At 38.6% G+C, this 213,927-nt stretch overlaps 3 protein-coding genes across 5 annotated transcripts; all 3 read right to left on the bottom strand.

The window, feature by feature from the left end:
- Positions 1–4,108: 4,108 nt before the first annotated feature.
- ell (elongation factor RNA polymerase II) lies at positions 4,109–51,498 on the bottom strand. Its single transcript, XM_038279050.1, has 12 exons — positions 51,328–51,498; positions 35,541–35,585; positions 21,835–21,956; positions 21,052–21,215; positions 18,527–18,777; positions 18,278–18,402; positions 15,139–15,214; positions 13,688–14,273; positions 12,795–12,861; positions 9,128–9,299; positions 5,707–5,751; positions 4,109–5,624 (listed from the first exon to the last, which is right to left on the bottom strand). Exons 1-12 carry the CDS (start codon positions 51,460–51,462, stop codon positions 5,520–5,522), a joined length of 1,893 nt encoding a protein of 630 aa, XP_038134978.1. The 5' UTR covers positions 51,463–51,498; the 3' UTR covers positions 4,109–5,519.
- Positions 51,499–54,125: 2,627 nt separating this feature from the next.
- Positions 54,126–62,600, bottom strand: fkbp8 (FKBP prolyl isomerase 8). 2 transcript variants are annotated; one of them, XM_038279049.1, is made up of 9 exons: positions 62,473–62,600; positions 61,822–62,083; positions 61,351–61,520; positions 61,096–61,184; positions 58,317–58,537; positions 57,788–57,960; positions 57,627–57,704; positions 55,420–55,557; positions 54,126–55,204 (listed from the first exon to the last, which is right to left on the bottom strand). In XM_038279049.1, exons 2-9 carry the CDS (start codon positions 62,048–62,050, stop codon positions 55,118–55,120), a joined length of 1,185 nt encoding a protein of 394 aa, XP_038134977.1. In that variant the 5' UTR covers positions 62,051–62,083; positions 62,473–62,600; the 3' UTR covers positions 54,126–55,117. The 2 variants fall into 2 exon arrangements, with proteins under 2 accessions (XP_038134977.1, XP_038134976.1); XM_038279048.1 differs by lacking the exon at positions 62,473–62,600 and adding an exon at positions 62,259–62,403.
- Positions 62,601–65,313: 2,713 nt separating this feature from the next.
- ssbp4 (single stranded DNA binding protein 4) lies at positions 65,314–199,325 on the bottom strand. Of its 2 annotated transcripts, none has more exons than XM_038279047.1 (17): positions 199,158–199,325; positions 174,459–174,531; positions 169,944–170,005; positions 158,500–158,584; positions 97,063–97,152; positions 77,663–77,746; positions 75,677–75,803; positions 75,235–75,302; positions 74,278–74,342; positions 72,483–72,528; positions 72,356–72,391; positions 72,194–72,248; positions 70,950–71,020; positions 70,783–70,861; positions 70,546–70,574; positions 70,338–70,439; positions 65,314–68,442 (listed from the first exon to the last, which is right to left on the bottom strand). In XM_038279047.1, exons 1-17 carry the CDS (start codon positions 199,211–199,213, stop codon positions 68,413–68,415), a joined length of 1,158 nt encoding a protein of 385 aa, XP_038134975.1. In that variant the 5' UTR covers positions 199,214–199,325; the 3' UTR covers positions 65,314–68,412. The 2 variants fall into 2 exon arrangements, with proteins under 2 accessions (XP_038134975.1, XP_038134974.1); XM_038279046.1 differs by having other exon boundaries at positions 65,314–68,256.
- Positions 199,326–213,927: the final 14,602 nt, after the last annotated feature.

The raw sequence follows: 213,927 nt of genomic DNA, 5'->3' as shown, positions 1-213,927 counted from the left end.
TGGGTTTGGTCATCTGCAGCTGAGAAGTGATCTCAGATTATAGTTCATATCAACCATCTATGACAAATACGCTTCACCCAATGCAAATTTGATTAGGAAAAATGTCAGCTTAAGTGCAAATTAAACAATAAAGTGGCTTCTGCACAAGAGTTGGATGTAAAATGTTGCTTAAAATCATGGATATAAAGTGCTCTCCAAATATCCTGACAGATATACAGGATTCATAGCAGTGAAAGCCTCACTGGTTATCAACAATAAAAGAAAGGTTAGAAAATTAGTGGCTATGGACTCCAATTTATGGAAAAATGAAAAGAAATCTTAGATTTGAAATCTCTGTCGCAGATAGAGATGATTTCACAGCAAAACTCAATGCACCACATTCTGTTAAAAGCTGGGAGAAGCGCTGCCTCTGCCTCCTTTATAAAAGTGAAAGAAGAAAAATCAATTTGCCATGCTGTATTAGGTCCTTTTGTAAAAAGGACATTTGGCTTTGCCGGCATCGCAGAGCAGAGAAATTTCACAACGATGTTCCTGTGCATTACCCTTCTAACTGCAGTCACATGTGCAGGCCTGAACTTTTACAAATGCTTTCAAACGTATTAAAGCATAATGCACAGTAGCTTTTAATAATTAAAACAAGCCTGTATTTACAGGCTGATCCATTTCTATTTGGCTCAGAAATTCAGACTAAAATAAATTCAATCTGACAACCAAAAATTTTGGAAACACAGAAAGGGAGGGCAGCTCTCCTGTGTGTGTAAACATGTCAGTATACAGGTGCTGGTCATAAAATTAGAATATCATGAAAAAGTAGATTGATTTCAGTAATTCCATTTAAAAAGTGAAACTTGTATATTATATTCATACATTACATACAAACTCATATATTTCAGATGTTTATTTTGTTTAATTTTGATGATTACAAATGACAACAAATGAAAATCTCAAATTCATCATATCAGAAAATTAGGATATTGTGAAAAGGTTCAAAATTGATGGCCCCTGGTGCCACACTCTAATCAGCTAATTAACTCAAACCACCTGCAAAAGCCTTTAAATGGTCTTTCAGTCTAGTTCTATAGGCTACACAATCATGGGGAAGACTGCTGACTTGACAGTTGTCCAAAAGACGACCATCGACACCTTGCACAAGGAGGGCAAGACACAAAAGGTCATCGCTAAAGAGGCTGGCTGTTCACAGAGCTCAGTGTCCAAGCACATTAATAGAGAGGCGAAGGGAAGGAAAAGATGTGGTCGAAAAAAGTGTACAAGCAAGAGAGATAACCGCACCCTGGAGAGGATTGTGAAACAAAACCCATTCAAAAATGTGGGGGAGATTCACAAAGAGTGGACTGCAGCTGGAGTGAGTGCTTCAAGAACCACCACACACAGACGTATGAAAGACATGGGTTTCTGCTGTCGCATTCCTTGTGTCAAGCCACTCTTGAACCACAGACAGCGTCAGAAGCGTCTTGCCTGGGCTAAAGAGAAACAGGACTGGACTGCTGGTGAGTGGTCCAAAGTCATGTTCTCTGATGAAAGTAAATTTTGCATTTCCTTTGGAAATCAAGGTCCCAGAGTCTGGAGGAAAAGAAGAGAGGCACTTCATCCACGTTGCTTGAAGTCCAGTGTAAAGTTTCCACAGTCAGTGATGGTTTGGGGTGCCATGTCATCTGCTGGTGTTGGTCCATTGTGTTTTCTGAGGTCCAGGGTCAACGCAGCCACATACCAGGAAGTTTTAGAGCACTTCATGCTTCCTGCAGCTGACCAACTTTTTGGAGATGCAGATTTCATTTTCCAACAGGACTTGGCACCTGCACACAGTGCCAAAGCTACCAGTACCTGGTTGAAGGACCATGGTATCCCTGTTCTTAATTGGCCAGCAAACTCTCCTGACCTTAACCCCATAGAAAATCTATGGGGTATTGTGAAGAAGAAGATGCAATACACCAGACCCAACAATTCAGAAGAGCTAAAAGCCACTATTAGAGCAACCTGGGCTATCATAACACCTGAGCAGTGCCACAGACTGATCGACTCCATGCCACGCCGCATTGCTGCAGTAATACAGGCCAAAGGAGGCCCAACTAAATACTGAGTGCTGTACATGCTCATACTTTTCATGTTCATACTTTTCAGTTGGCCAACATTTCTATAAATCCTTTGTTTTTATTGGTCTTCAGTAATATTCTAATTTTCTGATATGATGAATTTGAGATTTTCATTTGTTGTCATTTGTAATCATCAAAATTAAACAAAATAAACATCTGAAATATATGAGTTTGTATGTAATGTATGAATATAATATACAAGTTTCACTTTTTAAATGGAATTACTGAAATCAATCTACTTTTTCATGATATTCTAATTTTATGACCAGCACCTGTACATGGCTCTGTATGTTAAGGAGAAGGAGATGGCAGCCTGCCACGCTGAACTCACTGACCAGGCCCCCTTCAGCTCCCCGAGTTGCTTTGAGGCCAACATTGGGATGGGAGCCAGCATAGCAAGGCTCAGGCACCAGCTAAGCTCATTGGATCACAGGTTGCTATGAAGATTTCTGGGATCTGTGTCGGATTGCAGCAAGGGTTTTCCTCTGCATTGCATCTTCTGCTCCAGTTTTTCTTTTTTTTTTTAAACACATTTATAGACTGTGTTGCTGATAAGATACAAAACATTCATGTACACCAATAAGATTTTAAAACTCTGATACCCTCAAACAATCCCTTATGGTTTGGTCATTAGTGTGTCACATCCTACTACTTAACATCCAGTGTGGGAGATCAAGTATTTTTTAAATCTTAATGTAATCTTGCATGGAAAAACAAAAATGTGAAGAGATTTACAATGTAAACCTGCTGCCATCTACAGGCAGGGAGCTGTAACAGGTGTCTCGTCACAATTTTAACCAATTACTTGAAGCTTTTATTAGAAAAGCTTGAAATACTTTCTTGTAATTTTTGGAGTAGAAAAACAAGAGCTTTTTTTATTTAAGAGAGATGCTTTTTCTCAGGAGTATTGTCTAAACCAGCTGGCAAAGCAATGAGAGGACTGATTGGTTAAGTAACCAGGAAGAGTCATAGCTAGGGTAGGAGAATGTATCAACAGGATAACTACTGGACAGGCAATACATAAATGAACATTTATGGAAGTGTGGTTTAGCTATAGGAGATGTAGGGGAAACGCAAACATGTTGAAGGTCTTCTGAGTCACAAAACCAAATGTTTCCCTTTAAAGTCAGTGTTTGTAAAATAATGAAAAAGGAATGAACAGTTTTTGCAAGATACCATGGATCATATTTCCAAACCCATCAAAGGGACCTTATTAAGGTATTACCTCTGAAAGAAACCACAACTGATTCTGAGTTTCCCACATGATAGTTTTTAAAGAGTTTTATTGAAACAAAAATCATTTTAAGTCCCAGTCCCTTGTGGTTTTCAAATAAAAAAAAGAAGAAGCATACTTTGGATTTTAGCGCTGACATTTCATGACTAATCTTCAAAGCCCTGCTTGCTTTCAAAGCAGCATGTATATAATCAAACAAGAGAAAACTATACAACAGGTCATTTTGGCACTATCAGCTCATACAAATGGCACTGTGCTGTCGTGTCTTCACTGACCGTTTGCACTATGCTGGCTCTAAACGTATTCCCCTGATCGATTCTCACCTTGGATTAAAAAAAACGTGACACAGATGCGCTACAAACCAATCGGCAACGATGAGGACAAAGGCATTCCTTGTGTAACGGGCGCGCTTCCCGATAGTGGTGTTGACCGTTAACGTCTCTAATCCAGATGTCATCAAATCCAAGTCTTTTATAGATGTAGTGTTACTAGAAATCAGAATCAAAGTGAGTTTTTTTCTGACATCCTCTTTAGAAAATACTGAAGCTTCTGTGCCGAGCGATGAGTCACAGAGTGAAGAAATGGTAACAGAAGGTAAATACTGCAACATCATTCTTTACCAACATTTGGTGAAGCGTTTTTATGTGTGCCATCTTGCCTGATAAGCACTTTGGTATACCTTGACTAACTGATTACACGCCAATCCAGCCAGACAATGCCTTAGCTTAGATTCTAATACCCTAGGGCAAGCCCACCCCCCCCCCCCCCCCTCCCAAAGTAAAGATAAAAGGCTGCTCGTAACATTCACTAAGCATGCATTCAGAAAAAAGTGACTTTCGAAGAAATCCCCTCACCCCAGTAACAGCAAGATCAGGAGAGAAAGTGCTGATTTGTATTATTCACATAAAAAGATGGAGATAAGAAATGCATTCAGCGACTAGAGCTGGGTCGCCCCTGCTGCCTGCGGAGGAGGGAGCGTGTTCAGGCGAGACATTTGAAGGAACCGTTCATTGACATCACGTTTTGAAAAGGCAAACCACTCCGCTCCTTCTACATGAAGGACTGGGAGCATAAACAACAATGGCTTCTTCTTAACAGTCATCTGATTCGGACCAGAAAGAGGGTCAAACAGCAGGCAAAAAAAATATATGTGTATCTTTTTCTTTTTACATACAGTAAACAACTTTTAACACAAAAGATGATCATGTAAATTTAAAAGATATGAGATTTGATCAAAAAAATTACTTCTTTCAATCCAACTGTGAATTCTTTGCTACAAAAGCATGAAAGAGTACCAATTAGGAGCAAACACATGGCCTCGTAGGAAACACTGCTGGAAGGGAGTGCCGCAGATCGACCAGACACGGAGGGCGCCGCTTTAAAATTAAAACCTACATTCCAACAGTGACTGAGAACGTCTGCTGCTCCGTTAAGACATCGCCTTGATTTTAGCAAAGCCAAACACGAGAAATCAGTGTTTGACTCGGTGCATCTCTTTCTGATTCAAATACTAATTTCTGCATCTCTACAAAGAGACAGGATGTTATTGCCAACACTGACAATTAGAAGGGAAAGGCAGCTTCTGAATTATAAAATACTGGTAGACATTCATGAAGTGAGGACACAAAGTAATAGACAGCATTAGTATTGATTCGTTTCTTCAAAAGGAGTGTAAAAAATTGCACCCCGACATAAATGACAAAAAAAATAAATAACTTAAAAGATTAAACTTTGCAAGCATATTATGTGGAGAAAACTCACGAGCTGTTCACTTTTTAAATATTCAAACATAAATTAGATGCATTTGGTGTAGAAAATGCAAATTTCATCTTAGAGGTTGATTTAATCCAGTTTCAAAAGCATGTGATGCAGATTGTTTTGGAATATCTCCGGATGAACTCTCAGACTTTCTGAAGGAGGGGAAGGCTGCTGAGAAGCCATCTATCTGGATCGACTTTATCTACACTCATAGATTCTAACCAGATTATTAAAGGAAAGAAAATAAACGGCAAAAACGCCCCCAAACAAATGTAAAATAAACTGATCATGTGTCCCGCCAAGCCTCAATGAACCAGATTTGTCCCTTCATGTAATTCATGTTAGTGGAAGAGGAATCCAGAGCCGTCCTTTCATCTGCCAGGTTTCCAGGCAGAGCAGGAAAACAGACTCTAGGTTTAAAGTTGCTGATGATCGTACTCCGCGATAAGTTTCTTTATATGAGCCAGCTTGTGGTGTAGATATTCACAGCGGTTCTTCTCTTGGCTATAGTTTGGATTAGTCTGTGGAGAAAGAAGCACAGAGTGAGGACCTGATTATCTGCTTACTTTGTTCTTTTCACTGAAATTCAAAACAAATGCCTACCTTTTTGATTTTATGATACTCTTGAAGTATTTGATTGTGGATCGACTGTTAGGAAAAACAAAGATAAAAAAAACATTATACATGTATTTATGTTTAACCCACACCTAAAAATCCTCCCAGCATTATCTTAATTCATACAAGGTTTTTGCAAGTTTCTGTAAATTATATTTAACCCAAAGCCGGCCTATTCTATGCTTTCCATTAGTGCTGCGTTTATAGATTTCTATAAATCAAGCCACTGGCTGCGGATAACAACAGTTTTTCCTCTTTTACTTGATTGAAGTTGTTTATTTAGGGAGTTAAACCTTGTTTTGGGTCTGCAGGTCCAGCTAAATGTGTGGACATAAACTGCATTAGACGGAACTCATGTTTTACTCCTTCATCATGGGTAGAAATGCACAAATAAAGTTTTCTTTTTATGGCAGCGCCAACATTCCAATGTTCTTACAGGTCTGGCCTTTCTAAATGCGATTTGGACTGATACCTTTTTTCCTTCTAAAGAACAATAATTCACAAAAGCGATGCTGTTGGTTCATGGACTGAAAATGTTGAGCGTTCTTGACCCAATAAGATGGCCATTGTTCTGGATATTATGTTTACATGTCAAAGTTTAAACCTGTGGAGCTTAAACCAAACAAGATAGAAATAACTATTCTAAATGTAAAACAAGAGAATTTGCAACTTGCATCGACGACAGTTATGGCTTAAAATGCATCAGTGCATCATGGGATAGCACATAACAGAGCCTGTCAAAGATAAGAGGATATGAGAGCGGTCACAGATACTGCTGTTAGTTTTTAAAACAACCCTTCTGGGATTTAATTCCTGACTTTGGGATCTACCGCATCTCTTTCTGTTTCGGTTCCTAGCAGATCCAAAATGTCTACTAGGGTGTTAAAGTAGCTGTCAGTTGAGTATTTTAATGAGTTACACTTTTATGTTTCTTAATTAGTTATACACACAGAATGCTTCATAATTACTTATACACAGAGAAAGTAACCCCTGGGTTGAAGGACGGGTCGTTTTTGATCAGTGTTGGTTTTGAATGGGCTCCATTATGCGTTCCAACTAATGAAGGTGTTTATAGCTGTAACGCTTTCCTCCAACAGAAAGAAAGAGGTCAGTAAAATGTGGAACAGTATTGTTTTACATCATGATCTACATTTTTAAAATTCTTTATGACGCCAGGCCGCATCCAATCAAAGCTGGTTTAAGCATTACAATGCCAACTTGTAGGGAAATCCTAAATCGGTCCGACATCAGTCAAAAATGTATGTTTGTAATGCAACTTAAAATCTCTGGTATCAGTTTGCTGGCAAAATTCTCCACTTCCATCCACAGCTGCTTAAATTTTATGTAGCCCACTGGTTAATTGTAAAAGGTTTAGGTGTTCTGGTACCTAATGTTGATTTCCATTAGTATCACTTGATTAAGCCTTTTTTAACATTCGGCACTACAAAATAACTAATAAAAGTATTTAAAATTAGTGCTATTATTGTATTGGGTCAATATCGATACCAGTTAAAGGGATAGTTCGGGATTTTTGACATGAATCTGTATGGCATCCCCATCACCAGTGTCATGCAATCACACTGACTTACCCCTGGCAGCATCCTGTGAGCAGAGTTCTCGTCCAGCTTTGGTCAAGCCGAAAGTAGTCCGGCAGGTTTGCTAGACCCAGCGAAATAAAACGTTTCTCTTCCCAAAACATTATGTGTTCAAAAGAGTGATATTTTTGCATCCCAAAAACATTGTAGTGGAAAAAGTCACACGTCGTTATCACTTGGTCCTATTTTCTCTCTGTTCGTATCAGTGCGCGCCGTCATTCTGACAGCGAGCTCAACTTTTCCAGCTCATTTCAGTGCTAACTTAGCAGCTGCGTTTACAAGCAACGCCACCGAGCTAGCTTTAGAGCTAACCAAGTTCATTCATTCATTCGGCCACCCTGGATATCGCAGCTCCAGCTGTGGCTCCTGCGGCTCCGACTTCAGCTTCCATCACTTCTCTGTCCACCCTCTCTCTTTCTGCCCGATCTAACTCCATTTGTCGAAGTTCATCGTCAGTGTACTCGGGTTCATAAAGATATCCCTTTGGCTCTAAGTGGAAGTCGATGTTTTCCTCGTCGCTCTCGTAGTCAGACATCTTCCCCAGTAGTAAACAATCGCGAATCAAACAGGTAGGCCCTTAACCTGACAACAGCCAGATGCATGTCTCGCTCCGCCCAGCTCCACTCACATACGTATGCGAGTGGAGCTGGGCGGAGCGAGACATGCATCTGGCTGTTGTCAGGTTAGTAGGCCCTAGCTGTCAGGTCATGGTGTCGCGCGCACTGATACGAACAGAGAGAAAATAGGACCAAGTGATAACGACGTGTGACTTTTTCCACTACAATGTTTTTGGGATGCAAAAATATCACTCTTTTGAACACATAATGTTTTGGGAAGAGAAACGTTTTATTTCACTGGGTCTAGCAAACCTGCCGGACTACTTTCGGCTTGACCAAAGCTGGACGAGAACTCTGCTCACAGGATGCTGCCAGGGGTAAGTCAGTGTGATTGCATGACACTGGTGATGGGGATGCCATACAGATTCATGTCAAAAATCCCGAACTATCCCTTTAACACTGAAAGCTGAAATATCTGTGTTTTATTGGAAAAATACCTGCTAAAATGTCTAATCTAATTAATTCAATCCAAAATATCATATCAAACCAAGCCCTTTAACAAATGGCTTCTGTGGGGTGACTGACAAAAATGATAAAATATTGCCCCACTAGCAACGAATGACGTTAGATGCATATCTACATATGTAAAGAATATCACAACTAACAAAAACAATAACAAAAGTATGTTGTAGTAAAAATGTACCTTGTTTAAATTAAAGTATTTACTTTAATTTTTGGACCTTTGTTCACAAATTAGCATCTTAAAATGTGATATACGCTTCTATATTAATTATTCAGTGATGTGCATAGTACTAAGATGATCAACGTATTTACATGTCTTACTGTTAAAATGTTAAGATCTCCAGCAGACTGATTCTACAGAAGGTCTTAGAGGGGAAAAAAAGCCATAATTTTCAGCGTGTGATCTACTGGTTACCAATCACAGCCATATTCTGATACATCTTAATATACGCGTGTAGTTCATTTATCAATACAACAGCTGAAGTCCTCAATAAGAGGAAAAAAAAAAAAAACACACAAAACAAATTGAACCAACTCAGTCAAATAAGAAAACTTGGGGAAAATGGCTATATATGAATGGTACGTACAAACTGAGGGTGGATTTTATGTAATTGTCTGAGACTTAATGACCTGATAGGAAAACTACTAAAATGACATTTCTGTGCCTTGCAGAAACCATGCTTTTATTGTTTTTCAGTCATAAAGTCAGTTTTGTATTTTTCATATTTCATGTACCTTGTACTTGTCTGTGCCATGTTGAAGCTGTTTCAGCTCGTTGTCGAGCACAGTGAACTGCCGGGTGATGCCCTCTATTCGAGCATGCAGACCCCGGTACTCACTATACTCAGCGTTGAAATCATTTTTATACTTCTGTCGCTGCTCCGGGGAGTTGATCACCGTGTACTTCCTAAGATTGAAAATGATAAAAAATATTAGCCAAGAAACTCCCGCATCGTATAATGGTTTTTGTTAATTGCTTCATCAAAGTAGGAAAAAAAAGCACTGGATTCATTTCACACAATTGTTAGCTAGAGTAACTCCTGCAGGAGATTTATGTTGCACTTGTCACATGTTATCAGCACTATGGCCAACTGCTGCCCTCCTTAGGGATCCACCAATCCAATTAAATAAGGGTCCAGTGAATGCATTTTTAAATTAATAGTGTAACAGTCCTCATTATAACTCCTGATATTAGATATTGGATTTTATGATTTTATGTCTGCGGGACCCTCAGCAAGGCATGCAACTGTAATCTAAAGAAAAAAAGACAAAATTTAAGTAATGCAAGCAGCTTTGCTGTTAAAAAAAGAAGTTCTAAAATGTTTGTTTCTGCCCACGAAGGAGGAACCAATCTTGTTCAAAACTATTACATGACCTATACCATCTGAAAGCAACACTATGTATCCTTTTACCAAAATGCTAGCTTGATTTTAGATATATCAAATGATTTTCCAGGTCCATATACAGCAGTTGGTGCCTATCAATAGACTACATGTGGGCTGCTTTCCTCAAAAACTGGCCTATAAAACTTGAGAGCAGTGTTGTTTTCATCAACGATGACGAAAGCATTTCGTTGACGCTCCCTTTTTTCATGACAATAACGAAAACTGACAAGCTAAACATGGATGTTTGATGATGAAAACATGACGAGTAATGAGAGTTTTCGTTGATGGGATGAGACTAAATAAAGATGTTAGCGGTGACCTGTCAGACGTTTAAAATGCATTCTTGTGCTGTAATCTGCTTAGCAGTATTAGCCGTGCTACCGTGACCTGTTTGGTCATGCCACCGAGATGGAACATGGCAGCAGCAACAGGGATGAAGGTAAGCCGGAATCGTCCGATACTGCGCGCTTAACTCTGACAAACTCTGCTCTTCCAACTGTGCTTGTGCAGAAATGCATCTTTGCGCGCTTAGCTCAGAGTCTTGTGCTCCACAGCGATGGTTCGCTCTCAGCAGTATGTAGGGCTGGGTATTGTTCAAAAATTTTCGGTACCGGTACCAATACCGATACCTTCACTTCGATACCGGTTCCTGAACGATACTTTTTTCGATACCAGTTTTATAATATCAATTCGAAGAAAAAGAAAATTACTCAACATAAAAAAGTACAAATCTTGAGTTTTATTTTAAGCTCTGATTTTTCCATTTACATTTTTCCTCTTACATAAAAAAAAAAAAAATCAGTGTCTAATATTCACTGTAACATTGTGAGGACCTTTTTACTTAGCAGTTTTACTTTAGAAAAATTACCATGTCTGACAAACAAGCCCGTTGAATGGGATCCTATTGACAGCGCACCGCTGGTATGGGGGGGTCTGAGCGGCTCCGACAGAAAGAATATTGGAAGGCAGGATGAACTGACTGCACTGATTAAGTTTTCAGGTGGATTTTCCCACTTACAAACATAATAAAACTACTTTATTCCCACTGATCACAGCAAATATAGCTGCAAGGCAAATAAAGGATAGAGTAGCTCCGCCCAACGCGCATCAGAGCCACTTTTGCACCGCGCAGCCGGAGCAGCAAAGCTTCTTCAGCCGCGCGTCAGAAGCTGGCACAAGCAGCAAAAAAGGAAGCAGCAGACGTGATTTTGCTTCTCCTGCTGCGTCCAGTTTGAAATTGCAGCATTATTACATTATTACAGCATTACTCCGCTCTGGCTTTGCTCTGCCCACGGGCTGCTGAGAGGAGGATGGTCGCGCTGGTTGCGGTCCGCTCTTCTTGCAGTCAAACACCGAGCAACTTTCTGCTCTTAAATTGCTTACGTCTACTCTACACTATTAGCATCAGTCTTAATAAAGTGAAGCCGCACTTTTGACCTGGGGGGCATTTTAAAGGAGTTCCGCAACGCTCACAACCAGTTCACAACAGATACACATCAACCCTGGCTGTAGGCGGGACCACCTGTGTATTTTTCCTGGATGACGCAATCACGTTAAGTGTTACAGCCAATCACCGAAACTTGGTACCGAAAGACTAGGCATGTTTCGATACTCGGTAGAACCGAAGCATTTCGGTCGGTACCATAAAAGACCCGAAGTTCGGTACCCAGCCCTAGCAGTATGGCTCTTCCTGCTCTTGCTACTTAATAAACTATATGGGGCTGATCATCCTATGTCGAGCGCTAGAAATCCTTTTGTCTAACTATCAGGATTTTATTTCTTCCGGCTCACAAGAGGTGACGCAAAACCTTTTTTAAGTTCCACCAAAAGGCATCTCTAAATTCTATACATATATACAATAAAATATTTAATTGCTTACTGTTTATTTTTGGATAAAGACCGATATGAAAAGGTACATAGATCTTGAAATATTTAAGTAGATAGGAACAAGAACTATGAGAGAAAAATATGTTTGTTCACATATTGTTGAAATTTAGGGTTTGCCATGGACTGCCATGACATTTGTAGGGCAATTATGTAGGTTCTCTGTGTATTTTTTCAGATCAGACCCCTTTGAATTTAAATCTACTTTGACCCTGAGCCGTAGTAACCAAGGGGCAAATCCTAAGACATAAAAATAAAATTGCCAAAGTAGAAAGAAGAAAGTTTTTGTTCTTTGCTCTTTTGGAGTAATGAAGATTGATTGATCTGTGTGTAATGCATAATTAATGGTGGATCAAGAAGTGCTTGCTTTGGATGGAAACCTTGTATGTCTAAAAACACTTGTATTTTGTCGGTCTGCTATATTAACCAATATGATGTGTTGAACTACATCTGCTATTTTCACAACTTTGTGGGATACTTTTTTATAAAGTAAAGGTATTTATTCATAAAAAAGTTTATTTTAATTCTATAAATGAAAGTTTTCTGCCCAACAGCAATGATGAACTGCACAGCAACATTACATACCCGACATATGTAGTATCTAGGTAAGAGCCGTCAGTCTGGTAAAGAATCTAGTTGTAATTCAAAATTGTAAAGGTTACATTTTATGAAGTGCAACATAAAACGACCGCTGAAGGTGTTTCTAACTTACAGCTACCGTATAATGAAGTATTAGCAGTGTATTGGTATAAAAGCGGGTTCACAGAAGGAAACCATCAGTTCTGCGCCAGACTGAATCCGCAACATACGGCGAGCGAGAAGGTGAATGTGATGAATCCTCTCTGCGTTCACGCCAACAGCCACAACCAACAAACTTCCTAGCAGACATGACGCTGAATCTGTTGCGACTGCAAACCTTCTTTCTTTTTATTTTTATTTATTTAGTCTTTTTCTTTTGGCAGGCCATAAACAGCAGCTAGGTTAATACTGCGATCAAAGACATCTTTTAAGGTATTGGACTGCCAAAGATCCATATTTAAATAACTTTAAATGGGACTGTGGAAAGGAACTCCTGACTGGGAAATCTAGATTCCTTATCTGGTACCAGCATAGAGAAATTATTTGATACTCACAATAAATAATCTGCAACTTCAGGTGATGATGAAGGAATACTGGTAGCTTTGCACATCCCATTCAGATCTGAAACAAGGGCACAAGCATTACAACTTGTTAAAAATGGCGACATCTGTAGTTTTCAAACAAATCTACAGAAAACCTATAAAAAAAAGGCCATGGATTGATTATTTGTGTGATATATTTCTAACAGTTTTACACCCAAGTTGCTCTGGCATTCCATTGTCCTGTTGATAATACAATCTCTATGGAATTTAGGTCATGGCAGTTTACTGGCCTATCAAGCACAATGATACCATAGCTGTAAATCAAGCATGACTATTTCTTGGAAGACGCTTGCTCCAACTTTAAAACTGATAAAAACCCATTGAATCAACATCTACAGAAAGCATCGCTCCCAAATCATTTGACTGTGGAAACTCTCTCAAATCTGTGAGTATTTATGTGCACTTTTATTTAACCACATATGTCCATCCACTCAATTTTTCAAAATCTGAACATCAGGCTTCTTTAGCAATGGGCCTTGGAGTTGGTGGCCATCAGCTGGACAAACACTGCAGTCAGCAGCCTACTTTGTGACCGAGAAAGTCTGTCAGCTTTTTGTTTCTCCCTTCAGCTGTAACCCATAATCATCAAAATAAACTGAAATGAGCACTTGATACTCTGACTAGTTGAGAGTGACCTTCATACATGAACTCTCTAGAGAAGTGAACATTTGCACATTATTTTGAACAGCAGGGGTCTCACTTTAGTCATTGAGAAGCTCACAGGTCACATAATTCATTACCTACTCTGCAATAACTGACATGCCTGTCCACATAAAGTAGTATTTTATTGAGAAGGACCCTAATCTGATGACTTGAACCAACATGTGTGAGGTTTTTGGTGTTACCTGTGCTTTTTAATGCAATACTGTTGTTCTTGGAGTTCTTCAGGCTCATTTCACAGGCTGCTTTAGGCTCAGACAAAGGCTCCGGACAGACCTTTTTCTCCTTCTCCCTCCCTTTCCCCTTTCTTTTCTCCTTGTCTTTATGCTTTTTTGACGTCTTTTTGGTTTTGTTATTAATTGCCATAGGGCTACTGTCCCGTGGGCCTTCCAGCACCGTGTGCCCGGAGGAGGATGTGCCGATGCTCGGAGCGAAGGCCACCGTCGGCATAGACGGAAGCGACGGCGGCTGACTGAGCCGCTCGGACAGCGCCACTTCCTGAGAGTCGCAGTCCCGCCCGTTGTTGCTGGAGTCATTGCTGACGTCTGATAAAGCCTCGAAAGGACGAGGGATGTCCAGCATCGGGAGTGGCTGTGAGCTGGATGTTACGCCGCCTTCGGATGTAGACAACGGCGCTGCCACAGAATCTCCTTTGCTGCAGGAAGAGCTAAGCTTGCCGTTCACTTGGACTGTTGCAGCCTTGTTGGCAAGGTGTGATATTCTGGGCTTTTTGTTGACAAGAGGGTCGATGAAGTCAGCAGCAGGTCGTTTCTATCAAATAAAAAAAAAGTGATTTCAGCAGCGAGGAAAAGATGACACATGATTGTTGCAGGTAAAATGATATTACAGAGAGACTTTGGACACTGGTGAAAGGCGATCTGAAACAGTAAAGATGGATTATTTCACCATTAGACACTGAAAGACTAATACAAAACTGATAAGTGACTTAAAAGAATTAACATCATAATTAGAATCCTCCTTTATAATAATATTGCTGTGGGGAAAAAAGAAACATCTGAACCAACCAAACCACGGTTCCCCAAAATTGATAAACCTATTAAAAAGCCGCATCAATAATAAAAATAACGCAATGGTAGAAAAACAAAGGAAGAATTATTCTGCTGACTTCTGTTCAATATTTAGCACTTCAAGGGTGTAAAAGGTGGCAAACAGGATGGCGTAGGTATGAAAGCTACTGTACTTGTCCACTGAGCATGAAAAGTATATTGCAGAACTTCCTGATTTAAACCACATGAACCCAAGCTTACAAAGCTTTATGTGGCTTTTTAGAAAGAAACTTTTATAAATTAAATCTTCAGTACCGCTGTCTTTTTGTGTTTGTCTGTATGTTCTTGTTAATGTTATGTTTGCTAAGGGAGGGTCCGGAAAGAATGGGGCAACAGTCGTGTTCTGAAGAGAAAACAACCTGAAGGGAAGGAGCCATTAAAAACTGAGCCAGTTTCATTTTCCCGTCTAATGAAAATGTTAATAATCCTGCTGGACGTTCGTTTAGTAATCCAAGCCAAACAGAAGCATTTAGAAATCCGTAACAACAAAATAAAAAAGAGAAAAAAAGATTAAGAATGTGATATTCAAAGAAATGCCACCACAGGAGGGCAAGGGAAGATGGACTCACCTGAGATGGAGAAGTGGATCCCAGCTCTTTGGGAGGACTCTCTGGTACAGGGGCAGAACTGCTTTGGGCCTGTTTTCTGTGGGAATTCATGGGAGGGGGGATATATGCGGAGATGCAATTAAGAAGTTTAAGAAAAATAAATTATGAAACAGCAGTAGATTAAAAAAAAAACTAGCACCATCTGAAGATATTTATCCACTTTAAGGTTCTCGGCATTACAGTATGTCACCGTATCCACACCTCATTTTATTCTAGTTCAATATTTTGCAGCAAAACTGCACTTAATAGTGAAGATAAGGAGACTTTATACATGGTTTTCATTTTGTTTTGCAATAAAGAACACAGAAGGGGAGATTATTAATTTGTATTAAAACCCCTTTACCCTCAACCCCATAACTAAATGCTATGCAACAGTCTGTATTCAAATGTCACCTAACTAGTAAATAGTTAAGTTGTATGTACCCTAATCTCATTTTAGTATAAATATATCTGGGGTCCTTACAAAAAAAATAGCGGAGAAGCGGAAATCAACAGCTCTGCTGTTAAAATGGATTAAAAGGATAATGCAAAATGTCCAACAGAAAACAAAATGCAAACTCCCGTCCCATATGAAAACACAGGAGCATCATCCCTATAAGGAGATCCTTTGGTTTAGCAAAGGTGTGAGATAGAACTAGAGCTGAAGCAATTGGGTTAATGATAATTAATCCGTTACTGAAATAATAAACTTAGTAATCGATCGATTAATCGTTAAAAGGAGGATCGAGACTTTAAAACATGCCTTTAGCTGACAGAGCAGTTATTAAACCAAAATCGTAAAAAGATATTTAAACATTTGGAATTAAAGATAAAAATATTTTTTGTCTGTTAATATGTTCTATCCAGAACTCAAATGGAAAAGTTTAATTTAATAAAAAAAATATTATTTTAAGGACCTTTGGCTATCTGATAAATAATCGATTAATTGAATAAAAAAAAACAATCAACAGATTAACTGATTTGCAAAATAATCATTAGTTGCAGCAGTAGATGGAACAAAATACATGATAAAATTGATGGAAAACCAGTTGGAGGTAGGACAATTCTCAAGAATGCAGTAGTTCACATTCCAGCAGAACTGAATCACTAAACACACATCCAGAGCAACTATAGAATGGCTATTAATGGGTTAAAACAGCCCAGTGAGAGTACACATAAAAATACAACTGAGCATCTTTGTTAATTACATTTGATCTATTTAGCAAATAATCGAAATATATAAAATGGCCAAAAAAATAAGATCCTTCATGCTATTCTATCTGTTAGAGATATGCCCTAAAAAGTCTATTGCAAATGCAGCAAAAGGTGTCCAACCATAACTCCAAAACTCCTCAGCTTCCATCTTTTTGATGACAAGAAAATTATATGGAAGCGGACTTCAGAGACAAGTTAGTTGCTGTGAGAAGCTGAGTGGGTAGCTATGACAACTGTGAAGGAGGAAGAAGTTGACAGAAGCATTTCTAATCACAAGCAGATTATGCTAATCTTCAGTAATTAAAATCACATATTTCTATTAGTTTAACCCCGTTTGGTATTTAAAAAAAAAGTGTTTATTATCTTCTGATCTCAGACAAAGCTGAGTGTTTATTTTATAGCTTTTTTCAGCTATGGCAGCTTGTTGGATTCTAGTGAGACAGCGGCCTGACAGTCTGCAGTTGCAGAAAGAAAGTGAGAGCGAGAGAATATGGTGCTGCAGCTCACTTTGAGGACGGATGCCATTTGGCCAGCGGGATTAGGAAAACACTAGCTACATGCTTGTTTAGAGGAAGTGAGGCACTGGTTTTGTTTGTTCCTGAAAGGCTTTATTCCTGAACACCCCCACACAGTTTGCATGACTGCACCAGTCACACCTGCTTCGGAACAGGAGCACTTTTGCCTTTATTTAGCCAGAAGGAAACATTACAGCTCCAGGTATAAAAAGAGGCTCATATTGCATGAGAGCAAACTGTTAGGTGGAAGCAGCCAAGGAGCTGTGCTGATATGAAGCTGACCGAGTCACACAAACTGATCTTCTGCGAGAAGATTAAATGAGGTCTCCAGATAAAAAAGAAACCTCAATCCTTTTTTTTTATGCACACTGGTTTGCAGCATTAAAGCTGCACAGTTTGCTTTCTCTGGATTGTAAGACTGCAGAAATAATGAACATTTTGGTTGCAAAGTTCAGAAGCATTTTGCAGTTGCACAGCCACAGCTGATGACAAATCAGTAGTGGAGCTCTAAGATAGCCTCGTCCCTGCATCGGCATGGTTAAATAAGGGTGTGCGGCTTGGCGTGTCTGCCAAGAGGACACTCCCACAGGCAGGAAGGCAAGGGGACGAGAGGCAGACAGATATGGCTGAACCTTGGACAGATGCCACCTCACACACAGATCAGCATGTGCTGGAACACTGTTGCATCATGTGCGTTCCAGTCATGTTGCTCTGCTGCTCCTGCGTGACTTTCTGCATGAGTTCCAAAACTCTAGAGGAACTAAGGCGGGGGAGGACAAATTGGGTAGGAGGCTCTAGTTGTTAGTCAGCTGATGAACTCAAACCGAGATCAAAGTGCAAAAAAAACAAAGAAGACAGAGAGAGAATGTGCAGATTTGCACTTTTTGTTTATAAAAGGAAAAGTAGGTCTGTAAATTCCTTGGATGCACTGGGAATGATAGAAAAAGAAATCCATTTGAATGACGTAGTCCAGTGGCAAGTGTGGCCTTTGTGAAACTGTCCATCTGTGACAGCCACAGTTTACAGCTGTGTTAGCGCTCCCAACACTGTTAATCAAGGATTATTAGGGGCGTCATAAAACTATTTTCTCATTTCCGATACAGATACTACAGCTTTGAGTATAAACTGATACAAATATTGGTCCAATGCCATTTCAAAATAAGTCATACATCATCTTATAGCTTATTTCATCATCTCGAGTTTCAAAAAGGCTTGATGAGATGATGATTACTTAAACAGAAACCATAGACAACAACAAACTCTGTCAGATTATATGGAGACAGCTGCATTTAATTTGGGGTTACCAGACTAAATAGGGGTTAAAAAAACAAAGACAAGAAGGAAAAAATAGTATTTATTTATAAAACCTAATAAAATCCATGTAGACATACCTGGACAAAATTCTCTTGAGAAGCTGCTGGTCTCCCTCCGTGTACCCCGGCCAATCTTTCTGGACTTCCTTATACATGAAATCCTTCAATGTGAAGGTATTTTCTTTCCCATTTAGATTGGCGACCTACGAACAAAAATATGTTACCACTCTGATCACCACTTAATCTGGGGGGTGAAAGCTGACATTTAAGCGAGAGTGGAAAAAGGACAAATGTTGTAGATGTTTGCTTCACATGTGAATGACTCACCTGTTGCAGGTGGCTGTCCAGGGCTTCTTTGTCCAGCTGTGAAAGGCCGTCCTTCTGCAACCTTAATATCAGCTCGGGCTTTTTGTAAGGTTTCAGGGCCAGCAGGTGTATGAGGCGCTCACGGAGAGGCCGGTGCTGAGTTGTGCATTTTTTTTGCGTACTGCTAGAGATGAGGACAGGCCGAGATGTCCTCCGTGAGGGAGCCACATCTGAAAGACCAGGCGCCGGTTTCCGGATCTGGACTTTCTTACCTAAAGAAAACAGAAATACATTCAAAGATTTAAAAGACACTTAAGTATATTTATACTTTGGTTATTAAGCTTTCATCTTTTCAGTTTTACTTCTTGGATAAGTACACTTCTTTATAGTTATAAGTAAAAGAAGGCCCACACAGTAGTGATGCACCGATAAATTAGAGACACAGAAACCAGACTATATTTAGCTCAATTTGCACTGAATGTTCCAACTGACATCAGGTTCTACCAGGTCACATGAATATAAAGTAGTGACATTTATTGTAAGGAAACTGCATCAGAGAGCTACACTTTTAGTAGACAACAGGAAGACTGACCTATGAAGTTGCTCCATTTAACATTGTTCAGCTTTTAACCTGCATGATAAACTGCTAAACTTAGCAGTTGACTTTTGGAAATCTGAGTTATGGCATGGATCTTTATTCTCCGAGAAAAAATGCACATTTTTTCCAAAGCTAGCTACAGTCAGTCCTAATATAAGTTTTGCTTATGATAAAAAAAACAAAAACAACCAAGGACATTAGATTTTTAAAAACTTTACATTTTTGCACGTTGATAGCCTTCAAATGGCTTTAAAATATGAAGAATAACTCTTAAAGCAATTTACAAAAACAAAATATACTTTGTAATAGAAAAAGAGAATAAAACAGGAAGTAAGGATCAACATCTGGGCAGATGTTTTAGAGCATTAGCTTCAGTCAGTGCTGAGTTGATGTGAGGAGCTTCTTTAGAATACAGCTGCTTCTTTTGTTCGTGCACATAATGAGTAAATCCTAGAAACATTTAGCTTTTGACTTCAGTGAGGCCTTTTCTTTAGGAACGCCGACATTGAATCAGTGGCTCTGCACCATCGTCTCTGCTCTCTGTCTGTGTTAAAGACATGATGAACAGCCACCTGCATTGCAGCTCCTCAGCCAATCGGAGTCATGCATGCGTATCTCAGCTCCCTGCTCCTTCCTGAAGCAAACATCTCTTTCCAGAAAGAGAGAGAGTGAGGTTTTGAAAAATCTCTTTGTTTGACTGAGTTAAAGCAACAGGCAGCATTAGATTGCAAGTAATGTAGCAATATATGAAAAATAATTAGATTACCTTTCTAACTGTGCTATTATGCAACAGTTACTCCCAACACTTTCCATCAGTACCTTCTTTACTGGCTCAGAGTAATAAACATTTTTAAATTAAACCAGTGTGAATAAACTGAGATATAAATATAAAGCTTCTGTTTCAAAGATTTTATTATGAAGTCACTATTAATGTTTCATCCAGTTGAAGTTTGACCACTAAACTAAATATCTGGCTCATAAAAAAAACTAGATCAACCCTCCAAGTATTCCTGCAAATTGCTGCCTTATTATAATCACTTTGATTCCTTAAAGTTATCAAAAATAAGCCCGCTCTTGAACATTTCATAACAAAATAAGCCAAAGAAGTTGAAGAGCATTTACTACAGGATTAAGGGTGATTGGAGACCAACAGTGTAAGTTGCGTCATATAATTTAGCGAAACATTTCTTTTCTATGAGGCACATTGACCTACTTTATTACATGAGTGGGGCACAGATATATATATATATATATATATATATATATATATATATATAGTGGTTTTATTTTTTAAAGCAGATAATAAACAATTCCAGGGGAAAGTCTTTCTGTTAACCAAAAGCTAACACTAGTTTAGCAACTGGAACCCATTTATTGAAAATGTGGGTAAAGATTAAAAAAAAAAAAAAAGCATGATATGTGTAGCCAAACGTTCTGTCTGCAATCTGATCCTCCTCAAAAACTTTAAATAATAGATGATAAATTCTTCAGCAGAACAGACATTTTAATGACAATGTGGCACCAAGCTGCTTTCTGGCTCTAGAAAACCCATCTCTATTTTTAGAAGAGCTAGTAAAGATCTGGGTCTGGCACCGGCTCTGTTTAAGTGTTGGAATCATCATAATGGAAAAACACTGAGCGCTATTTGGGAAAGAATCTCATACTAAATAAATTCCTTCTTGACAATGAGGAATACTGACTTTTAGTCATCTGGTATTTGATCCAAACAACCTGTCAGATCCAGAATAAACCGAATCCCCATCCCAGCAAAGCTACGTAATAATAGGATGCTTTCAGGGTGAGTCTTGTAGTGTGACATATTTATAGTGTTGAGGTGCTAAAACTAGAGGCCACGTTATTATAGAGCAGTCTTATTGAGCACAAGGCTAAAAGAAGCTAATTATACAATGACTGACAGCATGTTTGGGTCAATATGAAGCCTCCTCACCTACATATCTTCCCCCTGGCTTAATGACGATAGCGCTCCTACTGCGAGTCTCCTCCTCAACCTGGGCCATGTTTTCTCTAGCCTTCTGGTAAGAGTCGTCGGTCGCTCTCACTGTGATCTTGTCCTGGATGCTGCCCAGACAATCCAGCTGAATGCTCCCTTCACTGCCAAAACAAAGAGCAGGGACTGAGGAAAACACAGATAGGAAAAAGATGGAAGTCAAAGCAGCAATTTTTATATACCTCAGTATTCTCACATTTACATTTTGTAGAAACCATTTTTTCCACTGAATGTACCTAGAAAATGGGTGAATTTTTTCCAATGTCTTGCAACTAACTACTGTTCCACTGAGAGCAGACAAGTGATGCATCAAATGTGATCCGTTACCGACTCTCTCTCATTCTTACTCCACTTTGGCAGAAAATGAGATGGTGCAGACCCAGTCTGTAAAAGCTGAGCTCAGTCATTTGGGTATCAGACTGCAATCTAAGCCTGATTAGAATCCAGGAGTCCTCAATGAACTCTGCCTGACGCACATGTTAAAAATACTTTTAGAAGAAATCAGGTCAGAAATCTAAGACAAGATTACAAGATTCTTATTGCCTCTTTTCTTCATGACACCATTTATTTTTTGATTAAGGATGCATCATGTCTGCAGATCTGGAATCATATCAATTTAGGAAGCCATGAAGAAAGTCCTACATTAATTCAAAAAAAAAACTTTTCCAGTATACCTCAAACCGTCATTGCAACTGAAGAAGAGAGACTGCTTTAGATTTTCACCTGGTGATGTACTGCTGGATGCAGTCGAAGCTGCCCTGGGGGTTATCTCTGCCCACATTCGACAGGTCGAAAGTAAACGTTTGCTGCTCACTGGAAGTTTCTGAGCGTGGTATTGAAATTTTCTGTTAGAGACAGAACAAAAAAAAAAAACACATTCAATCAAAATCCGTTTCGAGATCTAAATTTAAATTCTAATTAAAAGGCTAAAACACAAATGAATGTATTCATTAACTTAAAATCTGTAACAATTTGTGGACCTAGACATTGTAATATAATACTAGGAAATGAAATGCTCCATAGATACCTCAAACATTTCTTCTTCTAAAAGGAAAAAAAAAAAAATCAATAATAATAAAAAAAGAATCTATAACAAAGAAAAGCAGCATTTAATTTCAGATCATCTTTATAATCAAATCATGGCCGGGTTAATAAAATCCATGTTCAAAACTAAAAATAATTTCTGGAGCAACTCATCTTTATACAATATACGATACACTGCACACTGCCAGTCAGCAGGCTAAAAGTCCAACACCACCTTTCTCTTATTGCAAGAAAACAATCTGGCTGTTCGGAAACATTTGAAGCGACAAACAATGTGAACAGTCATCATGTGGAAAACGACAGCTCATCACACCTCACTTTAAGGTTTGCATATTTTAAACTACAGTGAACAAGCAAGCAATTTAATGACTTTTAGAACTGACAGTATGACTAAACCAGCAAGTAATTGCTTGTTCTACCTGTATTACTCTTTAAAGAATAGAACAACATGTCTGTCGCTTTGCTACATGCATCATAATAGAAAATATGTCATCAAATTGGAATTCTATAGAATTCTAAAATACTATAATAACAAAAGTAAGAATAATTGTTAGTCTTATATTTAGTAAAAATATTTTTTATATAGTATTCATCACAGCATCAGCCCCCAAAAGTTTTTTTGCCCTTTTAAACAAGTGTTCCTGCAATGGAGGTTAAAGTCCAGCAGCTGCTCCGTATATATGCATGATTCTAGTCTCATATTTATAGTTTTTAAACAACTGCTTTGCATTGTGAATCACTTTCAACTAAGGCTGCTAAATTCCATGTCTGTTCTTTAAAACCAGCTGATTGATTCTCCTAAAGTGGAAAGAAATAGTTTGGAAACCAACAGCAGAAATGTGGACGTTGCATGCTAGTAAGGGTTTTGATTCTCATGTAGAAGCAGAAGGCTTTAGTTTGTTGGTTTCATCAGGTGTCACACATCACACTGATCCAGTTCATCACCACAAAGAAACAGCAGTCGTTCAGATTGTGTTTCGGCTCCAGTTCATTGATAATAAGAAGCTCGGGATGTGACTCGGTGTGTTTTATCTGTGCTACAACAAACACGCGGTCAAGATGTCGGCTGCTCGGCTCCGTTCAAAGATCTCAGGATGTGAGCAGACCGTGAGTTACAACGAGCTCTGCTTATACTGCAGCTCATCAACATGAGAGCGTGAAAGGATTTAGAGAATTTAGCAGTCAGCAGCATCACATTTAGAAGCTGAGGGAGATCTAGACAAAAGGTTTTATAGACGGTGATTCACTACAAACATGGCAGCACTCCTTTTAGGAAGAAAAAATAAGTATTCCATCAAAAGAAAAGGTCTACTGATGTAAATATCCAGATAAACAACACTGTTCAGCGTGGATGATGTAACTAAAGTAAGAACTATTGGATTTAGTGAAGATACTAAAAGGACATCAGAGGGAGCTGCAAGGAGTTAAACAATTTCTGCAACTTTTGCAGATCAATCAGGCAGAAACGAAGAGAGAGAGTAAGACTTTTACCTGATAACAGGAGGGTTTAACAAAACGCCTCATCTATTATATAATATCATTAATTCAAAAAGGTTGCCATTGTTTTAAATCTTTAAAAGGGTAAAGATCTACAATTAGAGAAAGGCTTTTTAATGGTGCAAGTTGTGCTGGTCACAAATATAAAAGATTAGGCAGCCTGTTTAAAATCTCCACTCCGGATCGTCATCTTTAGTATAAAAAAAGAAAAAAAAAGAAAAAAGTTAATAATATAAATCTTAATATTAAATTAGTCCCACTGGGCGTCTCAGTTTAAATATCAGTACCAACATTGGATGCTACATCCAATCAATTGGAATTAATTTGTGTCTCTTAAGTCTCTTAAACCTTAGATGGCGCCAAGATGAAACTCAAGGGCTGTAATCATGATGGAAAACAAATGAGGAAAAAGCATCTCGATCAAAAAAGAATTAATTACAATCTTCAAAAGAAAAAAAAAATACTCTGGTATTTTAAATATAGGAATGCTGTTAAATTACAATTTTAATGTCATTGTGAGGCTGTTCATCCGTCTTCTTATTTACTTCTTAAGGAGAAACTCATACATGGCCCAAACACTTCAGATCAGATAACATCTTTGTTAAAAAAATATCAATATGGATGGCTAAAAATGAATATAAAACCATATAGAAAATACATTAATAGAGCTGCACAATATTAGAAAATCTCAAATTGGTAAAAATTACACAGCTGGTTTATGTAGAAATATAGTTTCCTTACTCCTCTGCTCTGAATCCCTCTTCCAGCGTGCCCTATAGCTTCTACTGCAATAAGACATCAAGCAACAGCCTGAAGACCTCTTTAGCAAGCATAGTGTGAAGATAATGCAATCTAATACATCAGTAAACTATTATAGAAAAACAAACATCCCTTTGTGCAATTGGCCAATACAATCTGTAACCACAATATAAAGTGTTTTAAGTGGGAAACTTGTTATCATAGAACATAAAAACAAAAATATTTTATGAAATGCAATCAATATGTCCCAAAAACAATGGGACAACACAATCTATGAAGAAATCTATCTAGTAATCTGGAGAACCTTCAGTACTGCAGTGCAGAAGTCTCAGCATAATGTTCCTCAATATGAAATAAAAATAAACTTTGTAGATTCATCTATGATCTACAGCACTTACTGTCAAAGGAAGAACAAGCCTCCTTACCAACGTTAAGTCAGAGTGATCTCTTCGATAACACTGCAATAAAAACATGCAGGATTCTTTCCTGGAAGTCATTGTAGGAGTGCGGCAAACACTTCCAGGTATTGTTGAAGGAACACAGTTTGTCTAGAAAGAAAATCCTCCAACAAGGTGCTCTGATGACTGCCTGGTTGAGTGGCTTACTTTCTGAAAAGCTGTACTAAACAGAATTTAGTAGAACTATTTTGTATACACAGAGTGTATAAAAAAAATGACAATAAAGGTTGTCTTATTTTAAGTCTAAACAAGAATAAATAAAACAGCCAATCAAGCCAACAGCAAATCTAAGTACATAGTTATCTGTTATATTAAGCAAAAATATATTTACAATTCCTGTTTTTTAGCCATTTAAAACAAGCTGAAATCAGGACAGTATAGGTGTCCTCTAAAATAAACTAGTCTGCTCATCTCAATCTTACAAAATATACAAATAAAAATAGGCAGTCAAAACATTTGACATGTAACCATTTCTCCTAATGGCCCCCTTTAGGAGTTATTGTTTTTTTTTGTTCATATCGACATAAGTGACACTGAAATTTAGCCTGGCTTATAAAAAAGAAACAAAGTGCCTGTGTAGGAGCAGATGATTCCCCCAACCGCTCCTGTCTTCGTTTCCGATTGCCGGAGGAACATCTCTAATCTATTTTGAGACCGGATATAGCTGGCACATGCAGCGCATGCCTGGCCTCACTTTTGGGATTCTCTGTGTTCATCGATGTAGATGCCAACAGTGCTGTGATTGTAGGATTGTCTCTATGATGATCCAGTGAATCAACATGTGGGTGTATGGAAAATGGGGGGGATTGTAGTTGGGTGGGAAAAAAAAGGCAGAATAGTACAGAGACTTTAGACTGACTCGATGCCTAAACAGTACTGTAGTCTAGCCGTACAAACCCCTACTTGAACGGCTCCATACTTGTAGGATGATGCACTTCTGGGAAATTTAAGATCCAGTCAGCAGAGAGCTGGTAATACTATGCATTACAGCCTGATAAGGCATGAGACTAAACAGTCATAGTGCTGTGAAAGTTTTTCAATCATACATGTTTCTTCTGGTTATTTAGTGGAAACTAACCTGCCTTTCAACTTGAAAATCTAATTACCTTAAAATGTGGGCTTCCTGCTTTCTTGCGGATTACAGCAGATCACTGATATCCTACAGATTCCATCACACCATCACCTTGGTCTTTGACCAACAAGGTCAGGTCTGGAGAGCTTTGGGTGTTCCAGAGCCTTTCGTTACCAGCTACACAAGTCATGGCTCATGCTCCAACTTCCAATTCAATGCTGTTTATTTATATGATGCCAATTCACAACATGTCATCTCAAGGCAATTTAGAGAAACAATTCAACCAGATCAAACAGTCAAATTGATTCCAAGTTTTCAATCTAAGTTAAACCAGTTTAATGCATCGACTCATAGACTCTACAGTACAGCAACCCCTCACACCAAGCATGCTTGTAGCGACAGTGGAGAGGAAAAACCCCTTTTAATAGAGAAAACCTCCAGCAGAACCAGGCTCAGTGTGAGCGGCCATCTGCCGAGGCCGATTGGAGTCAAGCAGAAGCAGACATGGAGAAAGAAGCAGACATACAAGAGGCAACTGTTAACCAGCTCCTCAGGCGGCCCGTCCAGGAAACACAGCCAGGCAAATGAGCTCTGAGCCAGCACCCATGTCAGAGGACAAAAGAGAGCACAGACAGTCACAGTAAGAGAAACAGGACTGCAATGAAAAACAGGCCAAGCTAAAACATCTAAAAACAAAAATGTTGATGGCAGCAGCACAGCTGATACCCTTCTCCAGAATGGTGTCACAGCCAATTTTGGCCGACTGTTCCCTCCATCTTTTAGAGAGGTCTTTTTAAACCTTTTTTTTTTTAAAAAAGTAAATACATTTGGATTTCATCTGTTCTTGACTTTATTTAGATAAGGGCATGATATGTGGCTCTTTGAAATCTTTCTGGCCTTCTTCACATTTTCATACTAGTCATTTTAATAATAGTAATAATAATAAGACTTTATCAATCTCACACTGGAGACATTCATCCCATCCCCTTGGAGAGCATTAGGCTGCCATTGTGCGGTGCTCGGGGAGCAGTGTTGGGTTAAGGGTCTTGCTCAGGGACTAGAGTGCAGGCTTTGGGGATCAAATCAGGCACTTGCAACCTTTTCAGAGCACAAGCGCACTGCTCTAACCACTAGGCCACACTTAACTGATATCTTGATTTTACAGGTCATGCAATAATAAAGCTTTAGTGCTTGTTAATTAACCCAGCTTTCCGAAAATGTAGTGAATATGATTAGATTGATTTAACTGGATTTGATTTAACCTTAGAACTGTTCCTTTTCAATAAATGCATTCTGTTGTTGTTTTTTTTTCACAGTTCTCTGACAGTTATTGTATTCAGTTTATTGTATTATATATGCTTCTTGAATGATTCGGATTTAAATTACTGTACAGAAGAAAAGTTAAAATCTGCACAGATAGACATAAATACGGATAAAGCTGTAATCTCTCATGGGTATAACAAATAAGAGTGCAATCTCTACTTAGTTTACCTCTTGTTTTTATGTTCAGAAGTCAGATGAAGCGAGAGAGGCAGAGGTGCCAGCGTTAATCTAGAAACAATTAGGAGGCAGAGGAACCGACTGGAAACCAGGGCACAAGGGTGTGACTAAGCTGGTTCACTGACTCATTCTACAGAGGATGACACCACGAGAAGAGGCTCCTCCGCACCAAATGGCTCTCAGGTTTCACTTGAACAAACACTGTAGCTGAAACCACTCTGAGCATACATTAAAAAATAGGAGAGACAGTAAAAGACACAGACTCTTCACTGAAAATCTAAGCTTAAGAGTCCGGTTTAAACCCAAAATAAGATAATCTTTCTCATATGTATGTGAGTTTGTATCTGGGCTACTTAAGTCTAAAAGTCTACCAAAGCTGCACTGGGACAGTTTTACTGTTTGATTATAAATATGTCAACTACTATTAGTACAAAAGTAATACCTAAACTGGATTTATGATATACACTGGTAAAATAGCACCTTACAAAAAAAGAAGCACCGTAGACCTAAATTAGCCGGAATATAACAGTGAGTCTAACCTCAGCAGCAGTCTGTTAAGACATGATGTAGCTCTAGCTCAGTCCAACGACTCTCAAAACCTTCAATAAAACACCAAGCATACCTTAGCTTCATATGAAATCATAGACAGCCCTTCAGTGCGAGATTTTAAAAGCATTTACATCTGTAACTCGTTTTATTAAATCGGCAAAAACAGATCTAAGTGTGTGGAGGAAGTCAAAAAAATAAAAAAGTAAAGAAAAAATAAATATCTGCGAACATCTATTTAAGTGGAGTGTGAAAAGGTCATGTTCTGAATACAAAGTAGAAAAGCCTCATTAGCATCCAACGAAACCGAGCCAGAAAGAAGAGTTTTGGAGTAATGATTGATCTACACTAGACAGAAACCTTTTGGAGCAGAAGAGTGTGTTTTTTTGAGTGGGAATTCTCTGGTCCTGCTCTTTGATCCCAGTTTTGATGTTTTAAATCAAGTTATCAAAGACGACCCCAAAAACTTCAAATTTTCCCTAATATTATCAAGCCTTTAAAATACACAGCAACCCCTAATGCAATGTTCACACCAAAAGCAGCAAGAGCAGCAAATACGCGCATGCCGCTTCATTTTTGATGCTTGTACAAGTTTAGTGTTGTGCCGGCAGATTTCAGCATTTTAAGTTAATTTAGGCGTTAATAAACTGTTTCAGAGGAGTGATCATAACGATCTGCATCATCAGCGATCTGTCTGTCTCTCTGCCAGCTCCCAGATCAGCTTCTGTGATTGGTTGATGTGGTGCGTCGACCAGCAAAAGTTACATTTTTCCAACTCGAGCAGCAGTTGCGTTTGCAGTGCGCGCATCAGATGCTTAAACACTCCCGACGCGCTGCTCCTGCTGCTCAAGACGCGCTGCGGGACGTTTTGCTGCACCTTGACCTGCGTCAACCATTGACTTTGGATGTAAACTAGCAGCTCCTGCTGCCTTTGCTGCTTTTGGTGTGAATGTAACATAACAGTGATCTAAAAAATATAATAGATTTTAATCAGATTAAATAACCAAATGTCATCTTTTCATTAAAATCCCCCTCTAATCTCAGTAAATAGCCTGTGCTTATATAGCGCACAAACATATTTGTTTTTAAATCAAGTACTTCCCTTGTGCGTTTATGTTGTAAAGATCATTACAAAATAGATCTTACAATAACTGAAAAATATCTATAGATATTTGAATAGATCCCATTTCATTAACCTATAAATCTTATTTTAAGTATGGTTAGTTTTGACGGATGCTTTATCGTTGTCATTAATGTGCGTAAGGTTTTAAAAGCAAAACTTTAAATTTATTTCTATATCTTGTTTTCTTTTCAATTGAAAGTAAAAATTTGAAAGCTTTGCCAGAGCTCAGAGAGAGAAAGAGAGAGAGATGGATCAGTAGAATGAATCTGACTGAATGAAAAGTGGGATCTGGTGACAGCAAGACCATCTGTTCTACCATTTAGTCACTTTCTCACTTCTTTCCAGCATTCTGAACTGCTAGCAACAAATATCTGCTTCAACAAGCTTACAGCATCACTAAAAATCTTCTTTCTGCATGAATGATCAGAGGATAAATTAGCTCGGCAACACCATGTTGTAATGAAAAAAACAACAGAAATGAATGTGCCAAAGATGCCACTAAAGGAGGCGGGTGCTGCTAAAAGCTAACTAATGATGAGCTTCCTACAAAGCTTAACAGTGCAAATAAGAAATATTTTTAATAATTTCATAAGAGAAAAAACTAACCAGAAACTATATATAAACGAGAAATAAAGTTTGCATCTGAATATAACTGTTAACTATTGCATTATACTGTATACTGCAAGAATCCAAACAGAGAACTTGTACTCATGGAAAAGGGCCAACAAATTACAAGGAGTAGCACAGAAAGACCCCCCCCCCCCCCCCCCCCCCCCCCCAAGCATCTTTTCTCTGATCTTTACAATGAAGGCAGATGGTTTCTTTCAATGCCCTCCTGAGTAATGTTTTTCTGTCAAAGTGCTTGCATAAATTGCAAAAAAAAAAAAAAAAAAAAAAACAAAAAAAAAAAAACAAAATAGAAATAACCCATCCTGCGGATTTGGTTAACAGTGAAGAGCACAGTTTGCATCCAAAATTTTCCTCAAGTGGAATTTAAATCCCTTCCTCTCAGATCCTTCCTCCCAGCTGCAGTTAGACTTTATAATCCTGGCTGCTCCCAGACCCGATAAGTGTTTACAACTGTGTGATTGTTGCAGTCTCTAATCTGCTCATTACTTTTTTTGCATTTCAAAGTCTTTAGAAGCACAGATAGTAATTATTCTGAATTTGTTTGTTTCTACAAAAATAGTTGTACTTTTTTGATTTTATTTTCACTTTAAAGCTACAGTGTGTAATTTTTACAGGAATATAAAGTCAGAAATGTAATATATTATACATAACTATGTTATTTATCATCACCTTTGAGCTCAGCCTTTTAACCATAATATTTGCGTTGCCTTAGAATTCGTTATTTATAATTACATAGGAGCGGGTCGCGCAGCCATGGAGGCTGACATCTTTGCTCTACGGCAAGTGCAGAGGCAATAAACTAGCGATTGCGAGATCTCCCATTACGCTCGAAAATAACTACGGCAAGTTGAGAGAGATGAACTGAGATGGTACTGAACAGTAGATGGCAGTATTATGCCTGAGAAGCGTTTAGTCTGCCTGAAACCAAAGAAGAAGAAGAAGCAGGTATACGGCGCTTCAGTAACAACAAAGGTGAACAAGGCGGCAGGCGTGAGTGACTTGGCAAACTGTTTGGCACTGTGTGGCCAAACATCAGACGAATGGAGGATCATGCCTACTCTGTATCACAACGAAAAGCGGCGGACACCGAACCCCCGTCATCTAAGAAGCGGAAACACGACGAGAATAAACTCAAGCGTGACAAGAAACGGCAAAAAACACGGATCAACATTGGCACGGCATTTCCACGATGGAAGTCACTGATGGAGGAAAAAGGTTTTCAAAGTGACGCTCAAGTTGCCAGTTTTCTCTTGGACAGGTAATTAATCCTACACACACAATTGTCTAATATCACTGCAGTTTTTGGAGTACAGGATGCTCAGACCTGTCTAAAACAATAACATGCTGCGTGATGATGCTGTTACTCTCCAGTATACTTATTCAGCAACGTCCCTGACGTTTCACAGGTAATGATTCAGTAATTTTCTGTAAAATAATTTTCTGGATATATACCTCGGTTACTTCTCTCCGGCTCCTTTGGAGATCTTCAAGCCTTTCCTCCTCTGCTCTAGTCACCCCGCTGGCACCCCTCTCTCGCCTGGCCCTAGCTGCACGCCCTCGCCCTCTTCCTCTCCCTCTTTCTCGCCTTGTAACCCCCGTGCCACAAACAAGACTTGGACTCTGTAAACAGGGAATATATATTCTTCTAGCGAACACAATCTCGCTGTTAAACTAATGACTACAATTCCTTCGTCTGTTTATATCACCATGCAAAGCAGCTCACCAAAACGTCACAACGACGTAGAAAAAATAACGGGTATATTTATTATCTAAAGTCTACATGAAATCTATACCCTACACAGACTAATGAAATACTATCTGTAAAATTATCTATGTAAACAAACCTCATCACTTGAGAAGGTAGGTGATTCCGACGTCGTGGAAGACATTTTGTCCCGTAACGCTCGCCGTACTGTTGGGGGGGAGAAGCGGTGGGGGGGAGATGTTCATGTTGCTGCGGTCTGCAGTCTGGACGTTAGATGTCGCTGAAAATTACACACTGTAGCTTTAACATTTTTCTTTATTGTGTGTGTGTGTAAATATATATATATATATATATATATATATATATATATATATATATTCTCCATATCCTATTTCATTAACAACAGACACTGTTCTTTCTGAGACGCTTTGCTGTGTTCAAAGCCAGGGTTACACTGTGCAATCTTTTCGGGCACTTTGAAGTCGTGCAAGAATTTTCCTACCGGCCCGACTTTCAGCCTGATCGTGCGTCGTGTAGTGTACAGGGGGTAACGAGGGGCGATCAGCATCTCACGACCACCTCCCGATCTTGAATCGTGAGGTCGGGAGAAAATCAAACGTGTTATTTTCAGTCGTCCATCGTGAGCAAATTGCTCAGTGCACAAACAAGGACTCTTCTTCTTCCCCTAAGATGAAAACACAGAAGCATGGCGGGGGTGCAGCTGAAATGTAGTTCTTTCTGTAAAATTGACAGACCGTAGTAGCAACATTTGCTCAGCCATGTCTTTGTCCAAATACGTTGCTGCCTTTTCTTTTTAGGGCTTTCAGCAAAAAATTGCACAAATTGCCAAGCGTGTTTTTTCTCTTTTATAATTTCTAGTTTCCTGAATCTACCTCTAAGGGAAAAGGATGGGAACCGAAAAATTCTAAATAGCTTTCTCTATTTTGAAAAAACACAAAACATTTTCCTCTCACTTAAGGTGGATTTTCACTACTGGTGAAAATTGTTTTAACAGCTGTTTAACAGTGCTTAACAGGAGATGTTTTTTGTGCCACCGAGCTGGAAGAGCTTTAACTAGGTAGTTATGCTGTACGCCTGCGGAAAAGGAGCGGAGCGAGAGCACAACTGGGAGAGCCTGAGTTTGTCAGATTTGACCGCACGCCAGTGGACGAGTGTGAGGGTAAGCGCTGCACCCCCGTTTCACTGCATGCTCAGACTGGTAGATGTGCACTTAGATAGGTGGCACAAAAAAAAAAAAAAACATACACCATAGCAAACCAATGAGGCGCCAAAATTTACAGGCTGAGCATTTTCCGCGCTCAGACCTAGGGCTGTAAAGAATTACAACAAGGGTTATAAACCGTATAGTATAGATGAGCAAGACAATAGAAACAAATGGATAAAAGTCAGTAGCTGGCGGATCATACGTAATGACATAGCATAACAAGCCCTGCTGACCTAAAGTTGCACTGCAGCTGAAAATAAACGGACCACTTGAGGCTTGATGAATCTCTGTAGGGAATGATCTAGACGTCACTTGTGTTTGAGGCTCTAACTGATCGCAGGTGATGGATCCTGGTAATTATTTTCTTTTGTCATTTTAAAGTCGTAAGGAAGCAGCTGTTCCTTACGGTTGCATTTCTGAATTCTTCAGAGTGGTGCCTGACTTTACACAAGTGAATAAAGTGGATATGATTGGACGATTATCAAGCGGGTGGGATTGTTGTGACGGAAGGTTTGCAAGCTTTTTTCGTTGTGGCCCATGTCTCGGAAGCATCTTGCTAACCAGTTAGCAACTTAGTGCTAGTAGGTTCCCAATGGGAAATTCCATTGGGACCAAGTAGTACCAAATTGGTGACTTAGAAACGAAACTGTCAAGGAACGCTATGGACAGCGGAAACATGCAAGAGGAGGAGAGTTTTCTGTCAGAGGTCGTGGATGAGTCTCCTTCGTCATACGTTTTTTTATTTAGAGGAGGAAAGTAGGGAGGAAGTTGTTGCGGAAGAGGACGCCAGGGCGGCAGAAGCTTTGTTTGGTGTAGAAGGCTTACAGCCGTACATGTTTGAGCCCTTGCCTCGCAACGCTGCCAGTTCTGTTAGCTCTATGCCTGCCGAAGATGCAGACGTCCATCCCCGTGAACACTGGGCTGTAACCCAGCGGTAGTGTAAATAATGATTCTTATTCCTTATTTCAACCATTGCGTATATTAGCTGCGACATATGAATCAAGATACTATGACCAAAAAAATGTTATTGACAGATGCCTGTTAATATATGATTGGCCCAATTTAGGTGTACAAGATGATGTATAATTAACTGACCTGCATTAAATAACCAAGAAAAAAAAAAGTTTTATATTTATATTTTTGGACAATATAGTCTGATAAAGATTACATTTATATACATGTTTAAGCCAAAATTATTTGACACTTAAATATGACTTCCCTACAACTTTAAAAAGGTTCACCCTTTACAATAAACACCCTTTCTTCTCTGTATGCATCTTATATTTTTTACGTTTTTAAATTGATAAAACAAATAGTGGATGCCTTTAGTTGTGGTTTAAAAACCAAATACTGAACCAATTCTATGGACCTTTTTTCTCAGTCTTGTAGTTTTTGTCTTCCCCAATTCATGCTTCAATATAGAGACATGAGTATAGAGATATATAAAAAAAAAAAGCCAGAAATCCCCATGGAGAAGGATTACAAATATTTCAATTATTCCCAGTAGGTGGCCATCTTTGTTTATTTATATCTCAAAATGTTACCAGAGCTCTGCTAATGAAAGACCAAGCGAGGATTAGACGAAGTTGATACCAGATATAAAAATGTAGCAGGGTGGGATTCATCTTTTTATACATCACCATCGTGCATGGACATGTTAGAAGTTTCTGCAGTTGTAGAAATCCAAGCAACAATCCATCAGCCTGCAATTAAAGTAGTTTGGATGCAATGGCTAGGCAGTATTTACAGAGAAAAGAAAACACCAACTCTACCAGCCTCATGCATGTCAAACCAACCCGAACCTTTCCCAGAAAGGGAAAGCAAATAAAAAGACAAGGTACATAAAACGGAGCACAGTTACACAAACTATTTGCTTCTTTTTTTTTGTTAAATACATTTCCCTTAAATATGTGCTTAAATATCTAGTTGGTCTTCTTAAAACACTTATTTGTTTCTGCAGCAATTTATTAAGTGTTAATATGCTATCATATAAACCTATATCTTTATGCATCAAATGCATTATCACTCGTCTGTCAGGCAGCCTCGTCTCTTCACTGACTTGCTTTCAATGCAGAAGAGGCAAAGCAAGCAAACATTGGTGAACATAATCTTTGCTGCAGGGTTAATAATTAGAATATACTTGTCCTTTTCAATCAGTTTAATGTGGTTTCTTCATGGTTCTTCTCTGTGTGAAGAATTCAAAGCTTTTCATATTTCTTTCAGTACTAAAACACATTGCATTTCCATGCAACATACTCTTAAGACAAATGAACAGAGACGGGGGATCTGGAGCCAACAAGCCATCTCTATGTATGGGTTTGTTCTGCCCAGCCACTGAACCAGGTGAGTCCAATCTGCCGAGTGAATTGACCTGTGCAGATTGGACTTACCTGGTTCAGTGGCTGGGAAGATCATATACATGACAATATGCAACGAAACTACAGATGAAATATCTAAACTATATTTCTGATTGATGTTAATTGCACTGCAATATTATATACATGTATTATAAGCCCCTCCACCCACACAGCTTGACCATAAAGTCCCCTAAAGCAAAGGAAAGGATGGGAAAAGGCTGAGAAGAGGATTAAAAAGCAGGCAATACACACAACCAAAGGAGCCAACGGTAATGATTAGAGCAATAACTTTAGAACAGCTAGCTGTTGTTGGTCTGTGGGGGAGTGGGTGGACACGATTTTACAGCAGTGAAATTTTAAGCCTCAAAATGAAGATGTTCACCATGGAGGCAAAACATTAGAATGAATAAAAGTTAACCTGCTATTTATAATGGATCCAAGGTGAATGAGAAAAAGTCAAAATTCACCATAGCATTCATGAATGGCTATGCAGAGATAGAGACATGTACTTACCCCTTGGTTTCCATTAAATCGTATCAATGGCTGTAATGACAGGACCTGCAATTAAAAAAAGACAGAAATTAGGAAACGTTTAAATGTAAAACAAAATGTTTAAATTCTTGAATCAAATGATTATACATTTGGAAATGATAAAAAAAAATAACAAAGCAGCTCCTTAAATTATCTCTCAACCACATTCAAATAACTTGAAATAAGGTTAGGCTCATCACTTTCCTTTCTAATACAGCTGGTAGCGAGCCATCTCTTTAGTTATACTTCTAAAGGCTTAGGCTGCTGGAGGACAGAGGGACAACTTTTCTTCATTCCAGTTCTCACTCTCTTCTCCAGTTCTGCAGTATTTGTTAGTTCAATCCATGACTTTTGTTCTCCTTTTTTCTTATAGTAGCTTCATCAGGTCTGGTCTTGTTTGGCTTTTACTCCATCGCGGAGATAATCAGCTGGGCTGCTCCCAGCAACACCTTTGTTTAAGGTCCTTTGTGATGACCTCGTTTTCAGTGCTGAGTCCTATTGATCTTCTAGTCATATAGGCTCAGCTTTAACTGTGACCAACTGTAGGTGCTTGCTTTCATCCCTTTGGCAATAAAACTGGCTCAGTTTGTCTGCTTAACTCTTTCTATCCTAGACAGAGTGACCATAGAGCACCTTTACAATTACCTTTTCTAAAATAGAAAGTATTTTTGAATCAGTGCTTCTACTTTTCCTTTAGTATGTTTGCTTCCCTCTCACTGAAACCCAAGTCTGGTTCTACTGGAAGTTTTTCCAGTTAAAAAGGGAGTTTATTTTTCCCTGGCCCACCTTTGCTGCATGCATGTATGCTTGGTAAGAGGGATGGCTGTAGAGTCATACACAAAATCCCAAATGCCAGGAACATCTGTCATCATGTACTCAGCCAGGTAGATTATGTCCTGCACTGTCAATGACTCGATGCAATCAGCCTGCTTTGATTAGGAAAAAAAAAAAAAACTTTAACCAATCTGACTGAATGATTTGATTTGTCTCTGTAAAGTGCATTGAGATAGCAAGTGTTGTGAATTGGCACTATATAATGAAACTGAATTTAGGTGAATTAAAGTTTGAGTGTTTATGAGTATTTCTTTGATACAGGTCATTACTATATAATTTGTAGTCAACAGGGTGAAATGATTAGCAGGATAAGAAACATGATGTAGACATTTTTCTTTTATTTTAAGAATTTATGTTTTTATTGCTCTGCTGTGTGCAAACATGGACATAATGCCTTAAAGACCACGTTTAAATTTTTGCTTTTTAAGTTTTTCAATAAACCTAAACAAACTGTATAACATCTCTCTCTTTTCTTTTTATTCATCTTAATAATATGTAAACACTGGTGTGCAGTGGATCAGAATTTGAGTTTAATTGTTTGGCCTACAAGCATGAGAATAAAGTAGAGCATGTTGCTATATGAATGGCAACATGCTTTTCCGGTTTCTTGGGACTGGGTTGCAGATTCTCAGGAGTGAATATGAAAAGGCTTTTAGAAACAAATCTGCTAAATATTTTAATGCGTGTTTTTATTATTTTAAACATACTTTTAAAAGGGTGCCAAAATAAGAAAAACAATATTTGTTAATCCTTTAGAATGACCCACAAATCTTTTGCCTTTCACCAGTTATTTTGGTTTCTCTAGATGCTGCAATATCCTGTTCAGTTACCATTACCATTTCTTAACTTCATCGTAAAAGCTTAACGTTTTCAGTTGTCACCCTGACTGATTAAAACACACAACTTACTGTACGTTTTTTTAACCCTTTCATTGGTTTTCAACCCATTAGTCATTTGTGTGATGTTCTTTTTTAATGCTTTAATTAAAACTTAACTAAAACTTTTGAAACCTAAAAGATGTTATTGAATACATGTAGACATGTCATAGATTAATTAAATGATGTAATAAAAATAAATAAATAGACCCAGACACAGTTATATCCATATTTGGGAATAACTAAATATAACAGGACAAAAGAATTGAACAAGTTAAACAACTGTACAGCAAGAGAATGATTCATTTCCAGATTGAAAGGTGCACATTAAGAGAAACAGTAAATTTATACAACTTTAAAACTGTGCAGCTTTTAGCAATCCAAGCCCAACAGCCCCCACCCCCAAAAATGGTAAGCCTGCTAACATAGTGCTACCCTCAGCCTGTTCATTTCAGTGGGCTGCTGACATGCCACTATTCTCTGGGACCTGAGCCCAGAATGTTCAACAGGGCTAACCTTAGGGACAGCGACTGGGTCCAGACCGCCGATTGAAGCTCCCACACTCAGCCAGCAACAGAATGGGCATGATCTTCACATGGGCCGTCTTTGCTGACAAGCTAGCTGCACAGTAACCAATAACCCCACTTTTCTCTATACCGTTAATATTTGATCTTAGACAGCACATTTCCCCATTTTTGCTTTGTTTGAAAAGCAGTTAGCATTCAACAAAGACAAAAAACTGCATCAACTACATCAATAACAGTTAAGAAAAGAAGAAACTATGTGAATTCGGGAACGAATTCTGGTCGACTTTAACAGCCCAAACAGGCTAGAGCAGGTTACCGTTTAATTAGAAGATGAAGGCCTGCCACTTTAAGAAAGACTGTCTTGATGGAGCTCAAACAGAAAAATTAGCCAAAAACACAATAAAAATAGACAATTTTAATATATTCAAGAATTGTTTGAGTTTTAATTGGAAATATGCAAAGGAGTAGAGAAGTCTAACTACAGATATGAGTTAAAATAATGTATCTGCTACACTGCCTCACTGATCAGATGTAGTGAAAAGATTAAAGGAGTGAAAAGAGCACTTTGTACTCCATAAGGGTGAAATGACAGTGCCTAAATTCTCAGTGAGCATTCATCATCGCTGATTATATCCTACTGCTCTGTCCCTTTAAAATGACTGCAGGCATAAAACCAAGTAACAGATGTTGGCTTTATTGGACCCAGTTATTGGTGCTTTTACAGGAGCTGGCTCTTCAACACTAGCAAGACATCCTTTGAAGCTTTTCATGCCTCTTACTGATGAATGCATCAGTGTGTTTGATCTTCTGCTTCAAATGGAGCCTTCAGTTTAAGATGCTTTCACCCTTTCTTCATTGTCAGTTTATGTCATATCTGTCACAGACCTCCCTAAGCTCTCTACTGTGGCAATCTAAGTGGGTAGACAGTTATCAAAGGAAGCCATTTCTGTTCTTTCCTGCAACAGGTCTGAGATGCTGCTGGCCCAATCCCTAAAAACATGCTAATACAAGCATCAGTTTGACTGATACAACTACTATATCTAGGTCCTACAGCAATGTTATTGCAAAGTAAGGTTTTCACAGAAAACTAAGTAGCAGGTAAAAAAGTACTTTAATGAAAAAATAAACATTTATTTCTCTAAAACAGAATTGAACCGTTTAGAAACTAATGCAAAATGACTCTGCAAACATTGCCTAGAAATAACCAGCTTGACTAGTGGGGAAAAAAAATAATAAAAATCTGGCTCCTTTTTTTGGCACACAATAAAAGTACTATCATTGAGCCAGCTTCACCTTCCAAGCAGCTTTCATTGCATTTCATTCAACAAGGTATCGGAAACAGTTCTCAAGGATTTTGGTTGATAATTGCATGATGGTCCCTGCAGAATAGTCAATGATATAAACTAGGGATGCACTAAAATTTTAGCCACCCAAAATTTTCTGCCCATTTCCAGCTCTCTATTGGCGAGATGTGGGGAACACACTGGACAGGTTGCCCGTCTATTGCAGGGCAAAATAGAGACAAACAACACACTCCCAGTTAAGGACAATTTAGAGAAGCCAATTAACAGTCATGATTTTGGACTGAGGGAGGAAGCCGGAGTACCCGGAGAGAACCCACGCATGCCTAAGGAGAACAAGCAAACTCCATGCAGAAAGACCCTGGGCCGGGAATCCTACCCTGAACCTTCTTGCTGCAAGGCAGCAGTGCTACCCACTGCGTCACTGTGCAGCCATATGGTTCTAATATTTGACTTAATGTCTTTCAGGGTTCCTTTTTCCGGCATTGGTTTGCTTATTTTTTTGCTTTCGGCTTCTGCATTTAAGTGCATCTCTAATATAAACCCAAACTACATTCTCTGACAAACAGAGGAATTTATTCAACCATGGCAACACAATGAATAATCTCTCCTTTTCAGGCTGTTTGACGTACATCAGAGAGATATTTTTATAGATTAACCATTTCTAAAATACTTTGACCAGTCTGTCTGGTCCTTACAGCCATCCACGTCACATTCAAAGTACCTAAAGTATCCATTCTGATGTTCTGATTCAACTTCGCCAACCTGCCAACAACCAGGCCTAATAAAAAAAACACATCTACCATTTGCGTTCCTAATAAAGTAGCTGGTTAGTGTGTCGAGGAAAAGAGGAAGTTAGAGAGCTAGCCATACATAAACAGTGAGGGCAACACGGCAGCCCAACACGGCAGAATATGTTGCTACATAATTTGCCTTCATTCAACAAGTGGTAGAACTGATTAAACTCTAAATATAAAATTTGACCCATTTTGTTTTAAGGTGATTCAATAACAGTGGTGTGCATCAACTACAAATGTATCTATGTTATTAACACCACCAATATTTAACACATTGGTGGTAAAAACATCATTGGGAATAAGAAGGAAAGTCCTCAGTCAAGACAGTCAAAACAAATCTATAACTATTTTTGTGTTGAAATAGAGAAAGCCATCCTGCAGATTTGCCAAGAGAAAACTATGACTTGACTTAATGGTGAATGGCCTAAATTTATATGGCACATCTTCAAGTCAGAGGAGACCAAAACTCTTTCTCACGACTTTCAGTCAGACACTCAGACATCCATATGCTAGCTACATGGTAACTACACCTGCTTAAAAGGGAATGTAGGATGATACACTAACGTGTCACTCTGTTGAAAATACTGTCATAAATAATTACATAATGCATCAGGATTAAAAAGGTTTTAAAAACAGTTACTTGCACAGTCTTAAAGAAATCAGGAAAGCCATCCCCATTTTAAAAGGGGTCCCATCAAGGCTCACCCTACTGTTTCTTTATGTAATCTCTACAGAAAATATATCCTTTGCATGAAGGTTATAGACATGTATAGCTCTAAGTTGATAAACAAGCTATACACTTCCACTCATATTTAGACAAAACTGTAATATTGGTTATTAAAAAAAGAAAGAAAAGCAAATTGTGTTTGTGGAAACCAGATAAGGACAGAGGGCTTGACTGATCTTTTGGAAAGGATGCAGGTCAGGCAGTCTGCTGTGACACCACACTGACATGATCACTTGTAGTAACCCTGTCACAGGACAGAGGAACACCATGACATTTAGAGTCACACTTGGCCTTAGTCATTACAGCCGTCTCTGGCACTGGCCCATGACCTGCTGAGCCTGAGAAATAAGCATTCCCTAAATAACCATAGCGCTGCCGCAGACCAACTCAAGTTAGGCAACAAAATCTCCAATCATTACTTCCCTCAGATCTTGTGATAGCTCAGACAGGGCATAGATGGCTTGTCACCATCAAAACTTTACGTAAGGATTAGTCTTTGAGTTAGTAATTATATAATATGAAAATTAAGATTTTAAAACAAAAAGTAAAATCTATTTATTGGCTTTGTACAGCATTAGTGAAGGTCCTTACTGGCCTAAATAATCCTAAATAAACCTGGCATAAGCCAGCTATATATGTATAGTTAAATTCTTATCCTACACAGTATCCATCTGGAAAGGCTGCTGTGGAAAGCGTTCGCAAAAAGGAAGTGAGATTCAGTTCAATTATTAGAGATGATTGGATGAAGCCAACTACAGCAGCAGTAGCAGCAGCTGTGACGTTTCCCATTCTTGATTTGTTTCACAGCCAGCTGAGTTAACCGTTAAGTCAACAGCTTACCAAATCCGGTCGTGACGAACACGCAAACATCTTTCCTATTCAAAATGTTGATAATTGCGTCCTTTGCTCCTTTTTCAAAAACAAATAAGAGGGTATCGCAGCTAAAACCGGTGCAGCCATGTTTGTTTTTCTTCAGCTTTGTGCCTCTGGCTGATGTCATACACGTCGCTGCATTTCATTGGTCCAAAACATCTCTGTATCGAGGCGAATGCATCTGCTGGCTTCTGGTGGGATGCATTTTCGGGAGTTTGTAAATTCACAAATCTCACAATTATTCATCTTGCTTGCAAGGTAACAAAAACATTTAGCTTTACAAGAAAAAGCTCTACCTCAAGAGAGAAAAACAAACTGCTGAATAATGCAACATCGATATTAAACACTGGGTAGCCCACACCTAAACCAGACCACCCTTCAGACAGTCAAACGATAGCCTTTCTGCCTGCTGGAAGAAAGATTAACACTGGAAACAACTCGTTTTCCTCTTCCTCACTCTCCTTTTTATATTGTTGTAGATGGAAAAACCCAATGTCCTTTATACGATGGCAACTACTGACAGAGGCTTGTTCCATGCAAAGAGAGCTGGTTAAAATGAGCCAAGCTTCTGTTGAAGGTACAGGTGGATCAGGCTCCTCATAACAGCGAGCTTTTAAACCACAAGGTAGGGTGCCAGCCTGTCTGCAATATAAAAACCACAACATTTCTCCGGACTTCCTCTTTCTCTGTGTACAAATCACTTTGCAAATCTTTGTCATGTTGGCTCCTATCCAGTATGCATCACTATTATCTTGTGGGGGACCATTAAAGCTCTGCAATACACCATAAAGTTGATCAATGCTGCAACAATTATAAGACCTGCCGTATATAAACAAAAGCTCCTAAACGACATTCATCTCTTCCTGATTCTCTGCAAACAGAAAGGTCTACCAAGCTAGCAGAAATGAAACTATGTTTTCCATCCAGATATGATGGTTTAATGAGGAAATTCCACCTGACTACTCCTGCAGTTTCAGCAGCGAAAGAAACTTCAACTCTAGATGAGGGCTACTTTAGAAAGAAAAAAATAGTCTACCCCAATTTAAGACTAAATATTTTGGAAAATTACTGTAAGCATGGTAATAATTATTCTTTGTAAAATTATCAACATTATACTGGGTAGCCATAGTTGCCATCATCTTACTCAATTAATGCCAGAGTTCAAACAAAAAAAATAAACAAATGCTTCTTTAATAGTACATTTGGGTATAATGACTACAAGATGTGAAAATAATAAATCTAGCAATGATTGCTTTAGATAATATTATTACTTTCAAAAATCAATTGTTAAGCAATACAAAAAGAGGTTTAATGTTTACAGGAAAATGTTTTCACAGAAGTCAGACACTCAGTTTCATGACAACACAAGATCAGTCACAACAGTTTGATTGGAGGGCTGCAAATAACCATTATTTTTGTGATTGATTAATCCAGGGGTGGGCAATTCCAGTTCCTGGGGGCCGGTATCCAGCAACTTTAAGATGTGGCTTTGATTCGACACACCTGAATCAAATAATTAGATGATTGAGATGACTCTGGAGGAACTGATTGCATTCTGAGGAGGAAACTCAGCTATTTGATTCAGGTGTGTTGCAGGATATCGGCCCCCAGGAACCGGAATTGTCAACTCCTGGACTAATCGCTTTATTTTTATTTTTTTTCCAATTAATCAATTAATATTCGGACAGGAAGAGGTTCCTCAAAGTATATCTTTTACAGAATTAAACCAGTTGAAACTAAAACTTTGCTTTTTGAGAAGTTCTGGACAAAGCATACTAACGCAAAATATTTATATATTTTTCTCTAACATTGGGATAATGCAATTAATTCATTACTAAATTCGTTGATGATTATAAAAGTAAAATAAAATGAATAATCACAATTAATCTAATTGTTTTAACCATAGTTGATTGTTTTTGTTTTATCAGGGATTCTGCAGTTAAAGGAAAATTCCGGTTTTTAACACTTTTAGCCCATTTTCTGTAGTGTCCAGGATGCATTCGAATGATCGACGCCAAAATTTTGACAATTGGTCCTGTCTCTGCTATTTTGCTCATGCAGAATCCCCCCCTGGCTGCTTTAGAATGGCTTCCATAGTGCATGTCCGATAATGTCCTTAAAACAACCTTAAACGTTATTTTTTTTTAAATATGGTACTCACCGGGTCGTCAGCGCTGTTCAATGACGTTCCAAAAAAAGTTTCGTAAAGAAAAAACGTTCCTGTAGTGTTTTATTTAGCATTTTGTAAATCCCATTGAGTTCTGTTGGAATAGTCAATATTCCCCTGCCACCGGAAACGGAAATGGGGCCTGTTTACACAGTTGTAGTCTTTTCGCTTCACTCTGTGTACTCCGACGTCGAGGTGCTAACGTCTCTGTTAAACACTTTAAAAAACTCTGAAAATGGAATACGAAAGGTGGATTCTTGAGGAGGACATATTGGACTTTGAGTTTGACGGTAGAGGATACCGTTTTGAACCGGAATATACTGAGGAGGAGTATATAGAGACATTGTCGCCAACTAGTGGTCTGGAGTGTGCAACGCTTCAGATTCGAACGGGAAGCGGAAGTTTATAAGCGGTTGTGATGTATCTGAAAAAAATAGTTCTGGGATTTACAAAATGCTAAATAAAACAAGACAGGAACGGTTTTTCTTCACGAAACTTTTTTGGAACGTCATTGAACAGCGCTGATGACCCGGTGAGTAGCATATTTTAAAAAAAGAACGTTTAAGGTTGTTTTAAGGACATTATCGGACATGCACTATGGAAGCCATTCTGAAGCAGCCAGGGGGGGATTCTGCATGAGCCAAAAAGCAGAGACAGGACCAATTGTCAAAATTTTGGTGTCGATCATTCGAATGCATCCTGGACACTACAGAAAATGGGCTAAAAGTGTTAAAAACCGGAATTTTCCTTTAAAGCAATCTGCCAAAAACTTCAGGCATAACATTTATCAAAAGGAGACTCTAAACATCCATTGGATCAATAAAATTGACAAAAACAAAACAAACAGATCAGAGTCAGAGAAAGAGAGACTTTCATAAATTCACAACATATTGTACAAGGTTGGCTTCCTTTACAACTGATAGTGTGTCAAAATTAATCTAACACTTGCATCACACCGAGTTATTTGTGTTGACTAAACATGAATATTGCCTAAACATGGGAGGTGGTTTGCATGCGTTTGCTTGTGTAGATTTCTATAGGGGTCAGTGGTTTTCTCGTTTGACATTTTCTACACCCTCCAGCATTGACACAATTAGGCAGAAACACCTGTTTTGCATTTACATGATCTGTATGAACGGAAGGGCTGCTCAATGTCGCATTAAATGGCACTGCTGCTTTGCAGCAAGAAGGTTCCGGGTTCGATTTCCAGCAAAACAGGGGTCTTTCTGCATGGGGTTTGCATGTTCTCCCTGGGTTCTCTCCGGGTACTCCGTCTTCCTCCCCCAGTCCAAAAACATGACTGTTGGGTTAATTGGCTTCTCTAAATTCTCCTTAGTGTACAGATGTCCCGATCCAGGTTTTTGCACTTCCGATCCGATACCGATATTGTTTTTGGACTTCCGATCCGATACCGATACTGGCCGATACCAGCCTATCCGAGCATGTATTTAAGTTTAAGTTAAAGTATTTAGCCTTAGTTGTAAGACTCATGTTGAAAAGGGTTTTAGTACTCTTGATAACATCTAGCCAGCTAAATTAGGTGAGATTGAATAAAACACAATGCTTGGTAACAACAAACTTACCTATTTATTAAGAGATAAACACAAACTGGACAAAATTATGAATAGCAATCTGAAATTGCACAGTGAACAGTAAAACCGTAAACAGTTAAAGGTGCAAGTATTACTGTAAGTTTTAATAAAAATGCAAAACAGGGAAACACTGGCGCAAAATAGTGGAATGGATCGTTTCAATCACTGAAACTGGAAAATACGGACCAGATTTTTTTTTAAAAACTGGATCGCCATTTTACATGCTTTGCCGATACGCATTTTTTTGCCAATATCGGCGTCCTAGCCTACCTTAGTGTATGTGAATGGCTGTTTGTCCTGTTTGTCTCTGTGTTGTTCAGCAATAGACTGGTGACCTGTCTAGGGTGTACCCCGCATCTCGCCCGTAGACAGCTGGATATAGGCACCAGCACCCCTCGTGACACCGTTTGGATAAAGCGTGACGGAAAATGGATGGAATGGATGTATGAACGGATGACAAAATGCTCTACCTGGATTTCTTTTTCTCCCAGTCTGCAATAAAACTTAGAAATAATCTAAGTTTGAAACAAACTCGCAAATAAAATTTGACATTTAGCTTCTTGGCAGCAAAGACATCCAATATTGAGGTGTGCTGAATCACACTTTGTCAATACCATTTAAAGACAACAGCTTTTTAAGGCGTTATAAAACAAAAGATAAAAAACGAATCTACTCTCTCACCATTCTGGATGACGTTGGAGGCAGAATTACTCATTTCCTCACTTACGTCACAGCTGGTTAAAGGGGAAAAGAAAAAATTATTAAAAAGGAAGAGCGAGTGTCAGGGCTCAGTCCTGCAGCAGGAGCTCTGCTTAACTTTGCCCTCAATAGAGAGGAACCCAGCTCACAGTCAGGTCTCTTACAGGAAGTGCTCAGTACACAGAGCTACAGCTGCTCTTGCCCAACGTCCAGAAACAACAAGAGAAACACTCTTAAAATAAAGCTGCACACACTTTACACCAGAGCCAGCATTTTGCTAGCTGAAAGAGGAATGAGGCTGAACCAAAGAAAATTCTTGTTCTCCCAGTGTCTACACGATATATTTAGTAATTGCATGGTGACGCAATTAGGAGTTTAACTCCTCACCTCATCCAACCCGCTGCTGCAGCTGCGTGCGTACCAGCCGGTGTTCGGGTTATGACAAAGCTACAGCAAATCCCCTAGAAAATACCTGAGTCACACTGAAAGCAATTCACAGTCAAGTCTAGGGTGTTGCAATGTCTAAAACAAAAAGATTTTACTGATGAATAACATTCCATCCAATTGCAAATGGCCTCCATCCGCAACAGATGAAGTTCAGTGTTAATAGAGTTCAGTTATGCTTAAAGAGAAATACTTTGAAGATGTCGGTCTGACATGCATCACCAAGTTTCCCTTTGAGAGCATTTTAGACTCGACTTCATGGCCTTTTAATAAAATTATAATGACAAAGAGCTTCAACATTTGCATGAATATTCCCCATCATCTGAAATTACAGTAATTTACGATCATTTTACCTGTAATTCAAACACAGATCTACAAGATTACCAAAAATGGCAAAAAGTGACCAAAGCACAATCCAGGGTCCTCCAGATACCCATTTTTCACACCACCATGATGAGCACTTTTCTCAAAATTAGCCCCTTCACAGACCCAGTCAGTTATGTGCCATAGCCCGTCCCACAACACCGCGTAGCTGTTTCTAAGAGTAATAACTAGGAAAGGCATAAAGACATGGTTAACCTATAATGAATGTGGAAACTGCGGCTGCAAAGACTGCTTATCTGCTTCGGATGAAAATCACAAACTTGTTTTTTCACTGTCTGGTCTGGCTGAAGCGTACGACTCTCCAGGTTATCAGCTTCTGTTATCTATGCTTGATGTTCTTCAAACAGTTGCACAAAGTTAAACAAAAAAAACTAATTTCTCTGCATCGTAAAATGTCTTCTTCTACAGTAAAGCCAAAAGATCACAGAAGTGTTTTGGGTTTTATTTTCTGAATGTAAAAAACGACACAAAGGTTCCTGTGAAATCATTAGCTGTGCCTACATCAGCAAGAATGCATGGACTATCCGAGCAGGACTAGGTTCAGGCAACGACCAAGATGAAAAATAACAGATATTTTTTTAGCCATATTTCAGTTTTAAAACAACCCAATGACTTTTTAACTCTAAATAAAATAACTATCAACATGGAAAGAAGCAGCAGCAGCAACATCTCTGATCGCATGTCAAGTCAAGATTATTTTACCCCAAGAACTCAGACTTTATTCTAGATTTTATTTAAAGACAGTTCTCAGCTATTGTTAGAATAAAAAACAGAAACTAGGTAATGAAGTATGGATATTAAAAGAATGAAAAGGAAGAAATCCCATTTTTACGGATAACTAAAATGTATGGAATATGAGGAACTCCTATGTCATAATTGCGGAAGCGCGGAACTGGTGGTTAGAGAGCAGGGCGTTTGCATCGCGACGAGACCGCAAGATTGCTGGTTCCAACCTCAGACTGTTACTGTTGGCTCTGAGCAGGACCCCGAACCCCAGAATGCTACACAGCGTGGCAAGATGGGTTACACACAGAGGGCAGCTTTCCCCACGGTGGGACTATACGCTGATATTTCCTTTTAGATTTGACCATGAATTCATAAGCATTCGAGTTGGGTTACTTAAGCGTTACTAGCTGGGTTTATTGCCAATCTTTTTGTATCAACAGAATTGACTAATTATATAATTTCACTATATGGTATATGAAGTTTTGTATGAATGGTCTGGCATATTTCAGCCGCCATATTTTGCTTCCCAGTATTCATTATGCTCACACCTGATATAAACCCCAAACCAAGATTGATGGAGACATTTTAAAGAAGAAAAATGAAGAGTAGGAGGTCAAATGTGGAGTAATAGCACAGGTTAACTTTAATTTATTTTCATATTGCATGACTTGCGGCCGTTTTAGTCCATCAATCCAATTCATTTTTGTGCATATTTGTCACTCGTAGATATTTTTTCCCCAGTGAAAATGTGGTCCATTTAGTCCAAACTGACCCCAATAAGCTCTATCTTACTGCTCAGCCACAGCATTTTTATTCCTACTACTCTCAAATGTTGATGGTTGCAGGAGTCTTCAACCTGCAGCCGATCTTCAAATCTTAACTTATTTACCCCTTTCCCACAGGCTGAAAACCCATTTAAACCCGGGAACAATCTGCATTTAGTGGCAGAGGGAACAGCTCACTGACCCCCCTTGACCTGCGTGAAAACGACTCGTTAAAGGCCCAGGCCCAAAATCGACTTTAGACTGCTCAGCTGTTTTTTTGGCAACTGGAAACGGGATACCATTGAGTGCAATGTACGGACGACACACCGCGGCAGTCTATAGACCTAACAAGCCAGAACAACTCTGCTTACATTCGATAAACATGACAAAGGGGTGAAACAATAAAGTACACTTACTACGCATTGGCTTCCTTACAAGTATCTGGTGAAGATTCTCAGTCATCCGGGTCATAGTCATGACAAAAAAAGTTAAACAATCCACTGGACTTTGTTTCCAAGTTTGAAGACGTTTTGCTTCCCATCCAGGAAGCTTTTTCAATTCAAAATGTCAGAACTAGCATTGAGTTCGAGGCTTTATAGAGTAGCCCAAAACAAAGCCTTGTTTTGGCTTAAAAAACATGCAAATTGAATAGGAAGAACAGGTCCGCCCAATCAGGATGGGGAGTCGTTTGGGTTCTTTGTTAGCCTGCAACAACTGATACTGGTCTATTCACTTTGAAAGTGAATAGACCAGTAAAATAGACATTTTAGCAAAATTCATGTGTAGGGAATGAGACTGATTACTTTTATAGTGATGCACATGAAGTTCACATTCAAATGAGCAGGCGTGTGCAAATGCCAACCCAAATAACACGCCACTCAGCAAGCTGTCCCAACTGAAGTCTGATTTCTGGAACCAATTTTGATTTAAAACAGCTAAAGATAATATGCTGGATATGTGACATTAAGGTGACATCCCACTACATTGATAATGAGTGGCGCCTTGCATCTCGTGTTACAGACCACCAAGATTACTTCAAGCCAGACAGACACCTGCAATATAGCCAATAGGTTAACTGAAGACATTAACAAATGGGGGCTGACCAGCAAACACCCTGTAGTTGTTACAGACAACGCTGCAAATACGGTTTGTGCAGTGAAGATAACGCAGCTCATGCACGTCTGCTGTGTCCCGTCTGCTTGCTCGTGCGAGGCTTCACTTTTTCACTTTTCACAAACAAGTTTGCACTTTTGAGACAGTTTTGTTCACATTTCAAGTTTAAACTGATTTACAAGTTTGCACTTAGTGTTTAATATGACAGGAAAAACATAAAATACATGAGTATAGTAAACATGGATGGTAGTGCCGGCGCGCATCTAGCGATCTTTTCCAACCATAAAAACTAATTATTTTTAATATGGTTAAACATAAATACTGCCCTCTGCATTATCGTTCCCCATGGTTGTTGTTTGTTTTTGCCGCTTCTGTGTAGCAAGACGCACAATAGTGACCTTTGTCGACTATTAATGGCATTCAGGTCGGATGAATGCGACCTGGCCGTTCAGACAAAGGTCGCATTTGAAAAGACCAGTTTCATATCGGATTCAGAACCGCATAGCCAAGTGGCCTGGGTCGGATTGGAAAAAATCGGATCTGTGTTGTTCCGACTGCCATGAAAAGATCAGATCCAGGTCGCATATGGTCCAAAAAAAAAATCGGATTTGGGTCACTTCAGGCTGCAATGTGAACATAGCCTTTGATTATTGCATAAACAGATTGAATCAAATTAATCGATTTAGAGCTGTATGAATCAAAATCTAATTGATTCAGGACTTTGGCGCAAATACCCAGCCCTAGTTTTGAATATTCCACGTGAGAGTATTACTGCTGCCAATATCTGTATTAGGAGGGAAGAATGGTAGGGTTGGCCACAGCGGTGGCCAACGATAGACTAATGGGGGCCATAGCCACCCCTGGCCCCCCCATCTAGCTCCGCCACTGGAGCCACAATGACATGATGCTCTCCATGTGACACTTTGCATAAAGAGTTTAACTGATATTGCATAGCAAGTGTAGCAAGTAGTTTTAAGAGTATTTTCCAAGTCTAAAGTTGCTTGGTAGCACCGAAGAGATAAAGTTCAACATTCTTGGTAAACTTGTAATTTGGTCATGCTTATTTATGAGAAAAATGACTCTTCCTAAGACCCAGTTTACCTGTTCCAGTCTACTTGTTTTGGTTTATCAGCTGCAGTCCTGTTGTGGAGATAAGGCCCTTTTCCTCCAGCCTGCCAGGTCTTCCCTGTCAAATATTTATAGAAGCTGAAACGTTAGATGGCCACAGAACAGCCTTAAAGCTCTGAGCAGAGAACCAGAGAGCAGGAAGGTATACAGCCACTGCTTATTTAAAAACATTGTGGAAATGAGTACATTGAATAAAAAACAAATGTTAGGTTTTACGTAATTCCCAAGCTGTGAGCCCTTACCCTGACTGAGGGGGTTGGGGGGATGAAATACGCACTTTTCGCATGACTGCTGCCTGCTCTTCCCTAATTATTCACGGCGTCATTTGACAAGTCGACCAAATTATCCGTTTCCGCTGACTTTTAAAAGGTGTTAGATTAGAAACGATGGATTTAAAGATCCCACCATGACTGGTTCTGCTAGCAAATATTCCTGTTCACCTCAACAAAGTTTCTGGAAGCATCTGCTCATGACAGCCCAGATTATTCTCCCGACAGATGTTTGGGGGCGAGTTGAGTTAGAACTGTTGCGCAAACCGAACGGAACCCCTTAACGGGATGAAATGAGCTTCCAGGTTCTGTGGTGAACAAATGCGATAGTTATGGTGTCACACAATCGGCGGGGAGTCCGAACCAAAGCCCCGCTACAACACACCCAACTCCAAAAGCTGGACAGAAAGCAGGCTTCTAAGGTTTAAAGGCAGCGGTAGACAGAGCGGTGACTGACCTCCCTCTGCCTGTCTGTCACTGCCGACAGGGGGGGAAGAAAGAGTTCAGACCCCGATGAGAATGGCGAGCTGTGACAAACAACACATTTACCTTGCTGCTCTGAAAGCCTTCCAACGCCCTCAAAGCGCTGTCAGTGAGTTTAACGTGAAAGACGGTGACATTACTGCCGTTGCTCACTCTTCCACAGGACAGTCCGTAGCTCCGCTCCTCCTTCAGCGCCGCCATCTTGCCCACCGTTCCCACACTGTCGTAAACCGAGAAGTCCCGTTGCTTTTCATTGAATATTCAGTGGCTGGTCACGGATGAAGTCACTGAGAGGAAGCAGTTAGATTCACTGAAAGCTTTATATGACCACGCTTCTGTTATTAGCTTCAGAATATATTACATTTATCTTTGTTTTTGCCTTTAATTTGAAAACTCTTAAAAAGTTCCTCAGGTAACGTCAGGTCAGGTACGGAAGAGGATTAGGGCCACTGAAAAAAAAAACGTAAATGATTACTAATTTTATTTCAGTATTATATGAGGAAAAAGTAACAATTTTGACTCAGAATTCTGACTTTAAACTCAGTATTCAGACTTTTTTTCTCAGAATTCTGACTTTAATTTAAAAATTTTGACTTTATTTTCAGAATTCTGTCTTTAATCTATACATTCTGACTGTTTTCTTAGAACTCTGACTTTTGTCCCCCAGGATTCTGGCTTTAATTTAAGAATTTTGACTTTAATCTACGAATTCAGAATCTTTCCTCGGAATTCTGACAGTAATCTTCGAGTTCTGACTTTTTTCTCAGAATTCTGGCTTTTTTTTCAGAATTCGGACTTTAATCCCAGAATTCTGGCTTTAATCTAAGAATTCTGACTTTAGTCCCAGAATTCTGATTCCCCCCCCCCCCCCCCCCCCCCCCCCCAGAATTCTTACTTTATTCTCAGAATTCTGACTTTAATCTCAGTATTCAGAATTTTTCTCTCAGAATTCTGACTTTGATCTACGAATTCTGACTGTTTTCTCAGAATTCTGACTTTTTCCTCAGAATTTTGACTGTAATCCCAGAATTATGACTTTTTTTTTCTCCAGAATTCTGACTGTAATCTACGAATTCTGACTTTTTTCTCAGAATTCTGGCTTTTTTCTCAGAATTCTGACTTTAATCTACGAATTTTGACTTTTTTCTCAGAATTCCGACTTTAATCCCAGAATTCTGACTTTTTACCCAGAATTCTGACTTTTTTCCCAGAAGTCTGACTTTAATCTCAGAATAAGAATTTTGACCTTTTTTTCCCCAGAATTCTGACTTCAATCTCAGAATTCTGACTTTTTTCCCGGAATTCTGACTTTTTTCCCAGAATTCTGACTTTATTCTTAGAATTCTGACTTTAATCCACAAATTTTGACTTTTTTCCCCAGAATTCTGACTTTAATCCCAGAATTTTGACTTTTTTCCTCAGAAATCTGACTTGAATCCCAGAATTCTGACTTTTTTCTCAGAATTCACTTTTTCCCCCCAGAATTCTGACTTTAATCCCAGAATTTTGACTTTTTTTTCGCATAAATCTGACTTGAATCCCAAAATTCTGACTTTTTTCTCAGAATTCACTTTTTTCCCAGAATTCTGACTTTAATCTCAGAATTCTGACTTTTTTCTCAGAATTCTGACTTTTTTCTCAGAATTCTAACTTTAATCAAAAGAAATGTTGGATGCTTATTAAGAGACGAAATACTTTTCATAAATTTTTTGACAGATTTTTAAGTGGTATATATTTACTACTTTAACCTCACTGTTGTTTTCAACTGGAAATTAAATGGTTTTAATATTCAACCTCAAGCTTAACAGATATATTTGTAACAAATGAATACATATTTACCCTCAGGACTTATTTTCATGTAATTATGTAGCTTTGTGGTTGCATTAGATACTCTTTAAAAATATTTGTATGTAAAAACATTTTACCATTCATAAATATCAATACAGATGACTCATACAACTCACCCATGTTTTATTAGTAATTCAATGTTTGGGGCTCTATGGGTCTGAACAAAAAAAAAAAAAAAAAAGGTACCTAATCGTCTAAAATTTTAAATAATTGCTTTTTGTATCACTATCAATGTACCATACATTATGAGGAATTTCAATCTGCTAAATTATCTTTGATTTTAAACTAATATTCTAGTTGTTAAAAAATTAATCCATCCATCCATCCATTTTCTAACATGCCGAGTGGGGTTGCGAGGGGTGCTGGTGCCCATCTCCAGCAGTCAATGGGCGAGATGAGAAGTACACCCTGGACAGGTCTCCAGGTTAAAAAAAATCCTTTAATCTAAATGCATAAAATAGTATTTAACTTTTTAAACTTTATCAAACCTTTTCACACTTCAGTGCAATATAAACATAAAAAAAAACAACATGTGAGAAAAATACTTTGAATTAAGGATGAAATTAAGAGTCATATTCACTGAATTTATGACTGTATGTTACAGGATAAATGGACATCTAACTCAGTGCAGGGACAGATCTGCTGGGCAGTGATGCATCAGAATCAGGAAAGACAGGTCCTCTAATTTTGTCACGAAGCACCATTCAGGAAGTAAGTCAGGAGTAAAAAGATAAGCAAAGCATTCGTACAACGTAAACAAATATGCTGCAGCTTTTAGAATGCTCAGCTGTAAACAAACACTGAGGATAAATATCTAGCAATTGACTTCTGATTATTGTACGAGAAATACATGACCTAATTCACAGGATGGGAAATGTCCCTGCTGTGTCACCTCTACACCCTCTTGTAATACATATTTATAACCACAACAGGGATTTTTCTCCAACTGGAGAAGATATAACATAATCATTTAAAGGTTTTCAATAGTTAAAAAAATAAACAAACTCAAAACAAACTTTACTTTAATAAGATATTTATTTGTGAGGAATACAAAAACTAAGAAAAGCAAGGAATGCCAGGAGCTCTTTTGAATAGTTACCCAGTTGGCATAATGCAGCTTCTCCTCATCTATTCTGAGGAAACCAAACATTTAGCACAATCTTACATTTTATAGTTTTGGAACAAACATGAGAAATTAACTTAAAAATGCAATCTAATGGTCCAGTAGAGAAAATGATCAACATTACAAAAGTGGAAAATAAAGCATAGCTTAGTGAAATTAAATAAACTTTCCTAATAATGGATGGCTAATAACAGGATTAGTAAGATATAAAGAAACATATCAGCCGTGAATTAAAAATTAAAGCAAAGAACGTTATTAGGGTTTGTTCTGCCTCATGTTTTACTCTACAATTTATAGGAGACTCATCACAAATCAACAGGTTAATTTAGGACTGCTGTATTGCAATGATTTATAGAGGTGTTCTGATTACTTTGGTCAGTAAGTGTATTTACATACAGAGTCTATACAGAGCGTAAACAGGCCAGCACACAGCCAACCATCCTGAGGACCTAAGATGTTTGAGAGGGAACACTGTACCATTCACTGAAATCACATCACTTGGGTAATAAATATCACTGAACAAACACGGTTCAATGCTTTCAAACTATATCTGTAGAATAACAATTTAATATTTATGTGTTAAAAATATCTTCAACCTCGATTAACAATTAGTTCCACATACGGAATACTAAGAACGACAGACAGCGGGAACATAAGAAAGATGCATTAACCTATACATCTACAAGGCTGGAAATACATTTTCCCATATGCAGTTGCCAATTGTCACATATAGTTCTCAAACATAGTAGAGAAAAGAGAGGAACGGTAAGGAGGTGATTAACCACCTGACATTTTCATGTCCTTTTATTGAAGGACTGCTGGCACTGGCAGATGTGCTTCAGTGTTTTAGGCTCCCCACGCTGCCTTTGACTCTCCTGGTTCACCTCAGTTTCTGGCCGCTATGACAACAGAGAGAGCTACTCCACCAATGGCTACAGCAGTTGCACCAAAAAGCCACTTCCAACTGAGACTCTGTGGATAGAAAACCAGTGGTAGTGGGGGTCAATTTATCAGGTCGACAACATGGAGCACTAAAAAAAATGTCCCTAATTTTAATGAAACTTTACATAAAGTAAAAAAAAAACAAAAAATTATAGTTTGTTGATTTACCAATAGACCAAAAATGGTGGAAAATCTTAGCCATGAATTTTACAATTCTTGCAATTTCTTGCTTTAGCATTTCTCACCCATGAAGACTTGGCTCTTGATTTGTGCGTACTGCTACTACTAGAAGGATTTCCTAGCATCTTCTTGTACATGGCCTGCTCTGCTCCCCTCTGCTCAGAGTGCTTCTTCACCAGCTTTGAGAGCTCTGCATGAATTGTCTGTACAGATAAAAACAAACAAACAAACAGAATAATAATTAATGGATGCTATAAGATTATGTTCAAAACTTAAAAACAGCTCCCAAACATTTTAGAGATCATAATTTCAAATGTCAATATCAATGGATGCGTGTTTGGGTAACTGGTAGGCAGATTTTTTAGTATACTTGCTAGCTAAGGGCATACAGATTAGAGCAGTTTTTTTTTTTTTTTTTTTTTATTTTACAAATTTTGTCATTTTAAATGTAAAAGCCAAGATTACATCTTTCCTTTTCTAATTTTCTTCTTCATAAAAATATCAAAACCAGATTAAATCCCTTCCAAACTTTTTGTTTGGACTTAAAGAACCATACTTCTATCCATCACTGCACTTATTAATTTCTCTAGGAAAATACAGTCCTTCTGTACAAAAAACTGCTAATGTCGTGACAAAAACCTTTATATTAGCAGGCAACTGATGTGGAAAACATTTCCAAACTAAATTAGCCAAGACATTCCGAATTATCGATAAAGGAAACAATAACTTTACTAATTCAAGATGACTAAACGCTGCAAAAAGTTAGTTCTTCTCTGCCCACTTCCAAGAAATCACAGGCTTCCATTACAATAATCAGCCTACATGTCCTCAAAAATATTCCAGGATCTGACTTCAGTTATTGTTCCAGCACAGGCTCCGGTCTGAGTCATTTCTTTGCTCTTAAAGCTGTTGAGTGACTAAGCATATCAGCCTTATCAGAGACAGAAAATGTTTGCGTTCAGTAATAGCAATTCATCAGAATTAAGCAGTAATTAAGAAGTAACAGTTTACAGAAATATTTACCAACCAGACTAGCTCAATCTGTCCAGTTGTAGCCTTTGTTCAGTCATGTTTTCTGCCAGTTATATACTAAAGGGACGGTGTTTAGATGTTCTTACAATGAAAACCTTCAGTATTACTGTAGAAAAATTAAACAAGTTTCCACAAAGAAGGACAAAGTAGGATAAGCAAACATGTCATGTCCTGTTTGTTCAAACACTGTACTCAGTCAAAGACATTCTAACCAGGAAAAGTCAAGTCGGCATGTCAACTAAAAAAAAATAAACAAACCAGACAAATAAATCGTCTCCTGTCAGAACTAAAGACAGAGGGGGCGTACATAATGACAGAGTGACAAATGTAAACAGTGTTTCTGTCGTGCATGAAGAGCGAAGCAACAGTAAATTTTCTTCACTTCCAGCACCTGTTAGAAAGCATCTTATTGATCGTAACGACTCATTAAAAGAGAAAACAGTTCAGATGTTTACTTTAGTATTAAACCAATATGTTATATGTTTCACAAATATAAATAGGAAAGATTATCTCGTCATAAAAGCCTTTTTAATGACAGGAAAGGCTTTCCAGCTCTGATTTAACTAAACACATTCTAGAGACAAAAATATTAAAATCCAAAAAATTTGTGTCCTTTCAATCTTATCAGTTGTGATAAACAACAAACAAACAAACAAAAAAACTTGAATTTCTTCTGGTGCTAAAGGTTTATTGCTGAAACTCTTAGTTCTTCAACGTCTTTAGATCAAATGCACAAATTACATGTTTCCAATTCCAGAGTACAGACTGGTCTGTAAGCAATTTAACTCACTTAAATCTGTCCAAAATGAAAAGGTACCTTTTACTACACTGCGTGTGTATAACTTGGAAGTGTTGCACAGGCCGTGCACTGAGCAACAGATTGGTGTAGGACTGACGTGGGGAGTTCTGGGCATCAACTACTATGCAGCTGATCCAAGAAGCCCACACACTTGAGAATAAACTGTTAAGGGGTCCTTATATAGCTAAAGAACCTTATATAGTCGGCTGTATAAGCGGGAGAGAAAGCCTGGATAGGCTTTAGATACAGCCAGAGCCTAGGGTGAACCTATTTACAGCAGCAACATGAAAACAGATCCTTTGAAATGATGAATCAGCTATACACCTGACCTTGCTCTGCAATGGGATTTACTTTTTACCCAGTAGCACCATCTAGTGGTCATTTCTTGTCAACAAATAAGAAAGATGCACACACCAAACATGAACTCTTCACTTAACTTACCTTGTTGCTCGGTTCCAGCTTCAGTGCTTTTCGTAGGGTTTGAATGGCCTCTGTGTATTCACCTTGCAAAGCCAGTACCTGAATGGAAAACACAGACCATATAATGCTTGAATCTGGTAGCGTTCAACAGAGCTCCAAAGGTGAAAGAACGGTAGCAATACCTTGCCCATGCGGAAAAGGGCTTTTATGTTATCTGGCTGGTGCTCAAGAGCCGAGACACAAGATTTGAGGGCCGCATCGTAGTGGTCCAGCTTTAGCTGAGAGGCAGCCATGTTGTTCAGACACTTTACTTTAACATCCAGCAGCTCCTCCTCCTCCTCGGGGCTAATGTCAACTGGAACACAAGAGCAAAATTAATCAGGGATCGTTAAAAACCAATGTGAATACACCTGCTTCTCAGAAATATCTTATGGTTTTCATATTGCAATGTGTTATTTATATATTTATTTCAGAAAAAAAGGTTATTATTCCAGAAACAAAAGACAGAAAATATGAAGTAGGAAAGAAAAAAACACAACAAAAAACATGTTTCCTCAAGACCCAAGAGGGGTAGAAATATGAAATAAATATGTAAATATGACTTCAAAATTGAACTAAAAAACAACCATTAGAACATAGTTTATATAATAGGACATCAAAACACAAGACTACATTCCCAAATATGAGTCCCTCCCTGTGGATAACTCTCACCTTTGGAGCTGGATTCTGCAATCTGCAGGGCGATGCTGTAGGAGTTGACGGCGAACGCATAATCCCCGCGCTGATAGTGAACATTCCCCCGCTCTCTCTTGCGGATGGCAAAAGCAATTCTTTCAGAAGGTGGCATAAGCTCCACATCTGGTGCATCAGCAGCTTTCAACAGCTCCACTTCCAAAGACAGCTGAGCGTTAGGGGGGACCTCAGGTTCAAGGCTGGCGAGAGAAGGAGTAACAGAACCCATGAAGAAAACCAAATTAAAATAACTGGTAACCTAAACAATTTCATAAAAACATCTGCTTGTGTTAATTTCAAACAGTTACAAATTTATTTTGTACAACCCTAATAAAAATATAATAATAATAATAATAATAATAATAATATAGCTTGGAGTAGGTGAAATAAATAGAATTTTAACATAAAGTAACAAGCAAGCTGACTAAAAACATTTCAAGCTATTTCGCTATATTTTTAAATGTATAGCGATCTGCTCTGGATTAAAGAACAATTTTTGTTTTATTGCAAGACATACACACCGTAAAGTATAACTCCATGCTTCTTGATCCATTTCAACATTTTGCTAAAAAATATGACTAAGAATTTCTATTTGCACCTTAAAAAATATACATATATTTGAATAAAACACACCAGGCAAAAGCAATTGTGTGAGAGAGGAGTGATATCTGACATTCCTTCCATGGTGGAAGAAGAGAGGGGTTGGTTGGGACTGGATTCATTCATAACCCAGGCTGAAGTCACCAATTGGTTAAAAAAAAAAACTGCCTGGTGTCAAGGCTTTGGGGTTGGGTTAGACCTGCCCTGAGTACCTTCGAGCTCTGGATGTTATTAGGCTGTTGTGGATGACACAACCTCTTCATCACTGCATGGAGGTCAGGGCCAGGGCCCATGGCTGTCAGACTGGGGTGGTGGTTTCCCTGCATAAAAAGAGGAATCCCACTCAACGGCCTCTGCAGGAAGGCCTTAACCAGGTTTGCTGGAGAGAAGAGTCCAGCTGATGGTTGCTTCAGGAGCAGCAGTGTGGTTTTCATCCTGGCCGTGGAGAAGTGAGCCAGCTCTACACCCTCTGCAGGGTGATCGAGGGCACATGGGCGTTCGCCCAACCAGTCCACAAGTGTTGTGCTCTTAGAGTACAGAGTGAGGCACCCTTTACTAGGGGCCATCCAGTCTCTGTAGAAGGGGAGCAGGAGTTTGGTCTGCATTGCCTGTCCTCGGTGTATGTTGTACTCTGATAGAGCCGCCCTCTGCCCCTTTTCCCATTCTAAACCTTTATGGACAGGATTTCTAGATTCAGCCAAGGGCCTGAGGGGATCATATTCGGGGTTCAGAGGACTTAAGCCTCATTTACACTACCCTCTGAAAACCAACCCATGCAGAGCTTGGTTCCTTATGACCATTTACACATCACACTAGTAGCGGTCGTCACCTCCTAGTGACAATCTATGGTATTACTGCTCTCTAGAGGTAAACAAGCAAACCAACATGTCAGCGCCCGTAACATTCAGGAAGTTATGTTTTGTTATCATTGTGATATTTCGTTGTTTGCAGAGAGTCAGGCGAAAAAGGCAGCCTGAATTTACTTGACTGAGTTGGCTTTTGGGAGTGGACAAACCATAGTCTAATCAGGGCTTACAGATACAGGAAACAACGATGGACATTAAGGTTCATCACACTGCTAAGCCGAATCATTACTGAAAATCGTGTGGCACGGTAGGAAAGCTTGTACTTTTATGAATGTCTGAAGTTTCATGATTACGGAAGCCAACTGTAAGGAGATAACATGGACTGCTCATGTGGTCTTTGTTATCCGAAAACAGAGCCAGAACTAAACCGCGCCGAGCCCTACTGACTGCATGGTTTCAAGGGGTGGTGTAAATGGGGCTAGTCTCTGCTCTTTGCTGATGATGTGGTTCTGTTGGCTCCCTCCTGCTAAGACCAACAGAAAGCACTGGGACGGTTTGCAGGTGAGTGTGAAGTGTGGCTATGATGAGAACCAGCTCCTCCAAGTCCGATGCCATTGTTTTTAACCAGAAAAAGGTTGCTTGTCCCCTTCAGGATGGCGAACAATTCTTAAGTGGAGGAGTATCTGGGGCCGTGTTTAGCAGTGAGGAGAGAAAGGAGCGGTAGATCGATATACGGACCAGTGCTGCTGCTATAATGCTGATGCTGCACCGGTCTGCTATGATGTACGTACAGCTGAGAAAAAAGTCATGTGTGACCCAACTTACTTAAAATGCAGTGACAATTGGCTTTATGTTGCTACTTTAAAATCTGCTTGTCCAGAAATATCACTTATAAAATCAGTAAAATCGACCGGTTTACCTAATGAAAAAGGACTGAGATGCCTTTATGCATTCCTCAAACATACCCTACATTTCTAATGTATTAGGCTACAGTATAGAGATATGATTAACTGTTCTTTGATAAAAGTGTTGCCTCAATTTTGCAACAATCCATGTAAAGACCAGATCTGTCAACAGTCCCTACCAGGTGAACATAGCTTTCTTTATCAGTTGAAAGACATCAAGTTTGAACTTTTTTATTTCCCAGCGCAACACATCTGACCAACAAACACTTGCTTACAGCAAAGTAGCTTTATTTGAAGCAAGACAGAATTCAGTGGACTAAGGTTAACAAAGCCTGATTTGTTTTTCTCCTTTTGAACCAGGTTTTCTTGCAGTAAATTGTTTTCTGAGCAGTTCAATCCACACTCTGTATTCAGGATAAGAAAGAAATTCAAACCCCATTTTCCTACCTTCCCCTGGCACCATATGCATATTTTGCATCCGTGTGAATAAGCGCCTTCTCTCCCATTTCCATGAGCTGCACAGTCAAATCCAGCGCCTGGAAGAGAGGAGCGCATTTTAAATATATTAAGGTTAAACACATTTTCAACAATGGCTACTTTCATACACGCCAAACATATAATGGATAATTTTGTGCATACTTACATTTTAAACAAAAATGTTTCAAATATATGTATGCACACACACAGAAAATAAAATTGCACCTGGATGACATCACCGTCCCCGAGAGTAAAGGAAAGATTATGTTGCTCTTCTACAAGCGTCCCATCCATTAATTGTATTTTCAGATTAATTTCCACATTCTGTCCCTTCTGAGGCCGGCTGTCTCGCCCCTTTCCTGCCTCTACGACTTTCTTCTTTAGCTGGTCATTTCCTGAAAAAAAAAAAAAAAAAAAAAAGAGTCAGAATTAACTAGATTGATCTCTTTCTAGTGATTGTTGGGCAATCTGAAGCCAAATCAGTTACATTTAACATTGTGCAGTGTAAGAGTTAGGGACAAACAGTGTCACAGTTTGAGTCTATATTTAATATTTTAGTAGAAACTGCTGGGATTCCTCCTGGCAGCTTTAGTCCAAAAAAGGACATCATTATTTACAGTTGCTTCGAAGCTTGGGTAAACCTTTCCACAAGAATAAAATCACAAATTCATATCCATTTAAACATTTCTGACATACCCAAAACATCCAGCCATTCATCAGTTTGTTCAGAAGCCTCTGATTTTTCTTCTTCTTTTTTCTTTTCTGCTTTATTTCCATCTGCACCCCCAGCATCCTCCAAAGGAGGAAGGTCATCATCGATGTCTTCTTCGTCTAAAACCTCAAAGTCCTCCCCGCTGTCCAGCAACGAGGTTTTCCCACTCTTCTTGGAGGATGAAACACTGTCATTCCCATCTGATGCGTCCATAGCCTTCTCCCTTTCAATCAATAGAGCATCGCTCTGGAAGGCAAAGCAAAAACACCATTATATGCATTTGAATGCTACAAAATCGTTTTAAATGACACGTTACAGTCAGGTGTAACGCAAACAAATACCGCTCTGAAAAGTTCGGGGAAAATGCAGTGCCTAACCAGTTAACTGATAACCATTAATAGTAATTAAAAACATGTGGTACCTTTCTAGAAGTTTCCAACAAGTTACCTTTCAACCTCATGCGGCTAGCAAGCTAAGAGATTAGCAAAATACAATTAGCTTTAGCTGTTAGTCTCGCTAATGGCTTGCAAACAGTTATTGGATCATTTTCTCCTTAATGACAGCTCTTCTATTCATTTCCAAAAAATAAAATTAAGACAAACAGCCATTGAGTGAATAATTGAACCACCCCTTACCTCCAAATAACCTTGTTTTGGTCCTAAGTCGTGTCACACTTCCGTCAGCCAAGGGAAGTGAAGCTTGCTTTCGCTTTGTGGGAGCAAAACACCATCTAGTGCTTTAATTGGTGCAAGTTCAATATCATACTAACTTCACCGAAAAAGCAACCTGCTTCCGTTTGACCTAGGACAGGGGTCTGCAACCTTTCATATCTAAAGAGCCATTTAGCCCCGAATCCGACCAAGTAAAAGTTGTTTAGGGCCGAAAAATATAACCTGTGTGAAAAAAATTTTTAATATCTCATTTGGGAAATTAGTTGCCAACAAATTATGTATTTTTAGCTTTTAAAATAATATTGAACACATAAATTCCAAGCTAATTCAAAGACAAATGCTTCTAAAAACATACTTCTGGTTCTTTTAATGTCATTCTTTTCCATCTTGTGTTTAAGAAAAAATTTAAGAATAATACATTATTTAGCTCTTTATTTACATTTTATCCACTATTAAGAGCCGCTGTAGGGGGTCCAAAGAGCCGTATGTGGCTCTAGAGCCGCAGGTTGCAGACCCCTGACCTAGGAGTTACATCGCTAAGCTCCTCCTCCCCGGCAGGGCAGCAGGGGCGAAGCTAGATGGGGGGCCAGAGGTGGCCATGGTCACCCTTAGCCAATCATTGGCCACCCCTACCATTTTTTTTGCTCAAGTAGAGTATTCAAAACAATTTAATTTTATATATATCAACAATTAATTGACAACAAAAGTACTGGGTTTAATTATGCACATAAATATTCCAACATTAGAGATGATTAGTACATAATTCATGCTCTTGTCAGAACTAGATTTTGTGTTATATGCCATAAAGAGAAAATCATGTGACTCTGCAAGTCATCTAAGAGTCTTCAGTGAAATCATAGATAATGTTAATAACTGTTTTAATAAAAACCTATTAAATTATGAATTTATAGACTTAACCTAGTTATTAAAATATGAATCCATAATCAAACATTCTTGCATACTTTGTTCTTAGTGGCATTTCTGGATTTAGATGAGTACATACAGGACTGTCTCAGAAAATTAGAATATTGTGATAAAGTTCTTTATTTTCTGTAATGCAATTAAAAATCATGAAATGTCATACATTCTGGATTCATTACAAATCAACTGAAATATCGCAAGCCTTTTATTGTTTTATACTACTGTTTAAAAATACTTTAGTAAAAGTTAGAGTATCATCCTAAGCTTTTTACTTAGTAAAAAAAGGATAAAAGTAATGCAGGAAAAACATGAAAAGCAAATGTTTTAAACCTAATATCAAAGGAATGTTTTTTATACAATTCTGGACGATGATTTACTCATACTTAATTTTCTTAGTTTTTTTTTTAAACTAATGGTAACAGTTTTGTATTTAACTTTGCATCATCTCGAAAAATTATTTTGGTATGGAGCAACAACTTGGTGCAGAACGGAGTCCAACAACAAAGAAATTGTCTGGATGAAACAGCTTATTTTGATGGTTTATATTTATTCTAAATACCAACAGGGGATAATGAGGGAAAAAGAGCTTAAATGAAACAAAACTAACAAGTCCCTTTTTAAAATGTAAGGAGTAGAAAGTAGAGATAATTACGAAAAAAAATTTAACAGTAGAAGTAAAAAGCTATATAAAAAAATAATTACCCCAGTAAAGTAAGGTAACAAAGTATTTTTAGTACTTTGTTTCTTGACACCTCTGCTATTGGGACATAAAATATACAGGACTTGGAGTTACATTGGGAAATGTATCGTCTTTGCACAATTTGGAAACCCTACTTCGGAGCATTGCTGAAATAGCTTCCCACACTGCTGTTGCTAACATGGCCATCCTTTTATGAGCCCCTGATGGCTGCGTCTGACCAGATATTGCATCATGCCACAGAGCTAAAATCCTCTCAAGCTGGCCTTTTGAACATATGATGACTTCATTGTACTCTAGCGGCCTCCAGTCATCAGATCTTAACCAGCAGAGTGTACTTGAGATGCAGCGGAGCAGGAGAATCACATTATAGATTTGCATCTGACAAATCTGAAAAACTGCATGATTTAACCATGCAATCTTTAAGCAATATTTCCATATGAACCTGTAATGAATCATTAAGGCAGTTAAAAAAAAAAGGGGATCCCAATAGATAAGAGCAGCCTATGTAAAACATATCACATCATTGAAAACTCTAGTTAATGTAATAAGATGAATGAATGAGAACTAGATCAAGTTGCGGTTGTGAACTTGAGTTTTGAGCATAAATAATTTCATTTTAATGTGGGTAAAATACGATTTTTAGTGTATTTGTTTTTGAACTGAGGATGTGAGACACTTTGGCAATATAAAAATATAATTGACATTTACAATAAGAAAAAATAATTGCATTGTCTTATTTCAAGTAAGTATTATCTAATAATCTTATTTTAGAGTAAAAATACAGATTCTATTAGCCAATCATCTTATTTACCTACTCAAATTCAGGGTAAATACACTTAATTTAAGATTTTTATTTATTTATAGATCGTTTTTGCAGTGTAGTTCTTGTTAAGGGGGAACTATTGCAATAAATAAACCATTTCCCCACAGCTGACCAGAGGATGTTAACAACCAACTCTCTGGGATTTATTAACTCTGCAATCCATTGAATATCATCTGATCAGGCTTTGTAGCGACTAAATAACCTCTGAAAATTGTCTTAATTGAAAACTCAAGATGCAAAAATATTAAAAAAGAACATATTTTTACATTCTCAGCTCACACCCAGTCTACTTGAAATAAATTCTTAAAAAAAAGGGTTTACTATAATAAAATAGAAGAACAAATTCAAACAACAGGGAGAAAAAAATCAAATGACATTTATTATTGATGCATTGTTTCTCTTTTTATAAGCAAATTATCTGTTTTTCTTTCTGTCTAAAGAAACTTTACAATATAAAGAAACATACAAAGAACATCTTTATTACCTACACAAGACACCTAAGTCCCTAAGACAAGATTCTCAACTATCCTACCATGAAATACAAAGCAAACCCAAGAGACAGACTGCTTCATATTGAATACTGCCGCATCATCTGAGAGGACCGTGAAACCCGCCCCGAGTAAAACAACCAGCCCACCCGACCTGAAAATCTTCCTAATGGTACAGTATTATACATCACAATAGAAGTACAGAGATGGCCAACAATCAATATACACAGAGGACTGAGAAAGGATCAGTGAGAGCTTTCAACTATACAGTGCTATCACAGGAGTGAAAAGCAAAGAACAGAGGTTTCCTCCTATTTCTGATTTAAATGTTTCATTTAAAATCATAGTTTCTTGTTTTTTTCCAGTTTAAAAGTTTTCCTGAACTGATAAAAATCCTTCATATTAAAAACTGCAACACAATGTTGCATGTTTTTTTTTTGTAAAGATGCCCTTTGTAAAACTTTGCCTTAGTTTTTTTTTTCTTTCATTTCAAAGCCAACAGTTACATCAGACTGAAATAAAGAGTAAAGAGGCAGAGGGAGGACACAGCTCGTTTCACATCTCGCCGTCCTCTCCCTCTGTCTTGTTCCTCCCCTTACGCCTTCACCACGTCGTGGCAATTTACACATTCAGCCACTTTACAGAAACTCGTAGATTATAGCCCAGTGAGCCAAATGGTAAGGTTAGCGCATCATCTTCTCTATGAAAAACAGTTTTATTTATAATTTACTTTTAGCTGTATTCATTGGTAGTGACTGACATATCAAAAACATGTCAATGATATCAAAATGCATTTTACAGTATTTACAAAACGAAATAATAACAAAGAAAATTAAAGGGGGGGTTGGAGGTGGTGGAGAAGAGGAAAGAAGGGAAGTGTGTCACTAAATCCAAGGAAGGAGAGTAATTCCCAGGTCAGTGGTTGCTAAATCCTGAAGATACCTCTATGTCACCCACAGAGCCTTCAGCTGCTGATTGTTGTCTGTTGGTCTGAATAATGCGGAGATAACTGGATTGGAGCAGCAGTGATGAGACAGAGTACAGAACATGCAGGGAGACATTGAAATAGTCTGATATGTAGCTGATTTATACCAATTGTGCAGATTGGATGGGACTCCATTTTCAGTCACATATATCGACGACAAAAATTAAAATAAAATAAAAGAAGTCAGTTTAAAAGATCTAAAATAACTTATAAACTTTCCTATGATTGATTTTCTTCTTAGACTTGTGTGGCTGCATCGCCTATTCAGAGTGAGTCTTCCAGATTTAAGGACTCACTGCACATTCATTTAATAGGCATCATTCATAATCTTTTAAACTCAATTAAACCAAAACACAACAATATTTTTACTGTCCTTCCTTTGGCTTTGTTATATTGAAAATAGTCAAATCTATTATATTATTAGCTTTTATGTTCTAACTGATTGCTGCAGCTACATTAAGAGCAGAAAGAAGTAAAATCTGTTATGTTCTGTGGAATAAGCCTGTTTTATTCTATATTTCTGCCTGAATCAATTCAAATCGCAATGTTTAAATGATACAAATAACTTTAGTATAATGGTAATAAATAGTAATTTAGTTTGTATTTTAGCAGCAGCAGGAACAGCTGTTGCTTTTTAGTTAAGTTGGGACACTTTATTCTGGTTTTGTTAGTGTTAGCATTGCAACATTGCAGAATTTTCACGCCCGATTATCAAACCCTGAGAACCCTAAACCTGCCAATTCAAAGCAAGACTGCCTTTGCAAGTGTATCACAATGATTTCAGTGATCCACCAGTCCCAAAACTGACCAGATGTTTGAGTAAATCTCAGATGGAAATTTTGCCACATGGAAGTCAAGAAGAGAGAAAGGAAAAATCCAACTTGAATTAACTGACAAATTGTAAATAACAAGAAAACAAGCACAGCACAATTCAAACCTCTTGTCATTTACATACAAGAAGAAATGTGGGATTTACAAACTGCTGCCCAGCTTTGATACCTGAAACAGTTTCCATCAATGTATCCCAGCTTAGCTTCTTTCCAGCAAGTGAAATGCAGTTATTTGAGGGGTCTTTTTTTAAAAGACAAGACAGATAAACAACTGATCAACCATGTGCAATCGGAACCAGAACAGACTTCTCTTCCTCCAACCACATCCTCATCAGATGACAGTCGTTTGCTTGTCCATGAGGAACATCCTGGAGGCAAGCTGTACCTCAAAATGCAGTCTTAATTTTTTTTTTTTTTTCAAACGGAGAGCGATGCAATGAGACAAAAAAAAAACACAATCAAAAACATTCTCAAAACATGTAAACTGAAAATCCTTGTGCATTTCAGAGGCGTGTGCTTCTCGTGTCGTCCTTGGTGCTACTGCTGAGATACAATGTGCCCTTTAACAGGAGAATCATACCTACAATAGCTGGATAATAGCAGTTATTAAAATTAGATTATTATCACCCACAAAAACAAATATTTAATGAAAATCGTCCAAGAATAAAATTACTAGTTCATCGTCTTAAAATGTCTGCCACAGGAGGAGGTTTTTGTAAAGTCCTGCATGAGTCAGCGGCTGCAAAGTCCTCCATATATTCATGTTCTGCATGGTGTGATGATGGCGTCCGGCTGGGCAAGAGTTAAATGAAAGACTCCATCCAGGATGACCTACATGAGAAGGTTCTCGTTGAAGGAGAGGTAGGCTCTCAACGGAGCGGAGGGAAAGAGAAGATCCTTCCTGCTGTTTAAAGACCCCTTCACGCTCTCACACCCATTTTACAGGCAGTGGGATGTGGGGCCCGAAGGGAAGTCCTGCTTTCCAGGGGAATCCCCAGGGGCTGTGTGGCACCACACGCCATCCACATAGAGGAGGGCGGAGAAGGGAAGGAGGGAAGGGAAGGAGGAGGGTAACGCAAGACACACCATGGTGGTCAGGGAAGAAGGGGTTCAGATAAAGGGAGATGAAGAGGTAAAATGAAAGATAAAAAAAAAAATCACACACTCATCGTCATGTTGGGTGAATACTGCAAAAAGAGAAAAGAGAGGAGAGACAAGATAAGCAAATGCTGGATTAATATTGTTATGTCACCCAGATTTAGATGAAAGCAGTTCCTTTATGGTAAATGCCATATTCAGTAGAAGCACACAGCAGATAATGCAATTGTTATTTAGTTTAGGTGGCAAAAGAGACGCCAGAAGAAAAAATAAGATAGAAGTTTAGTTTCTAGCCTCAAACAACTGTAGTATAGTTAATATAGCTGCATGTAAGAGCAGGTTTCTAAGCAGGCTAGTTTTCTTGGGTTAGGCAGATCTCAGATTATAATGTTTGGATAAGTTAAAGCAGGGCAAGCTCTACCTTCTGCCCCCCCAGTCCCCATGAATAATGAAAATGCTTAAAGGCAAAATGCATTTCACAGCACGTAACGTAGTTATTCTGATCTTAGCATCGAGCAGGAAGCTTCAACTCCCCTCTGACCGCACAAACATAGAAGCAGTAGAACATTTTTTCAGTCTACAAATGAAAAATTATATATTTTTTAAATGTTGTACTCATTTGCTCCTTCTTCTACAGCTGCCCTAGGCAACTAACCTTGTGCTGCAAGCTGGATTGTTGCAAGATCTCAGTTTTCAGTCTCACAACAAATCCACCTTGAAAGACTCCAGCTAATACATCCGTCTCCGAACAACCAGTGAGTTGGACCAATGACATGTCAGCAGGACATGTAGGACATAGCTACGCTGGAGGTCTCACTAGTCAATTCCGCAATTGCCTCGGTTTTAGCTAAAATAGTGACAATTTCTCATTTAAAAAGGAGCAAAGAGAAGCACTTTGTGCATTTGTAGATGGGAAAGATGTCTGGACTTTTCTTCTGACAGGATTAGGAAAATGTTTGATTTATCAGCTTACGAAACGTCACGATTCGCTAATACAATTGGCTGAATGCGTATTATGGAAGGCGGGCAAGACCTCCAATCAGCTCGAAGTATTCCTTTTCACAGACACACTGAACGGCAGCCATTCCTGATTGATAGCATAGAACTCAACTCAGTCCTACACATATCAATCTGGCTACTGCCAGGTTACCGGAAAACTGCCCATATAAGAAAAAAAGATTGTGGTTACTCGGTTTGCAAAAGTTTTCATCCCCTTGAACTTCTTCACAGTTTTTATGCTATATCCTTAAACTTTAATTGGGATTTTGTGAAGACCTTTTTTTATTGCAATTTTACTCTGATGGTCCTCATAAAATCTAATTTTATGAAGTGTTGCCTCGCTATCCAGAGCAAAAAGTAGTTTATTCAAGTATACTAAAAGTGCACTAATTTCATACTTAAAATCAGGCAGTGTACTTAGAGTTTACTTATTCTAAACTATATTTCATATACTTAACATTAGTACAGTCAAGTGTACTTGAGTATACTATTGTTTACTTTATTGTTTACTAAAGTATACTTTAGTAAACTTAAAAATGACCCATTTAGTTCGAAGAAGTATTACTTTAGTAATACTTCAATTACACTAAAAGTACATTGTTCTGTATACTTTATAAACTTATACTAATAGAATTTACTTTAAATATACTACGTTTTTTTTTAAGGGTATGATTTCCCCATATAATCAGTTGCCCCTGACTGCCTTCCATAGTCACCAAATAGAGTCTATTTGTGTTTTATTTCAGTTTAAATCCAACTGTACTGTAAAGGCCTTAGATGTTTAATATAGAACATTAGTGGACAAACAGTAAAATGAAAACCGGACAGTTAGACGAAGCAAGAGAAGATAATCCCAGCTCATAATGAACAGTATGCATGCTGAGCACTAAGGTAGATGTAGCTTGTTTTACCAGGAAGTAGATGAGACAGAAGAAGTGAGGCATTAAAACATGGGGTGATGTATGCTGTGTCTCTTGCTACTCACACTTTCACTTTGGAATGGGTTTAAAAAGTTGCCTGCCATCTCGCCATCATCCCGCGGAGTGCCGGGAGGATTGTTCATGCCCGCCATATTGTTAGGCGAATTCTGCAACCCACGAGGAAGAAACAAAAAACAAAAACAGCAACCAATGATTAATGATATCAGTGGGGAACAGAAACCAGGAGCTGCGTAGCAAGTGAAAAAGTCTTACCTTTGGCAACCCATCCATGTCACCGGAGCCTGTGATTGGATATGGAGGAAATAAGAACATTTAAAGGATACGTCACATCCACAAGGTCAATAAGATCGATATTAAAAAATAAGCGCTGTTTAAAACACTTCTTCAATCTACCATAAGAGGGCAACATACTACATCTAAAAGCGTCTGAGCAGAGAAAGAACCATGCTTCATCAGGAATGGATTCAGGAGGTATCTGATGCGCCTCACCTAGTGACCCGTTCATATGATGCTGCTCCATAGCTCCCATTCCACCCATGGGTCCATCTGGACCTGGTCCCATTGGGAACTAAAGAAAAACATTCTTGTTTTTTTCACACGCCTAAGTAACTGGTATACAAGAGAAGTCACATATTAATGAAAATGCAGAGCCTCACATTCGGTCTGTTTCCACCTGGGCCAATAGGGTTCATCATCGTATAGATGTTTTCGCTTGAATTTGTGGAATCTGTAAGAAGAAAGCAGGTGATTATATGATTGCAGTATATATTAATGCTGCTTTGCTCTAAGATATTTCTGTATTAAGCCAACATACAGCTCTCTGTACAATCTATGCCTTAAGAAGCCACCTGATACACATGGAACGCATGTCTGGGAAATTTATTCTCAGCCCATCTTATGTAAAAACCTCACATTTGTTAGAAAACACTAGAAAGCATCATAATGTAAATCTCTTTGATGTCTCACAATGGGGGACTTCACTCTCTGCATTTAACCCATCCCCTTGGGGAGCAGTGGGCTGCCATTGTGTGGCGCCCGGGGAGCAGTGTGGGGTTAAAGGTCTTGCTCAGGGACCCAGAGTGGAGGCTGTGGGGATCAAACCGGGTACTTGCAACCATCTCAGAGCACAAGTGCACTGCTCTCATCATAAGGACCAAGGAATACAGCAGAAAGATTTAAAGTGATGTTTAGGAGAATTTTAAAGAAGGGAAACAGAACTGTAGCTCGTTCTTCCTGTTTTGAGGAAATAACATCAGGATAAAACTATCCTCAGTGCATGCTGTGCCACTCGGTGTGTATGCTAAAAAAATTCAAAGGGATAAGGTGACCTTGTTCTGACATTGCAGATAGAATATAGCCGAAAAGAACAGGAAAATTACACACAAAACTGCAAAAAGGACAAAAAAATTTTATATGGTAGAGTAATCCTGGGCATGAGTGGCACATTGTCATGACTGTAGGAGGGGGGGGGGGGGGCACATATGAGGTATGCCTCACTGAGGGAGGTTTCTGCGGCGGCAGAGGAAATATGTTTTCCCTCCTGGTGTCGTTGTATATAATAATGAATGCAGGACATAAAGAGAAGCTTTCCACAGGGCAACAGAACAGCTACAGGGTATCAGTGTTTTTTCGAAGCCAGTCCTCCCCAGAAACACTTCTTTTGATGGGCTAAAGATGGGATTTGCTTCTTTAAACACTATAAACTAATATAAAACAGCAAAAAATGCAGGAAATACAGTTTTTAAAGAAAGTGCAAAATCAAGAAAATTCTACAACACATCGTACAGTTAAGTTTTTAGTCACAAAATGTTTTTTTTTTTTTCTTATAAAAAATTTTAACCTGAGGCAGCGTCGGAAAACAAGTTGAGATGGATCATGTTTGGATAAAATAGCTACTCACCTCCAGGACTGGGCATGATAGGAGTTCCTGGTGGTCCACCTCCCCCAGGAGGGCCCTAAAGTGATTAGAGGAAGAATGAGTCCTGAGTGCTCGTCAGGCTCCGCAATGTAACAGGTAAATTATGGCCTGTGGTCGCACATCAGCCCTCAATGGGACACTCACCACATAGTTTCCTGGAGATGAGGATGAATAAGCTATCTGTGGAGGAAACAGACACGAGGAGAGAGAAAAGATTGATGCTCAATTCTTGTATAGAGAACAAGTCATGGGAGAAAGAAAAGTGACTCACTGAATTATTGTTGGGGTTGGACCATGGACCTCTTCCACCAGGACCCCTGAGAATACCATAGAGGTAAAATTATAGAATAGGATTAATATTGTAATGAAGAAACTAGATTTACACTGTTGAATGGTTTGATGTTCAGCAATAGGTAAAAAAAGGTATAAACAGTTTAATTAATTGCAGATAATAACAGAATGTAAAGAATAACATGCATCAGATCGAATCATTTTTGATCCAAGAAGAAGAAATGTCTCTTTTCCTCTGGAGATAAATGTTTTCTATAGAGTCATACAGGATGACTCAGAAAATGTTAATTTTGCTGTACTGGAACCACTGGGACCCATTCAGTTTGAAATAATGTTTGTTTTAACAGCTCACATTTTTACAGCGATCTGATCAGTAACAGTGAAAATGTTTTGGGGGAAACTTTAACTAAGAATCAACTTTTTACAATATTTTAAACAACTAAAGATGTATAAAACAAATATCAAGATTCTAGGTCCAAGGTTATTTTCGACTACTCCTACAATCTATGATTTAAACTCAGATCTTACATTTATTTTACTGAATATGATTGATTTTACTTTAATTTAAATCCTGAATGGTCCCTAATCTTTACTAAGAAAAAAGAAATGCAGTATATTGTAATACGGAACAATTGTTAGGTCAAGTTGTTAGGTCAAATGACGATATTAATATATGCTCTCCTTAAACCAATGCAAAAGAATAGCTTCACATGATGCTCGACATTCCTCATTTTAGGGATGAACCTGCTTCTTGTAAGATATGTCATAAAGTACAACTTTATTCTCATAATATTAGGACTTCACTCTCATAATTTTACGACTTTATTGTCATAATCTTATGACTTTATTCTCGCTGAGACGTTGTTCTTGTATTTTTTTTTTACGACTTTATCCTGGAATAAAATAAAAATAAAAAAATCTGTAGCCTGGCCCTAATACTCTGTAGTTAAAATCCCCATCCAAAGGCGCAGGGGATTTTTTTCTGAGATTGTTAGCCTGTTTGTTGGGAAAACCTTAATATAGTATCTTTTTAAGTTGTAATATAGTGGAAGTTTGTTTGGGGTTATAGCCCTGTGAATAAAAAAAAAAGACTTAAAATAATAATTGATAGAAAGCTAGGTTGTTATTTGTTCTGCTAACATGTTTCCTCCGACAACAAGAAATGTTAACGGTTTGGAGCGGCCCAGCCAAGAGTCCCTACTGCAACCTGTTAAAGAATCAGTTAAGGAGCAAACAATTAGGGTAATGGCGAGGAGGACTTTCAACCTAAGAGACTTAGAGATTAATCAAGCAAGATGAAGCACAAAATGGAACCATGGAATAGTTTGTAACTAAATAAAGGATTGTAATTACGGTACAGCCTATAGAGATATTTTAGTGGTTAATTGAAAAGGTTATAAAGAGTTTTTGCCTCAAAATATAAAATAATATAAACACATAAACAACAATAACTCTAAAAAAAGAATTTGTAGAAATAAAAACAATAAAAATAAATAATAATGTTCCTTTTCAAAATGTTATATAGTCTAATTTCCAACCAGAAGCAAACTTGCTGGTTGAATGAAAACAATTAAAATCTAAATCTGTCTGGGAAATAAATAATTTTGAACCTAACTCTGAAAAGGCAGATTACTGTTGAGATGAATCAAGTTTTTATTTAATGCTGATATACAATTACATAGAAAATTAAACAGCAAATCAACAATTTGACAAGATATTCATGAAACTGTGGAATAAAGGAAAACAATAACAAGTGTTTTCTTTCGCCTACTAACATGTTCATCCCTGGCATCCCCGGCCCCATGGAGTTGGGAGGAGGCCTCATCCCTCCGCCGTAGTTCTGCATAAACAAACCACAGTCAGTACAGAGTCTAATACCAGCTTTAATTTAAAGTTTCTGAATCCTGATGAAGGTCAGTGAGGATCATGTCTCCTCTTAACGAGGGGCTAATAATGTCCTGTGTGTGTTTCAGCGTCTCTGTATTTGCATGAGGGTTATCATTGCTGCCCAGTGGGGAGATTTGGCTGCCAATACATATTTATACTTGGGTATGCATATGTGTCTGTGTGTGTTAGTGTGAGGCAACAGATCTGCTCCACCAAAGGAAGAGTTTTGTTCAGCAGACGATTACACTTGTCGAGCAGATGCCACACCAGCTGCTGCCGTGCTCGCTGCCAAAGCCAGAGAACCAGGGTGGCACAGAGAGGGGCTGAAGGGCACAGTGTGAGTGTCTTTGTCTGAGATACTGTTTTAAAACGTTAGATGGCAGGATGCAGAGTTAAGTGCCCGTCTGATAAGGCGAATTCAAAAGGAACCTGTTCTTTGAGCATCTGGAAGTATTACAATACGACACATTTAGTGAAATCAAAGTCCTAACAGGCACGAATAATCTTTGGCTTTGGTTTTGGCTCATGCATCTGAATTAACCAGCTTCATCAATCATGTTTAACTGGTGTTTGCAGAGTGTGACCTCTGGTCAGAGCCGAGTGAGTCACCGGAGCGCTTCTGATATTTAAAGGCAAACTTATAAGGCTGGTCAAGCCAAATGTACCCTTAAAATGATCATTGTTTTTATGGAAGCACTCAGTAAACAGCACAAAAATGATACAGCGGAGCAGCTGGACTGAGAACGGGCTTTATTGGAGCTTATTTTCCAATGTTGTTACTTGTTTGGCAACCCCTGTGTTGGTCCTAAACCACAATAATGTCCATTCTGCGTGTTTTCAATTACCTGTGGGCCCATGCCTCCCATTCCTCGCGGGGGGTTCATTCTCATTGGACCTCCCATGTTTGGATGTCCTGTTGTGTTACACAGAGGAAGATAGAATTGGGGCAGATATTTAGATGATGAAGATGCTGCCCTAAATATAAAAAGCGCATACTACTTCTATTGCGTGAGTGGAATAGACATATAAAAGCCTTGAAGTAATTATCTGCTTGCATTGTTTCAGCTGAGAAAATCAGAAAATCCAATCTTTAAATGAAATGTTTGTATTAAATGGAAATAAAAATGCCAGATTTCTTTTTTTTCCCCATAAAAATATCACTGCAGTTCGATTTGGTGGCATCCTCAAAAAATCCTGTTCAACATTATTTTAAATGATCTGAGGCTTCCTCAGGAGGAGCACCATAAACTGCAGGGGGCGCTGTAACAGCATTCCTTGAGTCAGTACCTTGAGGTCTAGTGGGGTCCAGACTGTTTGGAAGGAGGGGCTGGGAACCCGGGATGCTCCCAGGGGGCTGGTTTGGCATTCGGAGGGAGGGTCTAGGCCCACCTGGGTACCGTGGAGACATGAATGGCTAAAAGATGGACAGGGGGGCAAAAAAAAAAGACGTTTTTATTTTAGAAAAATCCACAAATAAACACATTTATGTTTCATGATGGAAATGTTTTCAATTTCCTTAGAGATGTTTAGCCAACATTGAGTCTGGGATATAAAATTCAACACCAGAAGATGAGGATTATTGACAGAAGCTCCACCTTAAATTCAATATTAATGTGATTTTTGACTATTAGACTGGAAAAATGTATGTACTTTAGCTTATCTCAAAATGAAATATCACACTTTCTTTATTTTGTAATAGTTCTAGAAGATATAATCAGTAAAGCTGAAGATACGTGACAGAAATCACAGCTTATAATGGAAAAACCATACAAACAATAACATGTCTGAGCGTGCTGTGGTCATTATCAGCTCCATCCTTAAAATTCAGCCACAGATTACTACTTAATGATGTCACAACCAAGACCAGCTGCAGTTCATTCTCATTCCAGTCTTGCTATTTAAAGATGGACTCATACCTCTTTGGCTTCTTACCTAAGACTAAATGTTTGGCTTTTTTTAACAAATCTCCTGGCGAGATATTTTTTAATTAAAAACACCCTTAAAATGAATAATTATTTTAAATTGGCCTCATTGCTACAATTGTACTTTTCCCCAGCAAATCTGCTGAATTTTTGTATTTAATATGGATAAAAATTGGTGCTCATTATATCTGAATGGGTGTCTTTAGGGTTTGGAAACATTGAGAAGCCTGTCCCTGTAAGCTAATGGAAGTTGTTTTCTGTAGTGGTCAGCAGGGAGAGCTATTGGGCTGGATAATTATGAGCTGTAGCCCGTCGCTGCATCTCGGAAAGTAAGATCTAAGGTGGTGAAAGCCATCAGTATAGAGGCAGACAGATCAGACAGAGCAAACAACCACATAAAGGCAGGTAGGTGCAACAGAAAACAAGATGATGCACAGCTAAAAAAAAAAAATGATTTTAGAAATACAGGCAAAGATAACACTCATTAATTTTAAAAGTGTAGCAAAAGGTACTGAAAGGTTGATAACTATCTCCTGTTAACCAGAGAGAAGAGCTGAGGTGATTCTGGATGTTTAGTCTGAGGGACTTTATAAGCAAACCTGGACGTTTTAGCAGATCGGGACAAGAACAGGCTGGCTGGGACATGCATAGAGAGCAAGCGCTACTGAACTAGTGAATAATGTAAAACATTGCAGACAGACGGTTGGCAGTATCACCTATGAGTACACTGCTGCCATTACAAATACCCAAATCCAGGGCAGCCATCTTTAAGTGTCAAATGAGAAGAAGTCGTTGTAAACATCATCAGAGATGGGGAAACATGCAGATTTGAATTTGGGCTGGAAGACAGATGTGTTAACAATCATAACATGCAGATAAGGGGGAACTCTTTTCCTTTGTCAGTCTGTGCGTTTGGGGCAAGCAGAGGCCAGCTTATGTAATTACCCTCATTTTGCTGGAGGCGAAGGACTGACTTACTACTGTTTTCTTACTCTTTCCTCCACCACTTCCCGTTTCCAACCTTCTCCCTCCCACATTGTGGCGGGTTTGCACACAGAGAGCCGCACAGTGTCAGGCCTTGCTGCAATATTAATGCTCTATTGATGGACTATGGGATGCAGAGTGCTGGGCTGAGGGAGAGACGAGGCCCTTCAGATGCACCTCCGCTCCCTACAGCCGGGCCAACACAGCTGAATTATTCATCCAGTAAACCATCCTGGATGCTGACTGTCCCTGGCTGATCACACACCGAGGGGACCCAGGAGCTACTGTACATCAGTGTTATGATACGAGAGAGAATGAGTGTGTTTGCAGACACAAATGGGAGGAAAGTGAAAGGAAGTTGTCTTACCTGTCCATGGGGTCCCATCATAGGATTGCTGGGGTTGTGTGGTGGGGGCTGTGTGTGAGGGGAAGGCTGAGATCCTGGAGGACCCTGGAGAAGATGACAAATGCACCATTAATTAAACTGTTGGTAGTTTTCAAGCTTATGGAGGCATCGTCATGCAAAAGCATTGGTGTGACTAAAACCTTTTCATGTTTGTAACATTACAAGCATGGATGCTAATACACTTTTGGTAGACGAACCATTCACTAGACATAACTGTACAAGTGTTGATCATTAAATTCAAGCTTCCCAGAATCCACAGTCTACAAAACCACGTTTACTGGGATTAGACCTGCAAACATTTTCCTCTTAGAATTTGACTCGGCCAATCATGCAAAACATGCATGCATTTTGAATAACTCATTCATCTTCCCATCAACTCTGCACAGAAGAATATACAAAACAGCTGAATAAATGCTAAAAACTCTACAAACTGACTCTATTTACAAGAAAGTAGTTGCACTTTTTTGGGGGGGTCATAGTAAAGTGGGATCAACACAAATGCAGGAAACACAGCAACTTTTTGCAAACCTTTATTTGAATTTTTTTTTCTTATTATTTCTATATAGATGTATAAATATATACATCTATATTTCATAAATATTCTCATAAATCTCACTAAATACATTAAAGTTAGTGGTTGTAAATCAAACAAATGTGAAACTGATCAAGAGCTCTGAATATTTAAGCAAGGCACTATTAATGTTAGATAGTTTTGAAAAAAATATGGATTTTTTTTCTGAGGGAGAAGAGCATTGAAATGCATGGCTAGAAACAAGTTAGATATTTCTGTGAAATTCTATACAGTGGAAGTGAGCTGAGACTTCCCTTTATTGCTATTTAGAGGCTTTTGAAATGCAATAAAGCTACATGTTTGCAGGGCCACAGCCATTCAACACTAGAGATGTCATTTACACAAAGATACCAACAGAAATGAAATCTGCAAACAACAAAGGCTAGTTTTTTTGTTTTTTTTTTCAGGTTATGTCAGCTGGAAAACAAGCCAATTGCAATGAAACAAAACTGTCCAAAAACTTATAGAATAGTAATATGAACCGATTTTAAGTTCCTTACCAGTCCCCTATAAAAACTTAAAGAACTTAAAGACATGGCAATTCTGGTTTGGCTCACATACGTGAAGCCTCTGTCACACCTTGACGATTTAGACCAGCTTATGCCTGATGTACAAAAAATCTGGCAAAAACTCTGGCATACCTTGGATAGGTTATGGGTACCTTTTGTATAAGTTATGAGCATGCTGAAGTACGCTCACTGCAAAAAATCTAAATCTAGATATGTTATTTTTATCTTAAAATAAGTGCATTTGTTCTTGGATTGAGGAGGTAAAAGAGAAATTTTGCCCATGGAACAAGACAATTTACACTTAAAATAAGAAAACACAATTGCATTTTCTTATTTCAAGTGCATTTTATCCAATTATCTTATTTTAAGTGTAAAATTACTCATTCCATTGTCAAACCATCTCATTTACCTACTCAAATTAAGGGTGAATACACTTAATTTAAGAAATTTTTACTTATTTCTATATCGTTTTTGCAGTGCTGAAACACGCTTGTACACGTCGACATACGACAAATACGTTGAGAAATTTCCCAACATATGCCAGCGTATGCCATACGTCCGGCATATGTTACAGGTAAGTTATCTGATCATTGACATAACTTTAAGTGTAAGGTAGTCAGAATGGAGTTGCAATCAGAAGGTAGAGCATTTCTAACATACTCCAACTTTAAAGGTACTTAAATCAAAACCTCCCTGTTCTGCAGTGTTTAAATAGATACAAAAAAAATTAAAAAAGCATTATTAGGACAGTCAAAAAGCTCAAGAATCAACCCCAGATCCCAACGAGTTAAATTAAAAGGACAGATAGACATTTGAACCCTAAGCAAAGGTTACAATCAGAAACCAAACACCATTGTGATAGTAGTCCTTCCAAAAAAGTAAAAAAAAAAAAACAATTCACTGGACTTGGTTTTCAAGTTTGAAAATGTTTCGCTTCTCATCCAGGAAGGTTTTTCAATTCAAAATTGTAAAAATGATCAATTCAAAAGTAATTTTTTCTTAAAATGAGTGCATTTGTTCTTGAATTGAGGAGGTAAAAAAGACATTTGCCAATGGAACAAGACAATTTACACTTAAAATAAGAAAACACAATTGCATTGTCTTATTTCAAGTGCATATTATCTAATTATCTTATATTAAGGGTGAAAGCACTCATTCCATTAGCAAACTATCTCATTTACCTACTCAAATTAAGAATAAATACACTTAATTAAGACATTTTTACTTATTTTTAAATTGTTTTTCCAGTGTCCTGCATGGGGGCGGGGGTTGAGATGATAGCGGGAAAGAATCAACCCTATCGCTGTGTTGTAAGTTTTTGAGAGCTGAAACCCGAGTCCACCCCCTCTGTTTAAAGGAATAGTACACACAAAACATGATAAGCCTTCATTTTCTACTCACCCCCATGCTGAACAACACTCTGGAGTACATTTTTGATATCTCAAATGCATCTGGAGATCTGGGAGGCTTCTTGCTGTCTGCTGACATTCACATAATGGAGGTCTATGGCGCCCGAGACAGAAAGGTCCATAAAAGTCCACAAAAACGTGTCAATATTCCTCCATACTGCTAGTCCAATGTATTCCAAGTGTCCTGAGTGGGTAGCATCCAGAATTTACTCGAAACGAAGTCATTTAGAATGTTTTTAGAGCATAAACAGTAGTGTATAGTATTTCCTGAAAGCGCGCGCCAGCGCGTTCAGGACGCTACGGAAGCCGGCAGACCAAACCAGATGAAAGTGCGCATTCAGCGTCTGCTCTGCTGATAATGCAAGCGTAGAAGAAGAAATGTGCTGTTTACCTGTGCAAAGAAAGAAACAACGAAAGAAAAATGTCTGAGGACTTCAGTGTTGAGGAAGAGCAGGAGTTCTTTGCCGAGCTGAATGCGCTGGTTTGGTCTGCCGGCTTCCGTAGGCTCGTGAACGCGCATGTGCGCGCTTTCAGGAAATCCTATACACTACTGTTTAGGCTCTAAAAACATTCTAAATGACTTCGTTTCGAGTAAATTCTGGATGCTACCCAATCAGGACAATTGGAATACATTGGACGAGCAGTATGGAGGAATATTGACACGTTTTTGTGGACTTTTATGGACCTTTCTGTCTCGGGCACAATAGACCTCCATTATTTGAATGTCAGCAGACAGCAAGAAGCCTCCCAGATCTCCAGATGTATTTGAGATATCAAAAAAGTACTCCAGAGTGTTGTTCAGCATGGGGGTGAGTAGAAAATGAAGGCTAATCATGTTTTGGGTGTACTATTCCTTTAAGGTTGCTTTTCCTCTCTTAACATAAATGGCTTCCTTTACACCCCTTTCAAACCACCTGTCTTCTTTGTACAAAATGTGAACATTCTGGTCCTCAAATGAATGTGATTTGAGAATGCAATGTAAGACCAACTAAATTCAAGCAAATAAAAAAAAAAAAAGAAAGAAAGAAACTGATGAAGCAGACAAGCAAACACATCTAACAAAAACCCTAAGGATTATAAACTAAACCCTTAAAAGTCGCTAGACCTCTATGCCATAAAAGACCAAGTAATTGTATTAATACATTTCTAGTATATTGATGTAATATATAAAGCAACTGGAGACAAATGAAGAGTTAAAATAAAGATAACAAAACAATTTCAGCCCCCATCATCACTGCATGTCCTGTTCAGATATGTAGCTTGTAATTACCAGACAACCATCACATCTAACCTATTAGCTCAACAGAGATTGTGCATAATAAAATTCGTCACTGATATTTGCAAAGGACCCCAGTGATTGTGAATCTATGGGAATCATTAATAGGTGGTGTGAGGTCAGATCAATTCACGAGGAATCAAGTCTTTACTTACAGTAATGTGGCTGCATAATATAACAGAGTGTTATTTCTGACAATTTCACTTTGAGACACATTTGATCCAAACAGGCCTGTATGATTATAAATAATTATGCAAAATTGCACTGGCAACACAATCTCCCACCCCAAAAATAAGCTTCCTCTTTGTATTTAGAAACTGACTGGACCTTTTTATAGCTAACAAATAGTTAACAAAAAAAAAAAAACAAGCAAAGGAGATGCATGGATCAGTGTGAACCTTCTCCTCTGCTTTAAGGTAACATAAGCAGTGGATGTTTGTGCACTAGTGTAACAGCAAAAAGTAAAGTTTTCTCAGTAAAGGAACATCAGGATCTTTTTCTCCTCAGTGCCTAGTATGCTTTATACAGCAAGTTTATCAAAAGGCAGAATGAAATATTAGATGACTCCAGTACAACATTTTCTTGCACTCCTACTGTAGTCAATATTTAAAACGTTGAGTTAATTTGTGGCAAGATATTTCCATATTGGTTAGGCTTTAAATGCTGGCTCGTTGGATGGATGGATGGATGGATGGATGGATAAATGGATGGATAAATTGATGGATGTATAGATAAACAGAGGGATGGATGGATGGATGGATAAATTGATGGATGTATAGATAAACAGAGGGATGGATGGATGGATGGATGGATGGATAAATTGATGGATGTATAGATAAACAGAGGGATGGATGGATGGATGGATAAATGAATAGATGGATGGATAAATGGATGGATTGATGGATAGATGGAGGGATGGATAAATTGATGGATGTATAGATAAATGGAGGGATGGATGGATAAATAAAGGGATGGATGGATAAATGGAGGGATGGATGGATGGATTGCAAACTATTACTTTTTGGCAAATTTTCAAAGCCGCTGAATCCATCTTCCAAACAAAAACAATAGGTACACTTGCCGATCTATTTTTGGAATTAACTATCTGTAATTTTATGTAATAAATTTCATAACAAATTTAAATCTTTTTTTCTCCATTTAGAATGAGAGCATCACAGATATAGCTGCATAACTCTGGGTGGCTGTAGTCACCCTCCTCTTGCCGCCTCCCTCCCAAAGGCCCCCTGTGCGCATGGCTGGGGTAACAGAGAGCTGGAGACCTGTGGGTGAAGCTACAGTGGGAAAATATCACCGCTTCACTGACTGACAGCATCAAACAAGCAACACCTCACCTTGCTAGTCCTAAAGCGCCACCTGTGTTAAGATCGGATACTCGGCGGCTGAGAGACGTGCTTCCAATCCTTGGAAAAACACTTTTCATTATGCATTAATTCTGTTTATCTCCTCGCTGTGAGAAGGCTTATCTGAGAGGCAGTCAAGTCGTCACTAAAGCCACTTCTTAACAAGTCCCACAATGTGCAGCTTGTCAATTATTTATTCTACGCTCTGGAAATGTTTACTTAGTTGTACATATGACGTGTTCTGGATGTGTTGGCACAGTTCTGACATTTGTATCAGAGCCAGTGTGTCTTCTGCTGCTCTCTGTGATCATGTGTGTGTGTTCTGGGTGGTTAACACCAGCTGTACTGGCTCGCTCTGTCTCTCAGCAGGTTCACAGTGAGGCTAATGCAGCGCTGGCTCCCACTGACCTCAGAGGTTATTGTTGTTGCCAAGCATGCCTCTGTGTGTGTGTGTGTGTGTCTAACAAGGCGCCCCCACGGGGGTCCGTAGACTGCACTGACCCAGCTGCAGCCGTCTGGTTGTCCTCTGCGAATAGCAGCTCATGCACAGCTGAGTTTTAGTCACTTAGTCGGGCGTTGCAGCGGCTTTACTCATCCCTGACAGTAAACATAAGCAAAGGACACCTCACTCCAATGCTGGAAATAAAATTGGCCTAATCCTAATTTATCTGGATTTATCTTCAAGTCTTTCCTTAAATTACAAACCAAAAAATACTTCATCCCTTACAGAGCAGTTTTTTTTAAAAACGTAAGTCTTCAATCTAGATAAAATCAAATTTAAAAAACAAGTGCGATGGCGAACGCTCCTCTGATGACATCACATGGGACATGAGGTAGCTAAGCTGAAGTTTTTGTACATACATTTATGTTTTTCCTGTTTTTTTTTTATTTTTCCTAATTAACATCTTATTTTATCAAGTTGCCGTTCATGTGGTGTATTTTTTGGATGGTATAAGTCTTTGGCTGAGTGAATTTCAACATAATTTGGTGACACTAAAACGCGTTAAGAAGAGGAATACAGTGAATACAGCAGTCAGAAAGACAGACGCTGTTCCATTAAGCTCAAGTTGATACAAGAAGATAACATTCTTCTCTTATTTTATCGCCAATAGATATGCACGGAAATTACAAATAAGATATTGACGAGATCTCTTGAAGTGTAGAAATAAATCATTCTTTATTTCAGACACTGTTAGCTCCAAAAACAAGGAACGAAAACAACAACTACAGTTTAAAGTATTCGTCACTGTGATTATTAGCTTCAACATCATGACTATATCCATTGAAAAAAGGTGGACTGCCTACTAACTGAAATACTTCAAAACGTATAATTTCACCAGTCACCTATCCTCCTTAATCTTTACAAATCCAGGCTGATTAACTTAATTCTCGTGCCACCTGTGATGTTATCGACCCAAATGCACAGTTTGCAACTTTCTTTTCTTTGTGTGCTTCTAGAACATGTTTTGAATAAAAGCAAAAAAAAAAACCCAACCAATTTTCCAATTCTTTTGAATGATTTCTCATCATTTCTCTGGCCCACTAACTTTAATTTTACACTTTTTTTCTTAGAAGGACAAATCCGAACATGCAAGGATCTGATTTCCTGTTCTGTAATATTCTATATTAGAGCACAGCTCCGTTGCCTGACCCCCCCTCCCCCACCTTTTCCTGCTATTACATCTGAATGGCCCAACATATGGCCTTTACAGCTGCACTTTTCCCTCCACAGGTCCCCACAGAGACGCGCAAAGAGAATATTTCAGCCATCACAGAGGTGTATGCGGGACCCCTTTTAAAACTAGGTGTTCCCGTGCGTGCTCGTGTGTGTGTGCATATACGCATGCCAGTCTTGGTGTGATGTTATTTGTGTGTTTGAGTAACAGAGGGGTTGGGGAGGGGGCAGGGGGAGCGTTAAATGAAGCAATTAATAAAATCATTTTCTACCCGGCTAAGGAGATAACAGCTTGGCACGGCACCACAAACCCATCAACACACGCCACCCTCGCCTCCCCACCACTCATTTCGGCTTAAGGAAGACCCACACCGCTGCCCCTGATGGACCACTAACAGAGGGGGAGGGGGGTAGGGGGCTGGAAGAACATGAGTTTCTCTCTCTTTCTTTTTCAGGCAACGAACACTAGAGGGCAGTGTGCAGCCATCCTCAAACTATTGCTCTCTCACACACAAAAACTCACACACATATATGCAGACAGAGAACACAAAGCAGCCTGCATCACTGAACACAACAAACAAAGCCAGGAGGAACAGCACCGCACACACTAACACCCCCCCCCATACACACCAACACACACACACACACACAGAATGCACTCTCATTGTCATTCCTTGCTTGCATTCCAGAGAGAGCAGCAGTGGTAGCTTTAGGTCTCCTGCTTGCTCATGGTATATACCTCAGACAGGAATACACCATCCCACCGGTGTAAGAGGAGGGAGCATTATCCCCAAGGAGAGACATGCAATGGTGACAGACATTTAAACATGTAAGCCTACATCCAAATCATTTATATAAGCACAACTCTACAGAGGTGTTAAGCAGCATTCACACTGAAGTTGTTTATCTTATAGATTCAGCTGAAATAACCAAAAAATACACGCTTATTCTGCTTTATTAATTTATTTTTATTTTTTTAACTACTTGACACAACAAGCGGTTTATATGCAGATGGGTCTTTGGACTCTTGAAGGTTGTGTTTGCTTTCATTATCAAATCAATCTGGCAATGGTGGCGTATAAAAACTGCATTCGGCCAGTGCAAACAGGTTTGGTGGTAATAAAAATAAGACCCCATGCACACGGCCGTGCATTGTTTGCATTTGTAAGTTTCCATTTATCTCCAAGTGCGTGATATAGAAGTAAAATGATTCATGCCGTGCTTTTTTCACCCTTTGCAAAGAATTAACTCTTAAGATTAGTTTACACAGACAAAAAATTAAATAAATGTATAAATATAAAAAACTCTGTTTAAGTTACAGCTGCTGCATAAACTGGATGACATTTCCAAAATGTTAAGGTAATTGTAAGTTAAACAATTTGTTATTTAAGCTATTTGTATCATGGTGTAGCAATCTGGTTTCTGCCAGCTTATTATCTATTATATTACTTTGATATTTCTGTGGCTGTAATGCTTACCAAATGAACATATTAAGTCTTAATCCAATTCAAATCTAATAAGACACCAGATCATCTAAAAAAACATTTACCGCCTTGAATTAGAAATAATATTAATGCCCTTATTTCAAACACAGCATTTTTAATGATGGCTAGAAAGTAACAGAGTCTCTGCATGTTTCCCCCTTGTTCCTATTTTCACAGTGCCCTTCCAGGAGAGCCTGCTTGCACCTGCAGACAACTACTGTCACAAACTCCATTCTGTATTCAGGAGCCGAGATTTCTTCCAAATGTGCATTAACCGGTAACATTAAGGAAGTTTAAGCATCCTATAATTAGCTCTTTTAATTTAATTTGACACATTTTAACCCAATCACAATTTTAACTAAGAACACTGGGTAAATATTGTTTCTTTTCAACAACTCTGAAAAGTAACTATAACTGAGATGAGAGTAAATTCAGTAGTATTGTGATAATGATCAAACATTTTCATATTTTTTTTTAAATCAGATGTTTTTCTAAAAGTTGATGGCTGGATTTATACTTTGGTCTTCTACTTTGCCAAACGATGCCAGTTTATTTTAGAGTACCAAAACAGTGACAGTGACTCAGGGATGCATTACATTTGGCACATAGAGTTTGTAACACTGCTATAGAAATAGTGTTCTGTTTGGGAGACGTTCTTTCTGCACTGCAGAAGATTTAAAGTTTGCGCAAACAGAACTGGTTATAACTCTGTATGTGAAAATGATAATTGTTGCTCTTGATCATAATAAGAAAGTGGCTCAAATTGGTGGCCATCCGACCGCAATTACTAAATAAATCAGTTTTCTGACAATTAGAAGATCCTAATAGACTACTGTATGTAGTGAATTAATTCTATTCAATTAAGTTAATGTATATACAGTAGCACCAATTCACAACACATGCCATCTCAAGGCACTTTACAGAAACAATTCAACCACATAATAATCAGATTGGTTCAAAGTTTTTTAAGGAAAACCAGGTGATTGCATCGACTCGTTGACTCTACAGTACTCCCACAAACCAAGTGTGCATACAGCGACAGTGGAGAGGAAAAACTCCCTCCTGGGCTCCCCCCATGGCCACCTGTGCGTTTTACAGTCCATTTTAAGACTATTTTATCTTTTTTTAAGTCTACCTCCGAGCTTCTCCATTCCTAGGCTTCTATGTGGAGCCTCAGGTCAGCTGACCTGCTGATTCTGGAGGTACCGAGGTCCAGACGGAGGCTGAAAGAGGAGTTTTTTCAGTTGCTGCTCTAAAATAGTGAAATTAGTTCCCCCTCCTCTTTAGACCATCCTCCTCACTGTTTATTTTCGTCTTAAATCCAAAATTTTTATTCTTTGGCTTTCAACACAGTATGAAAATCTGTCTGTTTTAGTACTTTGTTTAAATTCTTTTTTTGTGGGGGGTTGGTATTTGTTTTTATTTAATTTATTTATTTTACTTGCTTTAGTCTTTGAAACTATTTCGTTGTTTTTATATCATTCTATCTCATTAGTATGTGCAGCACTTTGTGGCAGCTATGGTTGTTTAAAGGCCTCTATAAATAAAGCTGAGTCAGTGTTGACCTTCTGACAATGCCAACAAGGAGGTTGAAGTAATACAACGTTCTGTCTGCAATTGTCAGACAACTGTTTAATACAAATAAAAACTAAATTAGGTTTGACAAAGTGCACTTTGAGCAACTCTTTTTTCATTCAGTTTACTTTCTTAATGTTAACATGAGCTTTACAAAAAGATCTGAATCATAAATAGCCCTCCTACCAAATATATATGCAGCAGTTGATGTTTTCTAAATAGGCTTCTTTTTTCCACATTTAGCACCATATTTTTAAATCTACAATAAAACAGAACAGGAAGTGAGGCAGCATTCACGGCACCCATGAATGCCCAAATGAAAATAAGCAATAACAGTGTTATTGGTTCTTCAAACTCAAACAAATATTTTTTTTAAATGAATCCTGTTAAGCCCAAAGTTATTCATACACCTGTTGCCAAACTGATTACCCAACTTGGAATCAGTAGGAGACAGAGGCTAGTGATTGTTACTGGGCCCTTAAAGGTATACTATGCAACCGGTGTTGATTTTCCAGTGAGGCTCCCCCCAGAGGGCGAAAGTAAAAGTGCACTGTCGTAAATATACTCAGCTGTTCTCCTGGTTTCTCCGTCAAGCCAGGCGCGGTTGTTTTGAGCTTAGCAGACAGGCGAACGCAACGAATCACCATGTCTACTCCGGTAAGTGACTATTTTGTTCCAATTTTCGAGTTTGAAAACTGCTCCGACATGGGCTTTCGCTCTTTTCTCGCTGGTTCCTCCATGATAACTGCACAAATATCGCCACTGCGCTAGCAACGAGCATGCCTTTCACTGGGGGCGTGTAGCAGTTCTCGCCGTAAAGCAAGACCGACTCTCGCGATGCATGAGACTTCTGAGCCTGTGGGTGCGGGCTGAGGGCTCCTGCAATTGCAAGTACGGTATTTCCCCTACAGACCACCAGGGCGGTCGAGAAAACCTTTGTTCGACCCGAAATGACTCATTTAATCATCCAAAACGTTATGGAACACATTAATTAACTGAAAAATGTTGCATAGTATGCATTTAAGCAATAAAAAACAATAAAGAAAACATCTGAAGGACCAGAAATAATTGTATTTCTAGGATATCCCCATTCAGAGAATCATTAGCTATGTTTTTTGTTCCTGTCTTTTCAAGGATAAGCAAAGATGATAGACTAAAGCAGGCCTCTCTTCTCTTGGATTTTGTTTCAGGCAGTAGTCACGAGACATGCCAGCAACACTTTTGGATCCTTGAGCATTTGTCCTTTTTAAAACTTTCTCCCCAAGCCCTTTCAGTTAAGGTAGAAAAAATTTATTTAATTTCAGTCTCAGAGAGCCGGTTGAACCTTTAGTCAAGAAATGAAAGCATTTAACCACTTATATTTTACCTTACTGAAACTTCAAGTTCAGGAGATATCCTACTGTAATTAAAGTTTCCAGCAAGGATGCAACCTTGTCTTTAACTAAATACTGAGATTGAATCAAAACATTTAATGACACTCTTTATATGTCAGACACACCCCTGAAAGATCTTGCTGTCCTAAACTGATGTTTAATACTAGGGGTCCTTCTTCTTTTTCTTTTTCTTCAAGATTAAATCAAAGTTAATCCAATGTTGGGCTTTTTATAGCAGTTTATAACATTTCCAGGGTAATGTTTAAGTACTTGTATTTAAATATCTTTAGTTATGCAGAAAGAAAACTCTTCCTTATCAGGTTCTTACAAGCTTCATAGAAAATATTGTTTTGATAAGTTATTATGATATTGCACACAGAAACTGTGGCATCAGTTCAAGCAAAGAGTTTTACAACTTTAATTGGATTATAAATTTCCACGCAAAAGCTCTCCTAATTTCTTTAACTTTTTCTACCAAGAAACACAACTTTCCTTACATATACTTAGAGTGATCATGAGCAATAATTCTTCAGACTTAATTTTCATTTATTTTATTTTTTTTATTTTAGCAGCTCTTTAGCATATTTTTGTGCATGACAGCACAGGTGCTTAAAATACGCAAAATGGGACTCACATATCTGACCTAAGCATCTACAACAAAAACCACATGTTAACATAAACTGCATTAAGAAGAACCAAAATGCCGTGCCCTCACAGAGACACTTTGTTTATTAGTGTCTTAAACTACAGAGGTTTACGCAAATACCCACAATCTGAGTTAATGAAATAAGAGATAAATCAGGACTTTTACACAGCAGTCCATATCTAGAAAGCACAGAATAAGTTTTGTGTTTTTGATGCAGCAGGAATAGACTTTTATACAACTGTGTAGGGTATACATGTCGGCTTTATATAATAGCCTGTACATATTTTTTCTATTATTTGCCCTGTGTCCCTTTCCTTAAGCTGAGTCGTTTTAGCTTCAGCCCTACATACCTGACATAAGCTGTAATAACTGCTTATTCTTTGATATCCAATAACAGGCTGCAGTGTATTGAAGTTTGCTTTCTGAAAATGTATTTAGTACATTTCAATTCCAAAGATGAGTTCAAACTTGTTCAAGAGTCAGCGAACAGCAGAGAACCACTTATTGTCGCTCGACATGTGCAGAGATCTGCAGAGTTGTGGGAATTGGGATGAACATTGGCCATTGCTGTGACGTTGTCAAGTTAAAAAGAATTGAAGAAAATGAAATGCTGGATTTTGTATTTTTCCAAGTTACATTTCCAGATCAATAAGAAATAATTTACCAAGGTTTATGCAATAAATACCCAAGTTTCTTGCTGCTGGATGGATGGATGGATGGATGATGGATGGATTGATAGATGAATGGATGGATGGATGGATGGATGGATGATGGATGGATTGATAGATGAATGGATGGATGGATGAATGGATGGATGGATGGATGATGGATGGATTGATGGATGGATGATGGATGGATGGATTGATAGATGAATGGATGGATGGATGGGCGGATGAATGGATGGATGATGGATGGATGGATGAATGGATGGATGGATGGATGGATGGATGGATGATGGATGGATTGATAGATGAATGGATGGATGGATGAATGGATGGATGGATGGATGATGGATGGATGGATTGATGGATGGATGATGGATGGATGGATTGATAGATGAATGGATGGATGGATGGGTGGATGAATGGATGGATGATGGATGGATGAATGGATGGATGGATGGATGAATGGATGGATGGGTGGATGAATGGATGGATGATGGATTGATGGATGGATGGATGATGGATGGATGGCGGAGAATGGATGGATGGATGGATGATGGATGAATGGATTGATGGATGGATGGATGAATGCATGGGTGGATGAATGGATTGATTGGTGGATGGATGAATGGATGGATGAATGGATGGGTGGATGGATGGATGGATGATGGGTGGGTGGATGAATGGATGGATGGGTGGATGAATGGATGGATGGGTGGATAAATGGATCGATTGATGGATGGATGGATGGATGGATGGATGGATGAATAGATGGATGGGTGGATGAATGGATGGATGGATGAATGGATGGATGAATGGATGGGTGGATGGATGGGTGGATAAATGGATGGATGGATGGGTGAATGGATGGGTGGATGGATGGATGGATGATGGATGGGTGGGTGGATGAATGGATGGGTGGATGAATGGATGGATTGATGGATGGATGGATGAATGGATTGATGGATGGATGGATGAATGGATAGATGGGTGGATGGATGAATGGATGGGTGGATGGATGGATGAATGGATGGGTGGATGGATGGATGATGGATGGATGGGTGGGTGGATGAAGAAAATGAAATGCTGGATTTTGTATTTTTCCAAGTTACATTTCCAGATCAATAAGAAATAATTTACCAATGTTTATGCAATAAATACCCAAGTTTCTTGCTGCTGGATGGATGGATGGATGGATGATGGATGGATTGATAGATGAATGGATGGATGGATGAATGGATGAATGGATGATGGATGGATGGATTGATGGATGGATGGATTGATAGATGAATGGATGGATGGATGGGTGGATGAATGGATGGATGATGGATGGATGAATGGATGGATGGATGGATGAATGGATGGGTGGATGAATGGATGGATGATGGATTGATGGATGGATGGATGATGGATGGATGGCGGAGAATGGATGGATGGATGGATGATGGATGAATGGATTGATGGATGGATGGATGAATGCATGGGTGGATGAATGGATGGATTGATGGATGAATAGATGGATGGATGGATGGGTGGATGAATGGATTGATGGGTGGATGGATGAATGGATGGGTGGATGAATGGATGGGTGGATGGATGGATGGATGATGGGTGGGTGGATGAATGGATGGGTGGATGAATGGATGGAGGGGTGGATAGATGGATCGATTGATGGATGGATGGATGGATGAATAGATGGATGGGTGGATGAATGGATGGATGAATGGATGGATGAATGGATGGGTGGATGGATGGGTGGATAAATGGATGGATGGATGGGTGAATGGATGGGTGGATGGATGGATGGATGATGGATGGGTGGGTGGATGAATGGATGGATGGGTGGATGAATGGATGGATTGATGGATGGATGGATGAATGGATTGATGGATGAATGGATTGATGGATGGATGGATGAATGGATAGATGGGTGGATGGATGGATGGGTGGATGAATGGATAGATGGGTGGATGGATGAATGGATGGGTGGATGGATGGATGAATGGATGGATGGATGGATGGATGAATGGATGGATGGATGGATGGGTGGATGGATGGATGGGTGGATGAATGGATGGATGGGTGGATAAATGGATGGATTGATGGATGAATGGATTGATGGATGGGTGGGTGGATGGATGGATGGGTGGATGAATGGATAGATGGGTGGATGGATGGGTGGATGGATGGATGGTTGGATGAATGGATGGATGGATGGGTGGATGAATGGATGGATAAATGGATGGATGATGGATGGATGGATTGATGATGGAGCATTTAAACACCAGGATCAGAGTCAAACCAGAAATGGCAAATATTTTCTGTACTTATGAAGATGTAGAAAGTCTTTTAAAGCTGAGTTGTTAAGCTTTGCTTTGGATGTTTTCTTTTATGCATACTATTAGCCTTGCATGCCTTTAGATCAGAACCACCTCTGTAGGCAGATGGCCGCTCACACTGAGCCTGGTTCTGCTGGAGGTTTCTTCCTGTTAAAAGGGAGTTTTTCCTCTCCACTGTTGCTACAAGCATGCTTAGTGTGGGGGATTGTATTTGAGTCAATGAGTCTATGCAATCAACTGGTTTTCCTTAGATAGAAAACTTTGTATCGATTTGACTGTATGATCTGGTTGAACTGTAAAGTGCCTTGAGATGACATGTGTTGTGAATTTGGCACTATATAAATAAACTGAATTGAAAATTGAAATTAATGGAGGCTGTCAAATCAACAGCATTCAGTGAAGTTAAACATGGGACATGTTTATATGACACACAACATGAGCCATAAACTAATATTCAAGGTTTTTTAGTTGAGCATACAGTACTTCTTTTAACCAACTCTATTTCTTCTTCTGTGTTCCTTATTTTCCCCCAGGATCAAGACTGCTAACAGAAATTAAGTCTATGTTAATTTTCACACCAGTTCAACCAATATCTGCAGAATGCAAACAAATCCTCCTGTATGTGAGCAGCGCACCCGCAGATGTCACTGACTTTACACAAATCACTGATGGCCATCTGAGAGAAAAATATATAGACAAGAAGGAATGTAAGGAGTGTGAAAATGTCATGGAGAAGGATGGCAGACATGCAGAAAGAGAGAGGCGGGGGAGAGGGAGAAGAAAACTGACCCCGAGTTCAGCTGAGAAATGACTAAAGCAGCAGAAAAATTCAGTTTACGGCATATAATCCATTCACAATTCTACATCGACAGTCGAGCGGCTGTGTCTGCAGAGTGGCTGAGGAGGAGCGATAGAAGTGTAAGGAAAACCTGCACAATATGTGGGAGGGAAGAATCTGCTTCCCCTTCATTTAAATGAATGGCTGTATTGCCGAAAACTCAGTAGGCAGCACTTTCAGATTAGTCCGCAGCCATTAGTTCAAAGGGAACAACTGTCAGAGCACAGAGCAAGGTCTGATGCTCAACTGAAAAAATGTAGTGTGCCTCTGAAGACACAGGTATACTCCATGCTTTATGGGTGTTTCTGAGCAACATTTCATTTTAACTAGTTTAGTTTCTATTTCCTTACCTTAGATTACGATAACAAAGGTAAGCAGTGAGAAACATAGGCAAGAGAATGTGCACCTAAATCTCTCCATTCATCCTCTCATTCCTTCTCGCTTCATACCCATCTGCAAACTCTCCCTTACCCGTCTGTCTGTCCGTCTGCCATACACGCAGCGTCTATTTATGGAAAGCAATGTCACTCACGCAACACCATCAGATAGCTTTTTCCCCAGCCTGCTCACAGCTCATACATCATTAACATTCCCACAGGCACATACACACACTGGGCTGCACAATGCCCGATGTGCTACCAATCCAGATCTACAAAATAAGAAAAAGACAAGAACTCTTAAATCGGCACATTTATTACTTTGCTTCTGGTAAAGACTAAGTAGTGGGGAATCTGTGCAACATCAAAGTGCAAAAATGCTTAAAAAGAATGAAACAAATATCAAGACTAAGAAGTCCACTGGTTACTAGCATCAGTAAGTTTTAAGTTTTAATGCAGCCTGGTTGGTGACCGGTAAGGTGAAAAAAACACACACAAAAAAAACAATCCTTGTCTGACCAGTGAATGCACCATAAATGGTACTCCCAGTTCTTAGTTTCAACAATCCACTTCCAAGGGAACACTGTAACTGAAGAAAGAAGATGCATAGCTAGATTAAGCAGAAACCTTAAAATAAAAAAATAAAAAATACAATTTCTTCTGAAATTTTGTGTTCAGAAGGGAAGCCCAGAGATTTCTGCAAACGTTCTAGTCCATGTCAAGACAAACACGGTATATTTTTATAAACCGCTTAGAAAACAGTTTCATCCATACAAGTGTACACAACAATGAAGGTGCTGTAGTACATTCCTGGGACATTTGGTGGCGCTGTGACACTGCCAGGGAATCAAAGCCAAGCAGCTCATTAAAAGATTGGGCATACGCAGACAGTTCTTGCAAGGTAAACACGGAAACATAGAGGTAAAGAGGCTACTCAGGTTACTGAGGTAGATTGAGTGTCATTGTTTAAAAAAAACTGCATTAAAACCTGTGAATGGCATTATACGATTTTTCCACGTTTCAAAAACGACTGTTTACGTTCTCCCAAAACGTAGGCTCCATTTGGATGGACAGCTTAACAGCAGAATACCTTTGTGGGTGTAAACCAATCTCACCACAGTTTGGATGAGACCTCAGTCTCAAAATGAAGTCAAAGGAAGCTTGTACCCCATTTACACTACCCTTAAAAAACTGTGCCGAGACCGGTCCGAGCTCAGTAACTGAGATAACTTATCGTGTGTAAATGGAAAGCAAACTGAACTGAACCGAGCTAGACACAACTGGACCGAGATAACTGCAGACCAGTTCCATGGGTGTGCTCGGCTCGGTTTTTCCCTGGCTCGGTTCTCTGATAACAAGAGCGGATGAGCAGAACGTGTCATCTCCGTTTGGCTGCGCATCCCGATTCACAATCCATTCCAGTAGTTGGCGGTAATGCCTGACCCTCTGCAAACACCGAAGTACAGCAATAATAATCAAGGAGGTTGGCAAACAACTTTTGGTGCATAACCGCCACCAACTGCTTGATTTCCTCCTTCAATACTGGCAGTAAAACCGCAGTCAAGGAGTCAAGGAATCAAGATAGCGTGATGTGTAAACGGTCGTCCGAACCAAGCTCGGCCTGGTTAACTGATCCCAGCTCGGACCGGTCTTGGCATGGATCGGTTTTTCAAGGGTAGTGTAAATGGGGTTATTGAGATGTAAGAAGCCACATAAATTGATTTTATTTTTAAAACATGTCGAAGAGTGTTATATTCAAACTGTGAGAGAGAGCAAAAATTTCAAAAGATAACAGGAAGGCTGAATGGAGTGAAGCCAAGTTTCTGTTTTATAATTTTGAGATTTTCTTCTGTCATGTAACACCTCAGATTCACAAATGTTGTCAGACTTTTATGAAATCTCACCAATAAGGAGCTACAATCTTTAAGATTATATGCGAGACTGCAATTTTGAGCTCTCCCAGCCATGCTAGCTACATAACTTGCCAATGGAACGTGTGCTTGCCATTTTAAATTTAAACAGTCTACTAAGATGTTTCCTCTTAACAAATGTCTCTAAACTTTTTTAGATGTTGAGGCAAAGAGATGTAAATACATCCATTTAGTGATATGTGACAAATTCTGGATATTTTGATTTTTTTTTTTCAAGATTTTTCTTTTGGCCTTTATTGGACAATTCCTTTAAAGTAGGGGTAGGTGACATTGCTCCTCGAAACCGTTGTTCCTGTCCTGTAACTTTTGCATGCATCCCTGCTCCAACACACCTGAGACAAAAGACCAAATTACCTCCTTAGCATGTTGGTGAGTTTAGGTATCTCAGGTGTTGAAGAAGGGACGCAAACAAAACCTGCAGGTCAGTGGCATTAGAGGCCTATCAAAGATGATGGCATGCAGACATAGAATCAAACCCAGGACCAGCAAATTAAGGACGAAAAACATCCAGACATGTGCAGCCTGTTCTACCAATGAGTCATCAAGCCCACGCATGATGATCAGTTTCATTTCATTGTTAAAACAGCTTAAACAGTTAAAACATGTATGATATTTGGAAGATCAGCTTCTAAACAACAATGTTAACCACAGAATAAACTATATTTTAGACAATAAATCAGAAAAATCCAACCTCACATGTTTCTGTTTTAGCTACTTTTTTCAAAACACATAAAGCTATACTGGAAATGGAAGATATTTTTTTTCTGAATTTCAGGCAGAGTAAAGTTTGCTCATTTTCCTGTTTCTGAAGTTAGAAATCCTGAAGCAAAATCTAGTTGGCTTTCGCAGAGAATGGTCTGTGTGGCTCTACTTATATAAAACACTAACAAGAAAGTGAAAAAAAGAGTTTCACTAAACTTGAGTACTTAAAACTTTAACTCAAATGAACATTCTTGCAAGTTTTCAAGTGAAAAACACAAATTAACTTGAAAGTATGTGTAAAATTTGATTGCCTCAAATAAAAAAAAGCCATGTAAACATAGACGCTGAATGGTGAAAATGCATGTATTAGAGCATATTATTTGTGTGATTTGTGTAAAGATCACAGAGAAGACCAGGGGTTAACAACCCAACATCTCTTGGACATTAGGGACAGAGGCAGGACTGAGTGGGGAACACATCTGGCCAGAGATTAGACCAAAAGAGACCAAAAATGGAGGAGACAGAAGGATGGGCTTAATGTAAGATGAACGAGGGGGAAGGGTCTGTTGTGTGATAGATGAACAGCAACCCTGATAGCAGGTAGGGTGATGAAATCTTATTAGAGATTCTTACTTGAAAGAAGCCAGGGGGCATTGGTCCTCCTGGCATCCCATCATTAGGTGGCATGTTGCCCATCACTGGACTGGGAGCAGCAGCCGCACTCTGAAAAGACACAAAAGAAAGCATTTTTTTTCTCAGTATACTTGTTAAATACAGCGACAAAAAGTGTTAAGACAAAGGTGTTAAATTATTCTTGGAATCGCCTAAATCATTAAGGAAGTGAGAAAAAGTCCAACTCTATTGGCAAGTTCAGAAACAGTCAAGGCAGCTACAAAGATGCAAATACAAGTGATCTGAAATAGTTGGTTGGTATTCTAAAAGATCAAGAAGGCCAAAAGAAAACAAATTGCTTGCCAATCTATCTAAAAATAGAGTATGGCACAATTTAAAATATAGCAAACCCATCCACCACACTAAACCACACTGCACAAGAAGAACCTAAATGAGAGAAATTGAAAAGTGGGCCATGGTAACTCTGGAGGAGCTGTAAAGATCCAAAAGTAATGCACATCCAAACATGCATTAAATGAAAGATTGACAAGAAGAAAACCAATTCATCCATTAAGGTCTACAAAAGACTTAAAACTGAGGCAGAGGTTCACCTTCCTACACTAGCCCAAAGCATACAACCAGAGCTACAGTTAACTGGTTTGAATCAAAGCAAACTAGTGAGTAAGAAAACCTCACTAGCAGTCCAGTCCTAAATCCAAGCAAGAATCAGGGCAAAGCCTTGATAACGTATATTCTCTCAGTCCGACTGAGCTTAAGCTATCTTACCATGAAAGTTTGTAACGAGTATCAATTATAGTCAAATGTCACGACGAAGCACTTCTTTTCTTTTTTTTTTTTACTTATAATGACTTTCAGCACAGACCAGAAGAAAGGCGTAACACTGGCCCTGATGTCCTTTAAAGACAGGAAATATTGACCTTTGGTGTTCAGTCCTGTCACAGCTTGACATTCAGCCTTCATCTGGGTCAGAGGAGCAAACGATTAACCAGAGAGCTTATGGCTGACTTGCGGAGTGATGGCCTAGTGGTTAGAGCAGTGTGCTTGTGCTCTGAGAAGGTTGCAAGCACCCGGTTCAATCCCCACAGTCTGCACTCTGGGTCGCTGAGCAAGACCCTTGACCAAGCACTGCTCCCCGGGCGCCACACAATGGCAGCCCACTGTTCAACAAGGGTATGGGTTAAATGCAGAGATAAATTTCTCCAATGTGAGATCAATAAAGTTAAATTATTATTATGTTAGGTTCTTTTCTATATGACTTTCAATACACACTTTACATTTCTGACAAAAACATGGATGGCTATAAAACAAGTCTGTCAGCCAGAGTCTGTTTCTACCACTGACCACAGAGGTTCAGTTGCCTAAAAATAACCTTTAACACAAGAAACTTTTTCTCATGATTCATTTCCGTAACTATGTCAACTGTCCAGTTTCATCTGTAATCGGCTTGTTTCAACACAATGGGATCTCCACTCACTTTGACTGAAAACAATCCCAGCATGTCCTGGCTGACTGGCACCACACAGGCTCTAACTAAGATGGCCCAGGGGCCATGAGTCCAGACACAAATAACCCTGGTGAGGCCGGTGTGATTCTGTGGGACTCTGACAGCATGTTAGAAGTGAGTATGAAAATAAAAGTATTAAAAAAAGCTGACAAGAATGATAAAAAGAGAATATAATAAAAATGAAATATCTGAAATTTCTTTGGAAAGGTGACATAAGGTTTCAAAGTGTTCAATAGTCTAACAAAGACAGCGCTGTATCACTCTCAGGTCATGATGATAACTCCATCAACTCCTTCAGAGCTCAACGGTGGAGAAACATGAAGAGGTAGAGGTCAAGAGTACCTACTAGAGTAAAAAGTGAAGAGGAACAGGAAACCTCTGCTTTTTCAAAAGATTTAGAAATCTCTGTAAAGTGCCGTGAGAGGACATGTGTTTTGAATTGGCGCTATTCAAATAGACTGAATTGAAATGAAAATCATGAAAGGCTGGTGATCTCATATTAGAAGTTGCAATTTTTGGGGGGATTTTTCATCATTTGAGAAGACTGAAAATTATAATGATATTGATCCTTTAGTTCATTATACCCAGGATCTGAAATAGAGTTTTAACTGAACTGGTTTACATGGGAGCACAGCAAGCTCTGACCATAGCTGGTTAAACTGGTGGTTTCTTTTCTAAGATGAGTCTATTAAAAGTTCTAAATGTTCATTTGCTCACTTACTAAAATTAAGTAATTTTTCCTCTTTTTCCTCTAATTCTCCATTCTCCTTTTATCAGTATTTTTTTGCTTTTTATATCTGTCTCCATAGTTTAATCATTTTCAAAATGTGTTGCCATACGCTTCACCAGAGCTAGTGAGCTATACACAAACTGGCATGGCATACAGTAATTCTATTACATATATCTATAGTAGAATTATTCTTTTATTTGGTCACTGTCATTCAACATCACCAAGAACACCTGGACTATAACAATTACAGTAGCATTCCTGAAAACCAATGTTAAAGTAACAAACATCAAATGATTAACACATACAAAATACAACTACTATATATAACTATTCCAATTTTTTCTGAATTTATTCTGCAGCAAGGAAATATTTATTTCTTTGATGATATCTCTTTTAAAGCCTTGCCACAGTAAAAGTTACTGTAAAACCACATTGTCATATTCCACAGTCACCACAGGTTGGTGGGACAGAAGTGGAAAAGCGTCACTTCGTGCTAACAGCTGTTGACAGAAGTCTGTTGCAGCTTATATAGCAGATATAGTTTGAAAGTAAAGGCCATTTTGACATTGAGTGTGATCACAAAATGAAGTCAGAGATAACTGATGTCTAGCAGCTATATAAGTTAGATTAGGTATGCCTTAGGATAGGTTAAGTGCAAGTGTATTTCAATTTAAAACACTACAATTAGTGTGTGTATGGGCCTCATATGGATTTTGTTCAAGCTGGATGCATACTACATAACTGTTGGCTCACAGTAGACCTTTTGAACTGGACCCCTATAGGTTAACTAAATGCAAACCAGATCAGTACAACAGGCTGGGAACTTCATGTAGTGCTTAGAATACTCTTAAATAGTATTTTGGAAAACTGTGTCCCTCTTATACTCAGAGTTTTCCAACATAAGATCCATATAGGTAAGATTTAAAACCACTATCTAAAACTTGCAATATTCCAACTTAATCCCATTTAAACCTATTTCCAACCTATGTGTAACCCATATATAAACCTTAGATAGGGATACAGCAATGCAGTGCTATAAGCAGATCAGGTGGCATACTGATGGAGGATTGCACATTTCACACAAAACCAACTCGACTTTATTTCTTTACTCAAAGTCTATAGTTTCACAGTTTTGTCCCAAAAAACTGGGGATCAATAAGTTAAGAATAGACAGTAAAGAATTCCCCCTCCCTTAACATACTGTATTAGGTTAAAAAAAACAGCTAACTAAATTCTGGATATTAGTGCAAACACACACACACACAGAATATACACACAGTTAACCAGCTCTGCTGCTTCAGAGAACATTAGCAGTAACAAAGAAAAAAGACAAAGAAAAGGAGGATTAGGTGAAAACGAGGAAAGAAAGAGAGATCTCAGGGAGAGGAGGAAGAGTGAATGGAAGAGGTGGTGCTGGCACAGAGGTATGTGTGGCCAGCATGTGGGTATGTGTGCGTTGCTCGACAGTTTGCAGGTGAAGCAGCAGCAAAAGGCCCCTTCTCCTAGTTGCCATGACAACCCCGACCTCAGCTCCTGCTCTCCAGTGCCCATTAAAACCCTCAGGCCGTCAATCATCAGCATGGCCAGGGAGCAGCAAGAGAGGGAGGGATGGAGGGAGAGAGAGAGATAGAGAAATATGAGAGAAGAAGAAGAAAGAAGCTGAGAAGACAGTGAGTTTAAAGCAGCCTGTGGCTTTTGATAGCTGCCCTGTTTGCCACAGCTATCTCCCTCTTTTTCTCTGGCTGCACACAAACAAACCATCACACACAATACCTGCCCAGCCTTACCTCCTCACACACACCACTATCTCCACCAACATGTCTGCTAACATTCATGGCCGCCTAACGAGACATGATTTTCACGTTCTGATCTTAAAGACGATTTTTCATTTTTCTAACCCGCCCTTCTTCTTGGTCACCATTTAAAACCAACCAGTCTTTCACAATGAACTCTTAAAGCTTCATTCTCTAGACATCTGTGGGGAATAAACACCCATAGCAGCATCTATTTAAAGCCTATTTATAAATCCATGCTGTAGCAAGAAGTAACTTATGTAATATTTGTATGCATTTTCTAGAAAACCTCATGAGAGGAGACATTTAACCACTAGAGTCTGATGAAGAAGGTTTCCAGTAGAACAACCCCTGTTAATCATCAGAACCACGATACACATAGATACCAACACATTACAGACGTACGTTGTCAGATCCTAACTTCCATATAAACTTAAAATATACTTTGGAGTAAAGGTTAAATCAGCACTCTGATTTAACTGCCAGGGTAATATAATAACTGTGACGTAATGTACAGCATGAATTATTTAGAGATAAACATTATCAATGGAAACCAATGGGCAGGTTGTCAGGCTAAGATATGGTAATGATTACAGTCATTTAATGCGACTTAATTTCAATAATTGCATTCCTCTCCTCACACCAATTAGGATTGCAACTTCCAATTAATTTGCTTATCGATTAATCTGTTGATTATTTTGGCGATAGGTTTCTCAGGAAGATTTTCTTTAGAGATTTAAACCAGGTGAACCTAAAACTTTTTTTCCTGGAGGAGTTCTGGATACAACATATTGAAAAAAATTAAGTTTTTTTTTTATCTTAAATGCAAATATTGATATATTTTAGTTATATTTAGTTTAGTTTTCATATAATTACTGCTCTGAGTGGGTTGCCCTGTCAGCTGAAGGCATGTTTTAGAGTCTCTATGCTCCAGTTAACGATTAATTGATTACTAAATTAGTTGATGAGTATTGAAATAATCCATTATTGTTTCACCCCTAGTTTAAACTCGTATTCAATAAAGAAAAAGTAGAATAACAAAGAACTCCTATTGTACACATCTGTTGTTTAAATGTATTTTTTGGCAAATATATAGTTTTTTTTTTAGAGGAACTTAAGCATACCCTTCAATGATGTGTGGAAGACAAAAAAAAAAGCTTGAAATGGTAAACTAGTTGCATACCTCACTGCTGAGGAGGCAGCCTTCTGATTGAGCCGACTTAGGAAAAGCTACTGAGACAGAGGCTGGGCAGCAACCGATTAGCGGAGCATGGCTTGAAGGTGTGATGCATTATTAACAGCTGTAAATATCCATAGCCAGCACACCTGTAAGCACGTACAGCTGTGTTTCTGCCACAAGCTCAGATACTTTAATCGGTTACACAGAAGGGCAGGACAAATGTGAGATGTAGTGATTTGGGGATGAATGACAATGTAGGTAGTGAAGAGAATCGCAAACTCCTCAGCCACTATAGCACTTGGTTACCATGGAGACTGAACACAGGGTAGTGGGAAAACATTCTTGACCAAGTAATTGCCCTGCACTCCTCCTGCTGCTACTGGGGGCATCAAGAGCTGTGACTGTAGTGCCCCGTGCTAAATGCATCTAATCTACTTATTTTTAGAGTATGGAAGTTTCGGAAAAACATTTTCCACTGTGCTGTTCCTTCGTTCAAGTCTTTTTAACAACATCCCAAAGAAAGCACGAGTTCCCCCACTGAATAGACACCTCTTCTTCACCAAACACGCCTATTGTGTTGAGTTATCATTTACAAAAAGGCCCATTTTGGCTGTTTTGAAATTATAACAGTTGTGAACAACACTGCTGTTCATTGTGTTGAAGCTAATTGAGTAACACCAATCCCTCTTATTTACCTAACATTGTTATAAAACTAGAGCTGCCAAGCTTTGAGTGCCATGTGTCAAGCACCTGACTGCAGCCCAACTAATTAACCAGGTAATTTCTACTTGGAGCTCTGCCATTGTCCATCTATACAGGGCAAAAAAATATAGAATCTTCTGTGATAAATAGTCTTAAACCCATACCCCAATGTTTTAGCAATTGCATCATGTTACATCATTTTATGTTAAAGCATTAAATACATATTTCCTTACAGTGAGACTATAGTCATTTGAAATTAATAACTCAAAGGAATTATGTAGTTTATCAAATTGAAACCGTTCTTAAAGACACAATTAACCAAGTTTAAAATACGTTAGTTTCCCTTTACTTACTTTCCCCCCCATTGTTGCATTTTCACTTTATAATTGACTCATACAGAAGTGGGTTCTGCTTTTCTCTGGCCCCTGGTTGTGATCCTCTTACGCTCCATGCAGGAGGCTGGCTGCAGCACACAGGCTGTGAGTGAGCGGCTCTATCTGCGTGGTGATCAGACCTCAGCTTCCAGGGGGTAATGGATCTGCTGTTATCTGGCTCCAGACAAGCAGGCCAACACGCAGCTACCTACTAGCCACAACAACACTGATATGAACCTGCTGGGGTTGTGAATATGTGTATATATCTGTGTTTCTTTCAACTTGAGAAGGATTACCCTAATCCTGATGACAAAAACATAGAAGCATGTTCACAACCCCCCCCCCCCCCCCCCCCCCCCCCCCCCCCCCCACCAACCTGCTGACAAGGGTAAAATTTCACAAATTGCTAATGTATGCTAATGTACTTAATGAGTGAAAGATTTAAAGAAACAACAACGAAATACAATGAAATAATGAAACATGGCACCTTACAGAAACATTCACACATTTTAAGCACAATTTCATGTGTGTCATTCAGATTTTATGTGATACAGAGTGGAGGGAAAAATGCTGATAGTTGTTTTTACAAGTAAAAAAGCTAAAAGTTTTGTATATTATAAAAATTAGAAAATAAATATATGAACATATGGGTTTAAATATATATATGCACAACACTTATTTTAGGTTTTCAATTGCAAAAAAATAAATAAAAATAGTATGAATAATTTTTCTATGATATGTAAATGCTAAAGCACAGGTTTCTTGCTTCTTGTCTTGTTGTTAATGTTTGGTTAATATGTTTATCCAGTGCACTAGGGCTGCAACTAAAGATTATTTTGCAAATCGATTAATCTGTTGTTTATTTTTTCAATTGATCGATTCATAATCGGATAGCCTAAGCTTCCTTAAAGAAGACTTTTTTTTAACAAGATGAAACCAGCTGAAACAAAAAATGTTCCACTTGATGAGCTTTGAATAGAGCATATTGACAGTCTAAAAATAGTTTTTTCATCTTAAATGCAAAATTTGTATATATTTCTTTTACAATTTTGGTATAATTGCTGCTCTAAGTTTGTTGCTCTGTCACCTAAAAGCATGTTTGCTTTTACAGTAAATACAGTAAATTAATCATGTACTGTATACTCCAGTAAACGATTAATCAATTACTAAATTATTTGATGATTATTTCAATAATTGATTAATCACGATTAGTCCAATTAAATGTTTCAGCCCTACAATGCACACTTTGGCCTGCAGAAAGAATGCTACTTTGCAGTGTTTTCTGTAAGCTGAACCAGGAGTTAGTCTTCAAGCTGCTCCTTAATGTCACCGCTGTCAAACTCTTCTCTTAGTTCCCTCATTTGTCGCTCTGTCAAAGCTCTCCTTCTCTTCCACTTTCCTCAGCTTCAAGTGCTCCAATAAGTCTGTCAGTGAAGTCAACTCTATAAAGATTAGCAAAAAGGCAGGAGTGTGTAAGCAGGGCTGCCAGCTGACAGACGGGCCTAATCGATGGAAGACAGAGAGCTGCTGGGCCGTTCTGCCGGGAACCCCGCTCCTGATGCTATGACATGGAAACGTCAGGAGCTCCTTTCTGTCTCCTGCACACACAAAGCTGCAGAAAAATATTCACACACGCGCTGGCTGAGCATGCACGCCGCATATACCACAGGCAAGCAAATCTGCACATATGCTCTTGCCTTCCCATAGCTCTGGCAGCTGTTATGTCAATCAGGTGAATTAATTACCAGTAAACAAATCTGCTTGGGACCCACCTCCCAACAGAACACACAAACAAACACACACATATAAACATCTCCCTGTTCCTCAGACCTCCACTGTTTCTGTAGCATCTCCTCCCAACACCCAGGAGGTGCCTCCCAGCTACCAGAGCAGCATTCTGAGGTGGAAGCCCGGAGGGAAGGTGCCGTGGCTGGCAACGCACCGCCCCAGAGCTCCCACATTGACTCCCACTGTTACCTCTAAGGCTAACCAATCAACCTGTGAAGCTCCTGAAGAGAAAGAAAACTGATAACTATGTGCAGATGGCATCCGTCTAAATAGATGTATGCACACAGATATGAAATCAGACACATAAGAGGGCTACTCTGAGTGAGATAACTTGAACAACATTTAAACCAAAACACTGTCAGTCAGAAGAAAAGCATTTTTAAGTTGTTTTTTTAGGTAAAATTGCAAGGAGGGACATTTTCGGCTAATACCTTTGTGGGAATCCCCTTGTTGAAGCCAAAATACAAATCTATGTCTGTCAAACTGTGTTATCTTTGGTATTTTTCACAGATTCAGCAAAAGAAATGAGAGCAATTTGTGTCTTTCTGACAGGTAGTCAGCTAGTTACAAAGTGCCTCAGGATCCAATTTGAAGTTGTTCTTTACTAAATTGCCTCTTATGTGTCAAAAAAAACAAAAAAAAACTAGTGCACTCCTTTAGGTCGGGAAGCTTTTTATTACCTCTATGACTCTAAGATCAGAGGTAAATGGCTTAAACAGACAAAATAAAACAATCCTCTGAAAACATTCAGCTGACCAAAACAAAGTAGAAAGAAAACAATAAAAAAGATTAGAAGAAAGTCAGATATAGGAGGGAAGTATAAAACAATTGAGAATGACTCAAGACTTTTGGGTCATGCAATACAAAGAGAGGCTTGAGGCAGAGATGATGTGGACACCACAGTTGTTAATACACCAACACTGAGTAGGTAAACCAGCCATCACACAACTATATAACTTCTGGTCAACAGACAGAATGCCGGATCAGTAGCAGGCTTTATAAAACTGCTGCCTTGTTTACCAGATATTTTAAGAGATGCAGCGATGATCCTGCATGCAAACCAACAACATTTTACCATCTTTTAAACTGCAAACACAAACTTTAATGTCATTTATCAGGATTTAATGTGATTTCAAAATTTGAAGTAGAGCATTATTGTAAAGGAGAAGAAAACAGTTGCATGTTTTTCCATTTTGCAAAGAAATGTGTGGTACTGATTTAGTGTTCAGTTCCCGAAAATATCTTTTTTTTAGGTTTTACAGAAACTAGAGACAAAATATCTGTATCTGGGGTATAAAACTCTATCTGATTCAAACATCTAAATGCTGAAGGGTTTAGGGTTAGGATATGTGTCTGGACTTTAAGTGGACTTGATGAACTTAATTAAGATGATTGGCAATGTAATTTTTGATGTTGTAGACACTTTCATCATTGTTGATTCAGTCATGACCGTAATGATTCATTATTTTTTGCCTCAGACAACCAAACATGGAGAAAAAGCATTTAGTTCCTATGTTTCATTAATCTTAAACAAACTTCCAGAAGACGGTTAAAGTGCTAAAAGCTTGAGTTCTTTTAAGTCAAAATTAAAAACCTATTTGTTCAGAGCTGCCTTTGACTGCTTAAGTTAAACTGTTAACTAAGGTATTATTGGCTTAAGGTTGTAGTGCAATTATATGTTTGTTTGTTTTACTACCTACTTTAATCATGTTTTTAATCTTTATTTTATTGTTTAATTCATGTAAAACCCATTCAAATTGTATTTTTTTACAATTATGCTATACAGGTAAACTTGCCTTACTTAGAAAACATTTAACTAATGTAAAGTTTTACTTTAATTGATCACTGCAAGAATGCAGTGATCAAGAATGCACCACAACATATCATAATTCGTTCTGGATCCATAGTTTTCATGAAAGGTGATCCTTTAACCCAGTTTCACATTTATTGAAGCTTCTTATTCCCTGTCCATTTTAAAGTAAAAACATCACAGCATGATGCTGCCACCACCATGTTTCCAGGTGTTATTGTGGAAACATGCTGCCCTTAATTACTGTTTACCACACTAACAGAAAACACGTTAATTCAAACATAACTACACTATATTAAACAACGGTGGAACAAATCTTTACAAAATGGGTAAAGCTCAAATTGATGCCAAGTTAATTTAGTGGCTGACCTCCTGACATGCACACATACATGTAAAGCACACACACACACCCCTCAAAACACCCAGCGGTCTTTATTGGCTGTGTTGGTGGTTAATGACCAAAGCTTGGTGATGGCCTGCTGATCTCTTAGTGACCCTTTCTAACACAAGGTCCCTCCTGCCAGTAATACTCTTTAATTACACACACCAAAACACACGCATCCACACAGACACTGATATGTATCCCCTATTCGCCCTCTGCTCATGGCCTTTCACTTCTTCATTAGACAGATGTGTTTGGGTGGAAAACCACAGAGGAACCACACGACAGGGCGTCACAACGCTCACAGACACAGACACACACACAATACATGTCTAATTCATGATTATAAATGGTTCTAATTAGAGAACATTAGAAAACGCAGTGCTGAGAAATAAAACAATGTGAGATACATGATTGTTTACATCATGTTCTGTTTATCTAGATGATCTGCTCAGGTCAGATTGAGGCGGTCAATCGTTCCCTGTTGGAAGGCCAATTTACAGGCGATAACCTGAAGTATGCACAGTCACCTTAATCTGCTTTGAAATGCTTAGAAAACTTTAAAAGGTAAGGCGTACTTCATTGTCAGGCATACTGCGCTGCATTTTGTCTTGTAGCTGGGATGTACATAAATGCTCAGCAGTTTAACACATCAGCCTAGTCAGGTGTTTTATGTCAGTAACTCAGAATCCACCAGCAGGACTGTCTTTCATCAGTCTCTCCTTTTACACCAACGTTCAGCCGTAATATAAAGAGAAATCTGTCATAAATAGAGGCTCAGACGCCTCAGCCTCCACAAACGCAGCTGAAACGAGGTGCAGGCGAGATGCTCCTTGTTTTCAGCCACAAAACCTCAACTCACACTTTCAACTCCACCACCTACACAGAGAAATCTCACAACAGGTTCAAAGCTTCTGTCTGGGCTTTTGGAAGAATGTATTTAAGAGGAGAGCGAAGAAAAAAAGGAAGACAAAAATGTACATGTGTACATAAAAATGAAATATATTAAAGAACATATGATGCTGAGGCAGCCAGAGTAAAAGGTTCGGAAACAAACAGCAGAAACAATCTAAAATATACTATATATATAAAAAATATACTTCACACAGTCGTTTATTGCACAAAACTGACATTTCCATATCATGAAGTATTTACTCATGTTTGCATCTTCTAACAGATATTCATAAATTTCAATCATGAGTACCAAGGATTTATTATGTTAAGACTTAATTCTCCTTGTTTAAATAACTGCTATTTCCTTTTGGGTATATTCACATCCAACGCTTTGTAGAAACCCCAGCAATAAGGAAGCTATGACCAGACAAATATTAAATAAATCACTCCCAAGAATGTTAGAAAACCATTTTAAATTGGACAATATAGCACAGTAGAAAAAATGATAGATACGTTCTTCACTTATGACTTAATTTGATCGTTCTGTATTATCTTTAAAGGTACTGTTAAAGCAAGTTTTCATTTTATTAGGCCACTTCAGTTCTGTTTTATTCTGTTTTCATTTGCTGTGTTGAATTGATTAATATAGTTTTCTCTGACATCATTACATTTAGTGGAAAAACCGAAGATAAATAATATACAATATTATATTACAAATCCACAGAATTCTTTTTAAGTATGTGTAGCAACTTTAGAGTGATTGTGAAAATATCTGCAAATATCAGTTTCTGTTGTTCACCAACAGAAGCTATAGACCAACCGTGTCTAAAAACAGGGTGTAGTAACATGCTGCTGACATGAATAGCAGTTACCATAATGATTTCGACTGCAGTTTACTCAACTCCAGCTGCTGTTTTTCTGTCTTTTTTTAGTACCTTTGAAAGTGAGATGCAAACTGACACGCAAAAATATGTATGTTCATGGTTGCCACAAAGGAGGCATTGGTAGAGGCCAGAGGAAGGAGAGAGATTCTGTGTCCATGTAAAAATTTTTAGACTGTCAGAAATAATGATGGTACGATAATATAAAAAAAAAAATAATTGACATTAATACAGCTGAACGGGTGCTCCTGCAATTTAATAAAACATACCCAGGCACAATTATGTGTCTTTTGTTTTGTTATACTGTTGTTCAAAGCATTTTGAGGTAGGCTCAATAGTGCACTATGAATATTATTTATTATTATCATCATTATTCTTTTTAATGATTAGCCTCATTACCTTTGATTCCATGGCTTAGGACCTCATCTTTCTTTTCATTCCACTCTCACAGAGCCAGTAGAACATGCAACCACTCATTTTAATGGACTGGTTTGCATTTGGTTCTGCAGCAATCTTGGTGTGAGTGACGTTTGTGCAGCATCTTGGAGTATGCTATTGGACTTTTTTTGGAGAAATCTTGGTAGATCCCCCACAACACTCGCTATTATTGCAGGTACTACAAAAAATGTACAAATGGAATATAATGCCTCTTATTCTGAATGTTTGAAGATCAGGCTTCTAAGATTTTGTTTCTGATTAATTTCTTATAATATAGTAACTATTACAGATGTGTGAGCATTATATTTACTGCTGGATAACATTATCCTTTTTTAGCTTTTCAAAATCAACCACAGGCATATATATGATAAAATACATCTAAAATATATCTAAAATATTCCCTTTAGCAGTATTCAGTATTAATTTTTTATGAAATATTTTCCATGAAGAAAAATATTTGCCTTCAAAGCAAAACTGTCTCTCCCTGTCTAGGTGCAGTTTATTTCATGTTCTCATCATATTACACTGCTTCTGAAGGCTGAAGAAGGTCTCAGAACGCTGAATTTTGAATCCAAGACGTTAGCTTAAAAAAAAACAATGGTTGCTGTCTCTTGCAGAAAGGTGTCTAAAAGAAACTTTAAGCAATTAATCATTATGGTCTGCCTCACATAATCCTTCTACGATCGGAGAAAATGGGTGTTCGTTTACAGTGCAGTGCAGGCACAGGCTGGTTAAGGTAGGTGCTTCCTGGATTGGGCGGGTTAACACATTTGACAGGGTGGTGATGTCCACTGGTTTTCACAGGACAGGGAGGAACTGCTGGTCAGGGAGCAGAATTCATAAGGATTACTTACATTGTAATGCTATTCTTTTTTCAAATACATATATAAAAAATACATTTCACTGCTCTGTTATTGATAGAATGTTGTATGATCTCTTAGCCCAACTAGGTTTTCTAAATGTTGCACCAAGTCTCAGTGTGTTTGTCAGGTACAAGTAAGGATTTTATGAAAGCGCACCACGATTGCTCAACAACACATGTTTAAGAAAGCTTGTTTTTTTTTTTTTTTAGGTTAATCAATCATACACTGTTGCATAGTTAACCTAAAATCAGTGACTCTATCCTGAGAGTGAGGTGATGGTTCAATATGTATTTAGATACGTATTTTATAGGCCACAGATATTGTCTTGGGGAACAGCCTAATATACTTCATTTAAGTCTGTCTGGTGTTTTAAAATACAATTTCTTACATAATTTCACAAAAAAACACAAAAAAGTCTAAACTGGACAGACATATATTAAAAGACATAAGTAATTTAGAAAGCGTGTCGATTAAGAAGATATTTAATTCGATTACATTTTTATTTGAATATAAAGCTTATTACATCTGTATTTTTAAACATTTTAGTTGCTTCAAAGCTGCTGCTGTTATAATTAATTGCACTAAAACTTTGTCAGGATTTATTGACAAAATATAACTATTTTTTTCAGCCAGATCTCCTTTAGGACTATTAAAAATGAAAAGAAACTCTGGAAACCTTGTTAGCAACATCCGCCTTTTTCCTTGCCATTATTTTTTTTCATTTTCCTTAGCTCACTTCTTCTGTTCGCGTTGTGTTCAGACAACTGTATATTCCTGCAAAGCTGAGGAGGTGCCAGATGAAAAGAAGTGGGAAGTGCTGGCGCTTTTATACCATGAAAACGAAAAATAGTGAGCAGACAGAGAGGTAGAGCAGGGCTGTACACACTTCATAATGCCTGAAGGAGCGCCACGGACCTCAAAGCCAGACGTCTTTAGCTGGCGACAGTTAAAGGAATTACCATACAATGTTCTGCATAATGTGGTCTTAGGGAAAATGAGTTGAGTAAAGAGGGAGATGAAGCCGAGCCCCACAGCTAGTGTTATATGGCAACGTTTGACATTCGGCCTTAATTCACACTCATCTACGAAGCTAAATCTGTTCATCTCACAATTATGTTTAGCAACCAACAGAAACAAACCAGACATTTAAAACCATCTCCAGCCGGTCTGATCCACTCCCCCTGTTCCTATTTTAAAGCATACGTGCCTCTGGGTCTGTGTTCATGGCCAAGTAGAAGCGGCATTCCCAAAGGAGCAGTCCTCCGGAGTGCCAGACATTTGGGGGGGGGGGGGTATGTGAGACACACACCAACATTCCTTCTGAGACACACATGTGAGGCGCACGCCACCAATTTTCATTTTGTATCCCACAGGCACCACTATAGAGCACCTCCACTTCATGAGTCATAGCCGATGAAACCGGCTTCCAATATTTTGGTAAATATAGAGATTCCCATGAGGCCTTCACTCACCCTTGTGCACATTCATCTCATAATGTTTAAGAAACTTTCACACAGGTAGACTGAGCATTCCTTAGCATGTTTTAAAAAGAATATTTTAAGTTAGGAAGCTAACTTTTACAGCAGATGAACACAAAAAAAGATTAATCATTCCTAACTTTTTTAGCCTTTGGTCAAAGCCAAGTTTAAACCTATCAGCTGTCCTGGCCCAGGTCCCAAGGTCAGAGAGGTTAGAGTATTTAAACCTAGTGGCCTTGAGGACCCAGGGGCTGAACACCACCTTACATTGTCTCAACCCAGACAGGAGGAGGCGGCGGAGGTGAGTGGAGACAGCTAAACCACATTCCCAAGACAATGGATGGTCTGTGGCGCTTGTTGAAACTCTGAGGACCCAGAGGCATGTTAAAATACAAGAAGGTAGTGAAAAAAAAGATGGGCAGGAGGCAGAAAAAAGGCTTGAGGAAGAAAAAGTAACAAGAGGTCAAATGAAAAATATATAACAGGGAAGTAAGTGAGGTTGTGTAAATGATAGAGGAGGCAAAGAGAAAATTTACCTAAAACTGATATGAAGCTTTATTAGAACATAACATCTTTTAAAAGTCTAGTCTAGACATTCTTACTAAAGGCAGTTCAAAAAACTGTATATAAGCAACTTTGATTAATCCCAACAACAATAAAGTCAAGGTAAAGCATTAAACCAAGCTATGATGTAAGAACTGTTTTATTCTGATAAACAAAACCAGGCAACATCAGTCTTTATCCAAACGTCTAATCACACTATCCCTCAGACTTCTGAACAATGCATTCGATGTAAGTTAGAGACAGGAAACAAGAGGAGTGGTCATATATTTAGCCATAAGTATGAAGGAAATTAATTGTTAATAGCTTGAAAAATCAAGTGGCAGAGATGCAACTTGCTAAGCGACATTTATTGAATCAATTTAAGTCAAAGCATTACATATTCTCATGTGGGGTATCTCAAGGATGAATTCTCAGGAGGCTTTTATTTAACATCTGGTCCCAATGGCTCAGATAAGGAAGTACAACATTATGTTTTACAATATTTATGCTGATAAACTTACAACTGTAGTCATCTTCACAATGTGTTAAACCTATTTGTGATGAAATGGCTCAGAATTTCGTCCTTGTTAATAAAAAAAGTGGTTGTATTTTGCTTTAAGAAATGCAAGATTAGATATGACATTTTAGCTAGACTAAATCGGGCTGAAGATCATTGAGTGAGTAAAAAACCTAGATGCAAATATGGGATCACACAGGAAAACTAAATAAAGTCTATCATCCAGCTACTACCTTAAGAACAACCTTAAAAAAATACCCAATATAAAGAGCAAACTTTCATTTACAGTACGTTAGTTTATTGTTACCTATTTTAATTGTAACCAACAGTTATCTTCATTATCAGGAGGTTTTAGGAGTTTGGAACCTTTATGACCTACCCATATCTTGCTCCCTAAGAAAATAAAGTAATTAGGAAAGAGTGGCCTCGTAAAAAGTGACCAAAGACTTAATGGTGACATGTACTAGCTCCAATGTTCTCTTCTAAACCAACAGAAGGGTAGCCATTGCTAACAAACATCAAATCTTTGACCTTGTTGGTTGGGTAACCGGATGTGGTTTGCTTGATTTAACGGAAACACACATTAGAAATGTTCTGACAAGAAGACAGACATTAGACATTGTGAAAACAAAATAGTGCACAAGCACACAAGCACTCCTGACAACCTGGCTAATAACAGCCATAATGTGGAGCGTGGTGCTGCAAGCATCATGCCTTGGGAACAGGTTTTCTATGAAAGGAACTGGAAAATAAGTTTGTAGTAAAGGGTGAAATGAGAGCTGCCAAATAAAGAAGCGTTCTTCAAAGGAATCTGCTCAAGAGGATTCTTAAAAATTCCTCTTTCAACAGAGCAGCTTCACAACTAGCCTCGACATTTTCGTAAGTAACCCAGACAAAATCCAATTGAACATCGCCGGATACACCTAAAACATCTATTAGCTGATAATGTCCACACAACCTGGCTGAGATTGAGAGGATCCACATTGAAAAAACAGCGATTTTTACCCTTTTACTAATTTTTACAGGTATTCTTGTTATGCCTGATGCTGAGCTGTGACCATTACCTGGAAAGCTCCCCCTGATGAGCTGCCATTGGTATCCAAGAAGGTCATTTGTCCCTGCTGCAACCAGACTCTATAATGTGACACTACATCAGCAATAACTTGTGCAATGTATAATGTGCAATTACCATTTAATACCCTATGCAATAACCTGTTTCTTTATATTCTATAACCAGTGCAATAATTAAATATATATAAATACCCATCCATACAAATACCCATGTAAATACCCCGTGCAATAACTCTGTATAATAATCCTGCTAAAAAACAAAAACAAAGCAAAACAAAAATGAAACAGTATTTGTATATACTGTATATACCCCCATGCACCTTTTCTTCCTTTGGCGCTTTATTCTTCTTCTGTTTGAATATTATATATATCTAACAAGTAAATTTCTCCACTGTGAGATCAATAAAGGCAATCAATCAAAGAATGGGCCTCCAGCTTACATTTTTTATGAATTTATACAACATTTCTGAAGAAAAAAAATAAAAAATTCATGTAACCTTTTAAGTATGGCCTTTTTTTTTTTTTTTTTTTTTTCTTTTTTTTTTTTACACAAACCTATATCAGCTTAAGCCTGTCGGGTGACAAAATGCTTACAAACTGAAGAGATATGAATACTCTCTGGTGGTACTGTGCAGTTCAGTGTCAATTTTTGTTTTTTTCCAGGAGTTATTGGTCCTCACGTTTTCTGTTTTGGTTGCTATAAAACAACCTCATCCCTTTGGGAAAATACCTTAGAGTACCCAATAAGGCAGCCGTTTAAACTAGATGTCCATCTTGTGTTTTATAAAACTCCTCCCAACACATAATACAAATACTTCAAATTTTCAAATCCAGCTGTAAATTTAGTTCATAACACTAGTGATCTATATATTATATACATTATTTATAATGGTATTCATCTCTATACTCATTCAGTAGAAGCCCATGTCCTATATTTATGGAACCATTATTTATCCAGCACTTGCTGCTATTGCATTTCTGGTTAGACCTAAACTGCATTTCGTTGCCTTGTACCTGTACCTGTGTAGTGACAATAAAGTTGAATCTAATCTAATCTAAACACTTCAAATTTTCAAGAAAGAGCTTATATTGACTTTAATTGATGATTGGTTTCTCCTTTTTTAAATTATAATTTATATTTGAAGTTTTGATTTTTAAATATTTAATTGGAAAATGTATGTCCATCTTGTTTTGTATTTAAGCATGTGCACTATTGCTTATTTTTTTTTTAGCTGAATATTTACTTCATACAGCAGGTTATAATGCAAAAGTTTTATTTTTTTTAAACAGGCTAATCTTTGAAAAAGTTTTATCAAAAATAACATAAAACATATTTGTTACTAAGGGATTAAATGAATGTTAAACCCTGAACTTCACCTTGTAGAAAAATGCACAAATACCCAACACTTCATATTCCTCTTACTTTACACACTGAATGTAGTTTAAACAGCTCAGTTGACAGAAGGTCAGTCTTTCACAACAGGGAAACTCTGCAACATTAAACACTCCCCTTTCCCAGTCATCCCACTTTCACACTCTCCTCGCTCTGTATGTTCCTGGGAGACACGGCAGGAAATAAATGGTTTCTGTGCTGACCTCTGGACCACCAGCTGACACACTCCCAGAGTTCAGTGGGCTCTGACATAAAATGACATTTGACATTAATGTTCTCCATTTGCATTCTTGCTCCCCCAGAAGTACGCTGGAGAACGGCTGTGGGGCTTATAGGCAGTAATGGCTCCTTGCCGGAGACAGCAGTGTTGGAGAAGAGCACTTTCAAGGATGATTTAAACTTCCATAGCAATGGCACCATCCTTTCATCTCCCCCTCATGACAAAAGCCAGAGACCCCCGGAGAGGTCAAAGAGCGAACCCTTAACAGGGGTCGGTTTTAGCAGGCGTCGTTAGGACACAGGTTGTCAAATATTGACTCTGCAGGAGTCACAGAAGAGTAGGTAAAGATTTCCGGAGAAGACCTCGCTTTTCTCTAGACAGAAGCTTGCATGTGGGGAGGCGCGCTCTCACCAGCATTGCCATCAATAAATAAACAGGGACTGACAGAAATATCCCCAGCATAGACTCAGCCAGCAGTGGCATGCACAGAGAGGGAGGGAGGGAGTAGAGCATGGAGATAAAGGCTGAAGGAGACAGCAAGTGAGAGGAGAGAAACAAGGGGGAGGGAAACAGAGAAAATAAACAGGAAGGGCTGAGAAACAGGGAAAGAAAATGTAAAGATTACAATAAGGAGGAAGATGGTGCATGTGTTCTTGCAGACTTGACTGACGTGAAGCATGCTTATGGATTCAGTCCTGTTCCCCCACCCACCCAAGTTTTCCTCTATACCCCTCACCTCCAGTCTCCACCACACCGACCAGAGCAGCGCAGTGAAACACACATTCCAATCACCCCATTTCCATCTGAGCCTCAGCTCCATCACCCAGAATCAACCACAGGGTCTCATTTAGAAACAACCTCCTTTCTCCTCCTCCTGAGCACACCTCGCTCTCCCTCTCCCAGCATGTTTGTGTGTGTGTGCTTAAAATCCTTACACCGACACATATGCAAGCCCGGCCTGAGACATTTATGCCCCGCTCCCCAAAAGGACCCGCAGCCTGTGTGAGTCGTAGTAACACGATCACAAATACACAAACGCAGACAAAAACACATGAGCGTAGAGCACCCAAGATCACATTCATGGAAACATACGCTTTCCCTTCTTCCATGATTAGTCTAAATATGCCAGTGATCACAGAACAGCAGGAAGACCCACTCCACACGGCGCTGCAGATATGGATACACGCACATACAAACATCCTCCTGTCCCTCTGCTACACACAAACACACACACAGAGAAAAGAAAACACACACACTTTTCATTTGCTGTCTCCCAAGCTGGCAGGTTGCCAGGCTTCACATAAATTTGGTGCAGTGCCTTTCACAGCCATTCTGCAGGTACAGTAATGCAAACCCTGGATTCAATAAATCCAGCGTTTTAAGTAACAAATCATTCAGGCGAGAAGGAAAAACATTAGAGGATGTTGTGTGTCCTCCAATCAATGGTGAGAAGTAGACGCTTCATACTGTAAACTCAAATTACCGCCTCACAGTTGTATGCCTCCACCCACCAGTCAAGCAGCAGTTCATTTCCATGTTGTTCCATTTCTGTCCATTAATGGGAGTTTTTTTCTTCTTCTTTTTTTTCTACAATTAAGCTCAGGGTCTAAAGGTAAATTGTTCACAACAGAGACTGAGAAGCTCCAAGGGGCGAATTTGGATTGTAAAATAGTTTAAACTTATTAACAGTGGAAAGCAACCTGAGAGGTCAAAAGCAACAGGACTGTGAAGCAAACCTCTACCTGCTGCAGGGGTCATTGAAGAGTTAATTCTAGATCAGGATAAGCTCGGGTTCTATCAGATGGGGAATGCTTAAATATATTTACACCTTCATTTTCTGTTGTTACACTAGGCATTTAAAAGCAGACATAAACTCTTTGGAAGAAGTCATGGAGTCTCAACAGCTGCTTAATCACTATCATACATAGTTGGCCAGCAGGAGCACCAGGTGTATATGATATCTTACAATTCCATTTAAATTATAGATACATAAAATAACAGAAATAATTTCCTTGTTTGAGATATTTAAAAATCTCATTATGGATACATGGCCAACAACAAGTTCCATTAAAAAGCTTTATGTCGATCCTACCATTCAGTCACTGGCAGAGCTGATCAAGCAGGTGGTAATCACCAGATAGTTTCTTTGTCTTTTTAGCACAATGCCAGTTTGTGTAATGATTCTGTAGTAGGCCTGGGCGATAAACTGAATACTGTTGCTGTCATTCATACGATAGCCGGCGACAATTTTCCCATGTTGGTAAAAGAAATAAACGTAATTTTTCAGTTTTGCTTGTGTGCGTTGGTGGCTGGTATTTCCTTACCCTTTAAGACACGGCAGCGTGCGTCTAATCACGTGACTCCACCGATCCAGTCGGACGCGTCAATAAATAGAATGGCGGATGAGTCCAGTGAAGAAGCATCTAACACAGCTGTGAACCAATTACATTAGTTAATCATGTGGAGCCGAGCGAGAGCAGAGATGAAGCTGAGCGCGCAGAGAAGAAGTCGAGAACGCGTTGTCAGAATTGAGCACGCGGCAGACCAGTTTTGAGTCAGGGTGTGTGAGTTTAAACAATGCACATTTTTCTCGCTGCACACTTATTTTGGTGGCAGAAAATTCACCATGTTGAGCAAAAGAACATGAAATGCAAAGTTTGTCTGAAAATTGTCGGGACTACCTAAAGTAACACATTCAACCTCCACCACCTGCAGTACAGCCGCACTGTTGAGTACAAAGATGTGGCTCCATTACCTTTGCATAAATCATTTGCAAAAGACGTAACATTTTTCTCCTGTTCAATGAGACATTGTTGAATGTTTTAACTTGAATCAACAAGACTTTTATATTTAATTGAATGTTTTATGTTATGTGATTTATTCAATAAGTCAATTATATATACATCAGCTGTATTTCCTGCACATGCCTTTATTTCTGATAGAGGAGCTGGAGGATTTATTGTGCTAAAACAGCCAAATGTATCTTGAAATTGATTTGAGGTAGGGCTGGGCGATATAGAAAAAAAGCTTATAGATAAAAAAAATGCATGTTGATCAATATCGATAATTATTGAAAAGATTTGAAACCATATTTTATGTGCAGCTCTGCCTGGACTTTTTATAATATTGCTAAATGATTTAATTTTAATAAAAAATACAAACACAGACTTCGAATTAAATCTTTATTTAACCAACTTTTTTAACCATAACAGAATTGTTTTAAAGAAAAATAACTTAAGAGACCTGAGTTATGTTATTAAATACTGACAAAGAATAAACTAAAGTGACCAGAAAAGTGACCAAAATAAATATAACAAATAAATAAATGCCCCCCACCGCCGCCGCCGCCCCCGTTTCCTGCTTTAACATGCGTTATAACTTTGAAGTTGCTGGCCCCTCAGCATTTTTATCTCAATTGTTAGAACTACGTGGGAAACTGCCCAGAACTGAAAATATATATATTTTCCCGAAATTCCCGAAGATTCCTTGGAGGAGAGCCGCGCCGGGGCATACACAGCTCGTACTACTGCGGGTGTGAGCGGCTGAGATGATAAAAAAATAAATAAATTTGGTTGTGTTATCAGACTTGGTTTTCACTGGTTCCCTACACATTTTCCAGATGACTGTGGTTTGTTTTTGGTCCGACTTGCCATGACCGAAATACTGCCAGACTGCCGAACTACAAAAACCCTTCTTTGAAACAATTTCCTCCGCCTCTCCTTGCTGCGACATCTTCATGTGCTCTGTGTTGTGGTTTGAGAGGGCGGCGCTTTGTGACGGCGTGCCTGGGTCCGCGATTGTGATTGGTTGGGAGGAAGTAGTGACTAGAATAAACCTACATGCTAGGCTACAATGAGAAGGAAGGAAAACTGCGTTTCTTTTTTATCGAACTTTTATCGACCCTCTTTTTTTCTATTGCGCCACACGTCTATCGATCGATATATATCGTTATTGAATTTGAGGTTATATTGCCCAGCCTTATGCTGTATTGGGTTCTAAAAGACTGGCGTACCAAAAGGTTTAAGAAGTTACTATTCAGACAGGACATTATCTCAGTGAAAAGAGGAGAGTTGGCCAATTCCCCTATGCCGCCTCCGCTTCTCGTCTCCTATAGTGTATGGAGCATCAGTAGAGGCAGGACTGCCTTATTCCACCTGTTGCTTTATCCTTACAGTTAGCTCTAACCCTAGGCTGTCAAACAAACTTTTCCTCTCATAAAATAAATGAACACACACCTATTGAGACACACACCTATTTTGCACATAACCTTTTCTATCCAATCTACATGAATTGTATTACTTGTGACACATATTCTTTCTTGCTTTAAATAATTCTGATATTTTCTGTGTTAAATCAAACCTTTGTTATGCTTTCCCTGACACAACCTCATTGTCTTAGTAAAAAAAACCGAAAAAGCTCTGAATATGTGCTCATTCTCTGTTAGTCCCTGCCACCAGCCGAACAAAGCAGAAGCAGCGAGCCGAGCCTTCGACACGGAAACAAAAGCTCGCTCTTGCTGCGTGGTAGTTGAGATTGTTTAAAAAGTCCCACTGCATGCTACAATACGCTTTTAGAAACAACCCTTTGGCTCCGGCACATCCAAGAAAATCTATCTTCCTCAGAAATATGAGAAATTTTACACTAATTCAGAAACAAGAAAGAAAATCACACAACAGATCAGTGCATCAGCATCTTGCTCCAAGACAATTACCCACATGGGAGGGGTAGAGATCAAGCCTTACGTCTTTAAACTGAAAGAAATCTGAATTCAACTGCCAGTTAAAACAACAAGTAAAAACATTTACGTTTGATTTTAGATTGTCAGGACCTAAATCAATGGTTGTGCTGCATCCAAAGACGGTGTATAACAAAGCATTTTCCTTTGACTTGATTCCTTACTGTACATTTCTACTGCTTAGAGAATGATGACACGTGTCCAATCCAACATGCTATTTACCAGCAATAGTCACAGATGATAAATCTGTGACTAAAAACAATAACCATGCAGTACCATGCAGAAGAACCCTGCAAAAACTGTAATAGAGCTGGAGGTTTAGCAAAGTGAAGCATTCAGCCGCATGTATGTATGCACGCATTTACACATAACCTGGACCAGTAGCTTTTATTATACGACCCAGAAAAGATCATTTCCACACATGCTTCCACGCCCTTTTCACACCCCCACTGGCCCCTTGATTCTCCTCACCCTCCTTCCCACATCACCTCCCTGCCCTCTCTCCCACCCCCTTCTACCATCTCTGCTCCAGCATGGGAACCTGAACACACACACATACATACAGCCCCATGAGGAGAAATGGGGTCGTTTGCCTCCGTTATCTCCTTTCTACTACGCACACACATACACACACACATAGAGCCATGCCCCCTTCTGTCTTTCTACCCCTTGCTTAACTTACTCCCACTTCTCTCACTCTATTTCTCCTCCCCCTCCCTCAACAGCTTTCAGCCAATGGTATCTCAGAGAAGCTGTTGTCATGGTGACGGGGCTCCTGTCTACGTTCTGTCCCTCAGGCATCCCAGATCCAGAGAACGCTGTGGTGTTTACGTGAGACCGGAGGATAGGAGAGAACAGGGCTGTGGATAGATGTGTGTCAGAATTAGCAGACGGAGGATATGGAGAAAAGCAAGCTAAAGGATTTTTCCACTTCAAGCAGATTTTGTTCTGCATTGTCTTTGGGTTCAGAGGTTTAATATCTAAAATGTTTAGATGCGTGTGTTTGCGTGTCACATGGCCTTGCAGACACCAAGGCATCTCACACCGCTATTCCTGGCACCTCCACCCAATCTCTGACCTTTCCTGGACTCCAGCAGGCACACTCACACAGGCTTGACCCAGAACACAGTCACAGCTCTTTATACACTTGCGCAGACAAACACATATATTGGCATAAGATCATATAACCTGCCCAAAACACTTGCACCTGGTGGGACTTAAAATAAGGTCCTTGGGTGTCCATAGGGTGGAGAAACAGTAACAGTCTCAGCAGTAACCACTGTGCCGCTCTCACATTTAGCATGTGTCCATAGTTTGGAGCCAAGGTCACCAAATGAGGCACCATGGACCAGGTCTGGACCCATTTTTGATCTCAGATGTCTAAAGAATTCCCATCTTTTTTTTTCACCTCTGATCTCTGCAGACTTTACGACAGTCACAGTGGCGGTTTACGGCAAAAGTCAGTGAATGAACTGACTGTTTCTCCAGAGAGAAGGTAATCTGCAGACAGAGTCAAGAAAATGTAGAATTTGCATCCTACGTGTCATGACAACTTAAAGCAGGTTGGCTTGTATGTTCCCAAATAGTGAAAAGTAAAAAAAATAACAATCAGCAAACTTTAAAATAAAAACGTGTAGCTCAAAATCTCCAATTAACTTGGAAAGTTTCCCTGAACATGCAAAAGAAAAACATGTGCATGCTTGTCAAGGATGTCTGAAATCATCAATCTTAACCCTATCTGGCCAGAGCATCTTCTTTCCTAATGCAACTCTCATGGAAAGCTGAACAATCAACTGTTTAATGTGAGATGTGGATTTCTATAGCTCCCCCAGAGGTATGATTAGCATCTTTACTGCTCCTCTGATTAATGACCAATGGGCCAGTTTTAGCTGATGGATGGCCATGTCTTTGTAAGTTTGAATTCATACGATACTCTTCCCATTTCTTTTGCTAGGTTTCTAGGACCACATTATGGTGTTTGTTCACTAAAGCCCACTAACAAACATCTGAGGTCTCTTTGCGGAACAGGATATATACTGGATATGTTCTAATATTGACCCAACAACTTTCTGATTGCAAGACAACTTCTGTTTTCACATATCCAACGCTGGCCGACGTATCGGACCAAAGGAGGTCCAACACATATGTACACCGAATTTTTGATTTCAGCTCATTTGAAAACATGCCTATTCACTGGTAAGGATATGACTAAAAGTGTTTAGGTCAGGATTAATTGGTATTGGGAGGGTTTTTTTAATGGGAAAAAAAAGTCTCAAGCCCACAGAGAACAAACAGGTACTTGAAAAATGAAACAAGGAGCCAAAAGCACATGTATGTGTGGTAAAATATGTTACAATGAAGGACCATAGCAGTAAATATTGGCAGAAAATATGAGCAGTTTATGGAAATTGCTCATGTTGTTTAGGCAACAGAATTACACCTTGTCAATCGTGTTTGTTTCTTGAGAAAACACTTGTTTGTATTGTATTCTTCTTTGTGTATTCTATATGTAAAAATTGGATTTGAAAGTTATTAGTTGACAGCAACTTGCAGTCTCCTGAACAGCTGCAAGATTAAATTGCATCTGAGTTTCCAAAGAGATGCTGGTCAAAGACAAACAAAGATACAAGTATTAGTATTAGACCAATAAACGTATTATTTCATCTTTAAATACACAGTAAAAGGTTGATAATCTTGTCATTAACAGAATCACAGAAGAGATGTCAGTTATTTGTAGGTTATAAGAATAATAAAATATTAACGACACTCTGGTGTACTGGTGTAGGTTTCATTATTCCTAATTTGTAATCCTGACCTTTGTGATATAAACTTCAGTATATCATAATTTAATGTGCTAAACAGCTCTCTGAGGTCCATCAAGTATTAACTCCCCAAAATTCCTATTCTTCATCAGTGTTGGTTTAACACACTTCACTTTCTTTTCTCTTTCAAAGGACAATCCAGCACATTAATTGCAAGGTAAACAACTGAAGAGGAACCCCCCCCCCCCTCCCTCCATCCTCCCCTCCCTCCATCCTACGCCCCCCGTTCGTTTTATTTTATTTTTTCTGAGGCAAGCTCGGTTTAAGCCCTCTTTTTAGAATCAGAATCTGGACAAGCAGCAGTCGGAAGCTAATCCGGCTCGCCGACTGGACCCCTCCTCTGAAACATCCCAGCAGGGGGTGGACTGATGAAAGGCAAGCTGATATGAGGGACATGAAAGGCATTGTCGAGGCACACAGAGCTGCAGACACAGCTTGCCTCAGACCCCCGCGCTGTCTTCAGCACTGTACAAGAAGCCATTTAAGACATTAAACCATACAGAGTCGTCAGAGCTGCTTCCATATGCCACGGCTGGCGCGTTTTGTCTGCTGCCACTTGACGCGCAGGTTAAGACACTTAATGCCTGAACTGTGATCACTTTGTGTTCTAACAACTGCTTAACTAGCATCCTGCTTGATCAAAGCAGATCCTCTTGACTGGAACATTACACGTCTCTCTCGGTCAGCGAGGTGTGGCAACAAAATTAGCTCCAGTTGGAGTAAAGAGTAAACTTTTTGTTTCAAGCTGTCCAAACATCATAGATTAATTAAAAATAGCTGCCTGGAGCGCATTAGTGGAGCTGTTAGGAAACATATGGCTTGTTAGGGTAGATCCATTGACTGGATCGGTGAGTGTTTTTCAAACCTGTTTACATTTATAAGACAGAACAAAGCCTCTAAAGCAGGAAACTTAAAATCCAGTCATCGAGGGTCGGTGCCCAGCAACTCTCTAGATGCATTACTTACTAACAGACCTTAATCACATGGCTGAATTATCTCCTCAGCATGCAGTCAAGTTCTACAGGGTTCTGCTTTATGTAATTGATTCAGGTGAGATGAAGCAGGAACACATCTAAAAGCTCCAGCCTGCTGTGTTGAAACACTTTAATTTTGTATCCCTATTTAAAAGTTATGAACTTATAAAAGAAGATACTGAAACCTGGTTTATCGTAATTAAAAGTCATGTTTAAAAGAGTTCACATTATAAACCTTTGTGATATTTTTAAATATGACATTTTTTTCATAATTTTCGTTTTGAAGACAAATAGGCATCTTTGTCTTTCTGATGTCATGAGTCCAAGCAGAATAATAATGTCCATTTCAGATATTAGATCAGATCATGAGATACACCATATTGTCAAAAGTATTCACTCACTCATCCATATCATTGAATTCAGATGTTCCAAACACTTCAATGGCCACAGGTGTATAGAACTATCTCGGTACCTAGACTTTTTCTACAAGAAGCTGTGAAAGAATGGGTTTCTCTCAGGAGCTCTGTTAAATCAAGCATGGTATTGTAAAAGAATATTGACTGTGGTAGAAGTACAGTTGCAAAATGTACTTACTATATATTCTACAGTCACCTGTAACTGGTCCTATATCAAAGGGGAAGTTATCAGAACAACAGTCACTCAACCAAGAAGCTGTAGCCATATACAATACCAGAAGGGAGTCAGTCTATGCTGTGGTGTAAAGTATGACTCGGTCACAAGCTTTCTGTAGAGTCAATGGCTGAAAATCTCAATATTCCAAGGGGGCTACATGTTGTATTGAAGATTTAAAAGTATGTAACATCATTCTCTAAAGATAACAGGAAGGCAAAATAAAATACAAAACAGTTGCTCTTATTTGAGCCTTTAACCTCTTTCTCTTATGAATAATGTTACGTTTAAAAACTGATTCCAACCGTTTGGAAACTTTTTAATTAGGGTAAGAGTTTATATTCGCGAATAAATATTCATTTATACTGTAGCTTTCATCATGCTAGCCATGCTAACTACATAATAACACAAATTGAAATGTCAACACTGTATACATCAGATCTTTTGTAAACAAATATAAATTGTGAAATTCTTTTTTAACAAAGATCGCTCATACTATTGGCTCAGTTTCTGCTATTAGCAATTATATAGCCTTACAGTTGAAGGCAACAAATATTCTTATTCTGTTCTTTAAATTGCTTGTGAACTGATGAGGTGTGGTGGTGCGTTAGCTGCTTTCCATCATGCAGACATCTCGGATTCAAGTCCAGACCGGTTCACACTTACGCTTCATGTATTTCTTCCTCTCAAAATACCAAATTATGTTATCTACCTTTGAATATAATTACTAGAGAAAAAGCATTTGAGGATTCTGAATCGGGTAAGTCGATATAATTTAAAAAACTCAGATACTGACTACAAAATTCAAGACAGGGATTCTTTATTTTTAATTTAATCTGGAATCAGCAGTCTGTGTTATTTATGATTGTACAAAAATCCCCTGCATGCTGTCGCTACTAGTTTTATAAAACTCTAAGAGGTGGACACTATAAAAATTAAATTAAAAAAACTATAAATGTATTGTTGTATCAACATATCGGATAAATATTTCTAAAGTTTAATGGAAAAAAGGTAATCTGCGACTCTAAAATCATCTTATAGATACTTTTTAAAGGGAATTTGTTTCCCTTTTTTTCCTGATATAAAGTTAATTCCAACACTTGAGTCAGAAATTAAAGGATTAAAGAGAATAAGTGAAAAGAAAACTGAGCACAGTAATCATTCAGACATTTATTAAAGTCCAGTTTTCACCAGTGTGCACAACTTCACACTCTGGCTCTAGAACTTGTTTCTAACATTTGTTGAACAGTTATCACAATGATTTTGTTAAGAAAGAATAAAACTGATATTGAGACAGCTGAACATGTTTAACACCCACAAAACAGGGTAAATTTGGAGACAAACCGGACATTCACTCGGCTTTTCTGAAAAACTCATCATGTTGCCGTGACTAAGATGACGGACAACAGAAAAAAATAACTATTGTAAAACATAAACTTACCAGGTTTGCTTTGTGTCCATTTAGATTTATTTTGCATTGATTTAAGAACATCTTTTAAGATAAAATCTAACTAGAGTGACTTATAGTGGATAATTGTAACGCAATTAATTAAATTAAAGGAGGCAAATTGTCTCAAATAAGAGTGTGCTCTACTTCAGGAAAAATAAAATGCAGAACCAAAAATCTAAACCAAAGTCTGATACCTAATGAGCAGCCATATTGTTCATCCTTGTGTTTCATGTTCAAATTTTAAGCGATTATAAATAGCTTGAAAAAAAAACCACACAACCCACACAGCTAATAACAACAGAATCTGGCAAACTGATAAATTTGTCGAGACCTCAGCCTGAGCTTGAAACAGAAATCAAAGCTGTTTGAGTCTGAATGACTTTGACATGATGGAGTAAAATAAGATTTTGATGCTTTTAGAAGAAGAAAAAAGAAACACCAAGGACGTTTTTGTATTTTCTCTTTGAAACAGAAGAGACTAATTGTCTGCTAATATCTGGAGAGCATCTTTTTGCTTGGCACAGACACACACACACAGTGACACACATACACACACACACACACACACACACCCCAATGCAGAGGCCAACTTGACGACAGATGGAAAGAAATTAGAGGCAAAGTAGCATTAATATTCCATCTCTTAATAACAACCAGAGCCCTTCCCCCACCTCTGCTGCATCGCACACATGAATGTGTTTGTCCACGGAAACAATCCTGTCCTGGAGAGCATTTCAGTAGAGGAAAAAAACAGAGTTATATTCGTTAAACTCAAACCTTTCCCCTTCTGCTCTACCTTTTCTCTTTTTCTCCCTCCCACCCCACTTTCTGATACCCTTCTCTCTCTCCCCTGTGCCCCCTCCCCTCAGTGCACCCACAAAACCCAGCCCAGTTGCCCTGCAGCCCTGCAACCTCGCTGCAAAGTAGAGAGCAATCCCTTGGTGGGTCAGCCAGATTAAACTGCCACTGTAATCCGCTTGGCTTTCACCTCCTTGTCCTGAGCTAAAGAGCGTGAGGGATGGAGGGATGCAGAGGAGGAAACGAAGGAGGGTTTGACAGAGTAATAAAAAGGGTAGAATGATTGAGACAAAGAAAAGACAGGGAGAAAAGTAGGAAAAATAAAGAATGGGGAAGAGAACGACTGGTGAAGTGGCTAAATGACAACAAGGACATGAAGAGGAGGAAAAACAAGGGGAAGGAAAAAAGGAGAGAAAATAGGAAAAAATTGGAGAGGGGAATCTGCATTAAAGAAGCATGAAAAGAGGTGACGGGAATAATGAATCACATAAAGGAACAGATAATAAGGACGAATGAGAGTCAAATAAACTGTGTTACAAGAGGGAGCAATGAAGGACAGCGAGGCAATGTTGGCAGCAAATAAACAGGAAGCCACGCCAAAGTGTGCCTTCGTATTGCTGCAATGATGAAATTCATTTCTGTGTGAAATTTCAAGGAAAAATTCGCATTTCCCTCATGGCTCATCAGTTTCGAATCATTTACCTTGTTTTTGTTTTGACCCGAAACTGCATCTCCCCGACTTCGTCTATTTTCTGACCATTTACTCTAAAACTAAAGTGTAGCGATGAAGGGAAGAACGCTGCGCTTTGACGTCATCAGTCGGGTCAGAATGATGGACGGCGATCATGAGATAGATTAAACTGTATGCTCGCCGCTGAAACATCAGTGGGGGGTATCGCAAAGTTGTTATAATGTTAAACGTCCTCCTGTGAACTAGTTTCATTGCATTACTATGCAATGTGATTGATAATCAATCAGAACTTTGGCAAACTTCAGTATCCATCAGTGGTTTAAAAAAACTTGAGAGTTCATTAGTAATAAGTTTTACATGCTCTACAGTTTCAGAAAGGCACTGTTCCCTCCCTGCTGCAGCAGTTTTTACAATGCTTTAAAAAAAAAGGTAGATCTAGCCCACATAACTAGGGTGTTTTTGACATGGTGCTATTGTTGGAATTAGGTAAGTTCACTTGCCTTGTTTTAACTTCCAGAGAAAGTACTTGCAGAGAAAGTACTCCAGGTCTACTGATTCCGTTTATTGCCTTTAACTTTGATTGGCCTCTAGTTCTTCCCTTTAGCTTCCAAACACTATTAACCAAGTGATTCTAAGTTAAGTAAAACCTCTTTCCTGGACTGAGTCATTGACTCAGCTTTTTCTACCATTAATTGTGAGAATTTTCACAGATAGTAATAGTTTCTATTCATTAGTCTGTGAAATCCAATCTCAGTGTTTAGGTGGGAAACACAGAATCTGAGTGAATTCAGTTCTATTTTATCTGAGTTTAATTCAGTCTTGAAAAGGTTGAGCTGTAGCCAGAGAAGCTGTAATAGGGATTGTAATATGTATGCCACACCAGTAGGTGGCGCCTTAAGAATGCAACATAAGTAAAGACGGTAGAAAAAAGAAAAAGGAAGCAGGATGTAAACAATAAAAAACAAAAAAAACAAAAGATGAGGTTTTGTAGACGGATAGTGGTAGAGAGAATGTATTAAGTGTAAAATTTAGAATAAATTGAATAGCTATAAGTCTTAAGTGTGCCGTTGTTTTTGTCTCATGCATTTTAAAGGTTGCGTTGGCTCGTATGAGTAAACGCACCAGTTTGTTTTATGGATGTGGTATCATGATGGAGACCCTCAGCTTCAAACTCACCTGCTATGGGAGCAGGTTTGATTGTCAGGATAGAACCCGTTATACCAAAAGGCTTGTCGTAAATACGCAAAGCAGGTTTCTTCTTTTCATAGGCAAACGTTTAGTTCAAACATGCCAAATCTTAGACTTAGACAGATTTATTTTGTCATTTTGTATACGCGAGTGTAAACAAAAAAAATTTTCGTTTAAAAGACCTCTAGACAATTTGATTTTTTTTTTAATGCAGCCTTGAAAACAGTGATAAATACATTTAAAAAAAATAGTAATATACACATATGACTGTTTATTTCCCTTTTTTGAAATAAATATAAATAATAATATAAATCTGCCTCTTGTTGTGGCATTGGATGCAGAAACATGTCTAAATCTTGTGAGGTAGGTCTAAATTTGAACTTGGGTCAAAGCAAAGCTGACTTGAAAAAATTAGATGAGAGTTAAATCTTTATCGATCAAATTACCCACTTCGCATCAGACAAGGCAAAATTATGAGGTTAAAAATGGTTTGCAGGGTCTGCAAGCTCCTCCTCAGTCCTAAAGCTGAGTATTACTGCTTCATAGAATACCAGTAATCTGTGGGTGATACATTACCTACTGTAAATTAAACAAAAAAAGTTAATAAGTAAACACTTAACAAAAATTTTAAGAAGTTAAGTTAAAATGTTAGTTAGCTAAGTAAAATAGTGAAAAAAGCTAATTTAAAAAGTTAATAAGGTAAGCTAAAAAGTAGTTCCTGTTTCAGCGTTAATATTCTAAGGGTTATTTTGTAACAAAAATTTAATTACTTTCTTTATTTAGGCATTTTTCACTAATTTCTTATAGAAGCTCTATGTTTTTTATCAGATTAGGATGAGTGAATGTTTTTGGTAATTACATTGACCTTGACTTTGCCATGAAAATACTTTTTTTTTTTTTATGTTAAGTTATCAGGTCCTATTCTTTTCTCCAATAAAACTCCTTACTTGCAATTTTGAAATTCCAACTATTTGACTGTTTAACCCTAACCCGATTTAACACAGGTCAGTTATTAAAGTTAATAAATTTTCTGAAACTAATCTGGCATAAAGGAAACAGAAAAACAGAATGTGTCATAAAATGCCTCCAATAAAGAAAATTTTAACAAAAGTGTAACTCAATAACGATGACTGTTCAAAAAGCTATTTTTACTTGAAAGTAGTAATAATCTGTTACCATCAGCTCTGGCTCCGGGGGGCCTGGTGCAAAATTAAAGCAATGAAAGAAAGAGTTATTTGCCTCACTGATGAGCATCTCATCCTTTTAATCGAGTTTAGCTACAATAACGACCTTTATGCAAATAGGATAATCAAGTCAATTTGTGCATATGACAGTTTCAATAATCAGAGAGTTGCCTGCTGCCAGTTAAAGCCTGATTTCATGTAAATGGGCTAAATTTCAGTACAAAACTGTAAAAAAGAGCAACATTAGATCACTCCAGCCAGCTGAAATTAAAATAATCAGCACTAACACACTAAACTATAATTTATACTTCTGCAATAGCAGCAAGACTTTTTTGACCAGCTTCAAAACATTTTACTTTTTCATACATATTACAATCAGCCAAGCAAATTAAGTTGTGAAAAATGCACTTCATGTAATTAAACCCAGACAACTATCAATACCAAAACTAAGTTCTAATCTTGCTGAAACATTTAAACCCTGCAGACTGTGTGTGGGGGGAGCTGTTTTACTGGGTGTATGGGAACTAAATAGAGCTAACAGGTTCCCCCACCCCCACCTGACCCCCCGGTTAATCACTCTAGAGATTGGGGGGTTGGCAGGAAGCGGGAGGATATCCTGGAAGGAAAAGGCTGTGATATATGAGCATGCTACTTCAAACAAGTAGACCCTAATAAAAGGGAGAGAAGAAAAGAACGAGACTTAAGGAAAGAGTTACAGTAGGAAGGAGGAGAGTTGGAGGGGAGCATTGCAAGATAGGCCATGGCGGCTGGGAGTGAACGACAGTGGGATTCCTCCCCTACAGGAGCATCATAAAACCCCCCAAAAGTAGAAATAGTTGCGAGGGAACCTGCCCGCTGCAGACGGAAATCATCAGGGGGGCTGCTTTGATGATCAAAACTGACTTAAACTCAGAGTAAGAGCAGAAAAACAGTAATTGAACAATGTTTAAAGTAAAGCTAATTTCATAATTATTAATATTTACTTATTTATTCATTTAATTCTTCATATATGTATCCATGTAGTTGTATATCAACATAATTTTGTTCTGTAGAGGCAACAATCTCATTGCATACAGAGTGCTATCATTAGACTCTTCACACAAATCTTTGACTACATCATAGCTACTTTTATCAGAGATGAACTGATAATAAATAGAGAAAAGGGTCAAAGTTAGGATGAATGCTAAATAGGTTCACATGACTAAACTCAAGTAAAGAAATAAATGGATAATATTAAAGCGCCAAGCATTAAAATGAATCTGAGGATGGCTGAAATCGGCACATTTGTGAGTCAATGACTTCATGAGATAAAATATCTGCAGTTGCTTTAACTGCAAAATAATCACACAGAAAACTTTCCAATGATGATATATAGATGTTAGCATGAAAGAAAGGTTTATCGCATGTATGTGATGTGAAATCAGAACTCCAACATGGCGGTGCTTGACTCCTGTTTCAGCCTGGGGCTAATCTGGTCACTTGCAAGGAAGCTGGGCTCTGATTGGTTAGAACACTGCTCCTCTCTACCCTTCTCATGTTTTTTTTCCTTTTATCACATTTTCAAATGTAAATTTTTTTGCTTAGATGTTTTTGAGTATATTTATCATGAATTTAGTCAAATTAAAACAAAAGCAGCACAGGCCGAGGACAATAGATAACTTCCAATAAGAAATTGAACATGGCTGTGTATATCTCAGTAAAATGTTTATCCCTATGCTTGGGTTAGTGAGTGATTGATAATTCTGCATTATACATCTTTTTGGGTAACTAATAAAAAAGGATAATTATTAGGGATCTTTTTTGATTATTCATTATAAAAATTCAGCTTTTTTAAAGTTTGACGTGGGTTTGTAAAAAATACACCAACCTCTGTTTAAGATGCTTTTTCCAAATCTGAAAAACACTGAAGCGAATTTCCAAACTTTATCCTGTGAAAGGATTCAGAGTGGGATCTGATCTAATAGAATACTTTAAGGTCAGTTGTGGTCCAGGGATCGCTTTCTGGTTAAGCCCTAGAACCCTACGGACCCACCGGTGGGTCCAGCTGCTACGTGACCTCGTAATTTTAACAAACCCCCAGTATTGATGTAAAAAACACATTTGGCACAGTTTGGTGACATTTTTGGATAAATGTGCCAAAATGGCCCCTCCGCCTAAGAAATTTCTCACTAATACCATTCTAAAATAAATATGATTCATCTGATTGAGTCCAAATTTGGTATATTTTTACACAACATTTAGATTTAAAAGTCTGTACTACTTTTTTGTGCTATAAATAATATTTTGGTAGTGTTTTGCAATGTTTATTTCAAAGAAAATTTTGGCGAGGTTCAAAAAATGCAAAATATTTTGTATTTTGTCCCTAATATTTCAGGCAGGGTCAAAGCTACAATGGTGCTTACACCAGAAAACCATTCTATGACATCTTACCTTTACAGAGGTACCAAAAGTTTCTTGTTAAATCTAATAGCTGTGAGGCTGTAAGTTATTTACTTTTGTGTGTTTTTGTCAGGCAGAATTTTATTTATACCCCCTGAGGGTGTAAGAGGTTAAAGCTCAAGCGCATTGCAAGGGTGTTAATATCCCTCAATGTGTTTTTAATTGTTCTGCTCAACAATCTCTTACCCAAAGATTGTACCTCCCCATGTCAGTCTGGGGGACTGTGGCCATTGGTGTCCTTTATTCATTTACGAATGTTAGCGAACCCTAACGTCAGTACACAAGTTAACAGGGGCGTGCACACATAGACACTAGGTGGTGCTAAAGCACTAGGAAGTTTGCCCTCTATCAAAGAAAATGCCCTTTTGAAACTCGTTTTTTTTTTTTTATTATTATTATTAATATTATTAAGATTTTACTGAGGTCGGTTTTGAAATGATCTTTTGAAAACCTGAGCCATAAAAAACGACTGAAACAATGCCCCGAAATGACCGACCTACTTGCGCACACCCGACCAGCCTCTCTCTCTTCCTTTGTCACGTGAACTCGCTCGGTCGCCCGCAGGGCATGCCAGATGCGCAGCATCATAGCAGTTTTCAGATAGCAGGAACGGTCGCTGACAGGCTGCTTCTCCCGTGCCCTATTAGCCAGGTAATATACAGATCAAGCAGAATCATTTTGTTGTGCATTAAAATGTCTCATTCAGCAGCACCAAACACGCATTTTGCCGACTGGTCACCAGATAAACTAGTTGTCTCCTTGTAAGATGCTATTTTACTTTTTATATTTTGTATCCATATTTTTTATCTTAAGTGTATACATTAGTCTATTTTATTGCATGACGTATACCCACAGTTTTTAGATATTTTTATAATTTTATTTACCTATTCCATATTATATGTTTCATGTTGCACGATTGTACCATAAAAAATTCCTAGTTTGTGAACTCCTTCACTAACAATGGCAATAAAACTGATTCTGATTCTGAAAGTTTTACACTGCAGCCCAAGTCAATGACAGATAACGTGAGGACGACCACATAGGCTACAAATAATTTTGGTAGAGTTTGCAATTGCAAATCTACGGAAGAGGATTAGGGCCACTGAAAAAAAAAAAATAAGTTAACTGATTTTTAAATTTTATTTTAGTTTAGTATGGGAAAAAAGTCAGAATGCTGACTTTAATCTCATAATTCTAACTTTTTTCTCATAATTCTGACTTTTTGCTCAGTATTCTGACTTTAATCTCAGAATTCTGACAATAAAAAAGTCAGAATTCTGACTTTTTTCCCATGTTAAACTGAAATAAAATTTAAAAATCAGTTAACTTTTTTTTTTTTCAGTGGCCCTAATCCTCTTCTGTACAAATCTATGTGTTAAGACAAACATTTTCTGTTGTATAGGTTTTGTTAGGCAACATAAATTAACACATTTTGGTCTCTTTATTGTCTTAATTGTATATTGATTTAGTAATTGCAGCACAATGCCAAGAAAGGAGGGTTAATCATATTGAAAAAATCTTAAAAGCTGTTCAAATTTTATTTTTAAGTGGTTTGTGCAGCAGGTGTTAAAATAGCTATTATATTGTAGGCTACCATAAGTCATATCCACGTGACAAGACTTCCAGTCATGTTGCCCTAATAGCCCATTATTTAAACTAATGTGGCATATTTGTTAAAGCTATTATTATTATTATTATTATTATTATTATTATTATTATTATTATTATTATTATTATTATTATTATTATTATTATTATTATTATTATCATTATTATTATTATTATTGTCATGATGGTTATTATTAATATATTGTAGCCAGTCACAGCAGGGAAGCTCTATACCATCAACATATAACAGGACAGGAGATGAGGAAGAGTTCAGGGAAGACACAGAGACAGAAAAAGACCAGGATGAGGGAGAACAGATGGGTGAGGGAAAACAGGGAGATGAGCCAGATGAAAGAAGTACGCTTTAGTATTTTCTGTTGGTGATGTGACTTTTTTCCATTGAAAACTCACGTTTAGAGAATGTTACAAATAAAAGTCAAATTTCATTCAACATGCGTTTATTTTTTTTAATAATTAAGTGTTACACGTGCGCTAAAAAGTGCCCCCCCCCCCCCCCCCCCCCCCTCCTGAGCACCTGCCCCCCAAAATGTCTGTGCACACCTCTGCAAGTTAACATAAACAACAGTCTGCTTTTATCTCACTTGCTGATCTTATGCCTCCTTTTCAATTTTATAATACCTGCTGTCGTAGGATAACTTAAATTGATGCATTCATTTCTAATCATATCAAATTGAACATGCTAATGTGCATAATGTTCATGTTACTGTGTAATATACACACAACATCATTATATTCTCTGAGGACTGAAACAAAAATGTTGAATCCCCAAGCACGTGAAAACAATAAGAAATGAAACAATAGTGTTAAAGTAACCAAAGATGATTAAATAGATTTAACAGATGTTAGTTTTTTTTCTGTCATTGTAGAACTTATAAATAGTGGAAACTCTAACCCCTCCTCACACATGCTCACACGAGGACTAGTATACCACATGCATACGAGGGCACACACCACCGCGTCCTACAAGAAGTGATTGATGAATTCAGGAAGGGGCTCTGGGGAAGAGGAAATCCAGTCTGGGTCAGACTTCATATACACATCCATCCATGGGCACCATCTGTATGCACTCATAGGTCACACTCTATGAGGTCAGTGTGTGCGCTCTCCTCAAACATACACACACAGGAACCTGATCCTATACATCTGACATGCGATATGGCTCCTCTCATGTTGTTTATTATATAATGTCTTTTCCTCCTTGCGTTTCCAAAATGAGGAAGGTGAGTGTGGCATGCTGGCACTTTCAGGCTCGGCGTGCCAATTCAGGATCAGCATGAGGCCGTTTTTGACAGCAACCATTACCACAAATAATTGAACAGCAAATGAAGACAAATGATATGATTGCAGAGCGCGTCCCAGCAGTCAATCGTCTATCTTGGTGGTTCCCATTCAAAGCCATTGATCAGCTTTCCAACCTAAGTAGCTGGCCAGGAAACTAAATGGTGGAGATCAATGCTGTTTAACAGATTATTGACTGCTGACTGGTTGCCAGGGATCAAAACAGAGAGAGGGAGACGAAGAAATAAGCAAATAGAAGAATACGAATAAAAAAAAAAGAAAAACGTTAGAACTGCTTTTTGTTTAGCCTAGGTGATGATAAATGGGGAAGAAAAACACAGAGACGGCAGAGAGCGAGGAAAGGAAAGGTTGCACTTATAGAGTTCTGAGATGAATGTGTATGATCATGTGCATTTTATGAAGAAAGAAAGTAAAATAAGGTGGAAAACACTTTTTTTCCTGCTATGTATCTGCTACACAACTGAAGACTAATCAGTGAAGAAAAGATTAGCTCAAACACAGGATATCTGACCACTCTACTCGTCTTTGTTGGAACGATTCTTGACAAAGCCTCTGCAAAAATCTCGCTGGTTGGCGCATAACAACAGCTGCATGCATCGCAATTACATGCCTTTGACTGCATCCTCCTTCGTGCACCTTTTTCCACTGTCTGTGTTCATAATGAAGAAGGCAGACTCTCTCTGGTTGTCTCTTCTTCGGACCCTCAGAGCTGCATGTTTGTTGGGCTCTTTACGTGGCGCTTTTCAGTCAATGAAAATACGAATTAAGCAGTGGAGATTGATTCACCAGTGTGAGACACCCACCCACTGAATGGGCTTCGGTGTATGCAAGAGTCTAAAGTAGAGAACATCGGCAGTCCTAAAGTGCTGTAATGTTTAATACAAATATTGGAGTGTTTCCATGGAGGATGGGGCCAGCCCAGGGGCCTAATTTATGTCAGTGAGTATGGCTTTATGGTTGTGCCACACTGAAATGCCACATGTGAATTTATTTGGGCTACAAAAGGGACTTTTCCACAACGCAGGTTCCAGTGGTTGGCCAATTATTTGCTCAGCACCGGTTCTATAAGTCTCTACATATTTCCAACTGAAACATTTGACTTTATTAAAAGGCTTGGGGGCTACAGCTTAGCCACTTGAACAACTTACTTATAGTTTGTTAATAACTTCATCCCCTTATCAACTCTTTTTCCTCTAAAACTGTTTTGGTTGCATTAAACATTAAGTTTCACCAAATATATTGCAGGCATGAAGAGCATTAATTCATGGTACAGAAATATTAAGCATATTGTTCCAAGCTGTTCTTTGCAATATTTATATTGTGTACCAGGGTTGAGCAGATTCACCGATTCACATGGATGGTCCGACTACACTGTTACAAATGCACCGGTAGTTTAATGTACGTCAGGTTAAGTTTGAGGGTGAATTGACGATACATCTCCTCTAATCATTTTAAACCGGCAAAAAAACCCTAGTTAAATCGGCTTTTCAGTTTTTTTCCGAGGGAACATAAATGCTCTTTCACGTCCCCTAGCACTGACACAAGCACATAAGTTGCATACAATAAAGATTTATAGAACAGAGAGGCATGTTAGCGAGGAGACATTCATTGCAACAAAAAAACCTAAAGCGAAACTATTATTGACTATTAACTGACTTATTAACTATATTGAATTTAAAAAGGGAAATGCTGAAGGTTAAGTACAATATTTAATCTCTATGGGGAACATTACACATACGTCATCCAGCTGGGGTATATGGTGAATCAAAAGAAGCAAAATTAGTTGCATATTCAATTCCAAAGCCTCCCTAAGCATGAGCACAATTAAAAAAGCGCATTGACTAATGCATTAAAAAATGTTTGGTAAAATTTCCTTAATTCTTTAGAACATCAAAGTTGCATAAAGAAATAATCTAATCCGGAAAAGGGAAGAATACATTTTTCCCTCTCCAAATAATTTGTACAGGAAATCTTGATAAAAGCAACAATCTGAGAACAGTAGCTCTTTCTGGTTTGTCATTGGTGCGAAATCTGAAGATGGATCTGTTTGCTGCTGATGCTCTGTGTGGCTGTTTGTTTGCTCTAATCGGACACAGGATAGGTTCTCGACGACATAAATCGATTCAGAAATTTAAAACCTATTACTTTTTACTTCTGTGTATGCAGAGTGCCATGTTTCTCTTGTGTTCTTGTTCTTGTTGAAGTTATTTCGGTTAAATGTAACAGTTGATTCAATAGTGGATTAATTGATGTGATTTTATACCTCCCAGTATTTACATTACACCCATTTAAAAATAATAGCTTGCTTACATGTGTAGTGTAAAACACAGCCAGTGTGTTAACGCTTTTTATTTATTGCCAGTTTCCACAGTTACTGCTATGATTTCTCATAAATTTAAAATAAAATTTTAATATAAATTTGGAATATGCTTTTTTAGATGTATTGCTTTGTTCTAATGAGACCTCATGGCCTAAGCTAATAAATTCTCAAATCCCAACTGACTATATCAAATTATCACTTATACTAAATCTTCTTATGACATTAAGTCGTCCTAAAATCATTTTTTTATTATGTTGAAGCGTCAACAGGAGTGATTTGTATCACACTGTATTGCAAGGGAGGGTTTAGTGCTTTGCAGTTTTATCATATCGGTAGTAGTACATCGAGATATGTATTGAATAGACCTTAGGGGTGGAGATATACATTCCTATCATGTACAGTTTTACTGCAATTAAATTTTTTTGTATGTTTGGAATTGCAGTATTTTGGAAAAATTGCAACAAAAATTATTTGGCTTGGATACATTTAGCTATCTATTTGAAGGCATTTTCTAAAACAGAATTCATTAAAATACTTGGCAACAGACACAAAAAGATTAGGATTCTCTACACAGCACATTAAACTATAAAATTAAACTTTTTTAAATGCTAGTGATGCACCAATCTGACCAATATTGAATAATTAGCTGGATTCTATATCAATAAGTTGACATCAAGTGTACATCAATACACACATCTTGATCGGATCATTTTATTTAGTGTCTATGTAAAAAAAAGATTTTGAGGTTCTGATCAACCGAGGTTTAGAATGGATCAGTATGTAAGCACCTCCAGGTAATTGACTGATTTGAGTAGGACATTGGTTGAGTGAGACAATACATCTCAGGTCTTAATTGGAGCATACAGAGCATCTGCATAGTGTAGTAGGAGATAAAAATAAAGATTTTAACCGAGGGCTAACACTTGGGGTGAATTCAAAGGCAGTGATGCATGTGTATAATATATATTGTGCTTCCCTAAGTTGCAATATGCGGCAGATTTCCTCAAGGTGTAAATCTCTTGCAGCTTCCCTTCTCTCTAGAACATATAATATACGCCACACTACTTAATGTATATAGTGGAATGCTGGTGTAGAGCATCTTGATTTAAAATAAGGCTGATAAGGATTTGTGAAACAATATAATGGATTCGGTTTGTATTTTTACCGGGCTCCATCCCATTCCTGATTGTAAAAAAGTGACATTAAAACAAAAAAAATGCTTTGAAACTAGGGGAAAAAAGTAGCCAAGCTTCAGTGAGTGTGACTGCAGACTGAAACAAGGCGGTGGACATATAGCCTGTGTGTATGTGTTTGGGGCGGAGGGATAGAGTTTCCCTCTTTGTGTGCCTTTGTGTGTGTATGTATACACATTTCCCTTGCCTTTTCTCAGTTCAGCAGAACCTCATTAATTCAGCAGGAATGGAAATCATTTCTGCATGGAGTGCACATGAGACAGAAGGAGACGGAGAGGAGGACGCATGGAAGGGAAGGTGGGAGTGTGTGTTTGGGGGCAGGCCACATTGAACACTGTAAAATTTCTTTAACACAAATCAGCCCATTTCCCAAAACTAATTTCCAATAAAATTACACAACAATTTATGGTATTAGAATAATATTCCACACTTAAATAGAAGCATTATTTTAGCACCCAACTGTGTGACTGAGGCCACGGATTAACTGCTCCTAGTATATAATATACATGCCTTATCTCAGAATGGATTTATGTAGACTTTAATCTTATAAGATTTGTTCTTACGGCTCCTTCTTAAAGCCGAGGTGCAAACAACCAAAGATAGCAAATATTCAGATAGATATATGAATAAAAAATGGAATGTTCCCTGTGCAGTAGCCTCCCTCCGCCGGTCATCCTGAAGCCCACCACTAGACAACATGGAGCAGAGAGTAATCTGGCCATAATCTAGCCATGTACTAAAGAGATTACAGCATTGACCAAGAGAAGAGCCACATTGTTTGGGTGCAGCTACTGCTTTCCTTGCAGGAGGAAGAACTACCACAGGTGTTTGACCAAAACAACACGGAGCAGCCTAACAAGAAATAACCAAAGCAAGCTGCCAAATCCTCTTGTTTCTTTTAGACTTGGAGAACAACGACTGGGAGCGCACAATCCTTTAGAGCATGCTGACCTTTTCAGGAAGCGACAGAGTGCGGAGAAGTTTGCTGTAGAGCATCTCTATTCAAAATGTCAATTTTCACACTGAAGATATGATCTGGCTCAGCCGCAGACAGGACGCATGAAGGGACTAACACATGTACTGCATTAACATACCAGCTCCGTTTTTTTGTTGTTTTTTTTTAGATCTGGATTTGAGTTCACAATGTGCATCCATGAACTGACAAAAACTATCTAAAACAACCTCTAACACCCAGTCAACAATGAAGCAGGAGTGCTGTCTTTTTTTATCCACTGAACTTAATCATAACAGATATAAATAACTGATCTGAGGGCTTACATCCAGACAGACGAGTCGAGGTTGGAAGTTCACAGAGAGCAGTCGTTGCTAAGTACACGAGGCGGATTTTTGTGATTTTTCAGCCCTCTCAGAGTTATTAACCCCTAACAGCAGCAGGGCAGCCTGCACGCCCATGTTCTGACCTCAAGGCTGTCTGACTGCTGCTTTACAGCTCACTCAGTGGAACTGGATCAAATGCAGACAAAGATACACTTATCTCAATTTTTAAGGGAGCAAATGATTATCTCTAAACAGTTTTAGCTGTGGGAAATACAGAAGCAGTATCATTAGCACTGAAATGTCTTGAGTGGACTTGCATTCCCTAATAAGGTAATGAAAACATAACTTATATTAGTAAATAAAATCCTCCTGTGTGTAATTTTCATCATAAACCCTCTGTTTTGGGAGGACCTTAGACAAATAGAGAAAAATAGTTAACAACCAATGTAAAAATGAACAAAAAAACAATTGTGCAGACGTTTATAGAGGAGGTTAGGCCATAAAATAGTATCTAAAGCTTAGAACTTATTTCATGAGTTTCATTATTTCAGAGTTAAAACAGCAGGTACAGTTTAAAAAGGTATAGTAATCATTGTCTATCTACACTGACAGCCTGAGCAACAAGAGCATGAATTAGAGAAGCTGCAAGGAGGCAAATGATCATTCTCAAGGAGCTGCAGAAATCCAAAGCTCAGGTTGGAAAATGTGTCAACAGGACAACTATTAATGATGCACTTCAGAAACCAGGGCTTTGGAGAGGAGTGGGAAGAGGAAAGGCATTGTTAAAAGAAATTCAGTTCAATTTTAAGGTAACTCTGGTCTGATGAAAAATGTAGCAAATCATCTTCAGATTGGAGCATGCTGGGAAGTTCTTGGTGTGAGGATACTTTACTTCAACAAGGGCAGAGAAGCAGATTGGAAAATCTGGAATCAGGATTTAATAAACAATCTTTGAAGGTAATACAACAAGCCATTGAAACCATGTTATGTGCTGTTAAAGACTTCAGATTAAATAGTTTATTTTAAAGCACATGTATGTCTAAGAAGGGACGTGTTTAGGTCCAGAGATGAATAAACTTGAAACTATTTTCCAAAATTAGAAAATATTTGATCTTTAACCATTCATTTGCAAAGAAGAGTGGGTAAATACTAGGGCTGAAACAATTATTTGGATGAATCATGATTAATCGAATATTGAAATAATCTAATCAACTAATTTAATAATCGATTAATCCTTACCTGGATTACAGAGATTCTAAAATATGCCTTTAGCTGACAGAGCGACCCATTTAGAGCAGTAATTATACCAAGGTTGTAAAAATAGTAGAAACATTTTGCATTTAAGATAAAGAAAATATTTTCATCTGTCAATATTCTCTATCCCGAACTCCTCAAGCGGGAAAGTTTGAGTTTTACATGATTTCATTTTATAAAAAGTCTTCTTTAAGCAACCTTTGACTATTAAATTATTAATCGATTAATTGAAAAAATAATCAACAGATTAATCGATTTGAAAATAATGATTAGTTGCAGCCCTAGTAAATACTTTTCTAAGCAGATTAGCAAAGCTGATAATAACACATCAACAAGGGCAAATTTTGAACAAGGTGGTTTTCTCTATGATGGTTTATCACATAAAATAAATTTTAAAATACTTTTAAGTTTTTTGCTTGTAACATATCTCCAGGCTCAAAGAGACATTTCAGTGTCTCCTGCTCCAGACACACATAACAACCCATTCCCATTGTTGTATAACTTCTTAGCATAAAACCCATCTCATCCACATCTGGCAGCTGTCTGAGCCATTAGAAGCTTTTCACAAACAGCTTTAAAACAGACCTATGCATTCTGCTTAAAATGTTTTGACTGGCCACCGGCTTTGTTGCTTTAAAAATGGACCAGGATACAAAATATAAAGAGATCTGCTAATGTTATCTTCAAAAAGGGATTTACCTCCAGATTGATAAACCATTACAAGTTTAGAGAGCCAACCCTTAAAGATACCTTTCAAACTTTGTATGTATGTAATTTATTAATGGTTAGAGAAGATAGCATAGCTTTTCACATAATCACTGTTACAACAAATTTTCATTTACTTTTAGAGATCAGTGAATCTATGAGCCCAAAATTTCTGGACTAATCTCCCAAAATAGCAGCAGCTAAAGCGTAATGTTATCAAACTATTCCAGTTTGTCTACAAGGGAACAGGAGGGAAGGTCAAAACAAAAAGCAAGAAAGGTCTGAAGCTGGAACAAGACAAACAAGGGAGACCAAGAGCCTCAAATAAAGGAAAATGACGTGATCTCATAATCATAGAGGAGAGAAAAGACAAACAAAAAGGTGATGACTTTCCCTTGTAATCTGATAAAAAAAGACGCACAAGTAATTAGAAACTGACCTTTATTCCTGCATTCTTCTGTTGTCTAATTTTCCCTTTTTTTTCTTCCTCGTGTTTAAAAACTATGAAGCGTTCTATTGTAATATCATTCCATTCCTGCAAGTCAATGATATACTGATATTTAGGATAACCTCATTCATCATAGCCAATATGCTGTAAACAAAACACTGCAGTTCCTGCAATAAGGCGACAGTCTGCAGTTTACTATTTAGGAATGAAAATTAACTTTTTAAATCTGTTTTCAATCAATTCTCCTTGTCAAACATGACTTGGTTAGATCAAAACTAACAAACCCATTCCGTAAAAATTCAAAAAGTATCCACTGGACTTGGTTTTCAAGATTTGAAGACGTTTCGCCACCTCTCCAGGAAGCTCCAAATTCTGGATGCTACCCACTCAGGACACTTGGAATACATTGGACGAGCAGTATGGAGGAATATTGACACGTTTTTTGTGGACTTTTATGGACCTTTCTGTCTCGGTCACCATAGACCTCCATTATTTGAATGTCAGCAGACAGCAAGAAGCCTCCCAGATCTCCAGATGCATTTGAGATATCAAAAAAGTACTCCAGAGTGTTGTTCAGCATGGGGGTGAGTAGAAAATGAAGGCTAATCATGTTTTGGGTGTACTATTCCTTTAAATGCAAAATGTTTATATATCTTTTTTTCAATTTAGTTTGCACTGTGAGCAAAAGGCACATTTAAGAGTTTCTTTACTCCGGTTAATGATTCATCGATTACTAAGTTAGTTGACGATTATTTCAATAATCGATGAATCACGATTAATCCGATTAATTGTTTAGCCCTACTAATATAATAGTAAGCCAATCAAACTTGGCATACATATATGGTGAAAACAATAATACACACACACACATACATATATATATATATATATATATATATATATATATATATATATATATATATATATATATATATATATATATATATATATATATATATATATATATATATATATATATATATATATATATATATAATAGATTACTTAATTGTACTGCTCAAGAGGGAGAAAATACTCATGTTAATGATGACAATGTTTCGATACTAAAAGGGTACAGCAAAAAAGATGAAGGAGCAGCCTGCAGATGGATTGACTCAATATGTAGAGTAAGAGGGAGGAACAGGAGGTATGGTGATGAAAGCAAGAGGAATGAGGTTATAATAGTATGTAGTCTGCAGAACTAAAGGAGCCAGGTGTGGCGGCCTTCGCAGAGGTAATCAATGCACCAATAGGGAGTCATTCCTTTCATAGTGAGTGCGCTGCCAAAGTACCTGGAATAAAAATAATCATTACGCTGCATTAAAGTCAATCTCTGTAAATACGCCCAGAGTGGCAGTACACACACTCATGGTGGCCTATGCGCCTTAAAGCACACATATGTGAATATCTTAATATCTTATGCAAATGACATAAATGCAATTATTTCTGGGGTTGCAAGTGGTGAAAATGTTCACACCTTCCATGCTAACTTGCTGCTGTCATGCCATCATTACAAAGGAGGAGAGCTTTTTGATAAAGCCACCCAGCTTTCCAAGTATAACCCACACACCTCGAAGCACAATCGTTCCTCTGATATTTATACATGTTATTTTAGCAACAGAAACCCAAACAGAGGCTTCAACTGGATCTCTTTCACACATTAACTGTGCCTCTCAGCTAAGCTGTTGTTAACCCCTTGAACCCTACGGACCCACCGGCGGGTCCAGCTGCTACATGACCTTGTAGTTTTACCAAACCCCCAGTATTGATGTAAAAAACATATTTGGCACAGTTTGGTGACATTTATGGATAAATGTGCCAAAATGGCCTCTCCGCCTAAGAAATTTCTCACTAATACCATTCTAAAATAAATATGATTCATCTGATTGAGTCCAAATTTGTTATATTTTTACACAACATTTAGATTTGAAAGTCTGTACTACTTTTTTGTGCTATAAATAATATTTTGGTAGTGTTTTGCAATGTTTAATTCAAAGAAAATTTTGGCGAGGTTCAAAAAATGCAAAATATTTTGTATTTTGTCCCTAATATTTCAGGCAGGGTCAAAGCTACAATGGTGCTGACACCAGAAAACCATTCTATGACATCTTACCTTTACAGAGGTACCAAAAGTTTCTTCTTAAATCTAATAGCTTTGAGGCTGTAAGTTATTTACTTTTGTGTGTTTTTGTCAGGCAGAAATTTATTTATACCCCCTTAGGGTGTAAGAGGTTAAAGCAAATCAGAGGATTAAGTCTGCTTTTTAGCAGAATTTAAATTTCAAATAAGGCTTTGCAATTGTTTTAGTCTTTAATCAATGCAGTGAGGGTCCAACTGTGATGCAAGGTTTAGACACAAGAGCATCTGAGGAAAGTCTGTGCCTGTAGAAATTGGTTCAATGACACTAATAAAAAGGGAGTCCAACTAGCTTTCTCCACACACATGTGTACATATGCAATAATGCTGGAAGATCCACTCCTACGCAGCACTTGAACTGAAAAGCTTGGAGTAGCCAGTTTTATTTTGGTTGTGAGTTTGGGTGCCCAGCTGGTACTTGAGACTGGTGGACTGGCAGAGCAGTGGCAGACAGAAGACGCTCTCACACACAGACACATACGTGTGCCAGAGACACACAGCGCCAGACTGCAGCGTCTGCCAACAGCAATCCTACCCACTGTTACAAAGACAGACCAAGTCTGAGGAGGAAGGCCAAACAGTTTGACAGAGCAACAGGAGGAAAGTTAAAGTGGACCAAAAAAAAGGAAAAGAATAGGATGCTAAAGTTTGTTAAGTTGATTGTCATGTTTTTCTGAGGACAGCTTTCGTTACTCTTCTTTCATAACTTCTGCAACTTCTTTGGGAGTAAAATAGTAACAATATCATGGGCATCTATTGTGCTCATGGTGCATCTGGTATTGGCACAATTTTTTTTTGTGAAAAACATTTAAATTAATACAAAAAACCAAACCAGTACATGCAAACCAAAGTGGTTTGCATGCTTTCTGTTACAGTATTGTTTACGTTCAAATATTTTTTTTGTGTCAACTTGATCTCCCGCTGCCGTCTCTATGTGTTTTATGAAAGGACTAAAGCAAAGAAGGAGGTTGAAGTCAACCCAATGTTACTCTTCGACTCTTATGCAATGTTCAGACCACAAGCTGCTGAAGCAGCAGAAGCCGCTGGTTTACATGCAAAGTCAATGGTTGATGCGCATCAAAATGTCAAGCAGCAGCACTGCTGATGCAGATTGCTATTATCACTCCCCTGAAACAGTTATGAATGCCTTAATCAATTTAAAACATTGAAACCTACCAGCAAAATATGTCCGCTTTTATTAGTCTGGTGCATGCAGTTTGGATTACATACATGAAAAATGCCTTTCAGCTGCTGAAAAACAGGAGCGGAATACCTCAAAGAGGCAACCGAACAGGAGGCAGCGGTTGAAGGGGATTGCCAGTGCAGATCACAGTCGGTGTACAGGGGTTTTATGCTGGTCCGACAGTGAAATAATTCTTGATGGACTGACTGCATAGATGATGTTTTGAGGTGGACTTTCTCACTTAAAAACATATTAAAACTATTTTTTACCCGCTTATCACAGCAAATATAGCAAAAGCTGCCCTCTGCCACTGAACACAGGAAGCATCTGACGCATCTGTGCACACTTTACTGGACGCGCTTCAGGAACATCAGGGATGCACTTGTGGCGTGTCGGACCTTAATGTGTACAAGCATCAAAAATGAAGAAGCAGAAGCTTTGCTGCTTCTATCGCGTGCAGGCTAAAGGTACCATTATATAAGAGCAAAAGGCAATGCAGCTCACATATGCAACAAATTGATTATAGAAGTCTGTGCAGCCAGCTAGCTTTCCTGTTGAAATCAAAAAACAAAACAAAACACTGGAACATTTTTAGCAGAGGTGATACTTAAAATACAACAGCTAAAAAGGCCTAACATAACTGATGCGTTTAACACATTTAAAAAGCTTACCAATATGCTGCATATTGTCAACTCGATTTTCGATTTATGAAGGTCCAAAGAGGCTGATCTTAATAAGAGACAGTTCATTGTTCTTTATCAACTCACATTAAAAGCCTGTTGAGTATTTTCCATTAACTTAATCAGTCACCCCCTTTTGCATAACCACATGCAGCTCATGTTTCTGCAGACACCTTGACCCTGCACAGCAATATTGCATATACCACCAAATCAAAAAGGAATAACTAACACACAACAGCGAAGGAACACCAAAAATCCTGTACATTTTTAATAATGAAATATGTGAGTATTGGCCATTAATTTTATTTGTCCAACCTTCTTACAGTTCAATTAACTTGGTTAAATTTATAGACTTGCTTAAAATCTAAAAATCATGCTTAAAGAAATATTAATATCAAATATTCCTCATATATATTTTTATATATTAATGAGCTGCAGGCTGAGATGTTTTAATTTTGGAATCCGATGAAAAAGAAGGAAATGGCCTCTGATCTGTCTGTGAGAGCTAACCTACAGGAGTGTATGTTTAAAGATAGTTTCTGCTTCCTGGGATTTGACTGACAATCCCTCTAACTATCATCGCAGCTTTAGATCTAATGAGGAATGGCAGTAATAGAGAGCTCCAAGCCCTTTTTTTCTATGGGAGTTGAAAAGGCACAGAGCTTCAAAAAGAAAGTTGATTCAGTGAAATGAATTTACTTCATGAAGCGTTGGAATTTAAGTATCATATTTTAAGTGCAATGAAGAAAGGAATGCAAAGTTTACCATCTTTTTGCCATTTATTGAGGTTACAACCCTGTTTAATTCCAGCTGGCAGGGATCCCATTCATTTTGCTTTTTCTTATTATAGAAACATCTTTTATTCCCTAAAATTTGTGAACCAAACTTTAATTGAAAGGCCTCAAATGAGTTGGCATTTTTCCAAAATTTTAGCATTTGTTCAAAGTTTTAGTTTAAATATTATGTATTGATGAAGTGGCTTCACGGTGGCGCAGTTTGTAGCATTGTTGCTTAGGTTTCATTCCCAGCCTTGGGTCTTTCAGCTGGGAGTTTGCATGTTTCTGTGTGGGTACTCTCTAAATAACCTTTCAGTATAAGCGTATGTCTGTGCATGGCTGTATGTCTTTGTATTGCGATAGACTAAGGACCTGTCCAGGGCACCTTTTGCCCATAAACTGCCCGCACCACTACCCTAATGTATAAGGGGAAGAAGATGGGTGGATAAATTGATGAAGTTACATTTAACGAGGTATTCATTGGTAACAGAGATAGGAAAATTTAAGTCTGCAGGGCTTGGGCTTCATATTAATCCTCCCCCGTGGGTTGAAGACGTTTACGCTGGTCTGGATGGCAGAACGGCGTGCAAGATCCGTGCAAGATGTCGACCCCAAAGCTTAGACAAAGTAGGAAAATTACAGAGTTCAAAAGGAATCCCCCCTGACCTTCAGACAATTATTTCCACCTGTACGTCGTTATTTCTACAGCTTCTCATTGAGTTCTTTGCCTTCACTTTCTCTACCACCCCATGTCTTTTTTCTGTCTTCATGTGTCCATCTCCATGTCTGCCTCTGCCAAACAGAGATCCAGCAGCTTGTCCTTACAGAGTTGAGATCAAATGCTAACCCGCAGCTCAGTGTAAGCCTGCACAGAATGAACCTGCAAGGGAGGCAAACATAAACAATATTTGATCTCGTGCTTCTGTCACTTCTATTTTTTTTTTTTTTTTTACAGTGTCCTGTCTGGCAAGGTGGCAATAAGAATAATTGTCTTGATGCCAAAAGGAGCCCAACAGATTTTACTTTCACAAGTGTAGCGGTATCGCAATTGCCATACCGCTCCACTTGTTTCATGTATATAAATTGCTTTATTATAATTATGCAGGGAGCTTCACAGTTCACATGGACACTGCAATGTAAGTAGAGCAGAAAAACAGAAGAAGAAGAAGGAAAAAGAAAAAGAAAAAAACAGGACAAAAGATGAAAGAAAGAGGAGATAGGAAGGAGACAATGACAAAACATTTTCAGTCTGCTTCAACACCTGTAATGAGATGGAGAAGAAAAAAAAAAAAAAAAAAAAAAAAAAAAAGAACAGCACAACCAAAAAACATGGTACGAGATATACAATAAAGCAAACACCTTGAAACTATCACTAAAGTAATATTATTAAGTCTGACATGTAGTCTGTGTTACCTGAAGATATGAATGTGGGGTTTCTGTTTGGAAGTGAATCTCTAAGTACCTGAAGCCTAGCACCTGTAGTTGTTTGTGAGGGTGAACTTGTGCATGTAAAGTTTTAACCATAGAAAAAAATGCTCAATAGTGGTTGTGGAGAGCCGGAGAGGCACACCCCCCAGAGCACTGAGTCCAGCGCCGGGAGACCCAAAGCCCCAGGCGCCCAAGGGGACCCCAGAAGCGAAGGCACCAAGGCGGGGCCAGCCCCGGAAATCAGACCCCACCAAGGCAGGAGGAGAGACAGCCACGAGGAAGCCCCCCAGCCACCGCCATGCCGCCCCGGGGAGCCGCGTGGACGAGTCCGCGGGCCCCGCCGGCAGCCGGCCACCCCGAAGTAGGGCCGGGCGCGGAACACCAGCCCCCCCACGGCGCCGACCGAAACGCCCCAGCCCCACAGAGCACCGAAACACGCCCCGCCCCCCCCGCACCAAGCCCCGGCGACCGGCCGCAACACCCACCGCGACCGCACCACCAAGGAAAACACTAAGGCGGCCCCGCCCCCGGCCGGGGCCCATGCGCATCCGCCGCGAACCGGCCACGAGCGCCGCGGGACCCCCCCCCAAAATGCCCCCCCGGCCAAAAGCGCAGCCCCACCCCACCAAGACCGATGCCAACAGCGCGCAACGAAACACACCGCGCACAGAATCAGCCCGAGAGCAGAAAAGCCGCCCGGCGCAAAACCGCAAGAGGAGCAGACCGCAGCCGGCGCAACCACCCCCCCCAGCAGCCCGAGGGGCAGCACAAAGCCAGAGCGGAGCGAACCGCGCCGCCCCCCCACCGGACGATGCCAAAGCAGCCCAGCCACGTCCGCCACCCCCCCCCGCAGCCCGCACCAGGCCCCGACACGCGGCCAGAGCAGCTCCGCCGCCCCGGCCCCCCACCACGCGCCGGTCATAGCCACCCCAGGCCCCCACCCGCCCCGCAGCCCCACCCGTCGCGATCAGTGGGAACAGAGCAGCCCCGCCATGCCTCCAGGAGGGAAAACCCACCCGAATACCCAGCCAGCGCAGCCAGCCCGCCCAGACCGGCCCCCCAACACTACCCCCGCCGGAGCCGCCCGGACCCCCACACACCAGCGGCGCGCCGCCAGCAGGACCCCCACCCAGCAGGCCCGCCTGCCCCCCGAGAAAACAGACATGCCAAACCCCCCAAAGAAAAAAAGAGAAAAAAAAAAAAAAAAAAAAAAAAAAAGGGGCCCCCACAATGCGACAGCGGACACCAGACACCGACCCGCCCGCAACCGCTCCCCCCCACTGAGGAAGAGAAAAAAAAAAAAAAAAAAAAAAATAAAAAAAAATAAATAGGTAAATAAATAAATTAATTAATAATTACAATTAAAATAAATAGGCAAGAGGAGAAGTGCGAGCGGAAAAACCGGAGCCCAAAACAGGACCCAAGACCCGCACCCCACCATGCCGCGCAGCTCCCCCCCTCCCCGAACCGATACCACAGAACCGGCATAGGAAAGAAACACCGCCCAGGAACCGGCATCGTAGCGAAGGCACCGGCACCGACCCCGAAAATCCCCGAACAACACCCAGCCCCACCCCGAAGCGGATCCAGTCCCAGGCCCCAGGGATCCGAGGCCCCAAGGGCACCCCACCCCCAGACAGGAGCCCCAGCAAAGCCCCGGCCGGCCGGGGCCAGTGGAGAGGCCGCCAGGAATGAGCAAGCAGTCCCCCGGGCATCCACCCCCAGCTCCACCAGTGCACCGGTGAGCCCCGACGCCAGCCAGCGGAGGGAGAGCAGGACGGGGGGAATGGGCTCCGCACTTAGCGGAGACTTGAGATGTATTTGGGAGAGGGTGCGGTTGAGACCCCAACCTGGGAAAGAAAAAAAAAAAAAAAAAAAAAAAAAAAAAAAAAAAAACACACCATCTCAATCATGCCTTCCCTCCCTAGTGCCCCCACTCGTACCACAGGAAAAAAAAAAAAAAAAAAAAATCTCCATGTCTGCCTCTGCCAAACAGAGATCCAGCAGCTTGTCCTTACAGAGTTGAGATCAAATGCTAACCCGCAGCTCAGTGTAAGCCTGCACAGAATGAACCTGCAAGGGAGGCAAACATAAACAATATTTGATCTCGTGCTTCTGTCACTTCTAGACCTCAACACACAGACACAGCTTGAGGGCAGCACTTTCAGGCTTTGTTGCCTCCCTCAGATAGAGGAACGTATACACACAGACAGAGGAGTCGAATGGCCTTTTTCATTTAGACTGTAACAATGGTAAACAACGCAGCACAAAGGCAGTATGCTCTCGCTCAGCCTACAGCCTGCTCTTCACACGTTGTTTGATATTAAAAGACAAAACAGGCATGTATGGACGAGGAGACACGGCAGTGGGGATGGTGGAAGAGTGGATAGAAAAGGACACTCTCACAGCGAGATGTTTGCACTACAGGACATATTTTGGATGAAAATAAGAAGGAGAATCTGTAAGAAAGATATCAACACAAGCCATCTCCCGGATGCATCCTCTGTCCATACCCACTTCTCCTGCAGATGGGCGATATTGTTATTCCTGCGTATCATTGTGCCGTTTCACTCCTTTCCTCAAGCGAGGAAGTGGTACCGCTGGCGTCTTGCCAGATTAGCCAATAAATCTCCCCCAAGAAGAAGCAAGGCTGGAAAGAGTAGAAAAGACAGACAGACAGACAGACAGACAGACAGACAGAAAGAAAGAAAGAAAGAAAGAAAGAAAGAAAGAAAGAAAGAAAGAAAGAAAGAAAGAAAGAAAGAAAGAAAGAAAGAAAGAAAGAAAGAAAGAAAGAAAGAAAGAAAGAAAGAAAGAAAGAAAGAAAGAAAGAAAGAAAGAAAGAAAGAAAGAAAGAAAGAAAGAAAGAAAGAAAGAAAGAAAGAAAGAAAGAAAGCTGCAGGTGACGGGGCTAAGACGGTGTAGTGTGAGTAAATTGTTTCTTTGAAAGAGCAAAGACTGAGACTGATAAAGAAAAATGAGACTGGTTGAAAGTGAGCACCTGGTGCAGCAACACAGTAGTGATGGAAAACACACAGAACACTGCACACGGCGTCCAGACAAAGACTCGGCCATCAGCGGTTGTTTACAGAGTGCGGCTCCTCCCCTCCTGCCACCTGTTACTGTGGTTGAGCCGAACAAATGTTTAACCCTCTCAACGAGTCCCCCAGCAACAGCCAACAGAGCATCTCCATCATTGTGTCCATCCACAGTCTGTGCTGAGCAGCTCAGTTCAAAGCTGTTCAACACTTATTTTCCCTCATCTATTTATATGGACTAACTGATCACGAGCTGAGATGCTTTAGTTGACTATCAACATGTGACACCTCAGCCACTTTATTCACCTTTACACCTCACTTTCAAGTAAACAGGTTCACTAATATCTGCAATATTTCTACAGTGGTATTCTTGTATTGAACTAACCATCATTTCCCATTGTGACAGTATTTACAGAAACATTTGAGTCAAAGGTACATTTTACTCAAAAATGTATATTTGCCCATTTCCTAAACGCTTCTGTTTAAGAAATGGGCAAAAAATTGACCAAATAAAGAGCTATAAAAATTATGGAACATATTCAATATTAGCTTTGGTTTATTTTCCAACATTAATTCATCATTATTTTGATTTTGATACAGAAACTCAAACCAAATGACATAAAAAGCCTGGGTCTCCAAGGTAACAGGCATGTGGAAGGTTAGAACTACTGCACTCTAAGATCCAAAAAACTGGGGCTTTTGCTCTGACCACCAGTTTGGACCATCGAATGAAAGTTTGTAAATCACTGAAAAGCTTAGCGCTAAAATTCGTCACAGATCTATTGGCATTATATCTCTGACTCAGCATCACTAAAACTGCACCTAAACGTAAAATCAGCTTCTGGCACCAAAAATCTAGGAAAAAACCTCCCTGCTGGAAAAATCATAAATCAAAAACTCAGACTTATTATTTTTTTTTTTAATTAAGGTTAAAGTCCCATTTGCTTTGAGCTTCCATTGAGTGTTTACCTATTAACCAAAACATCAAGGCAAACAAACAAACACAAATTAGTGGCGCCAGCGTACAGCAGCCTTGCTACTGTCAGTGAGCCCCAGGGCAGCGGTGGTTACTATGCAGCTTGCCACCATCAGTGTGTCAATGGGTGAATGACTGAATGCTGTTTAAAGCACTTTGGTCAAGTCTCCTAACTTGAAAAAGCACTATATAAGTACAGGCTATTTACCAATCTTTGTGATTTAACTGCTATGAACCTTTTCCCCATGTTTTTATTTTTTTTATCTTGTTAACTTGTATTTACCCTGTTAATGAAATATGCTTTAAAAATAAACAATAACGACTTTGGCTTACCTTGGTAAGGTTAGCGACCTAGACGCTAGCAAATAATCTCTCAACAAGTGATTCAGTATCAGAGTGTTTTTACCTGATAGCCTCTGACTGGTGATTGACAATTTAAATACTATTAAATATTTAGATTTTACCCTGGAATCACAATCAAATACATGAACAGTTTGTTTAGAGGATTTCTACAAAAAAAAGATGAAGGTCTGAGACCCCGATACATTAAAAAGGTTCGACTTTTTACCAAATTAATTCCTTTTAAATTCCAAAGCGTTACATTTATCCTGCTGCTCATTTTTATCTTTCTCACTCAGTGTAACTGTTAGATTAATGCAAAGCTTACTCAAAGGTGTTTGAGTTTATAGACAGGAAATCTGAATAGTTATTCATTAACTGTATATAGGCCTTTTAAATGCCAGCTGATTTACATTACCATTCAAAAGTAAGGAAATAAACACCTTTTCAGTGAATTTATCCAGGAAACAAATATACAGTAAACTTGAGGTTTAATGTGGCTGACGGACCAATAATAAAACAATAACAATAAAATCACTGTTAAACACCTCAAGCAATGATAGATGAAGATATCCATAATTTCATTTAAGCTTAAATGCAAGAATAAAACCATGCAAGAAACTAAAAGATATAAACTTGAATTTTTCTCTACACAAAATACTTTCTTGATTCCCTCTTGACTTTTCTGCCAGTTATCATCATCTTCATCAGTCGACCAAGTCAAGTCAGCAAAGCGCTGTGACATGACAGACACACTTGTGACACTAAAACTGAGCCTCTCCGCAGGCGGTGAACCCAGGCTTGTGTGAGTCGCAGATGTTTGGGGTCATGACCTCCAGCTAGGGCAAAACATAAAGTCTGCAGAGAGGCCGTGCGTAACGCTTCCTGAAAGACTCGGTTTGTCCTCCACAGCGAGCGAGGTCCCGCGTGTCAGCCAAGCAGAACACAAGAAGCGCCCTCTTCTAATGCGAACAACATTGAACGAGTGTGCGTGCGCAGATGTGAGTTCATGTTCGTAAACATGTTTGCTTTCCTCATCACAAAGCCTGCGTGCTTTAATCACTCGTATTGCATTACAAAAGACATACTCTTATAATTAAACACATTTCCTCAACAAAGAACTCTTTTGAGGATTGTCCAAATTCCCAAAGAAAAACAGGACTACAAGATGTGCCAATCTCTTCTAGGAAATAAACATGATTAAACGGCAATGTGAAGAGGAAGTCTGAAATACAAATCCAACAATTAAGAGAAGAGGAAAAGATTACTTTTCAAGACTTCAGGCTCTTTATCATACTCTACCTCACTCAATTTGTCTGTGCACATTCATTTACATAAGAGTGTGGGTGTGTGATATGCACATAAGCCTTGCTGCATGTGGGAGTGTTTACATGCAACCTGTAAAGTGATAAACAGAACATTCCTGATTTAAAGGTGAAACCCACTAGCTTCCCAGTGATTCAGAGGGCTCTAGTTCTGGGACTGTATCCAGAGACCCAATTCCACCACACAGCCCCGGATTAGCTGTCAACCAGACTCCTAGATCTGAGGATTAGCACATTATTTTCCAGGATCTCTCCTCAAACTGGAGAGTCTAAATCAAGTCTACAACATCACTGCTGTCAGTGAGAGATGGAAGACACGGCTGAAAATCGAGCCAAACTAAGACATGAGAATCCAGATCTGCAACTTCAACTGTATGCTGGCTTTATGTTCCCAGTAAAACACATTAGTTTGGGGGAACAAATAAACAAAGGGCCAATCTAAATGTTAATTGAACATCACTTAGCTGATATGTTCTTATTATTATCTAGGGCAGATATCCCAGTGAGGAAAACAGATTACATTAAAAAGATGAGTCCTGATTTATCCTGCACACATTCTCCTTTCACCTCTCTTGTCAAGCGACATGCAGAGTGAAGCATGCTCGGCTCCTGGGAGCTGTGTTGTTTTTCACTCTGTAATCCGGGCAGACTCAGGGGAAGAAGGGATCCGTTATCAGCAAGGGGCCTCGATAGAGACTTGATCAGGCCTACTGTCTGCAGGGACCGGGGAGCTGAAGTTAATCAGAGACCGACAGACCCCTCATTACCCTGAGGATTCACACACTGTGACCCTGACATCCCTTCAATCTCTTTCTGTCGCACAGACACAGGCTTTCAAAAACATAGCTTGTGGTATTATTTGTGTGATTTACATCATACAAATAAAACTGACTTTGACATTTTTTCTCATTAATTATATTCTGAAATCCATAAAAGGACAATGGATAAGACTCATGGTGCACCCTAAACAGGTCTCCAAACATGCACATTGAGAAAGGGCTACATATAGAAACCTCCAAACTAGGACCTTCTTACTTAGATGCAAAACTATGACCTACACCACTGAACATATAAACAGAGGTTTTACAGTTTGATAGAGCAATCTAGCAGTCTGACTCATGATAAAGTTGAAATGCTGAAACAAAACCAGGTTAAAGACAATCACCAGTCAATGACCTACTATGTAGCTCAGTCCACCTGAACCTGCATTTAGTTTGAGGACACATTGCAGTTTTGAAAGCAGACAAAACTGCCTGGACAATGGGATGCAGATACAGCAGCTGGTCATTCGACCCAACAGCACAAACACCTGCCCAGTATGAGCATCAAGCAAAGTAGTGAGCTAACCAGCATGTGCAAGAGGCTAAATAAGCTAAACAGAAAAGGCAGCAAAGAGCAGAAGATGCAGTATGTTGTGCTGCTTAAGGTGCCCCAGATGCAGAGCCAGGTAATGCAAGGAATTTAATGTTTTCACATCACATTTAATGTAATTTCTTCTCCTCAGTTAACTAGGAGTTATACTTTCCACTAGGAGCTAACCACATACGTGTTAATTTGTAATTGTACCAGGGCTGCGACTAATGATTATTTTGCAAATGGATTAATCTGTCCATAATCTTTTTCGATTCATCGATTAATAATCGGATAGGCAAAGGTTCGTTAAAGAAGATTTTTTTACGAAATTAAACCACATGAATCTTTTCCACTTGAGGAGTTCTGTATAGAGCATACTGGCGGATAGAAAAGTTTTTTTTTTTATCTTAAATGCAAAATGTTTACATATTTCTTTCCAATTTTGACATAATTGCTGTTCTAAATGGGTCACTCTGTAGCTAAAGGCATGTTTTAGAGTCTCTACACTCCGGCTAATCGATTACTAAATTAGTTGACGATTATTTAAATAATCATGATTAATACAATTAATTGTTTCAGCCCTAAATTGAACAAAGACTAACAGACTGCTACAGAAGAGTCTGCCAGCCTACAGCTATCAACACCTACAACTGGTAAAAAAAAAAAAAAATTTAAATTGTACGAGTTACTGCAATATTTAATATTCTTTTTAAGGACTAAAAAAGTATTTTTGAATTAGATGTAATTGAATTGACACACAATTTCTACCAGAATTATCTTTTTTTGGTCAATGCAAGAGTTCAGATCAGTTTTCAGAGGAATCAACTACTATAAGATACCTATCAACCCTTGGTAAAGAGGTGGCCTGACCAGCCAGGCTAATTTATGCCACTGAGATGGCATATTAGTCTGGATGGGAGCAGGTACTGTAGGGCTTAATTTTAAAGGCGGAGCTAACAGAGTCAGAGAAAACAGTTAAGGACCAATTGGATATATATACATATACATATATATAGATTTGAGTTTTTTTTTTAATATTAAAAAAGCCCATGAAGCAGACAGTCATTAAAATATTAGCAACATAAACATCTCCTTCTGGAAATAAAAAGAGCATCAATTAAATGTCGTTTGTGGTCTGTTTTAGGCCAGAAGGCATTGAGCCTCAGACTGACGTAAACCCAGTTTACGTCAGTCTGGCTGGCTAAGTTAGGTAAGAGGAGCCCTAAACTTTAATTTGACACAATAATTTTTCCCAATCTTTCATATATCTCAGCTAGCTAATTTCATGTAACGAAAGACTTCAACATATGTAAAGGCTGTGAAACCACAGCAGAGCTCATACCTAGACATTAAGCCATAAATTGACCAGTGCTGTCAAACTGTAGCCATTAAAGAGCTGACATGCAGGAATCCAGCTGGCTTACCTCTGGAGAAAGGTGTAGGAAATTATATGGCATTTAGATTAATTAGACACAGTTGTCAGATTTAATTAACTACTAGGTTTAATTAACCATTTAATTAATCTTATGCTGGTCCAACACGTGTACACGCGCACACAAGCACGGAGGCAAACACGTACACTCAACTAGTAGCCCGCATAGATATGATATGAATATGAATAGTTCATGTGCAGCAAATGTAATCTGTTCAGCCGACAAGCGCTCGCACTTTTTTCTGTCAAACCTCACAAGAGAGTTCAGCTGAATGGGTGAATGGCTACGAGCTAAAACAGCCTGAATGAAGAGCATGTGGTAAGAATAGCACCTTTAATCCATTTCAGGTTTAACTCCTTCCCTCATAGGATAATAATCTTACAGCTGAAGCAGCTTATTCAGTCCACATCCGCACACCTATGTAATCCTTTATGAAACATATACCAGGTAACATTGTGCAAATATTTATAATTGTACTGAGAGGCTGACAGAAAGGACACCCTGGGTAAAAGATAGAGCTGAGTTTCACATCAAAATATTCATTTTAATAAGTTTGAGTGTCGATAGACTGGTGTAACGTTTCAAAAGATTATAGGGTGAGGAAGGGCCACTGACCCTGACCTTCCTCATTACCAAGTCAACCCTTGCAGCCATAACAAGCGAAGCCTGGCAGCATCTTCTGCATTGTGTGCGACCGCGGGTGTTTATGGGGTTGAATGATCAACCAGCTGCTTCTTGTGATTCAACCTTTCCTGAAGCCATGAGTGGACCAATAAGTAGCCGGGCATTACCCCAACCTTTTGCCCCTAGGAAGCAAAGAATGACTGGGACCAAAATGGTCAGAGTAGCCAACAGCAGAGCAAGAGTTACTCTAATGATTGGATCATGGCAGGCTATAGCTGAGCTGGCAAAACAGTTAAAAATGAGACTCAGAGGGTTTTCCCACAAAGAATGGAGCTGGATTTCTTGTGTGACACCTTTTAAAAGCATAACATTTCAGGCCATACGCTTCTGTCTGTCCAACTTTAAAGCTGCACCATATAAACATGTCAGGAAACACAGAGAATCAGCATTTTGGCAAATTACAGCCAAACCTCTATATACGAACTTATAAAAAAGTAGAATCAGAGAGTGTGTGTGCTGTATAAACTGTATTATTTAAGTTCACTTACATAGTCATGGAAAGCCTTGGCCTCGCTGGAATGTTCGCATGTCTCCCTCCGGTCAGGGGCGGCGCAGTACAGATCCCAGAATACACTAGACACACGGGAGAAGACAGCGTCAACAGTCAGACTCTCATGCTCTGAGCATTTTGTGTCAATAATATAGAAAGGCAACACAAACCTGAGGTATGAGCTTTTGCAAAGATTAGGGAATTTACACATTTTTTTGTAAATTGACCTTTACCTAAATATTCTTAAATTTGTATAATTCACATGACAAAGCATTCCTAAATCAAACCAAGAAGCTATTACAACCTGATGTGTTCCTGAACTCAAATAACCAGCATGTTAAATGTGGAATAAACAAGAGGAGCAGAGAAGTAACAGTAAAGCTTTATTTATAATGATTTAGGATCAAAACATTGTCTGTTGATTCAGATCCCTGGAGGGAGGGATAATTTGCATTTGGCACAAGCCTCTTGTAAATAAAAAAAAAAAAACACCCAAAATAACTCAACTAATTTTTTTATTTTAAAAGAAGGCCCGCACTGAAGGTTGTGTGCAAAAGAGGTGCCAAACACTTATTGATATCAGGAAAAAAATGAGTGACAGCCATGTTTATTTAGTAGTCATACTTAACATAATTTCTTTAAACCTTCACTATAATTATCCTTTCAAACAGTCCTAATTGTTGGAGTCACGCTGGTTAAATTGTTTTCTACTTAACTGAAATCTGCATGAGCAAATATAATTAATTCACTGTTAAAAAGTATTGGATGGAAATTCCTGCTTCCAGTGTAACAAAGTGAATGTCACTATATATAACCAGCAGGATTATTGATAGTAGAGTTATTAAAATTGGTAACAGTAACATTATTACTGGTCATTATAATATGTGACAAAAATTGTAATTTAAGTACAATTATTTAGAGTAGAATCACCAGTAATTCTCACAATAATAGTTATATTAGTGGAAGAACTAGTGGGTTAATAAAAGTAACAGCTGCAGTAGAAATAGTAGCATTATTAATAAAAATTATATAGATATAGTAGTAGTGCTGTTAGTTGTTGTAATAATGGAAATACTTGTAGTAGTAATAGCATTTGTAATATAAGTACTATTTGGGGTGATTGTGGCTCTGTAGGAAGAGTCGTTTTGATATAGAAAGGTTTGGGGTTTCATTTTAGCTCTGCTCCCTGTGACACCAATGTGCTCCTGGGCAAGGCACAGCCTCTGGATACTTTCCTTATATTGATGTGTAAACATTTACAGTTATCAGTATAGGACTGGGTGAATGGGGATTTAGTGTGGAAGACTGAGTGGTGAGAAAAACCAGGAAAATGTGCGGTTAACCAATTTATAGAAGTAACAACTGCAATTAGTAGCGATAGTATTACAAAAATAAAGGTTCTGGTACTAGCAGCACTGATAGCAGTAACCGTAGTACATTAGTAATGGAATGAGTAGCAATAGTTGAAGAAATAACAGTAGTGATAAGAATGGCATCAATAAAGCTGTTATTAGTTATTTGTAGTAAATAAAGTAACACTGATAACAATAGTAGTACTAATAGCACTGTAATAGCAGTAATCTAATAGTGCAGAAATAGCCTTTCCTAAAATCAAAATGTTCATTTCTTGACAGTGTTTGAAACTTGAAGCTACAGGTACATGTCTGTCTATTTGAAAAATGTATCTAATTAAAACAGAAGTTTTTTATCTCAGAAAACTCATTAGGGTGTCACTTTTCTTCCGCTTCTAAATCTTAAAGTGAGCTCAAAAGAGCTGTTACCATGAAGGACCTCCAGATGCTCCTCTCAGCCTGCCCTGTAGACATGCAGGTTACTGACCAATCAGCTCTGATTATGTTACTTACTGCCCAATCAGCCGTCCTCATATAATTTAACTAGAACAGGTCCAGTCCTCCAGGGCAATGGGGGCCACAAGGTCCCACTCCAAATGGGCCCTTAATTACTGCACTGAAATTAAGTACTTGGTAAGGCAGTCCATATAAAGTAGATCTCCTTCCTTGCTGTATTGATTTTATGGACCATGTATTAGGAGAACTCAGGGGGGGAAATTCTTAGTCTTTTTCAGGTGAAAATAAGCTGTTAGTATCTTTTGATGATAGAAGGATAGCAGCATACCATTTGACAAAAGAGAAAATAGCAGCCAATCAGCCATAACTTAAGTTTAAGTAACACATTATGTTTCTTTTTTGACATACTTATAATAAAAAGAGAGACAACACTGATTTATTTCTTAATATTTGAGGGCAACGAGATAAAAAGGTGATCTAAAAATAACAAGATTGATACAAATCCCATTTCAACCCTGCCCAGCATCTCACTTTAAACAAAACAAAACAAAAATAGGAATCTGTCATTAAAGTATTTTAAAGATTTAAAAGAGAATCATTGCCCTTGGGTGCTTAGTGAGCACTGGAGTACTTTCTAGACAACGAGAGGCACTGAAGAACAGAGAGACAGCCTGCATTGTGTGCTGTGCCGCTCTCCTGTCACTCCACAATGAAGCCTGCGTACATTATCATATCTATCGGTCGGCGTTAAAGAGATTGCTGCTCCGGCGGAGACAAGCCACGGCAAGGAGGCGCAACCATCGCAAATCCAATCGTCTCTCTGGGAAATGAAAAGCGACTCGGGTTAGAGTTTGTTACGGAGAAGACACCCCCAGGTCGGTGGTGCAGAGGAGGGTAGGGTGATTTAACACCTCCTGGCCTGTGAAGTTGATAATATATTGCAATTTGAACAGCTGACCTGAGTGCCTCCGTGTCTCGCAGGGAAATCTCTTACACGCTGCTTCTCAGTGCATTATCTGCGGGAGAATCACTGTGAAAACGAGAGTAAACCTACAAACCCAAACTTTCATTATACTGATATTATTTTTACTGGGATTTACTTTATTTTATTATTATTTTTTACCGAGATTGAACGGTAGAGGGAAGAGTTAAGGAGACATTTTGGACATTAGGAGGAATTAAAGTGCATGACAAAAGTTTTACAATCTCCTAACTTCATGTATTTTAATGGGACTTTGTGTTAAGAGAGCAGAACAAAGTTACACATATTTGTAAAGTGGAAGGAAGATGGTAGATGCTTTTAACTGTTAAAATATGAAAATGTGCCACACCTGTTTCCAAGCCCCTTTACTTGGATACCATCCATCCATCCATCCATCCATCCATCCATCCATCCATCCATCCATCCATCCATCCTACTACCAGTATCAAATATAAATCCCTCTTACAAGCAACACAACCCAGCAAATTCTGGGGGATCCCAGGTCGTTCCCAACATCCAGTGAGTTCTGGGTCTTTATGAGGGGCTTCCTGTGAAATATGTGGTTAAACCTCCAAAAGGAAGCGCCTAGGATCCTGGTCAGAAGCCATACTGAGAATACTGATTTTAGCTGGTCCAGATCTATATCTAATGAGCTTGAGTGAGGACTGAATCTTTGCTGAAGCTGACCTAAGGAGCGCAATTACTACAGATCTCCTACATACAGTCCAGTGGGACTGAGCTAAAACATTTGTTGTCTAATTAGTAAATATCCAACTGCTCTATGAACCGTTTTTCAGAGGAAATTAGTAGTAAATCAACAAGATGATGTCCAGTAAAAAAAGGAGAATCAGGGATATGGTTGTGGAGAACTGTAAAGCAGCATTAGGATATAAAACAAGACTTGTGGCAACCTGTGGACCATTTTTGACCACCAGGCTCAACACAAACTCTACAAACATACTCTATAGGAGTTGCAAACATCCACAGTTCAGGTTGGATGTTCCTGATTGCAAGAACATGAATTTGCTTTAACGTTGATTAATTTTTATTTTTCATTGTATTTATTTTTAAGAAAGTGGTAAGAATTTTAAGTTAGGTGAGAAATTGAAAGGGACAAAGCCGACATATGAAAGATTGCTCCCTTGTTAGATAAGATAAAAATGGAATTTTCCTCTCAATTAACAAAATACTTTAAAATTATTACGTTTTTTTAAGATAGATGTTATTTTTAAAACTTTTAAACTGCGAACATATGCAACTGTTTTTGGTATTTACTTAATTATATGGACTTACTTTTAACATAATTGTTTCATGTTTGCAGAGTAGGGCATAAAAAATTGTGTTTAAGTAACTAAATGTGATTAAGTAAATGTCAAAAGCGGTTGCATTATTTTTTTCAACATAGTGGCCATTGTCGCTACAAGAAAAAAGATTATATTATTGTCAAAAATCTTGGCTGGCTACTCTAACACAACCCTGAACAAATTAACCTGATGGTGAAACATGGTTATGGCAGCATCATGCTGTGTGAATGCTTCCATTCAACCGAAGCCAATGGGAAAATTGAAGCAAACATGCAAGAGGCTCCACAAATTTAAGATGGATGCACAGATTCGAGTTTAAGCAGGACAGCAACACCAATCATATAGCCACAATTTGAGAGCATCTGGGTCAGAGTCAATATATCTACACAATGCAAAGAGATGCCAATCTTTTGCAATTTAATAACACGTTGAAAACCACAAATCCTTATCTTTCTGCACCATAAATATGCTACACTATTTGAAGTTCTATCACCTAAAATCCTATCAAAATACATAGTTTCTATTGATTTATAAAAGCAAAAAATCTGGCATGTCAGACTTTACAAAGATACTAAATCCTTTCACCACAAACCTGTCAATGGCGGCATCATTTAGAGCAAAAACCTGTGTCAAAGTTGTTGTCACATCCTTTTAAAGAGACGCTAATCTGTAGAAATTATCAGGGAAGTCAACATTCACAGTTAATTAGCACCAGCAATCAACAAGAAATCTGGTACTCCTGCACACCCTTATAACAGCAACATTTCTATCCAATTATCTAATCATCTCAATCTAATCGTCTCATCATAGGAATCTCTTTATGGTCTTACGGGAAGTAAATCATGTTTGAGCCACACAAGTCTGCTTTGAGGGCGGAAGTTTAACTGCTCTTTACTTTGAAGTGCTACAGGAGAGGTTTAATCCAGCTCCTTTATTTAGATGAGAACTGAGTATAAGATAGATATGTCAGTACGAGAAACACACGCATGCACTTTGCTTCAAGAACAGAGGGGATTAGCGATCATGCATCCCGGAGAAGACAATTATTAAAATGAAATGCCTTCATGATAATTATTTGTAATTAACCGCGTCCTGTCAAAGCCAGCGGTTACAGTGCGCTTTTTTATTGTAATAAGGAGAATAAACAAAGATGGAGAGGGATAGCTGAGCAGACGAGTCCATATGATAATCCTGAGTGTGTCAGCTGGTCAGTCGGCGGAAAGAGAGACAGACATTAAGAGGAAGGTGGAGACAGATGGAGATAAGGAGGGAGGCAGAGCATGAATCGAAGAAACGGTGAAATAAAATTACACAGAGCCAATGGAGCTCATCTTATCAGAACAGACTCCTCTTAATGGGACAAAATGTTAGAATCAAAGAGAGGAGGTGGAGAAACACAAACCCTCCAATTCTTCTTATAGCTCTGAAAAGCAGATACTCTCCTGCTGGTTCATAATAAGCATTCAACAAGCAGGTGGAAGCAATAACCACACTGTAAGATCAAAATGTGGCAAACTACCATTACATTGTGGGTAATAAATTCAGTAAATTGCACATCAGGAGAACTGCAGGTTTAAAATGAACTAACAAACAGTGGTGAATTAGTGATTTGTGCAGCTCTTAGACAAATCTTAAAAAAGCTTTTAAATGAAGAGACAAAGGTTATTATGTAAAGTTTTAGTATATATATTATTATTAGAATTAGCAATGATTTAACTTAATTTGAAACATAGCATCTTTATGAATTAGATGAGGGTATAAATAAATCATTCACATGATTTCAGTAAAACATATTGACCAACTGGTGCAAAAATCTTTTTTTTTATTTTTTATCCAAACCTTTATTATGATTTATATTTTTTGCAGGGATAAAAGCTTTATGCCCATTAACTTTAGCGTTCAAAATCAGACATAGTAGAGCATCATTTCAAAGGCGAGACGGACAGGATCAGTGGAAACAAGTCAGAATTCCTCAGATGACTATGGCTGGGATGAAACAAACCCAATCTTTTTTAAAAAGAAAAGCCCTACGAGCTGTTTGTTGTTGAGGCTTTTAGGATATATCCCATTGATTGACAAGAGCATTATTTTAACAGTTGCAGCTGCCATCTTGACCTTTATGATAACATAAATCGCTCCTACATTATAGGTAATTCTGACGCAAAGAGTGAAGTATCGTAAAAACTCCCGCTTCCCGTGCAACAGAATCTCACTTGCCAGGCTACACGAACAAATAGATGCAAAATTTCATAGAGAAATTTAAGCTAAAAAGTAAAATTCCTTAACCTGAACTCTACATTCATACTATAATACACGTATGCAGCATCCACGGTCAACTTTGCTGCTCAGCTATGGATAGTTGATGTGTTTTTGGATCCGTTTTTGTGTGCGATAACAGAGGCAACAGCTGAATGAGTGCCTTACTTTGAAATGTTCAGGAAAGCCTCACTTTTCCTGTGTCTGAATTCCTGTCTCACTGGATCTGGTCTTTGGAAATAAAACGTTTTATTCAATCGTCTGAAGAAAACGCACTGAACCCTATGTCTGACGCTCGACAGGGGATAGGCTTCCACCATGCCATAGCGCCTTGAATTATCGCTTCGACTAGAACGTCATCTATTTATAATAAAGAGCAAAACACATGCATCCAGTGAGTTATGGGGGTAAGACACAAAGCAGTTCCAGAACATCAATCTAACACCATGTTTGACTGAATGTCCCTAAGATAATCTAGTGAATTACATTACATTTCTAATATTTCACTAGTTTTGTCCTTAAATAATCAAATAAGTTAAAAAAAAAAGACCTTCTTTCTGTCTGATATGGAATTGTTGTCTAGCATATTCACCAACAAAAATCTAGAAAGAAGCAAAGATTCTAAAAATAGAATGACAATACAGTCCCAAAAGACCTGAATATTTCTCTGATGATTGAACTTAACAGGGGAAAAAAACACTCAACACTGCTGATTGACCTCTAAGGTGGAACACATCTAAACATCCAAATATGCTCATTTCAGTTTGTACAACAAAAGCACATGAAAATAATCTAATGGGATATTAAAATGTGGCAGAGAAAAGGGGTGGAGTCTAATTCTTCTAGTATTCTGGAAGCAAAGATTGTCTAATGTTGTCTCTCCTCCTCAGATATAAGAATCAAAAAGAGCCATCTACATACTGATGTTGTCCTGTGCTTTATAGTGGAGGGTGGTGTGAGTGGTTAAAAGGGAGGGGGGTCGGGGGAAGGTGTTAAAGATTCACAGGCCATCCAGTGAAAACTGGTTAAAACGATCGATTCTGAGATAAAAAAGGAGACAACTAGCACCGGCCAATAGAGAGGGAGCTAATGACACAATCCACACCTGCAGCCCTCACCGAGCCCTTTCTTTATCCCTCCACCAATAACAACAGATGTGGACGAGTGACCCCCACCAGCACCCCCAAGGTCTCTCTACTTTTTCTCTCTTGTGGGACCCTCCCACCCACCTTTACAGTCCAGGAGGAAACAGTGATTGAGAAAAAGACTCCAAAAACACAAGGATCTAAGGAGGAGACTTTGGGGGTGGGGCCGGGGTGATGGTGGGGTTGGGGTCTTAGATTTGACTGTTTAACACAAAAGAGGCTGGAATGCAAAGAGTTAATCCGTTTGGGGGTCTCTCTTCCGCAAACAAAGGGACGGGCCTTCAGACAAAGGTTGAGGGAGGAGAAGCGGTGGGTGAGGGATGTGGGAGGTTGGTGGCTTTTCTGCCATCTGGAGCTTTTGTTTTGAGGGATGCTGAAGGTTGGAGGGGGGGTGAGCGGGTGGCACAGGGGCGGAGAGAGGGCTCCGCCTCCTTTCCCCCTCAAGCAGCCGGCCCTCCACCACCCCAGACTCCACGCACACCCAGGACAGAGTCTGGTCCACGTGCTCTGTGGCCCAGACAGACGCCCCTCAGCTAGGTCGTCCTCCACCAGAGTCTGCCCTCTGTAGCTGAGATAACCATCAGCCTATTCTCCCTCCACTCCCACGCCAATGTCATCTCCCACACCATGAAACATATCAGTACAGTCAGAACACACACTCAGAGAACTTGGCTTCCTCTTCTCGTTTTATACACACACAAAAATGCCTTTACACTGGTTGGGGCAGACTCCAGAGCAAACTAATGTTGCACTGTGTGTTTGCGAATGTCATTCTGTCAGTATAACTGGTAGCTGTCAGATTGAGAGAAGCCAGGCTCTTTAAGGGCCATTATGAGCCGTGTCAACAGGCTGCACAATCACAACACACACGGGGGCCGGAGAGGATGAATGAATGAAGCCGCATGTCCGGGTTTATTACACAGGGTTGGCCGGGGGGCTTGGGGATGAGCGGGATAGCATGAATGCCAAACAAAGAGGACGCTGTCAAAGCTCTTATCCCCTCTCCTCGGCCCTCGTGCTGCCTGGCTGAGGATTCAACCTCCTTGCCTTGCTGCAAGCCTGATTATTTGTCTGCACCAGTTCCTGATCCCTTTTTCTGTCCGGCCGGTTTTCTTATGTTTTAGCCAAAAAGTTGTGTCTCAAACTGTTACAGGCATTGTCTACGTTCTATTTTGTGCTGAGAAATAGTTTGTTGACTGGAAATGGACAATTATCAGCTTGATCACCAGGGACTTATCAGAAGTTTTTTCCGCACCCTCCTTAGAGCTGGCAGGCGTCCCCAAAAACAAAAGAAAAAAATGAAAGAAAAAAACATTCCAATGTACATCAGGTTACTGAGTAGAGATCCAAGGAATATATTTTTCATATTAAAGAAGTGATGCTGCCATGATCAAATCTAGTGATGCTTATGAAAGAGAAAAAATAAGCTTAAGTGTTACAGCCAGCTTGAAAGTGCAGATTTAAAGCTATCTTTAAGTCTTATATTTGATTTTGATAGAATTACAAAACCAGAAAAATAACACCACTAATCTAATATGATCAAACATTTATTAAAGTGTATAGGCAGATGCTGCCCTTTTTTCATATACCCATCATCTGTAAGCTGTAAGTCAAACAAAGGTCAACTGCAGGGCATAATTCATATAGAGATGGATTACCCCCCACCAAATAGTGATTTTTTTTTCAATCCATCTTCTACAGCCTCCTATCCTTGCAGGGTACCACAGTGGTTGAATCCTATCGACAGCTGTGATTGGATGAGAGGTTGGACAGGTACAGATGTGCTCTGGACAGGTACAGTAACCAGTCCATCACAGGGCAGTGCAGAAAACAGTAACCATGCACACTTTTACATCTAAGGGCAAATAGAGAGTGATGCTTTTGCACCCAAGTAAAGCCCAAGCAGAAAGAGCCTGGGCATCTTTGGGTCAAATGTGTAAATAAACTTAACAAAGTAAACTGTTCAAATCATACAGGTGAGACACATATGGCAAACATTTCTCTTTCATTTGAGTTATAATATTTTTTGGCTGATTGCTTTGTCACTGTTTGGAGATTACCACCACTCATGGAACAAAGTAGATTTGAAAATGTTGGCAGCATTTTGGAAATATGGATTCTCTTTGTCATCCACAAAAAACAAAAGTGTTTGTAATACTCGGTTATGCTCTGAAAAGAATAAAAATATAAAAACCATAAGATTTCCTAAATAAATATATGATGCTAATACGTGTTTAAAACATAAAAGCTGCCATTGGTTTTTGTTTTGTTTTAAAATTGTTAAGCCATTCCCTAAAGAATCATTGAAATTAAATAAATAATATATTTTTGTAAAAAAAAAAGGATTAAAACTAGAATTTCAGATCAGCGTTGAGTATTTTAAAAGATTTATTTGAGGAGTCCATAAAAAGACAGTAACCCACATCAGAGGCTTTGTTTTATGACAAAGAGCTTGGGGTTAGAGCTCTGATGATGGAGCAGAAGGTTTCCAGTCATGAAGGGAACACACACCGACAGGGACAGGTGCATGTAAAGCTTCTGTAAACAACAGCAGGCTTTGGTTGACTAACTTGCTCATTCACTCTCTGATGTGATCAGCAGTTACAGCAATCACAGAGCATTGGACACACAAGTCTCTGGAGCCAAAAAAAAAAAAATGTAACTAACAGTCAACCAGATAAACATGCAGTTGTTTTAGGTTTTGTGACAACCGTATGAGTGTAGTCTTACTTTTAGTGCCAATTAATAATAATAAAGCCATTTATTTACCCATAATAAATCCATTAAGGGATCATAAAAGGGTTAGTGCACTGAGAGTTTTAAGAAACAAACTCTTTCTTATTTTATCAGATGATGGGCAGCAGTGACAGAGGAGCAGAGAACTTCTGATTTCCAGATATTTCTAGCATTGCTACCCTGTTTGGGACTGTTTTTAAGTTTGATCCCAGTTTTCCTCCTGATTCCTCAACATTTCTGCTCTCTTGTATCCATTCACTATACTCACTATACTATATTTGTTTTTGTTGTTGTATTGTATGTTATAAGTCATAAAAGCTGTACCTTAGAAATGCAGTGGAATCACAACCCTTAGAAGTCTTTAAAAATGATGGGTGGTAATTGTTATTATTTAGCGTGCAGTTTATATAAAATAAAAGAAACAGTATAAGACATGAGTTGCTTCAAAAAGTCTAGAGACTGCATGTGGATGATAGCGGAAGGGGCAGACGTAAAAAAATATACTAATATTGGTTTCTGGAATATTTACAGGTGGAATATGAGGTTGATGTTTCAGGTGGCTCTTCTTGTGGAATCGGTTTCTAGTTTTTGTCCACCATGCAGATGCCCTTTAAAGATGAGGTTAAGGCTTTCCATATTGATAAAGCATTTTATTGCTATCACTGTTGTTATAGGTTATAAATGTGATACAAGCTTAGGATGCTGAAGGATATAATGATTACCTTAAATATAATTTCTTTTTGCTTCACTTTACCTATACATTGGTCCTAAATATAAGTATTTTTTTTCATTCCATAGAAGAGATGTCAAGCGTGCCTTGTGTTTAGTGTTTCTTTTTGTCTTATAAGGGACAGTTAAAAGGGAGTGGTTCCTCTCCACTGTCATCAAATGCTTGCTTAGGATAAGGGGTTGCCACAGAGCCTGCATTTTAATAATAATTTTGATTGAGGTAAACTGAATCGATTTTATTGAAGTTTGTACAGAAAACAATTCTGCATGACTGTGTCTTATCTAATTTACCTTGATAAATCATTAGTTGTTAACTTATGCTGCACAAATTGAATTGCATTGAAACATAGCCTATATATTTTACATATGCCAGGTACTTTACATATGCGAGGCTACCTCTTGGTATAAACATGAGTTATTTAAAAACAATCATGTGTGTGTCCAAGTAAAAGAACGGAGAGAACGGATGAATGAACACGTACCACCACCATGAGTGTAAAAATCCTGGCGGTTCCCCCAGTGTGATATTCTTCTCCCATCGGATCTGCAAGAAATAGAAAAAGAAAAAGAACATTCAGGGGAAGAGAAAAAGGAGATGAATGAAAAATTAGATACTGCAGCATGTTTTATTCATAATGTAACCATTTTGCTTAACGTTCCTCCCAATTTTAGGCTGACAGAGCGACTCTCTGGGAGAGGAATAATCGGCCAGGGAGTGATCTATAGCGTAGAGCAGAGGAGTTCGTGGCTAAGAAAGTGTGACTGTCTTGAAGCAGCAGTCCTCTCAGCTGCCCCCTGAAAACCAGCCAAGCTCCTGCCTGTATCTGGACTCTGAGATAAGATCCAACCAGAGATAGCCGACCAACTGTCTGCCATGTACACTACCACTAAACATGACTCTACACACGAACAGCACAGATCCTGAGCTTCTATAAATACAGTCTTGAAATGTGTGAAGACACCATGACAGGGCTGGGATTTCTCTATTTTTCTATATGTGCTCTGTAAAAAAAAACAAGAAGAAAAAAAAACAAAAAAACCGACAGAACCCCCAGGTTTCCATTAAAGTGTCTATCCTACAGATTTCCCCAGTGCCACTTATAATGATGTGATGTGCGGCGCGTTGTTGTGGGCCTGTTGATTTAATGCTGCTAAAGAGCTGAGCGCTGCACTGTGCAGAAGAGCAGAGTGCGGTGAAGTCCTCCCGGGGACCGGGAGCGCATTGTGTGGATACTATAAACGTGAGTGAGTGCGTGCTGCTCCCGCTAGAGGAGGAGCAGAGGCTAATTAAGGCCAGAGAGGACTGGTGATAGCGCTCTCATTAGATGAGCAGGTGTATCTGTGTGGGACCTGAAGTTTATCTGCAACTATAAAAGTCCCTAATCTATTAAAAAGACATTTGTGTTCGTTCATGTGGGCATTAAACCATATAATTTCTCTTGAAAGACGATGAAAAAAAAGGCTATAGGCTGGTTCTTAGTTTCTTGGAAAGCAGTTACATCCTCACATCCTCATTTCACAAAAAAGGGAGTTTATGAAAAGAAAAAATATATTTATCTTGCCTTGATCAATCTGGATCTTTTATTTTGGGGCAGTCAAGAGGTTAAACTGCTATCGAGAGGCTAGGAATATATAATACATGTCTTGATGCACAAGCAGCAGATTCATTTTGTCAGCATGTCTGCCCCCTAGTCTTGTATCCACAGTCTCCCTGGCAGCCAACTGCTGTCCTGGCTGATGGGTGGCTATCTCTAGTAAATATGTCTGTACATAAGAATACAACTTTGTATCACATGCCAGCAGATCTAGGTTTAAAAAAAGAACCTATACTAACATATCCAGCTGAATTTAGAGTGACTACTGTGGAGATCCAGCACTAACCGAGGTACCTTATCAAAGGATAAACAGCAGCAGGAAAATAATTGCTGCAGTTGTTTCTAAGGTGTGCACACAGCTAATGACCCTGCCACCTGTGGGTCCTTACTCAATTGGCTTTATGTGCAGGCTGTTTCCTTAGTTGTTGCCCATGCAACTGTTCATTACGAATCTTGGTAAATAAAATTAAAAAATCCTTAAAAATCATTTTAATTAGTGGCTTCTTTTGATGCAAACTGAGTAGTGTATTGGGGATCAAGGCTTACTTGTGCAGTCTGGTCACTGTTTCTGAGATTTTTTTCAGTTTAGAGCAGCAACTGACCGACTGAGACAAAAAGTTTAGTGTACTATGAGGTCCCTAGAGTAGTCAGTTAAACATTTCCCAAATTTATCAGAAAGGAGGCCATGCTTCAGTTTTCAGCCTCCCTCCTCTTGAGATGAGTTAACTATCTGGAACATGTAGCATGAATGAAGTCATGTTATTATTAAGTTATTACTCAGATATCTGATTTATTTCCATAGCTGCACTGGTCCTGATTTTTTAGAAAATTGTACATTGTGAAAATGGGCTTGATACATAAAGGCAGATATATTCTGTCTATTTCTGTAATAAATTCAGGTTAGGCAAAAATCTACTGAACAGCAGAAAAGTTTATCCATTTATGGACACCGGTCTTTGATTAAATAAAAACAGTCAATTTCAACCCATTGCTTTACAGGATGCGAATTGTCCCGCTAACAAAATTGACTGATCATGACTTGTCTTTTCTCACCTTACATCAATCTTAACTTGCCTTTTTTGGTATGCGTGCTATTTATACATAGTATATTTGGTTGGAGAAAGGAGTTCATGACAGTCTGTTAAAAAACAAATAAACAGCAGTAATGATATCATTAAAGCAAAAAGATCCTTAGTATCAGAATAGTATCAGGATCTGTAGATATCCAAACTGAATTATCAGAATTGGAAGTGGAAAAAAAAAAGTGGATTGGAAGAGATCCCTAATATTCTCATGGCCTAATGCCTTCCACTCTATAGAATCAAAATGGATATGAGGTTCAAAACTTATTCATTTAAGAAGGGTAGAGAGTATCAACAAATAGAGAAGCACAGTTACTGTGTTTTAAATAAATAAATATAAAGATGTAGTTTTAATAACAATGTCATTTAGGAGCTTACTGTAGTGTTGCAATCATTTAAGGTGGCTTTATTAAAGGGAAAGTAATTTATGCATAATGACACCATTTATGCATGTGAGTTTATTTCTTTAAATTCTGATCTTAATTTGTGTGCCTCTGGTTGCACACAAACCCTAAATTTCACACCTTTCCAACAATAAAATTGAAATCCCTGGCAGAAGATTCGCCTAAGAGCCTTCTGAAATTCTCAAGGCTTTCTGCAGGCCAGCTTTATCTGAAAGCCCTGCTCTACCTATCACAACCTCTAATTTTTAAAATATTTGTAGGAAAAATATTAAAATCAGAGGTCATAAAAAATGTCATGAAATAACATCTGGCTGGTTTGTTAAACCAATATTTTCTATCATGTAAATCAAAAAGCATTTTATTCCCACAATTTTAACAGATCTTAATGTATCCTGTCTTGTTTGAATTTTATAATAATAACAATAATAATAATAAATAATTGAACTTTATTGATCTCACATTGGAGAACTTAACTTCTGCATTTAACCCATCCCCTTGGGGAACAGTGGGCTGCCACTGTGTGGCCCCCGGGGAGTGGGGTTAAGGGTCTGGCTCAGGAACCCAGAGTGCAGGCTGTGGGGATTGAACCGGGTACTTGCAACCTTCTCAGAGCCCAACCACACTGCTCTAACCACTAGGCCATCACTCCCGAGAATACGATATAATTTCAAAATAAAAGATATGGCACATTATCTAACATTCATGTCTGTCTGATGACATTAGACCAACTACTAGAAGTCTTTTCACAGAAAACTTGTTCTGTATTACTTGCTGTTCTTTACTATATCTACTATTACTTAAGTAATAAGAGTTTGAAGCTGATAATCTATTTTGAGTGTAATGTGGGTCTAGAACACCTAGCAATGATCAGTGTATAAGTGTGTTTTAGTTGTATATAAATAGTTTAAACTGTTTTAAACAGTTTTGCAGTACAGACTTATTAATTCCATACTCATTGTTTTTTAGATTCTTCATATTGGAATAATTTAATTGTTTGCATAGGAGCTAACTGAGCCAGATAAAGTATGTTGAGACAAAGAGCTTAATCTTAATCTAGTGTGATTTCAATCAAAAGTTTTGAAAACTTTAATATGTAAAGACATCAGCAGTGTTGGTTTTCAACATATTTAGTTTTATGCTTAATCTAAAAATTACTTCTGGCTTAAACGGTCTAAAATATAGTTTTTTTTAATCCATTTTGAGTATTTGGAGCCAACATTTCTGTGTTCAAAGAGTTGCGACATCGTTGGTGTCACTCTGACCTGAACTAACAATGATGTGACAGATAAATATGTCCTGGATTAAGGTGGTCAGAGGTTGAATTGCCTTTGCTTTTGCTGTGAATGATTGCCTTTTTATAAAACTGAATGCAACCAGTGTGCAGGAGACGTTTTCAGCTGCAGAAAGTCTGAACACCAAACCATTAGCAGGAAGGATGTCCATTAGGAAAAGGATGCAACACATTAGAGCCCTTACCACTTCTGCAGAGCACAGGCATAATAAGAGGCTAATATGTCCAGTAGACCTTGGGCAAACTGTTAAGATTGCACTAGCCTCAAACAATCATGACTTAACTTGGCCTGCATGGGCTTCCCTTATCAAAAATCCAAACAGAACACAAACAACCTGTTCTAACAGAGTATCAGAGTGCTCTAATTACACAGTTTATGATCGCAAATTAAACCTAATGTAGAGGGGTAGTTAATCACTTAAGTAGGCAAACCAATGTTTGCACTGATCTAAACATAGAAACAGGATAAAGTTTACTGTTTACTGTAGGAAAGGTGAACTGTAGGTTATAGAATAATTACTGAACCTGGAAAAACCTACAATGTAAATTCCTCTGACGGTCAGTACAATAGCAGGGGAATCACACTCATCCTTTTTAAACAGGAAGCTTCATTAGGATATCTTACCTCTGACAGGAAGGTCTGTGCGGATTTCTGTGCGCCAACATGCAGTAAATACTCATAGACGTATAAAGCTAACCTGGAAAACAAAGCAGAGGGAAACACTTCTCAGATTCATTCACAATCTTATCTTTCATGTCATCTTAAAACTTCAAGCTCATTCTTGGATTCACATTTATTTCAATTTAAGATAATGGTTAAACTTTTCAACAAAAGCAGTATAAAAAGCTGAACGTTCATGTGAGAAAGGAGCTTAGATAAGCGAGACTTTTACCGTTTGAAGACTGTGTACACTGTTTGGAGGTTTGTGAATGTGTAATATAAGGCTCTACGGCGGAAAGCTGAAGAGCTTTGGTGGCACTGAGCCATATCACTGTGGTTTGAGGGTGTCTGCTGTTGAGGCTGAGACACTGAAAACAAAACGGTGTAGAAGCTAAGAAACACGGGACAGGGTGAGGAGGAGTGAGCTCGTACATGATACTCTCACACATTGCTGCATCACTTGTAAAGACGGTTCCGTCACAACAAATCTACATCACAACAGAATATAACAGCCTACGTCTCTCAACATCTCAAATTATACAGTAGCCTGGTTCATTTTACTGGTTTGTTTAAATGCTGCTTATTTTGTTGACATGTATGTAACACTATGATCTAAATAAAACACTACGTTCCTGTAGTGTTTTATTTAGCATTTTGTAAATCCCATTGAGTTCTGTTGGAATAGTCAATATTCCCCTGCCACCGGAAACGGAAATGGGGCCTGTTTACACAGTTGTAGTCTTCTCGCTTCACTCTGTGTACTCCGACGTCGAGGTGTTAACGTCTCTGTTAAACACTTTTAAAAAACTCTGAAAATGGAATACGAAAGGGGGATTCTTCATTCTCGACGTCGGAGTACACAGAGTGAAGCGAAAAGACTACAACTGTGTAAACAGGCCCCATTTCCGTTTTCCGTGGCAGGGGAATATTGACTATTCTAACAGAACTCAATGGGATTTACAAAATGCTAAATAAAACACTACAGGAACGTTTTTTCTTTACGAAACTTTTTTTGGAACGTCATTGAACAGCGCTGATGACCCGGTGAGTAGCATATTTTAAAAAAAGAACGTTTAAGGTTGTTTTAAGGACATTATCGGACATGCACTATGGAAGCCATTCTGAAGCAGCCAGGGGTGGATTCTAAATGAGCCAAAAAGCAGAGACAAGACCAATTGTCAAAATTTTGGTGTCGATCATTCGATTTCATCCTGGACACTACAGAAAATGGGCTAAAAGTGTTAAAAACTGGAATTCTCCTTTAATAACATAACTCAGGTCTCTTAAGTTATTTTTCTTTAAAACAATTCTGTTATGGTTAAAAAAGTTGGTTAAATAAAGATTTAATTGGAAGTCTGTGTTTGTGTTCTTTATTAAAATTAAATCATTTTGTTGGGAGCTGGAGAAATCCCATCTTTCTCCAGCAGAGTCCGCCGTGGATCCTCTGAGGGAGCTCCCTGCACAGCTGCAGCTCGTCAAGATCATCAGAGGATCCACTACTTAAGCTGTCTTCAGACCTTGCCTCAACGCCGCAGTGTTGTTCCAGTTGGTCAGCGCTAAAGCCTAGATCCTCTGAGTATCTCCATGACTTTGAATCCAGTCTGGATTCTAACTATTATCTCTGTCTTCCAGGAAAAACCTGTGCCTCCTCTGAGAAAGCTCTGGAAGAGCTAACCTGCCGAGCCGACCCTCTGAGCCAAACCCTGAAGATCCCTCTGAGAAACCTCAAGCAGCTCAGGACTGAGCTGGGACTTCCAAGCCAAGGTCTGTTCTAATAAGACGTGAGACGCTGAAGCAGCTAACGGACTCTGCTGATGAACCCTTCTCCAGAACCAACAGTGACTCTCCCAAAGTTAACCTCAAGAACCCTCAAGGTACAATCAGTGAACTTCTGGAAGTAAAACCCTGCCAACAAACCCCTAACTGTGCTGTCTCTCACGCAGACTCCGGTGAACCAGTATCCAGGCCCCGAACCAGAATCAGTACATTCTGTGTGTTTGTGCTTTAATAAACTGTTGAACTTTTCATCCTTGTGTCCGTCAGTGGTGTTCTGCATAACTAGGTCGCCTTCAGTGAACCCATCATGACACATTTAGCAATATCATAAAAAGTCAAGGCAGAGCTGCACATAAAATATGGTTTCAAATCTTTTCAATAATTATCGATATCGATCAACATGCATTTTTTTTAATCGATAAGCTTTTTTTCTATATCGTCCAGCCCTAAGTTGCAGTGATTTATAGCGAGTTTCAGGCAGGTAAAACTATGTTCGCTATATTTCTGATCCCTTCACTCACATGGCAAGTTCATTCATTCAACAGTAGTATCGAATCAATGCCCGGTATACGCCATTTTCTGTTTATAGATAATCTAGCTTGGTCTTTTTTTTCAGTGTAGTTCTGTTTCTTTTACTTTAAATAAATGTATGTGCTCTCTTTCATCCTTAATCTGGCATAACACTGCATAAATACTAAAGATTAAAATATCCAAGTTATTTTTTGCTTACCAGTAATTTTGACCATAAAGATCAAAAATCAACAAAAAAAAACTAAATTGTAATTATAACTTGTTTCACAATGCAAACAGATAAGCGTTATTTTTTTGGCTTTTTCAAATACAGAAGATGCTGATTCTTTTGGGCCTTGTCTTATTAAATATAAAAAATGATGACAATATATGTTCATTGGGGTTAGTAGCAAAGGTATATTCTTAATTTTCTTTACTGTTTTTGAAGTTTTTTTGTGTCTCTCTATAAATTCACAGCTCTTGTAACAGCTCAACAGAGGCACAGTGGGTGAAGAGTGAGAAATTCTAAGAGCAATAACAAAACTTACATGATACCAAACGAGAACTCACTGTGCACCAATCTTCCTGTTTAATAAGTCCACAATAAACCAGAAAATAATCCCACAGCGAGAACTGAGACCTGGTGTGTGCTTGATTTGTTTATAACCGTACATCTACCATAATATTTTATTCTTTTATCTCGCTAAAATTTGATTAAAAGGCATGCTCATGTATTGATGATTAAGTGAGAGCTCCTATATGTCATGAGGACATTTTTAGTCATGAGTTAAAAAATGTCAACATGTTTGCTAACAAAACAAGATATATGTCATAATTATAACCAGTGAAATATACAATATTTCATCAGCTAAATACACTGAAAAAGGCTGTCAGTGTTTTTCATTGTCTTATATTGCAACATAAAAACATTTTCTAAAAAAATGTTCCATAACAAACAAAAAAGGCTTTAGAGCATGTTGTTCATATGATCACATTTGTAAGTGGTACAAGATAACTGTCTGTGCTGAAGAACAGTACTATTTCAGGCAACATCTATATGCAAGTAAGTCCATTAAATGAGAAGAGGCCGAACTTTGAGTAGCACATGGAAAAAACGTATTAAGGTCAATCTTTAATATTTCTACCTAAAAAAACGGAAAAGTATTCGTAAAATACATCAATAATCTATGAACCTGAAGCGGTTCTTAATGTTAGATGCATTGGAGACATTTGTTTCTACTGCTTTTACTGTGGTAGAAAAGAAATTCCCTTGGGGGTAATATACCTCAGGAAACAGCCCAGTTAGGGGGTAGTTCTTATGAAATTACCCAGAACCTTCAGACTGGAGCTTAATGGAAGTATTGTGCAAAAGATTTTTGGACTAGGTGAATATTCTCAAGATTATCTTTTAAACGCCTCAATGGATCATATTTTGTGTCATATGTTGATAAACTCTGATAGATAACATAAAATACCAGGACCCATAGTTATTAGAATAAAGAAGGAATACGGTTCAGAATGGCATAATAAAAAACAAGCCTTTTAAAATAGCTCTATGACAATCCTGGCAGTAAACTGACATATGGTTTAAAAGAGGTAGAGAAAAGTAAAAAAATCAGTAATGTTACAGTTAGACCGGGCATTCACTGTGCGATATTTTCAATCATACGACGAAACCGCATGGATTTAAAGTTCACAGCTCACTATATTCTCACACTGTGCGCCCCGATGCTCTGATGCGATCTACCTGCTCAGATAACACGTCCAAAAACCACACATTGGACTGAGCGCTGACAGATGGTGCTGGTCGGGTCCGTCAATCTGGAAGAAGAACTCCATTGTTTGCACATGCGCAGTGCTCGAGGTTCTAGTAAATTGTAGCTCTGCTTCCACAGCAGGATTTGTCCACAAACACCTTATGACGGCCGGCTGAATTTCAAACATGTTCGATATTTTCCCGACTTTCCTGATTGGGAGGAGGTGGTGAGAGGATGATCAGCCCTCGTTATACTACATGCAGCAGGACGCATGATGAGGCTGAAATTGGCCCGATCGAAAAAAATCTTGCACCACTGGAGAATCGGCTTAAAAAGCCCACAAAGACCGTACAGTGTATGCCCGGCTTTACGGGGTAAGTATTCAAGATCAATGTAGGAGGGTCTTTTTTTGGTTGATTTTGTTTCGTTTCCTCATTCGGTGGCACTGAAAAAATGTCCCATTTTACCCACTGAGGCAATGCATCACTTATGTATGGCACTCAAACTCAAGGGTGGAAAAAAGTAATTTATTGCCAAAAGAATATTCTCTTTACAAGTTTCCAGAAAAAAGAAAAGCACATTTTATCAACCAGGTGCTTTCTAAGCTCTTCACCAGCGATCACAGTTTCAATGATGCCAAAGATTTGCTGTCTGACCAAACCTTGCTATGTTTTTTATTATGCTGAATAAAATCAAAGCATTGGGACACTGCCAGTTAGGAAGGACATGCAAATTGCACACATTAAGCCCCTTTCAACCCTCTGAATGAAACTTAGATCTGTCTCACCGTGAGGCGTAATCACACAGGGTAATGGTGAAAATTGCAGCTAAGATGAGAAATATCTTAACTGTTCCTTAGACCTACACGCTGGAACAATTTAACTTTGAAATATAAAAAAAGATTTAAAATTACAATTGTTTTTATTCTTAGTACTTATTTTTAAACACATCTTCAACTGCTTATTTTCAAGCTGTGCTATTTTTCACAATATTTTACCACAATTATGACCCTCAATAAAGTGTATAATTAGCCGTTAATCATACTCATTGTTTCACAGTGTCAAACACCTTAGAGCAACACAAGTTTTTGTCATCCAACAAATAGTATGAAACATTAATAACTTATTTCGGTAGTGCAAAAAATATCTTTCACATATTTGTTAAATGTTTATTTTACCATCTGATTCAGGTATTTTTTAATTCAATAATTTACATCAAATAGGGCAGGGCCATTAATTGCATTTGCAATATAATTGCTATTTACCTTAATGCAATTTTCAAATTGCAAAAGCACAGATTTTTAATCACAAAGTATTTAAAAAGGGTAAGACAATACATTTCTCCCTCCAATCCTTTATGTGATGGTAGAGCACTGGGTTTGTCGCCACACACAATGATAGTGAGATTTCCTAGCACACAGATCCATGCATGCAAGTAGAAGTAAACACTTTTTTTACGCAAAGGTTAAGATAAAGTCCTGAAACAATTGCCTCTGGGCAAACACCAATTCAAAAACTTAAAGCCTGGGGTAAGCGGCTCATAATCGCAACTTTGGTTATAAATAATCCCAATTTAGATATTTGACAAAATCCGTCAGCCCTAACATCAAATAATGAATGCTAATGATTGACAGATGAGAGTCAATGATCCAGCGTCTTTTTTTTTTTTCATGAAATACATCTGAACTGAAAACAGATATTTTTTTGTAAATAAAGACAACACCATTCAACATGTTCAACCTATTCTCATTATGAGTGCGTATGAAATCGTACGAAAAAGTTATGCACCGTAATTTCGTACGTTTTGGACGTTTTTTTCTTTGTATGCGCATCTGACGCACCATTCACGAATATAGAATATAAATTACAATTAGCCCTAACCCTGACCCTAACCCTAACCCTGTGATATAAAACAGCAAGCAACGTAGTTAGAGACATGAATAAGTGATGATTGCACTGTTTTTCCCATTTTTACGTCCGTCCGCGGATCTGCTTTTTTTCTCTGTCTGCCAGCGCATGCGCACTGATGTGGTTTTTTGAGGAAAAACGTCTAAAACGTACGAAATAGTGTGCATAACTTTTCGTACGATTTCATACGCACTGATAATGAGAATATGTTGACATGTTCTTTCGTGGTCTTTGTTTTGTGTCTAATGAACACCAGTCCTCAGAATCATGTGCTTTGAAAATAACCTTTTTATTACGCAATGCTTTTTCTGGTTTCCAAACTTTCATCTCTTAAAGATGAAACAGAATGTATCTTTGTTTGATTTAAAATGTTACTTTTTTGTGTAAATGTAAATGGACTACATTTTAAGCTGAATCAGCAGTTTGGATTCACAGAAAAGTACCGGTAGTATTGGTCTGATGGACCTGCATCATTTACAGATTCAATATCAGTATTTATTAGTGGTCCACAAACTTTTTCAACTTACTGCCTTTGACTTGAGCCAGGATTTCTACCTTTATTCCTACTTAAGATCTTTCAGAGTGCATTTTATGGGTTACTGCAAGGTTGAGTCCTGCATTTACACCATGTCCAGCTTTCCTTGCTCCTTCTCTGCCCTTCTGATTTACACTGACTGCTTTCTGCTGCTAAGACAAGAGGTGCTTCAAGAAGCCCAACAGAAGCAGCCATAGACTTGGAAGTCAAACCAAAATGGAATCCAAATAGTTAGCAACCGCCGTTCTTTTTTTAGTTTTTGATATCAACATATAATTCTGTATACTCTACAATGGGTGAGTAAACTTAGTATAAAGAAACTATAGTTGTTAATTTTAGTGAATTTTGAGCTTAATCATTATGTTTTGACTACAGTACCTAGGTCAATATAATCAGCCCAATATTTGATCTTATGTATGAAATTGATTATATATACACGTATATTCATAAATAATTATCAATTTAACATGATGTTTAAGAATATTTAGCCGACTTTGGTGAATCCTTTTGAATGTCTGGATGCTCTGATCGTCAATGTTTTTAAGTAGACTTAAGGCTGCTTTATACACAGAAATCAGGTCGAACTGAATGCAAATGTGCCCCTGCCCCTGCCGCAGACACTCTGCTGCACCTTTCCAAAATTGCAGGTGACCGCAGACAGTGCCTCAGACAGGAGGGATCTGATTGGTCAAATCTACATCCGCTGTACACTATGCGTATCTCCTGTTTGTCACCTTACCAGCTTGTTTTGTTTGTAAGACCGCCATTGCGGAAAACGGCTTGTGAAGGTGGACCAGCTAGAAGAGCGAGGTGCGTGAGAACACTGGGACCCTTTTTTCACCTGGATCCCTGCTCTTTTTCACCCTCATGTCCCTACGTTGTCGCACCAACTTGCCCTCACTTCCTCACCGTCTCGGCCGAATCTCAACCCACAGCTAGTTTGTGATTGTCCCTCTTGCGTTGTGGCGTGGCATAACACAGACCACACTTCAATATTGAGCATAAATCAAAAATATCTGCGGCAAGCTCACTGTGACACAATGCTGCGGGGAGTATTACCAGCGCTTAACTGTGGTCTGTCTCTGGTGTTAGGCAAAAATCAAGTCGAATTTTGCTAGATGGCTGACAGCACCCATTGACTGTAACACTAAGGAGCTGAGCAGATCAGAGCAGAGTCCTTCAGAGCTGGACACTGAGTAAATTAAGAGTTAGCCCGTTTTTTTCTGATGCTGCCAACATAAACTATATGAACCATCACTTCTTTGAGATAAAAAGCCTACTTTGATTTAAGTTTATACAGACTTAAAAAAAAAAAACAGTACTTTGGTGGTGAATTTTGTTTAATCTGGCAGATCACATGCAGCAGACACATACCGGTAACTAACATAACACTAACTAACTAACTGACTAACTAACTAACTAACTAACTAACTAACTAACTAACTAACTAACTAACTAACTAACTAGCTAACTTTATTTTACATGAAATTAAATTGTTATGTCACCATTCATTTATTAGTAGCATACCAATTATAACTAAAAATGTAAAGCATTTGTCCTACTTTTATTCCATTCTCTTTCTAGTAATATTTTTTAACTTTGCTAAATGTCACAATAATGAATATTAAATATCTTGTTAAACCTATAATCTTTTCTTTTTTTTTGTTGAAAACCTGACTTTGGTGGACAGATAATAAAAAACTGACTTCTGATGATCCTGATATTTAATATATTTTCCAGGAGAACAAATTGTTACTTTCTCTGGATAGCTGACTAATCCCTGGTAGTTGTCACTGGCTTTGCCTTATTAGTGCTCATCACAGAGACACTAGAAGAGATCTTGACAAGTATAGCTGGCCATGACTACAGAAAGCTCATCCCGAGCAACTCAGATGCTGTCGCCCACAGTTAACTGAACTTTACAGACTCTGACTAAACAGTTTTACAGTATTTAAAAGAAACATTTCCAAACCATGATCCAATGATCGAATGAATTCAACAGTCTCAATACTTTCAATTAAAAACAGCTGGTTGCCTGAAGGACAAAGGTGTGTTGTAACTGATCCAATCCATCGAAAAACACCAACTATTATCTCCAACCTTTCTGTTTTTGAAAACATCTTCTGTTTAAAGATGGACTAATTATCTGACATGACTTTCTATCTGTAAGAATTACAAACATTACAGTAACATTAATTAATACTCCATCTGGTTGAAATATAAAATCTACCGGTAGGAGTTTTGGTTTCATATGTTTGATTTCGAAATGAACACCTTCTAAAGTTTAACATGTCTTTTTCCCCATGCATTAGAAAATTTTAACTAAATATTATTATTATCTCAAAATAAATGCATCGGCTGTTACTTATCACTATTTTCTGTATTTCATCAACTATTCCGTAGTTTGATAAATCAATTTAAATTGTAAATCAAAAAAGCAAGTTAAGGTATTTTTTTTGGAACAGAAAATATCTTTATAAAGAGAAAATCTCTGTTAAAAGTGTCAAAGTAAAACAGTAATAAAAAATAACATTTAGGCATGAATACTATTCAGCAATTTATGTAATTTGAGTTGAAATAAGTTTATTTATTCTAGCAAAAGGAAATATTTTTTTATTTTGAGGTAATTCTTCAGATTTCAGCCTAAAAACAGAAACTTAATGATATTAAGCTCCAGCAGAGAATGGTCCTAAAGTGAGACCTTGCTGACTGTAAATGGTGCAGACTTTCATTAGATAAACTGTCTTGATCGGTGAAACATAAAAGGAGAAAAAAGTCTGTTTCAATTAAAATAATTGATTAGGATTTAGAAATAGAGGGGAAAAAAGGAGAATGTAACATAAAACCATTTGCTTTGAACAATCCATCTGAATGACCTGTATTACCCGTCTGTTTTTTATGACTTTGATTTGAGTGGGATTCATTCACCAGGTAGAAGTGAGGTTCTAAAGTGGTCTATATAAAGTTTGTTCATAAACTGGCACACAGTTTTTTAATCACACTATAGCCCTGAATTACACTTTTAGAATTGACTGTGAATTATATATGATGTTACGAGTTAAAATAATTGTTTAAACATGAATATGTTCTGCTTTTCTTTTGTTTTGCATATTTATTATATAGATGTGTTTTGATGCAGCTTCTAAGTTTACTTTCAGGTAAACGCATCTGCTTAGTTAGCCCTCGCATTGTTACTGGGCTATTACTGGGCTATAGTGCAAAGGAGGACACAGTCCCGTTAGAGAGTTTATTTTTTTCACACAGTAACATGCATAGTTTGATCACCTCTTAATACAAGCCCCCATGTCTCTTTGGACATCTCAAAAAATTACACAATATTATCACGACAAACACAGCTGAAAATCATGTCTAAATCTACTCTGTCCAGTCTGCATCGGTAAAGATTCACTCACTTCAGGATGCCAGATGCTTGACACTAAGGATGCAGCTTACAGATTGATTAACTAATTTGGCTAGTAACCATCTCACCACTCAATTCACTGGTGAAGCATTTCAGTTCCACAACCAGCGGGTCAGTTGATAACAAAATTCAAATGAATACTTAAACACTTTACTTTTAAGATAGGAAATGAACAAACAGCAGCTTTAGATTCCTAGTATCTCTACACTGTTCCTTCTAAGGATTTGTTTAAAAGGTGTTTTGGCAAAACTAAGCGTTGGAAAACACATCATAGAACACAAATATACAGGTACTTATCTCCTCTATGCTCCTATAACCATCTAGTAACATGGGATGAAGGATCTGATGAGCTATAGCTCTCCTTGTGCTTGAAAGATGGACAGAAACCATTAGTTTATTTTGCCAGTTAGTCACTCATATATGAGCTAAATGCAATGCTCTATCTTTAACCACTATATTTAATTTTTTTACCCTATCTGTTCTTTATCTAGTGCTTTATAGTAATGAATGAGGACACCCGTCAGTTAGCATTTAATGATAAAAATCTTTCACCTCTGAATCAAAGCTTTGTACCAAATGTCACACATGTACATTTTCTAACAAACATCTGAAAATGGCATTCATTTAACTATAATTATATTGCAACAAAGACCATCTCAATATATATGATATCAGGGGCGGATCTAGAAAAATATTTATGGGGTGGCAAGAGGGGGGCAGGAATTTTTTAGGGGTGGCAACATATGGCATTTGTTTACACTGAATTTAATCAGTTATCACAGTTTGGTGAGAATAGTATGTACAGTACTAGTGTTTCATGTGAAACAGTTCATATTAATAATACATCGTACAATGAGATCTCACTTAATGGGAGATAGAAGAATGATAACACTACTTCTAGAGGGGCCTTATGACAGGAAAGGTATTAAGGTAAGACACAGGTGCTGAGTCGCAGATGTATGAGATTGACTGTCAGAGAGGCAGCTTTGCAGCATTTGCACAAGAAGAAACGATACAAAGAAAAAGTTTCCCATCAGAGATCTATGGACTGAGCTGTACTAAAGTGAGCAGAACTACACAGTAGAAATAAATGGGTCAAGGCACCCGAACAAGGTACTGGACATCTATGTAATGTTTACTCTGAACACACATTTACCCCATTTTTTCCTCAGTAACTTGACATACAGCAGTTAAGGCAACATGAAAGGGACATTTCATACATGTAAATATGCTGTAGATAGAGCTGTATATGGAGGACCAACTCCGCCATATTTAAAAATAAATACAGAAATAAATAAATGCTCAATAAATAAATAAGCATACAATTAATTGCCACCAAAAATACAATCAACAAATAAATGTAATTAGAAATTATATTATAATGGCAGGCAGAAATGTTAAAAGGGCAGGCAGAAAGAAATAGCGGCGAAGAAATAACTAGGGTAAAAAAAATACAAAGGAAGAATAAAACAGACAAAAATATGATAACATGCACATAAATAAATACTTAAAAATATAAGTAATTAAAAAATGAAGTTGAAGATAATAAATGACAAAAAAATAAATAAGGTAAATATTAAAAAGGCAAAGAAATAAAGAAGCCAATTAAAAGAGTGATGTACCTTTATGACTAGCTGTATAATTTAATTTCTACTTACATTTATTTGTTGTTTGTATTTTTGGTGGCAATTAATTGTATGCTTATTTATTTATTGAGCATTTATTTATTTCTGTATTTATTTTTAAATATGGCAGAGTTGGTCCTCCATACTGCTGTATCAACAAATCAACAAAAAGGCGGGTTCTGTATGTTACATCAAAATCTCCACAAATCTGAAAAGAAGCAACAAATACATTTTGCTTGTGAGTAGGTTCATACGGGTAATTTCTGGATAGTTTCATATTATATATACAAAAAAAGAAACAACAACACTGCTTCATATTAAGCAGGATTTACACCAGTATCACATTTTAACTTTTAACACTTTTGGTTTTATCAGATTTTCTCAGGTGCCAAAACAAAATGTAACAGCTCTGTAAAGGCTCACCAGAGAGCATAACATAAAGTTAACATGACTATAACAGCTGAATGCAGTGATTTCCATGTTGCTCAGCAAAACGCTTCACTAATGTATTTAGATCCAATGCCTTTGTGCGTTTTGATTTGAGTAAAACAAACTTGATCGTCTCTTTTCTGTCATAGTTGACCGCAAATATGTCTTTCTGAGCCTGAGACGTCAGGCCTAACATCATAGTTGGAGAAATAACGTTCTGCAACCTGATTTTTATCATCTCAAAATCAGCATTGCAGCTATGCTAGCAGCATTGTGCTCTCATTATGATTTTATTTCTCGATAGATAGTTGATCAGTTTTTACCTGTTTCATCCCGTGTCTCCTCCCCCCATCACCCCTGGCTCCCTCGCTTTGCCCCATTCGGTTTTCAAAACAATCAGTCTCAGTCGCTCTCACGTCATCTCGTGCTGCATTCACTGCAGTCCGACATTAGAAATTAGCGGTCGTAATTCTCAAATGATCCATAATTTATAAGCCTCGCCACCCCTACCGCCAACTGGGGTGGCAGCTGGGGTGGCAAGGCTGTCATTTAGGGTGGCATTTGCCACCCTATGCCACCCCAGTAGATCCGCCTATGTATGATATAGACTCATCTATCTCTTTTGAAAAGATCTTGATATTTTTAAAATCTTGATATATTGCCCAGCTCTATCCCAAACCATGACGACTCTGCCTCCATGCTTCAAGGTTACTATGATGTTTTCTTCCTGTAATGCTCTATTTATTTTATCATAAATATGAACTCTGTTCTACATTTGAAGCAATTACATTTTAGGAAATGCATCCAAAGAACATAATCCCAGATATTCAGCACTTTGTATTTTCGTTGGCCTTTAAGTTTTTTTTAAGAAAGTAACAGTTCCCTATCTGGATAACGCCTTTACGATATCCAAATAGGGAACTTTTAAGTCAAATACTTGCATGTTTTCCTTGTAACATCTGTAGCTCCTATAGGTCCCATTATGAAATTTTAAGGCGTTAATAGACTTCATTGAGTATAAAATAAACACCATGATGGTGTTTATTTATGTTCTTATTAAATTAGCCCTTACTAAAAACTAGCAGGCACATGGCATTAGGTTCTTAATACACCTCCAATCACTAAGGAATTGTAAACATTAGGCACCTAACAATTTTTTATGTAATCTGTAGTCTACAGTTTATGTTTTACATTTACCTAATTGCTTTCCCTAAAAAAGTTCAATGTTGCAGTGTTTATACATTAAATAGTTTTTTTTCTGAAAAAAGGGTAACATAAATCATGGCCTCCGTCCTGTTTTTTTCTTTTTTTTCCCCCTCTTTTCCCCCCATGCTCACGTTTTCCGCTGTTTCCATTGTGTCAGCCTGAGCAGTTCACATGGCGGTGACGCTATGCTTAAAGCAGGGGGAGTCCACTGATGTAATGTGTAAAATTGAGCCCCTATTTGTGGTGTGAAAACACCCAAAAGCAAGCGTCAGTTCCTATATACCCCCTTTTTGCACTGTGCAGGGTCGCACACAGATTCCCATGAGTTCTGCAGCAATAAAATTTTCATGGCGAAGGCTGATGTGATCTGAGGGGTGCTATGCACCAGCGATGGGCACCTGCCTTGACTGCAATGCATTATTTAAAAATACTCATTCAATCCAGGCTCCAGGGGACACCTTTTGTTACTCTGTCAGAGGCAGTAAGTGTAACTCTGCAGAAAAGGAGCTACTATGCAAGCAAACAATTCGTTTTTTTCTAAAGAACCATGTACAGTACTGCAGGTATGTCAGAGGTAAACCGAATCAGGTCAGCGACTGATTCTATTTTCCTAGGACACTAAAAACCTAAATTCCTCTTTAGTGACCCTGGCACTTCTTACATGTGTCACTCAGGAATAAAAGATGAGATGTTTACAAGACAAACCACACACAGCCTTCTCAGTGTCTCCCATTTCCTCCACTTTGGCTTTCACTCTTTCTGATTATATCCACTGATGAAATGCTATAAAGGAAAACACTGATGTGAAATATATGCTGGTTAGTGGAAGTCAGAATAAATGGAACGACACTTCATCAAAGGTTAAGTGAACATCTGTCTGTCATGCCCTTTTATCTGTGCATTTTTGTGGGCTTTCAAAAGTCCTCAACTCAGGTTATCTTTGGTTGCCGTGAAACCATGACATCACAAAGATGATCAATTTCCTCAGAATATGGAACGCTGAAATCAACCAAGCATAAACAGCTAGATATCATCTGACTTATTTACAGTATATCTGTGTTTAACTTTCGACTTATTGGTAAAAACTATGCAAGTAATCAGGTGTTTCTCCTGGCATGGCAAGCCTGGTCTACCCTGTTAGCTGACGACTGATGAGGCTGGCTATGGGGAGAGGACCTCAACGATTACAAAAACATTGGAGACCCAAAGCAGGTTAGCAATATCTTCAAGCAGATATTTGAACTTTACACAGCTACCTTCGACCTGTGTAATATATGGAAGTATTGTCATTTTCTCCTCTGCCCCGGCGGATTCCTTTTGAACACTGTTTTTAGCTTCACTGCAGGAATAGGTCCACAAATCCTTGCTGCACAGCACATAGCCTTACACTACAATAATTCTGGGGTAATCTGATAGTCCAACACCCAGACTCTGACCTTTTATCTGGCCTCAGGAAATAAAAATGACTCTAGTAAAATTGTGTCCAAACCCAGAGATAGTTTTCAAAGTCCCAAGAAAAAGGGGCTTTTTTACTCTATACTCATTGAGCAAGATTGTACCCCAGCAGGGGCAAAAAATCTAGCCCTCTCCTGTTCTTCTTTATTTAGGTTCTCCTTCATGCAAGTGAAACAGCACTTTTTTTTTTACATCTATTCATCAAGAAGATGTCTCCGCCTGCCTTGTCTTTACGAGCCAACCTGACATTTAGCCTCAGGCCGTCCCAGCAAACCTTCACTCGCCTCCAGAGATGAAGGCATCCCGGCTGAGGGAGTTTAGCCAGCTAAAGCGCACAGGTCAAAAATGTATTTCCATGTCTGGATTTGAATAATTCAGCAGAGATCACAGAGTCAAGATTGGGGTAAGGGGGACAAAGAGGTGACAAAGGAATAAGCTGAAGCAGCTTTTGCTTTTAGTTAGAGGAAAATAAAGAAAAATATGTCGCCCAAACTACTCTGTCACCCCTATTTTAAATCAGGGGCAACCCTACTGCCTTTAGAGGTAATCAAATGACTAATTTATTACAATATATATCATTTATATGTAAGGGTTTTTTGTGTCCTGAAGTTTTTGTTTTAATCCTTTCTTACTTAGACCCCCCCTGAGTGAAGCATTTCAAAGACACCCTTTGATACAAATACCAATGCAATTTTATTTTGATTTTCCTTTGCACTAACCACAAGCTAGTAGATGCTTTCTTTAAGGGTTTCAGTTTTTTCATTATGTTGAAAGTTTCCTTCTCCAGTGTGTCCACTGAGGCACGACTGTACTGTTTTTCTCGCATCTAGTTACATGCTAGCTGCAAATCTCTCTACCTTCCTTTGTGGCAGAAGACTCACTTTAAGTGAACGACCAACACCTAAAGGGCTGCAGTGAGAAATTTAGTCTCTTTCTCTTCTTAAATGTAATGTGACAAAAAAAATTGAGTGCCTCTGCCATTTGAAAATTGCATATTTTTAAATTGTAATTATATTGCAAAATAAATTATTTGCCCAGCCCGACTACAAAATCAAATTGCAGCTCTTGCTCTATATTTATAGATAGTGTCACACAGCAAGGTGGGTCTCCAGCATATTTCATTCAAGGATTTCTTATCCCAACCAATGTCTCTGAACTCCAAAAAGCTGCCTGCAGATTGGATACTCTTTTCAATGATTTTTTTCTTACCTTTCTGCAGTAATACCCAGATTTTGAAAGTGTGTGATTTTCACACCTGTGCTGTGTATTTCTGCTGCTCCTCTATAGCGCGGTATTTCAACCCTTACTTGTAACCCCTTAAGCCAAAGTGCCCCCTTTTAAGAGGGCTGCAGCTCTTTTACTACAATAATAAGCATGTAGCTTACTGAATCTGCGACTGACAAACACGTATTATATGTCCAGATCTTCACCTGAGACTCCGACTTCATTCTAGTATTCAATCACATTGGCAAAACTCTAAACATTTAAAGTTATCCACTCAATAAATTCATCCAAACTTATCAGAAAACTAAGCAAAGCACATCAAATCTGTCCTACATTTAGCCTTTTTTTATGAAATGATATTTTCATCAGAACAAATGTCAGTTTCTGTATTATATATCCAAACAATAGCTTATTTTCAGCTAAAAAATTCTTCTTCTCTCTGTATTACGGTACAGCAGAAAGCCCATATTTGGAAACTGTACTTGTGCGTAAATTGCAAAGACCTCTGCTACTCTTGCATGTGATTTGCTGCAGCTTCTGTCTGTCTCAAATTGGTGCATATCATTGGATTCTGCAGAATGTGAAATTTCCAAAGATGTATGAGGCGTCCCGACTGGACAAACGGTTATTTTTAATACATCTAGCATCCCCAGGCTTTTTTCCATACTTAACTTTGTGTAAATAGTGTTGAATTACAGTGCGTAAATAAAGAGTGCATGAAAAAAAAAATCAAACTTGTGATTTTTGGGAGGAAAGCAGTATTTTTCTAACCAAATATATCATAGCATTCCAAATTTTAAATTGAAAAAATAAATTCCTAATTCCTGATATTACACCAAAATGTGCCAAAATGGCACAATAGGAGTTCGCCTGGATTTTCTTCTAAAAAAAAACTTCTATAACTTCTCGGTTACTTATTGGATACCCACTTAAATTACTGCATATATAACCAATATGTTTTATTTGCAGTATATTGTAATAATTTTCTTTGTTACAGGAAAAATAAGAAGTTTTGTATATAAACATCTATTTTTTTATTTTTTTTATTTTAGGCAGAAGTTTTATTTTTTTTTTGGTCATTTAAACTTTATTTACTAAGGCCAAAAATAATTTACTTTCAAATTTTTTATCACATTTTCACAACAGAGTGCAATTTGAGAAATATCTACAAAGTATTAGTATGAGTATGCCTTTACTGGAAAATTGACCTGTGGGCTTATTAAGACTCCCTTTTTCCTTGAAGGCAGCTTTTCTTTTGCTTTAGAAAACCGGTTTCCAACTGATGTCTAAAAAACTGAATTTGGCAGAACAGCAATAATCCGAAATGTGTGTGCTACAACAGAGAGAACATGCAGGGCAATGTTCCTTGAGTAGCAGGTTTGAAAACACTGCTCTAGAGTTACTACTGGTATCATGGCTACTACCCTGATTAATGATCTCATTGTCAGTGTAGATGGACCATTATGTTGTAGTTGGTTTACAGGTAACCCATACCTTATCTATTTTAAACTGATGGATTGAACAGTGGGCTGCATGTTAGTGCAGTTTTTGCAGTGCTAACTTGCAGCAAGAAGGTCCTGGGTTCAATTCTCAACCCAGTGTCTTTATGCAAGGTGTTTGCATATTCTTCTTGTGCATGCGTGGGTTTCCTCTGGTGCTTCCTTCTACAGTCCAAAAAAATGACTCTTAGGTTAATTGGCATTTCTAAATTGCCATTAGTTGTGGGTGTGTGTGCATGTTTGTAGGTCTCTGTGATGTTCTGGGATGGACTGGTAACTTGTCCAGGATGTATCCTGCTTCTGCAAATAGACCGCTTGAGATAAGCATCCGCCAAACCACGGCCCTGAAGGATTTAGCAGGAAAGATAGATGGATGGATTGAAATGTGCTGTATGAGAGGCTCAAAGTTTCCATTTTATTTTTCATAAACTTACTTATTCTTAAACTTCTCCACAACTTTATCTGTGACCTACCTGCTTCGTGTCTTGGTCTTCATGTTGCTGCTTTTTCATTAATTATCTATAAAAACCTCTGAGGCTTTAACATCAAAATTTGATTTAGATCAATTCCACCCTTATTGGGATTCTGTCACCTAGAATCCCAATAAATTACATCACAATTTTTGCATAATGTAAAAATTTTTTTTTTCTATGCTCACAGATATTTAGCCAGGCAAGAGTAATAAATTTTTAAATACAGTTATATAGAAGAAGCTTGGTGCCTGTTTCAGACCGCTGTAAAGATGTTTTTACTGAATCTTTTTCCCAGCATGCATGCCGTTTCTATTTGCCTGTCTTTGTTCTGGCAGTTCCTTTGTCAAAACAAATCAGTGTCAATGAGCATGTAAACACAAACGGCTTTAGCCACGGGTTAATCCAGACAAATTTCACACATGTGCATAAACACATCCACATTTATATGAAAAAATAAATACAACCTAATCGTCTCACTTGCACCCAGTTTAACTGGTAACCTCTCCTTACCTCAGAGACATATTTTAGGTTTCTAAACATTTGGAATACAGAGAATTTCTGACATTACTGCCACAGGTTTGCTAATAATGAGTTTCATCAACAGGTAGGTAATGAGGGTAACAATGACATAACCCACCATGAAGCAATTAGTCCAAATATTTAAAGCACTCATCTGTTTCCTATTATCACCTGACACTCACCTCATTGCCGTTCACACCGATGCTTTCCTCTGTATGTTAATAAGAGACAAACTGTTCTGCTCTGTGTGCAGTGTTGCCAAACTGATTAACAAGTTCAGGCACAGAGCTTCAATATTTATACTGCCAACTTTATGAAGAGTGCGAAGGGCAACAAATTTCTGCGGATGCACCAAAAGCGGCTGACAACAGGCGGCATTAATTGACTGTTGACAAATCTGAATGGGAGCACCGCTACCCCAAAGGGTGCTGAGGGTAAATCAAGGGTTTCTTTACTTTCTGAATACTGTTTCTGCTTGTGTTCCTGTGCAGTTCTTTATGCTTCCCTCAAAAGCCTCAAATGCAGATGGCTGAGCCATCTGTGTAGAATCAAAGCCATGCATTCAGACCTGAAGATCCCTGTTAAATGGCATGCAAATAGGTGGGAGGAGCCGGAGGCGGAGCAGAGGATGTAAAGAAACTTGCGTTCAAAACAAATTGATTAACTTTCCACTTGAAGTTCTTCACCCAAACAAATCGAAAATCACTTGAAAAAATATTAAAACACTGTAAACAGAGAATTTTAAAAGTATAAAAATATGTTGCATTTAAAGAGAAGACGTTTGATCGAGCTTAAATTGAAACTTTTAGGCGAATGTATTTAATTCAGGATACCAGATTTATTACAACATTTTAAAGAACATTTTATGTGCCATTTGAGAAGACAAAAACATAAATTGCTAAAATTTTTCTATACCCGCTACATCCTCTGAAGGGTCATGGGAGGGTCAGAGCTGTACACACAGTTTATAGGAGAGACACAAGGAGCAGCAAGTTATCAGTTCAGAAAGAGCAACAAAAGGGCACAAATTATAGATTTAGATAATAATTATGCACAAGAACACACTAAAGGGAAAATTAGAATGGTCACTTATGCCGACATAATTACTTTGGAAAGAAGAACGAAGCTGAATTCAACAAAAGTGCAAAAAGGCCCAGGCTGGAAATGAAAACCAAGGGCCTTCTTGCTGTTTAACATCTGCTCTGCTGGCTTGACACAGATTTAGGCCATTACTGGTTAAAGCCAGTTGGTTTTCTTCAAGTTCTGACATATGAATTATAATTTAGACCAATTCTGATATCAATGTTATAGATTTACATTGCATAACAAATTATGTAAAACTGTCTCTTAGAGACAGCAGCTCTGCATCCAATAGAAAATAAAGCAGATATAATATCATCATCATTTATGCATATTTATAAGAAACCAAAATCCAGATGTAAATGTAAATATAAATCCCTTTATTGTCCCACAATGGGACAATAAAGGGATTCCCTCTCTGCATTTAACCCACTCCCTTGAGGAGCAGTGGGCTGCCATTGTGTGGCACTCAGGGAGCAGTTTGGGGTTAAGGGTCTTGCTCAGGAACCCAGATTGCAGGCTGTCGGGATCAAACCGGGTACTTGCAACCTTCTCAGAGCACAACCACACTCCTCTGACCACTAGGCCAAAACTCCCATTAATAAGAAATGATAACGATTTATGATGATTATTCATTCATTTAGACTGAAAGTAGTTTTAATTCTATGTTTGGATGTATTAGATAAATGGTAAAAAAAGTCTTAATTTGCAGCAATTTAGTCACAGGTCATTGATCAGAGCAACACAAGGAAATCTTGCCTGATAATGATTAGTGCTGATTAAAACGGCAAGAGAAAAAAGTCGAATAACAGTGAATTTAAATGACTTTACGAAGCAGTTCTTCCTAACTACTTGTATTATATGGCAAGGCCTTTAAATGAATCTATTTAATATTTTGAAAGCCTGTCTGTGTTATGTTGTTATTATGAACAAAACCAAAACTTGGCTTCAGCAGTTTACAAGATTTTTTTTTTCACCCTGTACTGTACAGCACATCATCCTGTACACACTTAAGAACATTATGTACAGTAAGCCTGAAATCCACGCCCTAAAACTTATATTTTTTGTATTTTAGTTCCAGAATCTTCCACTTCATACATGTACCTGCCAAATACCAACAAGTACACTGACCTTACAACGCATACCTGAAATAAAGCATTGTTCCTGGGGGGAGCCTTGGTTACTAAAACAAAACCAAAACAAAAAAAGCAGCACTAAAACTCTGAGCGAGATCACAAACTGTATGCTAATCATGCTCTTTATCTGAAGACAAAACTAAAAATATAATTTCAAGAAACCATCAAACTAGCGGTCTGAAAATGTAAGAAGTTAAGTTAAATTCCTGGAAGGCAGCTGCTCACAATGGCTGGACATTTGCATTAACAAAAATCACTGAATGAACTTAACAGCTCCTCTTTCTGATTTAAATCTAAGAAAATTAGCTTATGTTGCACTGCAAGAGCAACACAGGGAGGCAGTGTATTCAATCGTTTATAGACATAACCATTAATATTTCATCCTACAAGTTTTTTCTATGAAACATTTATGCTCTAGAGTAACTCATATGTTCTGTCTACACCCATGTTGGGCTGAGTCTCTAGCTGTGCAAGCAAAATATTTCTCTACTCTAATAATTTGGCTTGTTGATGTCAACAAGTTTTTCCTTTACAGCTGAAACATTGCATCACCTGTTCTTCATTAAAACAACACCAAGACAAACATGTTGGTGCAGCACTTGCACTGTATTTATAGCTTACCTTTGCATTCTGATCTCAGGTCAGCTTCATGCCATAAACTTTTTTTTTATACGTTATCAAATTAGAAAGACTTGAGGATAAATCCTCACAGCAGGATCTGCAGCTCTGATGCCAAACTCCTCCTTTAATGGAATATTCGTCCATCTGGAGTGCCTTCTTTTTCATTAGGCTTATATGTAAAGAGTTGAATGAATATGTATATATGAATATGATAATTCACTGAGAACGCTGTTAGGACCTCCATGGTTACAAGGGAACATGTGTTAGCCCTGCGGGGTGAGTTAGGGGGACAAGAAAGGTGAGGAGAGAGGGTAAGCCTCGTCTGTTGTGTGTGGACATTACCTGCTGATCAGTGTGTGCTTGGAACATGTCTAATCATTCCACATTTTGTGAAGATAAACCACAACCTTTAATGTATTTTGTCAGTTTTATGTGATGGGTGAATAAAAAGTATATCGTAGTGAAGTGGGAGGAAATGGTACATGGATTCCACATATAATTTTATGAATAAAAATCTGAAAAGTGTGGCTTTAAATTCAACCTCCTTTACTCTGATGCTCATGATTAATATCCAGAATGATCGACCACTGTTGGCTAGTAAAAGGGAGTTCAGTTTTGTGTATTTTCACTAGAGCTGCAAAATTTTTTTGCAAATCGATTAATCTGTCGAATATTTTTTTTGATTAATTGATTAATAATCGGATAGCCAAAGGTTACTTTAAGAAGATTTTTTATAAATTAAACCTGGTGAAACTACAACTGTGCCACCTGAGGAGTTCTGGATAAAGGATTTTGACAAATGAAAAAGTTTTTTGGTGTGTTTAGATATTTTTTAAAAACAACTTTGGTATAATTACTGCTCTAAGTGGGTCGCTCTGTCAGCTAAAGGCATGGTTTACAGTCTCTATACTCCAGTTAACAATTAATAAATTACTAATTTACAAATTATTTCAATAATCAATTAATCGTGATTAATCTGATTGTTTTGGCTCTAATTTTAACTTCATTAAGAACAAACCCAAAAATACAAATAACTCCAGTACCTGGGAATGCACTAATTGGTGGAGAAATCTAACACACAGTTAGGTTCTTAAAGCATTCTTCAACACATTATCTACATTGACCATGTAGAGCACAGATGGTACCTGTGGGGGAGCTGCAGAGATCCACAGCTCAGGTAGAAGCATCTGTTGTCATCACAACTTTTGGCCACACTTGCTATAAATCTGGGACTTTTTTTAAATAATAGTGACAAGGCAAATTGTTGCTGAAATAAAACCACACAAACTGTAGCTAAAAGTCATGGAGGGTTATAGCATTTAGACCAGATCACAATGTTGAACTTTCTGGCTCACATAACAAATGCAATATGGGAGAGAAACATTTCTAAATAGCCTGAACAGAGGAGTGTCAGTGACTGCATTAGGCTGTGAAGATGCCTTTCCTCCGCAGTTTAAGGGAAGCTGATCAGATTTGGTGCGGAGACTGGGCAGGAAATTTACCTGCTAGCAGGAAAGTGATAGCTCCCAGTGCTATAACACTAGATTTAATTATATTCCAGTCTAACAATGGCCTAGTCAAAGTCCATTATTGAAAAATATGTTGGAAAGCTTAAAATAACAAATTGTAAACATGTATTTCATGCCTTTCAAACTTTATAAAACACTGAAAACCGTGTTATAAGCTCATTCAATTTTAAAGTTGCAAAAAAAAAATCCTTAAAAAATATCTGATGGTTGTATTGTGGCAATGGGAAAAAGTTTGGGGGGATAACACTTTTGCATAAAACTGCACACAATTTCAAAAACTGGAGAGGATTCTAAGATATTAAAGACAAGTTGTTATGGATGCATATTTATTCAAGCAAACAGATGGACCAACAATAAACAAGATGTTCTCTAGTTTTCCTAGTTAAACATCCTTGATTCAAATCCATTCATCTTTTGCTGCTTTTCTCAAAAGATTGTAGTTTTTGTTTTAAATAATTAATCCTTCTCCCACATTATCATTTGAAATACACGATGTCTCTGCACTGATTTCACTCCCAGTGACACATGAAACATAATCCACAGTCCCCCTGAAACAAGCAGTGCAACTAAAAACTAACTAAAGACACATCATTTAAATTATATATAGCTTTTCACCATGCTGTTAATAACCCAGGCTCCACAAACAGGTGTAAACGGAGATGCTGGTGCTTCATATGCAATATTAAAGCATCATATGCTGGTTCAAAGGTCAGCCTGCCTGCTGCTGCTCATAAACCCACATGGGACTGTTTTCATTTAGGATTCACTCCTCCGCATCAACACATAAACACATATAGGCGAAACAAAGTAAGGTAAAACTAAACTGAAATCAAACGCTCCCTATAAGCAGAGATGTGCACTAAGTCTAATTCTAGGAAGCATCCAAAGGCGCATAAGAGACTCTCTGAAAATCCTAATTAGGGGGATCTACCAAAACATAAATGGGAGACTCAAAATAAGTTTTGTTTCCATTCCAGATGTATGACGGGCATCGTGGAGCAGCACAGCCTCCCAGGACTTGACATTGTTTCAGGGATTACATCTGCATCTCCACGGGGAGCCCTGCTCGCTGCTCCACAAACGAGCAGCGTTCGGTGCGTAAAAACAGGAGAACTAATGGTGATAAAACAGCACCCAGAGGACCCTCTAAAGGTTTCTCTAAAGAAAAAAACTTATTTTTTTACTCCTATGAAGCTCAGCAGTGAAAAAGGCAGACACCACTCTGTTCTGAATGAGACATTTAAAAGTTATTCATTATAAACCCAAAAAAAACGTGCACCAAAAAAAAAGATAGTAAAATGAAACAACTAAAAACCCCAAATAGAGTTTTTCTTTTAATCTGCTTTGTCTTGAATAAAGTTTTCCTCTGTGATAAAATCAGTGTTTTCCAGTTTAAAAGTTAAGCACCGTTGTATGCTTGTTGGACGGGACAGAGCTTCCCCCTCTTGCAGCCTGAGGTGCCTGCGCCCCGCGTTTTACGCACCATAAAAGCGCACAGCCGGAGAGCTTCAAGCCGCTAAAAAGAGCACTAAAAAACATCCAAAAAATCCAGGGTCTTCCTCCCTGAAAGTTTCACTCAGACACAAGCGAGCAGCCCTGCATCCAGGGTGCGTTTACCCCCACGAAAATGTCTCCTCAACTTTTACCGCCTCACAAGCGCACGATATAAATAACCAAATAGATAGATAATATCCAAATACCCGGTATCAACTCACAGAGGTGTTTGCTCACCTTGTTAGACAATAAAAGGCGCATAATTACACGCGCGTTTTAAATGAAAACGTTTAAGAGACGCACCTCCAAGGTGGTCGGTGGAGTTGAGGAGGAGCGCGCTTTCCTCCTGCTCACTCCTTTTAAATTACGCTGCCTAGTTTAGAAAGTTGTGCGCCCCTCAGCTGTCCCTTCGCCCGCATGGATAAGCAGGTAAAAACTCTCAGAATAAAGCAACACAATCCACTTACTTTTCTCTCGCTTGGCTATCAGAAGGGACGACAGCTCCTTTACCTTTGGCGTACATGCTGAATTCTGTTTTAAGACTTTTGCCCCACTCAACACCTGTCAAAGAAAGCAGCCAGGAAAACGCTCCATCTCCATAGCTACCCCTTTAGTGTTTTTCCTCCCCCCCTCCTCCTCTTCTCCTCCTCCCCCTCCTCCTCCCCATCCTCCTCCTTCTCCCTCCCTCCTTTCCTCTCTCTCGCTCTTTTTTTTTTTTTTTTTTTTTTACATCTCCAACATTGGCCACAAATCAGGCACAGTTTCTACTGGGGGGACTTGAAACCGTCCGCTATTGGATTTTTTTTTTTTTCTACTTCTCAGTCGCTGTTCCGCTGACCTGCTCCTCCTCCCTCCGTTCTGCAAATGGTGGGGGCTCCTTAAAGGGAAAAGCACACTTTTTTTGTTTATGGAGTTTCATTAAGATGAGAAAAAAGCGGTAGGGGATTGGTTTGCGGCTACTTTTATTTCTCTGTTCGGGACAGGGTATCTGGTATATCTTTTTTATTCATGGAAAAAACGCATCAGGACTCCCCTTTGATTCATTCACAGGGATGGGAACACTATTTAATTTAAAGGAATAGTACACCCAAAACATGATTAGCCTTCATTTTCTACTCACCCCCATGCTGAACAACACTCTGGAGTACTTTTTTGATATCTCAAATGCATCTGGAGATCTGGGAGGCTTCTTGCTGTCTGCTGACATTCAAATAATGGAGGTCTATGGTGACCGAGACAGAAAGGTCCATAAAAGTCCACAAAAAACGTGTCAATATTCCTCCATACTGCTCGTCCAATGTATTCCAAGTTTCCTGAGTGGGTAGCATCCAGAATTTACTCGAAACGAAGTCATTTAGAATGTTTTTAGAGCATAAACAGTAGTGTATAGGATTTCCTGAAAGCGCGCACATGCGCGATCACGATGCTACGGAAGCCGGCAGTGTCATGATTGGGTTTCTGAGAGTAAAGCCCAAGATGCAGAACACACACGGAGGCACTGGTAAAAGTCCAAAGAGTTTATTAAAGGGCACAAGCACATGGATAATTTACTGGAACAGTTCAGGCAGGGGGCTGGTTCACTGGGGTCTGTACAGGGAACGGGAGATGGCTGGTAGCTGAGTTCATGTGAGGCTAAGCCTCAAGCTTAGGGCTTAGCGTGGCAGTCCAGGTTTTGAGCTTCCAGCTCACTGCAGAGAACAACTGGGGAAAATCCACATGGGAACCTCTAGGGAAACTCCACACAGAAGTCTTCAGGTTTCAACCATGTAGGAATCTTGGGTTGGCTCACCAGGGCAGATTAGCAGGTTAGCTTTCCTAGAGCTTCAGGCTTGGGACTGGCTTCCTGTGATGCAACTCTCCCAGAGCTGCAGGCCAGAGACAGGTTGCCAGAGAGACAGCTCTTCCAGAGCTTCACGAAGAGGCAGGAGGTTAAGCTCATCCAGAGCTTCACGAGGTGACAGGAGGTTAAGCTCATCCAGAGCTTCACGAGGAGACAGGAGGTTAAGCTCATCCAGAGCTTTCACGAGAGACAGGATTCCTGTGGGGCAGAGACAAGGAAAAGTTAGAATCTGATCTCACACTAGAGATAACAAAGATTCTTCAGTAACAGAGGCTCAGGAAGCTAACCAACTAAGATCAACACTGTGGCATGGAATCAAGGTCTGAAGTCAGCTTATATAGGAGAGGTCTTCTGATGAGAGGATTAGCAACAGGTGTGCAGGAAGGTTCCAGCTCCAGAAGACCCACGGCGCACTCTGCTGGAGACAGAGGGTGGTCTCCAGATCCCCACAGTAACTCAACCCTAAGGGAAAAACACAGAGCAGAAAAGGATCCTCGGCGCCCTCTGGAGGGCAAGCCTGAGGATCCTAACAGGCAGACCAAACCAGCGCATTCAGCTCGGCAAAGAACTCATGCTCTTCCTCAACACTGAAGTCCTCAGACATTTTTCTTTCGTTGTTTCTTTCTTTGCACAGGTAAACAGCACATTTCTTCTTCTACGCTTGCATTATCGGCAGAGCAGACGCTGAATGCGCACTTTCATCTGGTTTGGTCTGCCGGCTTCCGTAGCGTCGTGATTGCGCATGTGCGCGCTTTCAGGAAGTCCTATACACTACTGTTTATGCTCTAAAAACATTCTAAATGACTTCGTTTCGAGTAAATTCTGGATGCTACCCACTCAGGACACTTGGAATACATTGGACGACCAGTATGGAGGAATATTGACACGTTTTTTGTGGACTTTTATGGACCTTTCTGTCTCGGTCACCATAGACCTCCATTATTTGAATGTCAGCAGACAGCAAGAAGCCTCCCAGATCTCCAGATGCATTTGAGATATCAAAAAAGTACTCCAGGGTGTTGTTCAGCATGGGGGTGAGTAGAAAATGACGGCTAATCATGTTTTGGGTGTACTATTCCTTTAAGCTGTTCTTACAGACATTTTTATTGAATAAGCTCTAGATTGTGACCAGCTTTGGTTGTGGTGATAAGACACCAAACCCAATGGCCTAACGACACAACAATAGGCCCTTAAGCAACATTATCTGGGTGGGCGCCATATAAAGTAAAACACCCCCTTGCCCATAATTCCAAATGGTAGTATAAAAATAAAATACTCAAATACATTTTTCTTTTAAGATCTATATTGCGGTTTGAAACATATTATATGAGTGTAATTTTTACCAACTGTCTAATGAACTATACACAGTTATTAACATAGTAATTAAAAGTACCACTGTCTGCTTTGCTATTGGTGTCGCGTTTAAACGGCTCACCATCATGTTGAAATCTGGTACGTCTTGGGGTATAAATAAGTTCCGGTTAGCCTATTCTACCATCAAGTGGGATAGTGGGGAATATTTTGCACCATTATATCTGTAAAGAGACGTCCTGGTCCAAAATTACACTGCAAAAAAAAAAAAATCTAAATAAGTAATTTCTTCTTAAAATAAGTGGAGTTTGTCTTTAATTGAGGATATAAGTGAGACACTTTGCCAATGGAACAAGACAATTTGCATTTAAAATAAGAAAAAAGCAATTACATTTTCTTTCAAGTGCATACTATCTAATTATCTTATTTTGAGAGAAAAAAAGGCTAATTTCATTGGCAAAATATCTTATTTACCTACTTAAACTAAGGGTAAATAAATTTCATTCAGGATTTCTTTTTTACTTATTTCAAGAATGTTTTTGCAGTGTGCGAAGGGGGACTACCAGTAGTCAGTGATGGGGCCCCTTAGAGGTCGGGGACCCCTAAGCAACTGCAGTCTCTGCTTACTGATATTTACGCCATTGACCAAAACAAAATGCTTTGCTTTTTTTTTTTTTTTTTTTTTTTTATAGAAATGTGCTTGAGGGACAATCAAATCTATTTAATTTGGTTGATCTGAACAGCTGATTTTTATTTTTATTTTTTTAACTGAACAATAATACATGGAAGGTACTACCTTAATAGTAGCAAGTATGTGGGAAAAAGCACTTTTCTAAGGTTAAGTTCCTTGAGTTACCTCATAAAATAACATTTAAGACAGCAATGTTAAAGGTGCATATAGTCACGTTACAGGCCTTTATCAACAACTAAAGTAGTTGTTACTCCAAGTGTCTGTCCTGATGGTGTTAAGATCTTTTTTATTTTTAAGCCTAAATATAACCCCAGCACTGGGTGCGATGAGCTTTCATAAAAAGACGTGGCCCCATCTACTGGCAGTAGCAATAAACTACTAGAAAGGAAGATGGTGCCGTGCAGACTGTGCAGTAATGCTTCATAAAAAAATAAAAAAAACATGTTTGGATGACAAACCTTAAAAATATTGCTAAGACCCATAGCACTTTTAGCAAGGACATGTAGTTTGGTGTCTATTAACTTTGCAGCAACATCAGAATGCTTCCTGTGTCATGATCAGGCCTGTTTGCCTGTTTCAGTGCCAGATCATTACTTGTCTTTCTGTTAGTCTGTCTGTTCAGTTTTAGTTCATGGTTCATGTCCTGGATCCTAGCAGCCAGTGGAAAGAGGGTTTTTGTTTTTGTCTCGTCTCCTGATCGTCCACTGTTACTCCCCCGCGGAGTCCTCTGGGTTTTTGGCTCAATATGTGGGGAGGTTCAGTTTTTATCCAGTAAGCCTGGCACCAGGGAGGAGACCAGTTTAAAGTCCTGCTTCAAGTTCCGGTTCCTACGTCCTGTCTCAGCTATCCTCTTCCACTGAGCCTGCCTGTCTGCACCTGGACTGTTAAACCAGGTAAGTGACCAACGCAGATAATCTTCTGTCAGATGATCGTGGTCACTTACCTGTGTTTCTCCCACTACAGAGTGTCTGAGATTGGGCGGTGCCCCGCCCCCCCGCCTGCAGTGTCCGCGAGCCACAGCTTCGCTTTTGTTTTGTTTTATTTAATAAACGTTTGAACTTTCCTACTGACTGTCTCTCCTTGAATACTGGGTCTATCTGTCCTCGGTTCATGACATCCTGAGGTTTTCTTTAAACTTTAGATTACTCCAATGGCTGTACTCTTTTCCCAACACACCAGACCTCTAACATCGTCTTACACTCTTTTACACTTCATTTTGGAATTTTTTTTTTTTTTCAATTATGCTGGGAGTTCCACACACACCTTTATTCTACCTTTATTGCTTTGGGTTGATAACCAATTGCATACATGCAGTGTCATAGGATATATTTACTTACAAACTGAGCAAATACAAAAGTTAAAAGACCAAAATTACAAATACTATGGAGGAATGACGCTGTAATTTATTATAAAAATATTTAATGTGACCAAAGAGACTTACTGGCATATGAATAAAAAAGAAATGTCAAATAACATGACTTTTCTCCCTTTAATATATTGTTTTAAAGGATTAATGAAAACTGGAGGGTTTATTGAATCACACATGGCTGATACACTAGTCAGGATTTTGCCAATCAATTGCTTTCACCTTGTGTAGTTTGGTATAGATTTCCTGAGATCAAGGAATTACATTTTTGCCTTTTTGGGAAACAGGACCTGCTCACCTCAGTTTTGAATTACAATACTGTTTAACTGCCTCACCAACATTAAACAGTGGTTATATGAAGCTTTCCTACTTCTGAACTATGAGAAAACTGAAACATTAATTATTGCACCTGAAATTAAAATCCCTCAGATAAAGCAACATATTGCTGAATTAGGCTTGTCTGTTCAGGCGCGCCTCAGGAGTTTAGGTGTTGTGTTCGATACAGGAATGTCCTTGGAGATCCACTCTAAACAATTAGTTAGGAAGTATGCTGATGAAGATTCTCAGTCATCCAGGTCATAGTCATTCCTTAAAAGTTCAAAAAATATCCACTGGACTTGGTTTCCAAGATCTGAAGACGTTTCGCCACCTCTCCAGGAAGCTTTCTCAATTCAAATGTCTGGATCTCAAACTCACTGCAGATCCAGACATTTGAATTGAGAAAGCTTCCTGGAGAGGTGGCGAAACGTCTTCAAATCTTGGACACCAAGTCCAGTGGATATTTTTTGAACTTTTACGGAATTAGTTAAGAACTGTTACATCCTACTAAGGAATATTTCCAAATTAAGACCACTGGTGTTAAAGGGTGAGTTGGAAATTATTATTCATGCTTTTATCTCCTCACGGTTAAACTGTTACAACAGTCCTTTTCTTGTTTAAGCAGGAAGGAGCTTTATTGTCTACAGGTTGTCTTACTTTTAGAGCTCTGCACGGTTAACTTTCTTCCTACATCTCTGGGCTGATAGAGCCCAATACTCCGTCCCATAGTTTGAGGTCAACAGGCCAAACATTGTTAGTGGTTCCACTCACTCGTTTTAAAACCATTTAGGCCGTGGCTTCGAGGCTGTGGAATGCTTTGCCTCTTTTTTTACGCTGTATGAATTCTGCTGATTCTTTTAAAAAGCAACGGAAGACGCTGCTATTCAAGCAGGCTTTTAATTAGTCGTGTGTTTTTTGACGGCTTTGTTTGTATGTTTCCATTTGTTTTTAAAATGTTGATATAAAATGTGTTCTACATTGTTTTATTGTATTATATTTTTTACTGTGAAGCACTTTGTGATTTTTATCGGTGAAAGATGCTAAACAAATAAAGTTTACTAACTTACTTACATGTGGTACTGCTGTGCTGCTGACTACTTAATTATACAGCTGATCCTCCAGTCTAGCACACTGTTACAAATCTTCACAGTAACAAGATCTATATAACACCATCTGTTGTTCGCAAGCACTGCCAACCCACCTTCTTTGAATTTTCCATTCTTCTTTAAATCTTGGTCTGCTCATATGGTCAGAAAGCCTGGCAGAGAGACACTGGAGTCCCAGATATAATCCTGCAGCCATGTTTCAGTAAAACACATAATGCTGCATTGCAGTCTGGCTAGGACTTGGAGTTCTTCTAACTTGTTTGCTAAAGATCTGATTGATTGATGGAAGAGATGGCTAAAATGCATTGCTCCTCTCTCGTCTTCTTGCTCATGCGCTGTATCCCTGTAGCCCCCTTTTAAATCCATATGGAACTTGCAGAAGTAGCTGAAGTATTGTATCAGCTTTTGAGATGTAAATAAGTTGCTCCCAGGTGTGAAACATCAACTTGTTATGGTTCCTGTGGTTACGCATCATAACAGATATCCAACAAGGAAAACACATCAGTAAAAAAATTCTTCCAGTTTCATAGCATTCAAGACCAGAAGCAAAAACCATCAGAAAAAAGAAACTCTGAATTACAAACAGAGAAACTGAAGTTCTCGTTAGAAAGAATATCAGAATCAACCTAGCAGAGCTACACACACACACATACATTTATATAAAAATTAGTTATCAAATTTCGATATTGAAATCTAGAGAAAAGGAAAGCACTTTCAAAACTTTATTTAAGAAAGATAAATAAGGCCTTTATGGTTCAAGGAACTAATCCTTCAAATGCATGCATAACCAATAAGTGAGTTAAAGTCGCCGTTTTTACCACATTTACCGGATACTGTATTGCTTGCTGGGTCTCCTAGTTTTGAAGTCAAGGTCCCAAAGAGAAGCTTGGCAAGGTAATCTGTCTTTATCATCAGTTATTTAACCCACTTTGGTAGGGATAGCCTTGTCTCGCTTTAACCAAACACATATACACAAATCATATTAGCAACATTAAATTGCTATTTATTGGTGCATAGATGATAAAAAGGCATGGGAAATATTTCAATGTGTATATTCTCTTGCAATTTGGGAATAAGGAAAAATGCACTACATGATATGCTTTTATGTTAAAAACACATCGATAAACAGATTTAATTTCATTATAAATCCAGCTGCTCTGTGAATTCTGCTATCTGTTTGAGAGCAGCAGTGAACAAACAGCACTAGGAAGACCAAGGAGCAAAGAGACCGCTCAAGCATAAAGGGTTGAATAAATTTAAAAGAAAGTGGAGGTTAAAAAATAAGCTGGTCAAATTTGATGGAAGGAGATAGATACAGGTAAACCTAGAAGAAGGAGTGTAGATGGGGTAACAGGTTTAGCTTCCATCAGCAATAGACCAATGAAGAAAAAAAGCATATTAATGTGTTACAACGTTCCCTAAGTCATGACCCAAATTCATTTGAGAATTTTGTGGTAAGAGGTAAAAATTGATATTCAGAGAAACTCTTTATCCAGCCCATCTGAGCTTAAGTTATATTACAAATAAGAGTGCATATAAATTCAGTCTTAGAATGCTCAGAATGTGAAAATCTGCAAAGGACATGCAGAAAATAGCTTTCAAACCTAAATTAAGTGCTTTTTATACAAACTGTACCAGCAGGCCAAATTGCATCTCTTCTTCTCCAGTTACTTTACGTATCTGACATCCAACAAACAATAATTGTAAGGATTTTAAGTAAGAGATTATTCATCCAAGGGTGTAACCAGGACAGTGGAATATCGGTCTCTGATTAGACCAGGCTTAGAGGTTGCATGCACCTATGATCTTCAAGTTTTCAAATTCTTCATGCACCATGTTCATTTATCAAGTACACATACTCGCTCACATATGTGTGCACAATGGATGTGATCAATATTTGTTACATCAACATTTATGAAAGATGTAGTTGCTGATAGGTCATATGAGAAGTAAAAGCTAAATTGCTCAAATTTAAGTACCTACAGTAGATAGTAGCTCTACTTTCAGTAGACTGACAGCAGGATATACCTAGAGGTGAAAGAAGAACAAGTGATTTCAGAGAGGCATATTTATGTCTCTACATTTGCCAAAACCATTTGCCCAAAACTAGAGATGAGCGCTCACAGTCCTACAGAGAGCTGATATAACCAAACGTATACTTTTCCTAATGTGTGGTATACAGACATATGATCTGAATTATATTTTCTCTTTGCTATCAGTAAATATATTGTCACGGTCTTGGTTCTGTTAAGTTTTCCTTGAATTTCATGTTTTTCTTTGTTTTCTAATTTTATTGGTTTAATTCCTATTTTGTTGTGTTTTCTGAATGTATTTGAGTTGATAGGTTGTTTTGTTTTTTTGTTGCCCTCTTGTGTTGTTCTCCTTTTCCCCAGCTCCTTTCTAGAAGCCTCTGTTCACACCTGCTCCCAATCAGCTCGTTAGTCCTGTCTTTGTTCAGTCAGCCATAAATACTCTCCCTGTTCAGCTCCTCAGTGCTGGTTCCCTGTCTTTCCCCAGCACCTACTGCGTGTCTTCCCTGATGTCTCCATGATTTTGGCTTGTCTTGGATTTTTAGGTTGGATTTTTGGATTCTGCCTCTATCTGTTGCTTGTGAAAGTTCAATTAAATCTTCAAGAAATGGAGCCTAGGCGGTTAAACTGAAGAAACTCGTTGTTCTCCTACATCCACCTGCGACACAGCCAATCAGCTGTGTCTCCACGAAAGCCGGCGTCCAGAGTTCATCTTAAAAAGCCTCCAATCCGCACTAGTCTGCACCTATGCGCAGATGGCAGATGCGCTGTGACTTAATTCAGATGACACCATTTCAACCCACCTCCAGCGCCTCCTCCACCATTGTAGCTAAAGCTTAAACAGAGTGTCATTCCTCCCGGACTCTTACTGCGTTTCCTGTCTCATCTCAACTGGTCCGGCAGATGACCGCTATGTTGAGCCTGGTTCTGCCAGAGGTTTCTTCTCAACAGGGAGTTTTTCCTCTCCACTGTCACTCACACAGTCTACTGGATCTCCCCATAAAGCTCAGCATACCGTCTCACGCCTTTCAGGCCTGGGGAGAAATAGCCCTATTCTTTGCTCCTGTTCATCCATATCTATCAAAATTAAGCGCTATGTGTCCTGCTGATGTCTGAGCACCAAAGGCAAAGTAATTGTATCAATGCATTTCTGCAAATTCTCTTTTCTCTTCGTGTAAGTTTTTCAGATTGAAATCCGTGCCTCTGCATTTGGGTCCTCAAAATCTCATCCTTACCCTGACATATATAATTTATAATAAATTACTGGGTGTAAAAATTTAAATAAGAAAACGCAAAACTCTTTTTAATATCCTTATAGTTTCTATGAGGTATGATATACAGGAACTCTGTTGTGACCAATTATTTTCTCATTTTCAGCAGATCAAAAATAAGGTGTAGCCCCACATTTGACATAACAGTTTTCCAGGTTCCCCTTTTGTTATTAGTATGTCTGTTATTATAGATAATATAAAAGAGTATTTAACAATCTGATCATATAAAGTTATATATTTTAATAATTATTATTTATTGATATTAGCAGCAACATGTTTTTGTGAGCTCATTTGCTCGGACACTTCAAATATTCTGTATACACAAAACAAGACTTTAAAATTGTTTCTTTGCACAGATGACTGGCTTAATTACTCATTTCGCTCACCTGTCTAACTCCGCCCAGTTTCTCATTACTGCTCATCTGATCCACCTGCTCCAGTTTCTATTTAACCCGCTTACTCTCTGTCATCAGTACCAGATTATTGTTGTGCCTTAAGTGAAAGGTACTCTTGCTTACCAGTTTGTATTGTGATTGCCTGATCTTGACCTGTTTTGTCTTCAGACCTCTGAGCCTGCGTGTCCCTGTTCTGATCTGTTCGCTTGACCTGTCTTCTGACTTGGATCTGCTTCGTGATTTCGACCTTGATTTCCCTTCGGTACCTCTTTGGACCTCTGGTCATCTGTTTCTGAATCCAGAGCATGTTCAAGGCTGCACAGTCTGGAACTCTTTGAGCGTCAACCACTGCGTATTGTTAGCCAACCAACTGGAATCTGAAAAGAGCAATCAAATCCAAGTGAGAACCTTTTACTTCAGGGTTGTTTTTTTTTCGTTTTTTTACTGTGGTCTTGAACTTTAATTCAGCTGATGAACAGCAAGTTTAAGTTCAAATATCATTAATAAATACTGCAGGTTTTTTCCTCTCTTTCTCTTGTTTCTTCTTTCCATGTTAAAGCTCAATTTGCAGCTTGGTTATTGTTTAGCGGTGTTAACATTTTATTTACGTATCTGAAATGAAATAGATTTAGATATCCTTCCATTATCTGACCCGCTTGTCCCGAGTGAGGTCGCAAACAACCATTCACACACACTCACACCTAAGGAGAATTTAGAGAAGCCAATTAACCTAACAGTCATGTTTTTGGACTGTGGGAGGAAGCCGGAGTACTCGGAGAGAACCCACACATGCTCAGGGAGAACATGCATACTCCATGGAGAAAGACCCCGGGCCGGGAATCGAACCCAGAACCTTCTTGCCACAAGGCTGCAATGCTATCCACCTCACTACTGAACATTAGATATATTGAAATTGAATTAAGTTAGATCAAATATATTGCTTGAATTTTATTAAGAGGTTTTATTTAAACCTAGTCCATGTAAACTTTCTTGTCAGTCTTTGCATGTTCTCCGCTGCATATGTGGGTTTTTGCTTCGTTAGGAGAAATGGTAATTCTAGATGGTTGTTATTTGTGTGTAAGTGCCAGTACCTGTCTTTCATGTGCCTGTTATGGACTGGTGACTTGTGCTCTGCCTTCCTTTGCCTTTACCTGGAAAGGCCGCACTCCTCACCCCTCCATCCCTGATAACCCTGAAAAGGATTAAAACAATACAGAAGATGATGAAGAACAATAATATGCAAATTAATTATATAACATTTGTGCTTCTGGATAAAGCTGAGCATTTCTGTTGTTATTACCTCCACCAAGAAGGTTGTTTTTAGGAGAGTTTTTGCATGTGTGTGTGTGTGTGTGTGTGTGTGTGTCTGTCTGTCTGTCTGTCTTTCTTTCTGTCTTCTGTGTACAGGACAACTTGAAAAGTTATGGGTGGATTTTAATGAAATTTTCATTAGAGGTGCCATTCATGCCAAGGAACAATCAATTTAGTTTTGGTGACGAGCCAGATCATAATCTCAGTACAGAACTTTTTTAAAGTATTCTTTAACATTGTGAGATAGGGATATTTGGTGGAACAATCAGTCCCTACTTCCCCAAAGGTTGGCAGTAGTGACTATTGACAGGCAAAGCACCGTACTCAAAAAGTCCGCAGGTATTTTACTGAAGACAAATACACAAATAAAGGCAACATTGCAGGTTTATTAGCAGGATCAGTTGAAAATGTATGAATGGCAATGTTTTACTACAGGTGTGCCTCATGCCAAGGAGCAATTCATTTAAAGTTAGTAATGGATCATGTGCGAGGTTTAGCTATAGGTGTAAGTCACAATTTGGGGCAAAATGTGCTGTGTGGCGGAGGTCTGCGCTCTCAGAATGCTTTTCTAGGGTTTACATATCTTATTATATTCTTGATACCATGCACAGTAAAGTAATATAGAAATATGCTTATAAATATCAACAAATAAGGTGAATGTTAAGAGGTTAATACCACGATTGACTCTTGTTAGTATTAAATGTTTGTTTAATTCTTTTTGCTCTGCTTCAGTTTGCATATTCTTCTCCTTTTGTTATGTGAAGTAACAACTTCAACAGCTTTGTCCTAAAGAAGGCGTCCAGGCAACTCTGCCTTCACAACTGCCTGCACTGGATAAAAAAGGCACTTTAAGTTGCAGTCCAGAACAACAGAGGAATTCCCCGAGTGCTGCCTTTGTGAGGCCAAATTCTAATTGATCACAGATTAAATGCTTCAGTGCCAAACGAATGGAAGCCTTTTTCTCCACCTGCCCCAGGAGGAGTCCCTTGAGCCTAGAATTGCTTGTGCATGTAAGTTAAGGGCGTATTTATGGTAGATATCCTTATCTGGCACCAGTAAAATATGAAAAACACGACCCAAAAACAACCAAACACAGTAAGGCAATGAACCCTACGCCCTATAGTTCCATGAGTCAGACTTGACCCTGGGTGGCTTCCTACTCTGCTTTTCTACCTCATCTTTCAATCCTCTTTTCATTATCGTCTTTAAAATCATGCATTTAAAAAAACAAAACAAAAAAGAAAATAATAAATGTGCTTCTGCATTCAATGTAGTAAAGGTTATTCCTCAAGGCCAAAATGGTTCTGCTAAAGAATTACTTGTTTTTGTTTGTGTCACCTAGAATTGGCTCAACAAGGTGGACAGTAAAGTGAATGACATTTAGTGCTAAACTAAAGGAGTCAACATATTGATATTATTATTATCTACCATGTCAATGTAAAATATAACAGCTTTGGTGAGTAATTTTGTTTTCCCAATGGTAATATGAACCTAATGTCAATGTCTGTGTTGATTTTGAGCTTCTTTAATTTAACTTTTTACCATCTTGCCTGCACAAATTAAAAATCTTGTTTTTTATCCAGTTTTGAAAAGCAGTTCCTGTAGATTAAAAAATGTGATTCAGATTCATTAGAAAATGCCACAACTTAGGCATCGAACAAATGTATGTTGTGAATTTGTTTTTGGCCCCATTTACTTTCACACCCTTAAAAAAAGATTTGATAGCCATCTGCCTTCTGAAGTCCCTCGATTGGTAAATAAAGATCGCCCATGTGTACTTCATCACAATATAAATACATAAAGGATTCAATACACCGAACACATTCATGAAGGCAAAGGATAACACGAGATAGATTACAGAGAAAGTAATTATGTTTTTTAATTTATGATCATTACATCTGACCTAATTTTTAAAAATTATGGAGTCAGACAGACACAAATCCAAAGTAATGTGCAAGCCGTGCTGTTTTCGGGGCTGACAAATACAAATATATAACTTGATTTCCAAATAACAAACTCCATCAAAGTAAACACTTTTGCAAAAATAATAAATAACTAACATAACAGTTGTGAAACCAGTACTTATCATAGGTAAAGTACAGTATATATGTTGAAACATGAGAAAGTACATCCAGTGGCAATCTTCTTGTTTATTAACTTAACCTTAAAATTGGAGATCAGACCTGGGAAATTGAAAATAACACACACAAAAAAAATAATAAAGTTTGCGATCAAACAAGAAGTCAGGCAAAAACTGCTTGTCTGTCCCTGCATTTTTTATTAAGGCAGCTTTATTCTCCATTAATTAAGGTTGCTTGATGAAAGTAGAGAGGCAAGAAATTGTGCACAAGTAAGAATAGCCACTTCATTACTTTATTACCTAGGTAAATTATGAACATGAAACAAATTATTCAAATTTTACTAATCTAGGTTAAAAGTTGTTTTTTGTTAAGGAATTTTCCACAACAGAAAAGCGGACCGTAAGTTGTCCCATTTACTGTTTTGAATAATCATTGTAGTAAACAAAGCAAATGTAATAGAAGGACACTCTAGGTTAGGCAAGATAAATAGTAAATAGCCTGTACTTATATAGCGCTTCTTCAAGTCAGAAGACTTGATCAAAGTGCTTTACACTACATCCAGTCATTCACCCATTCACTCAAACACTAAGGCTCTGGAATTCACTGACAGAAGGGAGGCTGCCGTACACTGGTGCCACCGGGCCCTCTGACCACCATTAGTGGGCAATGCAGGTGAAGCATCTTGCCCAAGGACACGATGAAACTGAAAGCCGGAGCTGGTGCTCGCTCCGACAACCCTCCAATTGCAGGGCAAACTCCTGCAACCGAAACCACTGTCGCCTGACAAGACAAAAATTCTATGGAATATAGCCTACATAAAAAAGAAAACCTAAAACTTCATATCATCCTAAAGCTATAAAAGAAAAGTGGTTTGAAGCTGCTGAAGACATGAGACCAGAATAGAGCTCCATCCTTCAGCGGGACAACACTCCAACATCAGAGCTACAGAGAAAGGGTTGAGACCAGAACATACTCAAGTGTTGGAACAGCCCATTTTAAGCCCAAACACAAATCTCTGGTAAGAATTGGCAATTGTTGATATTCACAGACAATCTCCATCCTACATGACTGAATACATTTTTAGGTTATTATTTTTAATCTAGAAAAGCAGGTAAAGACACAACAACAAAATGTGGTTCCGCAACAGAGGAGTCAGAAGGTGTCTTGATACAAATTATTGTCTCACTTTCATCACTTAGAATTATGAAACACAAAATTATGCACTACGTTATGTTAGTATGATGCATGAAATCCGGATGAATTGCATTGAATTGTGGTTTAAACCTGACAAAATGTGAAAAACGTTAGAAGTTAATACGTACTTTCCCAAGGCAAGCCACTGTGCAACATGAAGTCATCTGTTTTCAAAAATCTGAACCTGTCTGTTTTTGTTTGGTTGCATGCCTACCAACAAGCTGTTTTGGCTGTCTGGCTACCGTTGCGGCTGTATGTCTGTTTTGATTTGTATCACTCCATTTGGTCACCAAGTTCATCTGTGCCATTCCCAAATGGCCGAC

Source organism: Cyprinodon tularosa, unplaced genomic scaffold, assembly GCF_016077235.1.
Source record: "Cyprinodon tularosa strain WSP-4 unplaced genomic scaffold, ASM1607723v1 ctg147, whole genome shotgun sequence".
Classification (NCBI taxonomy): Eukaryota; Metazoa; Chordata; class Actinopteri; order Cyprinodontiformes; family Cyprinodontidae; genus Cyprinodon; species Cyprinodon tularosa.
Note: the sequence above shows the minus strand (reverse complement) of the source record. Positions and strands in the feature narration are given on the sequence as shown.

Bases quoted from the DNA above. Each gene is read 5' to 3' on its own strand.
- fkbp8 (XM_038279048.1), bottom strand. From the start codon at position 62,297: ATGAGGTTGAAAGGTAACTTGTTGGAAACTTCTAGAAAG. The intron at 58,538-61,095 runs GTAGGAAAATGG...TTCTCTCGCCAG, and splicing joins GCATATGGTGCCAGGGGAAG to CCTTGAACCTGAGGTCCCCC. The intron at 57,961-58,316 runs GTGAGAGTTATC...CTTGTGTTCCAG, and splicing joins TGCAGAATCCAGCTCCAAAG to TTGACATTAGCCCCGAGGAG.
- ssbp4 (XM_038279046.1), bottom strand. From the start codon at position 199,213: ATGTACGCCAAAGGTAAAGGAGCTGTCGTCCCTTCTGATAGCCAAGCG. The intron at 77,747-97,062 runs GTAAGAATCTCT...CATCTTCTCCAG, and splicing joins TGCCCCCTGGCTTCTTTCAA to GGTCCTCCAGGATCTCAGCC. The intron at 72,249-72,355 runs GTGAGTGTCCCA...TAATCACTTTAG, and splicing joins CATCTCCAGGAAACTATGTG to GGCCCTCCTGGGGGAGGTGG.
- ell (XM_038279050.1), bottom strand. From the start codon at position 51,462: ATGGCGGCGCTGAAGGAGGAGCGGAGCTACGGACTGTCCTGTGGAAGA. The intron at 35,586-51,327 runs GTAAATGTGTTG...TTTTAATTGCAG, and splicing joins AAGGCTTTCAGAGCAGCAAG to GTCCTGTCATTACAGCCATT. The intron at 5,625-5,706 runs GTAGGCATTTGT...CTTTCTCCACAG, and splicing joins AGTATCATAAAATCAAAAAG to ACTAATCCAAACTATAGCCA.